A 288,358-nucleotide genomic window follows, 5' to 3' on the forward strand; every position below is an offset into this window, starting at 1 on the left:
CAAAGGACTAGATAGAAGACATGTTTACAAAACTTTTGGTGAACGGCCAATTTGAGTACTTGGAGAGGTATTTTTGGGGTTATGCCCCAACCTAATTTTCAGTATTTGATGCACAAATTGCATCAGTCCAGTTGTAACAAAGCATTGTTTCTTTTATCTTGACTAGATATTTGATGCTTCTTGTTTGGGAGAGTATCTGTGTTTGAGTTGAGTCATCAAGGACTCCTAGTAGCTGATTTTTAGAAGTGTATTTGGAAACTTGAGCTTATTGCATATAATATTTAGAGTATTGACATAAAGATTCTTTTGTCATTGACATCAATGGGGGAGAGAGTGTGCATGAAAACATCCTATGAGAAAGATCATTTTGTGTGGGAGAGATGTGCATAAGGGAGAGATTCATGGTGATTGATAAAGATGATTTGAAAAGATGATAATGTATGGGGGAGATTAACATCTTCCTTGTGCATGTTGATTGATGACATTCATGGACAACATGAATGGGAGAGCAGTTGCAAGAGAGATATATTTGGTATTCATGGAACTTAAATGTTTTTCATCTATATTGCCATCAATGCCAAAGAGGGAGATTGTTAGCATAAATGCTTATGGAATTCTTATGGGGGAGTATCCTAGCAGTGTTAAAGACATGATTTGATGGTTATATGTTGTATTCATGATAGTTTTTTTCATTTATGTCAATCTATTGGTTATTCTATGAGGAATACCAGAGCAGCAGATAGAATTTGGTTGCACATAGTTCAAGGATTGAATATTAGCTTATGTGCACCTAGAATTATGTTATAGAGTGTGTATAGATGCTACAACTAAGAGAGTTTTATTAAATATGAAGGCTAGATAGAGTTATGAAGGATTTGAAAAAGGCAACTTTTAAACAACATTCCTGAAAAGTGGGTACTAATGTTTAGATTTTATCTCGCAGCAGAGATGGAATCTGGTTGAGTGACCTAAGACAAAGTTTGAAGACATGTTGAAGATGACATGATTAGTCATCCATGATCATATGTTCACTATATGGAAAGTAATGAAGACTGTGAGCTAATAGATTGCTTGTAATCATGAGAAGACACAATATTGTAATGTAATGTGTATTCTAACATCTTAAGTTTGTCCTATGTTATTATTGTAAATTGGGAAAGCCTCAAGGCCAACTCATTAATCTATTTTAGGACTTGGTATAAAGGAAAGATGTTTTCCTTGGTTGTAATCATCAATGAGATCATTTTTGTGATATGTGATAATCTATTAAAATCAATCTTGGACAAGAAGGTTAAGAGGTTGATGCATAGACTTGGAGCTTCAAATAGAAGCCACATTATTGTGAATGCTTGGTGTCACCAAGCCTAGGGATAAATCCAAAGCTAATTACATCATTTGTTGTTTAGTGTGGAGCCTGATCAGTCCCCAAGTGGGAGATTGTTAGATTGTGGTGACTGATCAGGAAAGTAATGTACATACTCCATAATTTTGTGGGGTTTGGGGCATCGCCTCGAAAAAAAAATTTTGATACTATTCGTAGATTTGTCATTCGTAGATTCACCACTAAAGTTATGGCTAATTTATGGCCAACATGTTATAACCCTAAAGCGGTTTAATACTTGTATAAAAGGGTTTAGGGTTGGGTATTTTCATTATGTTGTGATGTGAAATTGCTTCTTATGGCGGTATTGAGCTGTAAGGGATTATGGACTATAATCAAGTTGTAATCATTGGATTGTAATAAGATCAGACTTGTTATTTGGTGGATGTAGCCCAGGGATTGGGTGAACCGCGTTAAATCTTGGTGCCTTGTGTTCATTTCTGTGTGATCTATTTTTTTTTTTATTGGTTATATTTGCATGTAGTTTTTTATTTCTGTCTATGGTTTATCCTAACAAGTGGTATTAGAGCCTAGTTGTCTTTCAGTTATCCTTTGCAGGATAGTCTCACAGTTAAGTGGGAGTCTCACAGTTGAGTGGGAACGATGGCAGATGAGGGTAAGCTGAGGGTTGACAGGTTTAATGGGCAGAACTTCTAGTTATGGAAGATGCAAATGGAAGACTATCTGTATCAGAAGGATTTATGGAAGCCGTTGGAAGGAAAACCCAAGAATCAGGGATCTATGTCAGATGTTGAATGGGATCTTTTGGACAAAAAGGCACTCAGAAGCATTCGGTTATGCTTGGCACCATTGGTGGCATTTAATATTACAAAAGCAAAGATGACAGAAGAGTTGATGAAAACCCTAGCCCTCCGCTTCAAACAAGGTATTTCTCATGAAGTGTTTATTTAATATGAAAATGGCAGAAGGTGGGTCTGTTGCAAATCATTTAAATGAGTTTAATACTATTGCTAGTCAGTTATCTTCTGTGGGTATCAATTTTGATGAAGAAATTAGGGCTCTCTTGATTTTGTGTTCTTTACCTGAAAGTTGGAATGGCTTGGTAATGGAGGTGAGTAATTATGTTCCTGGATCTAGTACCCTAAAATGTAAAGATGTGATCGGTGTTGTTTTGAGTGAGGAAACTTGTAGGAAATCCTCAGGTGGATCTACATCAGGAAGTGCTTTGAATCCACAAAGTAGGGGTAGAACAACTGAGAGAGGAAGTAACTCTAGAAATCATGGGAAATCAAGAGGAAAGTCAAAGGGGAAGAGGTCTCAATCGAGAGGACCAAACAACTGTTGGTACTGTGGGAAACCAGGGCACAAAAAGAAAGATTGTTGGAATCAAAAGAAAAATGAAGGAGATAAATCATATGGAGACTGTATATGAGTAATGTTAGTATGCTAATAGAAACCAAATTTAAATAAAGCTTCTACAAACTAAGCAAAATTCATAAACTTCAAGATAGACTAAGATGAGCTCTCAATTGAGAATATGAGCCATTAATGGACTCTCTCAATAAGAAGCTCTCTTGTTGAGTAGCTTTATCTAAATGGATAGGATGTATGCTCAATATGCTTCCAAAGGCTTCAATGGATGATTGTGGATTTTTGGTGTGGATAGATGGCTTTAGTATGGATTTGGATCTCAAAATAGCATTATAACTTTACTTCATGGATTGTGTTATTTTGCAAAGGGGAAGGATCCAATTTATAGGCAAGAGGCTTGAGGGATTGAGGGCTAAGATGCAAGGATGGGAAAAAGCTCATGGAGGGCTTAGATTGCATGAGAGGAGAGCACATGGATTGTGCTTCCTTATAGCCAATCAAGGAGTGACACATGTCACATGGTGAGAGGATGGAGGAAAGGGGAAGGATGAGTCAACAAAGGAGGCTCAAGGGATAAAATCTTCATAAAGACCCTCATAATGACTTGTAAGAGCAATAAAAGGGCTTGTAAGAGTCATTTATGACCTAGTGGACTTCATAAAGTTTTATGGTTGAGATATTTTGAGGGTGATGAGAGAAAATTCGACTTGGACTTGATTAGGAAGGTTTTAAGCTTGCTTAGGCTTATGCAAATGATTAGAGGATGGATTAGGATGGTTTAAGATTAGCTTAGGGATAGGCAAGTGGATGGCATTTAATGAGGGTGGGTGAAGGAGGAGATATTTGTTAGCTTTGGCTTGGGTTAGTAAGTCTTAACCCATGTTTAGGGAATGTGACAAGGTTAGGAGGGGATTAGGATTAGGTTTAAAGACATCTTGTAGAAGAGTCTAGACTTTGGATGAGGATAAAGACTTTCTAGAATAGTCTAGAATTTCCTAGGATGAGGATGAAGACTTTCCAGAAGAGTCTAGAACTTCTTAGGGTGAGGATAAATTAGATTTTTAGGAAATAAATAAAGTTTTATTTATTTCAAGGGTTTGGGTTGAGGAGATATTTATTAAAACTTTTTTAATAAACATGAGGATTAATATTTAATCTTAATTAAATATTTTGAGTTGGGATTAGGGGTAGGAAATGATGGGATTAGCCTTTAATTAAAATTAAAGAAGGATTAGAAGATTTTGGAAGAGGTTAGTGGTCTTAAGGAAATTGGCCAAGTTTTGGGCAAAAAATAAATTTTTTATTTATTTTAGGAGTTTTGGTCAATTTATTAATTAAATAATTAATAAATAAGGAAATAATGTTTAAATAAGATTTAAACATTTTTGGGAGGGATTCCTTAATTAAATATTTTTAATTAAGATAAAGGGATTTAATGGCATAAAAATTAATTAATTAATTAATAAATGATGATGTCATCAGGACTTTTTCAGAAAATAAAAATACTTTATTTTCTAAAGGTTTTTAGGTGTCTACAGAGACAAGGAGGCAAATGTGGTAAGTAACAAATCCAAAGAGCATGCTTTGCTTCTGTCTTTAGAAAGTGTTGATGATTCATGGGTTTTAGATTCTGGTGCTTCATTTCATGTTGAACCACATAGAGGTTATTTCATTGATTATGTCCAAGGGGATTTTGGGCTTGTTTATTTGGGGGATAATGAACCCTGTGAAATTGTTGGAAAGGGAAAAACTAAGATTAAGTTGCAGAATGGGAATCATTGGCTACTACATGAGGTAAGACATGTTCCAAGGCTGAGTAGGAATTTAATTTCAGCGAGGCAACTCAGTGATGAGGGTTGTGTAGTTACTTTTAATGATAAAAATTGGAAGGTTTCAAAAGGTTCCCTCGTAGTAGCAAAAGGTGTGAAAGTAGGCACCTTATATCTTTGTACTGGTCATATTGTTCCTTCTACTTTGATTGTTTCAGAGAAAAATGAATGTTCAAGAACAATTGCTGCAGTTGAGTAGGGAGAACAAATAGCTACTGTAGATTCTAATATAGCACTGTGACACAACAGACTTGGGCACATGAGTGAGAAAGGTATGAAATTAATTCATTCAAAGAAAGTTTTGCCAGGTCTAAAATGTGTTAATATGGATTTTTGTGAAAGTTGTGTGTATGGAAAACAAAAGACAGTGAGTTTTGTAAACACTGGAAAGGAAAACAAAAAGGAGAAATTAGAGCTTATGCATACAGATGTATAGGGACCAGCTTAGGTATCTTCCCTTGGTGGCTCTCATTATTATGTTACATTTATTGATGATGCAACTAGAAAAGTATGGGTTTATTTCCTTAGATAGAAATCTGATGTATTTCAAACTTTTAAGAAATGGAAATGCTTGGTTGAAAAGGAGAATAGTAAGAAATTAAAATGTCTCAGATCTGATAATGGTGGTGAGTATTGCAGTCATAAATTTGAAGATTATTGCTACACTAACAGCATTCGTAGATAGAAAATTATTCCAAGAACTCCACAGGAAAATGGAGTGGTTGAACGCATGAATAGGACTATAATGGAGCACACAAGGAGCATGAGGTTGCATGCTGGGTTGCCCTTACACATGTGGGCGGAGGCTATCAATACTGCAGTATATTTGATTAATAGAGGTCCCTCGACTCCTTTGGGCTGTGGTATTCTAGAGGAAGCATGGATTGGTAAGAAGGTGAGTTATTCTTTTCCCAAGACCTTCGGTTGTAAAGCTTTTTCTCATATAGACTCTAAAAATAGAGCCACGCTAGAAGCTAAATCAAAGAAATGTGTCTTTGTTGGATATGGCATTAATGAATTTGGTCATAGGCTTTGGGATTTTGAAAATCATAAAATTGTAAGAAGTCGGGATGTCATATTCAATGAGAAAGTGTTGTACAAAGCTCTGTTGCAGCAACATGAGAAGAAAGAAGATGATTATGTGGTGCTGGATGATACTCCAAAAGCTGATGTTGCAGCCATTCCTCATGATGTGCAACAACAAATACCACACACACCAGTGAATGTTAGATGATCAACGAGGCAAATTAGACCTCCACAAAGATTTTCTCCCTCTTTGTATTCTATTTTACTTACTGATGCTAGTGAACCTGAAAGTTATGATGAAGCTATGTAGGTGGATACTAAGATTCAGTGGGAGTCTGCAATGAAAGATGAAATGGACTCTTTGCTGAAAAATAAGACATGGGATTTGTGCAAGTTGCCTGCAGGTAAAAATGGTTTACAGAATAAGTGGGTTTATAGGTTGAAAGAAGAGGAAGGAGGTAAGAAAAGATTTAAGGCCAGGTTAGTTGTAAAAGGATTTGCACAGAAAAAGGGAATTGATTTTGATGAGATATTTTCTCCTGTTGTTAAAATGACTTCTATTCATACTGTTTTAAGTCTTATGGCTACTAAAGATTTTCATTTAGAGCAGCTGGATGTTAAAACAACCTTCCTTCATGGTGATTTGGATAAAGAAATATATATGGCTCAACCACAGGGTTTTGAGGTCAAAAGTAAGGAGAACTTAGTGTGCAAATTGAAGAAAAGTTTATATGGCTTGAAGCAAGCACCTCGACAATGTTATCTAAAATTTGACAGGTTTATGCATGAGCATGGCTATAATAGGTGTCATTCAGATTATTGTGTTTATTTTAAGAGGTTGGATGTGATAGGTACATTATTTTATGTCTATATGTTGATGATATGCTTCTAGCTGGGTCTAACATGGATCATATTAAGGGGCTAAAATGCCAGTTAGCACATGCATTTGCTATGAAGGATTTGGGGGCAGCAAAACAAATCCTTGGTATGAAGATTTGCAGAGATAAGAAGAATAGAACATTAACGCTATCTCAGGTTGATTATGTTGAGAAGGTGTTGCAACGTTTCCCTGTGGAGAATGCTAAAGCTATCAGCATACCTTTACCTGGTCATTTGAAGTTGACTAAGGAGATGTGTCCTAAGACATAGGAAGAGGAGGATAAGATGTCCAAGGTACCCTATGCTTCAGCTATAGGAAGCTTGATGTATGCTATTGTATGCACTAGGCTAGATATTCACATGCAGTGGGAGTCATTAGCAGGTATACGAATCATCCAGGATTTGAGCATTGGAATGTTGTCAAATGGATTCTCAGATATTTGAGAGGAACATCCAATAAGTGTTTACACTTGGGAGGCTCTACTACTGATTTATAGGGCTATGTTGACTAAGATTTGGTATGGGATATTGATACCAGGCGGAGTACTATAGGTTATGTCTTTACTGTTGGTTGGGTAGCCATCAGCTAGGTTTCTAGGTTACAAAATATTAATGCTCTATCCACTACAGAGGCAGATTGTTAGGATAAACCACAGACAGAAATAAAAAACTACATGCAAATATAACCTATAACAGAAAATAATAGATCACATAGAAATGAACACAAGGCACCAAGATTTAACGTGGTTCACCCAATCCCTGGGCTACGTCCACCAAACAGGAAGTCTGATCTTATTACAATCCAGTGATTACAACCTGATTACAGTCTGTAATCCCTTACAGCTCAATACCACCACAAGAAGCAATTTCGCATCACAACATAATGAAAATACCCAACCCTAAACCCTTTCATACAAGTATTAAACTACTTTAGGGTTATAACATGTCAGCCATAAATTAGCCATAACTTTAGTGGCAAATCTATGAATGGAAAATCTACAAATAGTACCCAAAAAAAAAATTTGGGGCGATGCCCTGAACCCCACAAAATTATGGAGTATGTACATTAATTTCCTGATCAGTCACCACAATCTAATAATCTCCCACTTGGGGACTAATCAGGCTCCACACTAAACAAAAATCTCCCACTTGGAGACTGATCATGTAGCAATACCACTACCACATGGGGCTTCCACTAGATCAAAACACCCTGGGCTCTATTGTTCTTTTATTCATGTTTAGTCTAAAAGACCGACTGAAGCTGAAGAGGAGTTCAGCTTCTCCCTTGTTACAACCTTTGTCAACATATCTGCTAGATTTTCATTTGTATGTATCTTATCCAGCTTTAACTGTCCATCCTCCAAAACTAACTGAATGAATGGTACCGCAACTATATGTGTTTGGTCTTAGAATGCAGAGCTGAATTATTTATAAGATGAATGGCACTCTGACTATCGGTGAACAAATAATTATCCTTCTGAGGATGTCTCAATTCTTCCAAGAAGAACTGAAGCCATATCATCTCCTTGGCTGCCTTTGTAGTAGCAACATACTTTGCCTCTGTAGTGGTATCAGAGCCTAGTTGTCTATTATTTTCTATTATTGGTTATATTTGCATGTAGTTTTTTATTTCTATCTGTGGTTTATCCTAACATCATTCATGTTACTATGGAATCAGACAAGTACATTTGTGTATAAAAAATTACTGTCATGATAAATGTTGTGATCAAAATTGAGGGAGTTTCTAGAAGATCTGCTAGGTGGGTCTTTGATGATAGTGATTAAAAGGAAGGAAAGCATGGAGATGATTTCTAGACAAGGTACATTATCATTGAAGAACGAATGTCTAATATTCTCACCAAGTCTCCTATCAAAATAAATTTTGTGCATTTTAAGACTAGCTTCAGTCAGATTAATGATAATCAATAGTATGATTATCCTTTATATCTGATTGTAGCATCTCATGAATTCAAGTATATTATCAAATTTTCTCTGAAATTGTTATTGTATGTTATTTGCATTTGATTTGAGCAATGATCAAATCTTTGACTAAATGAATTTAGATTAAGGTCTAATTATTCTTCATTTCAAATCAATGATATGATATATATTAGTTGAGTACAAACTAATGCTAATCTTGATTGGTAATCAGGCATTTTGTTTGGTAAACAAATAGTCACAAATAAAAAAACATGTCATGAATGGACATGCATCCACTTTATGGAGACACGTCCATTCATGGACATGACTCTCCATTAATTATATGTACTCAAATCATTCGGCTAACAGGAGCGTCAAAATCAATTAATGTTATCCCTTTGGAATTCGGTAACTATACATATCATATTCAAAATTTTAAATCAATATTCAACATTTATCAATATTGAATTATCATTTGTATACACATTTTACAAAGACCAAGTTCTAATTATATCATACAAAATAGAATTCAAATATTAGCAAATTATATTACAAAAATCAAAAGATAGGCTACAAATCTGTAATAAATCTATTCATTTTAACACAAATGTTAATTTTGGATATATTCCACCAATACAAATGTTAATCTCAAATAACAATGTTATCATATATTTAATAGGAATAAGAGATGTGAATATATCATATCTACAAGGAGTATATTTATTTATATAATTTGATTTCATACATTATCTTCTCCTGCATTCACATTGAGACAAAATAGATATGTAGAACTCTACCCGTGCAAAGGGATGTGTATAGAAATCCTTGTATACAAAAAGTCAAGAATGGAACTATGGGTAGAATCATAGTTCAAAATCTCGATGCGAAGTGGCAAAATCTCAGATTCTTGTGAGAAGTTTAGTCAAATCTCTCACGAGAAATCAAAAAAATATATTGTCAAGAAATTAGCCATTTATCAACAAGAAGTCTTGAACTAGACAAAATCTCGCAAGTGGCACCAGTAAAACTAGGACACTTAGCAAGTTAGCATTTTGTGTGTTATTTTACAATTTGTAGCACTTAGAGAAGAGAAGTGTTTTGGTGGAGAAAAATAGTCATTGGCAAACTTGTAAATCAATTGCAAGTGGATTTGAAGTGAACTTGAAGTGGATTCAAATATATTTTTCAAGCTAATTTGGATCCACAAGTTTCCTAAATTCTTTTTCTTTTTAGTTGAAGATCATTTTGCCTTGCCTTAGTTGCATCTAACTTTAAACAAACTCTATAATGCCATTTGCAATGTTCTCTAACACTTTTTAGAGAATAATGAATAAGATCTAACACCATTTTTAACAATTTTTTCCCAAAAAAAAAAAAATCATAGTTTTCTTGATAATTTCATATACTGACACATTTTTTATATTATCTTTTGAGTTTCAACTTGTGTTTAAACTTGTTCAAGATCTTACTCTATATAATTCATTCCTAAATATGTTTAAAGAACTTCTAAATTTGCAAGTTCAATTTGTATTTTGTGTGTAAGTTGATTTTTCATTAAATTGCAAATATAGATTCCTCTACAACTCGGTCAACTGCAGCATTTGTCTATGGCCCTACAAATGCATGTCCATCTAGATTTGTAGGCATGAACTCTAAGGAGGCTAGAGACAAGACATTGAAATATGCCTTTGAAGGAATTGAATATAATAGTGTGATATGAATAAAATGTGAAAAACAAATTTATTGGAGGTTCACAATAATTTTCTTGACATTGTAAGTCTTGTTATTATTTGAATTCTTTGAAGCAATTATTTTTAGGTCAACTATGGCTAGACTCAAGTTAATCAAAGAAGCCTGATGGATATAGTTGCATGCATTATTTTTTACATCCACATTTTTTATGAAACTACAAAAATTGTCAAGGTAACTTGGAAACTACAAAAGTTGGTTTTTATTTTTTTGCATTCAATAATCAACTCTTTCATTATTAAATAATAACATCTTTGATTAATGATAATCATTTTCTACATTTTGATTTTAAGTGGTCAAGCCCTTGGTTAAAGTTCTATGTTTGGTAGATGGGGAACAAGCCCCAACAGGGTTTCTTCAAGAGGCCATGGATAGTGCCAAAGAGGTGGTAAGAAATCACTATGAGAGGGTAAACATAAACTTTAACACCATATGGGCAATTACTAGTAGGAGGTGGAATAATCTACTCCATCAACCCATTTATGCAACGAGATATTTCCTCAACCCTCATTTTTGCTTCTCTCCATCATATGGGGATCCTAATGGAGGTCATGGGCAGCTTCATTGCATGCATATAGAGCACTATATCTGACATTTAGGTAAGTGATCTCATTGTGGTTGAGACGAAAGTGTATTAAAATTCAACAGGCAAACTATTTACCTTAAACTTGGCAAGGAGGGGAAGAAACGCTCAATCCCTAGGTACAATATTTGGATTTTGTAGTTTTTTACATGCATGATAAGTAGATAAAAACTAAGTTACAAAAACGTGTTCTCGCCTTGCTTTCTAACTCTTTAACATTTATCTTGCAAATGCTTGGTGGAAAAAATGGGGTGGAAATGTCCCAAATTTGCAAAAACTTGCTACTTGCATCTTATGTCGGTCATGTAGCTCATCTAGTTGTGAGTGTAAGTGGAGCTTATTTGAAGTCATTTACACAAAGAAGAGGGAAAAGATGGCACAAAAACACTCCAATGACCTTATACCATGCAATATATCCTTAAGTTGTGCATAAGAAAGGTAGGTTCAACACTAGTTAGTCCACTTGAACTGGATGATATAGATCCTTATGATAATTGGACAACACGAGAGAAACCACCATTTTTCACAGAGGATGACATCTATGATTTGGAGAGATAGGCTATGGAGGAGGGTGGTTTTGCATTGGGATTGGATGACATTGAGGAGAAGGGCAACCAAAGTGAGGACACTGAGAGTGAGGATACAGATGATAAGTTGTCATTCTAGCATTAGCCCCATCTACATCTAGGATGCAAATCAAGTCACAACCACAATCATAGTGGACTGCTAGTGCTAGACCCCCTCCCAAACTATGGGAAGGGGAAGAGGAAGTTGTAAACTAGTTTCATATTGTACTTTCCATTTATACTTTCTTATATTTTTACAAAAATAATATTTTATTTGTAGTTTACTTCAAATTTTAGACTTTGGCTATGGTTGTCAACCATTGGCATTTGTAATCACCCTCCAACGCTATCTTTATAAAGATAGCTAACTAAAATATAATTATTTTAATTATTTTATATTTGTTTCATGTTTCACAATTTGGTACTAATATAACTTATCTAATAATTAAAGCTTGAAATAACATTTCATTATGAAGTCAATTTGTTAATTGTTATGGGATCTATTAAACCTTTTCAATTATCAGTTCTGGAAGTTCATGGGATTATCACCGGATTTCTCCAATTCAAATAACATGTCGCATGCATTTTCCAGAATGGGCTTGGTTGAAAAGGATTTCCAATTTGCAGATGGATAAGTTAAAACCTGATTTCCTTTCATTAGAGAACTACAATATCTGTGGCCACACATTGAATAGTTTGAGCATCGAATATTACAAGATGTTTTTCCTTCGTCAGTAAACGTGGATTCTGACCAGGTGGAGAATTAGTGTGGAGCATCCATTAATATTGCTACTCATCATGGCAAGTTATTATACATATCCTGGGAATGATTATCGGTATCGTGAGTAGAAGTCAAGATTCATTTGTTTGAACTGAAGTCCATCTACATTGGCATCCAGATAGTCGTCAGAAAAGAAGACAACACTAACATCGAAAAAGACCCAAAACAATGTTGTTTTGTGTAGAAGTCAGAGGCAATTAAAGGAGAATTCTTAGACAAGCGTATGTCTGAATTTTCCTTATACATGTAGGTCAACCATTATCTACAGTAGATCATAACCATCATGGATAGAAATTAGACTTGCTAGTCTCCATCAAGTACGGCTAAAGACTGATCATTGTGGCTAACGTGGAATAAGTAATAGGTACAATGCTACAACGTTCTTTTATCCCATAATTATTTGTGAAGAAATAATAATGATATTTTCCTATCTATAGACCCAAGGTGCACTTCTATGAATTATAATATTTCTCAGTATTTTTTACATGTGTATTCATGATTCAACTAAAAAATTAGATCAGTATTTAGAATCTGCACTGGAAATTGGAATGACTAATGAGTTTTGCATTCTGAATCAATAAGTGTGTTTGGTATAATTCTTAGAATTTACACTCAAAACTACTATTAGAAGGAAGGGATTTTACATTGGTATCAGAGCACAAATATCTTGCCAACCTGTGGGAATAATCCTAATTAAGATGAATCTTTGAATATGCATACTGGATCTTACAATCTGAGGAATACCCAAGTGAGGAAAAGAAGACAACTTAGTAATCAAGTAGAATCTATTAAAAATATGGTCAGTATGATGTTTTCAGTGTTGTCATTTATGACAACATATATTTAGCATTTCATTTATGAGTTTAGAATTAGAAAATTGTCTAAGTGTTAGACAGTTTGCAACAGCACAGAGATAGATATGATGTCTATGGATGACACACTTCAAATTAGCTGATGCACAGTTGAGGATAGTTGTATAACAATACCATGATGACATGGTTAAGTACGTAGGTGTGTCTGGATAGTACAACACAAGTTATAGGTGAAATACCAGTACAGGTATTTGATAGAGCAAAACAGAACATAGCGGATAATTGAGTTGTGTGACTTAAGGAATTATTTTGGTAACAAAATAATTACTAAGTCATGATGATCCAACTTTTTGGATATTTTTCCATAAGTTACTTTATATTATATTAAGTGTGTGAACACATGAAGGCCATCTAAGGAGAAAATTACTAATTTGTGAAGTAAAAATAGAGATCTTATCTTGCGTAAAGAGTGTGAAGTTGAAGAGATGATATATGATATACGAACTAAGTCTTATGTGATGGAAGATCTGATGTCTGATCAAAGCAAGTGTGAATTACAGAAATGAGAAAGTATTAAATGTATATCTATTCATGTGAAGAACTTTATTGTATAAATGCTTGTTAGGGCAGTGGGATCTTCTTGCATACATTGTATTTGATCTACCAACTCCTAATAGAGTTGAAGCAACAACATGATGATTATAGCAGAGAGAGAGCCATCTACTATATCAGTAGAACCCTAGTTGGTTATGAAATCAATTACACTCCTATGGAAAAAGCTTGTTTGGCAGTTGTTTTCTCAACTCAAAAGCTTCGCCACTACATGCTAAGTCATACCATCCAACTAGTCTCCAAGATTGACCCTCTCAAGTATATGCTCTCCAGAACAGCACTTACAGGCCATTTGGCCAAATGGGTTATGCTACTAAGTGAGTTTGACATCCAGTATGTGGACAGAAAGGCAATCAAAGGGCAAGCTATAGCAGATCACCTAGCTGATGCACCTCTAGTAGATGCATATCCTTTGCTCACAGAATTTCCAGATGAGCATATTTGCCTAATTGAAGAACAGCCCCCATGGAAGCTTTATTTTGATGGCTCATACACCTCTCATGGATCAGGGGTAGGAATATTATTAGTTACACCTCAAGGAGATTACATTCCAAAAGCCTTCAAGCTACAATTCCCTAGCACCAACAATATAGCAAAATATGAAGCTCTTGTAGCAGGATTAAAGATAGCTGCAGAATGGAATATCACCGAGTTACAAGTCTTTGGTGATTCCCAACTCATCATCAAACAAGCCTTAAATGAATATCAAACCAAAGATGAAAAGCTATTACCCTACAAAGAGCTAGTTGATCAGCTGACCCAGCATTTTACAAAGCTTCAGTTTACACAAGTGCCTCGAATGCAGAACAAGGCAGCAGATGCCATGGCCACTATCGGCTCGCTCTTGGAAATTCCCCAAGAAGCTACACAGTATGAGTTTTTAGTTGAGCAGCTCCTCACACCTGCCTATGCGAATGAGGATTCAAACTGTGTTTGTATCTTTGTTGGTCCCCAATCCCCTTGGTACCATGAAATTCACACTTACCTTAACGATGGTATCATATCCCCTCACCTCACACGTACCCAACGCCAGAACCTCATCCGAAAATCATCCCGCTATGTTATCATAGCCAATACCCTATATCGTCGGGGTTATCACGATACTCTCTCTCGATGTTTAGATGAAAATGAGGCCGTGATGGCATTAAAAGAAGTACATTTCGGACTTTGCGGTGCCCACACGAGTGGTATTGTCCTAGCACGACAAATCCTTAGAGCAGGCTACTATTGGCCTACCATTGAAGAAGACTCTTGTGACTTTGTCAGAAAGTGTCTCCCATGTCAGCAGCATGCAAATCTTGTGCACACTCCAGCACAGGATCTACAGCCTATTGCACCACCTTGGCCTTTCGCTTGTTGGGGCCTTGATCTAGTTGGAACTATCACCCCTCTCTCATCTGATGGACATAAATGGATAATAACAGCTACAGACTATTTCACTAAGTGGGTGGAAGCAGTCCCCCTAGTCTCAACTACAGGAGTTCAAGTCTCCAAGTTCATCTTGTACCACATTGTTTGCCGCTTCGGCATCCCATCCACCATCTTCACTGACCATGGAGGTAACTTTGAAAATCTCAACATGGAAGAATTATGCACTTCCCTCCACATCCATCACCGCTTTTCTAGCCCATATTTCCCACAAGGTAACGGCCAGGCAGAGGCAACTAATAAAACCCTCCTCAAAATCCTAAAGAAAGTTGTCAATGATTTCGGCCGTGATTGGCACCTTCAAATAAATCCGGCTCTATGGGCCTATCGAACTTCCTTCCGTACATCCACAGGCACAACTCCATACTCCCTAGTCTATGGTGCCGAAGCGGTATTACCTATAGAAGTTGAACTTCCCTCACTACGCATATCTTTGCGAGGGCAAATCTCAGATGAAGAATACAGAGTAGCTCGACTCACCCAGCTAGATCTCTTAGACGAGAAGAGACAACAAGCCTATGACCATCTCACAGTCTATCAAACTCGTCTCAAAAGGAATTTCAACAAGAAGGTGCTCCCACGACACTTTCAGCCAGGTGACATGGTCCTCAAAGAAAATATGAAAGTCCAAGCAGATCGAGAAAAGAAAGGCAAGTTTGAACCTACATGGCTTGGTCCCTATGTGGTTACTGCCTCCTTTGGCTCCGGAGCCTATCAATTATCTACACCAGAAGGAGAACTCTTGAATGATCCCACTAACATCATTCACCTCAAGAAGTTCTATGCTTGAAGATCCTTGGTATACCCAGCTTTTGAAAAATACAAAAAAAAAAAAATAGTAAAGAGAAATAAGCGTCCAATGGTGAAAACTTGGCAATTCAAGCGCCTTGGATAGGTACCTTGGTAAAAACCTGGTAATTCAGGCGCCTTGTGTGCTAAAGACTAATCCATTATCTATCACTATCCTATCCCTCATCCATCCACCCACCATCCCATAAAACACCTACTTGTTCCCTTGGTGTTCCAATCAAATATCCAAAATCTGATGGAGCTTGTCAATACCTCCTGTACAGCTTGTAAATCTTGTACCAAAGCTTGTATTATACCTTGTAAATCTTGTACCATACCTTGTATATATCCAAATCTTTTCCAAAGCTTGTACCATATTCCAGCTTGTAAATAATCTTGTACCCTAGCCCATATCCTATCACATGCACACACAGAATCCCATTTTCCTTAAGCTTTTCACAAACCATCTACCTGTCCACCTATCAACTATTATAGACATCCCATCCTTCACAAAAATTTCCATCTCACAAAAAACCAAAACATGAACAAACTTGTACATTTGTAACATATCTTGGTCTGTCAGCTTATACATCCTCTTTAGCTTAGTATCATTGTATCTATCCGGCTTTCATGTTAGTTCATCCTTGGTCAACATCTTGCACACATCGCACACCTTGGTTAGATATTCCAATGCATCCTTTAGCTAGATCTCCTATCACCAAAGTGTTATCCTTCTTAGTTCAGCTTGCCAGACACATCACTCATCCAGATCCATCAGCTTAGGTGCTCTCTGATAGATTTTTGCAGGATATAGCTTTCCTCATGTCTGATCTTGGTCCGTTAGTACCTCGTCTTACCCATCTCGTTGGCAAATAGTTCTCTTTTGGATTTTCACTTTCTTTTGATTTGGGATCTTCCCTTTTGGGTCTTGAAATATCTTTTCCAAGCAATCTCCTTGTTCCCTCCTCAAGGTTGCCATGATCTTCCATATCATGGTATGTTGCGAATGGGGCAATTAGAGCGTAAGGTCTTGATCAGGTCTGTTGCTTGTTTTCTTTTTCTGCTTGTGGGTTACCTAGTGTCATTTCCACGCTGCCTCCTCTGGGATTCATGTGTGATACTGGGGCAATCCTTGTGTGTTTGTTTTGAGTCAGTTCGTCAGTCCTCTGGACGGTTGGTGAAAAGGCCTTGATGTTCTTGGTAACCTTGGCAATTAACCAACAGTCCTATAGCAAATCTAGTGCTCAACTACATGGTGGTACTTCTCTTTGAAGTATCCCCCCGCTCAAAAAGCTTCAATGGATTCCTTTTATAGCGCTCCGCTCCTCCATCTCCCCCCCCCCAATCTTGGAAAGTCTTAAGCTTGCTTTACTATTGTACCTCTGATTTCCCTTTATCATTCTCCCGTAGTGAGAGTTTGAGCTAATTCAGCCCCTTCTCTTCGCCAACCAGCGTCTCAGCTCATCTCAATTTCTTGTACTTTTCAAGAAGTCGTCAAGCCTCATTTCTCTCCCCGCCGCCTTCTTGAGGGGGCATCATCTAAGTCTAGTCTCTCCTCTTCTTATCCGAGACTGGGGCAACATTGTTGCTAAAACATCTTCCTCATGTTGTCTTCATTCAAACTTCTTTGAAATAGTGTTGTCTCAACACTATGTCAAAGAGGGGCAAAATGTAGACACCTAAATTTGATTACACTACTTTGGTAATCTAATTTAGCCATCTCTAAAGGCATCATTAATTAAATTCTTATTTAATTAATCCTTTGTCATCCCCTAGTTGATTAATTTAATTAATCATCTATAGTCCTAATTGATAAATCAAATAATCTATTATTTATCAATTAAATCCTTTTCTCCTATCTAATTCCAAAAATCCCCCATTTATTAAATAAATCTATTTGATAAATGAAATCCTCAAATTCAAAAAAACCCTAACCTATCTCTAATCCTCCATTTAGCCTAATCCACCCCATCCACCCATACTAACCAAGCTTAGCCACTAACTCACCCACCCTCATTAATGCCATCCACTTGCACATCTCTAACATCCCTAATCTAATCCTAAACCCAAGCCTAATCCACCCCCTAATGTTGTCACATTCCTTAAACAAGTTTAAGACTTTCCTAATCCAAACCAAAGTCTCCCCTCAAAAAAACCCAACCACTAAGTCATGAGTGCTCTTACAAAACATAAAGACTCTTACAAGCCCACTCATGACTCTTACACCCATCTTCCACACTCTTCCCTCTTCCACACTCATTCCTCTTACATCCCTCTTACATACTCAACCCCACTCATCATGCCCTTAACCAACCCTTAACCCTACCCTCTCACACTCATCCTCCTTGTGACAAGTGTCACCTTCCATTGGTGCTAAACAAGCACAATCCATGTGCTCCCCTTTGAGTGCATCTTAGCCCTCCTTAAGCCTTCATCCATCCTTGCATCTAAGCCCTCCATCCCTCTACCCCTTAGCCTATAAATTGAATCCCATCCCAAGCCATTTCATCAACAATCTTTGAGCTAAAGTTACCATGCTATTTTGAGAACCAAAGCCATCAACCATACCCTTATAATGCCAAATTGAGAGCTCACAAAGCTACCAATTTGCCATTACCCATCTCCATTGAAGCAGCTTTTGAGCATCTTGAGCATACATCCACAGCAAAAGGACACATCTACAGAATCAAGAAAGCATGGAGTGTTTTCTCTCGTGAGGTTTGCACTTCTTATTTTCTTTCTTAGTCTAAGCATATATGTGAATTTAGTTTTTGGTTTGTGAATGTTTACTTTATTTGTTAATGTTCTTTGCATACTGATTCTGGTTCTACACTTTGAAGAAGCTTAACAACTTGAGTAAGATCCCTATGGATTTGGAATAGTTAAAGAAAATTCTTGAAGAAACTCTTGAATAGATTGACCTTCTTATAAAATAAAGAGATAACCTAAAAGATAGGCATGAAATGTAAAAGTTTACATTGGCAAACTGAAAGATGAGATTGATGATCTGAAATCTTGCAAGGAATCAATTGTGCAAACTAATGACAATGATGAACTAGGAAATCTCAAGAAAGAAAATGATATCTTGAAACATGAATTGAAAATTGAACTTAAGTCTTAAGAAAGATGGTAGTAAGAATGAACCTGAGCTAAAATATGAGAATGCAAACCTTAGATCCCAGTTGAGTCAAGTAACATCTGAATTAGATTCTATCAAGATCGAGCATGTAGAATTAGAAAAGTACAATATCATTGTGAAAGGAGAATTGAAATAAGCCAAGCAACAATTAGAGAAAAATTATTCAAGTAGTGAGAAGATTGATGGACATATATTTCACCAGAGACCTTATGATAAGATAGGACTTGGATATCTTATTGGTGAGAAATCAGCCAAGAAAGTTGAAATCAAAAGAGAACCAGATCCAATTGTTAAATCCCCTAAAGAATCTGATTAGAGTAAGCTAGAATCAAGCACAACTATAGAAGTATCAAAAGAGATTGAATTAGTTGATTTGTCAGCGAAACATGATGAACCTAAGAAACCAGAGCAAGTTGATAAACCTAAGCAAGATGAACCACCCAAGGAAGTAAGACATGAGTTCGAAGGTATATTTTTCATATGCAATGCAATTGGTCATATGAAAAGAGATTGCACATGTAACTCTTTTAAACTCATTACTAATTTCTATTGTTATAATTGTCATAGTTATGGACATAAAGCAGTAGATTGTAAAAAACCAAAGTTTGATGGTAATAATGCAAATAGTAGAATGTTTAGGAACATTAACCCTATAGGTAATGAAAGAGGAAAATCATAGAGCATATCTAATGACGGAGAAAAGAAACAATTTGTGTGTTATAAGCGTAACAAACCTGGACACGTTGCAAGGAATTGCAAAGCACCTGATAGTCAGAATAGAACCAATCAGAGAACCAATCAAAGAATGGAAAGAAGAAACTTCAATAGGAATCCTAATAACAGAAGAAACAACAACAAAAATGACAAAAGGAATGGAAATGGCAGTGATAACAGTTAGAAGGAAGCAATCAAAGAACATGTTGATGAATTCAAGGAAGCATTTGTGAAAGCTAAGGATCCAAAAAGCTCATATATAGTTTTGGAGGAATAGTATTTCGATGCACCTAATGAGACATTGAAGTCAGGAATTTTTTTTGACTCGTCCTATCTAAATTGAGTAGTTGTAGCAGAGAAAGAGCATCAATTGGTCAAAACTGGTGATAGAGAAAGGATTAGAAGTTGTGCAGTTAATAGAAGGTAAAAGACATAGAAAGGAAGCTATAGTCAAGTGCGCAAGCAAAGATATGATTCTCAAGAATATTTGAGAAAGAAAACCAAGTTATTGGTAAATAGAGACAGTTTGTGAATTTGTGGTAGATACACATTTAATGTGTAGTGTGATTTGAAATGATTTAAGGATTGCAAACAAGATTGTGAGTACCATTTGATCATGTGAAGTGTCTAGAACGAATTGAAGAGAGATTTGATAGCAATTTTGAGTGTGAAAAGTTCTTGAAGCATGGAGTTGCAAAAGGCCTAAATGCAATTTTAAGGTATTTTATGAAGCTCGAATTAAGTTTTCAGTGAATACAATGTCTGGACAGTCGGTTTATGATGTTAATGACAAACTGAGATATGTGTTGAAGAAACATCCATTTGTTTCTCTTGTGGATGATTCATTAGACGCATTTTCACAAATCCCACAGAATGTGCTTCACGTTGAAGACATTAGAAGTTATGTTCATTACAAGAGTGAGAGTATAGGAGATGAAGATATACACAAGGACTTAGCAGTCATGTGTAATAATGACCTAACTTTGAAGTCTGAGTATGCACACCTGAACGAGTTAAACCTAGTGAAGTATATGTTTTATAAAGAGTTTGATAATCATGAATGGACCTAAATCATTCTAAGTAGGGTACGTGATGAAATGTTTTGGTTAGGAGATGCACATGTCTCAATTGATAATGACCTAATTCACAAGGTCACAAGCCTAAGTAATGAGGGATGCAATCTCGTAAATGAGAAGAATGTAAGGAAGATGGTTGAAACAAACCTAAATACAAGGTTTTTTGGAAGGAACATGAAAGTTGATACTATTCAAGATAAAGGAGTAAATCTATTAAGTAAGATTTTAGGATACAAGTTTAACCATGGTTCAAGGTTTAACTCAATACCAACTGGAGTCTTACATGTAGCATATGTAATGACAGTTCAAGGAAGGAAAGTGAATTTGTGTGAGATAATCATATTATCGTTGTTGGATAACATTGCTAAATTGAAGAAAACCAAGAATGCAGTATTCAAATTTGAGTCCTTATTGACTCTCTTTTTTTTTCTATGCAAGTAAGAAGTTCCCAGGGGTCACTATTTGGGAGAGCAATGAGTGCCCAATGAAGTTGATATCTCAATGCTATAAATCAATGATGGAGAATGTCAGGGATAATGACATTGAAAAAATGATGAAGTGTTTTCAAATTGAAATGAAATAGAGCTATAGAATAACTCTCTCCATGGTGGATAAGTATAAAGATGATAAATACTTCATGGTGCAAATTGATAACACCTAGATGGAAGTTGTGGAACCAAGGGTAAAGTTCATAGAGCCCATGGGATATGAGATGAGTGATGAACTTAATGAAGGATATGTGTAGACCATACTTCAATTTGAGAAGGACACAAAGTGCCTTATATGGGGAAACTATGAAGAGAAGATGAGAGAAGTTCATTCTAAATGTCATAGTAAAGAGATAAAGAAGGGTGTTGAAAAGAAGATCGATTCCATCCTTAAGGAATCAGGTATGACTCATGAGGAGTTTAACGAAATTAAAGGCATTGCACTAGAGATGAAGGCAAGTGAGTAATCAGATGTGATAGCAGCAACACCTATTATTGTTGCAACACCTTCAATAGGTGTAACTATAGCTAAATCCAGTGTGCAGGCACCTTATGCAATAGTTGCACAAGTGCAACTAGTAAGATCAAGAAGTGATCAACCAAGGAGGTAATTAAAGGTGGAAACATTGGTTGAGTAGAGAAATTCAAAGAGACCGGTGAAGGGTAAGCAAGAATCATCGTTATCCACCAAGAAAACGGTCAAACAAACCACAAGTGGACTAGGAAAGAGAAGGAAGACACTGCAAGTCATTGATTCTGAAGATTTTGAGGATGAAGCAAATGATAGATCGATAGAGAAAGTTGTGCAAGAAGGCAGAACACAAGCAGAAGAAAACCTTTACATGCAAATAATTAATTGTGATAAATTTTTACAGTTGAATAAATACTATAGTTTGTACAATAATATGGATAGAAGACAATTAGAGAATGCAATAGTCATAAATATGATTTTGCAGAACAAGAGGTTTGATAGCATTCAGAATAAGATTCTAGAAGACCTATATAATAGGTTGTTAAATAGAAAGAAAAGAGTTACAAAAGAATATATTAAGTTAAGAGAGACTATCGACAATAAGATATGTGAAGTTAACTCTAAGGAGGATATAGGCAGAATTTTGAAGTGTATTAAGCACTTGTTGAGGAATAAAAGAAGAGCAATTCTTCTAATGTGAGGCAACTATCAATATGTAATGAAGGAAACAGAGGAGGCCATTGTGAAATACATGACCTCGGTGCCTATAGTAGTAGAGGTGAGTGAGTAGCCAAGCCCGAGAGCCCTATTTATGTACTTGAAAGCACACCTTCCAGTGATGAGGAAGAAGCAAGAGAGACACGATAGGCACAATCACCACCACATATTGTTATGGGTACTGAATCTATGCAAATGGGCAGTACACACATAACTATGGATGCAAAGGAGAATCCTTTTGCGGCATTTGGCCAATCCATTATTGCCAATATCACAAATTATTCAAGATTTAATAGTGATGAAGAAGAGGAAAACAAGAAATAGGTTGGGGAGAAGAGAAAAGAAGAGATAAAAGAGGAGAGAAGAAGAAAGGAAAGTAGAAGAAGAGAAAAGGAAAGAAATAGAGATATTAGTAGAGAAAAAGAGGATAGAAGAGGCAAAGAAAAAGTGAGAAGAAGAAGAGGAAGAGGAAAGAAAAGAAAGAGAGGAAAAGAAAAAGAAAGAAGATGAAAGGAAGAAAGTTGAAGAGAAGTTAAGGAAAGAAATTGAAAGACTGGAAAAAGAGAGGAAGGAGGCTGAGGAAGAGAAGAAGAGTGTTGAACTGAAAGCAGTAACACTTATCCCAGTAGTAACTCCAGTAGCAACAAAAACAACAGTAGCAATTCCATCTGATGATCATCATCATCATAAAGGACTAATGAGTTCTTTGAGAAAGTTGTTCCAAATAAAAAAAATCTATAAAGTCTTTGGAGAAGACTCTAACTGAAGTCTTGGACAAAATGTAGAAGACAACTATCACAACTGTAGCTAATCCAGACTTGCAGTTGAAAGAAAAGGCATTGGTGAAGACCTTTGATGAGGAATTCACAACATTAGCTGAGTTAGCTTCAGTGCAAGCATAGGCCAAGCATGATGCAACACTATTTGATGCAGTGTGCACAAATGTGAAAAATGACTTGAAGGCACTTGACGTAAGTATCAAGGAATTAAGGAAACACATTCATGAAGGTAAGAAGTTGTATGGATAGTGTGTGTTGTCATACAAATACCTAACAGACTTTGAGAGTTAGATAAAGGGTAAGTTGAGTGATCTTGACACACACACTGCAAAATTACAACTCCTTGAGACCAGTATTGAGGATTGTGGAACACAAGTGGAGAAGATCCACAATGTGATCAGAAGTTTGGAGTCTAATAAGGAAAAGCCAACTAAAAGATTCTCTACTCTTAGAGAAATCTTGTCATCGAAGATCAATATTTTGCAAAGGCAATTGGAGGAATGTCTTGCAGAAAAGACTTCCTATGATAAGTTTGTCTATACTAACTTGAGCACAATTAAAGTGACATCTTATGCACTATGCACACTAATCAGTCTCTCTGATATAGTGAAGGAGAACTGGAAGAAGGAAGTGGAAAGACCAAAACTTGTATATGCAGATTATTTTTCTAGGATATCAAGTCGATCAGCAGTAGGCCACAAGTTTTTGTATACAGTTTTTGACACCTTTTCCATTGATATCAAAGGGGGGGTACTATGTAAGGAAAATTGTATGTATGGAATGGAGTATTAATATGTAAATTGTATGATTGTATTTATAAGGGGGAGTACACTTATGTATCAATGTAAGGAGCGATAAGGAATGTAATGATCCATCAAAACATGAATAAAATTGTTATGTTTTGAAGGAAAAAAAAATTTAGATACTTTTATTTGTTTTTTTATGTATGAAATCATTTTGGGACTTAGCCGATTTTCCCAAATGTTGTCATCGTTCATTTCTTATTGGACATTAATAAATTTATCTTATCTTATCTTATCATCAATACCAAAGGGGCAGATTGTTGGCAATATGATCAGTAAGATGTTTTTGGTGTTGTCATTTATGGCAACATATATTTAGCATTTCATTTATGCATTTAGAGTTAGAAAATTGTCTAAGTATTAGAAAATATGCAACAACACAGAGATATATATGATGTATACGAACAACATACTTCGAATTAGCTTATGCGTAGTTGAAGATAGTTGTATGAAAATACCATGATGACGTGGTTAAGTGTGCATGTGTGTACGGACAATATGACACAAGTTACTGATGAAATACCAATACATGTATTTGGCAGAGCAGAACAAAGCATAACAAAGAATTGACTTGTATGACTTAAGGAATTATTTTGGTAACAAAATAATTACTAAGTCATGATGAGCCGACTTTGTGGATATTATTCCATAAGTTATTTTATATTATATCAAGCGTGTGAACACATGAAGGGCGGCTGAGGAGAGAATTACTAATTTGTGAAGTAGAGATCTTATCTTGCACAAAGAGTGTGGAGTTGAAGAGATGATATATGATATGTGAACTAAGCCTTATGTGATGCGAGATCTTATGTATGATCAGAGAAAGTGTGAATTACAATAGTCAAAAAATATTTTATGTATATCTATTCTTGTGAAGAATTGTATTGTATAAATGCATGTTAGGGCAGTGGGCTCTTCTTGCATACATTGTATTTGATCTACCCACTCTTAACGGAGTTGAAGCAACTCCTAACAGTGTTGAGGCTTCTAACAAGGACTTGAGACACTATATGTACTTCATAGACTCTTAACATGGTCAATATCCTTAAGAGGATCCTTTTGTTTAGTAAATCATCTCATGGGTATCATCTCCATTTGGGTTTTCCCTAGGTCAAGGTTTCCCTAGTTAACAAATAATGGTGTTATGATTTCTCCATGTGTATGGTTATATTTATTGTTCAGTATTGTTGGTTTACTTTCTTATACAAGTTATAAAGTAATGAACAATATGCAGTTGTGGGCAAAAGTTTGTAGAATATAGATTCACCTAGCCCCTCTCTTAGTATTATCTATTTCTAACATAATCATCTAGTTCCTACATATAAGTTGATATAGAAGACACTCATAGTAAGTCAAATGAGGAAATTGTTTTTGAAAACAATATGGGAGACACACGACACTAGGGATCTCATAGTTGCATTACTTTGGAGCCAACAAGATATGCAAAATAATGTAAACTGCATGGCATATTTGATGGCACAATTCATGAACAATAACTTGAATCAAAATCAAAATAATGTAAGGAAAATAGGTGGACAGGAGAACCAATCAATAAATGGACAACTTGAAGGTTCAACTTCACAAAGAACCTACATGCCAACCTTCACCCTAGAAATCAACAACCGAAAAGAGGGCCTACCATTAGGGAACTCCAGGAAGAAGTATATCAGGATTGGATATAATTGGGTGATGATTTCAGGGCATCAATGGCTTTTAGAGAATATTTGAATGTCAGGATGAAAAATAAGAATAGGAGGCAAAGGAGATATGATAATGAGTTACAAAGGAAGATTGGTAAAATGTCCATTCCATATTTTTGATGGATTGGGTAAAACTACTGCTAAAGCTTGGGTACAAAAACTTGACACAAACCTGCAATTAAATTCAATAATGGAGGATGAAGCCATCAAATATGCAGCATTGCATTTAGAGGGAATTTCCCATGAATGGTGGCATCATGGATAAATTATGTTGGGTCACAATTAGATTAACACTTATGCTATTTTCACAAAAAGGCTTATTGACAGGTTTGATTCTAAGGATCTTGAACTCCATCTCAAAGATTTGACTCAACTTAGACAATTAAGTACGATGGAACAATACATTTTTGAATTTGAAAAATTAGCAGTATTAGTGACAAACATCACTAAGAGAAAAAAAATGGTGATATTTATAGATGGATTATCTAATACTATTAAATGGTGGGTTAAATCCAAAGCCATAAAAAGGGCAAAAGAACTAGATCCCCCTTCTAAAGGATAGACATTTAACAAAGGGTCACTCTCAAGCCAGATTTTGATATTAAAAAAAAAAAACCTTTTCCCAAACAACACACCTAGAAACAAATTAGATAAAGAAGAACATGATGAACCCAGAAGGAAAAAGTTGTGTTTCAATTGTAAAGAAGCATGGGCACCAAGTCATAGATGTTTGAGAAAAGGGAAAACTCACTACATTGAGGTAGTATCAGATAGTGAAGATGAGGAAAACATAGATCCAAATCAAGAACAAGATCAATAAACTTTAGAACAGGCTCACAAAAATTCATTAGGGAAAAGTGAAATATTAGCAATGACAGGAACTCCACACTATAATATTTTCAAAGTAGGAGAAGTTTTATAGGGGCAACAAGTTATGACTATGATTGATAGTGGTGCTACCCATAATTTCATTGATACTATTCTTGTTAAAAAGCATGTCCTATGTACAGAGAAGCATGAAGGATTTGATGTTCAGGTAGCAGGTAGTACTACTTTAGTAAGCACACATAAGGTTCCTCAATTAAGTATTGCTCTTGGTAATTATACAACAATAGATAATTTTTATGTGGTTGATTTGGCTAACTCTAATGTTATGTTGGGAATTTAATGGTTGGATACTTTGGATAAATACTCGCAGAGTTTCAAATGCATGGAGTTCTCTTTCAAAATTGATGGGAAAAAGGTGATCCTCGGGGTAGTGTCAAATGGTGGACCCAGAGTCGTGTGTGCTAATAAAATGGAGGCCATTTTTCATCATGGTGATGTTGCTTGGTCAACACAATGCCTTATCTCCATTAAGGTAACAGGTTTTGAATCCAAACATTATCAAGATGATTTGTTGTAGATTTTAGATTCACATAGTGTGGTTTTCAGTGACGTACCTCCAGAGGTACCACCAAATAGAGGTTTTGAACATACTGCTGAATTAGAAAGGGCAATACCAGTTATCATAGCTCCATACAAATATCCAAACGCATTCAGAGATGAAATCAAAAAATCTATTAAGGAGTTGTTGGATATGGGACATATTGTTGGTCTCTCTAACTTTTGTTGTGTATTAGTGTCAGATACTTAGTCATTTACTAGGATGAGTCAGACGCTCATCACTTTGCTTGAGCTACTCTATATAGGTTGAGTCATGTAAAGACTTGTATATAAGCATGTATATACTGAGCTCTATAGGAGCCGAGCAAGTATGTGGCCACCGAGTATTCTCAATATAAAGCTGAGTTATACAAAAGGAACCAAGCATAGTAAAGACTGAGGGTCAACAACATATACAGTGAGTGTTGAGTGTCAAAATCAATAACTGTTGAGCAACACTGTAATGTCCCCTTTTTAGCATTCATAGCATGATGTTGTCGTTAGCCTATTTTCCCAGGGTCCCGTAAGCTAACCAGGACATTAAACGGACTTAGAGGCCATTTGGCCTAGATAGTTTCAGTTGCAAGTCTTTTTGAGGGGTTTTGAGGCAACTTTGGGCATACTTACTATTTATAGTAAGTCATCTTGGATATGGTCGGACATCCAGTGGTAGCGGTATGTCGATGGTAATTGTTTAAAATCGGTAAGAAGACTTGTTTATCATTGATAAGATTTGTTATGCATTGGTAAAGCTATTTTATAAAATTAAATTTAAATATTTAACTTTATTATTGCATAGACTATAGATTTTGGGAAATATTTAAATTAAAAGAGTCCCCTTTATTTTATAACACATTGGAGACATAAATTACATAAAAGGGAGTGATGTTTTATCCCACATTGAGAAAACGAAGGATGGAGCCCTTGTAAGAACACTATAAAAGAAATGGAAGAGCTTTTTTTAGGCATGGTTGGAAATATCAAAGAAATTGGGAAATTCTTTGAAGATTATGTCTCAATAGTTTGAAGGACGAAATCCCTTCAAGCTGGAAATCTTGACGCCATTGAAAGATATGCTCTTGAGATTCAAAAGGGTAGTAGTCTAAAAAAGTAGATACTAAAAAGCAGTCCAAAAAACTAGAACTGAAAAAGCAGGCCGAAAAAGTAGTCTGAAAAAGTGGAGCCGAAAAAGCATTCTGAAAAAGAAGAACCGAAAAAGTAGGCCGAAAAAGCATTCTGAAAAAGCAGCTCGAAAAAGAAAATCAGAAAAGCACAGCAGAAGGGGCAGCATTGAAGAAAATTATTACAGCCATCTACAACCAAGTTCCTTTATTAGTATTGTTTTTTACGATGTTATAAGTTTCAGCTATAAGTGTGCATTATACCAGCATTATCATTTTGTAATCCATGTAAATGCCAAAAGTCTTGGCCATATTTCATGAGCATTGTATTAGAAATTTCATTGCAAATTAAGAAGATAATAGTTGCTAGTGTCATTTAAGCAATTCAATATAATTATTTATCAACGAGTTAGTTTGCACACCAACTGTTTGTAAAAATGCCAGTTGGTTGTAGGTGTTCATTTCTCATGCTTAGATCATATATATGCACTGAATATTGTCAAAATTAATAGCACACTCATGTTAGGCCATTGTGTAGTCCATTTGGAGTCTTCTAGCATAAGATTCTCATTAATGCAAATTGAAAAAGAGTCATTTAAAGCCAGCTGAAATACTATATCAGTCATACGTCCCTTGCATGTGAATTGTTTGATGAAATTCTTTGAGCTTTCATCAGCATTTTTTTGAGAGCAGATTTGAGGAGGGTCATTACAGTGGTATCAGAGCTATAAGTCCTACCATCCTATGGAGGTCTTATAAAGAATTTGGAATAGCCAGATAGAGAGAAAAATGTTTGACAAAATGAATGTTGGTCTAGATCAGGGAAAGGAAAGATTCTTACAATTATTAGACACCTTAGCACAGGGACAGCGATCAGCAGAGCAAAGAGCACAAGAATAGAGTCAGAGATTTGAGCTTATGATGCAGATGATGGCTTGTCAAATGGGGTTGAATGCTAATGTGGCTGGAGGAAATAATCAAAATGGTAATAATCAAGATGGGGCACATAATGGAGGCAAACAAGTTGGGAACAATTTCGGTCGTGCACCCCAGCAAACTAGGACAGTGAGTTCGCGGCCCATGATTCTCATATTTCCTCTTAGAGCTCTAGAGAAGCCCGTACCAAAGCCCCAGATCACTGATATACAGGACCAGCTGAAGAGAGATTGGGAAGCTGGAGGTCCAGCTGCAATCACCTTTAGGGAGTATATAGATGTGCGGAAGAAACACATGCCACGTGAACATGACAAGAACCAGAGCTATGAGCTACAGAAGAAAGTAGGGAAACTTCAGTTACCATATTATGATGGCTCGGGGAAGTCTACAGCAAGAGCTTGGGTTCAAAAGCTTGACACATACTTTCAAATGAACCCTATGCCTGAGGAAGAAGCTATTAAGTATGCAGCAATTCACCTGGATGGGTTAGCACACGAGTGGTGGCATCATGGTATGGTCACTATGGGTCATGCACACATTACCTCATATGTGGAGTTTACGGAGAGACTGATTGAACGTTTTGATAGGCCTAAGGATCGTACCTTCCCTATGACAAGCAGAAACTTGTATGAGGAGTTTAACAGACATGTTGATTCAATACAGGGAGACATTAGCACATCTTCAGGTAATGGTTTATTTGCATCATCTTCACAGGCAGAAGGGGTTTCAGATGTTGTGCAGGTTAAGCCAGTTGCATCAGAAGGTGATACCATAGGCACACCGGATTGCGTGATTGACACAAATAGTGCTTCTAGTACAGTTGGGTTGGATGAAGTTACAGCAATTGAGGATATTGTCATGTTTGAGGATAGTACAGTTGATCAGAAAGTGAGCATTCAGGACTTTGCAGAAAATGAGTATCAAGCACAGTTGGATGCTTCTTCACATGAGATAGAGGCTAGTAGCTCTTCACTTGGTTTGGCAAGCCAGCTAAAGACAGGGGACAAGGATATTGTCGCGGCTTTATCTCATCATGACAAGATGCATGGATTGATTGAGAATCACATTTGGATGATTCAATTGTAGGAGAGACAAAAAGGAGTCACAACAGGTTCTTCTTGTGACGACTTACAGCAGATCAAGGAAGGCATGGAGGCAATGAAGGTAAGTTACATACACCTACTTTCAGATCGCGATCATCTCCTTAATCTTGCAGGGATCTATTTAGATGCATTGAAGAAGATGGAGGAGGAGGTTGACTGGCTTTCTCATGAGCTAGAGGTACTCGAAATTCCTTGGTGTGTATTCAATTGGCTCTCCAGGATTCTGAGAGACATGTGGACAAGCTTTGTCTTGAGGTGAGCTCAGTTCGGGAGTTAGCGCATATAGGAGGGACTCAGTTTTCTTTTACAGTCAGGTCACATGTTGATGATTTTTCAGAGATGATAGAGTTTACAAGAGAGTCCCAGGATCTGAGTATTACAGATGATAGCTATTCTGAGGTTACTCCTTTGGACAGTGTACCAGGGATAGAGTATAGGAGTTCAACCAATCGGCACAATCATGTGTCTAGTCAGCTGAGAGTTGGCAAGCGAGACATTGCTATTGCGTGCGAACATTTTGATGTTGCTCGCCAGTTGTTAGCAGTTTATGGATGGGGTTCTCCTACTAGTGATGAGCAAGGAGGCAGTTATCTTTCCTTGACAGAGATCCACTCTTTATGGGAGGCTATTCGGATTCTGAGACAGAATTATATGCAATTGGTAGCCGACAGAGATTATCTTATGGAGTGGGGGAGTACAGCATACGAAGCATTATTGGCCAAGGAAGATGAGGTGAGTGAGCTTACTCAGCAGCTCGAGCTGACTTCTGAAATTCTTGAGAGTACACAGTTGGCTTTCGAGGAGTCACAATTTCATTTGGCTAAGGTGACCGTGGAGTTAGAGCAACTACAGTCTTTACCAGATTCTGTACAGTTACAAGCTGTGGTGTCTGGTGATCTGAGGATGTCCATGGTCGAGATTGTCAAAGACAGTGGAGATGGGAATGCATCCATCCTTGATACTAACATTGGCATATCGGGTTCGTTCCCACTAGAGTCAGGATCAGTTGAGTTGGGTGCTGCAGCAGATTGTTGTGGTATGCCTGACATGGTGGTGGCCTCTAGTACTGATGGCACGGAGACTAGAGATGTTGTATCAAAGATCATGTGTGATATTGGTGAGCCGGCAGTTGGCATGGTTCCTGCTAGTAATACTACTCCCTTGGTGATGTCTTCGGAGGTAGTAGTCAGTTCCAACATGGTTAATGATCGATTGCAGTCTGAGCCACTGACTAAGATTGGCGCGTTCTATCGGTATTATACTGTGAGGTATGCTCATCAATTTACCTTTGATGACCATGTCGATGAGATGATGATACAGAGATGTACTTTGGTTCCTAGTGCTTGTCATCAGTTATGGGACAATTTGACGCCTTGGGATGAGAGTTGTGATGGGCATGACATGGCAATAGGTTCTGCGGTTGACAGCTTGATAATACATGACTCAGAGCAGGAGTTTGGGAGTGATGCTTTAGCGGTTGTCGCTATTGATTCTATGCCTTTGGCTATGACATCTCCTGACTTAACGGGTGATCAATCACAGTGGGCTATATCACTTGTTCATGGTGAGCTGTTGACTGAGGTTGGTTCTTTTTATCAGCATTATACTGCAGGGTATGTACATCAGTTAGCATTTGATCCTTGTGTTGAGAAGTTGATGGCAGGCAAATTTGGTTTGGGTTCCATTTCTTGCTGTTTATCTTGTGATGTCTTTTCACCATCAACGGTGCATGGGAGTTATGGCTATGAGATAGTGGCCGGTGATCTGCAGAGTTGTGTTGACTGCAGGAGTTGTGCAATGTGTGGATTCTCCATACTTGGTGTAGTTTCATTCGGGAGCGTTCACCATTGTTGCAGAGTTGGATTATACATTCCGTATAGGCCAGTGGGATGCGTTGATGGTATTTACTATGTTGGCAGCTTGATTTGTCCACTTTACTTGGGTTCTAATGTTCTAAGAGTTTGTGTCTCGTGGGTTTCTGACTGTGGCAGTTGTGATTTTGGAGTCTGGTTGAGCTGTAATTGTCAATTTGATTATGGATTCCTCTTGGTTAATTTTCAGAGGTTGTTGCAGGAGCCTATGTTGACTAACAGCAGTATAGTTCATGACTACATTTGGGATCCAAGTGGATTGATTGGGTTGTTGTTTGACCATTGCTTGGGGACAAGCAATTTTGGGAAGGGTGGACTGTAATGTCCCCTTTTTAGCATTCATAGCATGATGTTGTTGTTAGCCTATTTCCCCAGGGTCCCGTAAGCTAACCAGGACATTAAAGGGACTTAGAAGGCCATTTGGCCTAGATAGTTTCAGTTGCAAGTCTTTCTAAGGGGTTTTGAGGCAACTTTGGGCATACTTACTATTTATAGTAAGTCATCTTGGATATGGTCGGACATCCAGTGGCAGCAGTATGTCGATGGTAATTGTTTAAAATCGGCAAGAAGACTTGTTTATCATTGATAAGATTTGTTATGCATTGATAAAGCTATTTTATAAAGTTAAATTTAAATATTTAACTTTATTAATGCATAGACTATAGTTTGTGGGAAATATTTAAATTAAAAGAGTCCCCTTTATTTTATAACACATTGGAGACATAAATTACATAAAAGGGAGTGATGTTTTATCCCACATTGAGAAATCGAAGGATGGAGCCCTTGTGAGAACACTATAAAAGAAATGGAAGAGCGTCTTTTAGGCATGGTTGGAAATATCAAAGAAATTTAAAAAAAATTTGGAGATTATGTCTCAATAGTTTGAAAGACGAAATTCCTTCAAGCTGGAAATCTTGACACCATTGAAAGATATGGTCTTGAGATTCAAAAGGGTAGTAGTCTGAAAAAGCAGTCCGAAAAAGCGGAACCGAAAAAATAGGCCGAAAAAGTAGTCGGAAAAAGCAGAACCGAAAAAGCAGTCCGAAAAAGCGGAACCGAAAAAGCAGGTCAAAAAAGCATTCCGAAAAAGCAGCTCGAAAAAGCAAATCGGAAAAGCACAGCAGAAGGTTCAACATTGAAAAAAATTATTACAGCCATCTACAACCAGGTTCATTTATTAGTATTATTTTTTATGGTGTTATACGTTTCAGCTATAAGTGTGCATTATACTAGCATTGTTATTTTGTAATCCATGTAAATGCCAAAAGTCTTGGCCATATTTCATGAGCATTGTATTAGAAATTTTATTGCAAATTAAGAAGATAATAGTTGCTAGTGTCATTTAAGCAATTCAATATAATTATTTATCAGCGAGTTAGTTTGCACACCAACTGTTTGTAAAAATGTCAGTTAGTTGTAGGTGTTCATTTCTCATGCTTAGATCATATATATGCACCGAATATTGTCAAAATTAGTAGCACACTCATGTTAGGCCATTGTGTAGTCCATTTGGAGTCTTCTAGCATAAGATTCTCATTAATGCAAATTGAAAAAGAGTCATTTAAAGCCAGTAGAAATACTATATCAGTCATACGTCCCTTGCATGTGAATTGTTTGATGAAATTCCTTGAGCTTTCATCAGCATTTTTTTGAGAGCAGATTTGAGGAGGGTCATTACAAACACAAAATTTGCATTCAAGTCAGGAATGATGCAAACTTTGAGGTAAATCATTTCAAGCTTACATGGACGTGATATTTAATATTTGTAGAGTTTGTTATAAAGAGTTTTACGCGTTTTATGACATGGATAATAGATCCCTATATTTTGTGATGAACGAATCAAATGGAGAGGCAAAATAAGGAAGCATGTAGAAAACTCTTTATGAAATCTTTATATAGGGCAGAACTTGACCTAATTTAGTATGGTATGGTGAAGTGTATGGTGATACAAAGGAGCGAACAGGCTATTCATATGATTCATGTGTGAATGTGCGAACATTGCCAAAGAGGCAAAAGAGTTTTGTTATTCCATATCAGAGTAAGCAACCTAGTCAAGCAGTGAAGGATAAAAAGTTCTATCAGATTATAGATCAGAATAGATTGGAAAGAGGAGATCCAATATCAACTTATTAGAGTAGATCGAGGCTCAAGTACTAATTCAATTTTAACATATTAAGTTAGGGTAAATCTCTTAATAGATTGGTCTTAACAGATCTTTGTAAACCTCCTAACAAAGTCCTTACGTTGTTGTAAGTGTGAAATCCTCTAACAAGGTGAGATCTAATAGTCTTAAAAGCTTTTAACAAGGTAGACCCCTCACAAGGTAGATCATTGAATATTGTCAAACTTTGTAACCCTAACAAGTTAACTTTAATACTATAGTAGTGAAGATTTGTGGGTGTCATCTCCACCCCAGTTTTACTTTCATTCTGAAGTGTCTCTAGGTAACCAAAATCTTCGTGTCATGTGATTACTTTCAATGCATGTGATTAATAGATTAGATCTATGTGTTATTACAAATTGATTTTTTATGTTATGCATGCATAAACAATTGGATATGAGATGTTAAATGTGATGAATGCATTATAGAATTGTTGAAAATGTTAAAGTGTTATAGATAGCTAGTATTATAGTATTCAATATATGATAAGGAAATGCTAGCAATTATGCATGCATTGGCTAAATTTTGATAGTATTTAGTGGTAGATAGATTTGTAGTTAGAACTAATCATAATAGTTTAAATTATTTTTTAAGCCAGAAAGATTTGAATGATAGGCAAAAAAAGTGGATTAGTAAGATACAAGCCCATGATTTTGAAATTGAATATTTTAAAGGTAAGAACAATGTGGTTCCTGATGCCTTATCCAAGAGACTTGAAATAAATGTTATCTTCGGTGTGACTAATGATTGGAAATCTCTATTATTAGTAGAATATTCTAAGAACACTTTAGCATGTGATCTATTGGATGGGAATGTACAGTATGACAGATATAAGATTGTGAATGATATTATTTATTATAAGGATAGAATCTTTCTTGTACCTGGCTCCAAATTAAAATTGTGCATTATGCAGACAATTCATGTTTTACCTTTGGTAGGGCATCTAGCAGATCTATGAACAATTCACTTAGAAAGGGTTTAAGAATGATGTATTAAACCATGTGAAGGAATGCATTACCTATCAACAGAATAAAGCAGAGCATTCATTTCCAGCAAGATTACTCCAGCCATTGCCCATTTCTGAACACATGTGGGAAAGCATCTCCATGGATTTCATTACTGATTTACCTCAGACATAAGGTAAAGACTGTATTTTTGTTGTGGTTGATAGACTAATAAAATTTTCCCATTTATTTGTAGTCACTATAGAATTCACAGCTGTCCAATTCTGTCCAAATTGCATAACTCTTTTTTAAGGAGATTTTCCAATTAAATGGTTTACCAAAAAATATAATCAGCGATAGGGATAATCGATTTCTAAGCATCTTCTGGGAGGAATTATTCAGGTTAACAGGTACATAATTAAATCAAAACACCAGTTACCATCCATAAACAAATGGTTAGACAAAAATTGTGAACAAATGAATTGAAGGGTATCTTCGCAATTATGTTGCTGAGCACCAAAAGCTTGGATTCGATGGTTACATTTGGGAGAATATTGCTACAATACAACATATCATATGTCCATTGGTATGACTCCATTCAAAGCCCTATATGGATACGATGCTCTATCATTTGTTGACATTGCTTTTGCTCATAGTAATGTACCCAAATCTCAAGATTGAATTCAAGAAAGTTAGGACATTTTAAAGGAACTAAGGAAAACTTACAAACTACACAAAATCAACAAAAAAGTATGCTAACAAGAAGTGTACAGAGTGCAATTTTCAGGAAGGTGATTTAGTATACCTCAAATTACAGCCATATCAACAGTCTTCTCTCAAACGCAGTGGTGCTGAGAAGTTGAAGCCTTGCTTCTATGGACCTTATCAAATTGTTAGAAAAATTGCGACAGTCGTGTATGAACTAAATCTACTAGAAGGCAGTCGCATTCATAATGTCTTTTAAGTTTCATGCCTCAAAAAGGCCTTGGGCAAACAAGTTAAAAATTAAGAAGATTTACCACTCTTGAATTTAGATGGTAAATTGGAAACCGTTCCTGACAAAATTATGGTTGTCCATGAAAGACATTTGCATAATCAGTCCATCAAGGAATATTTGATCCAATGGAGGAATTTGCCACTGAATGATGCTACATGGGAAGGCACACAGGTGCTCCAACATCCACACTTATAGTTGCTTGTGGCCAAGCAACAAGAGGGAGGGGAGATTTATAATGACCCTCCAAAGTTATCTTTATAAAGATTGATAACTAAAATATAATATATTAATTATTTTATATTAGTTTCATGTTTCACAATTTTGAACTAATATAACTTTATTAATAATTAAAGCTTGAAATAACATTTCATTATGAAGTCGATTTGTTAATTGTTATTGGATCTATTAAACCTTTCAGTTATCGGCTCTGGAAGTTCATAGGATTATCGCCCAATTTCTCCAATTCAAATAAGGTGCCGTGGGCATTTTCCAAAATGGGCTTTGTTGAAAAGGATTTCCAATTTGCAAACGGAGAAGATAAAACTTATTTTCCTTTTGTCGGAGAACTACGATATCCCTGGCCTAGTGGAGATAGGAAATGCACACAAATTGAATACTTTGAGCATCAAATATTACAAGAAGTTTTCCTTTCGTCACTAATTGTGGATTCTGACCAGGTAGAGAATTAGTGTGGAGCATCCAATAATATTTCTACCGATCATTGCAAGTTGTTATATGTATCTTGTGGATGATTATTGGTATTGTGAGTAGAAGTCAAGATTCATTTGTCTGAACTGATGTCCATCTGTATCAGCACCCAGTCAGTCGTCAAAAACAAGAAAACACTGCCATCGAAAGAGACACAAAATATTGTTGTTTTTGTAGCAGAAGTCAAAGGCAATTGATGGAGAATTTTTGGACAAGCATATGTTTGAATTTCCATATACATGTGGGTCAACCATTGTCTGCAGTAGATCATAATCGTCATGGACAACAATTAGACTTGCTCGTTTGCATCAAGCACAGCTAAAGACTGATCACTGTGACTAACGTGGAATAAGTAACAAATGCAATGCTACAATGCTCCTTTATCCTGTAATTATTTGTGAAGAAATAATAATGATATTTTCCTATCTATAAACCCCAGGTGCACTCCTCTGAATTATAATATTTCTCAGCATTTTGTATGTGTATTCACAATTCAACTGAAAAATTAGATCAATATTTAGAATCTACCCTGGCAATTGGAATGATTAATGAGTTTTGCATTCTGAATTCATAACTGTGTTTAGTATATTTATTAGAATTTACACTCAGAAATACTATTAGAACGCAAGAATTTTACAGCATTCCACACGAGGATGCGATTTTGCTATATATTGCATTTGAATATATCTAGATCAGCTTGTTTGGTTTGTTTGCTCATTTACTGACTATCACATGCATCTCCTTATTGCATTTTGCGAAAAAAATGCATTTCTGGTTAAATTCAAGCCATGTTTTTAAAAACCCAATATTTTCCTGAGAAGTTACCAATGGCAATTTACCTCTGATATTATGCGAGATCTTTTTATTTGCCTTGCTGATAAGTGGCAGGGAGAGAATGAGATTTCAAACTATGGATAGAATCATGTTCAAGGGACGTTTGTAGAATCCTGAATCAGCCTATATTTGAAGATGTAGTGTCAAATTACGGTAATAGCTCCTTGCGGGATAGGATGTGACAGAAGAATGATTGTGAAATGCTTTTACTTATCAGCATTTTGTTTTGTTTTGTAATAGAAGATTTATGTGAATTGCAATTGTCTTGCAGAACCAATCCAACTTCTGATCAAAAGAGAAATTGAATAGGTGTCACATTAAAAGGTTGCAAACTTATTGTTTATCATCCTTGATGGGGCAGTGCGGTGTCCTGCTTCCCACTGGAGATATTGCACCTCAACCCCACAAGGGGCTGCCTAACTATGACCTCACTGTGGGAAGCAGATAAGAATAACGATGGATTATGAAGACTGCCATGTCGATAGTTAGATCAGCAGCACAAAAGATACAACTGAGTGGAAGCTGCAAAAGTGTTTTTTGGGGGCACCCACAACACTCGGACAAAGTTTTATTAAATGCATATAATACTTTACAGGAAAACCAAAAATAGGTACATATCTTAATTATTATAATATAAAATTAAGAGTCAGATCCACTAACACAAATTGGTGAGGAATCTCAATAGAATTTTACATAGAGGTCAAGTACAGAAAATGATAATTTGCAAAAACTGTTGGATACAAAATTTTAACGAATCAGGATCATAAATCACTCTTATCAATTTGTCCAACTTGAACCTTTCTAGAATCTATATCTCTATGGAGAAAATTAATGCTCATATATTTAATTTCTCCATGATTTCCATATTACCAGTCTCAATAAATGATAATACAAGCAAACCAGAAAAGTCTCCAATTAATGAGAACAGGTGACTTAAACTAGATTGCATGGGAAAATCCACATTCTGCATACAAAAATGTGTATCAATACAATCTTCAATACTTTACAAAGGCTGGTAGACCAGTGTGCATATCTGCCAAGCATTCAAATAGCCACTCTAATAGCCGCTCATTGGCTATATCCACAAAATGATGTGCCTGCATGTAGAGAAACTTTGTGAGTCCAAGTTGAGACTGTATTTTGGGTTACAAAAAACAATAGTATTACAATGTAAGTCTTACCTTGTAATAAAGTCACCGTAGTGGGTTAAGTGATCTATTAATATTGTTACTTTTAGCATTTACAATCTAAGAAAAGTGTCACATTTATGTTTGTCAGTTTCCTCTTTCAGAGTCTCCATACAAAGATGAACTGCCTTGTAATACTCAACATAATAACTATCAGAATAATAACATTGTGTTTATTCTTCATAATACAGTATCCTCAGAGGTCCACTGAAGAGTTTGAGAAGAGAAAGGCTGTAGGGCACAGCTCAGGAGAATTTGAGATGAAGCTTAAGAGCTGCGCAAAATTTTCACAATCCTGGGCTGTCCATCGGAATCGTGGACAACGAGATCTTAAAATTACAGGATGATTCAAATAAATCACAAGCAGACCAAAAAAGGGAGCAAAAGTTACTAGATTTATGGTTTAAAAATTATGAGCACTTTCAGATGATCACAATCAGAGGTCGGAAAGGGAGTTTACCAGCTGCAGCCAGTAGAAGTGGGGGCATTACCAGTCAGCCAAAAATATTGTGCATTCTGAGCCTTTTATCTCTTTTACAATTATGCAGAGTTTGGAGTGCGTGAGTCCCTGAATAATCATGTGGACAGCAGAAGTACCATGTAAGAATTTTAACTATCAGAGTTTGCAGAGAATTATTGCCGAAGCACAACATGGGATTTGCAAGAGGATCATCAAGTTGCAACTTGGCCACATAGGCAGTGCTGGAAAGTGACAAGTATTTCTATATCAAATATTATTTTGAGTTTCTAGATTTAAGAAATCTTGAGAGGTCTCTCAAATATTTTTCAAAAGGAAAAATGAGGACAACCATGGAGTTTTTAGTAAATTCTGCAGGCTTTTCGTATAGTTCGGAACATTTTTTTAAGAAATGTGTCACTTATATCCTAATCCTTGATTCTGCTAAATGTGAATAAAGGAAAAAATGATATAGGGTTTGCTGATAACTATTTGGTCAGCATAGAAGATAAGAATTGTTCTCCAATAATTTGGGAGATCTAAGATTTGGTAGATTGTGGAAGTGTTAAACCTGCTTGAGTACCATGTTTTAATAAAAGTTTTGACATAGCATAAAGACTTCTACCTGAGAAAAAATAATTCAAAGAAAAGCACCCCAAAGAGTATATTTTGATATGTTCTGCTATTAGTACAGCAAGCCTCAAAAGGTGCCGTAAGAATATAAGGATACTTTTTCAACAAAGTCACCATACAAGTGACTTATCATTATTGCTATTTTTAGCATTTAGAATCTAGAACAAATAATGATCACATTTATAATTGTCAGTTTTTTCTCCCATTCATTTTATAAGAGATGAGTCTCATTGCAGTAGTCAACCTTTCAAAATACTCGCCATAGTAACAAGTGATTTATCAGTGTTGCTACTTTTAGCATTCATAATCTAAAACAAATGATCACATTTAAATTCGTCAGTTTCTTTTCCCATTCCTTATAATAAGAGATGAATCTCATTGCAGTAGTCATTCCAATATGATTTGAGAAAAAAATTTGAAAGGAATTCTCCAATTGATAAAATTTGGGGAAAAAATTACTCTCAATCTTTGAAAAATTAGTAATATAAATCTACAAATTCCATAGATGGCAAACTCGCCAATTAATCGGTGACTTAATCACAGAAAAGATCACAAACTAAACTCGCAGAGTTTTTAGTAAAAACTCGCCAATTAATCAGCCTCTCCGAGTTTTTTTAAAACTCTCTTGCGCATTTTACTGGCAGCCTCGGAATGAAAAACCACAGCACAGTTAAGTTTCATTTCTTGTTTGCAATGACTTCAGTGAAGAGAGGAGGAAACTAGGCTTCCAAGCCCTTGCTAGGTGGTTGCAAAGTATTGGAGGCAGATTCAAGTGGATTTCAGGCCAGTGCGAGGAGATACATCAAGGATGAAAAGCGAGCCACATCCATCAGCAGAGATACTGAACGAGGCACAAACACACCCAGCGCGGGCTTCTATTTCTAAGTCTAGACCCTTTATTCATCTCCTTTATTTGCTAGTAGAGTTGGGAAGAGGGAGATGTAATTCTAATGATTTATGTACTCCTAGTTTTGTAGAAACTATTCACTATTTTGCTTCCAGCCATCAACATTCCACATGAGAATGCAATTTTGTATCCACTTTGCATTTATATATATATAAACTCAGGTTGTTTCTTTTGTGTTCTTATTAATTAATTCATTGTATGCATCTTCTCATTGAATTTTACAAAAAAAAAAATGCATTTCTAATTAAATTTAAGTTGTTTTTGAGGTTCCAAGTTTTTTCAAAAACTGGCCGAATATTTCCTGAATTTTTTTTAGTGCTTGGTGAGTTTTTGTCGAGTCTGAGTTTTCCAACTATGATAAATTATATTATTTTTATTATTTATAAACCATGATTGACTTATTATTTATTTGTTGAGTCTGAGATGACTTGATTAATCATGCATGATCATATGTTACCCGTATGGAAAGTTATGAAGATTGTGAACCTACAGATTGTTTGTAATCATGAGAAGATGTAATATTGTAATGTAACGTGTATTGTAATATCTTAAGTTGGTCCTATATTATTATTGTAAATTGGAAAAACCTCAAGGCCAACTCAATAATTTGTTTTAGGACTTGGTATAAAGGAAAGATGTTTTCCTTGGTTGTAATCCTCAGTGAGATCATTTTGTGATTTGCGAACTTAAAGTGAGATCCAGTGCAGATAATATGATATGTATTGTGACATGCATGCTTGAATGCAAATATCTTTTGGATAAGAGCAAAGATTGGTGCAGCTGAGGCACAATTAGCTTACAAGGAATTGTATTCGGCAATATAAGTTGATGTACACTTGTATTATTCAATTAGGATAGTTCTGAAATTGTTTGGACAGTGAGTCCATCTACCTTCCTTTCAACTCCTAAAAAGGTTGGCACAGCTTATAATTGGGTTGGAATCTCCTAACAGGGATTCAAAGTCTCCTAACAGGGACTCATATGTATTGATTGTATTTATTAACTCTTAACAGGGTCCATCCTTTCACAACGAACATTTATAATAGTATATCATTCTGTGGGTACCATCCCCACCAGGGTTTTCCCTCTAATCAAGGGTTTCCCTAGTTAACAAATCTTGTGTTATGTGTATGGTTATCTTTCTATGGTTGTTGCATCTACTATTTACATATTTCAGAATTAAAGAAGATATTGAGAGTTGTTGAAATTGCATAAATGATTGGCACCCCACTCTCCCCCTGCCCCCTCGCGCCCCCCCGCACCCCCCCCCCCCCCCCACCTCCTCAGTTATTTTGGTGGACTTTACTTTCTAATAGACAAATCTTGTCTACTACTATGATTAACATTTCCCTTTGAGATAGTTTAGTTTTATCAACTATTTGGAGTGTCTTCAGAATGGATCAAGAGGCATAAGAAATTGCATTCAAGGGAAAGAAAAATTCATACCTCAAGTTATGAAGTTGAATTGAAGATGGACATCAGATTTAGAGGGAGTGTGATAATCTATTAAAATCAAGCTCGGACAAGAAGGTTGAGAGGTTGATGCATAGGCTTGGAGCTTTGAATAGAAGCCAAATTATTGTGAATGCTTAATGTCACAAAGCCTAGGGATAAATCCAAAGCTATTTACATCACTCATGTTACTGTGGAATCCGACAAGTACATTTGCGTACAAAAAATTACTGCCATGCTTAATGTTGTGATCAAAATAGAGGAAGTTGCTAGAAGATCCGCAAGGTGGATCTTTGATGATAGTGATTCAAAGGAAGTAAACCATGGAGATAGTTTCTAGACAAGGTATATTATCACTGAAGAACAAACAGCTGATATTCTCACCAAATCTCCTACCAAAATAAATTTTGTGCATTTTGAGATTAGCTTTGGTCAGATTAATGATAATCAATACTATGGTTATCCTTTATATCCAATTGTAGCATCTCATGAATTCAAGTATATTATCAAATTCTATCTCTACAATTGTTGTGTTGTGTTCTTCACAATTGAATTGAGCAATGATCAAATGTTTGATTAAATGAACTCAGATCAAGGTCTGATCATTCTTCATTTCAGATCACTGATATGATATATATAGTGTACAAACTAATTCTAATCCTCATTGGTAATTGGGCCTTTTATTTGGTAAACAAATAGTCACAAATAAAGAAGCATGTCATGAATGAACATACCTCCACTATGTGGAGACACGTCCATTCATGGACATTACTCTCCATTAATTATATATACTCAAACGAGTCGGCCAAGAGGAGCATCAAAATCAATTAATGCTATGCCTTTTGGCATTCAGTAACTATACATATTGGCATGTCTCCTCTTTAGCCTGTCTAGCAAATACATGTGAGTTAGCCTATTATGGGGGTCTCGTAGGCTACCAGTGGTGGATAGAGACTCACACCGGATATGCAGTAACCAGATTTGGTGTTTCAAGCAATTTGTGGGCCAGTTGGGAGCAGTTCATTGATTTGAGGGGAATTCCCTAATTTATAGGAGGTTGTGACAGTTTCTAGATTTGAGGCTCCATGGGACCATTCCTTGGTTTCAGTTTCAGGAGGGTAGAGCGTGTTCCCTAGCTTCTAAAAGCACCCCTAGATTTTAGGGATGGGACTACCAGTTGACCCATCTTGTTCAGTTTTAGTCACAGAGAGGTGGCAGGGTCAGTTTCATGCTTAGTTGTTTTGTGCTATCAAAGGCTATATGGGAAATATTTTAATATATTTAAATATTTCTTAAGTAAGCTATTAAATAAATTATAATACGGCTATTTATATAGCCATTTCGGTGTAATAAGAGGATAATTGCCTCATTTGGTCAAGTATGCCTATGTGTTATAGCTCATTGGAAAGGTCTCTAATTATTATAACCTATATTCACTATTCGAAGACCTTTTGGCACCTTGAGTTATGATATTTTAATAATGTAATGTTTTTCCGATAGTTGGACAACTTTATTTGGGAAAATATTATTTTATTATAAAGTACAAAGTATATTTCTCCTCAAGGGTTCGATTTGCATTTGGGAGGAGATATAAGGAGATGAGAGCTTAATTGTGGAGCATCCTTTGACATTTTGAAGCTTCTAATATTTGGAATTGCTCTGGGAGAGCGATTTTGTGGCTTGGGACGAACCCAAGTCTAGATTGTTGGGACGCAAACCTCAACAAGTCCTTGGGTGATTGAATTCTGAGATATTGGGAATAGTGAGATCAAAGGAGCAATTGATTTCTTCCTAGACAGCTTTGCATTTGTGGGAGACCTATTTTCAGCTGGACGGTCATTATTTGTGTAATGTCCCCATTTTTGTCAATATCAGAGTTTCAGGAATTAGCCTATTATTGTGATCTTTGTAAGCTAATTATTGTGGATCCAGGATCTTTTGAGGTAGTTGGCTTCTTCTCCACAATTCAGTAAGCTACAGGTTGGTCTGCGTTTGGCTCAAATTGGACTTCATTTGGGCTTAGTTTTGTGTACTTACTATTTGTGGTAAGTTGGGTGTTGTTAGAGATGGAACCTTTCAATTTTTGGAAAGTGCATTTGATCGCATGGAGAAATAATAGGTATGACTCTTATTTTAGACAACATATTTAAATGATGAGTATTTTGGGAGTTATATTTTTAGTGGCCAAATTATTACTAATTTATTAAATGGCTTATTATAAAGTTATAATTTAACTTTATAATTTCACTTAAGTTGAGAGTTGAGTTATCATTGGAAAGAGTCATTTATTAATTAGTTAAGCCAAGTCAAGTGAAAGATTCTAATGGAAGCTTCTAATTAATTTTGTGTGGTGAAGTTTCCTGAGTGAAGTTACATTTTGACAACAAAAAAGACATGTGGATGTTATAAATACAAGCCCATTTGTTGAGAAAAGCATGCTTGAATATTTTATTTGCTTTTGATGCCTTTTGGTTTTTTCTGAGTTTGATTTTTGTGCCCTTGCTGAAGTATAAGGGTCTGAATTCTAAGTTGTTTCATTGGATCTATAGCTGAAGTATTCTAGATTCAAATCTGAGATTTTGTTCTGAGTTTGAATTGATAATTGTGCTAAGGTATACAATTGGTCATTTCTCCTACTATTTTACTGTGGCTAAGAAGAGTTTTGTGCTGAAGAATTTCACTAACATTGGGAAAAATTATTAAATTTGTACCTGCATTTTTTGTTTGAAAGGATTGGCTGATTATTGAAAGGTGGCATTATCTACAGCCAGCGTTTGGGTAAACGAGTTCAAATTTTCATAATTGGGAGGCTGTGATTCATTTGGTTGTTCTGAGATTGGAATTTGAAGAGGTAGGAGCTGTAGTTTGGGGTTTGCAGTCAGATCATTGCTCCGATCTGAATTTACAAATTGGCATCATTCATATTGCAAACAAAATATGCAGATTGGCATCCATCCTGGCATTACATTCCAAGCTGTGTTTGACGAGGAAGCTCGTTAGTTATTGTTTATTTCATTTCCAGATTTATTATATCTACCTACAACACTATTGCATCATGTCCAATAAATGAAAATTGTGCTAAGGCATTTAATTTAAGTGGAGGGTTGCTCATTAATTGTTTGTCAATATTCTGATATCAATTTCCAGTCAATTTGTGAATGTATCCAATTATTGAAAGAGTGGAGAATCAATTCCCATATTGGTATTATGTTTAGTTATGTGCATCTATCCACCTCTAGTTCATTTTCTTAAGTTTTAGTCCACTTGCCAAGTGTTTGACGAATTGTCAAACATCTAAATAATTGATGTATTTTGGAGTTATAATCAGCTAGGGGTTATTACAATTTGCAGCTGAGGCGTCTGTATTTGAGGCAGGTCGGTTTGTGTTTGGGCATCACTCTACATTATCAAGCCACATCATTGATTGGGAAGTGCATACAAGGGGGTGAGAACTGCATCATCATTTGCAATTGTAAAATCCTTTCTCAATTGGCATCAATTCCATTTGTGGGCAGCAGCAATCAACATTGGCAATCTTTCTATTTGAATGCAAAAATCTGATTATTATGCTTGGTACGGATTGAGGCATTTCCAGATTGTCAAGTATTTTCAATAATGAATTTTGCTTATTATATGTAGTTCAGATTTGTTTGTTAGTTATTTTTTATTTTTGCATATATCTTCAAAAATCCAAACAAAATGAAAAACCAGCAAGAAAACAAAAAAATTCAGAACAGAGTAAAGTCTTCCAGAGATGCCAAACACTAGCCAAAGATCAAATTGTGAAACAAACAGCAATTTCCAACACCTCCGGTATTGAGGATCTTTCACAATATCAGATTCAGAATTTTAAATCAATATTCAACATTTATCAATATTGAATTATTATTTGTAAACACATTTCACAAAGTCCAAGTTCTGATTATATCGTACAAAACAGAATTCAAAGATTAGCAAATTATATTATGAAAATTAAAAGACACATATAGTACAAATTTCAAATTTGTAATAAATCTACTCATTTTAACACAAATGTTAATTATGGATATATTCCACCAATACAAATGATAATCTCAAATTGAAATAACAATGTTATAATATATTTAATAGGATCAAGGGGCGAATATATCATATCTACAAGGAGTATATTTATTTATATAATTTGATTTCATACATTATCTTCTTCGCCATGCACATTGAGGAAAAACAGATATCTAGAACTCTATCCGTGCACAAGGATGTGTATAGATTCCTTGTATACGAAAAGTCAAGAATGGGACTGTGGGTAGAATCATAGTTCAAAAATCTCGGTGAGAAGTGGCAGAAATCTCAGAATCTCATGAGAAGTTTAGCCATATCTCTTGCGAGAAATTAAAAAAATATTGTTGAGGAATTAGACATTTATTAGCAAGAAGTTTCGAACCTCTCATGATAACTAGACAAAATCTCGCAAGTGGCACAAGTAAAACTAGGACACTCAGCAAGTTAGCATTTTGTGTTTATTTTACAATTTGCAGCCTTTAGAGGAGAGGAAAAGGGTTTTGGTGGAGAAAAAATAGTCATTGGCAGCCTTGTAAATCAATTGCAAGTGGCTTTGAAGTGGACTCGAAGTGGATTCAAAGAGGTTTCTCAAGCAAATCTGGATCCACAATTGTTTTTCCTAAATTCTTTTTCTTTTTAGTTGAAGATCATTTTGTCTAGTTGCATCTAACTTTAAAGAAACTCTATAATACCATTTGTAATGTTCTCTAACACGTTTTAGAGCATAATGAATAAGATTTAACACCATTTTTTGGCAATTTTTCCAAAAAAAAAAAATCATAGCTTTCTTGATAATTTCATATCCTAACACATTTTTTATTTTATCTTTCGAGTTTCAACTTGTTTTAGATTACAAGGAGAGACAACTCTATTATCCAACATTAGTTTGGACGTTTTGTGATGATTTATAATCATATGTTTTGCAAATTCTGGGAGGGTTAGTGTTAGACCCTGTTGTGAGGTTGTCACACCATTGCCCCAAAACTTTGGGGACCCCCTTTTTTTAAATTGCCTCGGCAAATTTTTGATTTGTTCAAAAAAATTTGATTTGATTAAGTGATAGGACAGCTTAAGGCCAGAGAGGGAGAGGGCTAGGTTTATTTTCACCCGATTTAAACTTGATTTTCCAGAATGACCAATTTCATCCTTAGGCTGGACAAAATTCAAAGAGCAACACTTGGCAAGAGAAAATTGTAAATTTTGTACTTAGAGGATTTTTTTTGAAAATTTGGATATAATTGTGTAAATTTGAATAATTTTCAAAAAAGAAATTTTGTTAGATTTAAAGTTTTTTAAAAAATCTTGAATTTTTTTGGTGAGAAAATTAATTGTGAGAAATTAAATTGCAAAATCGATTTTACACTCTAGAGAAATGATTTTATTTGTGTTAAACAATTAAAACTGCTTAGCAAAATCGATTTGAATTGAATTGCGAAAATTGGCTTTAAATGGATTAAATTTGCCTTGAAATTTTTAAGTCTTTAATAAAATTAGTAATTTAATATTGAAAAAAGGGCTTTTAGCTAGCCAAAATCCGATTTTAATGACATATTAATTACTAAATCATCATTAAATGGAAACATTTAGCATCTCCAAGGCATTATTTACTTTTTTGCAATCTTGGTCTAATTGGCAATTTAAAAACGTAAATTCATCTTGGCAAAGTTTATTTTGGGCTAAGCATTTAATTGGGGCCAAATTTGGGTTCTAATTAATATTTTTTTTGCTCCCAAGGTCCCAGTTGGCCAGCTAGGAGGGATAAGCAAGTGGGGTATAAGAGGAAGCTCTTTCCCCTTATTTCCTCATTCCTCACTCCTCTTTGGTGTTGGCGATTTTTGACTTGGAGCAGCTCTATGTGCTTTGGCAAATTCTTTTGGAAGAGAAGATTTTCATTGTTAGGCGATTTTGCTTGCAATTGTGGATATTTTCAAGCCTTGGCGATTTTTTGTAGAGGCAGATTTTTGCATTGTTGGGCGATTTTTCTCCTTCTATTAGGCTTGCAATTTATGCCCTAGGTGACTTGAGAAGGGCAGATCTAAAACTTTTCATTGCTAGGTGATTTTTACAAAGTCTGATTTTTTTTTGCTTGGGAGCTGCAATTTCTGCCCTAATTTGGGTGATTTTATTTAGAGGAGGTTATTGTGATCAAAGATCTGATTTTTGGGGCAAATGCACAGTTTCAAGGGATTAAATTTCTGATTCTTTTCAACTAGGGCATCAAGATTTGCAAGGGATTTGAAATTCTCAAGTCTGATCCTAAATTCCAAAAGAAGACCTGGCCATTGGTAAAGTTAACTTCAAATCATTTAGAGTTGAAAGGGGTCCTTAAGCAAATTTCTCTCTTTCGTTCTTGTCTAGTTTTGTTTCCCTTGGTTCTTGCATTCATCATCCACCACTTCATCATCCCATCCTAGGTTGAAGATTGGAGAATGATAAGGGTAGAATCCATGATAGGACATTTGAAGAGGCAAAAATAAGCTAGGCCACCCTAAGTATGAAGTTGGGAGATATAAGTGTAGTCCATCCTAAGGCAACAGCGAGGCAGAAATAAGTGGTAGTCCCACCCCTAGGTTGAAAATTGGAGATTGATAAGTGTAGTAACAGGACATTTGGCAAGGCAAAAATAACTATAGAATCCATCGATAGAAAGAAGATTGCAGATCAATAAGAGTAGTCCTTATCACTTAAAACGAAGGGGCAGAAACAAGTGTTTAGGATGGTATGTGTTAGTGTAAGCAAGAACCCTAAGAGAACAAATAGTAAGAAAGACAAAGAGGATATGATGCCCAAAACAACTTTCTTCTCAAAAATGAGATGAATAACCGATATCAATATCGGTACAGTAAATATACTACAAGTAAAGGACAGACTAAAGGAAGGACAATCCCCCATGGCAAAGAAGAGATACAGAAGTGGAATTGTACACGCAGCAGCTTTTCCTCCTACCTTGCCTTATCCAAAATTGGTTTTGGAGTGCACATCCAGGTTTGATCTGATCAATAAATCCATCATTTTTAATGAAGGGAAGAGGGTGTTGGCCATCATTAGTAGACAGGCGATCGAAGAAGCTTTTAACATTCCCCAATACAAGAGCATGACAATGGTGATGATGGATCAGGCAGCCAGGTCATTTCAGGAAACCAGGAGGCTTATTTCATGCATCTAAAACAGGATTGGCTACATGAGGGAAAGAAAGGAGTAACCAGATCATCGAGGCTCACGGTGGCAGATTTCAAATCAGAATATGGTGATCTCATTGTCCTTCTCAGCCGGATCATGGGCCTAGCTCAAGGTATGCAATTCGAAAACTAGATGTACTTCTTTATTGATGAAATTGAAAAAGGAAAAAGAAGATTTAATTGGGCGAGGATCATAAGCGAGAATCTAGAGCTGCAACTTAGAACCGTACAAAACCAAAAGCAATTCTACATGGGATCCTATTTGTTTTACATAATTGCTAGATTGTATAAAAGTCCGGGACTTAAGGCCTTAGGAGAAATTGGCAGTGGGCCAAGGCAATATTTGGTGCATGAATGCTATCCATAACTTCATTTGCACAACAACAAAGATTCAAAATGTTTTGCGATGCCTTTGCCATGAAGACAGTAAGGGTATTACAAGGGACACTTGCTAGGAGACTCTCATCGGAAGCAGAAGCAAAGATAAAGAAATATGGGTTTTGGTTTATCCAATTTCCGCAATTCACTTACATTAGAGTAGCAGGAAGCACAGTTTGTCCCAAGAGGCTTCCAAGATACCCACCCAACAAGGTAGTTTTGATGGAATTGGCTAGGCAACTTGAGCATTATGATAGAATAATGAGACTCGAAGGTAAGACAAGGATTACCTTCTCATTCAGAATTGGCAATGATAGTTGCCCCAATCAGGTCTCCTTTGCAGCTACTGAAAAGGAATTGGAATGGTATCATCTAGGATGGTACAGAGCAAGGCAAAGATTCGATCCTAACGGTCTTATCAAGGTATCTCACGGAAACACATTTAAACATGTTCCCACTATAGAAGACTTTTGGGCCAGTGCCAAGGATGACTTTCATGTAAGAAAGCGAGTTTTTTCAAGATTGTCGATGAACATGATGAGAGATATCAAATGGAGGGGCCTTGATATTCCCAATCAACTAGAAGATGATGGAAATGTGTTGAGAGAAAATTATATTATAGTAGAAGGAACAGAGTTGAATCCAGTAGATTTGGATGATCATCAGGATCCTTCCTTAGAGGCAGTTACAAGAGTAGTTGATTTGCATACCGAGTCATGGTATAATGAAAGATTAAGGAAGCTACAAAGTCAAAGGATCCCCCTTATGAGAAGATGAAGCCAAAAGAAGGTCCAGCTGAATCAGTCAGACAGAAGGGTGAAGGAAGTAGCCAACAACAAGAAATAGTTAGAAGTAAGAAGACAGCTTTGGAGGTTGAGAAAAACAAAGAATATCCGGAACCTCCAACGAAGAGAGCACGCAGCACCATCAAGGGAAAGTATAATTGAGGCTAGAGGCCAAGAAGATAACACAAGTGAACAAAGGACCGCAGTAGAAGTGAGCTCTGATTTCGAGTAAAGTGGTTATAGTAATAGCACTGAGTACTCTCCCCTCTCAGAAAATCAATGTGGAGATGACATGGCAGTTGCTAGTGAAGAAGGAGATGGGCCGATTGATATTGAGGCAATAAGTCAAGCACCTAAGGCCGTTGGTGATGCTTTGTTAGTCGAACCAAATCCAAATTTGGGGAAATGCACCGCACCAATGTGGTTAAGGCAAATGCTTATGCCAAGAGGCGAGGTAGTAACTACCCGAACAATCAAAGACATCCAAGGACTAATAGAAAAGGGTGATAGTGAGAACCAAAAACAAATGGCAAAAACAGTGGCAAAGGTAATCAGGAGCGACAATGATGGTCATCGTAAGGTTCAGATTGCTATACCGACAGTCAACAAGGCATTGGATGAGATTGTGGCCCAAGAATATGTAATAGTGGAACACAACTTGGGAAGAGACACAAATGATATAGAATGTGAAGAGATCCATGAGGGTATAGCTACAATCAGAGAAAGATTGAGGAAGGCAAATGAAAGGATCGTAAAGTTGGAGGCCGAAAACAAATATTGGAGAGATTCTCAGCCTATCCAACAATTGCACCAGGCAGCCCTTCCTCAAGACAACCAGAGCAACCTAGAAGAAATATTAGCTCAACTACATAAAGTTAGGGATTGGATTCATGATACAATCCAAGATGGGCAAAATTTCTTGCCTTCATCTCAACATTCCGGTCATTGGTGACTGTTAAAAACAAGTTCAGAATATTTGAAGAGGAGTGAAAGGATTTCCTTCCAATCAAAAATCTAGCTATTCCCAAGATACAGGCGTTCATTGGACTGTCAGAGGCATATTTGGAAAGGGCCAAGTTGGTTGATGAAAGAGGATTGAGTACAGTTGAGTCTTGGTTTGTTGCCTTGACTGCCAGATTGAGAACACTTGAGGAGATACACAATGTAGTTGCACAGCATAGCCCAAGCGTCCACACTTCCATTTCAACCATGATGAGTGACTTTGGGGCGGCACTTGATTTTGAAGACATCAAAGAAAAGGACATCAATGAGACAAGGCTTGGATCGAGATTGGACGAGTTAGGAAAGGTTGCTATCAACAAGAAACATTTGGGCACCCTTTCCTCCCTCAATGCCTTTATTGGATACGCAAAGGAGTATGAGAGGGACCATGAGAAGACACTACAAGCAGCAAAGAGCATGGTGAAATCGGTTGAGCTCAAGATAAAGCATACACCTTGCCCTCCCATAAAAGAAGTCAACGAAAGGCTAGCTAAGTTCATTACCTTAGCTAAAAGAATGAAAGAAAAGGGGAGATTTATATTAGATCATTTGATGTAAGCCCAAGTCACAATTTCAATTTCTTCTAGGGTAGGACAAGTGTCTAATTCTGATTGGCCACCATTTTAGTGTCTTCTCATTGGTTGCTACTTTTCCACTTTTTTCATTGGTCCATTGACGAGGTGGCATCTTCTCATTGGCCGATGGGGTGGCAACTCTAATTAGGGTTTCTAGGATTCAATCTGGATCGTCGATTTTGCCTCTTTATCTCTACCGTTGGTTGTACATTTTGGCCTCTATATAAGGCCATTTGCTCTCACTTGTAATGGTCAGAGAAAATTGTTGCAAAGATAAAGCCAAAATTCGCTATTTCTTTCTCATTGTTGTGACTTGCATGGTGATTAAGAGCCTTTGGTATTATTGCATGGTTTCTACTTCCAAATAGTTAGAGTAAAATTTCCTTTCAAGTTATTAAAGTTGGTTGCATTTCAAGTTGTTAAGTAAGAGTAAAGTAGATGGATAGTTGCGTGGTAGCATTAGTAGGTGTTTGATAGGGATTAATACTAGGCCACTAGCATCCTGGCGGCTTGTTGGGAAGCCTTGCGCGGTAAACTAGTTTATTTTTCTTTTGAATCATTGCATCTATGGAGGTGGAGCCACTAGTTAACTTTCATTAGGTTCGATCCAATTCCATTTGCTAATCTTCCATCCATAGGAGTAGGAGTAGGATAGCAAGTAGTTTAGGACTTAGAATTTTGAAGAAGAGAGTCAGAAAGATACCAGTCATAAGAACGTTCACCCTCCACCACCATCACCCATCAACACCATCTAGCATTCACACCAAATCACCATCTTCATCATCCCATCAAAGTCCAAGTCATCCTCAAACAAACAGCGTAAGGCCGCCTACGTGATTACCAGCAAATCACATCAATAAACTGAGTTAGTATCCACAGGTGTAAGGAACATTGGAGTTATTCTCATATCCAATGAGTGTTAACTTTTCAAGAGAGGAATTGTGTGTTTGATACTCCGTATCAGATATTCAATTGCTAATATGTTATGTAGTGGTACAAAACTGACATCAACAGACCCATAAATAGAAGAGTTATTGATAAGCTTGTGTTTCTTGTTGCAGAGTATTCTAAAAAAGGGGGCATCCTTCTCTAGTTTTCCTAGACAGATTTTGGCTACTCTTGGTCATTGGCATTTTGCAGATCTAGGGAAGGTCTCAACAGCAGCAGAATGTTTTGAAGAATTTATGACCACAAGACATGTACAGTCTTCTGCAACATAGATAGACAATGACGATTGAGAGAGGGAATTAGAATATTGTAGTGTTGTTTTAATGATCATCTTAGTCAGTCTTTAGTTTATTAGGTAGTTTCTATTTTAATCTTTAGTTCAGAATTGCTTCGTTTAGAAACATAATCTTTAAAGATAACAGATTTCCACAATGTATGATCCGAAACGTTGATGCAAAAAAACTCACACAATCTTACCCAGAAGCATAAATCTTAACATAATCTTTGTAAATCCATATAAGAAGTTTTCATCTCCTCCATTTAATACAACACCAATTTACCATAACAAAAATCTTTTCTAAATGTATGCAATCAATCTCTTATTGGCTGGTGAATACCCTACACTTGAATCTGCGGGACTGTTTGAATAATAACTGAATAGTAAAGATTGAATTCCATAACTAAAACCAATTCTAATAATAATGGAATTGACCTAGTGACAATTCCTCAATCTAATCAATATCAAAGATTAAACAAGTGTTTGATACATATAATGTATGTATGTATCAAAGTTGAAAGTGTGATAATAGTTGAGCATTTGATCTAATATCAGTGGTAGTGATGATCTAATGTTGATTATTGATCCTATATAGTGATCTGCAAGACCAAGTAATCGTTGTCACTGATTTATCATAATGAAAATGCAATACTGGTCTGAATGTATCTGCTGTTTCTAGTATCTGCCTTACGTAAATGCGATATGATTGGTGCTCAGGAATGAGAAGATGAGATGCAAACGTGCTTGACCACAGATAGGGGTGACATGATTTCCATGTGAGGAATGTGTTGATATTTCCATTGATGGCACTGCTTGACAAATTGAATACTCCTGTAATACCAATGGCTTATGCTGTCCCTGAATGGTGCTGCAACCCAATGAATTGATATGTGTGCTGAACACTGGTCACTGATTGCTTAATACTGATCCATTATTACTTCCTCTTCACTCTGGATACTCCTTTCCCTTGATCAAGACCCCAGACTTGTACCTATGTGAAGGTGTCCCATCAGCGGTGCCAACTTTTCTCCAATTGTCGAGCTCCTTTGTTTAATTAATTAGTTTGCATCTAATTGCAGTCGGTTTGTATTTGGAAATATTTTGATGTATTAGATTGAGTCATATATCATGTTTACTATTTAATCTATTATATGATAGATTGCTATTATTTATCGCTATATATTATATTGTATAACAGATTATGTTCTAATAAAGGACAATATTTCATATATCATCATTTAATATAGTTTGTTGATATATATTATTATTTATTCATTAATGATATTTTATTATATTATATATTATTATATTAATAATATAAATAATTTGATAATAAATTATATTATTTATTCATTCAACCAGTGGCATGACGAAAACAACACAGATGGTAGAAGTGCAAAGAAAAAAACAGCAGCAAGGGAAATGGGAACCAGAAGCTGCTTGAGTTTGATAGCACCCTGTCCACACACCAACAGACATCTGACCTTAAACAACGGGCATCCAAATTCTGAGATCAAACCACAGGAAACAGCATTAAGGAAAGAACAGCTGCACAATCAAACATTCCAGCAATCCTCATAGATCTTTTGCACAACCCAATAAAATTAGTGAAACCTCAAGTACATAATGAACCTTATGGCTTTAAATTATAGGCCCTGACGGAAATTCTGGTGGCAGTGAATGAATTATCCTTCAATAAAATCAAAGCCCCAACATTCTATATGAGATTTCGGGCATTTATGAATAGACGTTTTAGGACTGTCAATCTAGAATTTGTAAATAGAAAATTCAGTAAACTGTGACTAGCTTGTAGTAACATCTTAACTCAGAAATATCAAAATATCTTATCACGCAAAAATGTCACAAGCAATGACACTCGTCTTCTTCCTATGAATAATTTAGATATCACTGAGCAGAGATCTAGACAAACCTTAATATGTCCACCCTCAAACTTTAGAGAAGAACGCAGATGATCAGTTGGCATAGCTTCTAAAAGAAATTTGAATGCTTCTCTTGTCATGCTTGTTCTCATTACAATTGCTTTTGCAGATTTTGAAATTGCAGTTATCCCAAGGTCTGCAGCCATCCGTTTCACATAGATCTTTTTCAGGAACAGCTGATCATGCAATCACATAAAGAGATCAAATAAATGAGATTGCCATATAAAGCATCATTGCTAAGTTCTATAACACATATATTCCTCTCCACTCTCCATGTTAAACAATTCATGGATGGTTAATGGAAAAATGTCAATCAGAAGAAACCTCCATGGATGGTGGTTCTTTCCCATACTGACGACGCAGTTGCTCTGTGAAGTTCATGAGAGTCCATAGGTCCTCCTTAGCAGCTCCCTCGGCTTCCTCAATAATTCTTCTAGGATCATCTAATGCGTCAATGTATTCATAAGGTAGGCGAGAATTTATATCAAAACCAAGCTGTCATAGAGATACAAAACAACAGCAAATATAAGAATTGACCTTAGAGATTCATCGAGGACCTAATTAGCTAGCATATTATAGCAACATTCCAGATGCGTACTACAGCTTATTTAGATGACCAAGATATTGCAATGTTGTCACCTGCATATCATACCAAGATTCATTCTTACCCGAACAACTTCATATGGAACAGGAGCCAGTCGATATTGTCCAACCTGAAAACAAATTCATTCTGTTCAGTGTTCCAAAACATTATAGTGTGAAACCAGTACAATTAAAGGAATTCAGTTTCAGGAAGAAAAGCATCACCGTCCAAATGAACCTGTAACTAAAATGTGTGACAAAAAATGCTTTAAGAGCACTAATTTTATGCAGGAAATCCCATCTTTGAGAAAGTAACTCTAAAGAAAAAACAATGATTTTCCACTGTTTAGAGTTGGACTCGATCAATATAATGAAAGGTGTTGTGTGGGATTGAATAAACATTTTGGGAATATTACAATTTACCACAGACATGGAAATATGCACGTTCTTACTAACAATTTGCTTTATGACTGGGAATAGCTAACGAGAATTTTCAAACTAGAAATTCTAATCAGTGAAAATATAAATAAAACTGGTGAAACTTACCATTTTCCAATGTCATTATCATGGTCATTCTAGGCCTCCTAGAATCTTGAGGACTTGCAGACTTGGATAAGATGGACCTTATATTTTGCATTATTTGACACCTCCAAAACAGAATTCAGCAGTAAGAATTTGTCTCCGTACTTTAAGAGTGGTTTAGTATCCCTTTAAGGCGCCTCAAAGCACCTGAATAGTTTGTGACCTAAGGTTTCTAACACATCCAAACATTGAGTTTCAAGATACAGTTTAGGAGTTAATGCTCCGAATATTGAAGGTAACAAAGAAAAAATCTCAATAACCATTTTATTTTTCTAATAAATTTTCTCACCTCATAGTCCATTTTGACTTTCAAGAAACAGTCATTATCAGGTGTGGTCACTCATATTCAAAAGGATATGTACTGTCATTCGAACACTAGAAACCTAAGTAGAATTAAATTGAATACAATTCAGCATTCCCAATCAGCTCTAGCACCCTAGACATGTATTTATGCACAAGGATAACCACAAGAGTTGACAAGGGGAACTCGAATTGAAAGTTGGAACTCATCAAATTTGTGGCTCATTTCTTTACAATAATCTCCTATGAGATTTATATCTAGTTATCTAACCCTCTTTTTCTTTCCCCTTTTGTGGTTCTGACTATGCTCTGAACTCATTTTTGATGGGTTGACCCACTAAAAAAGAGCTAAATGATTCCCTGATCAATTCCAGAGCAGAGGTCAATTTCCAATCAACATCCTCAGCATCTTTTGAAGTTATAAAGAATAGTGGCTTCTTGTAGACCTTATCAAATCAATGGAAAAAATTAGTTACAATCTTGACTGACAGAAATTTCCTAAACAACATGCCTTCTGCACAAGCCCTATAACATAAAAAGCTGCAGAGTTTAAAGCTCGCTTGGATCACATAATCTTTGTAATCATATAGCGACATCAAACTTACAAATTCAGCCTAACTATTTGGAATTATTTTATGTGCCCTAAACCTTTTAAAAACATTGTTTGCTCATTTAGTTCAACAAACATGTTATTTGTTTGTAAATATTTTTAGGGTGTGGAATTTTCTGTATGAAATCTCTTTTTGATATGAAGACTTTTATTTCAAGGAAAAGAGAATTATAATGCAATATAGAGGAAATACCTGGTTGCAAAATAGAATACTACACAAGCTTTAGCTTCTTATCTGCAATAAAATTGGTAATTGAAACCTCAATGGCAAATTTTATACACATTGGAGACAGACATGACCAATGCATTAAGAGATCCACTGAATGTCTTGGATTAAATCTTAAATTCATCTGTATGACCTTGATTTCAAGAGAAATAGTACAACATGATGTAACTATCTCTTTCAAAATAAAACACTCTACAATTGTAAGAAAACCTTTTCTTGAATTTAAACCCTTGCTGACAGTTTCAGTACCAGAATACACAGGCATCAGATATTCCCACGCTTCTCCAAAACAATCTACAATGTATAAAGAGAAAGATTGTCTTTCGTAATAACTCTATTCAAATAAATCCACGATTGACTTAAATAATTCCACCACCTGCTGTTTTATGAAGACATTTTTACTGGGTCTGAACAGGTGAGGATTATTTTAGAATTTCACTTATGTGCAACAACCATCTCCCTATTTATTGGCAAATTGTCCAAGAGTAGTATCATCACAAGACTAATTTAAAAACTTAGGCTTAAATCACAACAAAGAGCATCTTACCTTCGATAAGCTTTCAGATAGCATCTCAGTATAGAGATCAATCCCAACATTTGCAATATCCCCACTTTGTTCCTCACCAAATATGCTTCCAAACCCACGAATGGCCATATCTCTCTCTGCAAGCCTAAAACCACAACCAAGTCCAGAGCACTCTTGTAATGCTGCTAACCTATCCTGAATTTTGAATCCTTGTTAGATTTTAAACATTTGGTGAAGATTGAAAATAAATCAGATCTTTCATCATCCAATTTGCCAGTTTCGAAACAAACCATGATTTTGATTGAATAAATTATAGCTTGTCTAAATATTTTGAAGAAACTCTGCAATATATATTCCTGACTCCAACAGGCTTTTCAGGATAAAGTAATAATAGAATGAAAAGTCATTCACCGGGCTGATATACTCAAATATGAGGATAGATTTGAGATCACTGTTTAATGTGTTTTTTAAATGGTAACTTAACTATAGCAGGAAATCTCAAACTAGGCAACCTAACCTCAGGGTCTGACTTCATTTATGACTAAAGCTAGTTTGCTTATACTGTGAAAAGCTCATAGGCTGTGAATCGAAATAATAATTAAATGTATGTTTCTAACTGCTTCAAGAAAACATTATAATACTCATAAAACATATAGGTAGCAAAAGCATGTAGCTGAAACTACTTACCAAAGCATCATCCGACATGCGTGATTTCTGAGGATGAAACAGATATGCATATGCTTCTTTGTCTGCTCTTCCAACCCTTCCACGGAGCTGTTAATAAACAACTAGTTCATTTATAATGACTACCAGAAGAATGTAATAGTATATAAGCACCATTTTAAGAGACAACTGATCAGGGCACATCTACTTGCTTGCACAGAATCTGTAACCAAGTATAACTCACATCAAGTCCAAAGGTAACATTGACATCAAATGTTAGTTGATAGGTTTACTTGTAGAGATGTGTATTAAGGAGGGAAGAGGAATAAGAGAAAGCGCACCTGATACATTTGTGCAAGTCCAAAAAGATGAACATCTTCAATTATAATTGTGTTTGCATTTTGGATATCAAGACCACTTTCTACTATATTTGTAGACAGAAGAATTTTGATTACGCCTTCAGCAAAATCTTTCATAGTGTTTTCCAATAAATAAGCGGCTTGCTGCAAAACAAAATAACAGAAATTCAATGTCATCAAAATAAATGGAGTTGAAAATATTCATCATATAATGTCCATCAAAATTGTCTTCCGTGATAGTACTATTACATATCAGCCAACTACATGGTTGACTCTCTTGAGAAAACTTGCTAACTAGCAATAAAAGAACAAATAATGATGCATCGACAATTGCTTCATTATAATTTTATAACCAAAACATTATTCTAAAATTAAAGAATAAAGAACTCGACTCTTCAAAATTTCAAGACATTATCAATAGGAGGAACTTCTAAGTTATCTTCTAGGAAGCTTTAGTTATAATTCTAAAATTCACATAATCAAATTTCACCATTTCTTTCTTATGAGTACTAATTTACAAATGACATAAAGTCTTCGACTAGAAAAGCACAGGTATGATGAGAGAACTTCTAGAGAGGAGGGAAACAACTAATCTTTCTCTTTAAGGACTGCCTCAACCCAACTACCAAGAAAATAATTTGTTAGCTTGCATCTAGGCTCTATCACAATGTGACCATCAATAGATTATATCATAACCCAAAATGAATGAAAGAGACAATTGCATCGAGTTACCATCAATTGGCCCCCAAAATCCCTTTCGTTTCTAGCTATCATTAGGGCAATTAGTCTTTTCGTGAGCAATTTTCTTATTTCTATATAAAAATAGTTGGTTCTAAGATAGCATCGAATAGTCTACATTCCATCATTTGTAAGAGGGGCAGTGTTGGTCATTATCTTGGGTTAAACAATTTCAATTTCTTATATGTCCAAGCAACACAGAATTGCATTCTTTAAATAAATCTGTGAATTTCTTACTTTTCTTTTTATACAAGTAGTTTCCAAGTTCAAATGAGGAATTGGACAAATTTCATGCATTCAAATGGTGAGATCAAACATAGGCTATTCTGGGCATAGGTATATTTAAAGCTTGGTGGGCATTCATTGTCACCACACTCTCTGCTAAATGGACATGCGCAATGGGCACTTATTACCCACTAAGCTAGTGGTTCTCTCTTGGTTGGTCAATGTGGACCCCTTAATTAATGTATTCCTTGTGCTAACCTTAATTAGGGTTGAGGTGGCATAATCTAGGTGTCATGTCGCCAAATCTTAATATAATAATTATATTTAATTAATTAATTAATTGGTCCCATAATTTAAATAATAAAATAAAAGGACCTCTAATTAGTTATTTTAATTAATAAATATGGGGCCCAAATTAATAAAGTAATAAAATAATATTGTCAGCTAATGGTAAATCTCTAGATGCTTCTTGGAGGCCTTTATAAGGAGATGGTTGGGCATTGTAATTGTGATGGACTGGATTTGATTTGTCTTTGTATTTCTAGACGCTAAAGGCTGAGGAAGTGTGCAATTTCAAAGGTGGAAGACCTCCCTACTCTGTTTGTTGCAATTATGGTGGTTCAGCGCCACCCTTTTTTGACATTGGAGATATAGGTTGGATATCTCACTGTGTGCTCCAACTCTGTTAGTTGTCATCATCTAGTGACTGCTTGTATCTGCCCGGGTCAAATGCATATGTAATGTATAATCATGTATTATCATTATTTAGAGATTAAAGTATTTGTGTCATTTGTGTTTTGGCAACTATCTCTGGAATTCTATTGTCTGTGTCAATCTACAAAATCGTGTTGGCGAATATCATCATCATTGTGTGCAATTATAATTTTTCATTCTTTGGCAACTAAATGCATATCATTCTATGTTTATCGCGACAAGTATTATCTCTGGATTTTCCTTACATAACTTCATTGGAAACAAGGCATATCATAATTGTGTTTTCCATACAACTTCACCGTACTACTCTGTCCAGACTCCAACCTACAACACCCATGACGCACATGCCCTTTCCTCCAACCATACTGCCACTTATGTCCATCATACCTCCCCTCCACATCACGGTACAGTGCCCAAACTACCATATGGATGTGACCAATCCAACACCCACCATATGCCTCTTCCACACCATACAAAATTCAATTTGTACTATACAGCAAAATCATCATTCCCACCATACGGCTAGTGCATACAATACACCCACACTGCCTCCCTCTTTCTTAGACTGTACGACCAACATGCTCTCACGTACATACTTGCCTTTGTTGCCAAGTGTGGGGGTTATACCTATCCAATTTCCATACAATTGCATACAGAACATTATACTGGGTCATTGACTATTGTTTCAATTCAGGCCACTCATTGTAATCAAGGACCTATATAACGGCCTCGTTCTAAGATTATTGATATGTGCCACTAAGACAATAAAGGTTTTGGTCATCTCTTGAAGTGTCTTAGTGCTTGTTTATTCTTTCATTCCCTCATTTAGATTAGATTGGTTGGATAAAATGTTTTGATTTCAATGGAGAATGTAATGGCATTATGATGAATTTCATGGTTCATAGTTTTGATGGTTTATTGATTGCAAGTTGTTGTATGAAGTTAGCTTGAACCCCACTTTTATGGGCGCTTAACTTCTACCATTCAAAGTGCAATATTTGTTTTGATGGTGTTCATTGTAATATGAAAATCATTTGCATAACCTACTAAAGATTGCACTAGTTCTTGCGTAGTTATAGTTAACCTTGGCGAAGCGAAGCTTAGTTATTCTAGAATTTGTCTATCAAAGCAATATTTGTCATCGTGATTACCCTTAGGAGTAGATTAGAATTCCTGAACCCTATTTCATTTGCCTTACGAATTTTTCATAAAACCAAAAAATACTTCATTGCAATATCTTCCATTAGTTCTCACCTCTAGCATCATCTGAAATCTACTTGAGTAATGCAATTGTAAGGCCCCTTGTGGTAAAATAACATATCACATTTACCATTGAACTTATCCATGGTCAAAATCTAACATGAATGAAAACTTGGAGTCATAAGACTTTGATCACAAGAGGACAAGATATTTTGATATTTTGTTCTATTGTTGGTGGGTCATAAAATGCACATCAACACTCCCTTTCCTCCAGAGTGCAACACTTTCCAATGATTAACATTTTCAGATCAGCCTATAATGCAAGATTGTCTTTCTCATATTTCATGGTAGAGCTAGTTCTAGATTGTTGTTGCTCTTTGGCATATTTGTCATGCTTGTCGACTTTCTCAAGAGAAACTAGGCCTTTGGGAATTTTGTTTCCCTTCAATTGAATGAATCCTTCTCGAGTTTCTTGATCAATATCTAGGACTGACCCTCTAGATGATTACTAGCTTCCCTCAAAGTAGAGCTCATCAAAATTTTCCTTTGTTTAAAGGAAATCAATGATTTGTTTGTCATTGATAAAGATTCACCAGTGGTCTAAATTGTCTGAAATACTTGGCCAAAAAATTAACCCAATCTGATACAGACTATCAGCAAAATCCTTATGAGAAATCAATAGGGTTGTTGATGTGGCAAGAGAGACAATACTGTCATTGTACTCTCAAAGCTATAGAGATGCTGAAAGCATCAGATGGCTCAATGTAATCCCACACCGAAATCAATAATGTAGTTACATAGTTTTGATGTCATTGATCAACAATAAATATATAGGAAGGTTCTTTTTTCCAAGGAATAGATGACGGTACAGTTACTAGGTTTTTGGGTAAGGGTAGTAGTTGAGGCTTGAGTGGGTTTGGACTCCTTAACAAATTAGGCAAGTCTATCCAGCTGATCGAGATAAGCTTGTAAGTATTCAACCTCAAACATTTGTATTTTTGTCTTGGTCAATAATATCAAATGCTTCAAAAGAACTTGCTAGGGAAGAGGAAAAAACTTTCAGCCTAGGGTTTTGGATTAGACACATTGGGTTTGGGTACACTTGCAAAAGAAGGATCATTGTTACATGGTTTCTTCTAGCATCTTTAGGAAGAGTGGTAGAGGTGTTCCTCTTTTACCAAGGGTGTCAAAACCCGAGAACTATCCTTTTCTTTTGTTGCCTCATCTTATTGACAAGCCAATTGTGTTTGAGAATGTGTCATCACAACAAATGCTTGACCATGAGCCTCTTTAGTTTTTCCATCATCATAGTGTACATACTTGATACTAGACTCATCAGTTGTCTCTTCATCCTCCTGATAAATAGCCTCTGATTGAGAACCAAGTTGTTCTACTTCATAGTGCCCCGTCATGGAGTTGCCTAGAGGAGCCTCAGGAGCAAGCCTCTTCGAAGGAGGGGGAAGCTTAGCTTGACTCTTTGTTGCATAATTATGGGCAGCATTTGAATATGTCTGCTGTAGAATATCCTTGTATGGCGCAGAAAATGGTCCTTGAGAAATTTGCTTCTTGAGAGAAAGAAGTTCATTTCTCAAGTTTTGCACCATTGGATCTGTGGTGCCTGATGAGGAATATTTTGAGAATGAATTTCTTTTTGGGAGGTTTGAGTTACTTTGAATCTTACTCACCAAGATCAAATCATCTTCAATCTTTGTTGCCAAAGTTTGTGCATTATCCAAATTTATAAGAGCAATTCCTCTCAACAAAAAGATGACTTCAAGCAACTCCATATTGATGAAGAAACACTTGAGGTTCTCAGTTGTGGGCCTTGCAGCAATAGGAATTCTATTTGCCAATTTATTAAACTTGGGATTGAATTATCGCATGCCTTATGTGCAACCTTTTTCATTTGAGTCAACCAAGCAAGCACAGCAGGCTCAGCTTCAGCAGGCTTGAATTGTTCCTCAAATTTATCTTTGAGAGTATCACACCTATTAATAGAACCTTCTGCAAGATTGCAAAACCAATCAGTTGTCATATCTTGTAGAGTTTCCACAAACAACTGCACTAAAACATCTTAATAGTAAATGCTCTACACCACACACACTATGGGCAATATAAAAAGCCTCGATATATTCATCAGGATGCTACTTATCGTCTCTGTAAAACTTGGGGAGATTCTTACAGGAACCTTGTGGAAAGGGATACAGTGGCGGAGTTAGGTCCAAAGGACCAGAAGATATCCCCCAGCAACGTGTAGCAATCATCTTTGAAAAAACTAGGATAACAGTATCGGAAGGAAAAAGCGACTTAAGAATGGTGAAACTTTAGTTATAGGCTTCCTTCTCTTTAAGATTACTTTTTTGATGTAGGAATAGAATAATGATATAACAAATCCCTCCACCTCATTGTTCTTTCCTTTGCAAGCTACATTTCACCGCGTGGCTTTTCTGCAAGGGGTTCAGCTATCTCCACGTATTGTATTCTATCTTTGTCTACTCGAACCCTTAATATAGTTTTAGCTCTCTAGGCACCCTTGGTCCTGACTTCCTTCAACAGATCAAAGTCAAAGACATATAGCAAGACCCCTTGATTATTTCTTTAAGGAACAATGACACTCAACCAAGAAGATAGGACAACTTGAGTGTCTTCAGCTACAACCTCTGATGAGACAATTTGGGTACACGTTGTGATGGAAACAATAGTTGGTGCATCAGTTTGAACAGTAGTGGGGATAGTTCCTGTAGTGACATGAGACATTGATTCTAACATGAACTTGTCAAAGTAACTAAGGGTATTATAGCCTTCACAAAAGGAATTGTGTATGCACAAGGATGGGAATCATAAGAGAAAAATTGGCCAAGTTACCACAAACAATATTATGAATAGACTCAGTAGCTTGAGAAGATGATAAAACTGCCACACAAGAAGTTAAAACTGTAGAGAAACAGTCAACATCAGCGTCAATCGTGAAACTAGATACATCCATAGAAATTAATACCTGCAGAGTTTCAACACAAGTAAATTGTCAATCTAGTGCCATGGGAAGTACTTATATTTCTTCCTCTTATTGATCATCTTCCTCAAAAATCTCTTGAATCACTTGTTATTTTCTTTTCCAGAAGAATACTGGCAAGTCTTGTCCTTCGATTTGATATTCCACTTTACTATGGTTCCAAAAGAGGATGCATTATCTTTATTCTTACATCTTACCTCTAATTTACAGCCCATTAGTCTAGTTGTATCATTATCTGGCCTTGATTTGAATCTCCTCATCTTAACACCCTTGCGCTTAAGCCAAGCATGGGTATGAGCCATGATGGATTGGAATCTGTCAGTTATGGAGAAAAAATTTGTTTTAATGACCATTGAATTGAGGGAGGGTCCTAAGTGACAGCCTTTTCTTCCTCGTACAATAAATCTAGCACATTTCCATCATCTTCCATTCCTTCTAGAATTATTCATACCATTTACTTGTTCCAAAGACTTTAAAATAATCCACTCCCCATATGTCTTTGTTTGTGCAAAGATCTATCAAGACATCTTATATACAATGGACATCTGTGAAAGACTTCTTAATCTTGTCCTTCATGCCTCACTAGTTAAAATCATCTCTGATATTAAACTTCGAGTTTAATCTCCTAAAATTCAATTTCCAATAGCATCTGCCTTTTTAGCAGAAGTAAGTGAATGCATACCAATCACCAAGGGATGTTGAATGGGAATTGCAAATCTGGACTTATGTGTTGCAAACTCCTTAATATGCACATATCTCAACTACTTTCCAAACTCCATCAGAACAATCTTGTCAATTGGGTACCTTGGCAACATGTATGGGTGAACATCAAAGCATCCAACTCTCATGTAAGAGAAAATCAGGAATTGTAGCAACATGCACCCATACTCATTTACCTTTTTACATGTTGCCTTTGAAACCCTATTGTTCTCAAGTTTTAATCAAATAGGCACATGAAGTTACCAAAGGAGGTATCTTCAAGTCTATGGAACGATATCTCCATGCGACCATGGGTAACTGACTAAAATATCTCCATACCAGCAATCTACTTCTACACCCATCATTGGAGACTCCTAGCAATACTCAGAAAGATGCAGAGATATACACATGCTATGCACTCATTAAGACAATTGTTCACACAATGAGTCACTAATTAACTTTTCCCAGAATATTTGTTCCTTACCATTTTAAACAATGGCAATATCCTAAAACATTCATGGCTGAAAAATATTGGCTTTCTTTGATCCCCCCGTTCTGCCTAGGAGAGTGATCATATCATTGATCTCCTCCTTGATTCTGGTTTTGTACAGTGTTGCAATCCACCGAGTTGAAATCGATTGCCTCAATTTGATAAACCAAGCAATATTGATTTCCCTTTTGCAATCATCTTCCCTTCTATTGTAATACTCTAAATTCTTTTCATGAGAAATGTTTGCATACACAAGTGCAAAAGGAACATGGGAAATTTTGTTGATGGCCTTTGCATAAGTCCTCAAAATTATTCTTGACATCCATGATCGTTTGGGTCTCTTTATCAAAGTCTGATGTGCATGCCATCATGAACTCGGGTTCCAGTACTACTACAAGAAAGGTTAAAAGCATGTGCATATGGCACTTGAGGAGTTTCTTCATTCATCTATTGAATTCACTACCTTTGTCCTTTGAATCAATTCAAACATATCCACACGTCCAACCTTTGTATCTTTGATCTCATCTATGTTTGAGACCACTAAAGCAAGAATGACGACATTCTAATATTTGTGAAACTTGAATTTCAACCTTTTCTCTGGGATAGTGGGTGATTCTTCGAACATTGGATGAGCCCCTATAGCATTGAGATGAAAAGACCAAAATAGCATAACATCAAGAAGTGTTGACATTAGTTCCATATCATTCCTCATTTAGTTCATACTCCGATTTTAAAACATAGTAGATCATGTGCGCAAACAAGGCTCAAGTGAAAAAATTGCCCTTTGTGGGCCATAGTTGGAATTCGAGGATATTGATGTCCCGTGTAGGTGGAGGTGCAAGGGTAGTTCAACTTGTAATAGTTTATTCGGTTTGACCAAAAAGTTCCTACAAGGAGGGAAAAACATAAATTTTAAGTGAAATCGGGGATTTTGGACTTAAGTACACTTAAGATTGCATGAGTAGTTGCATATGTAGTTCAACTTGCAATCGCGTCAAAACTCCTTGATTATACTTGTATTTCAAATTTTCAAAAGGGTGCATTTGAGTATGGTCAGGATTTATGGAGGTGATTGCACCTTTAAGTACATGTAACAAGACATTGTAGATGCTGTGAAAGTTCCCAGTTTGGAAATGATAGATGTGGAGATTTTAGAGGTGATTAAACTCAAGATTATATGTAACACTACATGTAATGGATACTAAAAATCACAATTTGGGAGCTTGGTAAGATTGAAACAAATATTTTGATCGGGGATTTTAGACGTGATTGGGTATTGCATTGAACACAAGTGACATGTAGTAATATATACAAAGGGAATGAAAATTCCAGAAATTCATAGTGGGTAGGTATGTAAATAAAAAATTTAGCCATGGCTGCATTTCATGTTACATAGAAATGGAAAATGGGAAGTTCTAATTTTGGAACACATGTTATGTAAAATGGAACGAAAACAGGGATATCATGCTACCTTTGCATATAAGATTGCATTTAGGAAAAGAATTCTGAAAAGCTATGGTAGAACACTTAATATTGCATGTGTCATGTCATGCAATTTGGGATGTATTGAAAAACCTGTGTAACCGAGTCCACACCCTAGAGCTTAGGTCCGGGTTTGGATTCATCTAGGTCTAGATTCAAGCCCGGGTCTAGGTAGGTCCCACGAAGGACTCGCGCAGACCAAGTTTGGGTAGGGTCCCACGAAGGACCCACGCAGACCTATGACAATGGGGCCAAAAAGGGGAAAAAATCACTTAAACAGTGCTTTTTTTAATGTTTTTTGCAACCCTAAAAGAAGCCTAATAAAAAACATTTCATTCATCTAATCTCTGATTTGCTTTCTCATTTTGCTCTCTCATTTTGGTGTGCCCATTTTGCAAGTTTGAGAAGAAGGTTGTAGAGAGTGTTTGTGGAGTCTCAAATCCTTCCAAGAATCAATGTTGAGTGCTCCACGTATGCATTTAATCCTTCCCTTTGCTTCTTTGATAGTTTGTTTTAAGTTTTTTATTGTTCTAAAATTTATCAAGTTTTTGTATAACTTTTGAAAAAAAATATTTTTTTTTGTTATAGATTGCAAGAATGATTAGTCAAAGTTCAATGGGTGGGGAGGGATCTCAAATATATAAAATTGATAAAAGTTCTCCTTTGCAGAAGTATACAACGAGAATTGAACAATGTGCTGGAGGAGTGGAGGGTATTTATGGAAATGAAATTTTTGCCAAACCCAATATAGAGCCTCCTATTACCGAGTTTAACATCATTTAATAGGGGTAAAGATATCAGCATGCGTGAGGGGGCCCCAGATGGAGGTAACAAGGGGTTGTTGGCTTCTCAAATAGAAGCTATTTTAAAAGAACAACAAGATGCTAGTAGGTTAGTGTCAAGGGGAAACAAGAAAGAACAAACCACAAACCACCAACACCACCCTCTCGAACAACCACTAGACAACATCCCTTCCTACCTACCCCTTCTACAAATGAATTGAGAGAAGTTGCTAATATTAAGGTTTGGTGTTGCCTCTTTACGAATGGTCTTTGATTCAATCTAGTGAGGGCACCTTATTGGAGAGAGATGGTGGAAGCAATAAATGAAGCACCTTGTGATTACTGAGGCCCTGGATATGAAAAGTTGAGAACCACCATATTGAATAGTGAGATTCTTGGATCCAAACGAGGGTGAGTATTGTCTCCGATGGATGGAAAGATTGCAAACACCATCCATTAATTGTGAATGTTGTCTCCCCCAAGGGGGCAATATTTTTGAAGGCAGTTGATTGTGAAGGGCAGTAAAGGATGTAGATTTTATTGCCTGGATTCTCATTGAATCCATAGAGTCCATGGGAGTTGACAATATTGTCCAAGTAATAATGGCCAATGCCAAAATTTGTAAGGCAATGGGTGTTTTGGTAGAAGCACGATATGATCACATCATTTGGACACCATGCATCGTCCACTCCTTGAACTTGGTGTTGAAAGCAATTGGCACACAAATTGAATGAGTGAAAAAAGTGTATGAGGGTGAGGAGATCCAAATGTTTGTGACAAAACACCATATGTCACAAGCAATTTTCAGATCCTTCTCCTACTTGGAAATATTGAAGGTAAATTTAAAACTTTATTTAGTTTCATTTATCATTTTGTGTCATACTTTACATAATTGAACAAAATGTTTTTTGTGTTGTTTATATATTTGAAATGTGTTACTAACTTACAATTAACATGGTAATAGGTTGCTGAAACAAAGTTTGCTTCACACACAATCGTTCTTAGATGACTTGTGAGGGTGAAAGATGCATTGTCTCAAATGATTATTAGCAACTAATAGGGTGTATGGACACAATCCAATACAACAAGGGCTAAAAAGGTAAAGGCTATGATCTTGAATGATGATTGGTGGGGTAGAAAAGATTATGTATTAGAATTCGATGAGCCCATCACGTCTATGCTTTGGTTTGTCGACACTAATGACTCTTGTTTGGGGAACATATATGATGCTATGGACTCCATGCTAGAGAGAGTGAAAACGATAAGTTTAAATTTTTGTACAATACTTTATCCTTGTTTATTGAGATATTTTGACTTTTAATTTTAATTAACACTACATCAAGATAACTTACATGAACATCATTTGACATCTCAGATCATTCATTGGAGAGAGTAGAATCCTGAGGACACCTTGTAAAAAAAGGTGGAGGCAATTGTTTTACATCGCTGGAACAAGATGACTACACCTTTACAGCTTATGGCATATGCACTTTCTCATAAGTATTATAGTGGTGAGATACTTGTTATTCCTGGTGCAGTGCTACCGTACAGATATCCTAAGGGTGCTAGTGAATATAAGAAGGCAGTGAGCGGGCTCTTTAGCGATCCTGATTTGGCATTGAATGTTAGGAGAGAGTTTGCAGAGTTTGTCTCAGGATAAAATGCAGACCTTGATCCAATCAATGGATGTCATTGGATGGTGATACTTACAAGGGCAAAATTATATGTACCTCCAACATCTTGCCATTAAGATCCTATTACAAGTATTTGAGTTATTTTTTCCTTTTTTATGGCCACTTATCTTGTAGAACTAGTACTCTTAAATTCCTATTGTATTACAATTTACAATTTCTAATTTTTTTAAATTTTGTTGGATGTCTCTCTAGGTTGCGAGCTCTTCTACTGGTGAGCAGAATCGGAGTACATACTCCTTTACCAACTTAGTGAAGCGTAACCGATTTGGTTCCAAGAAAGCAGAGGACTTGGTATATATTCACAACAACTTGCGCTACCTGTCACGCAATGATCCAAAATACAAAAGGTGCCAAAGAAGTTTTGGGATGTATTATCCGAGTCTACTGACTTGGATATGACCGTCCAGGATCTAGCCAAATTTGCCTTGCTAGATGTTGAGTAGGAGGATACGGAAACATCTAGGGCTAGTGGAACTAGTTTGGGTTCCAATGATGAGGGTCTAGATATAGTTGCTGCCAAGGATGAAGCCATTGATCCCTCATTTTTTGATGACCTATTTGACACTTGAAGGGCATTTGATACTATGATCATTTATCATTGATAAACTATTAAACATTTGTCATTTATCATTATGTTTCAAACTTTATTATCTGATGAACTAGTCTATGTTTTAAAATTTCATTTTGCAATTTACTCATTTAGTAATTCAATGTATGATTTTCTTTATAATCATAAACATATACTAATGAGTGAGTATTTAATGTTCGACTTTCACATTTGGCATTGATCAATGATCAAGCAATATCTATTCATACAATGAAATGACTTAGTTGTACAATTATGCACATTTCTCTTATTTTTTATATATATAATGCATATATTTATATATATATACTAACGAGCCCACCCACGAACCTATTAATTCTATTTAATTGTGATAAAATACTGATCTGGACAGTAGATTGTATAAGATCATGTAAAGCATGGATATCCTTATGTAAGATTTGCCTCTTTTATAACCTTATCTGATTAACCTTATCGGCGGCTTATTTAGGAGCATTTAATAAATGTTTAATTTGCATAGTTGTTAGTATAATTTTCTAAGAGATGCTGATCTTGGGAGATTATTATTTGTTTATTCATATAATATTCATAAGGGCCGACCTAGAAGAGTCATGTCCTTTGTAAGGACATGCCTCTTAGGTGCAATATAAACATAAGGTAAGTATGAGGATAGAGAACACACAATACACAAAAAGTCTGCTCCTCTACATTACTGCCTTATGCGATTTATTGCAGGCATAAGAACATTTCCAACATAGTTGTTATACTATTGGTAACACTTCATACAAGTCTGATATATAGAGGATCATCTTCAGCAAGTAGATTAAAGGCATTATAAGTTTGGTTGTTCAAAATTTGTAGAAACTTTACATGGTATCAAAGTTCTAGTAGTCGAACCTTGGCTTTGTAAATTGACAATCAAATTTAAAATATCTAGCAACTCCTTCTACCTTCAATGGCTAGCACAATCAGACCCAAAAATAGGTTTGATGGAAAAGAACACTTCGTTGCTTGGAAATTCGGAATCATGATGATTCTTGAAGACAATGATGTAATACAATTTGTTGATAAAGAATCCAAGCGACCTGATGTTGATCCTCATAAAACTATCTGGATTAAAGGAAACAAGAAAGCCATGCAAATCATATTAGATGGGGTTAAAAATGAAATAGTACCTATGCTAATGAAACATCAAATAGCATTTAATATGATGAATGCATTATTAAATCCATGTGAGGTTAACAATGCGACTAGAACCCTTGCACTAAAAGGACAACTAAATCATATACAAATAAAGAAGGGAGAATCTATGAATTCATACTTCCTAAGGGTGGCTAGTCTAAGAGATAAACTTGCAAGTATAGGGACCATAATTGAAGAAAAAGAGGTAACACTTATGGCTATAGATGGGTTACCAGATTCATGGGAAATGTTCTCACAAGGAGTAAGTGCTAGAGACAATCTTCCTGACTTCAATAGACTTAAAGGAGATTGCCTTCAAGAAGAGTCTAGGAAACTTAAGAAAGGAGGAAAATTGAAAACTGAAAATGAAAAACTTCATGTTCCCAACACAAATTCCTATAAAGGTAAGAAGAAGCACTTCCAGAAGAAGGGTAATCAAAGAAATGACAAACCTAAGAAAGATTTATCCAAAATAAAATGCTTCAAATGTGAAAAATTTGGACACTGTAGATCTAATTGCCCGAAGAATACAAAGCAACAAGTAAATTGTACAAACGTTACAAGGAAAGAAGAAAACTATGATCCTGAGAATTGTGTTTTTGTATTCTATACTATCAAATGAAGTATCAAGCAAAGCATGGGTAATTGATAGTGGATCATCTCGACACATTACAAGATACAAAGAAGTACTAGATTCAATCTCAGAAGAAGTTGATGGCGAAGTTACCATCAGTGATAATTCCTTTCATTCGGTCAAAGGAATTGGGAATTGTACCCTAAAACTAAAGTCAGGTGTTTCTCTACATCACAAAAGAGTACTCTATGTACCAAGAATAAAGAGGAACCTAATCTCTGTTACAACACTAGAAGATGATGGACATAATGTTGCATTCATGGACGGTAAAGTGATGACTTGGTCTAAAAACTCTTCATTTAAGAAATCAAAGTTGATTGGTCAAAGAAAGGGATACTTGTATGAATTAAACATAGAACCTATTCAAGCCTTAATTCATGAAGCTGCTCATAGAAACGAAATGTGACATAGAAGGTTAGGACATCTAAACTTCAAAGCATTATCAACTATGGAGAAGATAATTACTAGTTTACCTAAGTTGAATAAAGATCATTCAAGCATATGCAAAAGATGTGCTCTAGGTAAGAACACCAGAAGTCCATTCCATGATAGCAATAGAAAAACTAACAATGTTTTGGAATTAGTCCACTCAGATTTATGTGGACCTATGTTTGTAACTTCTCTTAGAGGGTTCTGGTAATATATACTTTTTATAGATGATTTCTCTAAGAAAACATGGATTTACTTTTTAAACTGTAACGAATCAGAAGAAATCCTCAACAGATTTAAAGAATTCAAAACCTTAACTGAAAACTTATCAGGACACAGAATTAAAACTCTTAAGACTAATAATGGAGGGGAATATACTTCAAACTTGTTTAAAGATTTTTGTAAAGAAGTAGGAATTAAGAGGAAGTATATTGTTCCTTATAACCCACAGCAAAATGGGGTAGCAGAAAGGAATAATAGAACAATTATAGATGCAACAAGAGCTATGATATTTGATCAAAATTTAGAATATTGTCTTTGGGCAGAAGCCTCTTGTACTGTTGTCTATATTCAAAACAAAAGTCCTCACTCCCACCTTAGAGATAAAACTCCTGAAGAAGTCTTTTCTAAGGTTAAACCTAATATAAGCCATCTTAGGATATTTGGGTGCCCAGTATACATACATGTTTCAAAAGAAAATAGAACTAAGTTAGAACCCTCTAGGAGGAAAGGTATTTTTTGTCAGATATAGTGAAACATCTAAAGCATATAGAATTTTCATACCTAGTCAGAAAAACATTGAACTTACTAGGGATGTAGTATTTGATGAAGATTTAGCATTCAAAAGAGCCCTTAGTTCTAAAGATCCCACACATTTACCTAGTTTTGAAGAAAATCATGAATCTAAGTTTCAGAGGGAGAACATTGAAGAAATTGAAGATGAAATTCAAAATCTTAATCTTGAGGAAACTCAAAGTTCTAAGAAAAGACCACTTTGGGCTATTAAGACTGTAGAGGACGCAAAAGACTTTGCTACACCATCTGGAACCTTCAGAGAAGGCAAAAGACCCAAACGATTTTCTAATTATGCAACAAACATGAGTGATTTATCTAAATCAGAACCAACCAATGCTTCAAATGCTATTAAACATACAGCTTGGATGGATGTTATGACGGAAGAATACCAATCCATTATTAAGAATGATGTTTGGGAAATTGTTTCAAGGCCTGAAGGAAAATCTGTTGTTTCTTCTAAGTGGATATTTAAAATCAAACATGTTGTTGATGGTAGTATTGAAAAATATAAAGTCATATTTGTAGCCAGGGGATTCTCTCAGAAGGAGGGAATTGATTATGAAGAAACCTTTGCTCCAGTTGCCAAATACACCTCTATAAGGACAGTCCTAGCTATTGCAGCATCGAAAAGATGGAAAGTACATTAGATGGATGTGAAAATAGCATTTCTAAATGAAAAGATTAAAAAAAAGGTATATTTGGAACAACTTGAAAGATTTGAAACTCATAACCCTGAAGTCTTTGTTTGCAAGCTCAAGAAAGCTCTCTATGGACTTAAACAAGCTCCAAGGGCATGGTATGAAAGAATTGATAAGTATCTCTCTAGTTTAGGATTCTCCAAGAATGAAGTTGATCCAAATCTCTATTATAAAAAGGATAAAGATGATATGATAGTATTGATACTATATGTTGATGATTTACTAATAACAAGTGATGATTATAGATCAATGCAAAAAAGATCTAATCAGAGATGTAAGAATTTGCCTTAGGGAAAAATTCACCCAAGAACTAAAAACTCAAACACAAGCACAACTATAGACCAGAAAGGAGTATGATCAAAATACCAATGTATTCAATTCAATATGCATTAAAGTACACTAGGAGTGCCTGTATATAAGGGCCTCTGAGATGCATCTAGAATGCCTAAGAATCAGCGACATGATAAGTCATAAAACCAGGCACATGTCCACCAGATTTGGGTTATCTTCCATTAAGCACAGAAGTAAGTGCGATGATGAGAGGATAAGCCTACAAGGGTGTAACACGCAGATTTATGTTGTAGACAACATGTGCTAAAAAGGGAGTGCGAATAACTGTGTTGTCTACATGACAACTCAGTGAATGTTGCAAACTCCAATGTTTTAGACACCATGTGCTGAATTAGAGTTGCGTACTTCTGTGTTGTCAACATGACAACTCAAAAAGGTACACAAACTCCTAAATGTCTCACAAAATAAATAATAAAATAATGCATTAACCTAAGTAACCTTAAGTGTAAATAGTAAACACGTATTTACACCAACACACCCCTTAAGTGCAACTTAGGAGAATGCCCTTAAGCTTACGAGACTAGGATGAAATGCAAGATGGGTCCTGGCTACTAAGCCATGTTAGGTACCCATGTACATAATGAAATGCAATCTCTCGTCAAGCGGAGAAAGAGGGAAAACCTCATGGGAAAAACCCTCCCCCAAAAAGAGAGATGAAAAAGCAAGATGCATGGATGGATGGAGTAATTAAGACCCCCCCATTACGACATACATCAAGTATATACATTAGTGAAGAATGAGAGAGACAAAACCTCATAAGAGAAAAAAGTTCCCCCCATAAGAAAGAAGAGGAAGAGAGACAAGGTAGTCCCCCCCCCCCCCAAAGGAAGAATGCCAACCAGTGAGTGCTGCTCCAAGGAAGAAACTGGTCCAAGAATGTTGAATGATGTTCCTCCACTTTGGAAGAAACAAAGGCAAAGGTACAATCCTGAAGATGTATGGTGGCCCTGAAACTTGCTCAAGTATCCCCATGTCGATGCTGATGTTCGCCCCTTCCAACAGTGCTGAAAAGAACGAATGCCGATCTGCCAAGGACGTCTGTTGAACCTATTCCAATGAACCATCTGTCTCCTCAACTGATAAAGAGACCTCTGACAACTGCTGTTCATAAGGATCCACAATCACACCAACCTATGAAGATTGATCATGTAGAGAATGGATATGAGGGTCAGAGTGAGCCCTCGCAACAACCGTAGAAGGATCATCTTCATCAAAGAGAAGATGTAAATCATCAAAGTTGTCTCCCAAATCTGCAGTGTGTGACTCCACGAGCAAACCTGCAATGTCTTCCATGTAGTCATCTTCTGTTGCTAAAGCTGGAAGACAATGTGTACCCTGTTGTGTTGGACCTATCACTGTGGCAATATATGCATGTGGGCTATGTTGATGTCATGACCTCTCACTGCAATTGTCGATAGAACCCCACATGTTTGAATCTGTTGAAGCACTATCGCTAGTGTCACTATCAATTTCCACTGTGTATGAAGTGCGAAAAGGAGTAGAGGATAAGCTTGGTGAACTTTCCTCAAAGTGTACATCCTTCTCCACAAAGATCTCATGTGTCTCTGGATCCATATGTCTATATGCCTTTACATTATCTTCATACCCTATGAAAGTACAAGGCCTAGGTGCTACTGCCTTCCAACCCCTAGAAGATAGGTTTGCCCATGCTGGACAACCAAAGACTCTGAAGTGACTCACAACTGGTGTTCTTCCGCACCATGCCTCAAAAGGAGTCTTGTCATCTAAGGCTAGATGAGGAGACCTATTAAGTATGTGAGTAGCACTGCTAATAGCTTCGACTTCTAGTGTAGGATCAAGAGACTTGGCTTTTATCATGCAACTTGCCATGGACTTAAGAGTTCAAATCCTCATAGCTACAACATCTGTCTTGTACAGACTAAATGCTGATGGATTTTGAAGATTAATTCCCTCAAGTTTGCAAAACTCTCTAAGTCTTCTGTCCACATATCTACTTTCGTTGTCCATCCATAGAACCTTGATGGCTTTCCTTGTTTTCTATTCAACATGACTCTTGAAGTCTTGATGTTTATCAACCACTTCATTCTTGTGATGAAGGAAGTAAACCCATGTGAAGCATGAAAAGTCATCAACGAAAGTAAGGATGTAGCGGCCTTGGCTGACTGATGTCACTGCAAAGTGCCCTGCTAAAACCATGTGAACCAACTGAAGAACAACTGAAGCTCTTGAAGACTTCCCTTTATCATACTTCTCCTTGAGATGCATATCCACTGAACATGATGAACACACCCTTAGAAAACTTGATGTTAGGTGGACCTTTGACCATGTGTTTTGAACAAAGTTGTTGAAGATAGCGGAAGGCAAGATGACCAAACCGCTCATGCCATAGTTGGATTTGTGAATGTGAGTGAGTTAACAAGGCTTGTGAAGGAGACTTAGGCACAAAGTGGGAGAAGGAATAAAGCCTCTTGTCATGATTGACTTTCCCCACTGCAACCAATGAATCATCTCTAAGACTTCGCACCATCACTAAATCTAGAAGGAACTCAACTTTGTGTCCATCTCCAAGGTGAGTGATTTGGTAAACTGAGAGGAGATTGGAGCTAAGGTTTGGAACATAGAGAACATCTCTAAATTCCACATTGTCCATTTCCACATGTCCTTTCCCTTCAACTTCCATCTTGGTATTATCTCCCACGAAGATGTGCAGTACCTATGACTGCTTCAATGAAGAAAAGTCTCCCTTTGAAGAACTCATATGATAGAAGGCACTTGAGTCAAGTATCCATTCCGCTGAAGAACTTGTATTTGCCATAAGTGCTTGCCTTTTTCCCTTTGAAGAGGTTGGAGTTGAATCCTTGAAAGTACCTGGCACTTGAATTTTGTTCTTCCTGAATATGTTTTCCAACTCATTGATTCTTTTAGTCTTGCAATGATGCTCATCACAATTTGGCTTTTTGCAATATGCACAAAAAAGTTTTTCCTTTTCATTACTTCCCTTCTTGTTGGAAGAAGAATTGCCTTGCTATGAGGAGGATTGTTGTGTCTTAGATTGTGATTTCTGCTTCTACTGCTTCTTCTTATTGTTGTTAGAACTTCTTTCTCCTTGACTTGATTGGTTCTCATCACTAGCCACCAATACTTTAGTCTTTGATGTCGTGAGAAGTCCTAAATCCATCAAGTGAGATTGTTCAACAATCAACATCTCTGCAACTGCATCAAACATAGGCTTCAAGTAAGCACTTCCCATGGTCAACCTGTGAGTATTACAACTTGTGAATATTATAACTCGACACAAATGAAGCATACTCTGAAGGTAGTCTCTTCAGGATGTGATGAATCAACTTGTCATCCTTCATGGGATTTCCACAATCTTTAAGTAGTGCCCTATACTCATTGGCTTTGTTGATATAATCCTGAATTGTGTCAAAGTTCTTTGGATCCAAGAGAAGTAAATTGTCCTCAATCTGAAATCCCTTTCCCTCATCCACCTTACCATACAATGCTTCAAGTTTGTCCCATGCAGGTTTGAATTCCGTGAAACTAGCAATGTGGAAGAAGAGATCTATATGTACACAACTCCTGTTAATTCCTAAACCCTGTTGGTTTTGTTTTTTCCAATCAATGAGTTCATTAGCATCAGTACGTTTCGTAATTGTACCATCAACATAAAGACTGTATCCTTTTTCCATTAATTTACTCCATGCAATATCTTTCCATGTTGAATAACTACATGAAGTTAGAAGTGGACATTTAGGTGAACCCATGATGCAAAAATGAAAAGAGCACAAAAGAGAGACACAAGAACACAATACACGCCCCCCCTTTCATTCAATCAAAAAACCCCCCCCAAAAAAGATGCTTTTGGCACTTTATATGTAGTGCGTGTACAATGGGCCACTTGTCAAAATGAACAAAGTGGACTTCTGATTTTGTTCCATTAATTTACTCCATGCAATATCTTTCCATGTTGAATAACTACATGAAGTTAGAAGTGGACATTTAGGTGAACCCATGATGCAAAAATGAAAAGAGCACAAAAGAGAGACACAAGAACACAATACACGGCCCCCCTTTCATTCAATCAAAAAACCCCCCCCAAAAAAGATGCTTTTGGCACTTTATATGTAGTGCGTGTACAATGGGCCACTTGTCAAAATGAACAAAGTGGACTTCTGATTTTGCTTTTTACAACTACCTTTTGAGGCCTAAATCTATCACTAAGCACTATAACTCATATGTACAACAATTATGAGAAGTAATCAAAGTATTACAATGCAGAAAAAGCCCTAATTTTGAAAGTGAGATTTTTTGTCCACACAACTCTAGAATTTGCAAATCTGGAAAGTAGACGAAAAATAATGCACTTTCAAAAAAGCGGAACCTGAAAAAGTGTCTAGATGAGCCCGTACGGAGTGTTTGAAGTTGCGAAATGCAGGATTGAACAGGTACAGTTGCCAAAAAACGCAATTTCTGAAAAATCCTTGCACCAAAACCAAAAAAGAACACCACCATTGGAAAGTTCAGAAAATTCTACCCAATTTCAAAAAAAATGGCACGTAATCTGGAGTCCAGATGACCGAGTTATGGCCTCTCAGAGTTAGACTACCAAATCAAAAAGCAATCTGAAGAGGGGTCTAGAAGGAAAACTGCATGCTTAAATTTGACGGTCAAACGGTTGTCGCAATAGTTATAAAATCCCTGGTTTTGACGGTCAAACGGCCGTCAATTTTAACCTTGTAAAATGCTGACATCAACAAAAAAAACTATCAAGATGACTTGACACGCTGACTGGATCGTATTGCTACATGCATGGATTGTACGGCTCATACAGATGGGTGCGAACGTGGCGGGTTGTTGACGTGTCATATGACGTGGCGGTCGCTTAGCGTGGGCCCTACTGATCAGGATGCTGAGTCAGAGGTTGTTGACATGTCACTAGTTGGTGACGTGGATTGACTGTGTAGGCGTGGATGAGGTGGTGGGCTTCAAAGTTGCCACATGTTTGCATGTAAGGTGTGTGCAGCGCTTGACACGTATACAATCTGTATTGTCGTGGATCCGGTGGGAGAACAAGAGTAGAGTTGCCGCAAGTTTGACTTTCCAATCGCCGGAGGATTTTGATCGTCGTGCCGAATTTCCCTATTCTTTGCGAGCGTCGGATAAACTATTTGGGCCAAAAAGTATTTTAACAAGTCGCTGGAACCTTTAATACCAACATCGGAAAAAGTATTTGTTGTGTCGAATTCCTATTTAAAATCCCACATGCGTGGGGTTAACACTCTTATGAGTGTTTAAAAGGCTTAGCCCGCGGTAGTTAAATAAAACAACAAGGCTGTCGTGCCAGATTGTTGGTCGCTCTCTGGGTATTATGTGCTCGGTGGTGGAATATTGTAGGCCGGATTTGGAACATTCTCGTGCTGTTGGTTTATGCAAACTGCCCAGAAATGATGATGCCCGCTGATTGATGAATATTCCCTAAAATAAAAGAATATTCCTTTCAAATTGCAGGGTTGTGGTGTGATTGCTTGGTTCTGCAAAAAAAATTCTCTGCTAGCCCGACCCGATTGGGCAAAAAAAAAATTCTGAAAAAAACTATCCAAAAAACGTAGAGAATTAATTGCAAATCTGAATGAAATTAAATTGCAGATCTAAAAAAAAGATCATACCCGAGTTGCAAACTAGGGCCTCCGGGTGCCAATTTGCAAAAAAAATTTGCCTCATGATCGACTTTGGCCTAGGGTAGCCAACTTTATAGCCGATTTTCACCAAATCAGCGTTCCGGATGCAATGGCGAGGTCAGATCTGGCTCTAGACACTCCCAATACCAGCGATACTCCAGATTCGGGCCGAGGTGTTGAACCAACAAGATGGTCTCAAACGGCTTTGTGAAGAGAAATTCAGCAAGCTCTGATACCATATAAGAATTTGACTTATGGCAAAATTCACCCAAGAACTAAGAAATCAAACACAAGCACAACTATAGACCAAAAAGGAGTATGATCAAAATAAAAATGTATTCAATTCAATATGCATTAAAGTACACTAGGAGAGCCTATATATAAAGGCCTCTGAGATGCATCTAGAATGCCTAAGAATTAGCTACATGATAAGTCATACCACCAGGCACATGTCTACCAGATATGGGTTATCCTTCATTAAGCAAGGAAGTAAGTGTAATGATGAAAGGATAAGCCTACAGGGGCGTAACACGCAAATTGATGTTGTAACCAACATGTGCTAAAAAGGGAGTGCGAATCACTGTGTTGTCTACATGACAACTCAGTGAATGATGCAAACCCTAGTGTTATAGACACCATGTACTAAATTAGAGTTGCATACTTCTATGTTGTCAACATGACAACTCAAAAAGGTACACACACTCCTAAGTGTCTCACAAAATAAATAATAAAATAATACATTAACCTAAGTAAACTTAAGTGTAAATAGTAAATACATATTTACACCAACAAGAGAATTTGAAATGAAAGATTTAGGACTCTTCCATTACTTCCTAGGACTGGAAGTATGGCAAAATTATGACAGCATCATCTTTAATCAATGAATGTATACATGAGACCTCTTGAAGAGATTTGGAATGTGAAACTGTAGACCTATGTCTTCTCCAATGGAGACTGATCTACACAAACTTAAGAAAGCAGCAGCAGAATCACCCTCCATAGATTCTTCTCTTTATAGACAGATGATTGGATCTCTTAACCTAATATTTGCTATGTTGTTAAAGCTTTAAGTCATTTTATGTGTGAGCCAAAGGAGATTCACCTAGTTGCAGTCAAACACATCATTAGATACTTACAAGACACTCTTAACCTTGGGCTCAAGTATGAGAAAGTTGACATGGACCTAAATGGATACACAGACTCAGACTGGGCTGAAAGTGTTACTAATGGGAAAAGCACTTCAGGATGTTTTTTTAGTTTAGACTTGGCTATGATTTCTTGGATATGCAAAAAGCAGGCATCAATAGCACAGAATTCCACAGAAGCTAAATACATTGTTGCAGCAATGGCCTCTTGGGAAGCAATTTGGCTTAGAAAATTACTTGTGGGATTATTTGGTCGACCCATGAATTCTACTATTATTCATAGTGATAATCAGAGTTCCATCAAGCTTTTTGTGAATCCAGTTTTTCATGATAGGTCCAAGCATATTGAAATTTCTTACCATTATGTAAGAGATATGGTAGACAGGAATACTATAAAAGTAGAATACATTTGCATTGCAGATTAGATAGTAGATATTTGTTGCCCCACTTTTCATCCCGAATCCATGATGCAAAGTGGAAAATGTCCTGTCATTGGTTAAGTCTAGGTGTGCCTAGGTCTAGTTTTAATCTTTCTAAGGTATAAAGTTTCTCCATCGGATTATCCATTCTTCCCTTCCTTCGCATCACATGGCCGGGGGGATTCCCTCTATGTCGTGAGTCTGTGGGTAGTTTAGGACCTAATCTGATGGAGATTCTGGCAATTCACGAAGTGGTTTTCTATCGTGAACTTGTTTATGGTTCATCATGTTTTTCATGTGAAAGTACGAAGCTTGCAGAAAAACAGAGATTGCCTTCTCCTCGACGGGTTTCCAACCCTTGAAGGTGATTTTCCGTAGAGATCAACAAATGAGGCTTATAGACTGAAGCAAGAAGGAAATGAGTTGTTCTATGGAGAGGTCGTCTCTACATTACAAGCTTCCGCCCTGGGAGGCACTCGGGATTCATCATAGTGCTCAGAATCATCTCTAATGGAAAACTCTAAAGTGACTTCTCCACGGCAAGTTTTCGACCCATGAAGTCAGTTTTCCGATAAAGGTATTTGTGAGAGACAAAAACAAGTAAGTGGGTCCCTCTTCCACTTTCGCAACCCTTTTGAGATTTTCCGAAACCTAAAGGCATATTGACTTAAAGGGTAAAGTTAAAATAAAGGCAAGGGTGGAAAAATGGAAATCGCTTTCTCCTCGGCGGGTTTCCAACCCTTGAAGGCGATTTTTCGCATCTAGTGAGAAATAAACTCTGCAAGCATGTCGAACACATAAATTGGTCGCAAAATACTTAAGGATGATAATGGAAACAAGCTAATCACGGTTGGACAAGTGTAGTGAGCAAAATTTGGCTTTGCGGATATTTATTGACGGAGTACCCCATTCTTAATTCTCCGAAACTAGCTAAAAAATGAGAAGGTAAGTGTGTAATGAAGGAAAGTTACTGTTGGGCCAACGGAAACAATGAAAGGACATGGAAAAGTCCATTAGAAACTCCCGCATTTACTAATCCAATAGATTTATCCTTTAATTCACTTGTGTGGCGCGGATCTTGAAGATTAACGAGTGAATTAGAATTTCTATATAGAGAGAAACATAAAAGTTTTTCAAATTACCGCTTTTTATTGAATTGTTATGCTATTGAATTGTATAGCATTTTCAAAGCTCTCATACTTGCAAATTCTACTCTCTGAGCTGCTTTCAATTTGAAGGTTTCAATTCGCTTCAACCCCTGATAAAATGGCAACTAAATTCGCCAGGTTCGATGGGCTGAATGGAATCAAGTCTACCTTGCAGAATGTTATAGACACCTCACTTCGTTTCTTTGACATGCAAGATTTTCAAAGGAGGTTGAGGTCGGAGCCAATTCACCCTATAACTGAGAAGCTCCGAAGAAGCCGGCCAGTGGAGGCAGTTGGATTTTCGGTGGCAGTTCAAGCTCCTGAGTTGACTATCGAATGTATAAATCACTACGACCCGGACACCAGACAAATTTTTCTGCCCGACCATACAATTTTAATCTCTATTGATAGGCAAACTATAGTAAATTGCCCTCGAGTTCCAGAACGAGAAGAATTTTTCAAGTTGACAATAGGAAGAGCCATGTCCAAGTTCTCCTTGAAGAAAATGGCGTGGAGAAAAGAAATTATGAGGTCCTAGTTCCAAAAGCCACGAGGAGCTAAGAGTAAGGTCCCTAAGACTTTATTCGGAATTGATCTCAAGCCCGAGATCGTAGACATTCTAGTTCTCTTACATAGGCTGAAAGGTGAGGTAGAAGCACTCAATTTTGTTGAACAGTACTTCTCTTTGGTACAAATTATCTGTTCAAATACACATTATGTTGATTGGGCCTATGAGGTAAGTGGACATCTGTCCAGAGCACTCAGCGCCGCAAAGTTTTATAATACCTTTTATATGTCTTCTTTCCTGATTTATATGTTAGCTTCTCTACAAATGTGGCCAGGCCTTCCAAGAATAGAGAACTTCCCTGATGATGTGAAAAGTTATGAGTTTTATCCATGCTTGCAATTACAGAATAGCTATGCAGAATATGTCAGAGTAAATGACTCATTTACAATGAGGATTTGCAAGGAAATCCAAGGATGCCCAGAGAGGAGGTTCAGCCCGGAGGCAATAGTGGCCATCAATCAATTTGGCAGCCATTTTATTCAGTTCTTGTCCTTTTCGTATTTGTGTCTTGCAGCGTTCGACGGATTTCCTTTGAAGCTGCCCAGATACCCGAGTGATCTAATTGTGCTGATAGAGATCGTGAGGCAAGCGATCCAAGTGAACGTGCTGAGCGCAAGCTTGAAGAAGAAAGGGTATAAATTCCCTATGAAGGTTGGAGCTTATAGTTGTGAGTCTCGGTCTGATGCTAAAAATATGCTCAAGGCATTCGTGACTAAGTACAAGTTGGAAGAATATGAGGTTGTGAGACCTATGTTACAAGGGATGTGCTACAAATTGGGAGTGTGATCAAACATGTTACCACTGTAGAAGATTATTGGGCAGATTGCAAGGATGAGTCGGAGAGCTAAGATCGTGCTTTCGCCAGGCTCACGGTGGAACAAGTAAAGACATATGGTATTGATCTCAATGTTGAAGGATTGGCAGATGATGGTCAAAATATGTATAGCAATACCTATTTGACTAAGTTAAGTGGGATTCCTATCAGTTTCGAGCCGTATGTAGATGTGGAAGAGAATCTTGATATCATGATGGCTAGGATCATTAAGAGAACGGGGAAATGGGTTGAGTGGACATCCAAGAAGAGCCGAAGTAAAGGTGGAGCCACTCAAGCTTCTCCAGCAGTTGCAACGCCTACTTCATCTCAAAGTGCTACACCAGGCGTGACCATAGCTTCCACTCAAGGGCTAGCTCAACCTTCAGGAGGAGGTGATCAACCTCCTGACAAGAATGTCCCTATAGCTAAGACCTGTCATGATGGTTCCCTCCTAGTTATAGAAACCCAGACTGGTACTAAACAAAAGAAGACGGAAGAGCCAAAGGACAGTGCCTCCACTCCAGTCCCATCCCCTCATACTACTCCAGTTCCATCTCCTCACACTACCCCGGTTCCTTCTCCTCATACCACTCCAGTTCCATCTCCTCACCATAGTCCCGTTCCATCAACAAGTGCTTCACTTCTGAGGCCGAGTGGTTCCCCTACTTAGGGGATGGAAAGAGTAGCAGTAGCAAGTCTACTAAGTCAGATGAGGCAGCAAAGAAAACCTCAGAAGTGGAGAAGGGCCAGACTTCTTCTAGGTTCATCTCTCAAAATTTGAAAAATCCTTTCTCTTCAACTGCTATAACAATAACTCTGGTTAAGAAAAAAATGTTCAGTATAGAATCACTTAGAACGGCTTCCAAAGTGATAGGCACATATTCCTGGTTGGAAGATACTTTGGAAAGGAAGAGAAAAAGAAAGGATGAAAGTGCTTCCACAAAAGATACTGTATCTCTCGCGGTTCGTTCCGGGTCTGCATTGACAAAAGTTAAGAAGCAAAAGACTTTGTCAATACTTGGGCAAGATCCAGAAATAGGGCATTTGACAATGGAAATAGCCAAGCCAAACAAAGGAGGGAGAATCGAGGACATGATGGCTGATGATTTCACTCTACATTTAATTGATCTTGGAGAGGCCAAACATGACACAAAGGTTGGCTTGTGGAGGTCAAGTAATGAAGTAATAGAAAAACAATTAGAAAGTCTTAAGTTATCAAAGATCAGGATGAAAACCGAGATAGAAGAGTTGAACAAGTTCATCAAGCAACTGGTCACCCCGTTGGCCACTATCTCTGGTGTGTCAGTAACCCAGAATCCTACTGCTACTGAAGTGCAAGCCCTCATTTCTCAACTTCAGGAGGATAGACACTTCAGCCAGATTGGAAAGGAATGGATTGAGAAACTCAAATCAGAAGGAGTTTCTATCATAGATCAAATTATTAATGTTATCCTTAGATTGGAAACAAAAAAGGAAAACATCATGTCTAATAGCAATACTTTGGCGAAAGAAAGGGTCAAATGTGATGATTGCATCTCTCTTCTAAAGATGATCATCCAGATGAAAGCGAAAGAAGCAATTGAAGCAAAGATTTTGAAGAAGGGAAATGAACCTCTGTTCGAATGGCTCCAAAGCATGCAATTTAAGCTAGAAATGATCCAACTAGCTGAAAAGGGACTCAAGGAAACAGAGGATAAAGCAAAGAAGACTCAAGATAGAGGATTCGAATTCATGAAAGGGTTACACACTGATTCACAAACTAGTGGCCAAGGAAAGGCTCTCATTGGAATAGATATAATGAAAAATAACTTTACATTTTTGGATAATCTGTCCAGAGTGACTTCCAATAGTCAAAACAGAATTGCAGAACTCTAGACACTCAGTGGTTGTATACACGTGATCATGGAGGAGTTGCCAAATCAGTTGAATGCTGTGAAAGAGCTAGCTAGGGAATATTCAAAATGGCTCTTGAGATTCACCAATATACATGTACCCAACCATAAAGAGCTAATTCCAATTATAGTTTCTACTAAGCATATAGAGCGAAAACAGAAAAGGGGACGAAGTCTAAATGATTCACATTATACCCTCTTTTCGTTTTCTTTTGTAATTTTTGTAATACGACAAATTGGCATCTTGTCATTTGTCATTTTCAGAAGATGAACCGATTAAGCTTCTATTGTAACGGTCATCTCGAAACTCTATATGTATGAAATTGAAAGATTAATGAAGGGTCGGCAAATTTTTGGTGTGAGATACTTGATGTTGCAGAGACAATTAATGGTATTTTGTGTCAATTATTTAATGTTCCATTTTCTGTCATTTTTAGTTTGTGTTTTCTCTTTTGCTTGAATTGAAGCAAGGAAGAACATAGTTTCACTCCCCTGTTTCGAGATAGCGAGCAAATGCGATAAGAATTGTTGTTGTTTGTTCGAAGAGAAATCTCTTTAAGCTTTTTCCTTTAACTAACTTTAGTTTAGATTCAGATTAGCTAAGTTGAATGTTTTCAAGAGAGCTGTTAAGTCTCGTGAATGCATAATATGTGTGGGTTCATGAACTTAATTAAATCTTCAAAAATCTTCATTTGCCTGAGTTAGATTCTATTTAGGTCTGACTTTGTCTTACCTCTTCCATTCTCAGGTTAAGAACATACCCTAAATTAGCTTTAGGAACAAAACATAATTCATTGAAAATCTATCACAAGGAGCTGTCCTATCAATTCAGAGAAAAGCCTATTTATCCATAAGTGGCTTTTCAACTGTTTGTAACCAAATATTGTTCCAAACTTGGGTATTCAAGGGTCATAATCAAAGAACAAATTTGTTTACCAACAATATTCTTACCAAACCTCTCTCTCGAGTGAAGATAGATCACTTCAGGAAAAGACTTGGTATGGTTGAATTATAATACATTTGTATTCTTTAATTAATAATAATTTTGTGTTAAAATTATTATTGTCAGTCTATTGACTGTTATGGGCTTCACCATTTGTATTCATTATCTAAGAGCTGACGATCTCTGAGATAATGAACACTTGTATAAAAGAAATTATGAGAGATCACGATCTCTTAGATAATGTGTTGAACAGTAGAGAAAGTCAGATCTAGATGAGTTCAAGATCATATTGTGATGTAGACATTTCTATGTCTATGACTCATAACTTGGATAAAGAAAGAATTTAATCATTCTCGAGATTTTATCCTGTGCACAAGTAGATCTTAAACTTAAGATCATATTGTGATATAGGCCTACCAGTACCTATGAGTCACAACTTGGTAAAGGAAGAATTTAATCATTCTCCAGATTTTATCCTATATGTTGCATTCCATGCAATACTATTATCACTAGTATAAGTGATAAGTCATATCACAGGGATAGTAATATGACATAGTATCATGTGTTCAATGTAATATGACATAGTATCATGTGTTCAATGATACCACATGCTTAGAAGATTCAAATAGATATAGAGTATCAATCTATGCTTATTCATCTTGATTGATGGTGTTAGATATGTTATCTCTTATTATGATTATCAAGTTAAGAGGGAGTGTTAATTCTATGTAACTATGATAACATACTGATCTGAACAACAGATCGTACAAGACCATGTAAAGCATGGATATCCTTATGTAGGATTTGCCTCTTTTATAACCTTAGATGATTAACCTTATTGGCGGCTTATTAGGAGCATTTAATAAATGTTTAATCTCCATAGTTATTAGTATAATTACTTTCTAAGAGACGCTGATCTTGGGAGATTATTATTTGTTTATTCATAAGGGCCGACCTAAAAGAGTCATGTCCTTTGTAAGGACATGCCTCTTGGGTGCAATATAAACATATGGTAAGTATGAGGATAGAGAACACACAATACACAAAAAGTCTGCTCCTCTACATTACTGCCTTATGCAATTTATTGTAGGGATAAGAACATTTCCAGAATAGAACATTTCCAGAATAGTTGTTATACTATTGGAAACACTTCATACAAGTCTGATATACAAAGGAGCATCTTCAACAAGTAGATTAAATGCATTATAATTTTGGTTGTTCAGAATTTGTAGAAACTTTACAAAACCCACCCACGAATCCAAATAGGGAAAAATAATTTCTCCAAACCTACAAACCCATCCCTGAACCCGACTCAGCAACTTAGAGAAAAACTCTATAATGCTGACAAAAGGCATAGAATCAGAAACTTTAGAGGTGATCACATATAATATAATCATGTAATAGGCATAAGAAATCTCTATTTTCACAGCAACTTAGAGGAAAACTCTAAAATGCCGACAAAAGGCATAGAATCAGAAACTTTAGAGGTGATCACATATAATATAATCATGTAATAGGCATAAGAAATCTCTATTTTCAAAAGAAGTACAGGGCAAGTTGATAGTTTTGAAAACACAGGAAAAGGTTGTGGCTGCATGTGTTAACTGCAGATATGACTACAAAGCCCAAGAGCATAAAATTTTGCAATGAATATCAAATGCAATCTAAATAGCAAGTGAGTTCACAACTCCCAATTGTACAACAGTTTGTTAATGTATTGAACAACGAATCTCATACATAGTATGAACAGTATATCAGATGCTTTGCATCAAAGTTCCCAAACTCAAACCCGGCCTTGACTCGGCAAGGATAACTTGACTCATGGATTGGCTCGGACTCAACTGTGACTTGGCAGTGACTCAGCAAAGCAACAAAACCCTTGAAATTTTTATGAAGATTTACCCTTGCCTTCACCCTTTTGCTATCATATATTGAAACTGGCACGACTGACCTGGATCACCAACTCGGACCCGGTAGGGCTGACTTGGCTCACCAACCCGGAATACTTGCACAACTCACGGAGAGTCATGGAACTATGCTTTGCATATTACTAAGGGAAGATAGTAAGACAATGAGTTTCAAAAATTATGACACGATCATTAAGCCCGAAACAAGAATAAAAACAACACTAAACCAGAATGACACAACAAGAAAGGAAAGAAAACCCAGATTTTAAACCATAAAAACACACAAAAAAGGACAAAAAAACGTCTAGCCGCGATGCATAGGTTCTTTGAAGAAGCTCAAACTTGCATAGAAAAAATGTCTATGATTTTCAAAACGAATGTGAACCAGTAATATAGTATGAGGGCTTGGCGTCTTCCTTCACTGGGAATCTGCTTCGCCAAAACCCAATGTTCTCTGGTCTGGAGTTCAAGCTCGGCAATTTCATTGCCTCATACAAAAATTAAACATTACAAAACATATAACACCTCACAAAGAAACCCACAACTCAATCCATCGCAAGTTTTTGAAAGACGTACACATTAGATTACATTAAATGTGATATAATATGCAAGGCTCACCAAAGTCATTGGAGGTTTTGAAGTATGTTAGAGTTCTTTTTACTAAGTGATATAATATGCAATAAGGTATAAAACATCCACTTTTGAAGAATCGGAACTTTCTAAACACTTTACAACTATAATTTATGTAGTATAACATGAAATGACATTTAAAATATCCACCCATCTCATTTCAGGATTTCTAATAATAATATATACAAGATATGTATTTATGTAGATAATTTAGAAATGCTAGGTGTATTTAAATTTAAGACCTTGCACGTTTACTTACACATGATATAATATATTTTATAAATTTAAAGAAAAAAAAACTCTAAACTTAATTTGAAGAGAAGACTATAAAATTAAAAACATTAACAAAAACAAATCATTTTTTATTTTCAAAAGCATTTTGAAAAACGAACTTAGAATTTTTCTATTTTTAATCAATAAAAAATTCAAGGGGGTTATCATTAATTTAAACCGAAATTAACTACAACACATATCACAATACAATATTGATATCAATATTAATCAGCTATCCTAAAAGACCAAGATAAAACTCATAATCCGCATCAAATGGTGAGATGGAAAACCATCAAGTCCTCACATCAGCAACTAAAAAAGGGAAAATTCATCAAGTAAAAAGATAGTGAAGCATACACAGAAGTTCCAAGATTATGGATTTTGAGTCCCTACCAAATTTGCAGAAAATTATATTGCCAACCATCCATACAAGTATATAACTACCAACTTCCCTTGTATAAAGCACTTTGACGATTTGTCTTCAACAGAAAGTAATCGATTCTTTTGTCAACTGTTCAATGAAAGATATCAATACTATTAGAAAATTCCATGCCTCTCAAATGTAAAGATGCTAATGCCTTTGGGATATTCCCTTGCCTCTTAAAAAGTAATCATTCATTATCTTGATGAAATCTGAACCATTTGATGGTAACTACCTTGGGCACCTTTGTTTCCTACAAAAGGGCCATTGTTTCTCAATTTAAGGGGCTCAAAATTGTCAATACTTGTGGGCCTAATTATTCAATATTTGTCAATATTTTGCCTACTTCGTGGTTTCTTGTCATTTAGATTAGTGAATTATTTACTTATACTTTTAGGTTTACAAATTCAGGTGTCAATATAATCATGTAAATTAAAAATCTTCAACAACTTGTAAACATTCTTCCATATGCTGAAATATCATAGTATTATGCTAGCATGTGGGTGAAGCGCACACAATTATACTAAGAGGGGGTTGAATTAATATAATAACTTTGCCAATTTAAAACATTTTATCCAAGTAATTTCTTTTATAACTTTAAATGCTGAAGTCAATAATTATGCACATGAACACAATGACACAAGATTTATGTGGGAACTCATTGCGGTTGAAAACCACAGCAAATGATTGTTTTTTATATAACCTTGTTCTTTTACAATGTTTTGTAGGCTCCAACCTACTAGATGCTCAAACCCCTATCTTTATGAGCACTGACTCGCTAGATGCTCCAACTCCCACACTTTGTAGGCTCTGACCTAATGGAAGCACTAATCCCCACTGTTGTCTTCGTAAGCACCGAACCACTGCACACAAACTTCTTTTCCACCTTGATATTGTTGCTTACTCAACTGATGATGGACAATTTTACTTCAAACTTCTTCTCTTTAATCTAATTAACTGTTTTGGATCTATACTTCTGAATATCCTCTTTTATTCTCCTTACTTCAATATTCTATTCTTTATCCTCTCATTTGAATATTCTAAAATAATCTTATTTTCCCTCTTTGACTCATTGGTCAGACCGATTGTTCTATATGGCTTTGTGGTTTGAGGGTCATCCCTTCTTGATTCAAATTGGGCCTCAATCGAGCAAGTCTAGACCCTTCTCCATCGGATTATCAGATGTCACCGATTCACTCCACACAGTATTATCTTGGCCGAGTTTGGGGCCCATCCTTTCAGACTTAGTGCCATCATCGATTTGATCTACTTCATTCATCGTCTCAGAGGCTATGTGGACTCTGTTGACGATCGCTGCAGATACTCATACCACGCTTACTACTCAATGGATATTGCCAAATCTGATTTGAGGACTAGAGCTCATTGTTGGTATACCCAGGCCACTCCTACTGAGTTCAATAGGAATTGACATCGATCACCTCCCGCACTACCAATTCTCACTGGATGCTCCCGCTCATCTCCTCCCCTCACAGAAGGAGTTGAATGGGCACATTAGGCTCCATATGTACAGACAATACATCACCACAACTTGGATTAACCCTTCTAGGGTTTTGCGACCACACATGGCCTTCTACTCTGAGCACTTTTTAGATATCCCTGACGGGACTATTGTTCATCCCTTTTAATTGAGTAGGTGTTGGCGTCCCCCCTCCGCATTTCTCTGGGGTCTTTAAAAGTTGGTTCCCATCGGCTTCATTGCCAAACGGATCACCACTTGACTGGCAATGATTAGATCTGTCACCTTTGTACTTTGTCTGAGACTGAGATTGAGATCCATTTCATCTTCCGATGCCCCATTTATTATGAGATCAGAGGCAGGTTCCACTGCTTATTTAGAGATTGTAGATCCCTCTCTACGTTTTCAGCTATTCCAACCAGTGATGTTTAGCGTTGTACCTCCGTAAGACTCACAGCTTCGTGATCTAACTCTTTAGCACATGTTTCCTCAAAGATAGGCCTTGAATCAGCTCATCACCACCTTCTTCCCATCCATGTCCTCCTCCAGGGGCATGAAGCGGCCGTCAGACACACCCGTCTCTAGGTAAAACAAATTTGTTAGAGCTCGCCATGGTCCCACCAAACAAAGACACCTTTTATCCAGGCTTACTCAGAGATGGGCGCAGACCCAATATTGCCCTGGGCCTTATCCTTGAGTGTTGGATTTCTTTATACCAAGATAAGATAGTTAGTCCTTCTCTTGTTACTTGTTGTTTCCTTTCTTTGCTTTTGTTTCTGCTCTTTTTCGAACACCGTTTGGTGCTCCTGTTGGGTTAGTTTTCTCCCTCCTTGTATCTTTCAATCCCTTAGACTCTTTGTTGGTCTCTTATTGGATTTTAATATCATCTTATCTTCACTTACATCTGATTTCTTCTTATCAACACACACTATTCCACATACATATTCTTCAAATATCTCACTTATTCTTCATATTCCTCATTCTCGGATTTTTCTTCATTCACTACCTGTTAAAAATAAATCTGATTAGAAATCTGACTATATACCTATATTTTTCTTGAATTCTCTTGTATTCCCCTCCACTCCTCTCTCTTAAATATTCTTCTTTACATCTTTGTTATTTTTCTCTTTCTTTTTCATCCACTGCTAACTCTTTTATTTTTGAAATTACTTCTTGTAATTATTCGAACCAAATAGTAACTGTTCTAGTAAAAGACACATATTTCATAAACTACACACCTTTGTCCTTTTTTATTTATTCCTTGTTTATCAAAACATTAATATTATTTTCTTTGATAATTTAACGAGAACTTCATAAAAATATTGAATCTAAAAGTCTGAAAGCATACTCCATTTTCTATATAATATTGTCGATGTCTGACATCCTAGCGGGTCCTTTGTCTTTTGTGGCTTCCTATATATCACCATTGCCTCGTACACTAACATGGATGAAGGTTTTCCAAATCATATTTCTTTTAAGAACCGACATATTTGCTCTCCCAATTGCTCGACTTCCCTAGAAACTTTTGTCTTCATGTAAAGTCAAATACATTAATTTAATAACTATTGTTATCAGCAAAAAAACACCTGATACATATCGCTGTCTTCCAAAATGGTTGTTGTGATCTATTTTGTTTCTTAATGCAATATAACCTTTTGAACTTATTAAATACTCATCAATATTGTTCCTTTACTGACGTGGCTGTATATCTCTAATCAATCTGGAAACCCATGATGACTTGGCATTCACGTTGTGTCTTCTCTGTTAATATATTTTTAACTATGTTTTATTGCTGTCCAATCTGTTCAATATCGTTTTTCTCATTACCGTTTATGATAGTATTTGTTTGCGTGGCATCCTTCAATTGCTGTCTATGCTTTCACAAATACACTAACATCCATTTATTAGTAAACACTGCTAATTAATCTTTGTAATCACTGCCATTTATGAAGATGATGATGTGCAATTTAAATAAGGCATCATTTTTTATTTAATATGTTCACAATATGATATAGTGGATTTTTTTTCTTCTTGTTGTTAATTGCTGCTTATTGTTATTCAATCAATTTAATAGCTGTAAAAACTGGCCACTTTCTTTCAAACCATGCGATTGCTATATAAACTCATCACTCTCTTTCTTCATATACGACAAACACATAGGAGCACAATATACTGAAAAAGCAAGAAGGCCTGGTATGGTATTTTGCATCACTGCTTTGAGAGACTTATAGAACTTAGTTTTATCAAAGAAAATTTACTTCTTAGTCTTCAATCACTGTATATGTTCCAGTTGGCATGACATATGGCTTATCAAATGGAAGTTGAATCAACATATTTGCAGTTTGCCTGAGACTTGTACAATGGTTGCCAATATTATCATGGTCATTATCAATCTGTATGCTAGTTGCATTTGTTCATTCTACAGATCTGTGTATACAAAGTTTCATGCCATCAATTACATCTCTAGTTCTTATTTACTTCACTGAATGTTATCTTCATTTGATTTTCTTGCACTGCAGGTCAACAATGCTTGTGTATATATCACTCTCTGTATTTGTTCACAAAGTTGCTCCTTCATTATGATTGTAATGACTGTAGTCTTGTCTATGCTCATGAGATCCTTCGACATCAATGGGAATTCTTCCATCAATCTCCCCCTTTGTCATTGATAGCAATACTTCATCTCTTTTCACTCCCCCCTTTCTATATCTCTCCCACTTTGACATGAATGGCAAAGGGATGGCTGTCAAGTTTCCATGTGTAAACCTATCTTCAAATGCATATGGATATATAGCTCCCCTTTTAAAGGTTCTCTAGTACTCCCCCTAAGAAAGATTCCTCAATGTTCCTGCATGCTCAAGTACTACCATTACTGCATCTGCTTCTTTGGAGGTTCCTCTTTCAAACTTTGACATCAATGCAATCAGCTATCCATCTTTTTGATGTGATCAACTTGTCTTACTCCTTTATCCAAGGGACTAATGGATATCTCTTCTGTATCTCCCCCTAAGTTCACGTATCTCCTCTCAAACTAGAAGGCATGTGAACTGCAAGCTGTACTGGCACTGAATTCTTCTTCACCTTTAGTTATCTTCTTTCTCCAACCTTTTGTAGTTTTTCCCTTTTGATTATTCTGCCTTGAAGTCCATGAGGTTATACTACTTTCTTTGTCTTCATCGAGCTTCTTTTTCCATACAAGGATAGGCCCTTTCTGTTTGTTTTTGGTATAACTTCTCTTGTATTCTTTATCTGATTCCATGATCCCATAGCTGCAATGCTGCGGTAAGTAACCATAATGGTTTCCATTTCTCCATCCATTTCGTGTTCTGCTTTCGTGCTTTGTGACCAAAATAATTGTATGAGTGGCAATATCCATAGAAATGTCAGAGTTTGGATGTAAAAGTTATTTTGTTTTTGTTCTCCTTATCCTTTGAAGTTATGCTTGTCTTTCTGAACATGGTTCTTTCTTTCTTCACCTCTAGTAGGATTTATCAACACTTCAACATATCTTTCAAATTTTCCTCTTTCTTAAATGAATCTACCATACCACTTCCTTCTTTGATGAAGCCTTTGAATGTACAATCATGATGCTTTAAACCTCTTTCATAACCTACCCCAGTCTTGCTAGAAGATGGCCTTTGGCTGTCAATTATATTAGTCAAAATTTCAGAGCTCTTTTCAAACTTAAGACCAATGTTTGACAGTGGCTTTCTCTATCATTTTTCAACATGGTGACTTTTTCTTCTAGTTTGGCATAATCCACTCCTTTAGCATTTAGCTTCCTCGTCATCTCATCCTGAACTTGTTTGGCTTCTTCTAATTGTTCTTTTGAAGTCTCAATTACTTTGCTTGATTCCTTTTCTGCTTCATAAAATTCTTGAATTTGTGTTTTCTGTTCTTCATTTCTCTTCTTGAGCTTTCCATTATCTTTGTAAGCATAATGAAGTTCTTCCATGATATCAACATCCTCCTCTTCGCTATAGGCCTCTTATTCATCTTCTGTAGATATAGTGGATCCCTTTTTGAGTTTTCCATCATCTGGAACTTCTTTAGTGTTTGATTCAGCATCTTCTTTTATCATCTCTTTTCCATCATTCACAAGGTCATCCTGATTCATCACATCATCACTCTCTATTGCCATGTTCTTTCCAAGTGCCGCCTCATCACATATATACACCTCCATATTATCACATGTATTTGATTCTATGATATCAATACAATCATCACTGCATATAGAGTCAATTTCTCTTCAATGAATTCATTATCGACAACTTCATTCCTAGTAGTTGGTCCATTGCTCTTAATATTCTTCATGTTTCCTCTCCTCTTATTTCCTTTGCTTTTTCCCATGTGTGCTCACTAGATCTACCTTCACGTTGTTAGGCTTTATAGAAGAAACCCGCTTTGATATCAATTGAAGAGCGCACAATTATACTAAGAGAGGGGGTCAATCACTAGAATAACAACTTTGCCAATTTAAAACTTTTTATCCAAACAATTGCTTTAACAACTTTAAATGCTGAAATCAATAATTATGCACATGAACACAATGACACAAGATTTACGTGGAAACTCAATGCGGGAGAGAAATCCATGGCAAATAATTGTTTTTTATATAAACTTGTTATTTACGCTCCAACCTAGTAGAGGCTCCAAACCCTATGTTTATGACCACCAACTCACAAACGCTCAAACTCCCAAACTTCGCAGACTCCAACCTACTGCAAGCACCAACCCCCACTGTTGTCTTCATGAGCACCGACCCACTGCACAAAAGCTTCTTTCCCACCTTGGTATTGTTGCTTACTCAAGTGATGATGGACAATTTTACTTCAAACTTCTTCTCTTTAATCTCTGCTTTGAATCTATACTTATATTCTGAAATATCCTGCTTTATATGCTCTTTTATTGTCCTTACTTCAATATTTTGATCTTTATCCACTCATTTTAGTATTCTGAAATAATCTTATTTTATTCTTCACTTACATCTGATTTCTTCTTATCAGCACACACTATTCCACATACATATTCTTCAAATATCTCACTTATTCCTCATATTCCTCATTCTCAAATTTTTCTTCATTCACTGCCTGTTATATATAAATCAGATTAGGAATCTGATTGTATAAACAGATACCTATATTTTTCTTGTATTATCTCGTCTTCCTCTCCACTCCTCTTTCTTACATATTCTTCTTTGCATCTCTGTTCTTTCTCTTTCTTTTTCATCTACCACTAACTCTTTTATTTTTTAAATTACTTCTAGTATTTATTTAAACCAAATAGTAAGTGTCTTTTGGTAAAATACGCATCTTTCATAAGCTGTGCACCTTTTCCTTTTTAATTTATTCCTTGTTTATCAAATCACTAATAATTATTTTCTTCGATAATTTATTGACTTCATAAAAATATTGAATCTGAAAGTCTGAATGCATACTCCATTTTCTGTATAATACTGTCGATGTCGATGTCTGACATCTTGCCAGGTCCTTTGTCTTTCATGGCTTCCTATATATCACCATTGCCTCATACACTAACATGGATGAAGGTTTTCCAAATCGTACCTCTTTTAAGAACCGACATATTTGCTCTCCCAATTGCTCGACTTCCCTGGAAATATGTGTCTTCATGTAATGTCAAATACATTAATTTAATTACTGTTGTTATCAGCAAAAAAACACCTGATACATATCGTTATCTTCCAAAATGGTCATTGCGATCTATTTTGTTTCTTAACGCAATCTAACCTTTTTAATTTAGTAAATACTCATCGATAATGTTCCTTTACTGACGTGGCTGTATAACTCTGATCAATCTGGAAACCCATGATGCTTGGCATTCACGTTGTGTCTTCTCTGTTAATATATTTTTAACTATTTTTTATTGCTGTCCAATCTGCTCAATATTGTTTTTTCTCATTACCGTCTATGATAGTATTTGTTTGCGTGGCATCCTTCAATTGCAATATATACTTTCACAAATACACCACCATCCATTTATTAGTAAACACTGCTAATTAACCTTTGTAATCACTGCCATTTAGGAAGATGATGATGTGTGATTTATACAAGGCATCTTTTCTTGTTAAATATGTTCACCGTATGATATAGTGGATATCTTTTTCTTGCTGTCGTATTTTAATTGCTGCTTATTGTTATTCAATCAATTTGGTAGCTTTAAAAGCTGGCCACTTTCTTTCAAACCATTTGATTGCTATATAAACTTGTCACTCTCTTTCTTCATATATGAGAAACACACGGGATCACAATATACTGAAAAAGCACGAAGGTTTGGTATGGTATTTTGCATCACTGCTTTGAGAGACTTATAGAACTTAGTTTTATCAAAAAAAATTTACTTCTTAATCTTCAATCACTGTATATTTTCCAGCTGGCATGACATATGGCTTATCATATGGAAGTTGCATCAACATATTTGCAGTTTCCCTGAGACTTGCACAATGGTTGCCAATATTACCATGGCCATTATCAATCTGTAGACTAGTTGCCCTTGTTCATTCTACAGGTCTGTGTATAAAAAGTTTCATGACATCAATTACATCCCTAGTTCTTATTTACTTCACTCAATATTATCTTCATTTGATTTTCTTGCACTGCAGGTCACCAATGCTTGTGTATATATCGCTCTTTGCATTTTTGTTCACAAAGTTGCTCCTTCATTATGATTGTAATGACTGTAGTCTTGTCTATGCTCATGAGATCCTTTGACATCAATGAAAATTCTTCCATCAATGGGTATATTATGTTCGCTATACCAATTTGAAGAAACTCCTTTAGAGATTTGCACCATTTGAATCTAGTTGTGAGTGATTCTCACAAAACAATAATCAGTTAAAGATAAGCATTTGCACTATTCAAAGTGTATTTTCATGAAATTCTAAAAATTTAGAATTCTAACCCTTTATTCCCTTCTTTTTATTTTCTATAAATTCCTCCCGAAAAATTGATATCAATGATCTTCACAAATCATTCATAAGAACATTTGCTTCCAAACAGAATCTTGTTAAATTCTTCTTTCCCTTTTTTTGAAACTTTATCCTATTCTTAAAACTTTGGAGCAACAAAAGCCCTTCGTAAAACAATATCCACATTGAATTGTAGAATCACCTTGTAAGTCAAGACCTAACATTTGAAACCTTGGAAAAAAGTAAATTTTGTTCTGAATTTGATTTCCTTCAAAACTAGGTAAAGCTCATTATGAACTTTATCTGAGTTGTACATGATAATAAATCTAAGTTGTACATGATAGTCAAGCATGTTGGGTGGATATTTTGCAACCGATAGTTTTCCGTAAAATCCAGTCGCAAAATAGGCTGACCAGCCACAGTGTGTTAGACAAAGTCTCTCCTACCTTAAAGGGAAGGCTCCTCCTTCTCACTGTTCCTTGTATCAACTCAAGGTAAGCAAGAAGTTGAGAGATTTTGTAAAAGGTGTTACCAATATTCATTCCTCTTAGCTTTCAGGGAAGAATCCACTTACCCACGAAGCGAGTAATGGGCAAGATGAAACCTCAAACTACACTTCTATCTAAGTTGTAAATGGTGATACCGATAAACCAACACTAACTCAAAGGCTAGCTGAAAGCGTACCAATTTGGCTCTAAGTCCTGTTTTAACCTATTTTTCTATAAGAATAACCGCTACCATTGGGGCACAAAAAGTTCCAGAAGTAGGGAATTCTAACTATTTTTCGTGAATTTGAGATGGTAATACAAGCTACACTCAAAGCTCCTAGTCTATGTATTGCCACAACCGCTCCTAGTCAAAGCTTTGGCTCCAATTGCTTCTTAAATCACTATGCTCTATTATTGAACACACAATAATAACATGAATCAAAGACAATAGGCACAAATTATATTCAAAGCTTCTAATTTTCTCTATCATAATTGCTTCTAGTCAAAGCTTTGAATCCAATTGCTTCTTTTATTCACTTTTCTCCCAAATTCGTAGTACAGAATCAAAGTTATGCTTGCACAAGTCTAGTAGAGCTTTCTTGCATACAACAAAAGATGATTCTTACAATGAGGGGCCACTCCTTTATATGTGCAAAGGAGTTGAGAAAAAAGAGGAGAAAAAAGTGGAAGCAACTCAACCAACTTTGACCCGGTCTAACTAATTACACATTTTCATATAACACATCATCTTCAACTACACACATGAAAGAAGAAGAAAGATGGAAAAGAATTGAAACAATTGTAGGGATTGTTCTAAAGAGCCTTGTACTTGGCAATGCAATTGCAGAGGATAATAGGATCGGGAGTTCCTGTATTTTGTGCCATTGCATTCACCTTGATAACCATGGTGTTACATCTTTTGATAGCCTCTGACTCTCTATGATGAATTGCCCGTTGTCATTTGAAAACTTGATGTGATCAAGTTTTTCTCACTCAAGTTGTTGTGAATTCTCCTTTGTAGATTGGCACATTCTGGAGTCATCGACACTTTGAAGACCTTCTCGATAGTGTTTGGATGTAAACTCGAAACAGTTTTCCATCAGCGCCTTTAACTTTTCTTTTCTTTTTTGAAACAAAGTGCTTGGTGCATTCCATCACAAACTCCGGTTCTCAGACAACCATTAGGAAAATGGAGACCAAAAAAACTACCGCTTCTTTGATTTGAAGCACGCCATCTTTACTAGATGTCTTCATTCTTTATAGAAATCCTGGCATATCTTGATTTGCTGCAACATGAAAGTTTCAATGGGATTGAATCCATCATTGGAAGATATGGATTCTGACTCCATGAGAACATTGGCAAAATGGATCTCTGAGGAATAGTATATCCGAAGTATTGATTAGATACTCATGGAACATATGCAATGAATTGGATGTGATATGGAAAGTACATGTGAAGGGCTAAAATGGGACTTAGGAAGATGGATGGCATGTAAATGTGTATGGGAAAAGAACAAGTTTTTATAAAGATGCCTTGCGAAATGAAGGCCAAGTGCATGGCAAGGCGTGCCAATGGGTTCTCAAGATGTCATTGCATGGAAAGTGGATTTCATGTATATGCTCATGTAATAAGAAACGGAAAGTGAGATGACATGCAAATGCAAATGGAGGATGAGCTTACATGTAAATGTGTGTGAAGGATGAGAAATACATGTAATCACATGTAAAGAACGAGATGTGAAGTGTTGTGACATGGAAAGATGGAATTGAAATGAAATAGTGCTCTTGCATGAAATGGAAGGTGGAGCGAAATGAAACATGCTCAAGTTCTTGGGAAAGAACTTGCAACTTCTTCAAAATGAAGAAAAACCGAAATGCAAACAAGCACAACACAAAAACAAACACAAAAAAAAATGTACCTATGGCAAAAGACTCAAACATATCAACAAGCAAGCTACTTCAATATGTAATTCGAATTTGGAGTTTGGGAAAAAACCAAAAACATGAAAATGAACCATTTCATCATTTTTAAAGGAAAAATGCACTTTTCATGACATCTATATCAACAAGTGTGAAGCATCAAGCTAAAACATGGACAAAATCAGCAAGATAAGCATCAAATAATTAGCAAGAAGGAAAATGTCCACTTGTTTGATGATTGTGTACCAAAGAAAAAGAAAAAAGGAACTCCAACTTTGAAAAATTCTCGGACAAACTTGGACCTCTTCAACTTTGCAATGATGAATTCCAAATGAGCACCTAAGGAGGCATTTTCCATGTATGTGCCCAAAAGTGTGATCAATAAATACAAAAACACAAAATGTTTTTTGGCAAAATGCAAGAAAGGAAACCCATTTTTGTCAAAAATGTGGTTCTAAAAGGGCATTACATGGATTGATTTTCACCTTAGAATGCAAAAATGTGTCATCCAATGTCATTTACAATGAACAAAACTCCAAAATGACCCCTCCTTCGGAAATAAAGGTGAATTTTAAAGGTCCAAATATGGGTGTTTTGTCCAAAATGTGGCTCCAAATGAGGCTGAAACAAAACATTTTTAGCATGAATGAGGTTGCCAAATGCATGGCAATGCATGAGAATGCAATTTCAAGTCATTCCATGGAAGAATCTAAAAGAAATCACTAAAAATGGGTTCTTGGAGGCCAATGACATGAAGTTTTGTCTCCAATCTTCAAAATCGGGATATAGAAAGGCAAATGCATATGTTTGAATACAAAATGCACCTTTTGGAGGTGATTGCATATTTAAAGCATGCACCCAAGACCCAAATGCACCTTTTGGAGGTGATTACATGTTTTAAAAATATGCTTTTAGCTAAAAAATGGGTTTAAGAGATGCATGTACATGTCTCATTGGCCAAACGCACCTTTGCCATTGCATATCTCAACTTTTTGATGCCTTTCCATGTTTTTTATACATTTACATGCATTCTCTTTCAAAATCGCACCTTTTAGGTGTAATTGCATATTCTTTATGAGATATGCTTGTAGACATGCTGAAAATAACTTAGTGATGAATTAAGCACATGTTAATTTGATTTTTGATAAAATATTACTTAAATGGGCCATAAATAATATTTACACTATCATATTAAAAATATAAAGTGCAAATATCATTTTAAAAGTAATACTTGCTAGAGCATTTGATTTAAGAATCAAAAATTAAATCAAAATATATAGATAATATAGTCACTTAAGTGAAAAATCAAAAAGCAACTCAACTTAAAAATATAACATAAAGTGCACTACGGGAGAGGACCCACTACTTGAACACCCTAACTTCACACTTATCAAAACCCTACGTGAAAATTTCAAATCACTCCCAATTTTTTATAACAACTTATTTGGCGAGTCATCTACTTCTAAGGTTTCAAGTCCGCATCACCCCTTATGATGCTACATCAACATGCTTTTTGCCAAGTTGTCCAAAACAACCCAAATAAAAAGTAAGACCAATGGTCATGCATAAAGGGTACCCATACTTGCACAGCTGATGTGGCATCACATCATTGGTTAATTTTTATAGCTAAGGGTACATTTTATTCAATTTTGGGTAGTCATCATTGTAGTAACAATTTTATAGTCACAAGTATTGGTACAATGTTGTCAAAAAAAATTGGGCATTAAGTCAATAAGTGTAAGTATCAAATCAACAACTCCTATCACAACTATTGGAACGCATTGTAATGTCCCCTTTTTAGCATTCATAGCATGATGTTGTCGTTAGCCTATTTTCCCACGGTCCCGTAGGCTAACTAGGACATTAAAGGGGCTTAGAGGCCATTTGGCCTATATAGTTTCAGTTGCAGGTCTTTCTGAGGGGTTTTGAGGCAACTTTGGGCATACTTACTATTTATAGTAAGTCATCTTGGGCATGGGTGGACATCCAGTGGCAACGGTATGTCGATGGTAATTGTTTAAAATCGGCAAGAAGACTTGTTTATCATTGATAAGATTTGTTTTGCATTGATAAAGCTATTTTATAAAGTTAAATTTAAATATTTAACTTTATTAATGCATAGACTATAGTTTGTGGAAAATATTTAAATTAAAAGAGTCCCCTTTATTTTATAACACATTGGAGACATAAGTTACATAAAGGGAGTTATGTTTTATCCCACATTGAGAAAACGAAAGATGGAGCTCTTGTGAGAACACTATAAAAGAAATGGAAGAGTTTCTTTTAAGCATGGTTGGAAATATCAAAGAAATTGGGGAATTTGCTGGAGATTATGTCTCAATAGTTTGGAGGACGAAATCCCTTCAAGCTGGAAATCTTGACGCCATTGAAAGATATGGTCTTGAGATTCAACATAGTAGCAATCCGAAAAAGCAGTCCGAAAAAGCAGTTCGAAAAAAGCAAATCAGAAGGGGCAGCATTGAAGAAGATTATTACAGCCATCTACAACCAAGTTCCTTTATTAGTATTGTTTTTTAGGGTGTTATAAGTTTCAGCTGTAAGTGTGCATTATACCAGCATTATCATTTTGTAATCCATGTAAATGCCAAAAGTCTTGGCCATATTTCATGACCATTGTATTAGAAATTTCATTGCAAATTAAGAAGATAATAGTTGCTGGTGTCATTTAAGCAATTTAATATCATTATTTATTACCTAGTTAGTTTGTACACCAACTGTTTGTAAAAATGTCAGTTGGCTGTAGGTGAACATTTCTCGTGCTTAGATCATATATATGCACTAAATATTGTCAAAATTAGTAGCACACTCATGTTAGGCCATTGTGTAGTCCATTTGGAGTCTTGTAGAACAAGTTTTTCATTGATGCAAATTGAAAAAGAGTCATTTAAAGCCAGCTGAAATACTATATCAGTCATACGTCCCTTGCATGTGAATTGTTTGATGAAATTCCTTGAGCTTTCATCAGCATTTTTGAGAGCAGATTTGATGTGGCTTATTACAATGGTATCAGAGCTTGCTTGCAAAGTATTTGATGAAATGTCAAACAACCGAAGTATAAAGATTTTTGGTGTTTGAAGAAGTTATAACCTATTGGGATTATTACAGTGGTATCAGAGCTATAAGTCCTGCCATCCTGTGGAGGTCTTATAGGGAATTTGGAATTGCCAGATAAAGAGAAAAATGTTTGACAAAATGAATGCCGGTCCAGATCAGGGAAAGGAAAGATTCTTACAATTATTACACACCTTAGCACAGGGACAGCGATCAGCAGAGCAAAGAGCACAGGAACAGAGTCAGAGATTTGAACTTATGATGCAGATGATGGCTTGTCAAATGGGGTTGAATGCTAATGTGGGTGGAGGAAATGATCAAAATGGTAATAATCAGGATGGGGCACATAATGGAGGTGAACAAGTTGGGAACAATTTCGGTCATGCACCCCAGCAAACTAGGACAGTAAGTTCGCGGCCCATGATTCCCATATTTCCTCCTAGAGCTCCAGAGCAGCCCATACCAGAGCCCCAGATCACTGATATACAGGACCAGCTGAGGAGAGATTGGGAAGCCGAAGGTCCAGATTTTATTGCTGCAATTACCTTTAGGGAGTATATAGATGTGCGGATGAAGCATATGCCACGTGGACATGACAGGAACCAGAGCTATGAGCTACAGAAGAAAGTAGGAAAACTTCAGTTACCATATTATGATGGCTCGGGGAAGTCTACAGCAAGAGCTTGGGTTCAAAAGCTTGACACATACTTTCAAATGAACCCTATGCTTGAGAAAGAAGCTATTAAGTATGCAGCAATTCACCTGGATGGGTTAGCACACAAGTGGTGGCATCATGGTATGGTCACTATGGGTCATGCACACATTACCTCATATGTGGAGTTTTCGGAGAGACTGTTTGAACGCTTTGATAGGCCTAAGGATCATACCTTCCCTATGACAGGGAGAAACTTGTATGAGGAGTTTAACAGACATGCAGATTCGACACAGGGAGACTTCAGCACATCTTCAGGTAATGGTTTATCTGCATCATCTTCACAGGCAGAAGGGGTTTCAGATGTTGTGCAGGTTGAGCCAGTTGCATCAGAAGGTGATATCATAGGCACATTGGATTGCATGATTGACACAGATAGTGATCCCAGTACAGTTGGGCTAGATGAAGTTACAGCAGTTGAGGATACTGTCATGTTTGAGGATAGTACAGTTGATCAAAAAGTGAGCATTCAGGACTTTGCAGAAAATGAGTATCAAGCACAGTTGGATGTTTCTTCACATGAGATAGAGGCTAGTAGCTCTTCACTTGGTTTGGCAAGCCAGCTGAAGACAAGGGACAAGGATATTGTCGCGACTTTATCTCATCATGACAGGATGTATGGATTGATTGAGAATCACATTTGGATGATTCAACTGCAGGAGAGACAGAAAAGAGTCACAACAGGTTCTTCTTGTGACGACTTACAGCAGATCAAGGAAGGCATGGAGGCAATGAAGGTAAGTTACATACACCGACTTTCAAATCGCGATCATCTCCTTAATCTTGCAGGGATCTATTTGGATGCATTGAAGAAGAAGGAGGAGGAGGTTGACCAGCTTTCTCATGAGCTAGATGATACTCGGAATTCCTTGGTGTGTATTCAGTTGGCTCTCCAAGATTCTGAGAGACGTGGACGAGCTTTGTATTGAGGTGAGCTCAGTTCGGGAGTTAGCGCTTATAGCAGGGACTCAGTTTTCTTTTACAGTCAGGTCACATGTTGATGATTTCTCAAAGATGACAGAGTTTACAGGAGAGTCCCAGGATCTAATTATTACAGATGACACCGAGGGGGATGTTGTGGATAGTTTTGAGGACTTAGTTTCCTTAGCAGTTTTTTATGGTACGGAGGGGTTGGACAGCGATGCTATAGTTTTTGATACTACGTATGTTGATATGAGCTTTGGAGTTGATTCGCAGGATATGGATGGTAATAGTCTAGAGACTAGTAACTTTGAGGATGCTCCTTTAGACAATGTGTCAGAGGAGGTTTGTAGGAGACAGTCTAGCCAGTGCCATCATGTGTCTAGTCAGTTGAGAGTTAGTGAGCGAGACATTTCTATTGCTTGCCAGCATTTCGACGCTACTCGTCAGTTGTTAGCAGTTTATGGATGGGGTTGTCCTGCTAGTGATGAGCAGGGAGGTAGTTATCTTTCCTTGACAGAGATCCACTCTTTATGGGAGGCTATTCAGATTCTGAGATAGGATTATATGCAGTTGGTAGCCAATAGAGATTATCTTATGGAGTGGGGGAGTACAGCATACGATGCATTATTGGCCAAGGAAAACGAGGTGAGTGAGCTTACTCAGCAGCTCGAGGTGACTTCTGAGATTCTTGAGAGTACACAGTTGGCTTTTGAGGAGTCATAGTTTCATTTGGCTAAGGTGAACATGGAGTTAGAGCGACTGCAGTCTTTATCAAATTTTGTACAGTCACAAGCTGTGTTGTCTAGTGATCCGAGGATGTCCATGGTCGAGATTGTCAGAGATAGTGGAGATGGGTATGCATCCACCCTTGATACTAACATTGGCATATCGGTTCCGTTCCTACTAGAGTCAGGTTCAATTGAGTTGGGTGCTATAGCAGATTGTTGTGGTATGCCTGACATGGTGGTGGCCTCTAGTACTGACGGCACGGAGACTAGAGATGTTGTATCAAAAATCATGTGTGATGTTGATGAGCCGGCAGTTGGCATGGTTCCTACTAGTGATACTACTCCCTTGGCGATGTCTTCGAAGGTAGTAATTAGTTCCAGCTTGGTTAGTGATCGATTGCAGTTAGTTTCATCCGGGTTGCAGTCTAAGCCACTGACTAAGATTGGCACATTCTATCGGCATTACACTATGAGGTATTCTCATCAATTTACCTTTGATGACCATGTTGATGAGATGATGATATGGAGATATACTTTGATTCCTAGTGCTTGTCATCAGTTATAGGATGGTTTGACGCCACAGGATGAGAGTTGTGATGGGCATGACATGGCAATAGGTTCTGCGGTTGATAGCTTGATAATACATGACTTAGAGCAGGAGTTTGGGAGTGATGCTTCAGCGGTTGTTGTTATTGATTCTACTCCTTTGGTTATGACATCTCCTGACTTAGCTGGTGATCAATCACAGTGGGTTGTATCACTTGTTCATGGTGAGTTGTTGACTAGGGTTGGTTCTTTTTATCAGCATTATACTGCAGGGTATGTACATCAGTTAGCATTTGATCCTTGTGTTGAGGAGTTGGTGGCAAGCAGATTTGGTTTGGGTTCCATTTCTTGTTGTTTATCTTGTGATGTCTTTTCACCATCAGCGGTGCATGGGAGTTATGGTTATGAGACAGTGGCACGTAATCTACAAAGTTGTGTTAACTGCAGTAGATGTACAGTGTGTGGATTCTTTGTATTTGGTGCAGTTTCATGTGGGAGTGGTCACCATTGTTGCAGAGTTGGATTGTACATTCCATATAGACCAGTGGGATGCGTTGATGGTATTTACTGTGTTGGCAGTTTGGGTTATCTACTCTACTTGGGTTCTGATATTTCGAGAGATTGTTTCTCATGGGTTCCTAACTTTGGAGTTTGGGTGAGTTGTATTCGCCAATTTGATTATGGATTCCTCTTGGTTAATTTTCAAAGGTTGTTGCAAGAGCCTATGTTGACTAACAGCAGTATAGTTCATGACTACATTTGGGATCCAGGTGGATTGATTGGGTTGTTGTTCGGCCATTGCTTGGGGACAAGCAATTTTGGGAAGGGCGGACTGTAATGTCCCCTTTTTAGCATTCATAGCATGATGTTGTCGTTAGCCTATTTCCCCACGGTCCCGTAGGCTAACTAGGACATTAAAGGGGCTTAGAGGCCATTTGGCCTAGATAATTTCAGTTGCAGGTCTTTCTGAGGGGTTTTGAGGCAACTTTGGGCATACTTACTATTTATAGTAAGTCATCTTGGGCATGGGTGGACATCCAGTGGTAACGGTATGTCGATGGTAATTGTTTAAAATCGGCAAGAAGACTTGTTTATCATTGATAAGATTTGTTTTGCATTGATAAAGCTATTTTATAAAGTTAAATTTAAATATTTAACTTTATTAATGCATAGACTATAGTTTGTGGAAAATATTTAAATTAAAAGAGTCCCCTTTATTTTATAACACATTGGAGACATAAGTTACATAAAGGGAATTATGTTTTATACCACATTGAGAAAACGAAGAATGGAGCTCTTGTGAGAACACTATAGAAGAAATGGAAGAGCTTCTGTTAAGCATGGTTGGAAATATCAAAAAAATTGGGGAATTTGCTGGAGATTATGTCCCAATAGTTTGGAGGACGAAATCCCTTCAAGCTGGAAATCTTGACGCCATTAAAAGATATGGTCTTGAGATTCAACATAGTAGCAATCCGAAAAAGCAGTTCAAAAAAAGCAAATCAGAAAGGGCAACATTGAAGAAGATTATTACAGCCATCTACAACTAGGTTCCTTTATTAGTATTGTTTTTTAGGGTGTTATAAGTTTCAGCTGTAAGTGTGCATTATACCAGCATTATCATTTTGTAATCCATGTAAATGCCAAAAGTCTTGGCCATATTTCATTAGCATTGTATTAGAAATTTCATTGCAAATTAAGAAGATAATAGTTGCTGGTGTCATTTAAGCAATTTAATATCATTATTTATTAGCTAGTTAGTTTGCACACCAACTGTTTGTAAAAATGTCAGTTGGCTGTAGGTGTACATTTCTCATGCTTAGATCATATATATGCACTAAATATTGTCAAAATTAGTAGCACACTCATGTTAGGCTATTGTGTAGTCCATTTGGAGTCTTCTAGCACAAGTTTTTCATTGATGCAAATTGAAAAATAGTCATTTAAAGCCAGCTGAAATACTATATCAATCATACGTCCCTTGCATGTGAATTGTTTGATGAAATTCCTTGAGCTTTCATTAGCATTTTTTAGAGCAAATTTGAGGTGGCTTATTACAGTGGTATCAGAGCTTGCTTGCAAAGTGTTTGATGAAATGTCAAACAACTGAAGTATAAAGATTTTTGGTATTTGAAGAAGTTATAACCTATTGGGGTTATTACACGCATTCAAGTACTGGGTCCTCTCTCCTATAGTTACTTTAAATGAAAAATCAAAACGATAAAGTAACTTAAAAACATAACATAAAATAAATTTTAGTTATATTTTTCAAAAAGTGAAAGTCAAATTAAAAATACAACATGGTATTTTTAATTCGTGCAGTTGCATCAAAAAAGTCCACTTTTTGGGCACTAAATTGGTCATATCTTTTAAATGCCAACTCCAATTAAGCCCTAAGATATGCCGAATCGAAGGGAAAACCGAAAGGAGTAACTTGAGCAAAACCAAAGGACTAAAAACCAACAAACACACACTCAAAAACAAAGAAACAGACATTGAAGGCTTCAAAAATCGGGCATACGCTCGACAAACAGAAAAACCATGGTTACCAGGAGACCCGTCTCCTACACCTGGAGACACGTCTCGGAGACCCCCAGTACCGGAGAGGCGTCTCTAGGTACCGAAGACGTCCCCAAAAATGTTTGGATGCAAAAGGTTTTGGTTGCCATCTCCAAAGTCCCCCAACCAACAATTGATGTCTCCCACCAAAAATATTGAGCATAAGGCATCATAAAACTCCTAAATCTTATCCTCTATCATCACCCCTTAAAAAATTGTTATTACTTATATCATATATGTTAGTAATTATAATGATAGCCACTATAGTTTTCCGATCAATTTGCTTAATTGCCTCTAAAAAGACTTGTCAATGATGTATAATCATTTCTTTATTAAACAACAATTAACGTCTCCAAGTACCCCCGTCTCCTATTTTTGAAAATTAGCCGTACTAGTACCAGTACCAGTCTCCAAGGTCTCCAAGTACCCCAGTCTCCTGGTAAACTTGAGAAAAACGAAAAAGACTTGACAAAAACCTTCAATAAAAGGATTCATTACATTAATTGATACTAATTGGTTGATCGATACTAACCAATTAAACAATGAACTAAACTAAGAGAAATGCAAAACTAAGTTGAAAAGTTTCGTACTGTTTCCTAAATTTTGTGGTGACAAAATGCAAGACAACAAAGCACATCAACACTTTCCTCTTCTTACACTCACAAGATGAAATAATTGCAACCACACTTTTAAGAGATCCTTTGCCTTTTTTTTTTATAGTGATATTTAACGATGGAAATTTTGTTATTTTTACGGATTTGAAGATGGATGGAATCCCTCGTTCTACTAGTGGTTTCTTTCTAGTTTAACAAGTAGAACATACTAATTACAACACATAAAACTATTAAAATAACAAACCATACTATAATTACAAAAATGACAGTTCATTTTAATTTTACTATACCAAAGAAAATGATACCTTTCCATGAGCCATTCCAATCTGAACATTTGGAAAAGCACCTAATAGAAACTTCTTTTTTTCATCAAGTCCTGAAAAATACATTAAATGATACACCTCAGATATCATGTCCATTAGTACCCAAAATTAGAGAGAATCTCATATACACTTAAGATTAAGCATCCTAAAAAAGGCCTTAGAAACCAATTAAGAAAAAATCCCTGAAACGTAAAATAATGTCCTAATTTTTTTGCATAAATCGTGTCATAAAAAATAGCACAAGCAAAATTATAATCAATGTTAAGATGTTTATTCTCCCTATTATAGCCAATTTTTTCCAATCTATTCATGCGTATTTTGCATTTATAAAGCAATCTATTGGTGTTATCACCATACAAACTATGCATTTTCTATGGGCCATCATGCCTGCCCATACCCATAATTATGACAAATATAAACCCGCGTAGACCACAATTCGATTTAGGGTCCTAAAAAAATATCATAGGTAGAAACAATCTTTAAAATGTCCCTGAAATGCAAAAAGGTCCTTTCGTGTATAATTTGTGTAGTGAATTCAACACTAATGTGAAGTCAATAGTTGTGTCTGAAAATGGACAGATACATAGAGTTAGGGGTTAGCACACTCGTGGTCACAAGTTGTAAGTTAAGGAAAGATGAGGATTCTCTTAAAGCAAATCGGACACTATACAAGTCAATGACTGGGGGACCACTATATGTGACAACATCAAGACCAAACATTATGCAAGAACTAGGCATGGTGGCACGTTTTCAAGTAGCACCAAAGGAAATTCATGTGCAGGCAATCAAAACGATACTCAAATATCTAAAGGACACTTTGAACTTTGGCTTGTCCCATCGAAGAGGTAAATATTTCATCCTAACAGCATATATGGATGAGGATTAGGCAGGAATATTGATAATTAAAAAAGTAAAGTGGGAGGAGCATTATTTCTCAGCAATAGTCAAGCATCATGGTTAAACAGGAAACAAACTTCGGTTTATGTATCCAAGATTGAACACATAACAGTAATATCATGTTGTGCACAAGTTCTTTGGATGAAGCAAAAAATGGACATGAACTATTTTTATACTTTGTGACAACAAAAGTCCAATTAATATTTCAAAGAATCTGATTATGCATTTTAGGACAAAGCACATTCCTATCAAGTATCTTTTCTTAAGATAAGGTTACAGAATAGAATATCAAGTTCGCGTATATTCCCACAAAAGAATAGATCACAAATATCTTCACAAAGCCCCCCCCCTAAAGAAATATTTGAGCATCTAAGGCAGAAATTGGGAGTCCTATCACTCTCATCTGATCACTGATTTCTAAAAGAGGAGCATGAACTCAAAGGGATCTAGCCATTGCATTATCCTTCAGCTCTATGAAGTCTTTACCATTGACGTCAGAGGGGAAGAACTTTAAATGAGGAGTATTATAGACAGGGCGATTTATGTTCTTGTTGCATTCAGAAATCATTTTTTTGTAGGATTGACACCAATGAGAAAGGGGTATATTATTGGAAAGATTGTTGTCATAGAGGTCAAAAGAAGAAGCAAAAATCCTTCTAATTGAATTGCTGATGTCAAACATATAATGTTAGGGGACTAAAGGTGTGAAGGCTAAAGGCCATGAATCGCATACTTAAAGGTAATCATTAAGCCCAGAAAAATGGGCCGACCCTCATTAAAGGTAATCATGAAGTCATTTTGGAATTTATTTAAATACAATAATTTGGGCAATCTCCTTGGAAAGTTCAATTTTATATGTATATATATATATATTTGGGGGACGGGGGTGGTGGCTGGCCAATCCCCTTGTTATGGTCACCCCTATTGGGGAAACAATATAAATTGATTTTTTTCTCACATGTGGCCAACTTCCTTGGTAGGATTGCCTCTCTTGGGCAAAGAGGCATGAAGGTGGTATGAATGCAAGATGAGTTGGGCATAAACAAGGCAAGCAATTAAAGAGATACCTATCTGATCTAGACTTTAAAGACGTTTATAGAAGATTGACAAGCAGACTTATAAGAAAGTTTTACGAAGAAAAAACACCTAATTATTATGCTTTGACGAAGCAATAATCAAGAAAACTATTGTTTTGTGCATTGGAGATCGATGTCTTGTAATAGAAGAGATTGGTATCTCTTGCTAAGTTGCTTCTTAAGAATGGAGACCAGTGTCTCCATTGGATTGGTGCCTGCAAAGATTTGTAAGAGTATTTTATTTTGTGGTGAGTGGATTTGGATTGTAAATCCAAGTAGCCCTTCACGGTGGTATTTTGACCTATCTACACATCACTGTAAGAACCCCACCCATTCCAACTTCAACAAACATCAAATTACTTCATTTTTGGAGGTTTAACATTCTTTACCGTACAGAGTAAAGATACTCTAACGCATGTAGTATAGCACAATATAACACAGAACGGATACTTTATTCATATATGCAATATGCACTCAATGCTTACAATCCGAATACAATGATTACAATGATGATCCAAAGTCCATCTCAAACACCGTACATATACCTTCCCGAAGGGGTGACTCAAGCATCACGTGCCCATTCGGATACTATTCTACTCGTCAGCTACACTATAGATTTTACCAACAACATCATCCCCCCAAAAGCAAAGTTGTCTCCAGACGACAACAAAACTCAAAAATAAACTAAGTACATCAATGAATAATTACTAAGCAAAGGGATGCGTCCCCGACGTAGTGGTTGTCCGTGCCCTCAACTCGTTCAGCTCTGCCCGTAGCTTGTAGACTTTCTCTTTCTTGACCTTTAGTTTCGCTTCTGACTCCATCTGAAGCTCTAAAGCTTATTGCATCATCCCTACAATTTCTCCCAACTCTTTCTCCCCTGCTGCCACTTGTTCCTTTACTATCCCTTCCTATTTCCTCCATCACTCTCAAGAGCAGTGTCATATTCATAATAGCCGTTCGCAACTGTGGCATCGTGAGAAGGTCATTTAATTTAATAGGAACTTCTGTTTGCATTATCTGCCTCATCATGTTCTATTCCACCAAATTCCTTTTCAAAGTTTCGGCAGTGTCTTTGACTTGTGATTTCCTTGTTTTCATCTGTCTTTCCAACACTTCGTGCTTTTTGTAACCTCTCATTCTCTTCTTTTGCAAAGGGTATTTCGCTTTCTTTGCCTGCTCCCGTGTGACCACCAGGACCTTCTCATCACATGTTTCAATGCTTAATAGATTTACCCCTTGTTTTGGACATTTTGAATCTTCGTGGTCCCTTGGACCACACCATCTACATAGTAGTTGTGGCATCTCCTTCGTAGTACAGTCCCTAGCAAAGTGGCCCTAGAGATTGCATGCATGACACTGAATCATCGGTCGTCCACTCATGTCGTATTGTATTCGACTTCGGCCTCCATTGTTACTGTTGTTGTTATTGTCACCCCTTCCACATCTATTATTATTGCGATATCCTCCTAAAGTTGCATCGTTGCTTGTGTTGTTTCCGGTGGACACTTCCTACATTAGTAACCCCTGCTGGTGTCCTTTTGATTTCATGTTAAACAGGCACTTCTTTAGGGAATGTCCCACAACCTGGCAGATGTCACAAAGCTGCTTCTTCAGGCATTAGCCCTTCATATGGCCATCTTCTTTAGAGTCTGTGCACCACAGTCCTCCCTTTATTGTGTTCAGATTCTTTTACAAATTCTTAAATTCTTTCATCATTCGAAGCATATCTTTCTGTAACGCTCGAACCTACTTGTTTGATTCCTCGTCACTAATGCTACTTTTAGAGGATGAATTGTCTGAATCCGATGACTTATGCTTTTTCTTCTTACTTGTCTTCTGTTTGCTTTCCAGATCCATCGCACGATTATACGCGTCAGCGTACGACGTGGGTGGTACAATCTTCATCTTCTTTTTCAGAGCCGGCCGCAACCCCTCCACAAACCATCGTTTCTTCAATCCGTCCGCCAATTGACTTTCCATCTTCCCAACCAGCTCTTCCAGCCATTTGGCATAGGCCCGGATTGTTTCATTATTTCCTTGCTTGGTGCTATATATCTCCGCTACTATTTCATTATTGTCCCATAGCAATCGGAACTCTGCTATGAACTCTTTTCTAACATCCGCCCATGTAGTCAATTTCTAAGGGTCGGCCTCCGAAAACCAATCAATTGCCACACCTCACAGGGTTGTTGGGAATTGTCTGACCCAATCGTCCTCATCCGTAACGCCATTTGCCGTCCATATGGTTTCGCACGCCTTGCAATCTCTGATTGGATCTACTGTGCCATCACCATTAAACTTCGGTAATTTTTCTTTCAGACCTGCCATCGCTGCTTTCTTTTGATTCTTAGGTACTTGTTGAGCACCCGCACTGTTCTAAGCACTCGCGCTATTCCGAGTACCCGCATTGTTCTAAGCACCCACGTTGTTCTACACACCCGCACTGTTCTGCACACCCACATTGTTCTGTACGACCACGCTACTATTAACATACCTCCTACTTCCGACAACTGCATTACTTGGTGAGAAAGATCTTCCTCAAGCGAAGTTGTTCGATTGTCTTCCTGTATCCTTTCGTTAGGTGTATCAGGAACGAAGACTTCAGTCCACACTTGTGCTCCCTCGGCACTTCGAGCCATGCAAGTTGCTTCCCTTTCGTTCGACTGCTCTACCCTCGGCACTTCGAGCCGTGCAAGTTGCTTCCCTTTCGTTCGACTGCTCTACCCTTGGCATTTACAGGTTAATGAACTCCTCCCTTGTTTCTTCCACCAAATTCAATCGTTGTCGAGTCTCCTCCAGCAATTCCTCAGTACTCCTCGGCCTACTAGGTGAGTGCACTCCCTCCATCTGTGCCCCTTCACCCCCTTGGTGTCCGTCGGCAATCTGCTGAAGCTTGTCTGCGCTCTGCTTGCTATGCTAAAATTAGAACTTCTTGTGTCATACGTATTTCATCCTTGTCTTTTACCTTATTCCTATCCTTCTTAAGAAAATTCAGCATTAATCTTCATAACATTCCTTCGTTCTAGGTTCGTCCGGCAACGGCGCCAAATGTTTACTGTACAGGGTAAAGATACTTTAACGCATGTAGTATAGCACGATATAACACAAAACAGATACTTTATTCATATATGCAATATGCACTCAATGCTTACAATCCGAATACAATGATTACAATGATGATCCAAAGTCCGTTTTGGACAGTGTACATATACCTTCCCGAAAGGGTGACTCAAGCGTCACGCACCCGTTGGATACTATTCTACCCGTGTCGGCTACACTATAGATTTGACCGACAACAGACATTTTGTCAAACACTTTGCATGAATCCTGTATCTCGCTGTCCTTTATTTTCAGATTGATAACAATTGCTTGAAATGATTTTAAATTAAATTTAAATGCTTGCAAAATAACTCAACAATGACTAAGCAAAGAACAAGAAGCAATAGCAACTACTCTTGATCATTTCAAGTGCAAATATCAGAATTTTTACATATAGGTCTTCACCTACAGCCAAGGAACATTTTAACAAACATTTAGCATGAAATAACACTTAATTCAATTGTCAACACTTAAAGAACCTGTAAGTAGCTGTTGTAGAAGTTAATTGTAGTAGATGGATGAGGAAAAACCACGTACAGCTCCAGCACTAATCAAATTGCGACTCACATTGCACAAACGCTGCCACTAAGCCAAATGCCACTTCTCACCAGTCAGATCATGGCTGCTGAAAGGAAGCCACAACAGCTATAATAACACCCACGGTAGAAGCAGTATGCATGCCAAAGACATGAGGAAGAGATGCACAGAAAAATATTTCTCTTGGCACCTAAGAAACAGTAAACTGATTGGGGTTTTAGATGCCCAATCACAGTGCCAAAATACTAACAGAATCGCCGCCCAACAAAACAATAATAGGGGAGATGAATGACGCCAAATTTGCAATATATAAATTACCCTCTAAAACACAGTAGCCACAAACCAAGAAGCCAATCAATTTGCTATACAACAATAGCAAATTGATGCTCAAATCAAGAGGAATCAATCTTCAAGATTTCTCAAAAGCATTGCCTTTACAATAAATAAAGATGACTTCTTCAAGACAAATTTCACATAAAAGCCTCTTTGCTTTATACTTAGGCACATAATATAATTTATTAATTTCTTTTGGCTCCAAAATGACATTTTCAACCATATTATGATATTCTAACACACAAGGTCATTGCTTCTTGTGCCCAAGATTTAAAACTTTTCAACTTGGTTCCAATGAGCTATGACAATAAGGTGGCCAATATTCAATACCTACAAAAAAGCAACCTTAGCATATTTAGTTGAATAATAATTATAATTCACTCGTGTTACGAAATATGAGTTAAGAAGCATCAAAATAGAAATTGGAAATATGGGAGTGATCCTGGTGAAGAAAGGCAATGAATGAACTTCATGAGGTGACTTACCAAAAATAGAAACTCCCTCCAAGATTCTTGGAGCCCAAACCAAAAGCCAGATATAAAAACTAAGAGCATCACTCAACTCCTCTAACTCATCTGAGCTCATCGGAACCAACTGTTGAATTACTATAAATAGTAAGTTCCTCAAAGCAGAGCCAAAACTCACCACAAGCCACTAGAAAGCCTAATATATCCACAACAAGGTCTTCTAAACACCTGTATCAGCCTACAAGGACCCAATAATAGATTGAATCCATCTAATCTACAGCAACTCAAAAATGGGGACATTACAGTCTTCCCTCCTTAAGATTGTTTATCCCCAAGTGATCTTAGAGAAAAAACAAACATCAAAATCCACCCGAATCCCAAGGGTAAAACTATGTAATATACTTGTTGTGCACATTCGACTCTTATAACGATAGCACCCAAATAACTGACATCAATAACAAAATCATCTGGAAGCTAACTGTAGTCGTTGATGGAGTAGATAACTCGGTAGAACTCAACCCAACTGAAAGCACCAACTTTGTCAACACTTGAGTCCCAATATAACTAACACTCACATCCAGCTACACTATGGAGATAGTAACAACCATAGGTGCCTGTGACACACCCACCATCTTCATCCTTTGTTGAGTTGACCTAGGTGTGTCAATACTACAAGTGATTGAACTCGCAACTGCTAATCCCATCTGCAAAAGATGGTGCTAACCCATCCCATAAAGGATGGTATGGAACTGGTGCCAACCCACATCTCCATGAAACCATTTCCTTTATGGGTCAAAAGAGAAAAATGATAAGCGCTCCTCACTATCTAATGGCGTAAAAAGCTATAATCTTTGTCAAAGGCTCATCAGTATCAAACTAGGAATCAAGGGATGCCTCCAATCTCTAACTCTAAACAACTAGTCGGATAGGATCCTTGTAACCCTCTCAGCAAACCCGACCACAAAATCCCTATGAGGAAGAATTGTAGCCAAGGTCTCTACAATCTTTCCCACCAATCGCCAACTACCGCAAGAGCCCCATATGAAAGTACACTCGGATGCTTTGTATGGTCCCTCCCACAATTATGAACTCTTCAACAAATACTCCATAAATGACTCTCTGCAATAGAAACTATAAGAGGAAGCATCAACCTACTCCCTTGCAGTCCGCAACTGGTCCCTCTGAAATTGAGGCATTGTCAAATGTCTAATGCAACCAGTTGCATGAGATGAAATAATTGATTTGCTTTCAACAGAAGGAAACAAATCCCCATGAGAGCTTGTCCCCAAATCTAATGGTACCCTGCCCAAGTTTTGTGAAGAAGCGATAGTGTCAGGAACTAGCACACGACTCTCTGAAGAAGCCAATACTATCACATCAAGACTATCAATAACTTGCTCTGCGCCATCTGTCAGTGTGCTAACTACTGGGGGTGTTGGTACAGTAGGAAGCTCTCTACAGTCCTCCACTAATGCACTAATCTCATCTATCACCACTGCACTCATATCAAGGATGAATGTAACTACCTCCTCATCACATTCATCATCTTTGTCTATGGAAGTCAACTCTCCAACAGGCTCCAACTCCATGGCAACCTCATCCAAATGAGACTATGACTCCTGGAAAGCCAACTGAGTACATTGTAAAGAGTCCACAGACACCTTAAGCTCATGGATGAGCTCAACCACCTCCTCCTTCCCCTAACAATGTCTCGTAACAAGTGCTCCCTTACTCAAGAAGGTAAGCCAGTTGTAAATAATTATGCTTCAAGATCCTGACAAGCTCTCAAAGCGAGTGAAACTTTACTAGGAAAAGGAAACTACCACCATGCTCATTCGACATAGGAGCACCCCAACCAGGTATTGCTAACATCTATCAGATAGCATCATAATACTCAAGAGCTCAAAAAATGTCACTATCACTCACCTTCAACTATTTAGTCACATGATGTCTTTGCAAACCCTAGCTCCTAAGCAAGCTCTCTGACTCACTAACTACACTATGATAGGAGACTATATCTACACTACTCACCACAAGACCACAAACATAATGTGTGTTATCACCCTTGCACACATCAACAACCAAGGTACTACTACTACGTACCTCTACCAATACCTCATCTGATGAAACTTAAGCCATTGTTATGTCAAACTCACCACATGTCTCTGCTCCCCCTTCATGAGTAAGTCCCTGTAAACTACAATCTTGAGACCTAGCATCATCTGAAAACCACTTCAAGTCATCACCCAAAATCTGTTATGATATATCAGACTTGCTACAACATGAATCATCAACACGTGTAACGTCAAAGGTTCCTACCACACTAGTATAATGCTGTCCAACAGACACCCCGCTGCCTGCTATAGCAGACATGACTCAATGTCATCATGCAGATCAACATCACCTGGGCATAAATCTACATCACCTAACTCCTTTGTAACACTCAAACCATTAGTGTCATAACTGGATAGCTCCATGCCCTCATCTATCCCATCTGAGAAGACTACTACCTCCTCCACTGACTCAACACTATAATAGCTACCATAAAAATCAGAATTGCCAGTGCTCATATACTCCACGCAGTCTTCATAAACAACCCCCTCCTCAAGAGAGTCAAAATTAACAATGATGAGTGGCTGAAAGCTGCCAACCCCATTTTTTAAGAAAAACATCCAAAAGGTGGACTTTTCCAAGCCAAAAATATGTTCTTCGGCTAAAAATTGCCACTTTTGCTTGATATACCAAAACACCTTGTAAAAGGAAGTAATGATACACTTTTAGGTGTCAGAATGACGTGCTTTTGGACCAAAAATTGTTACCCTTTTCAAACACGTATTTATGAGTAAAGTAATGGTTTTGCATTGCAAAAGCATGTGCTTTTGAGGTAAAAATCGCCACCCTTATGCATTTTGGTTATAAAATCACTAAGGAGGCACTTTGTCGAGATCAAAGCATATACTTTTGGGTCCAAAATTGCCACCCATGTGCTTTTTAATCTAAAAACCATGTTAAAATAAGTAATGACGTGCTTTTCAATTGCAAAAGCATGTGCTTTTGACACAAAAATCGCCACCCTCATGCATTTTAACACTAATATGTGTACTGGCGTGCTTTTTGGGATGAGAAGTACATATTTTGGAGTCCAAGAAATTCACTATGCATAAACATATTCAAAACCCCTTCTAGAAGTAATGACATGTTTTTGAGGAGGAATAACACATGCTTTTGCAATTGTAGGTGCTTTTGGGTTCAAATTCCCCACCTATATGCATTTTAACACTAACTCAAGTTCATAAACGTATTAATAAACTTCAAAACACAATAACGCGTCCTTTTGGGTTCAAAGTCCCCACTTATAAGCACTTAAATGATTAAGTAACATGTTAATGCCTTTAAAAAGTCCACTTATAGGCATTTAGGACTTAAATTTATTGGCAGTGGGTTTTTAATAGGTGATTAGCATGTTGATATAAGCTTGTAGTAATAAAAACCTCACCATTATACACTTTTAATGTCTCGTGTAATTAAATTTAAAAAAAAGACTACAGTTTTCAATAAAGTAACATGAAAATAGACTTTGGAAGGCTAGTTTTGATAAAACATTTTTTAAAATGGTCAAATCAACTCAAACTAAGCTAAAAAATTTAAATGGATGTCCAAATCTACTTTAAATATTAAATATAATTTTATTTCGTGCATTTGCTGATAAAAAATGCACTTTTGGTCATTTTTGTATTCACATGTTGTTGCCCTGAAAACACTCACCTTTTCCATTGTTACTTGAGCTAGACAACCTCGTTTAAGGCCTATATTAGCTTGAAACGAGCAGAATTGCAAGGGCTCTTGACATAAGACAAAAACAAGACTCAAAACTCTTTACATCAAGAAGGAAAACACAAAAGACATGAATGTTTACCAAAAATCAAGCGTCTGCAATTAGAGAAGAAAAAATATTTTTTGCAAACATTGGGGATTAACCTTGACAGCAACCTTCAAAAGAAATGCACTAACAAAGTTACATAGAGTACAATTCAAGGATAATGAATTACCTTAATGATGCTTTTATTAATACATTAAAAACGAAAAGGCTATACCTACGAATTCATGAGAAAATTGCCTAGGGTTGCCTCAATTTTGTGATGTCGAAATTGAGGACAATAGGAGCTCAAACAAGCGACCATGCCAAGTGTCTATATGGACAAGTTGGAATTAGCTATCTGAATTCTCTGTGTTTAAAGGAAGGAATCAAGCTAGTCTATCTTCAAGGGCGAATGAATATTAAATTCATAGTGAGAATCTCATTGCATTAATGGTCACTTGACCACTCCCCACTAAGTGGGCGACCCTCTTCTTATTCATATGTGTGGATCCACTTATTAATGACAAACTCTCTCCATGACCTAACCATAATTATGGTTGAGGTGGCAATATTTGGGCCCTTGATTCCGATTCAATCTAGGCTGCCCATTGTAATTTTGAAACCTATATAAGGGGCTTCCCCCTGATTTGTAAGAGAGTCAATTTTGGAGATTGTTTCTATAAGCTACCAAGAAAATAGATATTTCATTGAAGTTAGGTGATTACTTGAAGTGCTTTCGGAGATTGCACGGTTTAATGTTCCCTCACTTAGAGTAGAGATGTTTTCAAGTTCTTAGATGAATGAGAATGATAATTTTGTGATGGTGATAATATTTTTTTACTCGTACCTTCTGAAATTAGATGACTTCTATGCACAATGCAAGGTTGGTCCCACGCTTTTATGTGGATGCTTAACTTCTATTACTGAATGTGCATTGTTCTATAATGGTGTCCATTAGTGATATGAAAATTTCTCGCACAAGCTTTGAAGATTGTACCTCCTTTGTGTAGTAAATTCAGCAAAGCAAAGTGAAGTACATCTCACCTAAGCAATTGTTATCTTTCAAGTTCTTGGGATAGAATAGGACTTCTCAACCGTATCACATTTACTTTCAGCATATTTTGTGGAAACACGTTTGAGATACTCCTCATTGCTAAATCTTTCAAACAACTTCCAAAACCAGTATTGTCTAAGTCATCTTGAGATCAATTCAAATGTAATGTGTGTCCCTTTGTCTTACCAACATATCAAAACAACCATTGAATTTATCCACATGTCAAGACCTAACAAAAAAGATACTTGGAATGATCTATATGACCTTTTGCAATCTTAATGTACACGGAATTTTGCTCAAGAGATGATAAGATGCCTTATTATTTTATTCTATGTTGGTGTGGTCAAAAAACACCCATCAACATCGTTTTTACCCAAAAGAGATTCCATGTAAATATTGTGTTCTTAGTTGTGTGGATCTTGTGTTTGATGTTATTATGGTTGTAATATTTTTACTAAGTAAAAGATCGTCTTATGCTAATTCATCCCAAATCCTCTCTGCTCCCCTACCCATACCCCCTAGGCCTCTCCTCTCACCCTAAGTGTGTGCTCATTAATAAACAATTTAAATACTTGTTGCCTTAAGTTATATTTGGTTGGTTTTGAAAATCATATTTGTTAACCATTGCAATCAACAGAATTATGCTCAACAATTGAATGCAAAGTTGTTGATGAGAGTTTTTGTACCACTACATAACATATTAGTAATTGGATATCTGATACGGAGTATCAAACATACAATTCCTCTCTTGAAAAGTTATTGCTCATGGGATATGAGAATAACTCCAATGTTCCTTACATTTGTGGATACTCGCTCAGTTTTATCGATATGATTTGCTGGTAATCACATGGGCGGCCTTACATTATTCATTCGAGGATGACTTGGGCTTTTGGTGAGATGGTGATTTTGTATGAGTGCCAGGTGATGTGATGGTGATGGTGATGGTGGAGGATGTAGCGCTAGATAATGTTGATTGTGCGAGGAGGCGATAATGGTTCTAATGACTTCTACCTTCCTAACTTTCTTAGAGTGAAATTCGACTACCCAACTACTCGCTATTCCACTCCTACTCCTTCAACTACTCACTATTCTACTCCTACTCCTATGAATGGAAAGGTTAGCAAATGGACAGGGATCGAATCTAATGAAAGCTAACCAGGGGCCCCACCTTCACAGATGCAATGATTCAAAGGAAAAATAAACTAATTTGCCACACAAGGCTTCCCAACAAGCCACTAGGATGCTAGTGGTCTAGTATTGATCCCTATCAAACATTCACTAACATCACCATACAATTAGCCATCTACTTCTACTCTAACAACATTAAATGAAATATTAATTTAATTTGAGAGATGAGAACCATGCAATGCACCAAAATGATCATGTATATCCACGATGCAAGTCACAACAATGAATAGAGAACAATTTTGATAGTATCTTGGCAACAATCCTCCAACATAACTCCCTCACAAATGTTACTCTAAGTATTTGGAACTAGAAACCATGCAATAATACCAAAGGCTCTTAATCACCATGCAAGTCACAATAATGAGGAAGAAAGCGATTTTGGCATTATCTTATGCAACAATTTTCTCCGACCCTTACAAATGAGAACAAATGGCCTTTTATAGATGCCAAAATTACAACCGACGGTACAGATTAAAAGCAAAACTGACAATCCAAATTGAATCCTAGAAGCCCTAATTAGGGTTGCCACCCCATCGGCCAATGAGAAAATGCCACCTTGTCAATGGACCAATGAAAAAAGTGTAAAAGTGGCAACCAATGAGAAGGCACCAAAATAGCGGCCGATCAGAAATAGACACTTGTCCTATTCTAGAAGAGAAACTGCCACTTGGGCTTACATTAAATGATCTTCTAATATGACTCTCCCCTTTTCTTTCGTTCTTCTAGCTAAGGCAATGAACCTAGCTAGCCTTTCATTGACTTCCTCTATAGGACGACAAGGTGTGTGCTTTATCTTGAGCTCCGCCAATTTCATCACACTGTTTGCTGCTTATAGTGTCTTCTCATGATCTTTCTCATATTCCTTTGTGAATCCAATGAAAGCATTTAGGGAGGAAAGGGTGTTCAAATGTTTCTTCTTGATGGCAACCTTTCCTAGCTCATCCAATCTCGATCCAAGTCTTGTCTCATTGATATCCTCTTCTCTAATGTCTTCAAAATCAAATGCTGCTCCGATGTCGCTCATCATGGTTGTAATGGAAGTATTGATGCTTAGGTTGTGTTGTGCAATCGCCTTTTGTATCTCTTCAAGTATTCCCAATCTGGTAGTCAAGGTGACAAACCAAGATTCAACCATACCCAATCCTCTCTCATCAACCAACTTGACCCTCTATAAATATACCTCCAATAGCCCAATGAACGCCTGTAGCCTAGGAATAGCTAAATCTTTGATGGGGAGGAAATCCTTCCACTCTTCTTCAAATAATTTGAACTTGTTTCAAATAGTCACTAATGATCGGAATGTCGAGATGAAGGCAAGAAATGAAAGATCCCTAATGGATCTCTTTTGTTGATCTGCTATAAATTTATATTTTTAAATTTGTTTTCCCTGTTTATTAAAATTTTCTTGTAGAGCTAGACAGAAGTTGCAAAAGGGTTTGATTATTTTGTATTTTTGATGATTTTCAATAAGTAATAACAAAAGTACAATAACATAAACCAGTTCTAAAAATGTATTCCGAATATATTTAAAACAAAGTCACTTCAAGCAGATTTTCCTGAATATACGCCTAATAAGTAATCGGATGAAGATTTATAATCATATCCAGATGAATGCAACCAAGGACAAAGCCAACCTGAAGGCGTGAATGAAAAATATGAGCCCAGAAAGAAGTTACGGCCAAATTCTAGCTCTTCAAGTGCTGCACATGGGAAAGAGTATGGCTGCCAGGCGCGGCCGTACAACTGCAAAGTGTCCACACGTGGATAAAATGTCCAAACCCTAGCTAAAACTCTGACTCAATACTGCATTCCCCTGAAGAAACAATGCACAATCTCCTAATACCCACATCATCTTGTAACCATGATCTCGCATGAAGTATCTATGATATAGATGTGATAGCCCATGTTGGAAACTGCTTGACATAATGCTGGATCGTTTGCTGGTCCCACCAACCAATCCTCCCAAAGTGCTGAGTCAGGTGCCTACAGTCAATAACTATATAATCTGAAGATGGGAACGCACTATCACAACATGGATAGTATAAGTCTTGCTTCAATATCCCCATAGCCTTATGAAGAGCATGGAAATCTGCCATGGAAAATTCTCCGCTATCCTGCTCATCAGTCATAAGAGCACTCCAACTGAGTGTAAATAACATCTGTCGAGTGACATCAAAGTGCTCAACCACTATGTCTACACTCTTGTCATCAACCCTGAGTTGTCTAATCAAGCGATGAGGAGTCTGAAAGTGATAGTTCTCAGGCATGTGTACTCCCTCTGAATCTGCGCTATGGTAGAATACTGTGTCGGAGTCATGTACGTCACTATAAGGGGTATCCAGTATGCATTCACTAATGCATGTATCCTCATTTATAGTACTACAACTTTGTACCTCTGAGATCACCTCCTCTGTCAATGATGAAACAGTTGTCACCACACTATGCTCACTCTCATCAACTCCCCATGTGCTTGCACATACAACCGAATCACGATCTTGGGATTCAATGTCGCTATGAGTACACACTACTCTGATTTCTAGGGTATGGTCTAAGAAATCAGACTCATCATGACATGAAGTCTCATCACCCAATGCCTCTGAAATGCCTATGACTGGATTACTCTCTTGTGCAAACTCACCAAAATAATCCTGACCCTCTGTATTACTTGTTGTTCCATTCTTAAGTTGAATACCATCATCAACATCATTACCTCGATTTGAAATAAATGTTACCTCATGATTTGAACTGTTGTTGCAAATTTCAAAATAGGCCTCACACCTTGGTGTCACATTTTCAACATCTCTAATGGTTTGTCCCCTAATTGTAATCTCTTCCAATTTGTGACCAATGGTTTCTTTATTATCATTTAATATTGCTTTCTCCTTTTGCTGCTGAAAAGAGCTTGTAGATACCCAGTTATCATCTGCTTCAGGTACACCCATAAATTCTGTAAAGGAAAGGAGGTTGCATATCTCCTTAGGAAGAGAACAATACTGATGGTAGCTGCTCATAACTGCAACATTGAATGTCTTGGAAAGAGGCATCTTACTTGTGCTTGTTAATGAAGATGAAACCTTAGAGCACCCATTTTTATTTCTAGCCATGGTAGGTTCTTGGTCTATTCCAAACCCTTGCCAAAATGAATTATTAAAACTTTCTGGCCAATATGCAGATGTCAAAATGAATTATCAAAACTTTTTATTCAATACCCAGATGCCAAAATGAATTATCAAAACTTTTTAGCCGGTACCCAAAAGCTGAAATGAATTATCAAAACTTTTTAGCCAGTACCTAGATGCTGAAATGAATTATTGAGACTTTTGCTGAAATTTGTTGCAACAATTTCTCACAAACCCTACAGGCTAGCAGGATGTAAGGTCTGATACCACTGAAAGATCCCTGATGGATCTCTTCTGCTAATCTGTTGTAAAATTACATTTTTAAATTTGTTTTCCCTATTTATTAAAATTTTCTTGCAGAGCTAGACAAAAGTTGCAGAAGGGTTTGATTGTTTTGTATTTTTGATGATTTTCAATAAGTAATAACAGAAGTACAATAACATGAACCAGTTCTGAAAATGTATTCCGAATATATTTAAAACAAAGTCACTTCAAGAAGATTTTCCTGAATATATGCCTAATAAGTAACCAGATGAAGATTTATAATCATATCCAGATAAATACAACCAAGGACAAAGCCAACTTGAAGGCGTGAATGAGAAATATGAGCCCAGAAAGAAGTTATGGCCAAATTCCAGCTCTTCAAGTGCTGCATGTGGGAAAGAATATGGCTGTCAGGCGCGGCCGTACAACTGCAAAGTGTCCACATGTGGATAAAATGTCCAAACCCCAGCTAAAACTCTGACTCAATACTGCATTCCTCTGAAGAAACAATGCACAATCTCCAAGATGCTTCTGACTGCTAAGAATCCAAACCACTATTTTGGGGGCTACATCCCAAACAGGCAAAGCAAGAAGGTTTGGCGTCCCAAATGTTGAAAGCTCAATCAGAGCCCAAAACCCATATCCAAAATGTAATATGTCAATAATACCTTTGAACTTTGTTTTCATTTCCTTATAACCCACCAAACTTAGCTCAAACCCTAAAAGTGTCTCCATGTGGCATTGGGTTATGAAATAATATATTTCTCATTTTTAAAGTGATCAAGTATCCAAAAAATGACCTTTTTCCCAATAGAAAGAAATCCGTTCACCAAAATGCTCTGAATCAAAAGAGAAATATTTAGAAAAGTTCAAGACCTTTGCAACGAGCTATTACACCAAGGGATAAGCAATCCAGATGAGGCCAAAAACCCCTTATTACTCCAAAATGGCTATAACTTAGCCTTATTTAATTATTAAACGCTAACTTAAAAAAGATTAAAAATATAACCCAAATAGCCACAAAATGCCCAACTGACATCACAAACCATAAAATCATCCTATCACCTATCTATGACTGAAGTTGGAAATCAAGGATCCACTGGCAGTCTCATCCCTAAAATCTAGGGATGCTCCTAAAATTTAGGAAACAAGCCCTATCCCTCTGAAACTGAACCCAAAGAGTAATCTCATGGAGACCCAACCCTGGGCAAGATCATACCTCCTAAAAAGTAGGAACTGCCTCTTAAAAACAAGGAACGTCTCCTAACTGATCAATAGCTGCCAGAACATCAAGTCCCCAACACTAATTAACCATACTAGGTCTCTATCCAACCCTACCAGCCTACAAGACCCCATAATAAGCTGACTCACATGTCTCTGCTAGACTGAGCTAAAAGAGGGGACATGACAAGAAACTTCACCCATCTTGGATTGTATTATGGATCCAATCCCTAATTTCACGTAGCCAAGCTGATATCTCTTCGAGGTTGCTTCCGCTATCTTGAGGAAGGGCTGTCTGATGCAACTACTGGATGGGCTGACAATCTCTCCAATATTTGTTTTCGGCCTCCAACTTTACGATCCTTTCATTTGCCTTCCTCAACCTTTCTCTGATTGAAGCTATACCCTCCTGAATCTCTTCACATTCTATATCATCTGTGTTTCTTCCCAAGTTGTGTTCCACTATTTCATATTCCTGGGCCGCAATTTCATCCACTACCTTATTGACTGTTGGTATAGCAATCTAAACCTTTCGGTAACCATCATTGTCACTCCTGATTACCTTTGGCACCGTCTTTGCCATTTGTTTCTGGTTCTCGCTATCACCTTTTTCTATTAATCCGCGGATGTCTTTCGCCATTCGGGCAGTTACTACCTCGCCTCTTGGCATAAGCATTTGCCTTTACCACAGTGGTGCAGTGCATCTTCCCAAATCTGGATTTGGTTCGACTAACAAAGCATCACCAACGGCCTTGAGTGCCTAACTTATTGCCTCGACGTCAATTGGCCCATCTTCTCCATTAGTTACAGCCATATCATCTCCTTGTTGGTTCTCTGAGAGAGGGGAATACTCGGTGCTTTCACTGTAACCACTTGATTCTGAATCAGAGCTTACTTCCACCATGGCCCCTTTATCGCTTAAATTGACCCCTTGGCTTCTAGCCTCAACTATGCTCTCTCTTGATGGAACTGTATGCTGTCTCTTGGCTGGAGTTTCCGAATGTTCTTTGCCCTTCTCTACCTCCAAAGCTCTCTTCTTGTCTTTGGCTGCTTCCTGTTGCTGGCTACTTCTTTCATTCCTCTATCCGACTGATTCTGTTTGCCCCACTTTTGGCTTCATCATCTCATAAGTAAGGGGTGACCTTTGCCTTTGTAGCCTCCTTAATCTTTCATTATACCACGACTCGGTATGCAATTCTACTGCCCTTGTGACTACCTCCAAGGAAGGATCCTGATGATCATCCCAATCCACTGGATTCAATTCTGTTCCGTCTACTGTATCATAAACTTCTCTCGGCACATTTCCATCATCCTCCAGTTAATCAAGAATATCAAGGCCTCTCCATTTGATATCTCTCATCATGCTCACCAACAATCTTGAGAAAGCTAGCTTTCTCACATGAAAGTCATCCTTGGCATTGGCCCAAAAGTCCTCTATAGTGGGACCATGCTTAAATTCATTTCCATGAGATACCTTGATAAGACCATTAGGATCAAACCCTTGCCTCGCTCTATACCATCCTAGATGATACCATTCCAATTCTTTCTTCACAATTGCAAAGGCGGCCCGATTGTGGTAACTATCATTGCCAATTGCGAGTGAGAAGGCAATGCCTGTTTTACCTTCATTTCTCATTATTCTATCATAGTGCTTAAGTTGCCTAGCCAATTCCATCAAAACTACCTTGTCGAGAGGGTATCTTGGAAGCCTCTTGGGACAAACTGCACTCCCTGCTACTCTAATGTAGGTGAATTGCGGAAATTGGATGAACCAACTTCCAAATTTTTTTATCTTTGCCTCTGCTTTTGATGAAAGTCTCTTAGCAAGTGTCCCTTGTAATACCCTTACTGTCTTCATGACGAAGGCGTCACAAAATATCTCGTAATCCTTGTTGCTATGCAAATCAAGCTGTGGATAGCATTCATGCACCAAATATTGCCCCAGCCCCTTGCCAACTTCTCCCAAAGCCTTAAGTCCCGGACTCTTGTACAATCTAGCAATTAGGTAAAATAGATAGGATCCCATGTAGAATTGCTTTTGGTTTTGGACTGTTCTGAGTTGCAATTCTAGGTTCTCACTTATGATTCTAGCCCAATCAAATCTCCCTTTCCCTTTTTCAATTTCATCAATGAAGAAGTACATCCAGTTTTCAAATTGTGCACCTTGGACTAGGCCCATGATCCGACTGAGAAGCACTATGAGATTTCCATATTCTGAGTTGAAATCCGCCACTGTAAGCCTCGATGATCTGTTGACGCCTTTCCTACCCTCATGTAGCCAATTCCGCTTTAGGTGTGTGAAATAGGCCTCCTAGTTTTCCTGAAATGATTTAGCTGCTTCATCCATCATCACTACTGTCATGTTCTTGTACTAGGAAATGTTAAATGTTTCTTCGATTGCTTGTCCGCCAATGTTGGCCAACACCCTCTTCCCTTCGCCAAAGATGATGGATTTACTACTTAGATCAAACCGGGATGCACATTCCATAACCAATTCCGGGCAAGGCAATGTAGGAGGAAAAGCCGTTGCATGCACAATTCCACTTCTGTATTTCTTTGCCAAGGGGGATTGTCCTTCTTTTAGTCTATCCTTTACCCGTATCATGTCTACTGTACCGATATTGGTGTCGGTTATTCGCTTCATTTTCAAGAAGAAAGGTGTTTTGGGCATCATATCCTCTTTGTCTTTCTTAGTGTTTGTTCCCTTAGAATTCTTGCTTGTACTAACATCCTCCATCCCGTCGCCCTATTACAGGATGGTAAAGTGGTGGACAATAGACAAGCAAAACCAAGGAAGGCAATCCTTAAACTAGAATGGAAGAAGGAAGTCAGCTTAAGGACCCCTTTCAACTCTAAATGATTAAAAGTCACCTGTACCAATAGCCGGATCTTGACTCTTTTGGATTTAGGATCAAACTTTGAGAATTTCAAACCCTCTTGCAAATCAGAAATTTAAACACTTGAAACTGTCCACCATTTGTCCACAAAAATCAGACTTTCCTCATGTATCTCCTCTCCCAACCAAAATCGCCTAAGTCTGATATAAAAAGTACAATCCCAAATGGAGAAAATCAGACCTCCATCATAAATCGCCTAGGGCACATGAATCAGATCTGCCCTCAAGCTAATTCCTCAAAGCAAGAAGGTGCCCTCTCTTAACAAAATATCACCATATGTGGGAGAAAACAGTCTGCCCTAGCAAAAATCGCCAAACAATGGGGGAGGGATCTGCTCTCTCAAAATCTTCTAACAATGAAAATCCTGCCCCAAGAGGAAAATCGCCAAGGAAGGAGAAAATCTGCCTTGCAAAATTGCCAAAACAAGAAGAAGATCTGCCTCTTGCAAAATCACTCAAACCATGGAGAAGAAAAAATGAGAAGTGAGGAGAAAATGGGAGAGAGGCCTCCTCTTATACCCAACTTTCTTACTCCCTCCAAGCTGGCCGACTTGGACCCTGGGAGCAAGAAAAACAATAATTAATGCAAAATTATGGCCCACAATTAAATACTTAGCTAAAAATTAACTTTGCCAAAATGAAAATTGCTTTCTTAAATTGTCAATTAGTTTCAAATTGCAAAAAGAAATTAAACAATGCCTTGGGGGTGTTAAATATTTCCATTTAATGAGGATTTAGTAATTAATACGTCATTAAAATTGGATTTTGGCTAACCAAAAGCCATTTTTCAATATTAAATTACCAATCTCATTAAAGGCAAAAAGTTTTCAAGGCAATTTTAATCTATTAAAGACAATTTTTGCAATTTTTAATCCAAATCGATTTTGCTATGCCATTTAAAATTTTTTTGACAAAAATAAAATTACTTCTAGAGTCTAAAATCGATTTTGCAATTTGGCCTCATTTCTACAAAATTAATTTTTTTACCAAAGAAAAATTTAAGATTTTCCAAAATTCAAGTCTAACAAAATTTCCCTTTTGAAAATTATTCAAATTTACACAGTTATATCCAGATTTTCAAAAGAAAACATCTAAGTACAAATTTACAATTTTATCATGTTATCTCTTAAAATTTTGTCTGGCCTAAGGATGAAATTGGTTGTTATGGAAAATCAGGTTGAAAGCGGGTGAAAATAAGTTAAGTATCTCCCACTGGCCTGAAGGTGTCCAAGGGTCAAAATTCTCAAAAAATCAAAATTGTTGGACAATCCAAAAATTTACCAAGGCGATTAAGGGGGTCCCCAAATTTTTGGGGCGATGGTGTGAGAACCTCACAACAAAAGTTTTCTTAAATTCTTTTGCACTCGACAACTAAATACATAAACAGAGTATACCCCAGTGATTTAACTGGATAATCCTATTTCGCTGAAAATTGTTTTTTTAAGTATTAATTTTTTGTGCATTTTATATTTTGTAGCACAAGCTAATGTGATGTCCCTATTTTTGAACTGTTTGCATTCTTCATAAACAAAGTAAATATTATAAAAAGGAGTAAGGTTCCTGATTATACGATCATTGATGCACTTAGCCCATCATCAAGACATCGATACTGCCTATAGGAAGTATTGATATGATACTATCTAAAAGTGATCAAATTGTTTATCACCCTTTGACAGTACCACAACCATGTTGACTTCATGAAGAACCAGAGACATGAGGGTTCGCTAGGCCCACCCATCATCATGTAACCAGTATTCATAATTGCATAGGAATTTATATAACTGCATTCATACATTCCATTTTACTCATTCCACAGAAGTCATACATCTCCATAAACATCATAATCCACATTGCATTATATAACTTGTGTTACCGCTGCTTGGTAACAATTTCCATATTTCATATGTATCGCATATTCTCCACCAACTTACAATTCATTCATACATCTCACATCACCATATGTATCCCAAAAAGTTTCCATATATTCATGCATTAAATATCCACACTCATCATTACCCTTATACATTAGCCGATCAGCTATAAAAGAATATCTCATGTTTAAATTTATATATGAATCAACTAAGTCAAGTCAATAATTGGTATATTATAATCGACTAATTATGTCCATTAACATAATTAACTAATCAGCCAATTAAAACCATCGACTAAAGCATACTCGCCATAGCAAACCAATTAGTGATTGAAGAGGTACAATGTGGAGAGATACATCTCTTCCAACCTCAAGAGATGCAACCATTCGATAAATGCAAGGATATAAGACAGAGTTTGAATTCACTCAATAACGATCATCAGATACTTTGATATATGTCTTTCTTATCCTTTACAGATTGCTCTGTTCTGAGCATATACCCTTATGGCATTTTTGGTGCAAGAATATAAAGTTTCATTCAAAAAAAGCATCTCTAGCCCATACATTTATTGTTACATCAGACACAGCATTCGTTATAAGCCACATTCAGACACATCATCTATTGTATGTATATTTATTGCTACATCAGACATAGCCAGCATTATCATTGCAAGCATAAAGTTGAATATCAGAGACAGCAATCAGATCATTGTAGCAAGATTACATCAGACTTCACATATAATCAGTGCCCCATCAGAAACAGCAAGATATACATATAAATATATCGATTGTTTGCAGAATCAATCAGGGATATTTGTCATTGTATGTGCCAGAATTCATATATCAGATATTGCAATTGCCATTGTCCGTTTGCCCTTATAGAACTGACATTGTCATTTTCAAATCACTGCAATTAGACATTGTTTAGTAAATGTATTTATAAATATATGAGATTACTCAATTATCTTCCATTACTTGCTTGAGAAGCATACCTATTTGTCTTAAGTAAATAGTGAATTTGGAGCTATCGTCCTAACATTCAGAATACTGAAAAAGGGGGATGTTATAGCTAACAGGTATGCCTAATAAGAGTTTAAAACAAGGGATTCTTTGTAAAGAAAACTCGAAATGAAGATGCTATAGTTTCTTTCCAATGTGATAACTATTCAAGGTTTACAGTTTTGTTTCTCCCTATATTCCACGGCATTTTGGGCATGGGGACAGGGGGCCAACAGGGGATGTGTTTCTGGAAGTTCCAAAAACAGGAGACAGCAGGAGGCGGCAGTATACAAAATTGAAATTTTTAAAATGTGTGTGAATTTTTTAAAATATATTAAGATCTATTATAGAGAGAGAGAGAGAGAGAGAGAGAGAGAGAGAGAGAGAGAGAGAGCGATATGTCAATAACTGATTATTCATGAGACGATATACAAATATATATCTGATTAGCAAGTTACAAAAGTAGTATAACAACATAAACGATAATAGCAGCAGTATAAATCAATATAACAGCATTAAAGCAATAGTCTCAAACATCAAAAATATGGTCTGTTAATATAAATATCCAAATCAAAATGTCTCAAACATCAAAATATAACAAGCTACAGGCATAACCTACGAAATTAAGCCTCGTTCTAGCTAGATATCAAATATCCAAAGGCTCATAATCCTCTGAATCACTATCTCACTCTACCAGAAATGGATCATCCAATGAATGTTGTATTGAGAAAAAAAATATTAATTGTATTGTTGTTTAATCTAATAATCAAATATTCAAAAGCTATCAAACTATAATGAATATTTAAAAAACTAAAATTAAATATTAGATTTATAAATTCAAGTATTTATGATTTAATATATTTGATCATGAATTTCATTGTCGAATATTTAATCACAAATTTTATTGTCTGCAAGCACAAATTTGGACCTTGTGGGCCTCCCATTTTGTCAATTTGGCAAAACAAAAAGTCTATAAAAAAGAGCTTTTATTTAACTTTTTATGCCAAAAATCATCTGAATATTTTGGGGATGCTTTTTGGTTTAAGGGAAGGATTGGGGACATTTCGAGCATTCTCTAGGTGTTTCAGGGACAGATCGATGTCCCCAAATGCCAGAGGACATTTCCAATGGTTTCCTGCTGTTTTTTAAAATGGGGGACGTCTGGGGGTTGATTCCTTTTCATCCCACTTTCCCCAAAATGTTTCGGGGACAGGAAAAGCTTTTCCGCGTAGCATAGGTTTCTCCAACTAATTTTTGGTGTCACGTCAGTCACTGCAAAATATATTTTTATTATTCCATGTGTCACAACCCAAAGTATTTTCTAATGCAATTTGAAAAAGGAAAGTGTATGGAAAAAATGAAATATCTACAGAAAAATATTATCTTGATAAATTTATCCCTCAAGATAACAAACTTGATGCAAAAATAAACATTTCAATTATGAAGCATCGAGTACCAACCTTTTATTCGGGGACGTACATAGAAAACCTGGCCGCCTCGAGCAAGTTCAAATTTGATGGCTGATATGACCTTTTCCTTATCAAACTCAGAAAGATGAGTTATTATGGGAACTCTTTCTGGAGGTGGAGTCAATATCAAACTGGAAGAGAAAGCTATTGGTTAACTGCTAGCAAAGAATGAAACTCAGCAAGTTGATTTCAGCACCATATATTGAACAACACTATTCAGCACAAGCACAACCCATAAACATGATTAAGTTAGACTTAACCAGAATTAGAGATAGAAAATGGGAAGTAACAAAGAATCAGATGCATATTTTCCCCACGAGCATGAAGTCTGCCCACACAGTAAAGGAATTTTACTCAGGTTTCCAAAAAAACAAATTAGTAAAGAGAAATCTCAAGCATATATGTTCATTTGTTCCTAATGAAAATAACAAGCGTATATGCATGTCATGCATAATATGTATATGTGATCAGGGAGTGTGCGCTGGTATCACAGTATACATGACATCAAAGTTCAATTTAGGTATTCATATAATGCATAAAATTTCAAATTTGAGTTTCATTGTAACATGTTCCTTGATTTGAGTGAGTATAACAGCAATTAAAAATACACACTTTTGATTTTATTGTTCAATGACTTTTATTGCAACAAAAGGTTCCAAGGAGGCAAGAGCCCACAACACAATGGTAAATTGTGAGCCTCTTATCTGGGAGGTCTTGGGTTCAAGCATACTCAAGCTTAATAAATAATAATAATTAATCACAACACATAATAATAATTAATCTTGGCTTCAGCCTCTTACCGATCAAAAAATAAAAGGTGCGAAGGATACAGAATCATAAACAAAAGTGCAATGACAATAAACATTACTTACAACCATATGCTCCTGTTTAACACAAGCATAATTTCACTTTACAACTGTACGTTATCATGTGCATGCTCATTTTCCATCTGTATACTCTCATTTTGTTAGTTTCTACTCTTCTATAGCTCTAAGAAATCAAAAAAATTGTTCATTAATGAAAAATGTAACAACAGCATCTTGGCATTCATCAAATGCACATTCAGTCCATAGTTGAATGGACTTGTTCAACAACTGAAATTTTTCATTTCATAGTTGCAAAAAACTGCCTTCTCTTCTTTTTTGTCTTAAGATTAAGAGAGGTATGTGCCTGATTTAGAGAGTAGGGGATGGCCATTGGATATTCCCTACCATCCATGTGTTTCCATGATGGCAATGAAGGGCAACTTTACATCTTCCCGTTAGAAATTGCTGGCTACACTACACAAAAGTTATTCTATGCCAACAAAATCAGAAACTATTCATGTAGAGGGCCTATAAGCTCTGACCATTGACAACTAATAAAACAAATAATATGCATTACTGTTGAAATATAGAAGAGAAAAAGATCTGAATAGTAAATATTTGAAGCCTGCCACTACATGCCATATTATAGAGTACAGAGGAGTCAACGTGATAAATTCTTACCTAGCATCACGATATCCACCTAATGATAGGTAAAGTGTGCGAGGTATAGGTGTTGCTGAAAGTGTAAGAACATCCACTGAAGTCTTGAAAGAAGTAATCTTTTCCTTTTGCTTGACCCCAAACCTCTGGAACACATCACAATATTCTAATAACAGTCATTTGTCTAACAAATCCATCCATGGGATCAAAAATAGAAACAAATGTGTCCTGAAACTATCCAAAGAAAGCTGAAGATATTATTCTGTAACATGTAATGGAAAACTTTCAATACACCTGTATATTATTATATACACATGAAAATGAAAACAAAATCCATACAGCTAGCAGCTTGTTATTCCTATTGTGGAACCTCCAGGAAAAAGATTAGAAAGAATTTCTACTGAATCGTGAAGGTGAGGACTGGTGAATGACACCATTAAACCTTCTTTGGTGCCCGGGCATACTCAATGTGGTCCATTTGACATCCACCATATACACAATACCTAATACAATAACATGGGTGTATCTTCCACCTTACCTTTAATAATATTTTAAATAGTGCACAAGAGAGGTGTCATTTCCTCCAATGTGAATCTTGTTACTGTTTAGTCAACTTCATCATTTTCGTTTGTATCATTTTATAAAATGTGGATGTTATTAAAGTCTATTAACATATAACCATTTCAAATGGTCAAGTAAGCCTGATCTGGTTGGTTTTTCAACCTTATTCATATATATCACTGCTATTGATCAATTCAATTTGCTCATTGCCTTTCCAGAATTTAATTTGGTATCAGATCAAAATCACTACTAGTGCCTGTCCTCTGAAGGTTGTGTGTATTTATTTCCAGGCATATATAAATATTAAAGATTAAAAAATGGGGACCTTGCTGGTGCTACAAAGAAGCTATATGAAGGTATTGATGCAGCACATAAACCATTTCAAGTACTAGCATAGAACACCCATGCAAGGAGTTGAAGTGTTTCTGAGGAAAACACAAGAAGCAGAAACAGTGTGAAAGGTTTGTCTGGCTGTCTGAAAAGAATGTGAATAAAAAAGTAGACTATTGTGCAGTCAAAACACATTCAAAAACCAGTGTATCCCATTCCTGCCAATAAGGCATGATGAGCACACATTATACTCGGGGAGGTTGGTAGAGAGGTGGGATCAATTAAATATATAACTTTTATCAATCACAATGATATGCAAAGAACACAGTAACACAATTTTTAAGTGGAAACCCTTACAGGAGAAAACCAGAATAAATTGCTTTATATTATAATTTATTTACAAATTTAGTTGCACTGGCCCCTCATTCAATTCATGAAAACTTCTCCAATAGAGGCACCAATCCCTCCCAGATTGATTCCTGGGCCACCCTTGTATTTGAATAATTATAAAAGGCCACGCCTTATCATTTGTAAAGGGAGAAACTTAAAGAGATTGTTGCTATAATGCTACCAAAATTATTCCTTTTTCATTGTTGTTATCATGGTGAATGTTTGCGAAGTTTTGTAATATTCCATGTTTTATACATTTCCTCACTTAGAGTAGGATTTATTTTATGTTGAATAAAGTATATAAATGAAGGATATTATTGAATGGCGATTATTGTAAGGCTAGTGTACATACCTTTTGCTGTTTGTTGATTACTGTCAAGATTATAGCTACAGCTGGATTGATTTAATTGTAAGATACAATGTTGATATATATATATATATATCTCATATTTATATAATATTATAATTATACTACATATATATATAATAATATATAATATATTATACATATATTATATATAATACATATGTTATATTGTGATTTATATTGTTAAAATATATTAACTAATAATGATTAATCATAGAGACATGTCTCTTCATGAGACATGTCTCCTACTCTTATATTTATAAGAGATTGGGATCTACATTTGGAACATATCAATTACAATGGTCATATTATTACATTTGCAAAAAAAATTCCATGTTACCTAACTTGGTATTAGAGCCTAGTTGCAAATGTAAAAAGATTTCATCATAATCAAGAAGAAAATAAAGTGAGCAAGGAAATAGAACAATGTAAGGGGAATACAACTTATTATTATATTGAAGATCGAAAACATTTGGCTGAGAAGAAGCAATCAGTAGTGACGAAAAGAGAAAAATGTATAGCTACATATGTATCACCAAAGAAATCTAATCAACATACTCCTTCCTTAGTCATTCAGAAGTATATATTACAGTCGAGCGAAATCTATAATTTAGATACAAATTCAGTTCATACTGCACATGATTACCATGAGAATTCCCATTATTCAATTGGTTTATTATCAACATATAATGTGACTTTAGTGATCGAAGGAGCAACTGCAACAATTCTAAGCCACATTAATCAACTCATACGCCTGAGGAATAGATTAAGCCATACTTGTCATTAGTATGGTGACTAGAGTATGTAAAGATCAGGGTAGCAACTAAAATGCGGAAACATTTGCTCAGAGTGTAAAAACCCTGTCTGGTTATAGCCTTGTTTGAGTACAATTTCTTTACTATTTAATAGCTTGACATTATTTCAAACATTTGGCAAGCAATCTTTATACCACTGAAATGAACCAGCTCAATTGCCTATGCTAAGAGATTGCAAGATAAATATGTCTTTCTTTCACTTGTGTTTCGCACTTTGAAACAATGATAGTAGAAAAATGCAATTCTAAATGAATTATTCGCAAGAGATCAGCAACTTCTTTATTTCCCTCAATTCTGATTTCTTACACAATTTGACAATACTTTAACTGAATTTACGTAAAGTAAATAATGCTAACATAAAGAACTTGGATGGTGTCCTACGAGTGCCAAGCTGCACTTCCAGTCACCACAGCACCTTTCAGCACCTATAGATAAGCAACAGCAACCTTCCTAACAAATCGCAGCTCCCAGCCAAGGCTGCGTGGACTCCAAATTAGGCACGTGACCTCCAAAAAACAATAACAAAGACCTTAGAAACTTAACATAGGCCTTCCAAAACTGATCGCAGAATTGCCCCCAATGCAGATCGCAGCCAGTAAAGGAATGACGCCCAGCTTGTTGCAGAACGTAGGTTGTATAGGAAAGTCATGTAACAATGCAAATTGCCCCCCGTGCGTTATTTATCCTTGTCACCTCACAAATCCGGCAGCAACCAATACTCAGCTTGACGTCTAGCTGATGCAATCTCAGACGCAACCTAAATGATAAACGGCAGTCCCAGTATCTCCAATCGATTATCAAATCGATTTCCAAATACAGAAAATGTCATATCCACTATACTTCAGCAGCAGAATGAAAACATTTCTCAAACACAGTGATGAACAATAAAGAAGTAGGGCAAACTTAGCTATACCTCAGCAGTTAAATTGCAAAAAGAATTTCCAAACCCTTATACAGCAGCAAAGGCATATAGTTCAGAACCCAGGAAAAAGCCACAAAGATACAAATTCAAATATATAATCAAGTGTGTTTTTTCCCAATGAAAAGAGCTCTCATTTATAAGTCTATTGTTGGCAACAATTTCCATAAAATTCCACTTCAGAAAACGTGGAAGTTTCCCAAAAAAACACAACACTAGAAACTTTCCACCTTGTTTTTTAGAAGTATCTCTTAGAGTCATTATTATAATAATATAAACATTATTATAATAATGCAACTCAATGAATAAATAAATAAGAGCTCATGTAATTATTAACCTGATCAACCGCAAGTGACGACCAACTACCAAGTCATCCACTGCACAGCTAAAAATAGCAATTGCCCATAATAGACTTACTAAAAATAGTAAGTAATCAACTGAGACACACAAGACACCCTATCAGCTCACGAGGGTTGCTATGATGAGCTAACTCAACCAACTACACAGACTAGCCAAAAACAGGGACATTACACAGAGGTATTGTTCATCATTATCTGAACATACAAATTGAAAATACTGACAACTATTGAATGAAATTATTCTTGAGATATATAAGGTGTGGCTCGAAAGATATCGTGCCTATATAATCTTTATAATAAACCATCAAACACATGGACTACAGCAAATATAATATGGCGACAATTTAAGATGGATAATCATCAATTATAATTGTGAATTGGTTAGTAATAGACAAGCATTAGTAACTACAGAATGCATGCAATAATGATGGTGAAAGGATTTAGGGACTATAAAGCATTTAGGCTGCCTGTTTACACAAATTAAATACGCAAAGTTTTGCAATAGTTGCAGTATCAAACCCATTGTTTATGCAATCGCCCAATAACACTATGATTACAGCATGGTAAGGTGAAAATATTCAATGCATTCTCTGGTGGGTTCTCATGAACTCCCCCAAACTACTTTATTCACAAATGATAAAGTATATTTTGTGATTTTGTTGAAGGCAATTTCTTAAGTAATTAAAATATCTTGTTTATGGTTTGATATTCCCAACCATAGTATATGACAAAGATCTTCCACCAGTCGTTGGTCATCTCCTTCGTATTCTTCTCCTTACGCATTTTTGGTCCTCTAAAGAGTAGTTATCTCTTTACATTAATCAAATATATTTATCCTCAATCATGAACAATCGGCAAAGGGCAAACAAATGCATTCAAAGACCCATTAGTATTTGGCAGGATACATGGAACCAAGTAACGAGGACGGAATGTGGATTATCATCAAATGAAATATATATTAAAAGATACCAATAATGGTGACCTCTAGAGTGCATATTATCGAGTAATGATGCCAAAACAAGATACTCTATATAAGGAAGCTCACATTCATAATCTGAGATATAACATCCTATTGTTAAGATAATGTATTGTTGTGGGTAATTCAAAGCAATATTTTATGCCAACAATGAAGCACTAAGTCTGAGACAACAATCAAATACATTCAAATTTGATAAATGAGAATAGGATTATGGGAGAAGATAATGGAAGCATCTTTGTCAGAAAGGGAGACATATTGGCGACTCATCTTATTGATCAGTCAAACCCATGTTCCCAATCAGAAGAAATACAAAAGGGACGAGAAGTATCCTAGAGACATCAACGCGCAAAGCATGGACTTGAAAATCCAATCAGCACTATATATAAGATATTAAGGAAACGGCTATGAAGAATTCATCAAGATGTTGAGATTGTTAATACCGATTTTAATGTCAAGAGAAAGCATGATTGTATGAAAGTAAATCACTACAGCTAAGGAATGGACAAATACAACTGAGGGATATTTGTGAAGGTTAAATTGCAAAGATATGGATGATTTCTTCAGAAGATATTAAGTGCATGATATTAGATAGATAGATAAAATTTTAACGTCCACGAGGCTAAAAATAGCCTATGGGACAGCAAGACAACTCAAGCAGACTTAAGTAACAATGTTCGTTGCTTGTGTAGGATGATGATGAGTCCACCCAATTGCTCAATGTACTCTTCGTTGAATAGGTTATGCCAAGAACTGTCACATATAGTGTCCGCAAATTTATCTCTACTACTCTTGTAGGCTTCACATTCTAAAATAAAGTGCTGTTCAGTTTCCACTTTCCCAGAATTGCAGAATCTGCAAATTCTTTTTTCCCAAGCCTCCTTTGGCCTCTTCCAACGTCCGGTCTCACAACGAAGTTACCGCTAAATTTCACCTCAACTATTATGTTACCGCTAAATTTTGGAATTAATATGCCTACCCATATACAGACTAGGGCTCGATAGCAAAACGTCCATATAAGATGGCGATAACAAATATAATCTACTCACTAAAATCTACTTGTGGAAACATGTCGCTAGGAAATAATAAAGAGAGGGAATGATCATCATACAAAATCTATAAAACCAGGCCAAAAAATGGGGAGATATATTTTATATTTCAATAATTTCTACTCGTATAATTGTCACACACCCTTCATGAATAATGAATCATATCATTAATTAGCTCTCATGATCAACAAATTAGAATCATAAAACGGAAAGACTTTGAAGTAGAACCGTGGGTATGTGGAAGGCATATGAAATTACCTGCCTTGCCTACCCTTGCCTACCACATAAGTCTAAGGTAAGGAATGTAACACAAGTGTTCCCAACGTACGTCAATAGTACTATATTGATCCACTCACAAACTGGATGAGGTACCAGTGCTCCAATAAAGATTCATACATGAGGCACAATCATACTGAATCAAGATATTGGCGTATTGTTGACATTTTGAGAAAATGGAAGGACATGTTCGCTTCTACTATTAAGCTAAATGAATGTTTGGACCTTCAATGGATGAAAAGAGCAAGTTGGAACTTAGAAAGCAGTTGTCATTACTCAAAAAAAATAAAAGAATGAGTGGAAATTTTACATTGTGGGGGGAATAATAGTCAATATTCTGTTGCCCCACTTTTCAGCATGTACCCATTTTGCAAAGTGGAACATTTTGTGTCTTAGGTTGGTCTAGGTATGTCTAGGTTTAGTCTTTCCTCCTTAGGTGAAAAGATTCTCCATTGGATTTCCCATCTTTCCCTTATCTCGCATTTCACGGCCGAGTGGGTTTCTCCTTGATGTCATATGGGTAGCTTATTACCTAATTCGATGGAGATTCTTGCGTTTCATGAAGTTGTTCGCAAAAATGGACTTGTTCATGACTTGTCTTACTTTTTCCCATGAAAAATGAAGCTTGTGGAGAAACAACATCGCCTTCTCCTCGGCGGGGTTTCTACCCATGAAGGTGATTTTCCGCATTCATGAAGAAATCGACTTTGTAAGCAAATTGGGCACACAAATTGCACGTAAAACACCTTAAGATGATAATGGAAACAAGCTAATCGTACTTGGAAACGTGTAGTGAGCAGAATCTGGCTGGGCGGATATTTCCTTACAGAGTACTCTGTTCTTAATTCTTCGGAACTAGGTGAAAAACGAGAAGGTAAGTATGAAATAAAGGAAAGTTACCGTTAGGCCAACGGAAATAGTGAAAAGACATGGAAATATCCGTTATTTTGGCACAGATCTTGAAGATTAATGGGTGAATTGGAATTTCTATATAGAGAGAAACATAACAGTTTTTCAAATTACTGCTTTTTCTTGAATTGTTATGCTATTGAATTGCACAACATTTTCAAATCTCTTATGCTTGCAAATTCTATCCTTGGCGCTTCCTTCAAGTCCAAAGTTTCAATTCATTTCTACCTCAAATAAAATGGCAACCAGATTTGCTGGGTTTGACGGACTTAATGGGATCAAATCCACATTGCAGAGTTTCACAGATACCTCGCTCCATTTCTATGACATGCAACATTTTCAAAGGAGGCTGAGGTCGGAACCAATTCACCCTATTACTGAGAAGCTCCAAGGAAGTGGGTTAGTGGAAGCAGCTGGGTTTCCGGTGGCAATTCAAGCTCCTGAATTAATTGTTGAATGTATAAATCACTATAACCCGAATACCAGACAAATTCTGATGCCTAATCATACAGTACTAATCTCTATTGATAGGCAAACTGTAGTAAATTGCCTCCAGGTTCCAGAACGGGAGGACTTTTTGGAGTTGACAGTAGGAGGAGCAATGTCTGAGTTCTCCTTGAAGAAAATGGTGTGGAGAAAAGAAATTATGAGGTCCTAGTTCCAAAAGCCGCGGGGCGCCAAGAGTAAGGTTCCTAAAACTCTATTCAGCACTAATTTACAAGCCCGAGATCGTAGATATTCTGGTTCTCTTGCACAGATTGAAAGGTGAGGTAGAAGCACTTAATTTTGTTGAATAGTATTTCTTTTTGGTACAAATTATCTGTTTAGATACACAGTATGTTGATTGGGCCTATGAGGTAAGTGAACATCTATCCAGAGCCCTTAGTACCGCGAAGTTTTACAACACCTTTTACATGTCTTATTTCCTGATTTATATGTTAGCTTCTCTACAATTGTGGCAGGCCTTCCCAGAATAGAGAACTGTAATGTCCCCTTTTTCGTGAGCCATGGAGTTCAGAGGTATTAGCCTATTCCTAATCCTTGTAGGCTAATGGGACTTGATAAGAGGATTGTGCAGCAGTTACCCAGTTGCTTGGTTGGCTCATTTCTTGGTCATATGAAGGTTTTCCTATTATCAGCATGGATTTTTCTAATTTTGGAAACCTTATTTAATAATGTTATATTGCACTTTAGGAGTTGGGATATATTTTATAATTATAAAGTGCAATATTAAAATAATAAAATAATATTATAATATTCCTTCTAGAAGATGACTTGAGAAAGTTCTAGAAGGAGGCAGACCTATTGAGGAAAAAGAATAAATAGGCATCCTGGGCTTCATTCTCACAAGGCAGATTTTTTGTTGTTGATGTTGATATTTGATGGTTGTGGAGCTTAGGGTTTCTGCAGTTGTCTTTGGCCATTGAGAACAAAAACTCTCAAATCGTGAGCAATTTTGAGGGTGTGAAATATCACTTGAATTATTGCAAAGTTGAGGAAGTTGCTTCAGACTTTCTACTTGTACTTCAAAGCAAAATTTTATGGCCCTTGGACAAATTTTGGGCTTATCGATTTGAGAAAATCTATTGCAGATTTTGGAGGCATTTTGGAGCTTTGGAATTTCATCATTGGGTCGATTTCATTTATTGCACATTGCTGTTATAGTTACCAATCTTTTTCAGATTTTAATGGAGGACAATTTTGCATATCAAATTCAGATTTTTGCTTGTATGGCCTCATTCGGGTATTGTTACTTTGTGGGTATTTGAGCATTCATCTTGGGAGAACTTGGCAATTGTTTTGGCATATTTTGGAGTAGCTATCAGGTTGCTGGTAAATAATTTCAGTGGTCTGATATACTATAGAAAGGGCACCATTGGCAAGACATTTCGGTTTATAGCTCATCATTGAAGCATCCTATGGTTCTGGGTATTGTTGCATTCAATTGCTATTGCCGAGACAATCATTTCAAGGACAAATTCGAGGAGCCTAGAGTCTGCTATTATTTATTTATAGTATTGCCAGGCAAGAATAGGGGCGACACTTCGAGTTGATTTCTTCATTTGGAGGGTCTTCATCATCAACAAGTGTTACAATCAAGTCTCCAGCTCTTCTACAATTTGTGTACCAGGTTTTTCAAGTCAATTGATGCATATATATTGCATTTTAGATTTCATACTAAGGCTGCATTTGTACTCAGAAAATTACATAGTTTCCATATGTTGTAATGCCAAAAGTCTTGGCCATTTCATACTAGCATTGTAGTTGACATTATATGTGCAATAAAGGAGACATAAATTGCTGGTCTGATATAGTTGTAATTGAATATGTTTTTATCATTCATGATCAGCTTATTAGTTTGCATGCCAATTATTTGACAAAATGTCAATTGGTTGTAGGTTCTCTTTTTGGCATAAATAATGTTATAATTTTGCATACCAAGTGTTTGTATTAATGCCACTTGGCTGTAAGTGCATTAATGCTATCTTAGGTTGCATCCAAAGTGTTTGTCATAATTACTAGTTGTTGTAGCTGCATATTGCAAGTAGTTTCAGTCACATATATGCATTGAATATTGTCAAAATAAGTTGCACATTCATGTTAGGTCATTGTTTAGTCATTTTGAGTCTTCTTGCGAGCATTCTCATTGATGCTAATTGAAGAAAAGAGTCATTAAAGAAAACTGAAATGTTATATCAGTCATATGACCCTTGTATGTGAAGTGATTGACAAAATTTCCAAGGCCAAATATCAAAAGTTTTCAATCAGATTTGAGCAGGGTCATTGCAAGAACTTTCCTGATGATGTGAACAGCTATGAGTTCTATCCATGTTTGCAATTGCAGAATAGTTATACAAAATATGTCAAGGTTAATGACGCTTTTACATTGAGAATTTGCAGGGAACTCCAAGGATGCCCAGAGAGGAAGTTCAGCCTGGAGGCAATGGCGGCTATCAGTCAGTTTGGTAGCCATTTTATCCAATTCTCATCCTTCTCATATTTGTGTCTTGCAACTTTCGATGGATTTCCCTTGAAGCTACCTAGGTATCCGAGCGATATGATCGTGTTGATAAAGATCGTGAGGCAGACGATCCAGGTGAACGTGCTGAATGCAAGCCTGAAGAAGAAAGGGTATGAATTCCCTATGTAGGTTGGGGCTTATAATTGCTAGTCTCGCTCTGATGTGAAAAATATGCTCAAAGCATTCAAGTCTAAATATCAATTGGAAGCATATGAGGTCGTAAAACCTATGTTCAACCCGAATGGGTATGTAAAAGATGTGTTGCAGATTGGGAGCGTGATCAGACATGTTACCACTGACCACTATTGAAGACTATTGGGCGGACTATAGAGATGAGCTCGAAAGCAAAGATCGTGCTTTCGCTAGGCTCATAGTGGAGCAAATCAAAACATATGGTATCAACTTCGATGTAGAAGGCTTGGAAGATGATGACCAAAATATGTATAGTAATACATATTTAACTAAATTAAGGGGGATTCCTATCAATTCGGAGCCGTATGTAGATGTTGAGGAGAATTTTGATATCATGATGGCCAAGATCATCAAGACAATGGGGAAATGGGTTGAATGGACAACCAAGAGGAGCCAAAGTAAAGGTGTAGCCACACAAGCTTCTCCAGCAGCTGTAACACCTTCCTCATCTCAAAGTGCTACATTAGGCATAACAATAGCTGCCACTCAAGAGCAAGCTCAACCATCAGGTGAAGGTGATCAACCTCTGGATAAGAATGTCCCTATAGCCAAGACCTGTCATGATGGTTCCCTCCGAGTCATTGGAACCCAGACTAGTACTGAAGAAAAGAAGATGGAGGAACCAAAGGATAGTACGGCCACCTCAATTCCATTCCCCCATGTCACACTAGTTCCATCACCTCATGTTTCTCCAATTCCTTCTCCCCATACTACTCCAGTTCCCTCTCCTCATCATAGTCTCGTTCCGCCAGCAAGCGCTACACTTTCGCAACCAAGTGGCTCTTCAATACAGATAGTAGACTTAGGGGATAGAAAGAGTAGTAGTAGTGAGTCTACTGAGTCTGATGAAGCAGCAAAGAAGACTCCAGAAGTAGATAAACGTCAAAGTTCTTCTAAGCTTATCTCCCGAGATCCAAAGAATCCTTTCTCTTCGACTGCTGTGACAGCCACTCCAGCTAAGAGGAAGATGTTTAGTACAGAATCACTCGGGACAGCCTCTAAAGTGATAGGCATGGACTCCTAGTTGGAGGATACTCTAGAGAGAAAAAAGAAAAGGAAAGATGAAAGCACTTTTGCTAAAGATACCATATCTCTCACAATCTGTTCAGGATCTGCATTGACAAAAGTAAAGAAGCAGAAAACTTTGTCCATACTTGGGCAAGATCCAGAAATAGGACACCTGACAATGGAGATTGCCAAGCCCAACAAAGGAGGGAGGATTGAGAACATGACTGCCGATGATTTTATCTTGCACTCTATGGATCTTGGAGAAGCTAGGCATGACACCAAAGTTGGTTTATGGAAGTCAACCAACGAGGTGATTGAGGGGCAGTTAGACAGTCTAAAGTTGTCCAAGACCAAAATGAAGGCTGAGATAGAAGAATTGAATAAGTTCATCAGACAACTAGTCACTCCATTGGCAGCCATCTCTGGAGTATCAGTGACCAAAAATCCTACTACTGCTGAAGTTCAAGCCCTCATCTCTCAACTCCAAGAAGATAGGCATCTTGGCCAAATTGGTAAAGAATGGATTGAGAAGCTCAAATCAGAAGAAGCCACTATAGTGGAGCAGATTGGTAATGTTATCTTAAGGTTGGAAACAAAAAAAAAAGATAATATCATATCAAATAGCAATACGTTGGCTGGAGAAAGGGTGAAGTGTGATGATTGCATCTCCCTCTTGAAGATGATCATGATGAGCCGACATTGTGGATATTAATCCATAAGTGATTTTATATTATGTCAAGGTGTGAAGACATGAAGGCCGACTGAGCAGAGATTTGTTAATTTGCGAGATATAAGTAGAGATCTTATCTTGAGCAAATAATGTGAATTTCATGTGAAAGATGTATGACATGCGAACTATTGTGAAGATAGCTTGAAAGATATGTGAGCCATATGTGATGTGAGATCTAATGTATGATTAGAGAAAGTGCGAGTTTTAGCAATGAGAAAGTATTATACCTATACTTGTGAAGAACTTTATTGTTTATTGCATGTTAGGGTAGTGGGCTCTTCTTGCATACATTGTATTTGATCTACCAACTCCTAACAGGGTTGAACCAACTCCTAAGAGGGTTGAGGCTTCTAACAAGGCCTAGTCCTCTAACAACGACTCGAGACACTATATGTACTTCATAGACTCCTAACAGGGTCAATATCCTTAACAGGATCCTTTTGTTTAGTAGATCATCTAGGGGGTATCATCCCCCCCAGGGTTTTCCCTTGGCCACGGTTTCCCTAGTTAACAAATAATGGTGCTATGATTTCTCCTTGTGTATGGTTATATTTACTGTTCAGCATTGTTGGTTTACTTTCATATGCATGCTATAAAGTAATTAACAATATCTAGTTGTGGGAAAAAGTTTGTAGACTATTGATTCACACGCCTCCGCCCCCCCTCAGTATTGCCTATTTCTAACAATTGGTATCAGAGCACAGTTACTCTGAAAAGGCTTAACAGTTTGAGTAAGATCCCTATGGATATGGAGCAGTTAAAGAAAAATCTTGAAGAAGCTCTTGAACACGTTGACCTTCTTACAGAAGATAGAGATAACCTAAAAGATAGGTATGAAGATGCAAAAGTTCACATTGGCAAACTGAAAGACAAGATTGATGATCTGAAATCTGGTAAGGAATCAAATGTGCAGACTAGTGACAATGATGAAGTAGGAAATCTCAAGAAAGAAAATGAGATCTTGAAGCACGAGTTGAAAATTGTGGAACTTGAGTCTTAAGAAAGATGGTAGTAAGAGTGAACCTGATCTGAAATCTGAGAATACAGACCTTAGATCCCAGTTGAGTAAAGTAACATCTGAATTAGATTCTATTAAGATTGAGCATGCAAAATTAGAAAAGTACAATACCATTGTGAAAAGAGAATTAACACAAGCTAAGCAACAATTCGAGAAACTTTATTCTAGTAGTGAGAAAATTGATAAGCAAATATTTCACCAAAGACCCTCTTATGATAAGACAGGCCTTGGTTACCTTATTGGAGAAAAGTCAACCAAGAAAGTTGAAATTAGAAAAGAACCAGATCCACTTGTTGAATCTCCTAAAGAATCTAATTTGGGTAATATTGAATCAAGCATTACTACTAAAGTATCTAAAGAGATTGAACTAGTTGATTTGTTTGCAAAACATTATGAGCCTAAGAAAACAGAGCAAGTTGATAAACCTATGTAAGATGAACCACCCAAGGAAGTTAAACATGAATTCAGAGGTAGATGTTTCATATGCAATGAAATTGATCATATCAAAAGAGATTGCAGAGGTGAGTCTCTAAAACCTATTACTAATTTCTATTGTTATAATTGTCATGGTTATGGACATAAAGCAGTAGATTGTAAGAAACCTAAGTTTGATAGTAATAATGCAAGTAGTAGAATGTTTAGGAACACTAACCCTGCAAGTAATGAAAGAGGAAGATCACAAAGTAGATCTAATGATGGAGGAAGATTGGATGGTGAAAAGAAATAGTTTGTATATTACAAGTGTAACAATCTTGGACATATTGCAAGGAATTGCAGAGCACCTGATAGTCAGAATGGAACTAATCAAAGGAGGAATGCACCTGTATGTCAATTATGCAATAACTTTGGACAAACAGTGAGATATTGTAGAATAGACAAAAGAAACTTCAACAAGAATCCTAATCATAGAAGGAACAATTGATACATCCCAAATTTTGCCCTAAAATTTTAAACTGATTATAGCCGTTGTTTATTTCTTCATGATCGTGTGAAATTGAGCTAGTTAATTATAGCCGTTGTTATAACATGTGAAAATGAGTTAGTTAATTATAGCTGTTGTTCATTCCTTCATGATCATGTGAAATTGAGTTAGTTAATTATAGCCGTTGTATCGATTTAATTATCATATGAAAGTGAGTTAGTTAATTATAGCCGTTGTATCAATCTATTCATGATCATGTGAAATTGAGTTAGTTAATTATAGCCGTTGTACATATGCAATGAGCATGTAAAGTTAGTTATTCTAACATTGATGAAATCCCTAACGGTCACTTGATGATTTTAAATTAGCAATTTATAAATCTTGAATTGATGTTTTGGGGAGAATGTTGTTTTGACTGATGACAAGATGAAGACTGAAGAGAGAGGGGAAGCATCGCGAAACGAGGTCATCGGAAGGGGATGGTCAAATAGTTCAGTCATCAGAAATTGACAGGTTTGACCTAAAACTATCTTGGCAAGGTTACTAGGACTTGGCAACATATTTCATGATGGAACCACATGAATTATAAAGTGGAATATTATAATAAAACAATGTAAAATAAACATAAATTCTTACCTTTAAGAATTATCAAATATTAATATTGTTTAATTATTATCTTACATTCTCAAATATGGTCATATGTAAATAATAATAAGATGACACCATTACATTATTAATAATAATCCAATGATGCCACCCTATCATTATGTATACATAAGCATAATTGAGAAAATAAAACAATAATAAAATAATATTAATTTTTAAATCTTTCATCTTCTTCCTTTCTTGCTTTTCCCTCCTTTCTTTCTTCTTTTCTCTTAAGTCGATTTGTGGGCATTCAAATTAAATCTTGTAACCATAGGAAGTCATACAGAGAGGCTCCTTCTATAATAGATTCTCTTAAGTCGTCTATGGCATTCCAATTACATTTAGCTTCTTGCTGGATATCACTATGTCTCAACCAAATCATTTTCCATCTTATTGTGAATCACAGAGCCGAACTAGCGGATTTCCACCAAGTGCCAGACTTTCTTCAATTTAGAGTCACGTAAGACTTCTGACCCGAATATTTGGATACCGAAATCATTTCTTTTGCAATCAGTTCTGGTCGAAACCTTTATTAGTATCAGCATGTGATAAAAGACAATGTTAAATGCATAAGCCTGTCGTTATTCCTTGCAAGGGTTTGTCGTTTTCCTTAGAAATAATAAGACAATGATTAATGTTTAAAGCATGTCGTTTTCCTTGTAAGTCTGTCATATTCCTTATGAAGTATATAGTCTTCTTTGAAAAGTCTAGCGACTACCATATATGATAATACTGCAATGATTTATACTCCAATCTGACGTTTCCTTTTATATAGAATATCTCTGAATTATTTAAGGAAGTTATCATCCCAAAGAAAATCAATTAAATCCTGATATAAATATAAATAACTGAGATTGAGATATTGAATCAGAACACCAACGAATTCACCAGGAGAAATGCTAGAATATGGTGAAGAAGGTGTGAAGTATCACAGTAAATTTAATCTGATAGCACTTGGGAGTCACCAGCTTGATGGCCTAAAATAGGTGAGGAGGTGCAAACAATCTACAATAAACAAAAATGTCATCAGAATAAGATAATAACATGATAAATAAATAATGTTGTAGCTCATGCATGTTCCACTCATGAAGTAAGTTGTCAAGCCGAGTGGTGGAGATTGGCATTGTCGACCCACATTTTGAAATCCTTGGCTAGGGTAGAATTAGGCAGATTTGCCAAAACAAGTGATCTTTGTTGATTGTCCAGACGCTTCAGTTATTTTGTCGAATAATTGTTGGGACTTCAACCCACTAGGATACTCTGATGGCTTGATTTATGAACATCCCAAGCCCGACCTCGAGGTAGGGAGGGCCATTCTATTCAATTAGAATAAGTGGGGATAAGTAATGGTCCGCAGTTGGGAGATTAAGCCTATGTCAATGCTTCTCCTCTCACCAATGCCAGGGCTTGGACAACAAGTAAAAGAAGTTTCACAATATTCACTATATGTTCATTTCACCTCTGAATGTTTAGTTATTTCATTTCAAGATGAAAGTTATTTACTTTTCTATTAGCTTTTACAAATAACTTAAATTAGATATTTCTTTACAAGAACATTTGTTACTTAATTTCAGTTGAATAATTAGAAGTAGTTAAATGATTACATCTGATATTTACTTTTAACTGATTTAGAAATTAATTATTAACATCTCATTTTGTATTCTTGAAAATTCAATAATGTAAATAGATTTCATTTCAATTTAAATAGTTGTTGGAATTCTTAGTCATGTGAATAGAGTTAGAAAAAAAAGTTTAGTTTTAGACTAAAACTTGTTAAGGAAAAACCATATGTTACAACAATAACAGAAATGACAGAAGGAATTATGACAGCAATGATAACAGTCAAAAGGAAGTAGTCAAGGAACATGTTGATAAATTCAAAGAAGCATTTGTGAAAGCTAATGATCCAGAAAGTTCTTTTACAGTTTCAGAGGAACAATATTTTGATGCACCTGATGAGAGATTGAAGTCAGAAGTTGTTTGTGACTCATTCTATCTGAATTAAGCAGTTTCGGAAGAGATAGAGCATCAATTAGTCAAAACTGATGTTAGAAAGCGAATTAGAAGTTGCGCAGTTAACAAAAGGTAGAAGACATAGAGAGAAAGCTATGGTCGAGTGCGCAAGATTAGATATGGTTGCAGTAAGCTGAAAGACAAAAAACAAGTTTACTGGTAATCAGTGATAGTTTTTGAATTTGTGGCATATACACATTTAATGCAGAGTTCGATTTGAAGTGATTTAAGGATTACGAACAAGATTGAGAGTACTATTTGTTCATGCGAAGAGTTTAGAGCAATTAAAGAGCGATTTGACAGCGAATTGAAGTGTGTAGAAAGGCCTTTGAAGCGCAAAGTTGCAGAAGCCCTAAACGCAACATTTTAAGGTATTTTAGGAACTTGAATTAAGTTTTCAGTGCATACAGTTAAAGAATTATGGCTAGTCAGATGGTATATGATTGTAGTGAAAGACCAAGGTATAAGTTCAAGAAACTACCATTTGTTTCTTTAGTGGATGATCCGTTAGGTGCATTTTTGCAAATCCCGCAAAATGTGCTTCATGTAGAAGATGTTCGGAGTTACATTCATTGTAAGTTTGTAAGTATTGGTGATGAGGATATACACAAGGACTTAGGAGTCATGTGTAACAATGACTTAACCTTAAAATCCAAGTACGCACAACTGAACGAGTTAAGCCTAGTAAAGTATATGTTTTACAGAGAGTTTGACAATCATGACTGGACCAGAATCATTCTGAGTAGAGTTCATGATGAGATATTTTGGATAGGTGATGTACTAGTCGCAATTGACAATGACCTACCTCATAAGGTCATAGGTTTGAGAAATGAAGGATGCAATCTAATGAATGCTAGAAACGTGAGAAAAACAGTTGAGACAAACCTGTACACCAGGTTTGATAGATAAGTTAAGATAATATTATTAATGTCCATGAAAAACCAACACGGTTTATGGGGCTGAGCATACAACCAAAAGAGCCGGCCAAAGCAGAGACACCAAACGGTGACTGAGAAGAAACTAAGCAAGAGAAAAACAAGAAGGAAGACAAGGTAAGGACTAAAGGTCCTTCCTTGCCACAAAGAAATCAGTAATAGAGAAGAACATTCGTGGACGATCCATAGCCTTCGGATGCCATGAAGAACTACTATAGGACTATTGCTGCCTGGAGCGACTAGTACAATGTCTAACTGATCTGGAATGAGTAGTGAAAGGCCTTTTCAAACCCCATGGAGGAGACAAGGGAGACAAAAAGGTGGTAATGAGCTGATCGGAAGTATGTCCCTAAGGAAAGGACTACAGGGTATTCTCTCGAAGATGGGTGGCCTCCTGAAGATAAAGTGCAAGACATTGCTGATCAATATAATTGAAGAACATCGAGAGAGAAGAAGAATCTCTGAAAAGGCAATAAAATCTCCCTCTGATCTCATAGTAAAGAGGACAACAAAATATGAAGTGAATCTCAGTCTCAACCTCCATCAGAGTACATAACTGACATAACTGATCAACCTAATCCATATGGTGGTCAGTTTGAGCCCTGAGGCAATGAGAATCAACTCTAAATGAGCCTAAAGAGAACCGTTAAGGCATGATTCCAACGCCGATAGAGATAAGCAGGGCGAACAACAATACCATCTTGAATATCTAGAAAATGCTCAGCATAGAAGGCCATCTTAGGTCGCAGACCACTCGGGAGATGACACCAAGTAGTGGTAATGTATTGTCTATAAATATCCTGTCTAACATGCTAATTCAACTCCTGACGTGAGGGGAGAAGATGAGCAGGAGCATCCAACGAAAACTAATAAGGAGGAAGACGATCAATCTCAATCCCGATAGAATCCAACAAAGAGGTGCCCTGAGCGTACCAGCATCAAGACCTAGCAGAAGTGTCAAATCTCATAATCTCCACTGAAGAACAGTATGCCAGATGAGAGTATCTATGCCGGTCAACGCATGTCTCCATTAAACCCCAAAGCCGATGAAGAAACCAAATCAAGTCAAAAATGACAGCAAGTTTGAGAGGATGAGCACCAAACTCAGCCAAGACAATGCTGTGAGGGGTGAGCCTATGACACCTAATGATACGTCGCAACAACAGTGTCTGAACCCGCTCAATAGAAGCCCAATCAAAAGTAATAAGAGAAGGTCCCCAAACCATGGAACCATAGAGAACTGTCGGACGAACCAAGGAGTTGAAAAGGGACAACTTGGACGAAATATCCTGAAAATGATGCCTGAAGCATTGTCTCTCCAACAAAGCCAGGGAACCCATACCCTTACTAACTCTGGACTAAATAACAGGTCTCAAACTGAAACGCAATCCCGAGAACTTCACACCAAGATACATATAAGAGGGAGTAATCTCAACCTCCTGCCCCTAAAAGAAGAAATGAAGGTGAGAGGTCTTTAAACAGTTAAAGACTATAACACGTGTCTTAGACAAATTGACAACAAGCTACCGCTGAGCACAAAAAGAAGCCAGACCATCAAGGAGTCTCTGTAAGCTGTCAGGAGAAGAAGCCAAGAGAACCACATCATTAGCAAAGAGGAGAATAGAGATCAAAACCTAATGCAAATAACACCCATCTCCCGATTGAGAGGATTTCATAAGGAAATCCTCCAACTCATCAATATACAAACCAAACAGTGTAGGAGGAAGAGGACAACCCTGCTTCACTCCAATGGTGCTCTGAATCGGATCAAAAGAGCCCTTCGGAGTCCTGACCCTACCAATTACCTTCTCATAAAGCCTCATAATAGCAGTCTGTAACATATTTGAGATCCCAATCTCCTAAAGTCGCTAAAATAAAGCCAACCTAGGAACGGAATCGAAAGCCTTATGGAAGTCCACAAAACAACAATAGACCTTCTGAGAGCGGTGTCTAGCCTCCTCAATGATAGCTCGCAGTATAAAAACATGATCCATAGTCTGATAGTTTGCCCGAAAACCAACCTGTCCTATAGCCCTACAACCCCGTCTATCAAGCTCACTCGATAACATGGTGTTCAGAGCAGTGGCATAAAGTTTGGCAAAAGTATGACCTATCATAATAGTTCTGTAATTACTTGGATCAGAAGCAGGCCCAGACTTGTGAATAGGGTAAACCACATATCTAGACCAGGAATGATGGAACCCAATGCAAACCACTCTATTAAAGAGTGTAGGAAGGTAAGATCCAAGAACTGAAGCACCAAGTTTGAAAAGTTTTGCTTGGAAACCCTATTCATCTGTTGCTCTATTGCATCTCAAAGATCTAATGGGCTCCATAATACTAGAATAGGTGAACAAGTGGCAGTGAGGAGGTGGAGTGGAGTGGAGAGGAGGCTGTCTAGGAATGTCATAAAGCATAGTGATATGGGAGGACAGAGAGCGATAGTCGAGAGTGGAGGACAGGGGGGAGCAACAAGGGAAAAGGGTACGCCAGAAGATCTGGGGATTCTGAATAAGCGTGGAGCAAAGAGATTTGCACTGAATGGAGGCAAAGGAACGTTTCTTATGACGAAGAAAATAGAGGTACGAAAGGCGTAGATGGGTAAAGGCAAGAGACTGAGCCTCAAAGGTGACACGAACAGAGCGATGGAAAGCTTTGCACTCAGCATCAAACCATTTATTCATAGAACAAGTATTTCGACGATTAGCTCTGTGAGAGAGAGGGGAACGGTGGGGAATAGAAAGGAGAGTAGAATCCCATATGGCAGAGGCAAGCGAATCAAACATGTTTGAGGCAGCAAGCGACTCATTAAAGCTTGCGGGTGACAGAAGTCTCCTAAGGTGATACGTAAAAAGCTCACCATCACTCTTAGGGTAATGAAAACGGGTAGGAAGGGAGACAATACCAGCCAGGCAGAGCAAAGGCGAGGATGGATGGGGTGAAACGCAAATAGAAATGCTAAGAAGAGCATGATCGGCCAAGGGGAGACGCAAAATGGTGAAACTGCGAATGGAAGAAATGAAAGAATGAGAGGAAATGACATAGAAAACAACACTCGCACCACCACAGTGCGGCCAGCAGGTAAAGAGGTTCGATCCAGGAAGGAAGGATAAACCATTCAGAATCAACAACCCAGAAGACTCACAGAGCTAGAGGAGGTGGCAACCATAAACAGAGAACGGCCCAAGAACATCCTTTGAGGTGCGCTGCAGGCCCATAGTAGTTGGATCTAACTCAGAAGTGTAGTTCGAATCAAAGCCACAATCATGTAAAGGGATCTGACAATCCTTGGTTCGAGCATCGAAGTCTCCAAGAATAATAATATCACCCAAAGCCTTGAACTGTAACATACTCTCCTAAAGGTTAAAATAGGGATCTCCATTCTCAAGGTCATGAATGGCATAGGGAGAGGAGGTCGGAGGAAAATAACAAACAGCAATAAAAATGTCTCTCTGTTGATATTTCCGCCAATCAATCCGGACCCACATAAATCTGGCATAGGCATCAAAGTGCACAATAGAAGTAACACTAAAGATATCATCTCAAACCAAACAAGCAACACCCCCAAACCCACAAACCCCACCAGAAGTCCGGACCTCATCCCTACACACTAACAACCACTGATAACCTAGAAGAAGGCGCACAGGGCTCTCGTGAGTCTCAGTAATGGCCAAAATATTTGAGGACCCCACCACATCTTAAAAAAGACCGGGTAATGACCATAAAGAGTCATTACTATTCCAGCAGTTGACAAGAAGAGAAGGTCTCCTCTTGTCAGACTGTTGTTGAAACCGTCACGCTGATTTGGAGGTTGTCCTCTCTACCCAACCAGCAAGGGGAGAATCACGAACCACCACTCTAAGATTCCTAATAACAGCCCATTTCCCAGCACGCCTAGTCTCTGCCACAATACCCCGAGCCTGTTTGAGTTCTGTAACTTGTGCCTTAGTAAGATCTTCGTCCAGATAAATTTTAGAGGGAAGAGAGAATAACTTTCTCTTCGCTCTAAGGGCACGAAGCCTATCTGGAAAAGAGAAGAATCACGAAACCGTCACGCTGATTTGGAGGTTGTCCTCTCTACCCAACCAGCAGGGGGAGAATCACGAACCACCGCTCTAAGATTCCTAATAACAGCCCATTTCCCAGCACGCTTAGCCTCTGCCACAATACCCCAAGCTTGTTTGAGTTCTGTAACTTGTGCCTTAGTAAGATCTTCGTCCAGATAAATTTTAGAGGGGAGAGAGAATAACTTTCTCTTCGCTCTAAGGGCACGAAGCCTATCTGGAAAAGCGAAGAATCTGATAAAAAGGATGTCCCCCGCACCAAACCAACATCTATCGAAGGTAAAGTCTGAAATGCCAAGTTGATTAGAGAGAAAGGAATGTCCAGCAGGAGTAGAGTCAAAAGTGGGTGTAAGACCACGAACACGCAAGTTGAGCTCACATGCCTGCCGCACTCGCTCATCATCAATCTTACCTTGAACAATCTTGTCCATACTCAGTCTCGGAGTAGTAGTATCAGTATTGGTGCAAAGTGAAGCCCATGATTTTACCTTCTGTTCCATTTCCGTAATCAGAGAAGAGTGTATTGTAGCCATTTTAGTCTGTTGATCCTTGATTTTATCTAGCCCATCAAGTTGTTCAATAACTGCCTCGATATTGGATTTCAGCACTACTATTTCAGAGATGGTGTCTGAGAAATGTTTGATATTCGATTCAATTGACTGTTTGAGGTTTGAAAGTTCCACCGACAAGGTCAGAAATATGAAGTTGGACATGATTCAAGACAAAGGAGTCAAAGTGTTAAGTAAAATTTTAGGGTACAAGCTTAACCATGGTTCAAGGGTTAACTTGGTACCAACCGGATTCTTACATACAGCCTATGTAATGGTAGTTGAGAGAAGAAAAGTGAACCTATGCAAGATAGTCAAACCTTAATTATTGGACAACATTGCAAAACTGAAGAAGACTAAGAATGCAATCTTTAGATTTGAGTCTCTATTGACACATGTATTCTTCTATGCAACCAAGAAGTTCCCAAGAATGACAAATTGGGAAAGCAATGAGTGTGCAATGAAGTTCGTGACACAGTGCTACAGGGAAAAGTTGGAAAATGTCAAAGACAGTGACATAGACCGGATGATGAAGAGTTTTCAGACTAAGATGAAACAAAGGTATAGAATACCTCCCTCTATGGTGGAGAAGTACAAAGATGAATTATGCTTCACGGTGTAAACTAACAATACATGCATGGAAGCAGTAGAACCAAGGATAAAATTCATTAAGCCCTTGCTAAGGAACAAAAGAAGAGCAATTTTTCTGATGGGAGGCAATTATGAAGAAGTTAAGAAGACAAAGGAAGCCATAGTAAAACATATGACTTCTATGGCAGAAGTAAGTGCGTAATCACAACTAGTGAGCCCAATATATGTACAAGCAAGTAAACCATCCAATGATGAAAAAGATGTTGAAGAGACAGAGCTAGTCCCATCACCTCCTCACATAGTTATGGGTACTAAATCCGTGCAAGTGGATAGTACTCACATAACAATGGACACCAAAGAAAATCCATTTTCTCAATATGAATCAAACATTGTTGGCAATATCACTACCTACTCTAGCTCTGATGAGGAAGAAGAAGAGGAAAAGAAGAAATAGGCAAAGGAGATGCGGAAAGAAGAAAGGAGAGAAGAAGAAAGGAAGAAAGAAACAGAGAGGAAAGGAGAAGAAGAAAGGATACAAAAAAGAAACAGAGAGAAGAGGAAAAGAGGAAAGAAGAGGAAAAGAAAAAGAAGCAAGAGAAAAAGAAAAGGAAGAAAACAGAAGAAGATCTTGAGCTAAAACGAAGGTGGAAGATTGTGATGCAAGAATCAGCACTCTTGCCTAGATTGAAACATGTGGAGTCAAAACTTGGGAAGGTAGTATATCAACATGAGGCTGACATACCTTATGTAGCCCCAGCAATTGTACCTATTGCAGCACCTGCAGCTAGCCCATCATCAGCAATCAAGCTATTGACATCACTATCTGATGATGATGATGACCAGAAAGGGTTAATGAGCTCGTTGAGCAAGTTATTTGAAAAGAATGAATCAGTGAAGTCTTTGGCAAAGACATTAACTGAAGTCCTAGAGAGAATGCAGAAGACAGTTACTACAACTGTAACTATTCCAGACTTGCAGTCAAAGGCTAAAGAATAGGTGAAGTCTTTTGATGAAGAATTCACAACCTTGTTTGAAGTTGCTTCAGCACAAGCACAGCCAAAGCATGATGCATCACTTTTGATACAATGCGCATGAATGTAAGGAATGACTTAAAGGCACTTGATGTATGCATCAAGGAGTTAAGAAAGCATATTGATAAAGGTAAGAAGTTGTATGGACAGTGCACACTATCATACAAATATCTGACAGAGTTTGAGAATCAATTAAAGGATTAGTTGAGTGAACTTAATACACTCACTACAAGGTTACAGTTTCCAGAGGCCAGCATTGAAGATTTTGGAACTGAAGTTGAGAAGATCCATAGTGCAATCAGAGGCACAAAGTCTGACAAGGAAAAGGTAATCAAAAGGTTCTCTACCCTTAGAGAAATCTTGTCACCTAAAATCAGCATTTTGCAAAGGCAATTGGAGAAGTGTCTTGCAGCAAGGGTCTCCTATGAAAAATTTGCCTATACTGATTTGAGCGCGGTTGAAATGGCATCCTATGCACTTTGTGCATTGGTCAATATCTCTGATACAGTTAAGGAGAATTGGAAAAAGGAAGTTGAAAGACTGACACTTGAGTATGTAGATTTTTTTCCAAGATATCAAGTTGATCACCAGCAAGCCACAGAGCTTTTGTTTACAGTTTTTGACACCTTTGCCATTGATGTCTAAGGGGGAGTAATATATGTAAAGAAAATTGTATGTAATAAGGAGGAGTATATGTGTAGGAAATTGTATATGATATGTAAGGGGGAGTACACTTATGCATCAATGTAAGGAGTGATAAGGAATGTAATGATCCATCAAAACATGAATAAAATTGTTATGTTTTGAAGGCGATTTTGTGTAGTTACTTTTATCTGTTTTGTTTTGTATGACATCAATTTGGGACTTAGCCAATTTTCCCAAATGTTGCCATCAATGCCAAAGGGGGAGATTGTTGGCAATATGGTCAGTTAGATGTCTAGAGAGTTGTCATTTATGGCAACATATATTCAGCATTTAATTTTTGTATTTACAATTAGAAATTTGTCTAATTGTTAGATAGTTTGCAGTAGTACAAAGACAGATGTGATGTGTACGAACGACACAATTCGAGTTATCTCATGCGCAGTTCAGGGTAGAGTTTTGACAATGTTATGACGTAAGTTAGTGCGCGGATGTATACAGGCAGTACGGCGCAAGTTACAGTTACAATACCAGTTCAGGTTTTTGACAGAACAAAACAAAGCATATCAAAAATATGAGTTGTACAACTTAAGGAATTATTTTGATAACAAAATAATTACTATGTCATGATGAGCCAACATTGTGGATATTAATCCATAAGCGATTTTATATTATGTCAAGCATGTGAAGACATGAAGGCCAACTGAGCAGAGATTTGTTAATTTGCGAGATAAAAGTAGAGATCTTATCTTGCGCAAAAATGTGATGTTCATGTGAAAGATGTATGACATGCAAACTATTGTGAAGATAGCTTGAAAGATATGCGAGCCTTATGCGATGCAAGATCTGATGTATGACCAGAGAAAGTGTGAGTTTCAGTAGTGAGAAAGTATTGTATATATACCTAAACTTGTGAAGAACTTTATTGCTTATTGCATGTTAAGGCAGTGGACTCTTCATGCATACATTGTACTTGATCTACCAACTCCTAACAGGGTTGAAGCAACTCCTAATAGGGTTGAGGCTTCTAACAAGGCCTAGTCCTCTAACAAGGACTCGAGACACTATATGTACTTCATAGACTCCTAACAAGGTCAATATCCTTAACAGGATTCTTTTGTTTAGTGGATCATCTAGTGGGCATCATCCCCACCAGGGTTTTCCCCTGGCCAGGGTTTCCCTAGTTAACAAATAATGGTGTTATGAGTTCTCTTTGTGTATGGTTATATTTACTATTCAGCATTGTTGGTTTACTTTCATATGCAAGTTATAAAGTAATTAACAATATCCAGCTGTGGGCAAAAGTTTGTAGAATATTGATTCACCCCCAACCCCTCAGTATTATCTACTTCTAACAAAAACATGTTTGGGTTTGATCGATTTATCCACCTCAACAATAGTTTCTGATTTCTCTAATATGCAAAGTTCACGTGGGATTTTTGATTTAGGATTTTACACTTTTTTCCAATAAACAGATGCGTTATACTCTTCAACCCATGGTATTTTGCAGTCAGTTTTTGGGCATCATGCTCATCCATGGTTTAAAGACAAGGACTCGGTAACCCAAAAAAATTGGACTCGGACTCAGAATTACGAAAGACATGCAAAAAGACTCGGCAAAGACTCCATAAAAAGGAAAAACGTAATTTTATATCAAAACAAAAAGAAATTAATGCATTTAAAGAACATAAGAGCCATAATTGATACATTGTGCATCATATGAATCTCAAACACTCAATAAATGATATATCATTGTAGTTGCAAACATTAAAATGTATAACAACAACATCATAAGTTTATAAATGTTTACAAAACTTTGTTCTTATTTAGCCAGAGTTGAAAAAGAAACAGGGAAGAGTCTGAAGTGCTTGAGATCTAACTGAGGTAGTGAATTCATTTCCAAGTAGTTCAATACATTCTACAATGACAGAGGAATCAAAAGGACAGATGTCAGCACCAAGGACCCCTCCTTAGATTGGGATAGCTGAAAGGAGAAACAGATCAATAATGGACTGTGCAAGAGCATTGATGATGGAGAAGAGTGTATCAAAGAAGTAGTCCTCGAGGGGCTTATTTTCATCAAGTTGCAAGGATTTTAATGTGAAATAGGCACCTCGAAAAGGATTACTCTCGGCATAATATATATATATACAAGCTACTAGCAATTGCAACGCTACATGGAAGACATCCTATTATTTTTATTTTTTAAAATAGATGGCATAAGGGTTACTATTATGGTTATAGTTGGGTTTTAGTTACATTTACAATCAGTATTAATGTCATGGTTGGGTTTGCATTAGGGCTGCTACTGCTATTATGGTCAAGGTTGGCCACATTGTTAAGGTTAAGGTTATTGTCAAGCTTAGTGCTATTGTTACACTAAAGGTTCATGTTAGGCTAATAGTTAGGTTATATGTTGTATTAGGGTTAGTGTTAAGGTTATTAATAAGGTTATGGTTGGGTTTGGGTTACATTTAATATTTTTCTTATGGTTCGTGTCATTAATAGGCATTCAACCAAAAGGGAACATGGTTTCCAAACATAACTTACAAATTTAATTTCATGATTTCAAAATATTCACTATTTAACCTTTCTCAATGTGCTATCTATTTAACATGGTTTCCTATTTCTACCAACCCTAACGCAAACACAAACCTTGAAAATTTATGAAATAGGCATCTTGAGAAGGATTACTCTCGATATATATATATATATATATATATATATATATATATATATAGGAGCTAGTAGTAGTCATGGCACAACATGGAAGACATTATATAAATTTTAATATATAATTATATTGTATTGGGATCATTATTAGAATTAAGGTATACCTCATTGTAATGGTTATTGTTAAGCTTACGCTTTAGGGTACGATTAAAATGAGAGTTAGATGATAGTTAGGATTTGATGCAAGTAAGGATTGAACTAGGACAAAGAAAAGTCCAAAGTAGTCTAGGTGGGCAATAGCCAATCTCCAATATGGGTCAGGCCACAAGGTAAATAGGTAATGGACTCTCTCTCCAATCTACATAACTCCTTAAACCCCTTGTTCCTACTCCCACATTCACAACTCAACCTAACTCCAACTTGACTCCTTACCTTCTTATCAATCCTCACAAGCATGCCAAAGATCTTTTAACACCAACATCACCAAGACATCCCATGAACATATCAAGGGCTTTAACCTATTCAAGTAACATATACCCAATGATCTTTGAAGTTTCAAAACACCCACAAGGAGAATACATAAAACATATTAAACTTATGGTTCTCACTCACAGACTCATGCAAGTCATTGGAAATACTTGCAAATCATTGAAGAAAGAATCACCTAGACTCAACTTACAAGTCCATAGCAAGACAACTCGGATCATCATTGGCCTCCCAAGTCCACATGAGTTTTTGATCTATGTGTTCATCTACAATAGTTTGGAGGGTTTTTGTAGTTCTTCTTAGTGTGTCTCTATCTACAAAGAAGGGAAACTCAGTTATCCAATATTAGGTTGGCTATTTATTGTAATGATTTATGTTAGCGATTTTGCTGATTTTGGAAAGGTCTATGGAAGAGTCTGTGGCAGAGGCCTCAGTGGTATCAAAGTTGAGGTCTCAAGGTCAAGACTTTCTGAGAGTAGTGAACTGTAAGGTCTCTGAGTGCAGGATGTGCCCTGGTGGCCACATGTCTGGTATCTACATAGTTGGCGGATGGTCCCTGTAAGGAAACTAAGGTGCGGAAACAGCTTCCTACACTAATCTCTTAAGAGAAGTATGGTGCAAATCCTATTAAAATCTTTTACACTTATAGATTCAATATCATGTAAACAACAATATTTCAGCCAACCAAGCATAAAGAAAATAGATAGAGAAAGAAACACATAACACAAAGATTTGCCGGTGGGGAAAAACTTTTCGGTAAAACAACCCCACCCCTTCAGAACCTGCACAATGTATTATCTTCAACACAAGGTTACAATACACTTGCAATGCAAGTTCAACAGTGACAACAGAAGACACTAGTAACAACTCACAGTACCAACAATACACTTTCTCGCATCCCTCCTCTTTGCAACCCTAAAAACGCTTATAACATGCGATTCACTTTTAGGGCTGCTCCCAAAGGTAACCGTATTAGGGTTTTACCATTCTCCGAGAAAATAGGAACCCTAAAAAAACCCCACTATTGGGGTCGAGTGTACAATACTTAAATTTATCAGTTGCCACATGTCTTCACCTGTCATAGAATCTTCCTAACATAACTCTTACGTGTCATAGGAATCTGTCATAACTGTTTTAGCGATAATCTCCTTATACACAATTCAAGATGCCGACACATCAACATTATTTGCAAGAAATACATTTTACAAAACAAATAATAAGAATAGGAATTATCCAAGGTTGAGACACCTTATTCCTAACAGTCCCCACCCTCAAAAGAATTGAGATGTGCCCTGTAATGCCACCTTTAACAGCCTAGGTAGTCACCCTCACCACTAGGTCAGTCTTTTGGTAGAGTGGTTAGGCCTTAGGGGTAGACGTTATCAGGATCACAATCAAGGAGAAATTGGAGAGAGTCATCTAACTCATAAGCATCCTTGATGGTTTCAAAAGCATCCCTATGCTCCACCTCATTCTAATCAAACCAATCAAACTCAAGGGACTAGGCATCCCCTCCCATCCTCCAGCACCTCTACCTTAGGGTCAAAAGTAGAGGTCACCCCAATATTAGGGATGGCCTTCTCTAAGGAAGCTTGAGATAACATCGGGAAAGAACCACCATTAGATTTGAGCAATTCATATAGGGTGGATTTGTAACATCCAGATTTTCCAGGTCTAAATTAACATCTAACATATGCATAGAATACGGTTATAACTTTGATTTCATAAGAAGGCAGTTACATCATTCATGTTCATGTGAAGAAGATTTACCGTTAAAGTCAATTAAACAAAAATTTCTTAACTAAATACTTGAAATACCTTTTAATGAAATTACTTCAAAAATTGAAGTCACATACCTCAAAAAAATTGAGACTGAAAATCATCTAAGCATGCTTCTGCAACCACCTGGGTTAGTCCACAAATACACTATAACAATTTCTCAAATTGACTGCTATCTCAAAAATCATTTGATGAATACCACTAAATACCAATATAACTTAAATTAGGGCATCACATATCATCTTACCAATTAGGGCATCAATTACCATCAGTTTATTTAGGGCTTCTGGTACTGCTTTACGACTTAGGGCTTCTGCGACCACGGATTCAATTTAGGGCTTCTGCGACAACGGATTTTATCTAGGGTTTTCGCGACGACAGATTTCAATTTAGGGCTTTCGCAACCACGGATTCAACTAGGGTTTTCGATACCACGGATTCAATTAGGGCTTCCAATACCACCATATCAATTAAAGTTCCAGCTGTCACACAATCAATTAGGGCTTCGGATTTCTTTTCCTTCCGATTGCTTATCTGTGACAATTTCTCAAGATAAGATAATTACTTATATTCAGTATTCATTTATATGAAGTAAAATGATGATAACAATGAAATACTTCAATTTAATCTTACCTTCTCATAAACAAAAATGATCATACCTGTTTCCGCTAAACAATTGATTTCATGACTTATCTCTGTTTGACGCATATCTGACATCTTGAGAGAGGTGAAACATTGCCAGGGGCTTTACCACCCAACTTCGGACCACAATATATATCCCCACACGATCTCTAACAAGAAAGGCCCTCCCTACCCGAAATTAACAGGGAACATCTTACCATTCACTGGGCATCATGATATATAACACGCCATACAACTTGGTAGTAGGAGATCATCATAACAAGAATATGCATGAGCTATTATTAATTCATATTAAATGATATATATTAAAATGTCATAACTGATATTACTGGTTCTTATTGTTGATGAATCTTTCCTCACGCCCCCTCAACCTCATCAGGCCTCCAAGCCCGTGATTTCCAGGTGCTTGTTTAATATTAATAATTTCACTCTTGCAGGGTATGAATGTTTGTAATACATTCTGAACTGAATTAGTTAATCACAGTTTTTCATTGCATATCCATATCTTTTATACATGTTTAATACTCTCTTATGAATAAAGAAACATTTATGGTTTGAGGCAATTTTCAAGAACTAGAATTCTTTTACTGACCACCCCGATTCAGTCTGCAATTATATTAATGAAAAAGAGACACATTGAACATTCTTGATTCAACAGTTGCATTAGAAAGAAAACACGACTGGCCATTCTAAATTCGGCAACATTCTTACTTTTCTCCTACGCTTATATCTTCAACCAATTTTCAATATCTATATCCTTGAAAACAAATTCTCAATACACACAGATACAGCAGATGAACTCATATTATATCCAACTTGCAAACTAGAAAAGAACAACTCATTGCACTCACTAACCATTTTGAATGCTCACAAAATATTCTCTACTACATCACTAATAGATTATACTAAAGATACTTATATTTCTCTGTATCAATCATTAATTTGAATATTAACTTTGCCTGTGAAGGAAAGACCATCCAAGTACGATTTACAATTCCACATGCAAAGTTTAACATGATTTGATGATGGAATTATCAAAAGAAAATTACAAGTAATGGCGTACAGTATTACTTTGAGAAAGAAAAGAGCAATCAAACTTTAATTTTGTCACAGTCGGCATTCTCTATCATTCACCCAACTGTTCAATAAGCAATTCATGGATGTAGACTATAAGGCATTAACAGGAATTCAAAATATGTAAACAGCGTGATTGTTACAATCTGAAGTATTACATAAGGTTTGAATCAAAACCCTGACTCATAAAGTACAAGAATCTGTAAATGAAATATGGAAAATAAACTTCAAACACGTCCTTACTTAACTCACGGCTACACAGTCAGGTTAACTATATCTATGCTCAGTTGCTTCCTTCAGATTTCCACAGGTACAAACAATAACTAGCAATACAAAGATGAGAGTATAATGGTGTTATGGGTACCGTGGCTGAGCAGGGTTGTAGACGTTTTTCAGAATGAAAGGAAGACGGATATTCCCCTCCCAATAGACAACAAGGCCAGCATATTTATTAAATTAAACTTGACCTTACGGCTTCCTGTCGTTACAAGATCTCAATTTCGATTTGCATTCCATCCGTTGGAGAAGAAAAATGAAAAGGAAGATATACTAAATCGAAGGTGAAAGATGAAAGGTTTTATTTTATTAATATTATTTAATGTTTAAATCGATGACTAAGTGCTAACATTAAAGAATATTAAATTAGAAATAATAGAGCTGGAAAGTGAAAATAACACAAATATTATTATAATTCAAAAATTATTAAAATCTTATAAGTACTTTTAAAAAATCATTCTATTAATTTATTAACATATAAAGATGCCAAAACATTTTTATATTCAAATGCACATATATAAACTATTATAAAAAATAATACAATGAAAGATAATTTAAAATCTTTTAAGAATACGTTTATATTTAAACTTAATTAAATTTAATTAAATTATTAACAACTCATGTAGTTCCAGAGATGAGTCCTGTTACAAATCACTTGGTCCTCTACCTGTCTGTCCAATGATGGTGATGCCCTGCCTAATTCTTTTCTAACAATGCTTGCACCCCTTCGACAAGCTCCCTACAAGGAATTTATCTGTAATTAAATTATAAATTATAAATAATCATATTAGTTAACCTTTTGTCTTAATTCCATGAATTCGTGATTAACGAATAACTAGAATGTCATCTTCACTTGAAATCATAACGACTAACTATCTTACCATTTCGCCAGATTATATCAAATTAAACTGCCAACTGACTTCATGTGAACCTCAACGTCGATATTTCAAGCTAGGTCAAAAATTGGGATGTAACAGGATTCTACTTCCTCCCATTCAATATATAATGTCCTCCATTCTCTTCCTAGTCTTAGAGAGCACTCTAATCTTATTGACAGCCGATTGTTGGGTATTAATGCTCGTGTGATTTTGAGGACCATCCTTATGAGGGTAATCCCCATTAATAATTGTGACACCTTCTTAGGGAAGTAAGTCTACCTTAGGGCTTCTTTAAGCTCTTTTAATTAATCGGCCATAGCATCTCTATGAGTATCTTCTATAGGTATGGGCTCCTAATCTTTTTTAGGTTCTAGGGCATAATTTCCCCCCTCACCATCTAGTCTAAGATCTTAAGAACTTCATCAGTATTCTTATCTTTGACTTCGGAAACAAATTTCATTTGCTCCTTAACTTTAAGGTTTTGAACAAAAATGAGATTTTCATCAAAATTATGGGAACTAAGAGCCTTGCCCTTTTTCAACAAAGGGTGATTCTGCCTTTGGTCCCCTTCTCTTTGACAGAGAAAGTAAGCACTAAGCCCACCAAGGACTTCAAGGGGAAAAGAAACAAATTCATCTTCCAATTCAATCCTCAAGACCTCAAGAAGATCAATTCTCGGGTTAAAAGCAACGAGTATTCTAGTCCATACGAGGGATGTTACATCCCAATTTTCAACCCAATTTAAAATGTTCATATAGCCGTTGAGGTTCACATGAAGTCAGTTGACAGTTAAATTTGTTATAATCCTGTGAAATAATAAGATGGTTAGTCATAATTTCATATGAAGATAACAAGCTAGTTGATTATTTATCATGAATTCATGGAATTGAAAAGGCAATTAGCCGTTATGATTATTTATGATTAATAATTTGTTATGGTAATATGATTTAACTGCGTAGAATTTCCTTGTAAAGAGCATGTCAAAGGGGTGAAAGCATTGTCAGAAAAGAATTGGGCATAAGAGTATCACCATCATTGGGCAAATGGGTATGAATCATGAATCACCATGGTTGAGTACCTAGGGACTACATAACAAGATACACACATTAGACACGCATGAGCTATTAAATAAACATTTAAAATATTAGTTATTTTTAATTAATTAAAAATAATGCATACCTCAAATGGCTTTTGATTGACTTTTTCACCACATCATTATAATACATATTTATATACGTACATAGATATAAATTATTAAAGGTGACATCATAATATTATTTTTATATTAGATTTTATCTATTTAATACGAACATTTAAATACATGTACAAAAATATAAAATAATCTTCCAAATAAAGCATGTATTTAGATATACTTAATAATAGATACGACCTTGGATAAAATAAATAATATGATGTCACCTCATAAACACATCTATGTGCGAGTAGATAAATATATTGTAATTATCCTTGATTTATAACCTTCAAATCTTTTTCCATGTTTATTCAAATTCTTGCTAGAAACTGAAATGCATATTTGGAATATTGGCGTTCAAGAAGCCAAGTCTTTTCTTTTTAAGTTATGGCTTCTTGGAAGCCAAAAGCTTTTTCGAATACTTCTTTAAATTATGAAGCCATGAGAGACCATGCAGTCATATATTCTCACGATATCTCTCTGCATTATTCCGCACGTTCTTTTCCTCTGCACATTTCCTTGCCATAATTTTCCCATTTAATTGAATACTTTTGCTGGAAGACGTGAATGGTAATCACACTGAGATCTGTGTTTGAAGTTTATTTCCGTTAAGGAACTGATAAATAGCGTCCAGCCAAGGCTCCAATACTTCTGAACTTACCAGGTTATGTGGTTGCCTTACCATATCCAATCAATTTATAATATGCTTTTATCAGATACCACTACATTGTATTTACAACAGTAAGATACAGATTTCTGAAATGTCATACAACATCCTTGTTTGATATCATTGAGTAGTTGCTCCTTAAGTTACAACTTCTCATGATAAGTCAAGACCAATTGTTCATGATATGATTTCACATCTTTATTTTACTACTAAATGTCAAAATCAAATGGTATTTATTATGCAAGTCTTAAGATTATATTCTCAAGTCACAAAAATGTGATTTGCTGAAAAACATATAATATTCTTATATCAGTTGAGGATCAACAGAAAGAGCTAGTTGATCTGAGATTCAAACACCTAGGATTCACCTGGCTGTATAGCTAAGGAAAAGAGTGAAGAGGTGAGAGAAAGGAATTTGCATTAGCATGAAAACACAATCATATGTGAGATTACAATTATTTATTATTTTAAAAGGAATCATTTGATAGCGCATGCATCTCCAATTCATTCTCTGTTGTCAAGTCCAGTGGTATGATTATGAACCAAGTTGCTCAATGGCTGACCAGGTGTTCCATGTCTATTCCAGGTAGGGAGGGCCCTTCTAGTTAAAGAAAGTGTGGGGGGATAAGTTTGAGGTCCGTGGTTGGGAGGTTAAGCCCCTGACAATGTTTCCCCTCTCCACGAGATGTCAAAACGTGCATTAGATAAATAAGTTGAGCATTCAAACTTTTATTGGTAACAGGTATTTTTACTGTTATGATACTTATACAAGTAGAAGATATGATGAATTAATTTATATCGTTGAGTTCAGTTATATTCCTTTAATGAAAGCAACCTTTCTCGTCAATGTAATTGGTAACCATTTAGATTGGTTAACCTTCCAACTGAATATGGAATATATCTATAGGATTGATGTTTCAGTCTTTCATTTATAAGAATAATGATTATGAGCATATCTTCTAATCTTATGTTATTGCCACAATTAGCAATAGGAAGAAAAGGATTGATATAGTGGTATCTGATGCCCTAAATGATATAGTGGTGTCTGACGCCCCAAATGATACAGTGGTATCTGATGCCCTAAATGATCCGATGGTAATGGATGCCCTAATTAGCACAGTGGTATGTGATGCCCTAAATGATCCAATGATAATAGATGCCCTGATTGATAAAGCGGTATGTGATGCCCTAATTGATATAGTGGTATTTGATGGTAATCATCATTCGATTTTGATATAGTGGTATTGGATGGTAATCGTCATTTGATCCTAAGTGGTATTTGTGGACTAACCTGGGTGTTTGAAGAAGCATCCCTAGATTGATTTCGGTTTCAAATTCCATGGTATGTAGATTTAAATTTCCAAAGTAAATTCATTAATGGTGTTTTCAATTGTTAGTTATGAAATTTTCGTTTAACTGATTGTAACCATTAATCTCATTCACTTGAACGTAATTGATATAACCGTCTTCCTATGAAAATAAAGTATAATTGTATTTCTTTGATATGTTAGTTGTTAGTTAACACCAAGGAAAAAGTGGTTGTTACAAGGGAGAACACTGGATTCTTTCATTTTAATGATCTTGCTGATTATTTCTAAGGTTTTAGGTAGGATTCTCCACAAATAGGGAGGAACATTTTCAACAATGACCCTTCTAGGGCACAAAAGGGCTAGGATCTCCTCCTTATTGGCATCCGCAAACAAAGGGATGGACCTAAAGTTAGAGAAGCCGATGCTCCAAAACTACTACATAATTTCTTTTTGTGAATTGAGGCTTATGAAGAAAACAATAAATAAGCCCCTTTGCACCATCTGACAAAAGGAATATTGATACCTTAGCTTCAAATTCAATATTTTATACATCCATTCATCGTAAAGGTACTAGAAGGCAGACTGTACGGATCTTCGGCTGCTAGGAAGATAGTGGAGTCTCTAAGTCTATGTTTTTTGGCAAAAATAACCCTAGACATAGGTAGATTGGATTTAATAACAAACAAAGTAGCAGACAAGTTCTTACCTCATCTGGTTCCATCCGTAGAAGCTGAAGCTGAGCATAGAGTAATTGCAAGGATAAACCTTGTGTCTATAGGCAATGCGAGCACCTCCTCTACAACCTCTCCGAATGATTTCCTTTCACCACCCCAACTCTCATCAGAGTTAATGAATTTGCTTGATGATATAACGTCATTTTGATGGCCTTTGTCCATAAACCACCACTCAAGCAAAAGGGAAGGTCGAGTAAATGACGTCGGCCTCTCGATGAATGGTCGAATGACCAATCACATGAATATGGGAGGCCTCCTCAAGAAGACCTAAAAGACCAAGTTGCAAAGCGAGCGAAACCCTCTTATTTTCTCTTAAGAAAAATTATTAATAAATAATCATTGCTTATTATTATTAATTATTATTTATTATTTAATTGTTTTAATAGCATATTTATTATTCATTTTATTATTAGGATATTATTATTTTATTCTTTTTAATTTGTTTATAGTTTAATATTAGTATTAAAAATCTCTCCTATTATATATGTATGTATGTGTGTGTGTGTGTGTGTGTGTGTGTGTGTGTGTGTGTGTATGTGTGTATATATATATATATATATATATTCACTTATATATTAATTTTTATAATTTAAATTTATCAATGCAATTGTTATATAATTATAATTATGCATATCATAATCATAATTATATCTTATTATTTATTCATTTATTTACCCTTATAACTTTTAAACTTCATCATGGGAAAAAGGTACATCACGTGATTACATCTCCTACAATATTGGAATATTTAGTCTGAAAGATCTGAGGTGTTTATTATACAGGTAACACGTGGTTTTATTAGAATAATTGCTCCAATCATTAACAAGTATGTTCCAAACTTGGTGAAGCTATTTTGACAGTTTTTGAAGAGGGTTGGTTCAGACTGATTTGTAGAGGTTCCTGGTGACAGACATCCTTCCATCATTTCATTGGCATTTGGCACTCAAAGATGTGGTACCCAGATCTCGACATTTGCAGGTCTGAGTCCATTACAGCAAGTGGGGTTTATTCTGGGTATGTTTAACTTAGATATTTTGGGGTAATTAATAAAGTGGGTTGCTGTTGTATTGAAGAAAAAACCATAATTTCTCACATCTAGATCTGGAAGTTTCTGCTATAATATTGCATGGTGTTTACTGTTTAGTATTTACATTGTTTCAAGTTTTGTATTTGCCGCAATTCATTATTATTTCATGTTAAAAATCATCAACAAAACAACAACTAAAAAAAACTTTCTGCACCTTCTGTGTGGTCTAAAAGAAAAAAAAATAGTATTTTAATTAAAAAGAATAACAGGGCACCATAAGACACAACATATACATGGAATTTGATTAGGTGTAAGACACATTTCATTAGTGACATAAGCAGCCATCGTCCCCATAAAATATTAAAATGTAGAAGACCATAGCTTATCTCTGTGTCAATCGTTCTATGGGAGAAGAAAACAATCTGTTTAAGGCAAACTCTTTACATGGTATTTCCACTCCTACAATAGACTTTGGTAAGTGTAGTGCATGAATGTATGTTTGCAAAATTTCTCAATGTATGCTCTCATACAATGCATCTCTTGCAGCCACAACTAAAAGCATGATTTTGGTTATCTTTTTCCAACATATTTCTCTTTCTGTCAAAAAAATTCACAGTTTTATAATTTAAAGCATTTTGTATGCATCTATATGCACCTACAGAATAGTTCTTGCCTGTATATCGCATGGATTTTCCCATGATTTAATGTCTTATTAACAAAAGGCAAAACAATACATAAACAATTTATTTATTTAGCTCTTAAGCTTACCATCTAGAAATTTCAAACTTTGAAGTTATACCTGAAAACCAATTTGAAAAGACAGATGGTCTTCCATACATTAAAATGGGAGAAAAAACTAAAATTAATCATAATATCTTAAAATGAGAATAGAATGTTTACCTGCTCCTCGTCAACCACAAGAAGACCCACATTACTGTAGTTCACTTGACTCCCAAGGAGTGCATGAGTTCCAACAGCAATACTGATATAACCTTCACTAATCCTAGCACATACCTCAGCCTTCTCTGCCTTGGTCTGCAACATGGAAGTAATTAGACAGAAAAAGATGTTTAAAAACATTGAGCCTGAAAAAATGCTTAATATCAAAAACATAAGCAGCTCTTCAATTCTAAAATAAATTATTTGACGATGAAAGGTACTGCAATAACTTTAACAATTAAAAAAAGGCACTGCTAACTTGAAAAATAAACAACCTATATACTGCTAACAAAACTGTCTGATTATTTGATTGATTGATTTTTATGGTTTAAGCCTCAGCATAACTATTGGTATATTGAGACCGATTAGGAATTCCATGACATGTAATGATAATGATCTCAATTAACTGATTATTTGTTTATTTATCTCAATGCAGATAAATCCCAGAGTAGAGGGGGCACTACTATCTTTCTTACAAATGAATTGCATCTAAGAAATGCAATAGTTTATAAATTCCTCCATTGATTTGCAATTAATTGGAGCTGACTGATAGACCTAGAAAACTAAATGATAAACCCTATAGTTGGATATAATTTAGACATTCCTACCAAAATTCTAACATGCAAAACAGCTCAAATCTGATCCTAGCACTATAGTAAGTTTCTAAAGTCTCACCATTCTTGTTTTCAGTGTCGCCAAGTTGAAGGTAAGCTTGTTAGATTCTTAATGAGACTTCTCAACAATGTCTCTTATTTTACAACACCCACTTTGTCCATAATAGACATGAATGGCAGTAGGATGTAAGCAACTTGCTATCTAATCTAGAAGCAAAGTATTGCAGATCCAATGAGTGCAACTGAGGCAAGAAGAATCAAAACCTGAAAAAGTAGCATGGCCGTTGTCAATTATTGACATAGTCCATGCTTAGTGAAATAATTTGACACATTTTCTGTTAAACTTCAAAGGAAGGATTATAGCGATATCCTGACTCTGAATTTGATCACAATATCAGCCTCAGATATCACTAGGACTGTCACCTATTGACAATGTCTGCAGATTTTTAGCCCACATTTCAGTAACAAGTTTGTTAATGTTAGTGTAGTTTCAGTTGGATAAAACTCACTAAAGATATATATATATATATATGAGATATATTTAATTAGATATGTTACATATATATTATATTATATAACTGATATTTATATATAAACAAATATATGTCTGTATGTGTGTTAAATGACAAACTATTATATTAAATACTAATGAATAGACATGAAGGGACATGTTTATCCATTTTTTAATCTAATATAAGAGAGATGGCTGCTGTTTGGAAAGGACATGCCACAAAGGCAGTGCTACTACATTTTGCAGACATCCTCCAAAATCAACATGGTATCAGAGCAGGTTCCCTGCCAGGCCTGTAAGTTTTCTGAACTAGTTCATTAAAATCCTCATATGATGTGCACAAAGATTGGCTTCTTAAACTATCTTTACTAGCGAAGGTTATAGACTGAAGAATTATTAGAGAAATAGGAGAAGCATATTTATCCTTTACAGAGACCAACAATAAATTTGTAACTGATCCAGAGCCTAATACAATCAGAGACAATGACAATGGTATGTTGAGATTTGTGTATCAACGCGATAAGTGTTTTTCCAGTTCTCATCTGTTCCAATAGCCTAAAGGTGAAACATAGGAAACATCCATATAAGAACGCAACATAAAACATAAAGGAAAAAGTCAGTGTGATATTCATACACGGAGATCTCATGCAGAGCCATATTAATATACAAAGGTAGTTTGTGACTACAGCAAAAAATCATATTCAATGAATATATACAATTGCTGTGTGTTTGATTTGGACATAAGTACAGATCAACATATTGATATATACACAAAGATAAGTGCAGATCAATTTAGATCAGTACTCATAGTTATTCAGATCATAATATAAGAACGGATTGACATCATTTCAAATCGACATAAACAAAGATATAATTATAAGATAAGATAATAATATTAATGTCCAATAAAAGACCACAAGGTCTATCGGACTGAGAGATTACAACAAGACAGCTGACAGCAGTAGAAGCACCAAATGGTGTCTAACAAAAGTGAACAACAATAACCAAGAAGAAGAAAAGAGAGGAGTAGAGAGAGGCCAAGATAAAGACTAGGGGTCCTTCCTTGGTAAAAAGAAATTAGTCCCAGATGGATAAGACTGCGAGTGGATAGCAACTCTGATCTGTCTCTCAGAGCTCCTATAGGAGTGTCGCTGATGTAAGTAGTCGCTGCAGGTTCTAACAGAGCTGAAATGACCAATAGAACTGGTAGAACTAAATGGCCTTTTCACACCACGTAAAGGAGATAAGGGTGTGAAAAAGGCAGTAATGAGCTGAACAAAGCTATGTCGGTGAGGAAGTAGTGACTGTAAAGTACTATTATAGAGCTAGGTGACCTCCTGAAGATAGAGCGCAAGACACCACTAGTCACTATAACTGAAGAAAGCTGAAAGAGAATAACAAATATAAGTATAAATATAAATATACATATTTAGTTGTTGATACATATGTGTTGAACATCAATATTTATATCATTGAGTGCAACCAGATAAATTTCTTTCAATTACGATTAGTCTCTTTCTGGCTTGTGTTCGTAATTTTCAACAACTGCATCCAAGATGGGAGCTGCAAGGATCAGATCACAGGGGTGTTATATACATAGCATACAACAGGAAAATATAACCGGAGAGGGCAATGTGATACCTGCCACCGTGAAAAGTTGTGCAGATTTCAAGGGATATAGGTTGATACAAATCAACCCCAAAAGAATCATAGTCATCCACTGACCAATAAATTAAAAATTGTTTAAGCTTGGAACCCCAAGTTCGAGAAACCCGATCAAATGACGTTTGTATAGTGATGTTGTCGCATGAAATACATTGACCAAGAAATTATATCGGAGATCAATCAAATCTGACTGTATGTATGGTCGCGTGAGCCATATATATGATAAAGGAACGTTTAAAAATCTAACAAATCAATGTTTGCAGAAGTGCACTGTGTGATCAAATGTACTTGCCAAATATGTCCAAGGAAATTGTGATTTGTTAGTAATTAGCAATTATCACGTAAAGGAACTTGAAAAGGAAAGTTTATTGTTGAATGTGAAAGACCAACTTTGGAATCAGTCAAACATAATTCTTGTGGGATAAGGTAAGTATATGGTACATATGTCTTTTTTTTTTCTTTCTTATGATTTCATTTCAATATAAATGAAATATTATGTTTTGCATTTCTAGAAATACTACGTCTAAAGGATATTAAGAAGAACTTAGTATAAGGAGATAATGATAAGTTATATTGAAAGCAATAAAACAATGAGATAAGTATTTTTACTCTATCTTCAATATTGTCCTTATTACTTTTTGTGGTGAACCTCTTATTTGAAATTCTATACGTCCTATAAGAGTTATTTGTCTTGATCTTTCTCTTCGAAGATGTTCTTGCTGGAAGAGGGAGATTGATATTAAGAGGGAGTAGAGCATGTTGAGATGGATTCTCCAAAAATTGGAGCAGATAGAGGATATGTTTCAATTAACCTAAGGCAGTCTGAGATCTGAAACTTCATCAAAACCTTGAACGAGGAGCTCAAAAATTTAATATCAGATTCAGAGAGAGTTCTGACTTCATGTAAACATTTGGTATCATGCATACAACTGCTTGATTAATGGGCCTACCCCCTATGTACATCATGAGGAAGTGACGACTTCCAAATGATCACCGCTTGTGTTTGCAGAATTTATTGAAAAGTGACGATCTTACAATAACTTAATTTTCTATTATGATGGATATCTTATGATGTCCATGCAGATCGTGATAGATTGTACTTTGCATGGTAGATGTTCATATGGTAAGCATTGTGAGAATGCGTGTGCACATACCTTATGAACATTTTGAGAACATGGTGAATGCTATGCAAATTGATGTTCAAGAGGCCATTACACAGAGTACATTGTGAATATTTCATATGAGATGACATTCAGGAGGTCATTACTCACAATACTTGGTGAATATCTTGCAACTCAGCATTCAAGAGGCCATTGCTCAAAGAGTACATGGTGAATGTCATATGAGATGACATTGAAAAGGCCAGTACTCCCAATATCATTACTCAAAGTATTTGGTGAATATCATTTGTTGATATTCTAGAGGCCAATACCCATAATACCAAATGTGATATCAAAATGATGAATATCTTTTGATCAAAGATATTACATTGAGGTAATATATGGTCCTGTGTTTATCCTCCCTAAGAGGAAGTGTTAATGTTAGTATAGTTTCAGTCAAATAAAAGTCACTAAAAATATATATTTAATTATATATATGAGATATATTACCTATATGTGTGTGTGTGTGTGTGTATTAACTAACAAACTATTATATTAAATACTAATGAATAGACATGTCCCTTCATATGAAGGGACATGTCTATCCATATTTCATCTAGTATAAGAGAGATGGCTTCCATTTGGAAAGTACATACTGCAAAGGCAGTGCTACTACATTTTGCAAACATCCTCCAAAATAAACAAAGTTTCTCCCTGATTCCTCTTTCCACATCTGTATTAAAGTTGGTATATTAGACCTGTAGCTTGTTGGTTTTGCTAATTATTGCACAATTTGACATCTTTCAACCTAGTCTTGCTGCATCTTATCCAATAATATTAATCAATCAAATGGGGATAACTCACCAATTCATTTGTGGCTAGCTCTTACCTATTGCAATTGGTTTCAAGTTGGGCCAATTGAATTTCCCTCAATGAAATGCTTGATGGGAGTTGGATTTATCTATAGTTTGCATATTAGGGATACCATTCCCTCCTTTTCAAGAATAACATATGAACGCCTAAAATGAACACATAACTTAGTGTTTAAATGAAGAAATTCTTTCAGAAATAATTTCCACTAAGAATATTAATTCAAAAAATAGAGATTATATATCATCATATCCGCACCTATGTAAACAGTAGTATCTTATTTGCTAACTACATTCCATTACCACCATAAACCCTATTTAAATTTTGTATAGCATTTTAGCCCCTTACACAAAGTAGCCAAATTAGTTATCGTATCTTAACACCCCTCCTTGAATAAACCAAGCATTAATGACTCCAAAAAAACTTAGGTTGTGATCAATAGATTTGGGCACCGTGTTGTTTGTTAGTCCCTAGGTGATTATTGTTCTAATCGAAAATATGTTTTTAGATTAATAATAGCCATTCAAGATGTCATGACTTAAAACAAAAGTAATGAGAATCAAAATCAGATCGGAATCGGCAAGGCCGAATGGAATCGCGAATCGGCCATGACTCGAAATTGAACCGGCAAATTTAAAAAACCCTTGAAATTTAGTAACTTATTTCATAAACCCTTTATCACTGATTTGACTCACTGATTCACAAAAAAACATTTGGCTTGAATCGAATTGCATGAATCACCATAATTCTTGTTACTATGCTTAAAACAACCTCATGGGAAGTTGGGTACTCAAAACCACCATCACCTCCAAAATGCTCATCCTATAAAAAGATTTAATGTGCAGCTCTATTCTACCTTGTTTAGTTGTCATATCCCCGGTTGAAAACCATAATTACATCATACCCATTTTGAAAATTGGATCTAATAATAAATAATCATTATATAAACAAATAATAAATAATCAAATAAATGATAAATTATAAAATAATAATTAAACATGTAAATAGCATAAAAAGATGTAATGTGCAGCTCTATTCTACCTTATTTACTGCCATATCCCCGGTTGAAAACTATAATTACATCATAACCATTTTGAAAATGGGATCTAATAATAAATAATCATTATATAAACAAATAATCAAATAAATGATAAATTATTAAATTATAATTAAACAAGTAAATAGTAAATAAATAATATTATTAAATTAAAGTACTAAAATTACTCATGATAATATTAATATATGAAAATAAATAAATAAATAATCATTTAATATAATCATAAGTAAACAATATCAAACACCAGAATGTGGAAGAATTAATATAATACGGGTCATATCTTAATTTGTGGATGAGCTAACAGTAGAGGAATGGAGAAATTAACATGGGGCAGTCATTCCAAAAGGGAGTGTCTTGGAATTAACCTTGATAGCTGCTCAAGTTTGAAAAATCATAAATTAGATTCAAGGATCCTTTGTGAGCATTTCCTCTTCAAGATCTAGCGTTTTGTTGATCATCAAGGGAGGAGATATACATTGAGGTATTCTTCATCTTCTTCATTGATGCACATTTACAACCATGACTCCATGATGTGGTTTTGGTAGATCAATTGCATTTGTGGAGATTTCCTACATCCTTCATTGCAAATTCAACATCTACTTCACACAAGCATTGGAAATCCTTATTGACAAGGGTTTTTACAAGCAAGGTGAATACTTACATATGTCTTGCTTTCCTTTCATGTTTTATATTTCAATTTCAAGGTTGATTCCTCAATCTAGGACTTGAACAAGGCGAGTCCTCATCATATAAACACAGAAAACAATTTTTAAGGTTGGAAAAGCAAGATATCTGAATTGCGACCATAGATTTGGAAACTACTCACTGAAACATTTTTGAAGAGGTTGGATCGACTTTGCTATTGTGTCCCAGGAACATGTCTTTCTTGATGTAAAGTGTTCAGACACCTTACCACCAAGTCGACATCTTCCTGGAGGCCTAAGAAAAACAACATTTTTCTAGATTTTTTGTTGTGATCATGAATTCGCAGTCAAAAGTTCTATCACAGGTTCAGGTCTACGATTTTCAAAGCAAGGAGGCATATTCCCTTGCATATTTTGAGGTGAGTACTTTATCATTTGTTTCACTTTTTAGTCTATACCTATTTCCATATCTTATTTGGGTTGATTGCATATATTTAGCACCTAGATCTATCTTTCACTTCTCATATAATCAATTGGTCCAATTTCACATTTGAACCTACATATCTTTAACCAAACTTATCATTGTGTGAAAGAGGATTAGCTTGCGTACTTCTTTGATGTAATTTAGGTTTAGCATTGGCATCCCTTAATGCTTTTGGATTTTGCTAATTTAACTCAAATTATATTGAGAGTTATGTTTGGAAGCCCCTCTTTCTCTTGTATTTTGAATGTTCACGTGGAAGTGGTTAGTTAATAAATTCATCTCACATAATTTATAATGTTAAATTCATTAGCCTCCATTTTACACCTAAACACGTTCAAATGCTAGAAATTGGGTAAGGAATTTTGCGTTGATGCCTCCTTCCTCTAAATTGTTCCTCCATTAGGTGACATCAAACATTGTCTTTAGCCGAAAACTATTTCCATCTTCCTCCTTCAACATGCGGTTTGGAGTTTGGCCAGGTATTTCACCTTGCTATGATTCCTACCAAGGGATCTTCTAGTGGTATCAATGCTTGCATGCAAAGCGTTTCACAAAATATCAAACATCTAAAAGTGTAGCAAATCGGTGTTTGTTAGAGTTGGAAACACAAGAGGTTGTTACAGTGGTATTAGAGGGGTTTCTTATCACCCTATTGAGGGTTGGGAAAAATGTTATATTGATCCCACAGATGATATTTGAGTGATCAACATTCTTGCAATTGTTTCAGTCATGGAAATGGTCAAGAGATTAATTAAACAAGAACATCAAATGAATGTTACACCACAGGATATAATGGGTAACAAAAGGAATACAAAGCTTAGCATCTTTAAGAATTATAACACTTTTCCTCAAAAAGTTAAGAAAGATTTATCTTCCTATCATTTTATGGAATTTCGTCCAGTTGCATAGTATGACTGGTTCAGCAAAGAAACAATATCACAGGATAGCTCATGACCTATTTGCAAGAAGAGTTGTTTCACACAATGATAGGTAAATGGTCTCTAGTGGTAGGAAGGTGAAAATTGAAGAGGAAGTGGATATTAGCAGCATCGCAGAAGTTGCTGTTAGCCTATATAGCGAGTCCGATTTGAATGAAACAAGATTTAATATTGAGCCTACTCATATGACAGTAGCCATTTCTTTGGTAAAAGGTGGTTGTATGGAGCTCTCCTATGTAGACACTCAAGGTTTAAGTGCTAGAGATGAGTTGTGTGATGTTGATGCAGGACACAAGAAGTCTGATTTTTCATATCAGACCTTACTGACTGAATCAGAAAAATCAGTTATTGGTAATGGTGTTAGCATGAATGCTAATGATATTCCTATGGGAGAGTATTCTAGCATTGTTGGAGCATTGGAGAAACAGTTAGCATGACTATAGTGTTGCATTCATAACTATATTTGTCATTGATGTCAACATACTGAGAAGATTGGCAGAGTAGCAGACAGAGATTGTGATCGTACGGATTGACTATTGAAGATGTGGCCAAGCGTAGTTGGGGACATGTTCTATAGTATGTCCTGATTCAGTGTTCAAGTGCACATGCAGAAAGTCGAAGACTGGTAGCAATTATTTTTGATTTACAGAAGATAGTTTGCAGATAGAGTTCCTGAGAAGTGGCTTCTAGTAATTGGATATATCTCCTAACAAGGATAGAATCTGGTTAAGCGAAACTAGATAGAGGAAGAAGACAGCCGGATGATGACGTCAGCAAGTGCACAAAGTTCAAGGTTGCACATGTGAGGAGTTGTAATTACTGTGAGCCGACAGTATTATATAATTATGAAAAGATGGATTGTAGCGTGTTATCTTAATGAGGTCCTATTGTAATTAACTGGGAAAGCCTCAAGGCCGACTCAATAAATTATTTTGAGGACTTGGTAAAAAGGAAAGTTATTTTCCTTGTGATGAAAAAAATAATTGGGTGCAAGAAGCATGTGATATGCAAATTTAGTAAATGCGAGTAAGCGATCGAAGGGATCATTGTGAAGCGAGTTTGTAGATGTGGTATTGAGATCTAAGAAGTATTTGATGCAGTAGAGACAGTAGTATTGAGTTGCTAAGATTGGTTGCATTTCTATTATTCTGAAAGGAATAGTATAGAGGCCAGTTGGACAGCGAGTTTAGTGATCTTGCCTCTGAAGCTATTTGGATAGTGGGTCCATCTGCCTTCTATAACTCCTATCAGGGTTGGCACAACTCCTAACAAGGTTGGAATCTTCTAACAAGGATTCAAAATCTCCTAACAGGGACTAATATGCACTGAATGTATTCCATTGACTCCTAACAAAGTCCATCCTCTTACAAGGAACATTTATATTAGTACATCATTTTGTGGGTACCATCCCCACTGAGGATTCCCTCTGATCAAGGTTTTACCTAGTTAACATAGCTAGTGTTATTATGTATGTGTATCTTCTTATGGTTGTTGTTTATATTGATCACATGTTTAAGGTTTAATAAGGTTGATAAAAGTTGTATTGATCAGATAATTGATTCAACCCCCCCCCCCTCTCTATTATCTTGGTGGACATTACTTTCTAACAAATGGGTCCCAGGATTGCGACTTATAGGAACTTATAGTTACATTGGAAGCATGAGTGAGGGTAGAGATGGTTACAACAACAGCTTCCGCTTAACTAGCTGAGGCATCTTTTGAGGTACATAGCAGCAGTACCTTGGTTGATGATGTGTACATTGATGATAGCGCACATGATGTTAATCATGAGGTGAGCGTTGCGGGTACAGCCTCCTATCACAATGCAGACTTCAATTTGGGGAGGTTGCATGGGGTTATGAATTTCAAAGATATCAATTGGTTGGGCAATTAAAGGTGAATGGCAGTATGATCACCACATCCAATGAGCATTTTGATGTTGTTCACCAAGCATTAGCTACCCATGGTTGGTGCACTCTTGTGGTAGATGAGCACTATGATGGTAGTATTTCTCTTACAGAGTTTCATACACTTTGTGAAGTCATTGGAATAACGAAACAAAACTATTTACAATTATTGGCTCACAAAGACTATCTTTTTGAGTGGGGTTGGAATTGGTATGTTGCATTGAGGAGAAAGCAAGATAAGGTATATGAGCTCACTCATGAGTTGGGAGTGACTAGGGATTCACGAGAGGTAGCACATTTGGCCTTTCATGAGCTTAGGCATAGATTGAGGAGCTTACCGTGGAGTTGAGTCACACAATCTTTATCGATCAAAGGCACAATTGTGTTCTCTACAATGACGGTGATGAACTTATACCCACAAGTTACAGTTGTGAACCGGTTGAGGATATCTTATCCCTTCCAAGTTTAGATATAGTTGTATTTGTGAATTTAATTATGTTGTTTGATTATTGTTGTAAATAGTTTTATATGATGCAAGGAAACCTAGACATTTGGTTTGCCAAGCGTTTACTTCTAAAAGTCTACAAACTGTTTCAAAGAATTACCTAGAAGATGGTTGGATTATTTGACTACTACTATAAATGTTATTCATCTCAATTGTTTGTTTTAATGTCTCTATGAACTCTGATGTATTTCCACAATGTTATGACTGTCAAAAAAAAAAAACGAAAGTTGAATGCCTTCAACCGTCAGATCTTACAAGATCTGCAATCATCGTTATGTCGCTATTAAAATTTGTTCAATTGCTATTCATAGAAACATAATGATGGATCAACGCGTGTCTCCATGGTCCCATTATATTCCACAGGGTAGAGACAAGCCGACGTCAGTCTCTCTGATCAATAAAGTAATGCCACATGTCTACGACGAGGTATATAATTGGAAGGTGGACCCGTGCCGCAAAACAAAGAGACTTAATATCGTTTTATTACCACCGTCAAAAAAAAAAAGATCTACATTTGTCGCCATCTCGCTATGTAAAGTTGCAAGGAAAATAATCATAGCGACATAATGATGGAAAGACACGTGTACATGGAGGGGCCTGCGGAGTAAGTTACAAAGAAGGTTTATAATAATTTAATCTTGACCATCAATTTGAGATCAATAATGAAAATTCAAAGTTCCGGTGACCGTTATAATATGAATTATATTGAATTGGCACCAAATAGCAACATACGAAGAATTGAAGGTTTCTGCAGGATTTGTGAATTCGCATGAAGATGAAAGGTCATGGAGTGTTATCAGGAATATCACGGATTCAGAATCATCAATTGAAGAGATACCATGTGCTCATATTACAATGCAGATTGATAATTTCATATTTTATTCTCATTTTCTTTTCTATTATATAACTGTTGCTCTGCCAAAATTAAGAAATGATAGAGAACTATAAATGTAATCTCATTTGATAATGCAAAGGTCGACAAACTTGATGGTGAATTGGTCTGTAATTCCATTTACTCTATTTGCTTGTCATGTTTTGTTGCCCATGGATAGATTAGTTTTGCATTAAGAGTTGAAGGACAATTATATGTGATCTTGTGATAATCAGGTGGATTCCATTTCATTTTGATATTTGTAGTAGAGGTGATTACATTTACTTTCTTCATATATGATTCTGCTTCCTCTCTTGTTCATTTTATATTATGCTAGATAGTTTCATTGGGAATTGAAAGATAGATGTATGTGAATCTATTAGTACTTGCCGAATTCCATTTCATTCAAGCCTAGTAGTCAAAGCAATTCCATTTGCCCTTATGTGCATTTCTTCTTCTCTTCCTCTTTTTCATATAGATGGTTAATACTGCATTTAGAATAGAAGTATGAGTCAGGCAATCTGAAGATCATCTATTACAGTCATTCTATTGGGTGTGATAGGTCATCCAAATCTATTTTGCCTGAATTGTTTGTGCCTACAAACAATTTGGTTACCCTTTACTGCTGTCAGGTTAAGAGCTTATAATGTCAAAACTTTTGATCTCATAAAAACATATTCATTGCATATCATAGCAAATCATAGGGAGCTGTACCTATTCAATTCAGAGGGCACTGATATAATATATGCATTGACCCATTTGTTAGTAAACATCCTTTTGTCTTTCCAAACATTGGGTATCAAAGAGTCAAGATTATAAAATCTAATAGGACAAACTGTTAACCAACAAATATCTTCTACTTAATCTCTCCAACTTTTTTGGAAACCCTGGTTTGTGAGTGTAATGTTGGTTGTTCAAGCCCTTAACAAGTTACAAAGATGAATTCGAGAAGAGAGCACTTTGTTGATGTTAGAGTAGATAATTATTTATTAATTATTTATTCTTTTACTTAAGTTTACTTAGGTTAAATGCATTTATTTAATAGTTGTAGTTGATGAGTTATTGACAACATGGGAGTTTGTTATCTAGTCATACTTATCCTCTCACTTTGATCGAGGATATCCCACCGTTTGTGGAGTATGCTTAGTTGTCACACTTATCTCCTAGCGCTTTCTAGCTTGTTCTCGAAGCTTCCTTGAGGCCTTTATATTTGGTCTCTCTCATTGTAAATTCATATTATTCACATAGCAATTTCATTTTCTCATTGTGACATATCTTTTCTCGCTTTGTTGAATTACTCTAAGCTCTTGCTCCTTTCTTCTTCAGTTTCTCTTCAACAAGCTATTTGCATGCAGGTGATCTTGGCACACTGTGAAGTTAGCTTTCATCAACTTCTACATGGTATCAAAGTCTCCCTGTTGCTTCTTAGTTGAAGGATTTTTGAAGTTGCGATTCGAAGACACAAACCCTAGTTCGTTTGTGCATTTTTCTTCAATCGGGAGGAAGAACGATTTTTCAAAGCACTCTGGGCCAAAACGGACACTGCCATTGAGTTCAAAAGGCCAGTTACAGTCAAAATTCATATAAAAATTTTCAATTTTAGCTTCCATGGCATTTGGAGATTTCTTTAGCCCCCCACAAGCCGATCGTACAGACTGTACGGACATTTTCAGCAAGAAAAAAATAAAAAATAAACAAAATTATTAAACACGGCAGTAGCACCGCCGCGCCGCCCCCGCCGAGCCACCCACGTGCAGCACAGGCGCCACTACAACCGGCCGCGCCACCGCGGCGACATTGCTGCTCGATCGCCACCGACGGGCCACCCACCCACCACCCTCACTAGCGGAGCAGCCAACACGCCGCCAGGTTTTCCTCCCGGGCGCCACCACTGCCAGCGCCGCCACTGCCTGTCACCACCCCAATGTGACATCACTCCCCGACGTCACACATCAGCAATTACCGGTGACACGTTAGCATTACCCAACGTGACGTCACTTCACGGCAGGCTAATGTCATCACCCCTGCTTAGCCTGCTGACATCACTTTCTGACATGCTGATGTCATTTTCCAGTTGCTGACATCAGCAAACCGACAGCTCTTTTTTCCCGGCAACGTCCTCCTTACGACCGTACAGTCGTCAAATTGTTTGTCGTACCATATTTTTTCAATGAGCTTGTCTTTTGGAGCAACAGTTGGTTTTTTGGCCATAACTTAAGCATACGAACATATTTTTCCAATCCGAAAGAAGCGCTGTAAAGCTAGTTTAGAGACGGACACAATGGTGTTGGTTTCATTTCATTTCGAGTTCATTTGAGCTCTCATTTTTGGCATTGAAGTAAAGGCTTCTATTTCCTTCTTCTTTGCATCCGGAATCCAGGTTCTTTTCTCAGTTTTTATGCTTTCTATAGTTGTTTTCTTTAGTATTTGAGAAATATCATTATCAGTTGTGGGGGGGCATTTTCTTTTCTGTAATTTAATTCAAAATAAGACCCTTCTACTTTTGTCTTCTTCTCTCGATGTCGGATCCTTCTGTGACCCGGCTCACGCCACACAACTATCACACCTAGAAAGCACAAATGACTAGGCTTCTCATGTCACAAGGCCTATCGTCATCTCTAGATGCAAACCAACCTGTTCTGCAGCGCCCTTTTGAAGTTCTTCAGCACAAGAACAAAATGGATGAAGCCATGGGATTGATTGCACTGAATATCTCAGATAGTTTACTGTTTCACTTGGATGGTTTGACCACTCCACGGGCTATTTGGACCAAATTCGAGACTTTTTTTGGCACAATGAATGAGTTCCAGGCACTTCAGCTTGATGTAGAGTTGACCTCTTTAACACCTGACAACTTTCCCACCATTGAAGACTTCCTGATGAAGTTCAAATCTCTGCGTGCAGTTTTTCAGGCATGTGGGAAAAACAAAACAAATGATGAGTGTATCTTTTTGATACTCTCAAAGTTGTGAGGACAATATAAGATCTTTTCTTCCACTTTCTACTCCACTATGGATGCCTTGGGTACCAGACATCAGATGCCTTCTTTTGAGATATTTTGTGATCGGTTGACACAGGAACAGTCCAAGATCACTCAAATGGATTCACTTACAGGTTCACAGTCACAAAAATTGCTTGCCAAAGATACATAGGAGCAGAAGCCAAAGCAGATATCTGATTCCTCCTCTTGGCACTCTACTGGTACATCCTCTTCTTCTAAGAAGAAGTAGAAAAAGAAGACTGAGACTCCTCCCTGTTCCTATTGTCAAAAAGGACCTCATGATGAGTCACGTTGTTTTTAGAAGAGATTTGATGGCAATGAGAAACAAATTGCCGATTTGCAAGCTCTCCTTCAAAAGAGCACTGTTTCCTCTCCATCCTCTTCTACCTCACAAGGGTCTTCTTTTCAGGCTTCTTCCACCTCTTCCACATCTACACTGGATCTTGGAAAGGGTCATGCATTACAGGCTTCCATTGCATCCCCTTCACAAGTCCCTTGGATACTGGATTCAGGTGCTTCTCACCATATGACATCTTCTTAAGGTGTCTTCTCCACTATTGAGGCTTCTCCCATTACTCGTATTCTCATGGGGAACAACACTGTCCTACCAGTCTGTGGGAAAGGTTCAATTCGCATCCAGGATGGTATATTCAATGATGTATTGTATGTTCCATCTCTGTCTGCAAACCTTCTCTCGATTTCCCAGATTACACGTAGTGGATTAGGGAAGACAATTGAGTTCACTGCTAATTCAGTCTTCATTCGGGATCGTGCAACAGGAGGTCTTATTGCCACAGGGGCAGTTGATCCTTCCACTCATCTCTACACCTTCTCACACTTTGGTCCACCATCTCCATTATCGGAGCACACTTCTTCTCTTTTGCAGGAGCATCATGTGGTGCAGTCAGGATACTTGAACCTTTGTATTGTTCCTGAGATCCCTATTTGGACTTCCACACCACATCCAGTTGAGGTCTTTTCTCTTCAACGGGATTCTTCTTCTACTCTGCTTGATCCTCCAGCTCCATTCATCGAGCCTCCAAGTACAACTATTGCGTATTCTACAGTGGACATTCATGACAGTGTCATTACACCTGCCTTGGGGATTCCTTTTCAGGATCCTCATATTTTCCCCTTTGAGCATCAACTAGGCCTTCCTATTTTCCCTCTCATTCAGGGGTTCCCTTGTTTTGTTCCCTTGTTTCCTCTACATTAGAGTTTTATTGGTTCGGTTCTTTTTCCAGGGGCTCCATTATTCTGGGGGGGCTTTGCTATCTTTTTTTATCTCTCATGGGGGGGCTGGTTGTACTTATGGTTTTGAGAGAGTCTCTTGAAACATTTCCGATGGAAGTTGTCCTTGGGGGGTCTTGTTGAGGCCTTCCTTCTTTTTTTCAGCATGTTTGTCCTTACCTCTTTTTGGGGGAGGGTTTTTCCCATGAGCTTTTCCCTCTTTCCCCATTTTCAATGGTTGCATTTCTTTGCATTGTACATGGGTACCTAACATGGCCTTGTTGCCGGGACCCATTCTACATTTCATCTTAGTTTTTGTGAGCTTAAGGCATTCCCCTAAGTTGCACTTCTTAAGGGAGGGTGTTAGAGTAAATAATTATTTATTAATTATTTATTCTTTTACTTAAGTTTACTTAGGTTCAAAGTAACAAGAATCGGAATCGGATCGGAATCGGCAAGGCCGAATCAAATCGTGAATCGGCCATGAATCGGAATCGAATCGGCCATGAATCGGAAAATTTAAAAAACCCTTGAAATTTAGTGAGTAACTTATTTCATAAACCCTTTATCGCTGATTCGATTCACCGATTCACAAAAAATCGTTTGGCTTGAATCGAATCGCCAAATCGCGTGAATCGCATGAATCGCCGTGATTCTTGGAACTATGCTTAGGTTAAATGCATTTATCTAATAGTTGTAGTTGATGAGTTGTTGACGACATAGGAGTTTGTTCCTATCTAGTCATACTTATCCTCTCACTTTGATCGAGGATATCCCACCTTTTGTGGACATATGCTTAGTTGTCACACTTATCTCTTAGCGCTTTCAAGCTTCCTTGAGGCCTGTATATTCGGTCTCTCATTGTAAATTCATATCATTCACATAGCAATTTCATTTTCTCATTGTGAAATATCTTTTCTCGCTTTGTTGAATTGCTCTAAGCTCTTGCTCCTTTCTTCTTCGGTTTCTCTTCAGCAAGCTATTTGCATGCAGGTGATCTTTGTGTACTATGAAGTTGGCTTTCATCAACTTCTACAATTGATCTAGATAATAACAAAAGGTGAAGTGAAATATTTTTCCGTATTCCTAGCAAAATGTTGTGGAAGGCAAGCGCAAAGGCAAGACGCCTACATCTTTGGTAAGTCTAATCCCAAGTATATTGCTCTGTGTGGATGATCAACTTTCACTTGGGATGCACAAAGCTTCCCATTAAAGAAACCAAACTGGCCACTTCAATCGCACCATTTTACACTTGTAATATTGTGCTCATTGAGATAAATCACACCTCAACAAATTGTCCCCCTTCCTTACAGATGTTTATAAGGTTTGAAACCACAACCTCTTTAAATACAAATGCAATCAAAATGAAATGAAATGGAATGGAAAGCCTGATGCAAATAACAATTGTTTTCAGGAAAACAATTAGAGTATACTAAATTACACTGCAAACTTTGGAGTCGAATTTTGTGCCATTTTGTCCTTAGGTAGGTCAACATACTTGGAACATTAATTGCTAGGCGCACATTTTTTATTCTCACGGTGCAAAGTGAGAAAGTCGATAAAGAGTTGATTGGGAAATGCATGATGACTACAAAAAACGGTGTGAGAGAGGATTAACCCAACGGGCGACATCACGAATCCAGCGACTCTTCAACTAGAATAACCTATCAGCTAATAACAATAAAGTAAATCTTTAATCTACTTATAAAATTAAAACTTATCGTTATTTAAATTAAAATCATTAGACTATGCCAAATATCAGAATAATAACATCCACCGCTTCTACCGACACATCTAGCAATAGTAATACCAATAACCCACTATTTCAATGCAATCATATATCAATGCACAAAACTAACTCACCCAAAATAGTAAGTTTGCATAACACAACCTAAATACCTCCAAAAAGGGGATTACACACATTACCACTGGAAATCAAATAAACATATGCAACTATCATTATCCTAGATAAATTGTCTCCAAAGTTCCCTAACACATTAGCTTTTGGGAACCTATTGGATAGGCTACCAATACAGCATATTGGACTTGTTAGGAAGGGGGCATTAAAATACTAACTTCATGTCAGTAAAAGAGAATAATTACGATACCAATAAAATTCTGATGTTTAAAAATAATTATTATTGATGGTAGATCATTCACCCATGTGAATGATTTACAAACAATACCATAAGTAACTAAATAGATAGGATTTACAACGTCAATGGCACCTTTATCCTAACATTAAGAATCCTCTAAACATTGTCAATTCAAGCACAAATGAAGATACATCAACAAGAAACCAATATTCTTTGAATGCTGATACAAGGGTAACTCAGCATCACTCTTATTCTAGGTATCACAGATTTTCAACAATGTGGACATTCTAGATCTTCTAGCCACAAATCCAAGTCATAGTGACAAATGCAGATTAATATCTCTCTCTAGAGCATCAGCATTGGATTTTACAAGATGTTACGTTACTGTACTCAGTCCAGATATTGACCAATCAATGTTTGTAAATGCTACATTTTTTGTGGGCATTAGCATGTTTGTTGGCCCTTTCATGACAGTGGATGGTAAGGCCTATTCTTCTATGAAATGCTCTGTTAGGGAAACACCCTAGCATGGAGTTCCACCCTTGACGTACAGCCCTTAAACTGCTTTTCATCAGCTTCGCGCTTCACTAAATGGTATTTCCTCCACCTGGCTGAATGGACTTGGATCATAGGTTTTGTGTTATAACTACTGCAGGTTTACCCTCTGTAATCATTTTAATGTTGTAGGATTCAATTGCTCTCCAAAACTTAGCATGTTGGGCCAAATGGCTGCTGATGGAACCAGTGCATCATCCATGCTAAAACTTGAGGATGTAACAAAGCCATTAATATGAGCCCAAATGCTTACTAATATGGTACGCAATCATATCACCTTCACCATAACAGAAGAGAACAAATAGCATAGACCAGAATTCCTAAATAAACATATTTACAATTTATCTCCACTCAGGCCTAAAACACATAGTATGGTGTAGCAAAAGACATGGGTAGAGATCCACATTAATTTTAAAGATCTCATTTAAGCAGTCAACACAGGTAATAGTTCCGTCACGCTCACCAGTTAACTCAGCAACTGCCCAAAATTCGAAGTAAATGAACTCACAATCAAGTGTACCCCATCACCATAACAGAAAAAAAACAAATAGCATAGAACATTTATCTTATATAAACATGATTATTTACATTTATCTCCACTCAGGCTTAAAACACATAGTATGGTACACAGGTAATAGCTATGGGTAGGATCCATATTAATATTAAAGATCTCATTTAAGCAGGGTACACAGGTAATAGTTGTGTCACTCTCACGAATTTTGTCAGCAACTGCCCAAAATTCAAAGTAAATGAACTCGCAATCATCTGTAAGTCTAAACTAGTAGCAATTCCACTCTTTTGTGATTGATATTTTAAAATTACCTTAACAATGCAACAAAATTTATGTGCTACAACATCAACCAATTGGTAAAGCTCAGCCAACATACCTGAAATCTACTAAGAAATCCCACCTTGACATCAGGATATCCACTGAAGCGATCACATATAACCTCATAATGCTGCTTTGCCAAAACAATAGTGGGTGCTAGAACCATTACTTGCTTTCCTGCCAAAGCTACTAAATATATAGCTCGTAAGGCAACCTCTGTTTTACCAAAGCCCACATCACCACATATTAATCTGTCCATCGGTGTTTCTTGCTCAGTTAGATCTGCCTCAACATCTGAAAAAGCCTGTCACATTTCCATGCCAATAATCACTCAGCATCACTCAAGATATCACCGTTCCATAAGAATCTAACATCCCAATACAGCAATGGTTGTTCTATGAAATAAAAATATAAATGATAAAGTTATAGATAGGTTGGACTCTTTTTCAGATCCAGAAAACCACCACCCATTGTTTCAGTTTGAGAATAATCTTTGTACATAACTTTGTACTTTTAACAAAGATTTATGATAGTATTGAGAATGGAATGGCTATTACATTAAATCAAAGTGCTAGCTCATAAAAGATATAAATAGGTTATATTTAGCAACTGACGGCAAGTAGCTTCAAGAACAATCAAAAATCCTCAATTTTCAAGGGCATACCAAGCACTTGCAAGGATATCAGTTCAGCCAGACAATTGGAAAGAAGAAAACTGTGTTTCGCAATAAATTTAATAATGAAAATGATCAGAAATACGGTGAGCGTGATGATATAATTCAAATAATTAGTCCTTTTTAGTATGAACTTCAATCAGCATTAAAAAGAAGCATCTACATTTTCTTTCTATGGCAAGTCTGTATTTAATATTTATTTTTCTATTGCTTTTGCGGCATTTACATGCAAAAGAGAAGAAAACTGGTAAAATTAAAATAATTATTGTAATGTCCCCATTTTTGCCAGCATTGGAGTTTCAGAGATTAGCCTATTATTGTGATCCTTGTAGGCTAATTATTGTGGGTAGAGGATCTTTTGGCAATGGCTTGGCTTGGGAGGGTCTTATCTTCTCCACATTTCAGTAAGCTACAGGTTGGTCTTCATTTGGCTCAGATTGGACTTCGTTTGGGCTTAATTTTGGTGTACTTACTATTTGCGGTAAGTTGGGTGTTGATTGAGATGGACCCTTTTTCCATTTCTGGAAAGTGCATTTGGTCACCTAGAGAAATAATAGGTATGACTCCTATTTCAGACAGCATATTTAAATGAGGAATATTTTGGGAGTTATTATATTTTTAATGGCCAAATTATTATTGATTATTAAATTGCTTATTATAAAGTTATAATCTAACTTTATAATTTTACTTAAACTGAGTGTTGAGTTATCGTTGAAAAGTGTCATTGATTAATTAGTTAAGCCAAGTCAAGTGAGACAATCTAAAGAAAGCTTCTAATTAATGTTGTATGGTGAAGCTTCTTGAGTGAAGTTACATTTTGGCAACAAAAGGAAATTTGGAGGTTATAAATACAAGTCCATTTGTTGAGAAAAGCATGCTTGAATATTTTATATGCTTTTGTTCCTTTCGTGGCTATTCTGAGTTCTGATATTCTGTGGCCCTTGCTGAAGTATAAGGGTTTGAAGTTGATCGTTCTTCCACAGCTGAGGTATTGTGGATTTCTGAGAATTTGCTTTGTCTTCCTATTGTTCTTACTATTGCTGGAAGGCTCTATATATTTATTATTATTTCAAATTTGATTGAGGGTTGAAGTCTGAAATTTTCTTAGAACATTGATCTGCAAATTAGTGCTGAAGTATATTAATTTGCTCACCACTTCTCTACTGTCCTATACTGTACCTGGGAAGTGATTATTGGTAAAAGAAAAACAATTGCATTGAGAGGAAATTGCTACTACTGTGATCAACTGACACCTGCGATTTGAGCTGAGAGGTATTGTGTATTTGGGAGGACTGTGGAATCACTGGTGGCTGCATTTTGAGCCTATAATCGCACCTACGATCACCATCTGTGGGTCTGCACTCATTGCCTTTAGCCTATGATCAAGTGTAGCAACACTGCAATCAGAATATACGAGTCTGCGATAAGGATTTGGGGTTCCAGCATTGCAGCAAATTGAGTCTGCATATAATCTACAGGCCTGCGATTTGTCTTTAGAGACCTGTGGCTACAATTTGGGGACTTGCATTTGCATTCAGGTTGGTGATAGAGTTTGTGGGCTGCGTTTGGAGTTTGACATGAGCCATTACAGCTGCTACAGGTTCTTGCATTTAGTTGTGCTTATTAAAATAAATTAGAATATTCAGAGGATGTATTACAGTAGATATTGAAATTTGTAAGAGTGATAGTGATAAATAAATTAAGTTTCAACATTCAGATTTATTGAGAAGTTATTTGCTTGAATTGCTGCTATTCCTCTAATGATTTCACTACTATGCAAAAGCAATTAACTCAAAATACAAGGAACGTTATCATCTCAGTGATCTTAGAGGTTATTTGTCAAATGTTTAACAAAATGTCAAACATGTGTAACCAAGAAATTGGAAGTGGTTAAAGTCATAACCAGGTGAGGGTTATTACAATTATTGTGCCTCACAAGCAACCAAAATTTGCTGAGCACATTGTAATGGTAATTCTTAACTACCAGAAAATTTGAAAATTCTATGCAGATTACTTGGACTAAACGGTTAATTTCTGAATATAAGCAAAGTGAACATAAACAGACAAGTACCAAAACTTATGCACAGCTAGATTAAAGATATAAACAGCTTATAAATATTAATTAAAATTTCTACAAGTCATCACAAAATTGTGATTGTTGATTTCTAAGGAAGTGCAATAAGCATGTACTTAATTCGGCAACAAACTAGGAGGAAGGTACAACACTTTCACTAAGGCAAATCACAGGACAGAAATTGTTATGAAATGTCAATATATAATAAACAACGGAGGAGTAAAGATACAACCAGACAAAATTTGATGAAGCAGATGTCTGATTGAGATATAATCATTTATATTGATAAAATATAATGTATTCCATCATTTCAAATATTATTACAGCAGTATATTAATGTGCAAATGAAACAATGGGCAGGGTGAGTAAAGAGCTACCTGGAGAGAGACTACACCTGCAGTTGGTCTGGAGTTGGCGTATATGGGAATTTAGCTGCAAACTCAGAATAGTCAGGGCTCTTTGGATATGGTGGCCGCTTCTGTTTGAGTCGTTGCATGTATTGCTCCATCATGTCAACAACCATCTTCTGAATGGCTAGTTTTCCTTTACTCTTTCTCTTCTCCCAGGTGCTAGTGTCACCTAACTTGTTCAAAGTGCGTGGCTTCTTTATTTCATTAGGTCTGAATAAATGTTTCATTATGGCATATTAATCAGAATGATAGAGAACAAAACTGAACCAAGTCAACTCAGCATTTTTCAGACAATGCATCTTCAAATTGATCTCACCATAAACATACACAAAAGCCAAAAATATAAAGTTGAGGCTATCATGATTATGCAATTCACAGTAATGACACTCCAAATCTGCTTACTAATCACAAGACTATGAAGAAACACACTGATTAAAGCGTGAGAATATATTACTTTTATAGGTGCTTAATTGGTTACCTTTATTTTATGGAACATAGTTCTGCACAAGGATCTGACCTATAAGTATCTTGAGACGAGAAAGACTGTTTGCATTAGTGTTTAGAAATAGTTGTTAGTCATCAGCATATTGGCATCTATCGTTTTCGCGTGCATGAGGTTCATGTGCAATAGATATCCATTTGTCCAACATGGTATCAAAGCATAATCAGTATGTGTGCCTGTGAAGGTAAAAACTAATGTTTTATTGTTTGGTCATTTCATCAAGCAGTTGAAGGATATGCCGAGCCAGTGGCCCCATAGCTTTTTAAGTTTATGTGGGTGACCCACAACTCAGACACAAAGTTTCAATTAAGCATTCATCAAAACAACCATAAGCTCAATTTGAAAATACCCATGCAATTGGCCATGGTTTCCAGAAGAAGTGCATTTTCTTGAGAAAATTCTTGCGTAAATCCAACATTTTTTCCACGTGTCAGCAGACAAAATAATCGAAAAGGTTGTAAGATAGATCTTCTTGTGGATTTTGAAGCGTTGTTCTAAATTCAAATTGCAACATAAATACAGAAAACCAAAATAAATAACCACACCTGCCTTTTTGTGGAGCTAATTCAGAGAGTATGTTTGTCCCTTTTCTAAGTATTTGGTCAGGAGGTGCAATAGACTTTCCTCAATAGACTTTTCTCTATTTTCTGTTGAAATTTTAGCTTATTTTGTCACTGTGCAGAAATACTATATCAGTTTGAATCAGACCTTTTCAAACGACTGAAAAGCTGGAAAATCCCTTGATTAACTCTTTGCTGACAGTAAAGCAAAACATGATGATAAGAATTATTCCGTATGGAAGATTAGGAACATCTTGATTCTTGACTGTGTAAATTAATGATGAATGTCCTTGGCACTTAAACTAGACCTGACAAGAAAGCATTCAAAGATGGAAATCAAGAGACTCTCTATCACAAGCCTATCACAAATGAAATTTAGTCAATGTTACCTCAAAAAAGCTAATAAATAAAATGTAAAACCTCTAATTCAACTAGGTTATTATTCTCTAGACATCAGTTGTGTTCATTGAAAATGAGTGAGTAGCCATCAAGTGAACTCCTTATGTAACTTCAAAATATTTAGAGAACTACTTGGAGTCGTTGCAATTAAGCATTGTATAGAAGTTCGGAAAATAACAGTTGATTGGTTAGTTTGATTTTCTAGAGCATTGCTATGTACACTAAAGTCAGTTATTTATTATCATCAGACAGACAAAAAAGCATATAGCTAGCATTATTTTATTATTATAAAACAGATTATAAGTTGTCAGCCTAGTTGCGGAATTCACTGAGTATCCAAAAGATTCACCAAATCCATGGGAGAGACAGGCCACTCGAGGCCTACAGACTCACCAGAAACTCTCTCATAGTTTCTGACAGACTCACAAATCTCGCCAGGCAGACTCAGACGACCAAGACAGCCCTCCTTATCACCCCACCCAATAAAAAAAGGTGACCAGATTTGGTTTTCATATTAGTAGCCAAGTATCTAATCAATTAGGGCACACCCAAGCACATTCATTCTTCAGCAAATTATTATATCATTCACATTTAGTTAAAGCCTAATTGTTGCTCCCTGGCATCAACACCCAATTTTTTGAAGGGTTTAGACTACTATAGCTGTAACATCTGGTTTTTTTTTTTACAAGCTAAATTATAGTCTTGAACTAACTAACTGATTTAGTCTTGTTCACATGACATAGTTTTTCCAATCTATTGTTTAAACTGAAATAAATCTAAATTACAAATGCTAATCTTCCAAGACTACAGATTTAAAACATTACAACTAATTCAGCTGAAAGTATTTATTTAACCACCTCTAGATTTAACCGAGAATAAATGTACTTGAAATGAGATTCAAATGAAATATACATGATCATTTAACCAACTCAATGTATTAATTTAAAGTATATGGCTTTCAAGCTTGAAAAGAAAAACTAAAACTTACAGGTTTAAAAGAACATATATATTTGTGAAGCTTCCTTAATCGGTTGTCCAAGCTCTGGCTTTGGTGAGAAGAGAAGCATTGACATAGGCTTAACCTCCCAGCCGCAGACCATTACTTATCCCCACAAGTTCTAATTTAATAGAACGGCCCTCCCTACCCCGAGGTCGGGCTTGGGATGTTCATTGATCCAGCCATCAAAGTATCCAGGTGGGTTGAGGTCCCAACAGTTATTTGACAAAATAACTGAAGCATCTAGACAACAACAAGATCAATTGTTTCGGCAAGTCTACCTAATTCCACCCTGGCCAAGGATTTCAAAATGTGGGTTTATAACCCGATCTCCACCACTCAGCTTGACAACTTATTTCAAAAGTGGAACTTGCATGAACTAATGTATTAGTTTAATTATGTATGTATTGTTTACTGATATCATTCTTGTATTTTCTTTTTACAGGTTCATTTACACCTCCTCACCATAATCAGGCCATCTAGCCGATGATTCCTCGATGCCATCAATTAACTTTATAGATATGCCTTGTACCTTCTTCACCATATTCTGGCTCTTAGCCTAGTGAATTCCTTGGTACTCTGGTTTGTTACTCATCTCAGATATAAACATTATTCCAAATTGTATAACAACTTTTATCAAGGAAGAAAGTCATTCAAGAAGATTTACAGAATATTACATGTTCAGATATTATGATGATAAACAAACTTAAAACTGGAACAATACTATGGCAGTCGATTAACCTTGAAAGATTATATTAAACTTGGAAAGACTGTAGCCGGCTTCAACCAATATGTTACATCATTGTAAATAAGAGACAAACTGAAATGGAATACGTATGGCTTTATTTATAGTTTGAATTCTCTTTTACATGAGGATACGACATTCTTGCAAGATTACTGGAAACAAGGAATTCATGTTGATTAAACTTAAGGCCGACTCAGCATTAGAAAAAGGTAATAAAAGAAAGGTAAATCACTTCTTATGTGACACACTGTCATCGTAGTCAGAGTAGGCTCCCGCTTGACTTTAATCACCCTCTCTGCTCTGTATCCTACGGTGAGTGATAATAGTTATGAGAGGTTGCAAGTGTTATCAGATTTCGGGCACTAATGACACAGTATTTTGAGCAAGGAAATCAATGAAAAATTCCTGCATAAAAAGAGAGCCGATTTCAAGGTGGTATCCGATTCACGACAAGGTTTGCATAAATAAGTTTGAGCCAACCTTACGGCTAACCAACAATTACAAAAGATCATACTCAAATCTTTAATCAATTGTCTAAAAGAAAATAAAGAGGAGAGAAAAATTGAAAAGAAAAGAAGATGAAGAGTTTATTTAAATAATTAATATTATTTATATTTATCTTATTTTCTTGATTAAGTTTATAGATACATAATGGTTAGGTGGTATCGTTGGATTAATATTTTTAATGTAATGGTGCCACTGTATTATTATTTACTTATGATCTTAATTGAGAGAATAAAATAATATTTAAATGATATTATTATATGATAATTTCTTAAAGGTAAGAACTTATGTTTATTTTGTATTGTTTTAATATATATATATATATATATTTTTTACTTATAGCTCATGCGGTTCCACCATGAAATATATTGCCAAGTCCTAATTGTATATGAGCAATGTTAGTATGCTAATAGAAACCAAATTTAAATAAAGCTTCTACAAACTAAACAAAATTCATAAACTTCAAGATAGACTAAGATGAACTCTCAATTGAGAATATGAGCCATTAATGGACTCTCTCAATGAGAAGCTCTCTTGTTGAGTGGTTTTATCTAAATGGATAGGATGTATGCTCAATATGCTTCCAAAGGCTTCAATGGATGATTGTGGATTTTTGGTGTGGATAGATGGCTTTAGAATGGATTTGGCTCTCAAACTAGCATTATAACTTTACTTCATGGATTGTGTTAAAATGGCTTGGGAGAGGATTTCTTAAATAGGCAAAGGGCTTGAGGGATCAAGGGCTAGGATGCAAGGATGGGAAAAAGCTCATGGAGGGCTTAGATTGCATGAGAGGAGAGCACATGGATTGTGCTTCCTTACAACCAATCAGAGAGTGACACATGTCATAGGGTGAGAGGATGGAGGAAAGGGCAAGGATGAGTCAACAAAGGAGGCTCAAGGGATAAAATCTTCATAAAGACCCTCATAATGACTTGTAAGAGCAATAAAAGGGCTTGGAAGAGTCATTTATGGCCTAGTGGGCTTCATAAAGTTTTATGGTTGAGATATTTTGAGGGTGATGAGAGCAATTTCGACTTGGACTTGATTAGGAGTGTTTTAAGCTTGCTTAGGCTTGTGCAAATGATTAGAGGATGGATTAGGATGGTTTAGGATTAGCTTAGGGATAGGCAAGTGGATGGCATTTAATGAGGGTGGGTGAAGGAGGAGATATTTGTTAACTTTGGCTTGGGTTAGTAATTCTTAACCCATGTTTAGGGAATGTGACAAGGTTAGGAGGGGATTAGGATTAGGTTTAAAGACATCTTCTAGAAGAGTCTAGACTTTGGATGAGGATAAAGACTTTCTAGAATAGTCTAGAATTTCCTAGGATGAGGATGAAGACTTTCTAGAAGAGTCTAGAACTTCTTAGGATGAGGATAAATTAGATTTTTAGGAAATAAATAAAGTTTTATTTATTTCAAGGGTTTGGGTTGAGGAGATATTTATTAAAACTTTTTTAATAAACATGAGGATTAATATTTAATCTTAATTAAATATTTTGAGTTGAGATTAGGGGTAGGAAATGATGGGATTAGCCTTTAATCGAAATTAAAGAAGGATTAGAAGATTTTGGAAGAGGTTAGTGGTCTTAAGGAAATTGGCTAAGTTTTGGGCAAAAAATAAATTTTTTATTTATTTTAGGATTTTTGGTCAATTTATTAATTAAATAATTAATAAATAAGGAAATAATCTTTAAATAAGATTTAAACATTTTTGGGAGGGATTCCTTAATTAAATATTTTTAATTAAGATAAAGGGATTTAATGGCATAAAAATTAATTAATTAATAAATGATGATGTCATCAGGAATTTTTTCAAAAAATAAAAATACTTTATTTTTTAAAGGATTTTTAGGTGTCTACACTAATAACCTTGCCAGGGTGGTTTTTAGGTCAAACCTGTCACATCTGATGACTGAACTTTATGACCATCCCCTTCCGATGACCTCATTTCGCAATGCTTCCCCTCTCTCTCCGGTCTTCATCTTGTAATCATTCAAAACAACATTCTCGCCAAGACATCAATTCAAGATTTATATGCCAAGATATCAATTCAAGATTTATAAATTGCTAATTAAAATCATCAAGTGACCGTTAGGAATCTCATCAACGTCATAATAACTGACTTGTTCATCATATATGTACAACGGCTACAATTAACTAACTCTATTTCACGTGATTATGAATAAATTAATACAACGGCTAGAATTAACTAACTCAATTTCATATGGTAATTAGATCGATACAACGGCTATAATTAACTAACTCAATTTGATATGGTAATTAAATCAATACAACGGCTATAATTAACTAATTCAATTTCACATGAACATGAAGAGATAAGTAACCACTATAACTAACATGTTATAACAACGGCTATAATGAACTAATTCAAATTCACATGAACATGAAGAAATAAATTGGGTTCAACGGCTATAATCAGTTTAAGATTTTAGGGCAAAAATTGGGATGTAACAATAGCTCAGTTGAAAACTTAATAGTGATAATTACGAAAAATAACATGTCGTGGAAAAATACATGTCACCTCAAAGGGCTTAATTGAACACACAAAAGGCACTTCCCATCAAGCTGTTGGACTAACTACCAATGCTCCCCTAGCTTGTAACAAGTGGTATCTAAGTTTGGTCACAGGTTTGAGTCTCCTTGGGTAACATTAAGGGGGGACTATTGAACTAACTGCCAATGTTCCCCTTCAAAATTCATGAGATGGCTTAATCGCCTCCTATGTTCTATAAGTCTAGTGGTTATATCAGACATTAACATGTCGATCTTTTAGTGCAACAACAACCCTAACTTATAACACAAGCTTGCAAGGACCTACCCTGTAGATCCCAACTCTAGTTTTGAAATGCAAAAAACAAAAGTTGTTTTAGGCTATGCTAGATAGATAAACTAAAAGTTGAAAATTGTTAGCAATGCCAATAATGCTATAGCTATTATGTGCATATCATGTGTCATGGACTAGCACTAATAATATATGTATAACACATACAGACATGTGTCTGTGTTTTTCTTATATTATGATTCTAGGATTCGAATCCAAGAATGTCATGTTTGTTAATGTTTTGAACCAAAATAGCAAAACCAGAGAGCAGATACAAATCAACACATTAACTTGCCCTGGGAAAACCCTCCACTTGAGGGAAATACCCAGCCACACGAAAAAATAGATCCCTTTTTTGAGTTCTCAAATCAATACAATATTCTCTAACTTCTGATTGAAAACTCTAATCAGTCAATCAATAAGCCTTACTCACCTTATACACAAATTGATCACTGCAAAATAAACAAAAGAGGCATGAATATCTCACAAATACAACTACCACTCAAAGAACTTATCATAATATGTATATCAATCTACACAGATCATATATACCATAACGAGAAAAAAATCACTTATCATGTTATGCAATCTTTTGTAACTTATCTCTTAGACATACAACAGATATCAGAGAATGATACAATAAGTCCAAGAATTGAGCATGCAATTTGAAAACATATTCAACCAAGTACACAAACCACATGTGCCACATCCATTATGCTCCAATGAAAAGATGGTACAAATATTAGAAAAAATAGACCCAAAAGAGAACTCCGCAAGCATGCTACTACCAACCTTCATTGCATACAAATTCCTGCTTAATGTTGTTATCTAGCCTGGCTCTGATACCATGTTGGACATTTGCCCAGAATTAACATGATAAACAGCAATAAGGAAAACATAAAATAGATACAAGAGACACACAAAATTACCCTCATAAAACCCTTTGAAAATGAAGGGAGAAACCCAACCACACAACAAAAGATTTCATTTATTGATCATAAAATGTTCAAATGTACAATCCTTTCACTTGATGCGAGATATATAACACATAGAGAGACTCTTCACATTACAATCAAAGTATCTTCAATTTTCCAAAACATAATTCTCTATTTTCAAATACAACTCTTTGTATTTCCATGCCTCAACGCATGTCTTTATATTAAAATATTACAATTTAATCATAAGTCTCCTCTTAAGTTGAAGATGATCATAACGATAGTAACGTCAATATTTCTAGAGATAAAGATTTATATTGCAGCTACAATCTCCAACATGAGACACCTCCTGATGCCAAAAACTACATGCATGGTGGTGTTAGAAGTGTAAACTCCACCAAGATAACTAAGAGGGGTGGGGGGGAAGGGGGGTGGGGAAGGTAAATCAGTTGTGTTCTTAAAACAACTCTCAATAACTTCATCAAATCTAAAACATGCAATCAAAAGATGCAATAACCACAATATACAATAACACCAAATATGTTAACTAATGAAACACTTGATGAGAGGAAAACCCCCATGGGAATGATGCCCACAAGATAATGTACTAATATGGAAAGTTCCTTGTGAAAGGATGTGACCCTCTTAAGAGTCAAGTGGAATACAATCAGTACATATGAGTTCTTGTAAGAAGACTCTGAATCCCTGTCTGGATATTCCAACCTTGTTTGGAGTTGTGTCAACCCTGTTAGGAGTTGTATCAACCCTCTTAAGAGTTGAAAAGAGGACAACTGAACCTACCATTCAAATAGCCTCAAATGGTCTTCACTAAACAATCTTTAGGATAAAATATCCAAGCTCTTGAACTGACTAAACAGCATCTTCTTTGCCAATAAAGTTCCTTTGAAGCTCACAATACATTCTCAACATCAATCCCTTCTCTGATCATACATAATTCCCATCCAAAGTCGGCATTGAGGGTCTCTCAATTTACAATGAATAATAGGACCAAATTAAGTTATTACATTACAAATAACACTCCCCATAATGATATTAGCAAAAGTCAACTTCCTGGAAACAATATCTTGAATAGACTTCACAACTCATCACAGAATGAACAGTTGATTCCGCCACGTTAACCATAGCATCCTAAACATGTCCTCCACCATAATCCAAGCCCGCTGAATGATCCTCAGCCTCATTGAAAAGATACAACACAATTACCAGATATTGTTTACCAAAAACTCGCTCTAAGAGCAGTGTCTACAAAATCTTCTGTAACTCTCACAAATCTTCATATCTCTTTTCGCAAACATAAACATGGCATAGGACACATTCGTGAATACTCCTATAAGTGCGCATAAAATAACTCTCTAACCACAAACCTCCCCAAACGAATCTTCCTCTGCAACTCTGGCTGAACTGTCCAAAAAATTAATATGTTAACATCAATGACAAGCACTGTCATAAATGCAATACATAAGTACTCAATCATCTCTCTGACATACTAACAAACTCACCCATACAATAACATCAAGCATTCATGCTTAATAATCTCCCCCTTTGGCATTGTTGGCCACATATGATAAAAAACATCAAAGTTCCATGAATACCAAAATATATTTCTTCCTCATCTTCCATTACTCCCCCATTCATGTTGCTCATGATTATACAATCACATCACTCTCTTACAAACAGGTTGTAAAGAGATGTTCAAAACACAACCATAAAGTACATCTCCCCCATTGATCAAGAATCAATGTATTACTCTACCCAATGCTCAACTCTCCCTCAAGGAGTTTTAGGTGTTTTCCATGTATTACTCTCCCCCATTAACATCAATGGCAAAGGTGTCATTTTGTCAATTCTCGAAGTTCGATCATCTCTGATGCAATCTACAAAAGCTCAACAAAGTGTCCAAAGACACTATTGAATACCATTACCAAGAGTCTACAATGACTCAGCTCAAACACAGATACTCTCTCATAGGAGAAGCATCCAGTCGAGTCAAAAGAATAGCGCTCTGATTTATATTGGACTGATGCATTCTTTGCATAAACTACTCTAAAGAAGGTTGGGGCGTGATCCCCAAACATACCTCTCAAATACTCAAATGTATCCTTAGCCAAAGGTTTAGTAAATGTCTACTATCTACTCCTTTGTGCTAGCATACTCCAATCTGATTTCTTTTTTTGCTACCTTTTCTCTCAAAAAGTGATACTTAATTGAAATGTGCTTTGTCTTTGAATATAATACTGGATTCTCTGACATGCTAACTGTACTTCTATTATCACAATGTATGATAATAGGCTCAGTAAACTCAATTCCAATATCCTTCAACATTTGCTTCATCCAAATTATCTTATTACAATTGTTTGTTGTTGTTGCATATTCTACCTCCTCTGTTGTACTCTATGAAATGCAACCATGTTTCTTGCTTAGCCAAGAAACCAATCTTCCTTCGAAGAAGAATGCTCCACTACTGGTGTTTTTTTTTCATCTACACTTCCTGCCCAATCAACATTAGTGTATGCACATAATGTGAAATCATGTGATTTGTCATACCATAACCCATAATCTAGAATTCCTTTCAAGTATCTGAAAATTCTTTTTGTTGTTGCAAGATGTGTCTCTTTAGGATCTGTTTGAAATCTCGTCACAATTCCAATTGCATTAGCTATATCAAATCTAGTATGTATCAAATATTGCAATCCTCCAATCATAGATCTGTATCTTGTTTGTCATGCACTAGATGATTCATTTTTGCCTCATAAGTGTTCCAACAGGTTTACAACTTTCCAATCCAGATCTTTTCAACAAATCCTTAAGATACTTAGCTTTTGATATAAAAATGTCATCTTTATTCTAAACAATCTACAATCCCAAGATGTATTTCATCTCACCAATCATACTCATCTCAAATTCTTTCTCCATCTCTTCTGAAAATGTCTTGCTAGCTTCATCATTACCTCCAAAAATAATGTCATCAACAAATACTACAACAATAAGCAAACCATCTTTATTCCCTCTCAAATACAAATTATTGTCCGCATTACCTTTCACCAATCCCAAATTGATCAAATGTTTGTCCAACCTCACATACCAAGCTCTAGGTGCATGTTTTAGTCCATATAATTCTTTCTTCAATCTGCAAACCATATCCTTTTCTTCTATCAAAGGAAAGCCATCAAGTTATTCAATGTATACATCTTCAAGTTCTCTGTTCATAAAAGTTGAGTTAACATCCATTTGACAAACTTTGAAGTTCTTGTTAGCTACATACGCCAAAAACATTATAACTGCCTCTAATGTAGCAACAAGTGCAGAAGTTTCCTCAAAATCAATTCCTTCTTGCTCCAAATAATCTTTACAAACTAGCCTTGCTTTGTTTCTCACTACCTCACCTTGCTCATTCATCTTGTTTCTAAATACCCACTTAGTTCCAATAAAATTATTATCATTCGGTCCAGGAACCAATTCCCAAGCTTTGCTCTTCTCAATCTTCTCTAATTCCTCTTTCATAGCTTTTATCCAAAAATCATTTTTACAAGCTTGATCAGCACTCTTAGGTTCAACTTGAGATATTAAACATTATTCTCTACTAACCTTGTCTCTTGTCATATAACTCCTTTGTTCACAGTCCCAATGATTTGATTCATAGGGTGATTCTTTGCAACATTCCTATTAGGTGTTCCTTGCTCAATTCTGATTTCTTCTCTAGGTTCTGATCTAGGTTTTGTTCTTGGTTCTTCTGTCTGTTCTTCTCTTTGTAGTTTAGTATGCAAATCAATGTCAATTTCATAAAATAATTTCTGCTAAACATTTTGAATGTTAGTCATTTGATTAGTCTCTTCATCAAAATCATAGTCAAGTTTCCCCTCTTCAATTCTAAACTTTTTATAAACTCTCACATTAGCACTTTCAACAATAGTTTTCAATCTCTTATTAAAACATCTATATGCTTTACTCTTCAATAAATATCCAAGAAACATTCATTCATCACTTCTAGAATCAAACTTCTCAATGTCACCATCTCTTTTAATATAGCATTTACTTCCAAAAATTCTAAAGTTTTTCACAATAGGTGTATGTCCAAACCAAAGTTCATAAGGTGTCTACCAGTGCCTTGTCTAATATGAACTCTATTCATTGTGTATACTACGGTGTTCACTTCTCTCCAAAAGATATGTGATACATTATTCTCAAACATCATAGCTCTAGCTACTTCAGTCACTGATATGTTCCTTCTTTCTGATATCCCATTTTATTGCGATGTGTTAGGGGCTGAACGCTATCGCTTTTTATCATTATCCTCACAAAAGATGCTAAATTCATTTGAAATAAATTCTCCACCTCTATATGATCTCAAACATTTAATCTTCAAACCATATTCATTCTCAACTCTACTCTTAAATATCTTGAATTTCTCAAAAGCTTCAAATTTTTCTCTAAGAAATGCAAACCACTGTTGTCGATAAAAACAATATTGTAGTCAACGAGATTAGTTAGTGTCTGAAAAGTTGCATGACAGTTGAGTCACCCCTTCAGGAAGTATATGTACATCGTCCAGATGGAATTATGAATCATCGTTGTACTCTTGATTGCATATTTGCTTATATGAATAAAGTATCTTGTTATGAGTTACATTCTAGTCTCTTAATGCGATAAATATATGTTTACCCTATACAATAAACACTTGGCGTCATTGTCAGTCAAACCTGGTACAAAAGATGTGTTTTGAAGATTAATGTCGAATTTGCTCAATAAAGACTGAAATAAAATAAAAGACAAGGATGATGTATGCACAGCACGAGAAGCATTAATTCTCACACATCAGGTGGAGCAAAGGCAGAAGTTTCAACAGCTTGCCAACGGGCACTGAAGTGGTGAAAGAGCACAGAGAGAGGGAGTGCATTCACCTAGCAGACCGAGGAGTGTCATGGACTTGCTTGAGGAGACGCGACAAAGATTGAATTTAGTAGAAGAGACAAGGGAGGAGTTCCTGAACTTGTATACGACGAGGGTAGAGAATCTGGATGGAAGAGAAGGAATTTGCATAGTTCGAGATGTCAAAGGAGCACGAACATGGGGTGAACTCTTCGTTCCTAATACACCTGACGAACGGATACATGTTGAGAATGAACAACTTCACTTGTAGAAGACCTCTTCACATCACACAGTAACATGGCGGTCCAAAGTAGCATAGTTGTGCGAAACAACGTAGGTACACAAAACAATGCAGTTGTGGGTGTGCAACAAGTACCACAAATGCAAAAGAAGTTAACAATGGCAAGGCCAAAGGAAAAACTTCCAAAGTTTAATGGTGATCGGACAGTCGATCCAGTTCGACATTGTAAAACATGTCAAATAATCTGGACTACGAATGGTGTAACCAACCAAGAAGACTGAGTCCAACAGTTTCCAGCTATACTACGAGTGTAGCGATCAATTGGTTTTCAGACTCCAACCTGAAAAAGTTAACTACATAGCCGGATGTCAAGAAAGAATTTATAGCAGAGTTATGACTACTCAGGGATGATAATGAGATAGTAGCGGAAATCTATAGTACAAAACAAGGTGTTGATGTATAGATTAGTTGAAGAGTTATTTATAACTCTTATAATTAGACTTATGTTATATTATATATGAGATATTTAATAAACATATATATATATATATATATATATATTCTAAATATAAATTATGACATAAGTTATGATTTCATATCTATTCATATTAATATTATATATAAAACTGACTATTACTATGGTGTGTCAGTTTATATTAAACTCGATATAATATCAAGTGCTTGTATTATGCTTGCGTAGTTTCTTATGTGTCTCGGGCGCAAGTCTCATACTAATGAGATTAGTTAAGCCTCGACTTAATAACAGTCACGTCTAATAGACGTGACTCATATATGAGTCACGGCTATTAGTCGTGACTTCCTTCATCTGCCCGCATATATAATATGCGATCTTCTTTGCTTTAATATATACAGTGAACACATAACATTAACAAGTCGTCCAGTATATATATTGCAGAATTGCAGACAAGAATAGCATCGGATCTTCTCCCTTTCATCTCAGTTAAATTAATCATCTTCAGAATCTAATTATATCTTTGCCTTGAGTAAATAAGGTTTTAGTCTGATACAACAACATGGTATCAGAGCAGGATTAAAAGAAGTATCCTGATATCAGACAATAAATTTTCTAGATTATAGAGGCATCAGATATTGTTAATAAAATGGTGAACGGCATGAGACTTGAAGATAGGCTTGAAGGTGATCTAGATTTTGCAAGCTGGAAGCTACGTCTAAAACTTATACTTAAAGAACATGGTTTAAATAAGTTGATTGAAAAATCTAACCAGTCACCTAAAGGAGATAATGAAACAGAAAAATGAGAAAGTGATAACAACAAAGCTATGAAAATTATTGTGGACGGAGTTAAAACTCATTTACTTCTTGTAATCTCAAAATTAGATACTGCACATGAGATGTATGATGCTCTTGAAAATATGTTTGAGATAAACAATACTGTTCGAATCATTACATTAAGAGATAGAATGTCAAATATTAAAATGAATAAAGGAGAGAAAATTTCCTCTTACTTCATGAGAATAACCAATCTTCGAAATCAACTGTCTTCCGTAGGACATATATGTGATGGAAAGGAGTTAACAATTATGGCTCTAAAAGGTCTTCCATCATCATGGGACACCTTTAGACAAGGGGTATGCTCTCGATCTAAGTTACCTAAATTTGAAAGACTAAAAGCCGATTGTATACAAGAAGAGTGCATGCAAGTAGCTCGAGGTCCAAATGTTTCCTCCTCAAAAGAAGAAATGCATGCTCTATCTACTCAAGTAAATAAGAAGAAAAGAAAATTCAAAGGAAGGAAAAAGCACACTGACTTCTCTAAAATGCAATGTTATAGGTGTGATAAATTTGGACATCCAGCATCCAGATGTCCTGATAGAGTTAAGACTCAAGCTTCATTTGCAACCACTCAAAACTATAATGAAAAGTTTGAACATAATGCTTTCTATTCAGCACTATCCAGTGAAGCATCATCCAAATCAAGCACTTGGGTAATCAATAGTGGAGCCTCTCGACATATCACAGGTTTTAAAGGGTAGTTAGACTCTCTACAAGAAGACTATGTTGATGAAGTAACCATTGGAGATGATTCAAGCTACCCCGTAATGGGAATAGGAACATGTACCATACATCTAAAATCAGGGCAAATAGTTGAACTTACTAAGGTACTATATGTACCTGGCATAAAAAGAAACTTGCTTTCTATCTCTGCTCTTGAAGATGAAGGACTCAGGATTACATTTATGGAAGGAAAGGTCTTAGCTTGGCCTAAGAACTCTAACATTAAAAATGCATACAAAATTGGCTCAAGACATGGATGTCTCTATCAGGTTAACTCTGTCGTTCATTCAGCTCTAATTCATGATTCCTTCAAAGAAAATGAAATCTAGAACAGGAGATTAGGTCACCTTCATTTCCGAGGACTATCCTCTATAGGAAAAATGGTAACAGGTATATCTAAACTTAATCCATATCATGAAGGAACTTGTAAAGGCTGTGCTCTAGGGAAGAATGTCAAAACTACATTTCATAATAGTCAAACCAAATCCAAAGAAATCCTAGAACTTATTCATTCAGACTTATGTGGTCATATGTCAGTTCCATCTCTAGGAGGATCTCTATACTACATCATATTTGTAGATGATTTCTCTAAGAAGACATGGATCTATTTTCTTAAAAGGAAAGAATCTAAGGAAATCCTTTCTAAATTTAAAGAGTTTAAAGCCATCGTAGAAAACCTTTCTGGAAAGAAAATAAAAGTATTAAGAACAGACAATGGTAAAGAGTACATTTTTGATATCTTTATAGACTATTGTAAAACTGTCGGGATCAAGAGGGAGTGTTCAGTTTCTTACAATCCACAACAAAATGGAATAGCTGAGAGAAAAAAATAGATCTATAGTTCATTCTACCAAAGCAATGCTTCATGATCAAAGTCTTGGGACTTTTCTTTGGGGAGAAGCTTCAAATACTGTTGTTTACCTTCAAAATAGATGTCCCCACTCTTATCTTGAACTTAAAACTCCTGAAGAAGTATTTACCAAGAAGAAACCTGATCTTAAGCACCTAAGAATTTTTGGTTGTCCCGTCTATGTACATATTCCTAAAGAAAAGAGAACCAAATTAGAGCCCTCAGGAAATAAAGGAATCTTTGTAGGTTATAGTAAAACCTCAAAAGCATATCGCATCTATATCCCTGGACAAAGGAATATTGAACTAAGTCGAGATGTAATATTTGATGAAGATTTGGCCTACAAGAGATCTAAAGATGAATCTAACTCAAAAGAAACTCTAGAAGAACAAAATCTTGATAATGAGAGGGAGTCTATAAATGAGGAAGATAAACAAATTGAACCTATGGACATTACTCACACCTCCGAGGAAAGGAAAAGACCTTTATGGGCTAGAAAACTAATTGAAGAAAATAATTCCATTCCTTCAAAGTTCATTAGGGAGAGGAAATGTCCTAATATATACTCAAGTTACATTGCACTAATGAGTGAAATTTCAAAATCTGAACCATCTGATGTAAAAGAAGCCATAAAACATCAACACTGGAAAGATGCCATGACAGAAGAATATAACTCTATACTTAAGAATGATGTTTGGGATATTATTCCTAGACCGAAAAATAAATCAGTTGTTTCCTCCAAATGGCTATTCAAAATAAAACATGCTGCAGATGGAAGTATTGATAAATACAAAGCTAGATTTCTTGCTAGAGGATTCTCCCAAAAGGAAGGAATAGACTATGATGAAACTTTTGCTCCAGTAGCCAGATAAACCTCAATCAGAACTGTTTTAGCCATTGTTGCATCCAAAGGATGGAAAATTCATCAAATGGATGTAAAAACTGCATTTTTGAATGGTGTTATAGAAGAGGAAGTTTATCTTGAACAGCTTGAAGGATTTGAAGTGTACAATAAACAAACTCATGTATGCAAGTTGAAAAAGGCTTTATATGGATTGAAACAAGCTCCCCGGGCTTGGTATGAACGGATAGATCAGCATCTAACCAAACTTGACTTCTCTAAAAACATTGCAGATCCAAATTTATATTACAAAGTAATACAGGGGGATATGTTAATTATGGTTTTATATGTTGATGATCTCTTGATTACAGGAGAAGATCATTTAATTGAAAAATGTAAACTAGCTCTCATATCTGAATTTGAAATGAAAGATCTAGGAATACTAAACTACTTCTTAGGACTAGAAGCATGGCAGCATTCTGAAGGGATCTTTCTAAATCAAGGCAAGTACACTCTGGATCTACTTAACAAATTTGGCATGTTGGATAGCGAGGCAATGAAAACTCCTATGGAAACAAATCTCCTAAACTAAAAGAAGCAACTGAAGATTCTGAAAGTGTTGATCCTACTGTATATCGACAGATAATTGGTTCTTTAATGTATTTGGTGAATACAAGACCTGACATTTGTTATGCTGTAAATGTTCTCAGTCAGTTTATGTGCAAACCTAAACAAACTCATTTGGTGGCAGCAAGGCACATTCTTAGATATCTTAGCGGTACTATTGGATATGGTCTCAAATACTCTAAAACTGAATTAAATTTGAAAGGATATACAGATTCTGATTGGGCAGGAAATTCAGAGAATCGCAAGAGCACTTCGGGATGTTGTTTCACATTGGGCTCAGCTATGATATCTTGGTTTAGTCGGAAGCAATCTTCAGTAGCACAGAGTTCTACAGAAGCCGAATACATAGCCGCATCTATGGGAGCAAGAGAAGCTGTATGGTTGAGGAAACTTCTATTTGGATTATTTGGGAAGCCTCTTCCACCTACTACTATTTATCGTGACAACCAGAGCTGCATCAAGCTATCTCTTAATCCTGTGTTTCATAACAAGTCTAAACACATCGAGATACCTTACCATTATGTTCGAGACATGGTTGAGAAGGATGTAATCAAGCTGGAATATATTAGTACAGAGGATCAAATTGCAAACATTCTTACCAAACCACTTGCTAAGACAAAGGTGGAACTTTTCCGTAAAGAACTTGGTATGATTGTAAAATCTGAGGACATGTCTCAGAGAAATTGATTATTGTACATTAGTTTATATATATATAAAACCTGTGTTAAATTCTTAAGAAGTGATGACTTCAAAAGGTTTTTCACTTGTATCAGGAGTAGTTGTTGTGATGTGACGTCCTTACAATAACTTGTAGCATGATTCATTTTTGTGAAAGTGTTTCATGTAAGGGCTTTATCTTGTAAATCAAACAACTAGGCGGTTGAGATCATTAATTTGATTATCTACAAATTGTTTGTATAGATATATTTCTGGTACTTGGTGTATATCATGCCCTGATATTTTGATAGGCCATTACCACACTAAGCATTTGGTGATCATCATTAAGTTGATGTTTCTGATAGGCCATTGCTTTTGAGAGATTGGTGAATATCATGAAAGTGATATTCTTATAGACCAAACTCTCACGTGTTACAATGTTTATATTTGACATTGGATAAAAGAAGTCTTCTGATCAAAGACTTCTTATACCTGTATACCCTACTAATCTAAGAGGGAGTGTTGATGTATAGATTAGTTGAAGAGTTGTTTATAACTCTTATAATTAGACTTATATATATATATATATATATATATATATATATATATATATATATATATATATATATATTATGACATAAGTTATGATTTCATATCTATTCATATTAATATTATATATAAAACTGACTATTACTATGGTGTGTCAGTTTATATTAAACTCGATATAATATCGAGTGCTTGTATTACACTTGCGTAGTTTCTTATGTGTCTTGGGCGCAAGTCTTATACTAATGAGATTAGTTAAGCCTCGACTTAATAACAGTTAAGTCACGGCTATTAGTCGTGACTGACTTCATCTACCCGCATATATAATATGCGATCTTCTTTGCTTTAATATATACAGTGAACACATAACATTAACAAGTCTTCCAGTATATATATTGCAAAATTGCAGACAAGAATAGCATCGGATCTTCTCCCTTTCATCTTAGTTAAATTAATCATCTTTAGAATCTAATTATATCTTTGCCTTGAATAATATAAGGTTTTAGTCTGATACAACAACACAGGGAAAGAATGAAATAGTTTGCATATACGCGAGGAGGCTGAAGGAGCAAGTAGAAAAAATGGAAAGCCAACCAATGGATGGGTTGAAGAAAAGGTGGCTCGTCGAAGGGCTACAACCAACACTACAGAAAAATATGAAAATTGTACCTCCAGCATCATACATTGATGCATATAATTGCGCGATGGACTTAGAGCGAACAGAAAACTGGCAAAAAGAAGAAAGACAGATATTCAAATTCTGAAGACATCCTCCGAAAGCAACAGCAATGAGGAATCATGTAAAAAGGTTCGAGCACTACAGAAGGATATGCTACGTATGATGAAGAGTTTTAAAACATGAAAAAAATACTGGGCAAACAAGAGAAGGGGAACTATGGTGTACGGATTGCAAGGAGGGCAACACAAAGGGCTCTTGCCCTAAGAACCAGTTTTGCGATATCTGTCAGATTGTAGGACATTCCACCAAGGAATGCCCGTTCAATATGAAAACAAAGGGACACCAACAAGTATTACTAATGCAAAAAGTGTCCACCTCAGAAGCAAGAACAAATACAAGCAATGACGCGACAACCTCAGGAGGGTACCGAAACAACCGACACGGATGAGGAAGTAACAACAATAATGGGATTTGTAGCCGAATACAGTACAATCCAACCAGACGGCCAATGATACAATGTCGTGTGTGCAACCTCTGGGGCCACTTCGCCAGAGATTGTACTACGAAGGGAACACCGCAGCTGTTGTATAGATGGTGCGGTCCTGAAGACCATGACAACTCAAAATGCCCTAAACCTGAAGTGAACCTATTAACCATAGAAACATGTGATGAGAAAATATTAGCAATCACTCGCGCGCAAGCAAAGAAGACAATGTATTTAGATCTGGAAGAGGAAAAGAAAAGAATGCAGCAAGTGAGAGCAAAAATAGAAAAGGAGATGGAAGCTGAAATCACTAACAAAAGACACTGCCAACACCTCAAGAAGGAACCAGGCAGAACAAAGCATCATACGGTAGGTAATGCAAGCTGAGGTTCCTATGAAGCCGAATGACCTTCTTGCAATGCCTCAATTACGAACGGCAACCTAAACATGACACCATCCCCGAAGGCGGTGGAAGAGCCAAGGAAGGACACACAAGGTGAAAGTGGAAAGACAACGGTAGACCCGATGCTACTTGTGTTGAACACAAGAAAACACCCTGTAGTAGTCGAGATAGGTATTCTCAGAACTATCCTCATAGACTCCATCGTAGATGGAGGGTCGGGAGTAAATATATTGCCGAAAGAAACATGGAAGAAGTTGGGGCACCCTACTCTATGGCCACCTACGTTCCAACTGCTCACCGCCGATCAATACGAGATCAAACTCCTCGGGACTAATGGCACAACCTGTAACAATCGGGACACAACCCTTCTTACTAGACTTCGTGGTCATTCTGTTGAAAAGGAAAGGGTATGACACCATCCTCGGAAGCTAGCTAGTGCAGGCAAAGGTGAAACATGACTAGAAAAGGAACACTTCGTCCATTGAAAAAGGGGGTCATAGGTTCGTGATTGCCCTACACACCCAGATGGTAAGAGAGGAAGCAGTGTCGTCGGACTCTAAAGGCAAGGAAGGAGACGATGAAGGAAAGAAACGAATGGAACCCAACGAAGAAGGAATCCTGAGACTGGAAGGAGGATCCGACCATGATGACTTGGACTCGGTGAATGGCCTAATCCATTGGCAAATGGAGGTTTATGAGCTCTTCCAAAGCTATCATATGCTAGGGGTCGAGGAAGGAAGTAAGGGAGAGGAAAAGAACGAATTTCCAACGAAATACAAATAAGTGAAAGGAGGAGAGGCGCAGATAAATGAAACACCTGCACACACATTCAATGATGAGAAGCCTATTAAATACGAAGAACCCACAGTAAAGACAATGAACATAGGGGACAAGGCTAATCTGAAAAACATATTTGTGGGAGATGACTAGATCCCAATTTTGAAAGCAATAGTGTTTAAGATACTCATGGAATATAAGGATGTTTTCGCGTGGACATACAAAAACCTAAAGGGGGTACCGCCAAAATTGTGTGTCCACAGCATTCCACTGATAGGAGCAGTACCCGTACAGAAGCCATCATACTGAACAAAAACTATGCCACACGGGTCATAGATGAGATTAACCGGATGCTTGAGGTAGGCATTTTTTTTTGGGTACAGACCAATGAGTGGGTATCCATAATTGTGATATCACTAAAAAAAGATACCACTCAAATAAAGATATGCGTAAACTTTTGCTGTCTGAATGCAATAACAATTAAGGATTCATTTCCAATATCGGTCACTGACAGTATTTGGGAGAAAGTGGCAGGGCATGAAATATATTCATTCATGGATGGATTTTCTAGGTGGAACTAGATATCCATCGCAGAAGAAGATAAGCACAAAACAACCTTCATGGTAGAAGATGGAATGTACACCTACAACAGAATGTCGTTCGGTCTATGCAACGCTCCGACAACGTTTCAAAGAATCATCTTGCACATCTTCGATAAGATGTTAGTAGGGAACTTCAAACTGTTCTTGGATGATTGATCAGTTTTCAGTGCGAAGGACAAGCATCTGACCGCATTCAGGGAATGCATGGAAAGATGTAGATGAGCACGACTAGCACTAAACCCGAAAAAAAGTGCAGATTTATGGTACCTCAAGGAAAATTGTTGGGACACATGGTGTGCAACGCAAGATTTAAGACAGATCCGGACAAGGTCCGAATGATTCTAGAAATGCCACCTTCAACAGATGTGACCGAAGTAAAATCATTTCTAGGACACATAGGGTATTATCAAAGGTTTATTAAGAACTTTGCCAAAATATCTTACCAGCTCGACATGAATAACATGCAATAGCATATCACATGTTTAAAGCTCTTGAAAATGCATCCATAGTAAATAACACTGGTAGAAAACTTGCTCTTAAAAGACAAATGAATAACATTTGCATGAATAAAGGAGAAACAGTAAATGCCTTCTTCATAAGAATCACAAAATTGAGAGATCAATTATCTTCTATCAGTTATGAGATTGACAACCAAGAGTTATCCCTAATAGCATTAGGAGGACTAACTACCAAATTTTTGGGAGTTATTTGTACAAGGTATAAGTGCAAGATCTAAAATTCCAAAACTAGATCGATCAAGATCTGATTGTCTTCGAGAAGAGTTGACATTAATGACTAAAAGAAAACATAAAACCTTAGATGAAGACATTCATGTTCTTAACACCAAGTCTCATAAGAAGGGTAACAAGAAGAACAGAGACAAAAAAAAAATTTCTTTCATGGAAGGCAAAGTGCTAGCATGGGCAAAGAATTCAACTATAAAGAAGGCTCAAATAATAGGAGTACGACAAAGACTACGTGAGCTTTGCACTAAGACAAATCTTGCACTTGTTCATGAGACTTCAGATTCAAATGAAATCTGGCATAGAAGATTAGGTCATATCAACTTTCGTGCTCTAACATCTATAGAGAAGTTGGTAATTGGAATGCCCAAATTAAGTCAAATTCACAATGAATCCTGCAAAGGTTGTGCCTTGGGAAAAAACACTAAAAAGTCATTTCCTCATAGTTTAAGCAAAATTAAAAATGTGTTAAACTAGTGCACTCGGACCTATGTGGACCCATGTCTACACCATCCATAGAAGGGTTCTTGTATTATGTGATATTTGTTAATAATTTTTCAAGGAAGACATGGATATACTTCCTTAAGTGTAAAGAATCTGAAGAAATTCTTTCTAAATTTAAAGAATTCAAAACTACCACTAAAAACTCCTTAGAAAAGAAAATTAAAATTCTAAGAATAGATAATGGGAAAGAATACACTTCTGAAATATTTAAAGAATTTTGCAAACTTGTTGGAATTAAGAGGGAGTTTACAATTCCCTACAACCCTCAACAAAATGGAGTTGCTGAAAGGAAAAATAGAACCATTGTAGAAGCTGTTAAGGCTGTGATATTTGATCAAAACTTGAGCATGTCATTTTGGGTTGAAGCATCTAATACATCAGTCTACATTAAAAATAGATGTCCTCACTCACATCTAGACAACAAAACTCCTGAAGAAGCATTTTCAGGTATATTAGCCATTTAAGGATATTTGGACGTCTTGTGTATGCTCATGTACTTAAGGAGAAAAGGACTAAGTTAGAACCTACTAGAAGGAAAGGAATTCTTATTGGTTTTAGTGAAACAATAAAGGGTTATCGAATCTACGGACTTAGACAAAAACAAATAGAACTCAGCAAAGATGTCATCTTTGAAGAAGACATTGCTTTCAAAAGAGCCAAAATTTCAAATGAACTAGATACCGAAGACTTGTCACGTTCCCTAGAAGAGGCTCCTACTATTGAAATTCAGAGGGAGTACCCTGAAGAAACTTCAAATGAAAATGAGACACTTCTTGGGACTCAAGAAGAGAGTCTTGATAATAATTCTGAAAAGCCACTTTGGGCAAGAAAAATTATAGAGGAAGGAGATGAATTTGTAGCACCTTCAAGGACATTCAGAGAAAGCAAAAGACCTCAAAAATTTTACATACAATGCATTCATGTGTGAGATTCCAAACTCTAAACCTTGTAATGCTTCTGAATCTCTTAAACATCAAGTTCGAAAAGATGCAATGGTGGAAGAGTATCAGCCTATACTAAAAAATGATGTTTGGGGTATAATTCCTAGACCTAAAGGAAAATCTATTGTTTCATCCAAATGGTTCTTCGAAGTTAAGCATGCTGCAGATGGTAGCACTAAAAAACATAAAGCTCATTTTGTGGCTAGAGGATTCTCTCAAAAAGAAGGAATCAACTTTGAAGAAACTTTTGCACCAGTTGCCAGGTATACTTCAATTAGAATTGTAATAGCCATTACAGCAACTAAAGGTTGAAAAATTCATCAAATGGATGTAAAAACTGCTTTTCTAAATGGAACAATTGAGGAAGAAGTATACTTGGAACAACCAAAAGGATTTGTGACTCATGATGTTGCCTCCTATGACTGTAAATTGAAAAGAGCTCTATACGGACTCAAATAGGCTCCCTGAGCCTGGTATGAAAGGATTGATAAATATCTTCTAAGTCTTGGATTCACCAATGATGCTGATCAAAATCTTTACTTAAAGTAACTAAAGGTGATATGTTGATTCTAATTCTTTATATTGATGACCTTCTTATTACAGGAGAAGACCATCTCACTAATCAGTGTAAGAAATAATTGACTTCTGAATTTGACATGAAGGACTTAGGGATTCTTCATTACTTCCTTGGATTGGAAGTTCGTCAAAAGTCTGGGAATATCTTCCTACATCAAAAGAAGTATACTATCGATATTTTGAAAAGATTTGGAATGTGGAATTGTCAACCTATGTCAACACCTATGAAAACCAACTTACACAAGCTAAAGGTGTTGAATCCAAACTAGTTGATCCCACTTTATATAGACAGATAATTGGGTCTCTGATGTATCTTGTGAATACTCAACCTGATATCTGCTATGTTGTGAATGCATTAAGTCAGTTCATGTGTGAACCTCGTGAAATATATCTTGTTGCTTTGAAGCATATATTAAGGTACCTTCAAGGCACTATTGGGTATGAACTTAAATATGAGAATACCAAATTGAAGTTACATGGATATACTGATTCTGATTGGGTTGGAAGTGTGAAAGACCAGAAGAGCACATCAAGATGTTTCAGTTTAGGATCAGCTATGATCTCATGGATCTACAGGAAACAAGCTTCAATTGCTCAGAGTTCTATTGAGGCAGAGTATATTGCAGTAGCAATGGGAGCAAGAGAAGCAATGTGGCTTCAAAAATTGCTTTCTAGTTTATTTTGTAAACCTCTAAACCTACCACTATTCACTGTGATAACCAAAATTGTATCAAGTTGTTCGTGAATCCAGTATTTCACGATAGATCCAAGCATATAGAAAACCCTTACCACTATGTAAAAGACATGGTGGAAATAAGAGTTATTCAGTTGGAATATATTAATACAGGTGATCAAACAGCTAACATTCTCACCAAGCCTCTTCCTAAAGTGAAGGTTGATCATTTCAGAAAGAAACTTGGTATGGTTGAAATGTAAGTTTATGAGATTGAGTCTTTACTTTGTAAATTTGTATTATTTTTAATAAATATGTTTTAAGTGTAAATTCTTTTGTCATATGTGTGAGTCTATGACTTATGGGCCTACCCTATGTACATTATTATAAGGTGACGATTTTATAATGATTAAATTACTACCATGATGAATATCATGTGACTTGATATTCATAGACAAATCATGATAGTTAAAAGGACATATTGATAGATATCATGTGACGTGATTTCTGTAGAAGATCAATATGTTCATCTTATCGTGGTGGGTATTATGTAACATAATATCTATGGATATACCATGATCTCTTATGGTAGATATCATGAGACTTGATATCTGTGTACACACCATAACTGGAAAGAATATCAGGAGACTTGATTTTCTTATGTATATCACTAACTAGGAGATATCATTTTCAAATAAGGAGAACTTATATATATATATATATATATATATATATGCACTTTGTTTTCCCTAGCTAAGAGGGAGAGTTAAAGCATGTAGCTTCAGTCCGACAATAATTGTGATCAAAGATCTATATACGTATGTATATATACCAGTATGATTTACATACTGATATATATACATATATATAATCTCAGTATATGTAATTCCGCATGTGATCGATACAGTTGAACCGATGAAAATATATATATATATATATATATATATATATTTGAGATCATATCTCAACCATGATCAAAACTTATTCTGATTTCTTTGATTTAAAGATCATTATCAATCTATATAAATATCAGGCTGCATATGAATGGAGTTCACTATGATCTGTTATATATGTTTAGACTTGTGTTAAGTCTAACTAATATCGGGTATGATAAACAAACACTGAACAGGTATGACAGTGAATGGTCATTCGGAGACATGCCCATTCACTCTTACACCCCTCCGTGTAACATATATACTTGATCTACCCGACATAACAAGGCATCGAAATCAATTAATGCAAGCATATCGAATGATCATTAGCATTTCAAGTTCAAGAACATCTTTGTTATCTTTGTTATTTCTGTACTAACACATATAGATTCTGGAGCAAATCAAATTAATTGACATTAGTGTTCAAACCTGCAATCAAAGTTGTGCATTAGTCAACCTCACATTGAAATCTAGTAAGAAACTTTACAAAGTCCAATTGACCAAGTGCCCAATGTAGTTCCTCATAACTCAACATTTCCTCTAGGTCCTTTTGTTATGTCTTCTTCTCATATTCTCTTCATCAATCATCTTGATATGGTACTCTCCTCAAATAGAAATTGTCTTACTTGTAAGGTTTGACATCAATGACAACATAACAATTGTTCCAATTGTAGTTTCCAAAAATCTCCCTCTTTGGCAGTGATGACAACACCTCTAGTTAACATGCAATCCAAATCATTCAATTGCTTTGATCAGCTCCATCTGTGTTCAGTATCAAATCTTCATTAATATCCTTAGTTTCATTCTAATACTAATCTCAATGTCCAACAATCTTCCTTTTCAGTTTCATTTTAATTCTCATCCATGTGACTTTGATATGCAACACATAGACTCCCTCTATCATATCAGATGATGAAATCAATCAGCTCCCTCTTGTATTGCTAGCAACACCATTCACTGATTTGTCTTGGTTAATGCATTCTCCCTCTTTGTAACATTTCTTATTGTTTGCTTCTTCATATGGTAACTCTTCATGAATATCTCCCTCTTCATATGGTAACTGTATATTATCTCCCTCTTTGACAACAATGCCAAAGACACTTCATCTTTCTCATGCATCTTTACCATGTAGATATCTTCATGTCAATACTTCTAAATCTCATTCTCCATCTGTCATCCTTCTTAAAACTGATGCAACTTTTTGTGCTTCTCCCTTCACTACTTTAAGCAGCTCCTAAAGTATGACTTTTTGCATCAACTTGCAAAATATTCTAATCAACACATTTGATGCAGACCTCCATCTGAGCTTAAGTAGCCTTAGCTAAGGGAATTGCCTATAATTTACCTCTTAGATACTCATGTGCATCCTTAGGTAATGCCTTAGTGAATATATCAGCTATTTGCTCCTTGGTATTCACATTTTCCAATCTCACTTCTTTATCTTGAACTAACTCTCCCAATTAATGATACTTGATAGCAATATGTTTGGTCTTTGTGTGCATTACAATGTTCTTTGATATATTTATAACACTTGTGTTATTACAATAGATAACAATTGGGTCAGCGATCTCTTCCTTCATTCCTTTCAACAATTGTTTGATCCACACAATGTTAGAACAATTCACTGCTGCTGCTACATATTGAACTTTTGTTGTTGATTGTGAAATGCAATTTTGCTTCTTGCTTGTCCAAGAAACTAATCTCTTTCCTAGAAAGAAAGCTCCATCGCTTGTATTTTTTTTGTCATCGACATTGCACTTGTGTTATCACAATAGATAACAATTGGTTCAGTGATCTCTTCCTTCATTCCTTTCAACAATAGCTTGATCCGAACAATGTTAAAACAATTCATTGCTGCTGCTACATATTCAACTTCTATTGTTGATTGTGAAATATCATTCCGCTTCTTGCTTGTCCAAGTAACTAGTTTGTTTCCTAGAAAAAAAGCTCCACCACTTGTATTTTTTTGTCATCGACATTGCCTGCCCAATTGGCATCTATGTACACTTCCAGTTCAAACTTGTCATTCTTCTTGTAATATAGACCATACTCCTCTGTTTCTTTCAGATATCTCAATATTCTTTTTACTGCCATCATATGATTCTCCTTAGGATTTGTAGAAAATCTTGCAACAATTCCAACTGCTAGTGCAATATCTGGTCTGTTGTGAACAACATATTGTAGTTTCCCAATCATTGATCTATACAGTGTCTGGTTGACATCAGTAGAATCATCATTCTTAGATAGCTTATGTCCATTAGCCATGGGTGTGCTGACTAGTCTTAAATCTTCCATCCCAGAACTTTTCAATATCTCTATGATGTATTTTAATTGAGTAATGTAGATACCTTGCTTCATATGATATACTCATAGACCAACAAAAAATTTAGTTTCCCCAAACATAGGCATTTAAAATTCCTTTTGCATCTCATTAGCAAATGATTTGCATGATGCATCTTGTCCTCCAAATATGATATCATCAACAAATATTTATGCTAACAATATCCCTTTACCACCTTCAGTTTTCAAGTATAGATTATTGTTATAATTAGTCCTTGCAAAATCAATCTTTACCAAATAATTGTGTAACCTTTCATATCATGCTCTAGGGGCTTGTTTCAATCCATATAGTACTTTGTGTAGTTTATATACCATGTTCCTTTTGCTGGGATTATTAAATCCTTTTGGTTGTTCAATGTAAACATCTTCTTCCAATATTCCATTCAGAAATGCAGATTTAACATCCATTTAATATACTTTAAATCTTTTATAAGCAGAATATGCAAGTAGAGTTCTAACTCATTCCAATCTTACAACTGGGGCAAATGTCTCCCCATAGTCAATACCTTCTTCTTGTGCATATCCTTTGCATACAAATCTAGCCTTGTTCCTTGTGACTTCTTCTTTTTCATTCAGCTTGTTCCTGAATACCCATTTGGTTCCAATAACATTCTTGTCTTTTAGTCTAGGGACCAGTGATCAGTTTTTGTTCTTCTCTATTTGTTTAATTTCTTCATTCATTGCTTGAATCCAATTTTCATTGTCCAAAGCATCCTTTATAGATTTGGGCTCAAACTCACAAAGTATACATATATCACTTCTTCGTCTTTTCCTTGTCATAACTCCAGAGTCTTTGTTTACAATGATTTGTTCAGGCACATGGTGTCTTCTAACATACTTTGCTAGTGTAAGCTCTTTTCTTCCTTCTTCTTCTTCGGGTTCATCTTGAAAATTTATTTCAAGTTCATTTTGTATTTTTGTTTCTACTTTTGGTTACTCTGCATTGTCTTCCTGGCACTCGGCATCTTCTTGTATCTCAACATCATTCTGCTGACACTCAACACCTACAGTCTATTGCTCGATAGCCTACTGCTGCAACTCAGCATTCACAATTTGTTATTGCTCGGTAGCCTTGTTCTCTGGCTCAAGTAAGGTGCAGAGAACACCTTCATTGACATATATGAATGTGTTGTAATCTTTGTGTTCCTTTTTGCATTCAACTTCATTGTTTTTTGCATATTCATCAACTTTCACATTTGCACTTTCCACAACTTTGTTAGTGTTAGAGTTCAAACACTTATAAGCTTTGCTCTTACTCGAATATCGGAGGAATATGCCTTCATCAATTTTAGCATCAAGTTTTCCATTTCTATTGTCCTTTAGTATATAACATTTGCTTCCAAAAACTTTAAAATACTTCACATTAGGTGCATACTCATACCATTACTCAAAAGGTGTAATGTTTGTACCTTTCTTAACTTGTCTTCGGTTCAAAGTATAGACTATTGTACTTACAGTTTCTCTCCAGTATTTCTGTGACACATTATTTTCCATCATCAGTGTTCTAGCACAATCCATGATTGATCTGTTTCTCTTTTCAATTATTTCATTTTGTGGAGGGGTTCTAGGTGTTGACATCTGTCTCTTGATTCCTCTAGCATTGCAAAATATGTTGAATTTGTTAGAGATAAACTCTCCTCCTCTATCAAATCTCAAACACTTTAGACTTTTACCTGTTTCCTTTTCAACTCTTGCCAAATACCACATAAGCAATTGAAAAGCATCAAATTTTTCTTTTACATCACAGTGATCATCCTAGAATAGTCATCAACAAATAGAATGAAATATTTATCTCCACAATAGCTTTGTACTCCAATAGGTCCACAAAGGTCAGTATGAACCAATTCCAAAATATCATTTAGATGAATATGTTTTGCTCTTGAAACTAGGCTTTGTCATTTTCTCAACTAACATTGTCTATAGGTAGCATTATTAGGTTTCTTCAATCTTGATAATCCTCTTACTATTCTCATCTTAGTAATGCTTACCAAATTATCAAAGTTCACATGACACAACCACTTATGGCATAACCATATATCATCATATTGTGCAAACAAGCGTATCTCATCAGATAAATCTAGATAGAACGAGTTACCTCTTGTCTGTCTCCACTTCCAATTAGTTCACTAGTAGCATCACATATCTTGGCCTTTATGTGATGAAATCCAACTCTATACCCTAACTTGTTCAACTGTGAAACATTCAACAAATTATAGTTAAGTCCTTTAACCCAATAAAGTCGCATTTGATCTTATCTGTCGGTTTGTTTGATCCTTTAACTTTCACAAGAGATGATGCATCATTACCACACTTGACACAACTACCTTTATATTGTTCCATGGTTTCAAGCTTACTTTTATCACCAGTCATATGATGTGAACAGCCACTATCATTTATCCATCTATCACCTTTACTCACATATTAAATTAATGCAATTTTCCAATCTTCATCAAAATCTTCTTTCATAGCAACATAGACAACTTCTTCATCATTACTATCAGACTTATTGTAAGTTTCTTCTTCAGCAATATAACAAGATTTCTTACCTTTGTCTTTGTAGTGCTTGTTTCTTCTATTATCTCTATCATCTCTTCTGCCTTTATACTTGCTCTCCTTCCTTTCATCCTTGTCTTCTCTATTAGGACAACTTGCAGCAATATGACCAACTTTGTTACATGAAAAACATATTATAGAAAGTTTACCTTTGAATTTTTCTTTGCCTCTTGGAAGTCTTCTAGCTATCAATGCTTCAAGCTCATCATCGGAGATATCACTATCACTACTCACACACTTTCCTTTTCCTTTCTTATTAAGAACCAGTTGTGATTTGAAAGCAAATTCAATAGTAGTAGGAGTAAAATTATCAAAGTTTGAAATTTCAGAAGCAGTAAATCTACCAACTAATCCTTCCAAAGTCAGATTGTTACCAAGTGCACATCTCAGTTCTTGTATTGCAGAGACTCTAATAGCATAAATAGGAAGTAGGGTTCTCAGTACCTTGTTGATCATAGTTTCATCATCAATCTTTCCATTGGATCCTCTTATAGCATTTACCAATTCTTTAACTCCTCTACAATATTGAGCAATGGTTTCACCTTCTATCATTCTCATCTCATCAAACTTGCCTCTCAAGTTTTCTAATTTTGTTCTCACAACATTTGTGTCTCCTCCATAGATAGTCTGTAGTGTATCCCACATTTGCTTAGCATTAGTGCACTCCTTTATGTCATCAAACTTGGTGTAGCTTAGGGCTGATGCAATCTCCAACATCGTCTGATTGTGTTCTTACTTCTCTTTCATCTGCTGAGCTATCAAAGGTCTTGGCATCTCCACATATGCATGTTCCACATAGCGTATTGCTCCTTCTCCAATTCTTGCAAAATGCAACTTCATCAAACTCTGTCATGCAGGGAAGTTCTCCTTGTTTAGTCTTGGCACCTCCTTTTTGTACATCTTGATCTTTAGCTTCAAGTACCTTCAAACTTTTATGTATAAGCATCAATGCTCTGATACCAATTGTTAAAATGATTTAGAATAACTGAGAAGGGGGGGTGAATCAGTTATCCTTACATCCAGATGTGCCAATTGAAATTTTAATCATTTCAAATACTACATATCTAAACATTTATTAGCTCGGTCTCTATAGCAAACAATCAATAACATAAACTTGCAATCCACTGTCCTATTAGTAACAAACTTGCGAAATGTAAAACATTAACAGTAAAACATCTCAAATAAAATCCACACAAGTATGACACTAGGATTTAACATGGGAACCCAATTTGGAAAAAACCACCAATAACATATAACCAATTTTTCTTTCTTCTGAAATGAGATTTGTTTGGAGCCAACCCTATTAAAGGTTACAAAACAAAATGTTAAATGTGACCTTGTTAAAAGATTTAATCACCCTATTAGAAGTGGCCTTGTTAGAGGACTTTAGAACATTCAATTAGAATGTCGTCTTAATTAAAGGATTTACAAATGACTGTTAGGTCAACCTTGATTAAAGGATTTAAAACTAATACAATGGTTAGAAAATAACAATAGGTTGATCTGTCAAATACAACTCACTTTGCAAATACAGATCATAATTCGGTCCAACGGCTGACTCATTGACTGACCTTCATTAACATCTCCATCTTTGATTCGCTTGACAATCCTTCAAGCAATCACTCTTCACCTCAACGCTTCACTGTTCAGCCTTTTGCTCAAGTTCGTCAATCAATAGAATCAACAACTGCTCCAACCTTACTAGGTTAGCCCTTGTGCCTCCTTAAATAGGTGGTTCTAATCTTTTGCCGCGTAAACATCGTCATAAATCTTAGGGTTAGGTCAAATTCATTGAATCATTCCATCATTTTGTCTTCTCCTTTCTCTTTTAGAAACTTCTCCAAACTTCTCTATGAATTCATGCATAGAAATGCTCAAACACGGTTTCCCTTGAATTAAATGCTCTGGGTCATCCATCCTTATCTTCAACACGCTTTCCATATTCCAACAATTCAATTGTCTCAACTGGAAATCAAGATCTCCTCTCAAATTGAAAAATGTTGTCACTTCACCAACACTGGGTTTTGACACTCGATCATCACTGAATTACTTGGTCAATACCAACTATTCTGTTCAGCATACTTTCTGATACTCGGTCAATACCGATGCTCAATGGACATTGTATTTTGCTCTGCTTATATTATCGCTTGGTCAACTCTAGCATCACTCGGCATACATTTCTAGTTCCTTAATCTTTTGCTCTTTTGCTATGATTAAACAAACATATTATCTTGTCAAAGTCCAACTGATCAAGTACCCATTGTAGTTTCTCATTACTCAACCTTTCTTCTAGATCCTGTTGTTATGTCTTCTTTCAGATTATCTTCATAAATCATCTTGATATGGCACTCTCCTCAGATAGCAATTGTCTTACCAGTAAGGTTTGACATCAATGAGAACATAACAATTGTTCCAATTGTAGCTTCCAACACGTACCTTATTTACAATACTATTGAAGATGTTCAGTACCAACATGAGGTTTATTTCAACTGTACCTTGAATCACCTTCATGCAATCAAGTGGCAACAAGTGCAGATGCAGAAGACTATCCAGCAAATCGCTGAGGTTCATAAGGCATCCCTACCTCCCTACCAACCTATGCTATTCCTGGTTTGTCTGACTGTTATGGTGATGAAGATTCGGAGGATAAAGTCAAACTCAAGTCATCTCCCCAGTTAAATAAATGTAAGAAATATCTGGATGTTTGGGGTGGTTCAGCGAGGCCGAGGTAATTGTTCCCCCCCCCCCGCCACTCCTATTCTTTCAAAAACCTTATTGTGTTCTAGGCTACTTATAACTGGTACGTGGGGCGGAGGCAATGGTAATTTGCTTCCTCCTTCATATATAATATGGTACTATGGCTGTTTTCTGGGGGTTGTCTAGTTTTTTGGGCCGTGTTTTGACTGGTTCTGGATTATGTCTTCGAAGATGCTATTTTGCCGGTTCTCGTGTAGGCTGTCATACCGAATGTACACTGTTTTTTCTGCTTACGAATACTTGACTGTAGCTGTGCTGATAAATTTGGCTTGATTGCTGAACATGTTGCCAGATATTTAGCCGAGGCTATCAAGCTGGACAAGAGTCTCATTAAAAATATATCTAGATTTTGACAAACTAAATGCACGAGATAATTAAGCGCACAAGAAAACTCACAAATTATAGCGGTATAACAATCGACGAGACTGGTCCACGGAAATTTTCGCCATCCCATCGCCATACTGAATATATACATATTTTTCATCGCCGGACCGCTTGATCCCAACGAACCGACCAACACCCACTTTCTTGTGAACAACATAGTCGCCTTCAACCAGGGTCTCTGGATCAATTGTATAAGACAATGTTTTTTCCTTCCCTTCTAATTTCGCTTGCTCAAGCTTCTTCAAACCTTTTTTCTGCTTCTCTTTGATATTGTCCATATAAATCTGGGCTTCCTTGGGATTGACCCTTTCCGTCGGCTGATTACGGGCCCATTTTTCCTTTCTCAACCGCTGATTGAACGAACCAATTGGGTCTTCATCCCCGACCACTTTTTTTTCTCTTGTTTCGTACACCAAAGTAGAAGTCTTGCTTGAGTACAGTGCGGACCGTCTTGTTTCTCTGCGCTTTGAAAATTTTGAAGAGATTGAAGCGGGCAATAAAGGATTTGTGAGCGCTACTTTTGTATTGGATTTCCATCTGCAGTCGCAAAATTTTGGGAATGCTGTGGTGGTATGAGTTGTTTTGTTGAATACATATGAACTGATACATGTTTTTACTGTGGCCATGCTTGTGTACTGGGCTTGGCCAGTAGTAACACTGCCACAGCAGTAGGCCTTTGTGTTCCTCACTCTGATATCCTATCCGCCAATTTAGTGACAAAAACAATTCACCCACCACAAAATGAAGAACTGGTTCTAACGATCCGATAGAGCTATTCCATACATTTATGATTGTATTCTTCTTTAATGTAGATTTTATTTTCAAAAATACTATTTAACAATGGAGGTATTTTTCTTTATATAATTAAACTATTAATATTTAGATAAATACTAGCATTTGTATTAAAATTAAAACAAGGTGCAATAGTTAGGTCAATAATAGAATATCACACTATTTTTTACTTCATTATTCTTAATTTTTTAATTGGTGTGTAAATTCAAAGTTATACCATTGTGATTAGGGAAAACTTAATAACATCCAGGAAACCTAACTAAGATAACTAAGAAGCTTCTTGAAAGAATGTTTTGATCTAGGCATTTTGAATTTGAGATGTAAAATGAGCAATCAAGTTTTAAACTTTATGGCCATAGTTAGAATTCTAGATAGAACCTAAAATTTAAGCAAATTTGAAGCCTAATATATCACACATGAATTCTAACTATAATGTCAATCCTTTTAATAACACTAATTGAACCCTAACTCTAAGGATATCTTTGATCTATTTTATATCAACTCTAAATTAAATTATAATTGTGTCCTATTACTAATCCTACCCCGAACTCAATTGCAATCCTAAACCCTAAATTTTTTCTTACAATCCTAATTGTATTCTTGATCTTTTGTTTCTTTTTGTTTTGACAAAATTATCAAATCATTTGATATTGTGATGTCTTAGATTTTTATTTTTATTTTTGATCTTTGAGTCCTAAAAATAACATTTCAATATGGACTGCTAAAATTTGGTCCTAACAATAATTATAATCCTAATTTAGCTTAACAAGATATGCTTTGTGTAATATTTTTTAGGGTACAAAAATGTTGGAAAACATTTTGATATACCTTAGTTAATATACGAGAGGTTGAAGGGAGGGAAATCCAAGTTTATTCTCATTCTCTTATCCTTCTTCTATCCTTTATTCTTCCCCTTCTTTTATTATTTTTTTCTCGATCTTCTCCTCCTTCGTTGCCTTCTTCTTCTTTTGTTGCTTCTCCTTCTTATCATTTCCCTTCGCCTTCTTCTCCTTGTGCTTCTTTTTCTCCTTCCACTTCTTTTCTTCTCCTCCTTCATCTCTTCCATTTTTCTCTTCTTCCTCTTCTCCTCCTTTTTATTCTTCTCCTTTCACATTAATGTAGTAGGGGTTGAAGGGAGGAAAAAATAAGTGTTTTTGTCTTCTTCTTCTTCTTATTTTTCTTCTCCTAAAGTGAATACATATAATTTAATTTATTGATTAGATTAGGGATAATTTTTCACTTGGTAGTTCAACTTTTTGACTTATGGATTCTCACTATTGGTTTGATCCAATACATTATTTTCATCATTCAATAGTTATTTAATTGATATATATTTAAAATTAAATAAATTGGCATATATTAGATTACATTAATATACAATATTAATCTCTATTATAAAATATTGTAGATACTTTTTCTATCAGTTGCAAATATTTGAATAAGATCTTACTATCTAATTTTGTAATTCAATATTATATTAAATAAAAATTTAATATTATTATTCTATATTATTTTTTAACACATCTCATATTTTAATTGTAATTTCTTTTAACTTCACATCTTTTTCAAAACTAAATTAATACATATATTTTTTTAAATTTATCTTAGTATACTAAGTATTCAATGTTAAAAAAATACTCATTTTTTAATTTTATTTTTTTTATTCTTTTGAAAAAAGGGGTAAAATTTGTATTGAACATCAAAACAAAGCATTACATAACAGCAAAGGACCAAAGCCCTAGGAACCAACAAAAACCACAAGAAAAGTCAAGAACTAAATCATCCTTCCCCAATACCACTCACACCCTCCACAAGAATCCTCTCCAAGTCATAACATAACTCACGGGACATCTCCTCCCACCCATCAATCTTCCCACCATCTATATTCTCTAATGCCCATTTGGCCAAACAATCAACCGCCCTATTCCATTCCCTTGGAATATGGACATAAGACACTGACTCCATCAAAGAGCTAAACTGTAATATTGTTGCACCATCATAGCCAACTGCCAACTAACATCAAAAATCTTCCTCTCATGAATTAAGTTGACCAAAACCTGAGAATTAGACACACAAATCACCTTACGCCACTCTAAAGCATACGTCTGCTTCAAAGCATAGAGGATAGCCAATCCTTCCATCCTATTAACAGTCTAAATACCTTCATTAGCAGAAAAAATAAAAACCATTGATCTAGAAGAATCTCTACCAATCCTACCAATCCCAGCAGGTCCAAGATTTCCCCTAGATGAGTCAGTTGTATTCATTTTCAAAAAACCAGTAGGAGGGAGCAACCAACTCCCCACCCTTTGAATTTTTTGCCTCACACGTCTACCTCTCCTGACGCAAGCAGAAGCTAAGCCCCTAAATTCCAAATTAATCAACCATCTCAACATCTCCTTTTTCTAATGGCAACACAATCTCACCTTTAGCTTCGACAGTATCCTAGATCATTCCCATAATTCTAAACCAAACCTATAGGATCCCTAATTTTTCACCCTGAAAGATTCTCTGATTCCTTTCCAACCAAACTTGCCAGAGCAGAAAGATGGGTCCAATATACCAAACATCCTACAAGAAAGGGGTTGAGGAGGGAGGCCTCCCCAGTCTAGTCCAAAACTCAACTAGGGAGGAGGCGTGAATGCATGGGATTTTCCAAACATCCCACAAAAAATGCCAAAGCTATAGGGTGAAAGAACAATGGAAGAACAAGTGTTGAGAATCCTCCTCTCACATCTATAGGGAACACACCTGGATGGGCCATAAAAACCCCTCTTCTGGATATTATGCCAACTCAAACACCTATTCCAAGCCAAAGTCCAAATAAAGCAATTACACTTTGGCCAAGAAAACCTATTCCAAACTTTCTTCCACCAATGAACCCCCCTCCCCCCCCCCCCCCTCCTCTGCAATCTGCTAGGAAAGCAACTCGTAATACCCAAAAGAAATAGTGTAAGCACCCTTAGGATTAGGAGACCAAGCCAACACATCATCATTCATAAGGGCACTATAACTTCAACAAGAAAGAATGTAATGAAGCTCCACGTACTCCTCCTCCAAACCAACAATAGGCCATTCCTCTAGGTTCTTCCATTGCACCTCTACCAACTGCCCCTAAAGGGAAAAAGACTTAAAGTCGCACACCCTAGACCTTCCTGCTTCATAGAACCTCTAGCACAATATAAGAAAATGAGGATGCTGAGAAACAATGGGAGGGTGACCATCCTAAGCATCATGCCAAAAATGTGCCTCTAACCCACTCTTGCAAATCCAGAATAAGCCACCCTTAATGAGCACAACCCCTTTCTTGAGAGTATTCCAAATCACAAAGCCCTTCCCTGTCACGCTATATCGAGGGATATTACTTTGAGGGATCCCTAGAAAGTACTTTTGAGTCAAAATTCTGGCCCACATCCAATCCTATTCCACACACCAACACCAATACAATTTAGCAACCAGAGCCGTAACAGATAGCAATGACTGCCTTAACCCAAGACCACCAAACTCTTTTAGGCTATATACAACATCCCATCTAACAAGGCTCCACTTGGAAGATAATAAACTACCAGCCCACAAAAATTGTCTTGCTAAGGAGTCAAGATCCCTAACAAAGCCCATCATTGCAACCTGAATCATACACCTATAAAGAGGGAGAGCCTGAACCACAGATTGGAGTAACTGCACTTGACCCACAAAAGATAGCCAACAAAGGGTCCAATGAGTGACTTTGACACAGTAATTTTCTAGAATAGCCTTCCACGAATCCCTAGACTGCCTACCAACTGAAATAGGGATCCCAAGGTAGGTCAGTGGGAGATCCCCAATCTGAAATATGAGAATATGAGAAATTCTTCTCTATATGGAGGATGAAGTGTTGAAGAAAAAAATGGAATACCTGCCCTCATTAATTAACTAGCCCAATGCAGTAAGATAAAAATCTAACACCTTGTGCATGTTTGAAGCCTCCCTTATGGTAGCCATGCCCATCAAATCCATGTCATCCACAAACTGTAAGTGAGATTGCATAGGTAAGTCGCCTCCCCATTACCATCCCTGAATGGAACCCCCTTCCACATTCCTTTTTATCAATCGATCCAAACCTTCCACCAAAAGAAGAAACAAGTAAGGCGAGAGGGGCTCGCCTTGTCGTAAACCCTTAGAAGCACCAAAGAGTTCAAAGTGCTCCCCATTAATCAAAACATAGAAAGAAACCAAAGTCACACAACTCATAACCCAATGAATCCATTCCTCCTCAAAACCAAAGACCCCTAGAACCTTTTGGAGGAAGGACCATTGAACACTATCATAAGCCTTAGCCATGTCTAGCTTGATGAACATAGCCTTATCTTTGGAGTTTGCCATAGAATGAATAGTCTTAGTAGCAATAACCACCCCATCCAAAATCTGGCGGCCTACCACAAAACCACTCTGTCCCTCAAAAATTAGCAATGTAAGCCACTTTTTTAACCTATCAACAATCAACTTAGAGATAATTTTATAAATAACATTGCAAAGAGAGGTAGGGTGAAATTGACTTAACTGATTAGCCCCATCACCCTTGGGGATGAGAGTAAGGAAGGTAGAGTTTAGGATCTGAAACATTTGCTTATTCTTTTGAGATTCTTGAATGACTACCAATAAATCCAACTTGATAATATCCCAAAATTCTTAGAAGAACTCAATCGGGAAGCCATCCAAACTAGGAGTTTTACCTTTCTTCATCTAGAAAATAGTCTTTTCCAACTCCTCCAAAGAAATGACACTCATTAGATGCTCCTTCATCTCCCAAGAGACCAAAGAAGGAATACTAGAGAGGACCTGAGCCTCTTCAACCGAGTCTCCCTATGAGTCCTCCCTAAATAAAGAAGCAAAATATTGTACAACTTCATTTGAGATATGCTGAGTAGAAGAAAGAACCTCTCCCCTGTCAGTCACCAAAATCGATATAGAACTACCATGTTGTCTGGCCTTCACTGAATTGAAGAAGAAGGTAATAATCTTATCTACCTCCTCAAGCCAATCAATCTAAGCTTTTTGTTTCCAATATATTTCCTCTCTCAACTCCCACTCCTCTAGAGTTTTTAATGCCCTAGCTTCATCCCCAACAAATTCTTAGACACCCCATCCTCCCTAATCAACCTGATAATATCATTCAACTCAACTTGTGCAGCATGCTTCGCATGGTAAATGTTTCCAAAGCATTGTTAATTCCACCATTTAAGCTGATACTTAACATATTGAAGGATCTTAGCAAAATTATACATAGTTGTCCCATAAGTAGGCCTATCATACCTCCACCATTCAACAACACATCCACAAAGGTCAAGATCCCACAACCACATGAGTTGGAATTTGAAGGATGGCTTATAAGGCAACTGGGTAGAAGAAATAACTAGCTTTATAGGCCAATTATCTGAACCTCTCCATTCTAATATCTCAGAACTAGAGGACCACAATCCCCCAATCCAAAAGCAGGAAACCATGAAATGATCCAATTGTTCAACAATGCAACTGTCTCCCACCCTTCTATTGTTCCAAGTAAATTAACCATTGCTATGTTTGATATCCACAAGATTGAGAGCTGATATATTGTCCCAAAGCAACGATGAAGAGGGCAAAGGTCTACTCACATATCCAAAGCATCTGGCAAAGGTCTACTCAAATTAAGTTCCACACAAATCTGAGCAAAAGTCATTACTTTCTTAGCTAGGGTTTGTATCAAAGACCCCACTAGCTTTCCAAGCATCGAAGCAAGCATGTGCAGAACATCCTCACGACATCATTCAATTAGAAATCTAGGTAACTAAACCCACACTAGAACATGATTTGGAAGGCAGATAAATATGACCATGAAAAAATTATTTGCAAGTAGTGTGACCTTCATTTCACCCTCTAGTTCCCAAATCCTCTAAGCCCAAGTTTCCAAAAATTATAGAGACACTCTCAGTCCCAAAAATTTGCAATACAAAGAGTGCTTTAAATAATATTCAATATCCTTAGCAATCATCTCAAACAAGATTACCAGTTTAGGTCTCTCTTTGCAGTGCTCAAGGCAGCCATTAATCTTTGAGATCTGAGATCCACTAAACGAATTCGATTCCATAGATCATATATTTAAAGAGAAGAGGGCATTTAAAAAAACCCTCACATCTTGTCTTGGTAATTTCAAGCCCACTGCAACACGAAAATACATGGCGGGCACAGCCCTAGATGGCTCACCTTAAGATACTGCTCGGGAGATGTGGCTAAGTACAATTCATCATAGCTACTCTTATAGATTTTCTTCTTGCTCAATTCACTAAGTACCTGATCAAAATCTTTACACTTCACCATGGGGATTATACAAAGTCTACTTGGATTGAGAATTGAAACACATCCCATGTGAGGCACAATTGTTGTTGTTGTGGTCCTTAGGAATTACTATCCAAAGATGAGATCAAACTCACACATCTCAATGCAAACCATGTTTGTAATGCACTACCAAGGTCCAACTCATATTACTTCCTTCCATATCTCTATGGTCACCTTTTGTGTAGGTGTTGTAGTAGCTTTGAAATGAGTCAAGGCTAGTTTCAATTTTAGGAAAAGATTCCTAGCTTGCCCTACTAATATGTAGTTATGGATAACCCCAGAATAGACCATCACCATCACCTTCTTTCTCCCAAAGAATCTCACATCATAGCAAAGCTCATGCTTATCATCAACATATGTACTTGTGGAAATACACGTTGAGGTAAGGAGTTGCACAATGCTCATCCAGGAAATCTTATTTTCCTCAACCAAGTGTGCATTGATTCCGCTCCAATCTATACATTCCCTGCCTAGTGATCAACCTTTCTACAAATAATACAATCATGATCACAATATTTCTTCTTCTCGGTAGGGGCTTGATCCTTCTTCTTAGAGTTGTTTTCTCCATTTGACTTCTTAGTCTTCTTGCCCTTTAGATCACCATTTTGATTTGAAGATGTATCACCCTTCTTGTCATTGTGGTGAAACTACTTCCTATGGTTCTTAGTTTAAGCACTACCAAAGTCTTTTACGATGTCGACCTTATAGTCAACCAACCCATCTACAACTATGATAACTTGGACAAGGTTTTGTACCTTTTGAAGTCTCAAATCATCTTTTGCCCTAGGTTGAAAACCCCTAGTAAAAAGGAACATCTTCTCAAAGTCATTGAGATTAGTGCACTCTAGTTCCAAGACTAGGAATGCCTTTACATATTCGTGGATGGTGCTAGTATTCTTCAATTAATCAAGTGAGATTGAATGATCCAATTTAAATTCTTTGGCCATAATTGATCATGTAGTACTTTCCTCACCTCTTCGCATATCTTGATTGACTTTACAAGATTACCTACACCCTCATTTGCTTAATGAGTTCACCACCAAATCTTTTCACTCCCAGTCAAATAGTTGCAATCTCCTTGACTTGAGCCTCATCACTTAGGTATAGTGTGCATGCAAGATACCCTTCTATATCCTAGAAGAGTTTATCCAGTGTTATATCATCATGTTCACCATCATAGAAACCCATCTGTGTTGTCTTAGAAGTCTTCCCACCTCCTTGCAACGACACATTATAGAATTGTTGGCCCTCTTTGAGGAAGCATACTTCTTCCTGCAAAGAGTGTACTTGATCACCTATTTTAGCTAGATATTCAGTCCATCTACCTTGCAACCTTTCCTCCATGTTGGAATTATCCAAAGCTTCAAGTCTCACTTCATGATCTTGTATATGGCCCTTATGTTTCAAAGTCCCACTTTTACTCTTTACTCCATCATGGGGTTGAGGTTGGGGCTAGTCCACATCAAATTGGTTGTTCACATCACCCATGCTTTTGCTCAATTTTAGATATGATCTTCAAGAAAATTCTTCTCTCAAATGCCAACTCCTCAAGCTAGCATCCTCATGATACCTTCTCGGTCTTCAATTGAATTGCTCTAAAACCAACTCAACAGAGGTGGTACGGACCAATGTCTTTCCTAGTCAATATGCTTTGATACTAACTTCACTAGAAGTGGTATGACCCAATGCCTTATCCAATCAATCTACTCTAATATCAACTATCATGGGCTTTGGGAGCTGCCTATGTAGCACCAACTATCCTATGTGGAATTTACAAGAAATTACCTTACAAAATAAGATACCAAACTACACCTCTCATATGTGTCTATGTAGAATGTGCAATAAATCAGATCAAATGCTACCAAGTGTTTAAAATATTAAACAATGTTGTACATGACATAACGGTGCCAAAATAAAAGACGCAAGAACATGAACCAATATTTGGGTGGGGAAAAATTCCTAGTTTCTTTTTTAATGTGAAATGCAACATTACAAAAATCGAAGGTTTTGATCTTGCCAAGGAATTTTTGACAAAGTTCTTATTATAGTAAAATAATCCCTTGTCTTGAATACACATAATGGCTACAAAGAATCACCTAACAGGAGTACCCAGTTTACACATTTGCTTCAAGCCCCACTATCGAAAACCTTCACTTATTGAATTAAAAAAAAATGCTCTCTGATGTCCCAAATTAATGAGCAAGGTCTCTTTAAATAGGGATGCCTCATGTATGCATCCAGAACTAGCCATTTCCAAAATGGGGTAGGACTTAAATATCATGTCTCCTTAATCAATGCATCCTACACATTACATTAGTTAAGAAGCCTTGACAATTACAACGATCGACTCCAAAAGAATAATATCCCAGGTAATAAAGAGTTACATGATTCCATGAAGTGCTACCAAATTCTAATGCTAGGAAGAATGACAACCTAACCATGGGACCCCAAATTACCCTTGCTCCAAAACGATGCAAATCGACATCATATTCATGATACAAAGTCAAATATGAAGTACCCAATTAGTCTAAATGAAAGAAATATACATAGTTGGATGTTCCACATAATTGACACCAATTGACAACAATATTTTAATGTGGAAACCTTGTAAAAGGAAAAACCACCTAGGACTGAAAACTAAAAATTTTCACCCTTCTGAAGTGAGCTCTATTAGGAGCCAACCTTGTCGAAGGTTACAAACACAATATTAATGTGACCTTGAGGATTTTAACCAAAAGATCATCTAGACCTTATCATTCCTTGATCTTTTCTAAAGAGTGGCCTACTCTAAAGGACTTACAAATACCACTAATTGATGTTACCATATTGGATTTCACTAACCTATTAGGAAATCTTAGTCTATGAGATTTTATGCTATAATGATTACAAATTATCAATGTAAAAATGATCTATTTTAGGTATAGTACTACTTTGCTTGTTTAGATCTCCTTTTGTTTGGCCTTCTTTTTTATGTTCCACTCTGATCTCCTTTCACTCTATTCTTTTGATTACCTAATTCACTCCTCCTCTTTATCCTTCAACAACTCTTCTCAGTTCACCTAGTTCAACTATCTTCTTTCACCTTTAGCAACTTTGCATTCACAACAATCTTATCATCACTTAATCATATTTGAATTAACATTCAATCAAAAACAAAAAATTATCTTGAACATCTCCTTAAATAGTCATCTCTATGCTTCTAGTATATTCCATTTATCACCACTTAATCACAATTACCAATATCAAATTCAATTTACTTAACCACATACAAAATATAATTTTTATAGAACTTCATGTTCATCCTTATCTTTGTTTAATCTTGATCATCAAATACTTTAACTCATGCCTTTGACCATCTCAAACATTCCATATTTCCATCAAAAGTCAGCTTTAGATTACATCTTTACAACATTATTCTTCTAGCTATTACTCAATGAAAATAACATTTCACTCAGATAATATAGTGGTCAATTAATACTAGACTCACTCATGAATACCAAATTCCAACTTACCTTGCCATTTAATCAGTGAATACTGTAGTCACTCGGAAAATACAATCTTCCTTCTTTAACCTTGTCACTCAGTTAATCTTTCATAGCTCAATACATTAAAATATTACATGATTATAAAATAATCAAATTATTATTACATTATCACTGTCCAACTCCTTTAAGTGCCTATTTGATACAGGAGCATCCTAGGCTTGCTTGCAATCCTACATGTTTGGAGGGATTTTGGTTAAGTGTTGAGGAGCATCAAGCCTGGATTTTGGTGGAGTTATGATTTCATGGTTAGGGATGTTTTGGAGACACATTAGAGAATCTTTCCTCATGATTGCATAGAAATTGGATGGATTGAGTTGAAGTTTGAATTGTTTTTACCTTGCTGCTAGAACTATGTTTTCTGGTTTTTGGGTGCCTATTATGAGCCATGTAACTAATTTTTTGAAATGAATTAGAGGATAAAAAGTTTAGGGATTGAAGAGGATCTAGAGTACTATCTTTGGTTAAGGTTGCTAGTCCTAATTCATTATAAGTTGGGAGATATGGAAATTCTCTTGGAGTATTGATTTCTGGCAGTTTTGCATGATGAGTTTTTGTGCGTGACTTCCAAGATGAATCCAAAGTTATCTTTAATGAATCAGCCTTAGTGAGCTTAAGTGTTTCTAGAGGACCTAAATTGATTCCTTTGGTTCAAAGCACAAGTTCTAATTCAATTATAGCTATAAGATATTGTGATTTTCCTTGGATATCAATTTTTAGACATTTAATTTCTGTTGGAGGTTGACTTGTGGCTCTGCAAGTATTTAATGTTAGGTTTATTCAGTTTTAGAATTTTGGGAAAACTTGTGGCTTAGATTGGTATAATTAGGGGTCTTGTGGAGTCTTTTAGTAATTTAGTTGGGGATAGAAAGAAGGATAGATGTGAATTTGAAGAGCTAGAGCTACGACTTAGGAACTTGGTGGACCCGAGGGTACAAGTGTGAATTCTTCTTGGTGTTCTTATGCAGTTGTGTACCTGGACTAACTGAGATTGGTTTTGTAAGTTGGATCATGTTGGATTTTGTAGAACTAATTTTGTAATTATTTTTTGTATTTTGCCCTAACCCAGAAGGCCTTACAGTCAAGCATATTGCATGTAATCAGTTATATTTTATGAACAATTATTGTAATTTGGTATCAGATCTTTTATTTTTGCTTCTTGCTATTATGTCTTTGATGCATGGTTATATTACTGAGGTCTAGGACATCTCCTTTTAGGATTCTCCTACCTTGCACTGCATCAGATGGTATCAAAGCAAAGGTTGTTCCTAAGTGTGTTGACAGATCACCGAACCTAAGGTAGTTTACAACAAGATTTGCAAAGAAGGTTGATCTTGTGGTTGATTGATCTTCTAGATTGGTGAATTTGTTGTTTAGGGTTTGCTAAAATTTTGGAAGATGCCTACACGAAGATTGGACCCTAGGGCAATTGATGATCTTAATGATGTTATGGAAGAAAGGATCTCAGAGAAGATAAGAGCAGAGTTAAAATCTAATATTGCATTGATGAAGAGTGACATGATTGCAAAAATTGTAAGTGTTTTAGGTTGTGTACCTAGGCATGTGGCTATCAAAGGTAGTTACAAGGAATTTGCCAAAGAATTTGAAGTTTCTAGATCGAGTGGTGAGGATAGAACTAATCATGTGGAGAGACCTATTGGAATTAGGGTTGGTCAGTTTCCTCGACCTAGATCTCAGTTGAAGCTGAAGCATAAGATGGAGGTTTCTAATTTTTTAGGTACTTTGAATCTTGAAGACCTAATTGATTGGATTGGTGAATTGGAAGACTACTTTGAGCTTGAGGATATTGAGGATCCACTCAGAGTGAGGTTGGCACAAACTAAGTTGAAGGGACATGCTTTTCTTTGGTGCAAGGAACTACAAAGAAACAAAGAAGAGGAAGGTGAAATGAAGATCTCTACATGGAGATTGATGGTGATTAAATTGAAGGCTAAGTTCATTCCAATTGATTATGAACTTGAGTTATTCAAGAAGTTTTAGAATCTAAAACAAAAGGATATGACTGCGAAGGGTTATATCGAGGAGTTCTACAAGTTGACTATTCAGACTGGGCATAAAGAATTGTCAAAAGAGAAGGTACCTCAGTATATTAATGGTTTGAGATTCAATATTTAGGATGAGATTGGTATGATAAATATTCCTTTGGTTGAGGATGCTTATCAATATGCTTCGAGAGCATAAGAGAAGCTGAAGAGGAAACATCAAGGAAATCCTCGAGGAAAGGAGAAGCAAGATAGCTCAGCACAAGCTAAACCGAGTGTTGAAAGTGAACCAAACCTACTGATCAAAAAAGGAGGATAGGTGGAGGTGTGTTTAGAGGTAATTATTTCAAATGTGGGAAAGAAGGGCATTGATCTTTTGAATGTCCAATTGGTAGGACAACTACTATTATGAATGAGGTTGAAGTTCAAGACAATTGACCTGAGCAAGGAGAAAGTTTGTTGGATCGGTGAGTAAAAGTTGGTGAGAGGGCATTAGATTCTTATTAAAGGACTAGTTTGTTTAGGACTTGTTGAAAGTCTAGTGACAAAATTTGCAAGGTAATTGTCGATGGTGGTAGTACTGATAACCTTGTTGCTGAAGAGATGGTTCAAAAACTTGGTTTGAAGAAAGTGGCACATCCTTATCCTTATCAGATTGGCTAGTTGCAAGGTGAGCATGCTTTGGAAGTGAGGAAGCAATGCCTTGTTGATTTCCAGATTGGGCAATATAAGGATCAAGTGTTGTTTGATATTGTGGATATGAATAGTTGTCATGTGTTACTTGGAAGACCTTGGCAATATGATTGTTGGGTTGTGTATGATTATGTTAGGAATGTGTTTACTATTGAGAAAGGTGGCAAGAAGTTTTCCCTGATCCCTTTGCAAAATTAAGAGCTTTGTAGGAGGAACCTAAGTGTTGGTATTCAAGTTGAGTTGGTAGATTTTGAGAAGGTTGGAGATCAACATGGAAAGTTGACCTATGGAACACCTGTGGTGGATGTGAAGAAGAAGAAGAAAAACAAAAACAAGGGAAAGAGTGTACAAGTTGAAGACTTGGAGGACATGTATGTGAAGAACTAGTTTGGGATTTATGTGTTGAATCCCAGAATATGTTCTTCTAGTTTCTAGAACATCTTTTCAAACCTGGGTTGTCTGATGCAGGAGCATCCTAGGCTTGCTTGCAATCCTGCATGTTTGGAGGGATTTTGGTTAAGTGTTGAGGAGCATCAAGCTTGGATTTTGGTGGAGTTATGCTTTCATGGTTAGGCATGTGTTGGAGACACATTGGAGAACCTTTCCTCATGATTTCATAGAGATTAGACGGATTTAGTTGAAGTTTGAGCCATTTTTACGTTGTTGTTGGAACTATGTTTTCTGGTTTTTAGGTGCCTGTTGCGAGCCATGTAACTAATTTTCCAAAATGAGTTAGATGATGAAAATTTCAAGGATTTAAGAGGACCTATAGTACTATATTTGGTTAAGTTCTCTAGTCCTAATTCATTATAAGTTGAGAGATATGGCAATTCTCCTAGAGTATCAATTTCTGGTAGTTTTACGCAACAGGTTCTCGTGCATTCCAAGATGAATCTAAAGTTATCATTAATGAATCAGCCTTAGTAAACTTAAGGGGTTATAGAGGACCTAAATTTATACCTTTGGTTCAAAGCATGAGTTATAATTCAATCAGAGCTATGAGATATCATGATTTTGCTCTAATATCAATTTTTAGACATTTAATTTATGTTGGAGAACGACTTGTGGCTCTTCAAGTATTTAATGTTAGGTTTATTCAGTTTTAGCATTTTCGATCAACTTGTGGCTTAGATTGGTATAAGTAGGGGTCTTGTGGAGTCTTTTAGTAATTCAATTGAGGATGGAAAGAAGGATAGATGTGAATTTGAAGAGCTAGAGTTGTGGCTTAGGAACTAGAGGATTTCTTGGTGGACCTGAGGGTACAAGTGTGGATTCTTCTTGGTGTTCTTATCCAGTTGTGTATCTAGACTAGTTGAGATTGGTTTTGTAAGTTGGATCTTGTTGGATCTTGCAAAACTAATTTTGTAATTTTTGTTTGTATTTGGCCCTAACCTAGAATACCTTACAGCCAGGCATATTACATGTAATCAGTTATATTTTATGAACAATTATTGTAATTTGGTATCAGATCTTGCATTGTTTCTTCTTTCTATTGTGTTTTCGTTATGTGGTTATATTGTTAGGGGCTAGGACATCTCCTTTGGGGATTCTCCTACCTTGCAATGTATCATCATCTAATATTATACTTATCAACTATGTCTTCAACATACTTTCTTCAAATACTCTTCATCAATCATAATGATATAGCACTCTACTAAGTTAGCATAATGTCTAGCCAACTAAGACTTTGACATCAATGACAACATAACAACTGATATGACTCTTTTACATATGTTCATAGCATTACTAATTTTACAATATCACTTGGGGCTAATAATATCCCCCTTTAACATTGATGGAAACATGTAACATATGATTTTACATTAAAAAACATTACATAAGATAATCAAATGTATGCATTGTCAACAATACAACTTTTCATCTCTTTGTCTTCATCAACAGGTTCTACATAACTCAGTATGTACCTTTAGCAGCAACAATCTTCATTAGCTCAACTCCATCTTCATATTACTTCTTCTTTTCATAGCATTCTCCTTACTCTAATGTTCTTCTCCCTTTTCCAAATTGTCTCCTCCTTTAGGTATACTTCACCATTTGATAATGTTCTCATACTTTTGTCAGCATAACATTCTCCTTACTATGATATTCTTCTCATTTTTTGCTTAACTTACAAATACTCTCAAGGGCATTATAAATTTCAATATGAAACTTATAAAACCTTATAGTTATCCTTGTACCTTGCATGTACAATATACATTAGTTTCATCATACTCATCTTCACAACTTCAAAAATGTTCCTGAAGTGTGAACTCTTGCATCAAATCCACAGAGATATTACAATTTATCCATGAATTGATGCAACATGCATCTTCACCAAGTGAATTTTGGATAGGGTAGGACCCCTATTTCTACCTCTTAGATACTCAAAAACATCCTTAGGCAATGCCTTAGTAAATATGTCTATAATTTTCTTTTTAGACTTCACATATTCAAGCCTCAATTGTTTCTCTTGTACTTTCTCTGTCAAATAATGGTACTTGATTGATGTGTGCTTTGTTTTTTAATACATCACTGGATTTATTGAAATAGTTATTGCATTAGTGTTATCGCAATAAATAGTAACATGCTTGGTTATCTCTTATTGCATACCTTCCAGTAGTTGCTTAATCCATACAATATTTGAACAATTGATTGCAGTAGCACCGTATTCAACTTTAGCATACAACTTTATTTCTTGCTTATCTTCTAAAAAGAAAGCTCTACCACTTGGTCTTTTTCTATCATCAACATTTCTAGCCCAATCAACATTTGTGTAGACTTTAAGATTGAAGTCATCATCTTGTTTGTACCATATGCCATAATCTTTAGTTTCTTTTAGATATCTGAATACTCTTTTCACAATATTCATGTGTGTCTCCTTTAGATTAGATGAAAACCTTTCAATGATTCCAATAGTAAGTGCAATATCTAGTCTACTATGCACAACATATTATAACTTACCAATCATAGATTTGTATTGTGTCTCATTTACCTCTCTAGTAGTGTCTTCTTTTGATAATTTCACTCTAGTCACCATAGTTGTACTAACTAACTTAGATTCATCCATCCCAAATATCTTCAAGATTAAGTAACATAGATTCCTTTCCTAGTTTGATAGACTTACAATCCAATGAAAATTTTGATCTCACTAAACATTGACATTTCAAATTTTGTACCCATTTGATCAATAGATGTCTTACACAACATGTCATTTCCTCCAAACATAATATCATCAACAAATATTTCAACAATCAATACCATACTTTCATATTCACATTTCAGATATAAATTATTGTTCTCACTTGTTCCAATCTTAATCAAATAAGAATGTAATTAGGTAAAAGCATAGATATGTGTCACCTTTTAGGATCTCTAAACCGATTTTGGCCAAATATGATTTCTCTATCAAAACTCAACTTTTCTCAAAAACTAAAAATACCCTTTTATAATCTTAAAGTCTATATCATAATCATATAAATTTTATACTATTTTGATTAGTTATAATATGATATAATTTTAAAATATTATTAGTAGGTATTCTAACATTTGAGAAGATGCTCCCTCAAAAAATGATTTTATTTTTTTTGTAAATAATATCAATAAAATTTTAAATTTACTTTTATCCCTAGAGGAGAGTGTCCTCTTAAGCTTATGCAAATCTTTTTCAAAAAGGTGTCAATTTGATAGGAAAGTTTTGACTAGAGGAAAAAATTGTTGGTTTCTAATAAGATTAACCTTAAGTACTTATTACAAATAAAATATGCATCAAAAAAAATATTTCTTTATTTGTTCCCTATCTATACATGTCATCTATAACATATTTTCAAATCAGAGCAAAAAATGATGATTTTCATATAATTGTTTGATGAGAACCACACTCTATATTTTTTGTAGTTAAAACAAGGACTTCAATTTTTTTTTAAATGAATAAATTCTTACTCAAAAAAATTAAAAAATTATAGGCATAAAAATTATCCAATTTCAGAAATTTCATCAGTTTATATCATCAAATTCTAAACGTAAATGCCATTTTTATGTCATTAAAGTTGAACAATTTGCATTTTGTGATCCTTTCTCTTTATAAAAAGGTGACAGAGGTTTGATGCGGGAGCTTCTTGGCTCTTAAAAAATCTTGCATTAACCCCAAAAAAAAAACTCTTATTTTCGGTACTAGTATGTTGTTCATAAAGTAGCTATTGGTGCTTTTGGTTTCTCTTTGTGCATAGTTGATAGCATGTTGAGAACCTACCCCAGATCCTTGTCCTAAGTGCACAAGTTCTAAGTTTTCATAGTTCCATAGTTATCTGTCATTATTTGTGGTCCCTATTTACCTATTGTTTTCATCCAAGGTTGTTGGTTTAATTGGCATGGTTTCCTATGCTTATGTGGTATCTTGTGTAGTTGGGAGCTGATTCCTAACACACATGTGGACCTATCTCTATGTGCTCGTGGTTTGATGTTGTCCTTTTCTTGTATTTTAGTTTATTCTTTCAAGACTGGATTTATATTGTAATTAAATGCTTGACTAGCCGACTTGTGACTTAGTTGGCTATAAAAGAAGCTTGGTTAGATGTAGAAGGACAAAATTCTTAGAGGGATAAAAGATAGAAGATGAGAGCCCTGACTTCAAATTGTAATTCTTGATTCTATATAAGGCCAAAACTTGGAAGGCCTCACAATCGAGCATTTTGTTTTTTTATATAAGTTAAATAATTACACCTATAAATATGTTACATCTAGCCTTGTGTTCTCTATGGTTTATCTAAGTTTGTGTATAGTTTTTGTGTGGAACTTTAAGTAGGGGAGTGTTAGTGGGTTAAGATGAGTTTATTCCACCTGTTTTAGGCTCCCTTTATTGCCTCCTATGTCAAGTGGTATCCGAGCGGGTTCTTTCTTGAGGCTTGGATCATGGAGAGCCTTGTTGAATTTGGTTGAAGGGTGGTAGATCTAAAATATGACCTATAACTTGGAGAAGGTTGTGATCGTGCAGGAACTATTGTCAAGATGGTATCTGGTAGAGGAAATGTTAATAATGCTATTATAGACATGTTGAGGTAGAGTGCAGCGAGACTTGAAGATGTTGAGATAGTGCATAGAAGAGGGTTACATTATGAAGATGTTCATGATGATGAAGAGGCAACACCTAACCCTAACCCTAACCCTAAACTTGAGGTTGAGAAAGATGAGAAAAGGCTTCTAAGAGTGTTTTCTAGGGCGAATGTTAGACCTATTGTTGAAGTTGCTTGCCATGATGGAAGACATGTGACAAATGCTGTATTAGATTAGATCTCTGAGATGGATAAATACTTTGAGTATGAAGGAACTCCTGATAATAAGAAGGTTAAGATAGTAGTCACAAAGTTTAAGGGTTGTACTTTACTTTAGTAGGATCATTTGGAAACTAAGAGACAAAAAAGAGGAAAATAAAAGATCAAGACTGTTGGAAATAATCAAGACTAGATAGGTTACTAAGAGGGGAGGGGTGAATCAGTAACCTTAAAAATTCTAAATCAATTCAGAACTTAACCATATAAATCATTCACCATTCATTTATCTAATCCATTGCATGCATGAGAAAAGATAAACATTCATAACGCATGAACACAATATTTTGGTGACCCAAAAACCTTCCAAATAGAAAGTAAAATTGGGGTGGGGATGATAGCCACAAAACTTCACTACTGTAGTATAAAGTTGGCCTATTAGGGCTTACATTGACCACTTCTGATGATCTGCCTTGTTAAGAGCAATTTGGACTGCTAGGTCCACCTTGTTAGAGGTTTTACAAACATATAATGAAGTATGCACTTTTTTAGGAGATTTATACAAAGACTGTTAAGTCTACCCCGTTAAAGGATTCAGAAAATTGATTCACTTGTTAGGATGAAATAGTAGATCTGACTTACAACTTGATTTTTGAATAGATATTGAAGTATAGATCACCTCTTATGACTGATATGTCTTTGTTGCTCCTTAATGACCTTGTTGAATACTCTGCTCTGCTGTTGATTTGCATTTACTCTTCCCAAAACATTACATGTCCATTCCTTAACATACTCATGATAATACATTAAAAATGATACAATACATTACATATATACCACTTCAATATTTACAATTGCAAGGTTGGCTAAAACACAAGTAAACAAAACATTACTGAGTTGGCCAAACAATAGAAAAATCGGGCTCTTCAAGCTGACTTGGTGACCTTCTGATACTCGGCATCCACTGCATTACTCAGCATCATCGTGCACTCGGTAGAAGTAGAAGCTTAGTCCATACTAATCACACAACATAGCTTAGAACTTAGTAACCATTGGAGACTCGATAGATATAGTGTCACTTGGTAGATACTGAAACCTTCATTTACCTTGTTGTCACTCGATAAACACTACACATCCATCACTCGGTAGAAACTAACTTTACATCATGCAAATTGATAACTCAGTAGACACTATGAAGCTTAGTGACCATTATCTATTTAGTGAACACTGTAAGCTCAGTAAACACTGTAGAACTACACATTCACACAGTAGCTTCAGGAATACTCATTGTGAACTACTTAACTGCTAAGCTTGCAAGGTAACCAGTGAATGCTCGGTATAAATTGTGGATTGAGTGATGAGCTCGGTAGTCATTCTAAATCAAATAAGTGTTGTCACCAATGACAAATACAACATAATACCAAAACAAGACATGGATGAAGATGATTAGAAAGATGAAGAAGAAGTTTCTCCCTACTAATTGCCAGGTTCATTTGTTGAGGAAAATGGAAAATTTGAGGCAAAAAGATATGAGTGTGAAGGAACATACTGAGGAATTCTACATATTGGATATAAGATCTAGACATGTGGATGATTAAGTTGAGAAAGCGGCTAGATACCTAAATGGCTTGCAAACATCAATTCAAGATGAGATTAGTTATGTAAAGATAGACAGTATAGAAGAAGCATATCAATATGCTCTAAAGGCTAAAGAGAGATTAGCGAAAAAACACGATGAAAGACAAAAAGGAAGAGGTGGCAAATTTCAAAGAAATAGAGGAAAAACCTTTGGTAAAAGTAGAAGGTATAAAGTGCAAGAGAAAGGAGAATTTGATTGGAAAGATGACAATACTGGAAAAAGAGGTAACTACACTAGAGGTATTTATATTGGATACTCTAGAAATAGTAATAATGGTAAAATGGATGAAAGATCTTGGTTTAGGGGTACTTATTAATAATTATGGTGAAGAAGGACATAGAGCTTTTAAATGTACTAATTTTGGTAATAAAGTTGGAGGAAGTAGCAAAAATGTTTTGTCTTATGAAGTTGTTGAAACACCTAATGAACCTAAAAATAGTGAGAATCTAATGATAATAAGGGTCTTGTGGAATGAAAAGTCAAATGAAGGACCTATTTTGAGGAGAAGTCTATTTAAAACCAGATATAAAATTGATGGTAAATATTGTAAAGTGATCATTGATAGTGGCAGTTTAGACATTTTGGGTTCTAAGGAACTAGTAAACAAGTTGATGTTGCAGAGGTTGAGACATCCAAACCCTTATCATTTTGTTGGATTCAAGATGAACATAAATTACTTGTAAGTGAATAATGTCTTATGAAATTCAAATTTGAGAATTACTATGATGAAGTCTTGGTGATATTATGCCTATGGATTGTTGTCACATTTCGTTGGGTAGACCTTGGCAGTATGATTGACAAGCATTTCACGATGATATATTGAATCAGTATACTATTTGGGAAAATGGAAAGAAGAAAAATTTGTTACCTTTGATTGAGAAACTTAATGAGAAACATTGCACTATAGTAAGAGTTTTTTTGGTAAATGGAAATCAATTTGTTAAACATGTGAAGGAATAGAATACATGGCTTGCCTTGATTTGTAGGAAGACTAAAAAACAAGATGAGCTTGAACATGCACCTAAGATAAGAGATTTTTTATATGAATTTCAAGATGTTATTTCTAAGGATGTACTTCAAGGATTGCCTCTTGTAAGAAGTATTAGTCATTGTATGGATTTGATAACCAAAGATAGTCTATCGAATAAAGCATTGCATAGACTAACCTCTACAAAAAATGTTGAATTGAATAGACAAGTGCAAGAGTTGCTTGAGAGAGGGTTGATAAGGGAAAGTTTGAGTCCTTGTGTAGTGCCTATTGTATTGACACCTAAGAAGAATGGACAATGGAGAATGTGCACTAATTCTAGAGCTATAAATAAGATCACAGTAAAGTAAAGGTTTTCTTTGCCTAGGATTGATGATATTATGGATTGTTTGAGTAGAGTTAGATACTTTACCAAAATTGATTTGAAAAGTGGATATAAATATATCAGAATCAGAGAAGGAGATGAATGGAAGACTACTTGTAAGATTAGTGAAGGCTTGTACGAATGGTTGGTTATGCTTTTTGATTTGCTAACGCACCTAGTACTTTCACAAGATTGATGAATGAAGTTTTGAAGAGATTTTTTGGAAAATTTATGACTGCATACCTTGATGAAATATTGATTTTTAGTAAGCCTAAAGAGGAATTAGGAAAATTTATTAATTAACTTGAAGAAATGTTCTTTTATGAAAGAGGAGCTAGTATATATTTGTTTTGTGATTTCAGCTGAAGGTTTGAAGATGGATGTTGAGAAGGTAAAAGCTATACTAGAATGGCCTACACCTATGATTGTTGGAGAAGTTAGATCATTTCATGGGTTGGTAAGTGTTTGCAAAAAGTTTATTAGAAGTTTTAGTTTAGTTTGTAATGTTATGACAAAGAAGGTGAGAGGAGATAAAACTAATTTCAAATGGACACAAGGAGCAAATAAGAGTTTTGAAACACTGAAACAAAAATTAGCAGGGTTACCTACACTTTCTTTTCCTAATTTCACTAAGGTTATTTAAGAAGACTATAATGCTAGTGGGAATGTGATTGGAGTTGTTTTTAGTCAAGAAGGAAGACTTGCAGCTTTCTGTAGTGAGAAACTGAATGATGCTAGAAAGAAATACTTGGTTTATGACCAAGAATTCTATGCTATTGTTCAAGCTTTGAAGAAATGAAGACATAATTTGATGCCTAAGGAATTTGTCTTGGATACAAATCATTGTTGGTATCTCTAACTATTTTTGTCTATTAGTGTCAAATATTTAGTCATATACTAGGCAGAGTTAGACAGTCATCATTACGATCGAGCTACTCTATATAGGTCAAATCATATAAAGACTTGTAAAAAAACATGTATATGTTAAGCTCTATTGGAGCTGAGAAAGTCTTTGGTTGCCAAGCATTTTCAATATAAGCTAAGCTTAATGATTGTCGAGCAATCCAACCACATTGATGTCTAGTTATATAGAAGGTGTTGAGCATAGTAGAGACTGAGCACCAACAATGAGAACAATGAATACCAAGTATTAGAGACAGTAAGTATCAAGTAACCAAAGTAACGTGACTTGAACTCAGCTCAAACTCGACAATGGTAACTTGACTCATGACCCAACTCAAACTCACTAATGACTTAGAAAAGTGAAAAAAAGGTCAAAATTTTGAGATTTAAAGAATATTCCATGTACCCATTATTGAATAAAGCTTAAAGACACAATAACATCATGAAATCGAAGATAGTTTGATCACAATGCACATACTTAAAAGTTAAATATACATTGATTACATAAGTACAAAGGTAAATTGCTAAATACTAAATAGTAGCTGAAGGAAATAGAAAAGTTAAACATAGATATATAAAATGATAAATCCATGAAACCCATCAAAATGTATATCAAATCCATGAAATCCAACACATCAATAGTCATCATCAATGTTCCAAATTCTAATCATATGTTAAGATAAACAAAAAGTTAAAACAAGACTATAGCTATGGCTCATAGTCTCATCCTCATCCTCATCCTCATTGTCATCATCATCGTCATCGTCATCTTCATCCCCAATCTCAAACTTAGGCTTAGTATAATCTATAAAATGCCTCTTAGTAAGGCATCTAAGGTAGGTCTTGGATAACTAATTAGCCATAGAGTCATCCTGTGAGGTGCCTCTAGGATCAACTATAGTCTCTGCTAGTGCCCGTGAGATGCCACTAGGAACAATTCTAGCTCTCTAGTCCTCTACTGCCATAGCCATGACCTTAACCTATCTTTCTGCCTCATTAACCCACTCTAGGTCCTTATCATCAAAGATAAGATCAGTAGCCTCAATGATCCACTATGACTCTGGATCAACCTCCTCTAGAGTAATCAGAGTGGTGTCACTATCCAAAATCTCCCTAGTCCTAATGTGTAGATTGTAATGTACAAAGACTAGCTTATTTATTTTCTCCATAGGCAACCTATTAGGCCTCTTTGAGTAGATGTTCTTGAACATGCTCTAGTCATGCTCACATCTAGAAGTATTACTTGGTTGGTTCATTATGCAAATGATGATTTGTTGAACATTTTTGTTTGAAGTCCTAAACATTTGCCACCATTTATTTGAATTTTGAAAAAAGGAAAAGAAAAAAATATTAGTCTCACTTAAAAATTTGAACTTTATAGCTAGAAATTTATAAACTAGGTTGTATAAGGCTTAAGATGCAATTTTCACTTGGCTACAATTTTGTACAACCTTCTTTGTAAATTTGACTTGAAAAAATGGGCCATGTTGCATTATTATAAGCATCTATCTCAAGAAAAATATTTGTGGCATTAGTGGCCATCTTTGATATCACAATGTATAGGCCACTAAGAACCTCATCATCTGCCTTGAAATCTTCATGGAAATAGTATCTTGGATTTAGGTAATAGGTTGTTGTATCAATGGGTTTATGAAGCTTATTTTGCCATCTCCTATCAATTATGTCCCAAATAGGGCCATACTTATCCTCAAATCCTACATATTTGTCCTTAATAGCCTCCTTGTCCCTATTCATGCCCTAATATATGTAGCCCATAGTGGGCTTCTCCTTATTAGCAACTCATTGGAGGGTTGCAAGGGGCTCAGTGATCTACAAAACAATTAAGCAAAGAAACAATTTAGTGAATGATGAAACTTGGCAAAGTTGCACAATGAAAATAAAACCAAAATATGTGTGAGATAAATTAATTTATAAAATTTTAAGACTTAAGCTTTTAAAATTTTAATTACCTCCAAAATTTCCTTACATGGCTCCCAAAAATCTTCTTTATCATAAATGTATTCTTTTGCATCTATCCTTGTAGGAGTGGTGGCAAAGGAGGAAATCTATTGTGGACCAACAAACATGCACCTCAAAGCTAACCTTGAACTCAACAAGGATTTTAGTGTGATAATATTATAGGCAAATCTTGTGATACTAGGATGAGCCAACTCCTTTCCCTTCGTGTATTCCCTCATAATGTTGAGGACCAAGGCATGATTATAAATGAACTTGCAAATATTTTTGGCCTTAGTAACACATGATTTCACCCATTCAAGATTTCTAATATCCTCTAACATGAGGTTGAGGCAATGGGCTGCACACGGAGTCCAAAAGATTCTTGGGTGTCTCTCTATTGAAAGTTTTCTTGCAGCAATTTTAAATTTGCTAGTAAACAATTAAAAATTTAGATGTGTTAAAAAAATTTTAATTTTCAAAATTTAATGAAAAACTAAAATAATTTTTTTAGAACTTAAAATTTTACCTACAACAACATAATTAGATGTATTATCAGTCACCACTTGGACAATATTCTCTTCCCCCACCTCCCTTATGACCTCCTCAATAGCCTCGCATAAGAATTTTGTATTTTTGGCATGTAAGGAAGCATATATAGACTTCAAAAACATGGTGGATCTTGAAAGTGAAAATTAGACAAAATAATTATCATTGAATGGTAAATAAAACAAAATTTTAGTTATCCAATAATATATTAATTTTAGACTTCGACAATTAGAGGATGATAAATCACCTCCGTTAGAAACAACAAAATTTAGGAGAGTCCCATCCCTCCTATTTGTCCATCTATCTGTCATAATGGTACACCCCCCTTGGCTTCAAATCTTTCTATGGTCCTCCAACTTAAGTTTCATCTCAACCATTTCTAGTAAGAGGGGGCCACTCAGCTCAACTTCAGTAGGGGCTTTAAACCCCGCACCATAGATGGAAACTGCATCAATCATCCCCTACCAATAAGGAGTCCTGTTACATTTACAAAAACATTTTAATTAGCATATTTTAACATCAAGTTAAAATTATAAAAAAATATTTTTAAATTGAATTTAAAACTTAAAATGTAAAACAATCAAATATAAATGAATTTGAAGTACCTGGCTGCTATAAATGGAATGTTGTAGAAATACCAAAACTTGCAAATTGATCTTCTTCCAGCTTCATGGATCTCCCTATTCTAAACCAAGCTCTCAAGTGAGGGTTGTGTACCAGCACTGGAACGTGGTATAATTTTTTTTTCCAACATAGATTTTTTGATTCTAGGACAAATGGTAATACTAGTACTACTAGTAGGGGTAGTGCCACTAGCAGTACAAGGAATAGATGTAGAAGTATAACTAGCATAAGCACTAGGATGATAGGGGGGAAGGGAAGCACCTTATTCAACATGACATATTGAATTTAGGGGTGTAAAACTAGATATAAAAGGAGTTCCAGATAAGTGTGGAAGGGAAGTGGAACCAATTTGAGTTAACTCTGCTTATTTTTTTTTGTTTTAATTCCTTTTCTTGTTCATATTTTTCTAAGGTAACATAAGAAAAATGTTGAACCTTAGGAGTTGTAACTTTACAAGGCTCAACATCATGACCACGTATGTTAGTAATATGGTATTTCAATCTATTTATCCCCCCACTATTAATGACCTTACAAAATAGGTATTTTGTTTGAGTTCTACCTCTACCCAAAAAGTCTATGGTGTACTTCCAACACTCATCTTTTTTATTGCCTTTAGAGAGCTTGGGATTTTTAGTTGGAGGAGCTATTATGAGTAAGGAAAAATGTCAAGGTTAATGCAATAAGACATTTTTGACCAAATATTACCATTTATGCATTGTATTTTATGAAGATTTAAAGTAAAACAAAACCCATAAACATGCAAAAAAAAAATCAACCAAAAAACCCATAAGCATAGAGAAACAATCATCAAATCCAAAAAAATTAACTCTTAACTCTTTCAAATGAGTTGAGAAGTGTTGAGAAGAGCTCCTATAAACTCCTTGATGATCTAAATGCAAGCATATAGTTCCTCCATTGTCACAAATGCAACCTTTCCTCCTCTTCCTTTCAATTGGTTGCAAAGAAATGACACCGTATTTCTCTTCTTCCTCTCTCTCTCTTTCTATTTCTCACAATAGAGTGTTATGAAATCCATTTTAGGGTCTTGGGATAAAAAAGAACCAAAAAATAAGCATTTTTTTAATGTTTTAACTCACCTAGACTTTGATTGTCGCAGTTAGGTCATGAGTGTTGTGACCCACGAGTCACGCCTTGACTCATGAGTCATGCAAGGTAGGAAAGTCATGCTCCCTAACTCACCAAGCTTGAGTCATAAGTTATCTTGACGTGGAAAGCCCACCCTGACTCACTGACTCAGGAGAGTCACCTGACTTGCGGTGAGTCTCGTTACTCTACGAGTAACGCATAATTGACATTCAAGTCAAGAATGATGCAAACTTTGACATAAATCATTTCAAGCCAATATTTACATGATATTTAATATTTTTTGAGGTTTTTATAGAAACCATTACACATTTTATGATGTGGATCAAAGATCCCTATGAGTCATGATCAACCAATCAAATGAAGAGGTGAAATAAGGAAGCATCTAGAAAACTCTTTAAGAAATCTTTAAATAGAGAAGATTTAAACCTATTTTGATATGATGGTGAGATGAAGTGAGAAATATATTCATGCAATCATAGAGAAAATCAAGTGTGAAAGTGAGAACTTTGTAAAGAAGGTGAAAGAGTTAAGTTTTATTATTACAGAACATAGTAAGCGATCTTATCAAGTACTAAAGGACAATAAAGATATATCAGATCGGAGATAATATCAAATTAAAGAAAGGAGATGCAAAACCATCTTTTTAGAGAAGACTGGGGATCAAGTACTGCATTAGTTTTAACAAATTGGGTCAGGGATAAACTCTTACTAGAGCGATCTTAACAAATCTTTTGTAAATCTCTTAACCAAGTCCTTACTTTGTTGTAAGTGTAAAATCCTCTCACACAGTAAGACCTAATAGTCTTAACAAATGTTAACATGGCATACCCCTCATAGGGTAAATCATTATAAGTGATCAATATTGTAAACCTAATAGGTTAACTTTATAACTAAAGTAGTGAATATTTGTGGGTGTCATCCCCACCCAACTTTTACCTTCACCTTGGAGAGTTTTTTGGTAACCAAATCTTTGTGTTATGTGCTTACATTTCATGCATGTGATTGATAGATTAGATCTACTTGTTACAATAGTTTTATTTTACAAGTTATGTTATGCATGCTTTAGATGTGAGATGGTAAATGTGGTGAATGCACTAAAGTTGTGTGAAAAGTTAAAACTATTACAGATTCTGATTCACCCCCTCTCAATATTTTAGTTTCTGATGTAACAAGAATATGAGGGTACCCCTACTAGAGGTAATTTGGATCCTTAAAAATAACCACACCGTGAAAATACAACACAAAATGCAAGATTTGATACCAAATCACAATGCTTGATTCATAAAATAATTTTTTACATGTAATGTGCCCTGCTGTGAGGCCTTCTAGGTTAGGGCCAAATATAAAAAGAAATTACAAAATAGTTCTACAAGATCCCTCAAGATCCAACTTCACACTAATCCTAGCTAGTCCAAATCCACAAACTGGTAGGAAACCCCAAGTAAATCTCAACTTGTGCTCGCAAGCCCACTAAACAATCTCCTCATTTACCAAGCCTTGGCTACTATCCCTTCAAAGTTTGTTCCTACACTTCATCCTCTTCTCCATGATGGATGATTTGACGATGATTTAAGACTCCACAAAATCTCCTTACTTAGACCCAACTAAGCTGCAAGTTAGCCTAGCCAATTACAAATTAAAATAAACCCTTACATTAAATATTTGCATAAGCCCCAAGTCGATTGCAACATAAATTAAATACCCATACACAAATTAAATTCCAAAAGTTGGCTCACTAACAACTTGGGCACCATAGGAACCAAGACCAAATTGAGTGTCAGAGAAACCATGTCGAGTTTCAACATCTCTTCAGAAGCAACTGAGCCCCTTCATTGATTGAGTTGCTTGGGCAACACTAATACCGAGCTCCCAGTAGCTATCGAGTTCCCCAAGCATCACCAAACATCTTCATTAACTAAGTCACTTAGTGAACACAATAACCAAACCAACTTAGTATCGACTGAGTTAACCTTCATTCTTTGATCGATTCCTCTAACTCCAAGGTTGAACCACAACAACATGCATGATTGCTAGCCAAACAAGGATGCTCTTGCATTAGATACCCCAAGTTCAAAATGGTGTTCTTAATAGCTTGAAGAACATCTTTTGGACTTTAGCACATAAATCCCAAATTGGTTCTTCACATACATATCCTCCAAGTTCTCAACTTGTACACTCTTTCCCTTGAATTTCTTCTGCTTCTTCACATCCGTCCTTAATGTGATACAAGTTTTTTTTTCCACACTAATCTCTAACCCTCTCAAAATCTTGCCAACTCAACTTGGCTACCAATACCCAGGTTCCTTCTACAGAGTTCTTCATTCTGTAAAGGAATCAAGGAATGCTTCCTGCCGCCTTTCTCAATTGAAAACACATTCTTGACATAATTGTGCATAGCCCTCCAATCATACTGCCAAGGTCTACCAAGCAACAAATGAAAACTGTTCATGTCTATAATATCACACAAAACTTGATCCTTATACTGCCCAATATAGAAATCAACAAGGCATTGCTCCCTCATTTCCAAAGCATGCTTACCGTGCAACTAGCGAATCCTATAAAGATAAGGATGTCTTACTATTCTCAAACCACATATATGAACCATCTCATCAACAACAAGGTTCTTAGTACTACCACCATCCACAATCACATTGTAGACTTTACCACTAGACTTACAACAAGTCCTAAACAAATTAGTCCTTTGAAAAGGTTCCATTGTCCTCTGACCAATCAGTACTCATCAAGCTAGTAAAATTTCTCCTTGCTCACATTCTATGGTAGGGTTCTCAACCTCATTCACAACAATAACTCTTCTTGTCACTAGCCTTAGGACATTCATAAAATCTACGTCCTACTTCTCCACATTTGTAGTAGGTACCCTTAAAATAACATCTACCTATCTTTCTCTTCTGACCAACAGGTTTTGGTTCATCTTCATCACTTGGTTTAGCCTTTGCCGAGCTATCCTACTTCTTCTTTCCTCTAGAATTACCTTGGCTTTTACTCTTCAATTTATCTTCTGCCTTTAGGGTATATTGATAAGCACCCTTAACCAAAGAAATATTCAACATGCCAAATTCATCTTGGATAATGAATCTCAAACCATTAACGTATCGAGCTACCTTCTCCTTTGACAATTCTATATGCCCAGATCGAATAGTCAACTTGTAGAACTCCTTGGTATAATCTTTAACATACATCCTTCTATTTCAAAAATTTTAACCTTTTGAACAATTCACATTCATAATCAACAGTAATGAGCTTAGCCTTCAAATTAGTTACCATCAATCTCTATCTAGATATATTTATTTCACCTTCCTCCTCTCTGTCTCTTTGCAGTTCTTTCCACCAAAGAGCAGCATGTTCTTTCAACTTAGTTTGTGCCAACCTTATTTTAAGTGGATCCTCAATATCCTCAAGCTCAAAGTAGTCTTCCAATTCACCAATCCAATCAATCAAGTCTTTAGGATTCAAAGTACCCAAGAAATTAGAAACCTCCATCTTATGCTTCAACCTTAACTAAGATCTAGGTCTAGTAAACTAACTAACCCTATTTTCCATAGGTCTCTCCACACAATCAGTTCTATCCTCACCATTTTATCCAACAACTTTGAATTCTTTAGCAACCTCTTCATAATCATCTTCAGTACCCACATGCTAAGGTACACCACCTAAAGCACTTACAATTTTAGCAATCATGTCACTCTTTATTATTGCAATCTCATATCTAAATTATGCTTTAATCTTCTTTGAGATCCTTTCCTCCACAACATCACTAAGACCAACAATTTTCCTAGGGTCCAATCTTCTTTGAGGCACCTTCCAAGATCAATTGTAAACCCAAAGCAATAAATCCACAAATCCAAATGATCAATCAACTCTACAAGATCAATCTTCTCTTCCAGCCTTCACTTAAGTCCTAGTGCAAACTACCTCAACTTCAATGCTCAATCTACACACTTATGAACAACTATGCTCTAATACCATATGATGTAGTGAGAAGCTAAGGGTACTCCTGTTGGAGGTAATCTAGATCCTTACAAATAACCACACAACAAAAGCACAACACAAAATGCAAGATCTGATACTAAATCACAATACTTGATTCATAAAACAACTATTTACATGTGATGTGCTCATTTTAAAGGCCTTCTGGGTTAGGGCCAAATGCAAAAAGCAATTACAAAACAATTCTCCAAGATTCCTTAAGATCCAAATTCACACTAATCCTAGCTAGTCTAAATCCACACACTAGTAGGAAACCCCAAGGAAATCTCAACTTGTGCTCACGAGCCCACCCATAAATCTCCTAGTTTGTCAAGCCTCAACTACTAGCCCTTCAAATTTTTCTCCTACACTTCATCCTCTTCTCCAAGCTAGATGATCTGATGATGATTTAAGACTCTATAAAATCCCTTTACTAATACCCAACTAAGCTACAAGTTGGCCTAACCCATTACAAATTAAAATAAACCCTTACATTAAATATTTACACAAGCCCCAAGTTGGATGCAATAAATGAAGTGCCAAAAGTCAGCTCATAGAAATAAATTAAAAATTATTTTTTTTTCCAAAAAAAAAAAGAGAAAAAATAATTAAAAAATAATAATAAATTAAAAAAATTGTGGAGAAGAGAGAAAGTGATGAAAATTAGAAGAAAATAAATTTAAATAAATAAAAAATGGAGAAAAGAGGGAAAAGACATTTAATAGGTGGCATTATTAAATGTAACTTGTGGCTTGAGGGTTTATTTAATGTAACTTGCTACACCAACTTATGCCTTATGCATGTAAGGGTTTATTTTAATTTGTAATGGGCTAGGTCGACTTGTAGCTTAGTTGGGTATAAGTAGGGGATCTTGTGGAGTCTTTTGATCATTCACTCATTTGGAGGAGTGAGCATGGAGAGTAGCTGAAGAGCAAGTTTTTCCTGAATCTATGTACAGAGTGTCAAATGTGAGGCAGTTTACAATAGGATTCTAATTAATCATCTAGCTTGGAGAAGAGCATGGAAGATGGAGTAGTTGAGTGAGAGAATAGTTCTAGAGTGCGTAGATAGAGCATTGAATGTGAGGCAATTTACACTTGGATGTTGGATAAAGTTTGAGAAGGGTTAGTAGCTAAGGCTTGGAAAAGATGAAGATTACTTGGTGGGCTTGTGAGTACAAGTTTAAATCTTACTTTGAAGTTTCTACCAAGTGTGGATCTAGTCTAGCTAGAGTTGGGATTGGATCTTGAGGGATCTTGTAGAATTACTATTGTAATTGCTTATGTATTTGGCCGCAACCTGAAAGGCCTTATAGTCGAGCATGTTAGATGTAAATCTTATGATTATATAATGAGAATTGGCATTATTTTGGATCTAATTATCTGTGTTATTATTTATTCTTCCACTATGTGGTTATTTGTTGGGGGCTAGGACATCTTCTTTGGAAATTCTCCTATCTTACATTGCATCACTGACAACTCAGGCACTACATGAACCAAGATTAGATGGAGTGTTAGAGCAAACCATGCTGAGTGTTAGCATTCCTTCAGAAGCAACTGAGCACCTTCATTTATTGAGTTGCTTAGGCAACACTACTATCAAGCTCCTAGTATCTGCCAAGTGCCCCAAGCATTGCTGAAGATCTTCATTAATTGCATCACTTGGTTAACAAAACAACCAAGCCAACTCAGTATCGACTGAGTCACCCTTCATTCTTTGACTGAGTCCTCCAACTACAAGGTTAAACCACACCAACATTTAGGATTGCTAGCCAACCAAGGATGCTCTTGCATCAATTTCCCAATTAAGACTTTCAACAATTGGTATAAGAGCTAAGGTTCTCCTAAAAATACTAACAACTTTGGATTCAGATCATGGAAATATAGGTTTACAAATTGGGAAAAGTTATTGACAATCAGGTGATTGACATCCAACTCATACTACAATAACTTGAGGTAGCAAGACATGAACTACAAAAACCCCTAAAAAGGAGAAATGACTTGGCCATTTAGCTAAATGAGTTGAATTATGAAGAAGTTGATACTCAAGTACTATTTGAAACTAGAAATCCAAGTTAGAGTGATGCATGCAATCCAGTTAATGAGGCTTTGTGAAATGACCAAACAAAAGATGAAAGTTGAGAAAGACAAGGTTGTCACTAAAGTAGACAAAAGGAAAATGGAAATTAAACTTGAAGAAAGGTAATTTGATGTGCAAAAGCTTACAAATACTCAACTAGAAATTATGAATCAGCTAATGCTTGCAAATCCAGAGTTGAACAAAAAGGATATGGAGATATAAAATCTAAGATCACAAAAGGACTAATTGATGAATGAACTAAAGACTGAGAAAAAACTTGTGGAAAAATTGAACAAGCCAAATGAAGCAATGAAATAATTTGAAGAACTAATGAAAACATCTAGCAACACTTCTATATTAAGTCAAGAAAAGCAACATTCATCTACTAAGCAAGGTGAATCATCCAAGAATGGAAAACTAAGAAACGAAGAGGCAAAGGGAAAACTAACATGTTATCATTATGGAAAACTTGGTCACATTGCAAACATCTGTAGAAGAAAAAATGGTATGCAAAACCCTAAACCTAAGTTTAATGGTTATTGTTTTTACTGCGAGAATCTTGAACATAATCAAAGACATCAAATACATGAGTGTAGATCAAGAATGAAGAATTCATCTACTACACCTAGATTTGAAGGCTATTATTACAATCATCAAAAGTATGGACATAGAGCATATGAATGCAGATCATAGTCAAGGCCCTATTGGACTAAAGAAAGGAAGAAGTATGCGCCTAACAATATATGTTCCAAATGTCACAAGTTTAGACATTAAAGCAAAACTTGCAAGACCCAAGTACCCACGTCAAATGACAATCACATAAGGGTGAAGAAAAAGTGGACATTGAACAAACAAGGAGGGAGATGAAACATATCTGGAAGAAAAAGGTAGAAGATGCAAACAATGGAACAAATGGAGTTGAGATCACCCAATGCAATGGAGGTGATCATATCATTTCAAACTAATCAATAAAGGTATGTAAGGAACTACATATTCAATGATATATCTTACATTAGTTCCTAACATAAAATATGCTAAAGAATTCATAGCTGTATAAATAAAGATGCATAAGAATAGAACTATGAAAAGACTAGTGCAAAAGAATCATTTAGTAAAATTGTAAAATCATCTATATTGACCAAGCATTTCAATATGGATTGAGTACTTTACATGCCAAACTGGTGTATAGGCCGAGTTAGATGGAGGAGATTGAGTTTTACAATGAAGACCTAGTTTGAAAGGCATAATATCAACCAAGATAGCTAGATTCCACCTACCATAGCACATGACATAAATGGAGATTCTAATTCAAGCAAAAGGAAGTATATATTGAAATTTGAAGACATTGTTTCATACCTTGCATATAGATTATGTGAGCACAGAAGAATTTGAGCGATGTGCAAAAGAGCTCTTAAGGCGATTAAGAGAAAATTTGGAATAGATGTTTGAGTGAAGAAAGATTTGATTTGTGCCAAGTCGTCTAGAGAAGAGAAGTTTTAAAACCCTAGTAGAGAAAAATGGTAGCTTCATCATCCATAGGAAAAAGCCAAGGAGAAGAGTTAAGTAACATTCAATTGGAGTGGAGCGATACTTGTCCTCTACCTAAATTTTGTGCTATTCTTGAGACTGTGATGAAAGGAAACTCAATGGGTGTGTTATCCTCGATACCACCTAAGGTAATTGTAAGAATTTGGTATAGCTTTGATACCATGTAAGAATTTGGTATAGCTCTGATACCATGTAAGAATTTTCCTAAGGCAATAATTTAGTGCCAAGATCAAGAAGCTTAGTAGATAGCACAAGAGAGACAAACGATGATCAAATGAGAATGGATATCAAATGACTGGATATTAGATAATTGGATGATTACATTATAGAAATGCCTTGTATATAAAGACAACTGATATGACTAGGAGTCAGCAAAGAGATAAGCATAACAACTAAGCACATGTCCACCAAAAGTGGATTATCCTCCATTGTGCATGAATTTACGTGCACATTGAGGATAAGAATACAAAGGTGTATTGTAAGGAAACTTGGCAACAAAGAATATAACCGTTTCCACATAACCCATAATAAATCTGAAATAAACACGGAATTAAAATCCACATGCAAGAGAATAGAAAACATACCCACAAAATTGTGACACAAGATATACCCTGGGAAACCCTCATTGAGGGAAAAACCCAGCCTCCAAAAGCATCCATCATCATGTATTATTCAGCAAAAATACCATTGCCATACAACCATGGAAGCCTTCATAGCCATAGCCACAATCGAGCAAACTATGTGAACAAGCATGAATCCACACATCCCATACCATGCTTTCAACCTTCACAAATGCTCCTTTGGCTAACCTGTCAAGCCTTGTCCCGCTTGACTCTTGCCTTTTTTTTTCTTCTTGTCTCTCTTACTCTTTACAACAACTACCCTTGTGGCTGCTTATATAGTAGCAAGTCCCACAAAACCACTAAGTTGTATTACATAAACCATGTGCTAAAACCATGTGCTACCTAACCCACTAACCCCACATTTAATATTGGGCATTTAATTCTTTTCCCCAATATTAAAAAATTACATGAAATATTTTCACAATGTTACAATACAACTCATCAAGAATATTCTATGGGAATCTTTACATGTTGCACGTCCATCTAGGTACAACATTACATAATAAAAATAAAATAACAATATTATGCAATGTGTGCAACACCCATTATCTCAACAATCTCCCACTTGTTGTATACATTGCATAGGGTCAATCTGTAGCCAGATAAATGAACAAGGGAACAATCCCTCCTAGCACATCCACCATCATGGATCAAAATACACCGAGTGCTCCATCCTGGTACCCGCAACAAAATCAAAGTATCCAGCATCTCAAACACGAATGATCTCACCTCCTATTATGCCACTCCTACTAGACATACATAGAAGCCATCCAAAGAGAAAACCACCCAACTTGTTGCATTAGAAGATCATAAAATCCTGTACCAACTGAAATTCCAAGCACAAATAACCTGATCCAAAGGTAATCACATGTATTCGTAGTTGTCAAAATATCCATAGCTGAAATAGAACCCACAACAAGTGCCAAACCCATCCAACTATCCATACCTCAAAGGTATAACAAGTGAATCTTATATCACTGACATATCCAATCTGCAACCTGCAATCACAAGCCTCAAGAGCAATACTTGCCACATATATACCAAGAAGCTCCCACTGCAAAAGATAATGTCAAATCTATAACCAATCCACTCACAACATCTCAAAGAAGTGAATCCATGTAGCATCAAGGACATCCACAATACATAAATTGATATCCTGCAAGAACAACTCTCATAACAAGTCTCCAATGCTCTCCCAAGTTCACCACAACCAAAAGAGGAAAGAGAAAGAAATAACCATGTCATCTCTCACATGACATACATGAGCACAAACCAGTGATCACAATCTCTAACCAATCTCAAATCCAATGTAAGAAAAACTAAACATCCAGGAAGATAACCAAGACCAAGAGAAATCATGCAAATCATAACCTGTATCATGTCCTTCTACACACACCTCTAGATGTAAACTGTGCAAGTATGATCTCCTCCATAAAACTCCAACACGAAGCCTCAACAACACCCAAACCATACCATATAACTAATCATGGATGTAAGCCTCTCACAAGAAGATCAAACTCAATAAACCCATTCCTAAACCAAGGAATAACCATTCCTAATCCAAAGAAAATGCCCAATATAAAACCATCTCCCAAATTCAACCAGCATAACAACATATGCACATGGAGATAACCAATGCTAAACCATCTCTCAAATGAACCCTCCAGAACTAACCCATGTACCATAGCTCAAGATCCATATTCATGAAAGACAAGCATAAATATAATGCAACTTAGAGAAAACAATGGGCTATACCTCTCAAGTAGCAAACCGCCGAGTAGACCAAGAGTGGGGAATGAGAATGCTCATCAAGATACCCAAGTCTCCAACCAAGACTCATCTAAGAACAATCTCCTCTCAAGTCCATATCAGGTGACTGCCCCTCGGACTTCCTGCTGAAACCATCAATCGTCCCAACAAATACTTCTCTACTCCAAGAGAAATCAGCGTCACCACCGTCTCTAAGTATCCATGAGCACCTATAACCAATCAATCCATGCCAACTCCAAATGCAACATAGCAATATCATGAAGTATCCAGCTTATGATCAGTGTACTCAATACCAAGAAACTAAACCAAGATCAATGTCAAAGTTCCAACCATGGCCTCAGGAACATAAACATGACAACATGATCTTACCATCTCAACCAAAGAGATAACATGCTCCATATGAACACACCATAACATGTCACAACTCTAAATGCGTATCAAGAGTATACCATGACATAATAATGAAACCATCTTCATACCAAAGATAACATGTCAAATAAAAGCATAAACCACACCTTTGCCAAGAACTTTGCGAGTCCTCAAGATGCAACCATCTCCACACACCATGAAGAAAAACATCTCCACATACCAAGAAGAACCATCTCCATGCACCATGAAGATAACCAAGAATTTCATGAGTCCTCAAGATCTAACCATCTTCAAACACCATGAAGATAACAAGTGCACCATGCAAATGTCAAAGATGCTTCTGCAGCAACAGGATCTAAGACAAACTTTCAACATCTGCAAACACTCAATAAATATATCAATGCCAACAACTCGCACTCAACTATGGTACCAAGTCACCTATGGCATCATAAAATCCATCTTCTACATGAAGATCCAAACCAAAATTAGGAACTAATCCTGCATTATCACCTCATCACTATCACAAGCTCCCACTAAACCATGTATCCAAGCTATCCATGACATCATGATGAAAAATAACCATCTTCTAACCATGAGAATCAACCAAGGCATTAAACCATCAAAGAACTCAAAGTGCACATCATGAGCTCCTCAAAAGAAACTAAATAACTATGATCCTCAACCAAGAAGATATACCACCATAACTGAATCAAAAATCTAAGCTAATGAACATCAAGGATGTACCTGTATAACCAATCATGTCATGCCAAAATCCATAGCACCATGATCACATCCATGAACCGAGCATATGTCTCTCAAAGTGTCCAACCTGTTAGCATAAAATAGTCAACCACAATTCTCCACCATGACTGTACCTGGTAACAACATCTCATCCCTTCTACATGAAGATAAAATCATGTGACTTAGGGCATAGACAACCCAAATCCAAGCCACCAATCTGAATATGCATCAATAATGAAAGATCAATGGGCAAAGACAACCCATAACCAAGCTATAAATGCAACTTGTAAGTATAGACCGCTTACAACACTGCATAACTTGTAGACCCAACAAGTCATCATGCATATCCAAACCAAACACTGATAACTATATCATCATGAGACCAATAAATATGAACTGAGTATACAATGACATCAAAACTTAAATCTCCAATGCCATAAACTCACAATGTTACCATAGTCAAAATATACCTATAAACTGTTTAGATCAATATATCACCAAATAAATCATGCCAAACCTACACCAAATCTGAACCAATGTGTAGAGCACTCCAAGAGCTTTCTGTTGACTACTTGAAGTCCAAAATCCGACTCTGTATGCCCAAGTTATGCCCTAATTCATGCTCAAAATAAATAACATCTAACTTTAGGGCTCTTAAAACCTAACAAAATTTCAAAATCATAGAACCAAACCTACACCATCTTGTAGTGCTTTGAATTAGCTTTCCAACGCCTATAAGAACTCTGAAATCTGATATTCTGAGAGAAAGTTATGACTATTTTACTAAAATAGTCTTTTTACCATTTTCAGTACGATTTTTCATTTTTTATTTTTTCAGTGACGAAAATTTCGACGGGATTAAATTTGATGGCCATCATGGGTTGAAACCAAAAAACTCTTTCATTTCCTCTGAACATGGCCAAACTAGGGCATATTATATATCAAAATTTATGGAAATGTTGACCCGGATCCAATCGTGAGGTCTGTTTTTACCCAGGAGGTCATTTCTGCAAGCTACCCCCCAAAACCCTCATTTAAAATGAAACATCCGAAAAAATCTTTTGTCCAACAATTTCACATGCCCAAATATTTTAACATCCAATCATAACAGCAAATCCAAAGTCCTCAGATCTGCAATAAATCATTCATATATCTTGCATTTTTCTTTTATCCTCTCATGCATTCCCATGGACTCAATCTAGGGTTACAATAATAAAACCATAGCTCTGATACCACTTGTAAGGAAACTTGGCAACAAAGAATATAACCGTTTCCACATAACCCATAATAAATCTGAAATAAACACGGAATTAAAATCCACATGCAAGAGAATAGAAAACATACCCACAAAATTGTGACACAAGATATACCCTGGGAAACCCTCATTGAGGGAAAAACCCAGCCTCCAAAAGCATCCATCATCATGTATTATTCAGCAAAAATACCATTGCCATACAACCATGGAAGCCTTCATAGCCATAGCCACAATCGAGCAAACTATGTGAACAAGCATGAATCCACACATCCCATACCATGCTTTCAACCTTCACAAATGCTCCTTTGGCTAACCTGTCAAGCCTTGTCCCGCTTGACTCTTGCCTTTTTTTTTCTTCTTGTCACTCTTACTCTTTACAACAACTACCCTTGTGGCTGCTTATATAGTAGCAAGTCCCACAAAACCACTAAGTTGTATTACATAAACCATGTGCTAAAACCATGTGCTACCTAACCCACTAACCCCACATTTAATATTGGGCATTTAATTCTTTTCCCCAATATTAAAAATTACATGAAATATTTTCACAATGTTACAATACAACTCATCAAGAATATTCCATGGGAATCTTTACATGTTGCACGTCCATCTAGGTACAACATTACATAATAAAAATAAAATAACAATATTATGCAATGTGTGCAACACCCATTATCTCAACATGTATCTTGTAAAGAAGTGTAGTAGACAACATGTGCCCAATTAGAGTGCAAACTATTGTGTTGTCTACATGACAACTCATATGACTATGAAAACTCCTAGGTGTCTACATAACAACTAATATGCTAATGCATTAACTTAAGTAAACTTAAGTAAAGTATAATTAGTAAATACTTAATTACACCAATATTAATCATGATCCATAATGTACGAAGTTGTTACATGTGTAAGATTGGAGAAGTTGGTGACTATTAGATTTGAGAGGCATATGAAAAACTGTATGATGAAGGAGTTTTGAGGGATGAATTCAAAATTATTGAAAGGAAAGGGTTAACTCATGCCCTAGATTTTCAAAGGAACTTTAAGATCGAATGGACCAAGGATGTACTAAGAAGGATCTATAATATGAAGATATGGCTACATAATGGACCAGTTGAGATAATAAAGAAGACGATTCATAAGGTTATAGGCTATCCTACTCTAGATAAGAAAAATACTATGCGATGTCCAAGTCATGAAGAATTGAGGTGAACACAAAGACCACGTGGAATAGATGAGGGTTGTCTATATCTACTATGACTAATCTACTAATTGAATTCATAGTGAGAGTAATTTCTCATAAATTCTATCAATCAAGCAAATAGAATAGTGTGCCATGTATGGTAGTCGACCAGACATGGAAGATTGTCATGAAAGATCATGAATATGATCTTACCAAGTTACATAAACTTCAATTGGCAGAATACTTGATATCCATCAGGAAGGAAAATAATTCTATGTGTAAGTTTGGATCACTTATTATGTGTATTTTCTTTTATGTTCAAAAGTATTTTACTGGTATTGGTAACATTGTTTGGGAGCAAAGCAAACCTGTGACAAGACAAATCAATGAATAAATAACTCAATTAGGAGGAAATTTTGAAAATGTCATGGACACATATTTTGAGGAATTCAAATAGAGAATGAAGATGAGGATGATAATATCATAAGAGTTGGTAATGAGATACTATAATGATATATATTTTATAGTGCACACAGATAACACATTTGTGTAGGTAGTGAAGACGAGGAAGGCATGGATAAAAGTATTTGACTATGATATTGATAGTGACTGAGTGAGTTCAAATTTGTTGGACTAACCACCAACATTCCCTTTCAGGATTCATGACATGGCTTAATTGCCTCCTATGTTCTATAAGTCTAGTGGTTGTATCAGGCATTGACAGGTTAATCTTTTGGTGCAAAGACAACTCTAGCTTGTAACAAGTGGTATTAGAGCTTGGTCATAGGTTTGAATCTCCTCAGGTAATGTTGAGTGGGGGGGGGGGGATTGTTGGAATAACCACCATTGTTCCCCTTTGGGATTTTTGACATGGCTTAACCACCTCCTATGTTCTATAAGTCTAGTGGTTGTATCGAGCATTGATATGTCAATCTTTTGGTGCAACGACAACTCTAGCTTGTAACAAAACTTTGTTGCACTACTCAAAGAAGAGATTAATACTGAAGCATAACCTTTTAGAAAGTATTAAGAAGCTAAGGATAGACTTACTATTGATCTCAAAATAGCTTCTAAAGAGATGAAAAGAAAGAAAATGATTGGAGAGCTAGTGAAAAAACTAGGCACCAAAGGCAAAGGCAAAGATCCTTTGCAGCTGACCCAAGGTCTTGGAGAAGATGAAGAGAAAGACAATGGTGATGAGGAAGAGGAAGAAGAAGAAGGAGATCAGGTTAAAGCCTTGGTTGTTGTGACACCATCCACCAAGAAGGCCAAATTTGTTAATCCTAAAGCAAAGAAAATTACAAAGAAGACAATGGTGGTAACCCTCTCTCCTCCACCACCAACCAAACCAAGGACCAATCAAACAATAGTGAGTACTAAGCCATCTAAAAAGAAAGGAGTAGTAAAGATTGCTAAACCAAGTGGATCACGTGTAGAGAAGAAATCACAAGCCCCTATGAGATAGCCAAAGATGAGAAGATTAGTCAAGAAGAAAGAAGTTGAAGAAGATGATGGAGAGAGGACATAATCAGATGAGCTGACTATAATACCTAGAGGAAAAAAGAATATTGATAAGGTATGTACTGACCTACAAAGTTTTGTAGGCTTATCCAATTTGAGATTTATAAAATATGACACATTGGATAATGTTGATAGAATTAAAGTTGAGGAGGCCATGATAGACATGATGGAAAATAATAAATTTGCTCCAAATGAAGTAGAGAAGAAGATTCCAATTGATTTGTTCTATAGACTAGATAAAAGATGGGGACATACATTGTACATAAACTAATTTGTTCCAAAGTTAAGAATTTTTATGATTTTACAAATTAAAATTGAAGTTGTAGTCCAACAAAATGAGTTACTATGGAAGAGTATTTTTGGTCTCATTACTAAAGAAGTGTCACAAGAGAAAGAAATTGAGATAGTGACCATCCAAGATGATCAAAGCGATGAAATGAGTTTAGGTGTACCAAGTCCACAAGGTAAAATTTAACCTATTCATGTTGCCACCCCTAACACTCCAATTGCCAAGAAAGACAAGCCCTTAAATGGAGAGAAATAGAAGCAAGAGGTAGAGGTAACAAATAAAGACACAAGTATAGACATCTCTACTAAAGGTCGAGAAGGACCAAATGTGTTAGTATGTAAAATTGAGGAAAACAAGGAGGAAAACACAATAGTGCCAAGTGCTACTATTGTTGTTTCATGAACTGATATTCCAACAAGATTGAGTGGTGATACCCCTTCACCTACTTCTACAAAAATAGTGCTGAGTCGCAACACTCCTTCATGAAGTAAAAGGAAGTAATAAAGGATATTTCTCTAGATATTCAAGTTAGTCTAGATGAAATTATTGAGATGCCAAAATGGGATTTGGAAAATCTCACTCTTGAACAAACCATTACGTTACAAGAGATTTTGGGGAAAAAAAAGAAACAAGAAGAGATGAGAAAGGAGCAACAACAGAAGCAAGTGTTCCATGAGATTAAGGAAATTTTTGTTGATGCATTTGATATAAAAAAATTTGATGGACAAGCCCCAATTATCTCCCAAATTGTACATATTTTTGAACAAATAAATATGGGAGATATAGAAGCAAACAAAAAATTGATGGTATGGTTAGCCAAGAAATTTGAGAATAAGGTTGTGGAGAAAATATCAACAACCGTTTCCAAGGAAAAATTTGAATTGCAGGAACATATACAAAATATTGAGAAACTTATTCACAAGGTACACTATTTGTACAACATTTTGTGTGATGTTCCAAGATTCACAAGTGATCTTTAGGCAAACATCCAACAAATTCAAGCTGAAATGTAGCAAACAAGTAGCACCATCTCACAGTTAGTTGAATCTAGCTCAAGACATTACAAAAAATTATTGTTTTCTCAAGGTAAATTGGTTGAGCTTTAGATAGCTGATAACAGCATGAGGTCAAAATTGATCTTTATCCAATCTATGATGATACCTCATTTGGAGGTCATGCAACATGAATTGAAGTGAGCACAAGATCTTATTCAAGAATATCATAATCTTTCAATCACTGATAGTTTGATTGATTTGACAGCTAGATTGGACTTGTAGAATCACATTTTGGAATCAACTAGAACCACTTGGGATCATGCACTTACTATGCTTAACTAGGTTCAAAACCATTCATTGAGAAATATGGTTTGATTTCACCCATTCAACCCCAACATCAGCCATAAGTGACAGAAACAAAGGGGGAATGTACTGATGATTACATATTTTGAATGGAAAATGATCATAAGGGGAATGGCAGAGTTAGAGTCAGAATTCAAAGAATAGAATTTAGAAGGAAAACATGATATGACACTAAAACAATCAGACTACTTAGAGCCACATACATATATGTATTGTTATATTGTTGCATTGTTCATTGTTTTTTCATTCGGCCATAGTCAAAAGTTTTGTAGTTCTATAAGAACTAAGTCACAAGCTTAGGGGGAGTAGTCATATTATCATTATAATGATGTAATCATGAAAAAATATATTTTTCCACTAATTTCAAAGGGGGACATTGTCAAACACTTAGTCATATACCAGGCAAAGTCAAACTATCATCATTGTGATCGAGCTGCTCTATATGGGCCAAATCATATACAGGCTTATAAATAAACATGTATATGCTAATCTCTATCAGAGTCGAGAAAGTCTTTGGTCACCAGGTATTTTCAATATAAGTTGAGCCTAATGATTTCCAAGAAGTCTAAGCACAATGATGTTGAGTTACATAGAAGGTGTCGAGTACAGTAGAGGTCAAGCATCAACAATGGGAATAATGAATATTGAGTATCAAAGATAGTAACTACCAAGTAATGCAAAATTGACATTCATTTTAGGAATGATGCAAACTTTGAGGTAAGTCATTTTAGGCCAACATTGACATGGTATTTAATATTGTTAGAGGTTGTTATAGAGGCCATTACACATTTTATGATGTCGATCACAGATCCCTGAGCTATGATTAACCAATCAGATGAAGAGGCAATATAATGAAGCATCTAGAAAAATATTTAAGAAATCTTTAAATAGAGGAGATCTAAACCTATTTTGATATGATGGTGAGATGAAGTGAGCAAGATATTCATGCAATCATAGAGTAGATCAAGTGTGAAAGTGCAAAATTTATGAAGAAGGCAAAATAGTTAAGTTTTGTTATTACAAAAAAAAGGAAGAAATCTTATCAAGAAGTCAAGTATAGTAAAGCTATCTCATATCAGATTGAAGAGAGGAGATCCAAAACCAAATTTTTAGAGTAGACTAAAGATCAGGTACTGAATTAGTTTTAATAGATTGGGTCAAGGATAATCTCTTAACATAGTGGTCTAAATAGATCTTTTGTAAATCTCTTGACTGAGTCCTTACTTTGTTGTAAGTGTAAAATCCTCTCATAAGGTAAGACCTAAAAATCTTAACAACGTTTAACATGGTAGACCCCTCACAGGGTAGATCATCAAAAGTAATCAACATTGTAATCCTAATAGGTTAACTTTTTTACTACAATAGTGAAGATTTGTGGGTGTCATCCCCACCCTAGTTTTACCTTCACCTTGAAGGGTTTTTAGGTAACCAAATCTTTGTGTTATGTGCTTGAATTTCATGCATGTGATTGATAGATTAAATCTACTTGTTAAAACAATTTGATTTTACAAGTTATGTTATGCATGCTTTAGATATAAGATGGTAAATGTGGTGAATGCACTAAAGTTGTGTGAAAAGTTAATAGTGTTATAGATCTTGATTCACCCCCCCTCTTAGTATCTTAGTTTCCCAATTAAGACTTCCAACAATAATAAGGCCTTTGAGTACATTGAAAGTAAAAAAAAAAGGATTAGAGACATATGAAATGTTTAGAATATTCACAAAATTTCACCTTTGTGTTGAAACATAAGAGTGGATAGTCAAACAAAGTTGTTGATGCTTTGAGTAGAAGAAGGAATTTGCTGACTAAAATAAAGGTGGTATTACTTGGTTTTGATGATTTCAAGACTTTGTATGAAACTAATCTTGATTTTGTAGAACCTTGGAAGTCTTGTAAGTATTATTTGACAACTAAACAAGATAAGTGGATTGATTAATTTCATTTAGGATGACATGTTATTCATAAAATTTTCATACCTAGAGGATCTACAAGAAGTAACATCATTAAAGAGAAACATAGTGATGTACTTGCTAAACATTTTGGAATTGATAAGACACTAAAGTTGCCTGCTGAAAGATATTATTGGCTGTAGCTGTATAAGGATGTTGTGATGATCCCTATCAGGGTCCTACTTAATTTCTCTCAAACTTCTCAATAAGGGTTTAGATTACATTTATTTCATTCAAAGAGAAATTTAACTCTTCATCATCACTATATATAGAAGAAATAATAATTAACTTATAATTCATAATTCATACTTAATTCTTAATTCCTTACTCTTCTCCTAATCCCCACCCCTAAGATAGATGGTAGAATTACCATGACTGAGGTGCAAAAATAATCTCTAAGAGGCTCTCTCATGAATAAAGCCCATTTTGGAAATCTTCTCCTCACTATGACCAAATTACTCAACCACTCTTTTCATGAACTCCCTATCCTCTTAGTCCCATTAGTAAGGGATTAAATAATTAAATTAGATAAGTATTTTCACAACTATAATATATCTATTCTAAAAATAATTCCATATTATATATAATGAGTTTATTGAGAAAATTTGTGATTGTATACCTTGATGACATATTGATTTCCAGTAAGACTAAAGAGGAACATCTTGAGCATATCTAACAAGTGTTACAAAGATTGAAAGAGGAAAAGTTATTAATTAACTTGAAGAAATATTATTTTATTAAAGAGGAGTTAGTATATATTGGTTTTGTCATTTCTGTTGAAGGTTTGAAGATAGATCTTTGTTGGGCATTTGTTTTGCATGAGGTCAATAGCAGGAATCCATTGCGTAATTCCTCTCTTGAAAAGCAATTTTTTTAAGGATCCACTCCAAGGTTCAGTGTTTGTCTTGTGAAGTACCAAAATCCGCTTAGTAGAAGATAAATGTGAGTGTTCATAAGGAGGCCTTTGCTGGTACTAAAAGACTCTTTTATCTCAGAATCGAAGTAAATTTGTTCGCTATCTCAAAATATCACACCAAAAGAGAACAATATTTTTGTATTTTCTGTTTTTCAAGGAATGCAACTCTAAGAATGCAACTACTATGAGGTCCTATTCTAACAAAGGGTTAGAAAAGCAAATAATGAAACTGAAAACAAATAACATGAAATCAAATGAATTGAAATTGAAATTCCTAAATGGACATAAGCTACAGAATACAACACGCTGCACGTTAAACCTTCAAAGAAATCGATAGGAAACTAATGAAAATAGGAGCAACACTTCCTAGAATCCACTGATGCAATCATGGTGAGAATCTTTAAAAAATTGAATGATGTTTCACTCTTCATCAAATCGCAAGGCCATGGAAAGTGCACTCATGCGAGACAAAAAGCTATGTAGACACAATCGGGTGATCTCTTCTCAAGCATGTTATGAGTGGAATTCGTATATCTATAGCAAACACCAGAACTAAAAGATTGCACAACTAGAAATAACACAATAAACCTTTGGCTCAATCACAATCTCATGAATAAAATCCACAAAATAATGACACATTCAGGCAAGAATAACTAGACTCCAAATGCAAGCACCAAAAGCACAATTTTATTGCATAATAACAGTGGCCCTTGTTACATTTTACAATGGGGTATTTATAAGAAATTGTCTCCTCAATTTGTGTTGAGAGTGAGAGATATATTTCATGCAATAAAATGCTTTTAACAATAAAAATAAATTAAATATTTATAGACTATCAACTAATTTGGTGCTTAGAGGGACTCCATCCATATTTTATTCATTAATTGGATGCATGAGCCCTTTACATGTCAAAAATAGAGAAAGCATGAGAGAGAAAGTAGGAGGAAGCCATTAGTCGAAGTGGAAGTGCATAGAGGTGCCAAAAATAGAAGCTAGCCCTTCACTAGGCGTGTGTTAGAGTTAACTTGCCATCAAAACACACTCCCGATGCATGGAAAGTGCTATTTTTGGAATTGGCAGTCAACTATCGACGCATCTATGAATTGCGGATTTGCAGACCTATGGACTTGTAGACCTGCGAAGCTATGAACATGTGGAGTTGCATGAAAATGCGGAGCTGCGGACCTCAACTGGGTCAAAAACTCAAAATTTTTCTAAGTGTCAAAATTGAAATTCTGGCATCTAGGTTTTGTTCATCTTCATCCTAAAGCTATGTTTGGATGTTTGCCCTTGAATTTCTCTATCATCTCAGTAATCTTACCTGCATTTGGAAGATCTAAAGCCTCATACTTGTCCTTGACCTTCTATTTGTAGTTATCCACCTTGATTCAAGTCTCTGTAAAATCTCCAATTTTGGTGTCCAACTCTAAAAGTGCTTCCTTTGTCCTAAAGGCTTGTCCAATGTCTTCATCACTAGATGCTTCCTCTAAAGTCTTCTTGAAATTCTCCACTACTACCTCAACTGGAAATAGCTTCTTTCATTATTCATCTTCAAAAATGTCTAAGCATGCATCATTGTACAACTTTTCTGCTTCCAAAATTTGCTCCCGGGCTTGGTCCTTGAGCCTATGTATCTCATCATTCCATCACTTTATTCCTATTTTCAATCTTCTCTATCCAATCATCTATCATGTCTAACTCTTCTCTGGTATATACATCAATCAAAATGTGGTACCTTTGCCCTTTTATGGCTTGTAGAATTTGCAAGTCTTTGCTCCATACTCGTACCTCATCCATGATACTGAAGTCCTACCTCAAAATTGCCATGATCTTATCCATGTTCTCTTGCGTAACATGTAGCAACTTCAAACTTCTTGTGATTATAGTGACACCTTTATCCTCAAGGCTATCTCACCAATCCTGACAAGCTTTCAAATGGATTGAGCCGTACACCTTCCCCTTCTCTAAGAATGGTATTTAGAGTCTCCTTAGGGTGCTCAGGATCAAGAGGACCAACAACTTCAGCTAAATATCCCTTCAGGATCTCAAGTTGCCTTTGAAGTGTTTAGATTTCAATCTCATCCTGTTCCATGTGCTTGAGAACCTCTTTGACTCCCATAGTCATCATTTGTCAAGATGTATCTTGTGTAGGCTTTCCAAACATAATATCTTTCACTTCATAGTCCTCAAGACTAACAACTTCTTCATCTATACCTTTAGGAGGGTGAGCCACTTGTGCAAATAAGCCCTGGTTCCATACGGTAGTGATGAATGCAAATGGCGTTGCATCATGTAATGGGGACTCAGGCTTGTTCGAGATCTCTACAATATCACAAATGTCATCCTCTGAAGCATGGAACTGATGGTTGGCACTTCTCATTATTTATTTCCAAAACCATCTTGGGATGTGTCTCTCTACAATCTTGGCTCTTGATGACAAAGGGATGTGTTCAACTACCTCCTTCCCTTTATCGCTCTTGCTTGGAGTCTCTTGCTGTGAGGACTCTTCTTTTGCAGTCTCGGTCTCTGTAGATCCTGTAGTTTGATCCTCAATATCCTGAGAAGGTTGTTGCACACATTCTACTATCTATGCCTCTTTTGATGGCTCATCAGTAACCCTTGGTTCCTGTTACTCTTGTAATGATAGTTCCTTTTGAACATGTTCCTCTTTTGAACTTGGAGGTGGGGGAGTTACTAAACCCTTATCTACCACCGTGATCTGTGGTGGATATGGAGTGAGATTAGGACCCTATGTCTCTGGTGGCATCTGCATCCAGTCTTGCTATTGGAGTTCACCTGTAGGGGTGTCTCTGATCTTATCCCCAACTAAATCTGTACCTACAGGCATGCAATCAAAATTCGGGATGGAGAGAACATCTTCACCTTGCTCTCTTTGCTCATTCACCCATCACTACACTTCATCTTTCGAAGAAGAGAGTTCTATAGGTTCTACTTGGGTGGGTGGTGGGGTACTTGTGGCACTCTTCCTTCTCTCCAATTTTATGGCTTTTGCCAACCGAGTTCTCCCTTGCAAACGCACTTGTTCCTCCTCTTCATCTAATTCTGTTTCTTCCTCATCTATTTCTTCCTCCGAAATGATTTCGGGAACTGATGGATTAGGCACTAATCTCTTAATAACTCTTTGCCTCTTGTTCTTCCTAACCTTGATCCTCTTTTGTCTCTTTAGAATTGTAGGAGAAGTAGACTCTTCTTGCACAGGAGGAATAGAGGTCTCTAGAATTTCCCCCTGTTTAGGTTGGCTAGGAAAAATAGGAGGCCACTGAAGTTCATCCTAGATTTGAGAGGCTCCAATACCTTGAGATTCTTGCGAGCTCTGTTCATGCTGTCGAGAAGACACATGTTCTGTAACCTATTCTATTTGAATCCTTTGAGGAGAGGTTCTGTTCCTCTTTCCCTTCTTTTTAGGAGGGGGACAATATCCCCCTGGGCGATCAAGTTGGTAGACTGTCTCTGGCCTAATAGGAGATTGGAGTGCAAAGATATGAACTGTGACTTTTCTTCCCTTACCCCTTTATAGGTGAGCATGTGCATGAAATATTATGGTATCAGGAATTGGATCAAGTGGAAAGGGTTTCTTAATCCAACTCTTTGTCATTCTAATGACATGTCTCACTCGATGATTAATATCATCTCCATCCTCTCTATCAACTTTTGCATTTAGAATGGGCCTCTCACCAACTTTATCTACATTGAATAGGGGATCTAGTAGTTCCTTGGAGTCCTGTAGCCTTATCTCATCAGGGATGGTCAAATGGAGAGCTTTTTCTACTAGATACAAAGTCATCCTACAATAGTCTATGATGTGGACATCGTAGTCATTTGTGGCATTCATCCAATGATCTTCTATGGCATCCTCATGATAGAAATCCTTCTCAGCCAGGTTTTCCACTTTGCCCACATTGTCAAAATATGGTCGAGGAGAATTGTACTCTTCAAGTGGATAGTTCTCCCATTCCCACTCAAATGTCAGAATATCCTATTTTCTTTTCACCTGATATGCTCCTACAACAAAAGGCCAATGCCAACAAGGTCTCCATTATTTTTTGATCCTCTCATAAGCTGACTCAACCTGTCAAGATATTTCCATTAGGACCAACTTGTCACTCGGGAGTTTCTTCAGATTGATAGATGCACCACCTACCCGAATATATGTAAATGTCTAGAACTAGATGAAATATGCTTTGAGAGTTGTGATTTGTGCCTTGGCTTCCTTAGACAATCTCTTCCCATAGTCCCCTTCGATGAATCAAATGATCACAAAGATGAAAGCATCATTTATGATTTTGTACTCTTTTCTCTATGGCGAGAACTTCTTCTTCACCAACTGAGAATAGACTATGTATGGCCAAGCATTGGGGTCCTACATACTGCCTTTCTTGTATAACCTAGGATAGCTCGTTACCCTTTTTGCAAGTAGGTACACCACATAAGAAGTCATATAGAACTTCTTCTTGTCCTTTACCATCCTCAGCTACTCACACAAGTTTTCACTGTGTGGTGGCCCAATCCAGTGGTATCTTTGCATGCCTGATGGTCTCAATGAAGTTGACCATGAATGGAGCGATATGACCTGCTGCAGGTAAACCCATGACTCTGCTTAGGAGAATAACAGAGTATCCAATGTCATCCTTCATGTATCCCTGAGTCATATCCACTTTTCTGATTGTCTTTCCTCGAGGTGGCTTCTCAATGAAATACAAGAAATGTATGATGTCAATGGCCTCTTGGTGATGATCTTTATACCATCATTCAGCTGCTTCATAGGAGAGTCAGATGAACTGATCAACTCTAGGAAGATGGAACACTCTCTTGATGTTATCAGGTCACAAATCTAAGACCACTTCTTTCATGACACTCTTAACTACCCTTTCATCAAGAACGAAGTGTCGAGATAAGGTCATGACCAATTCAATTGATTTTATCGACACAGGATGTGACATTGCATTCACTAATCCAGATCAGATCAATGTAGACACCAAGGTTGGCCTTTGTGTCAGATTGTTGCAAACTCATAGGAATTCTCCCAGTCTGTGTTCGAGGTCAGTATCTTTGATTTCAGCATACTCATCATGTAATCTCGACTTTGGGGGTACACCTTGGAATCTGAAAACAATTGGTTTCATTGGTGCTCTAGATGTGGATGCCATCTAATCTCGTTACAGTTACCTACGCATTATGAGAAAAGAAAACATGATCAATCCTTAGATAGCAAAAAAATGATGTAAGTAAAAAAATGTCCCCCTTGGGGACTTATTTATTTTTTGTTAATTTTTAAAAAAATCTTTAAAAAAAAAAAAATTTATAAATTTTTTTCAAAACCCTTTTCAAAAAAAAGAAAAAAGAAAAAAAAAAAGAAAAAAACGTGTGGACACACGTGCTAAGGTGCCTGCGCGGGGCTCTAGAGCGCTTGACACCACCACAACACAGCAGCGGCTGGCGCGTGGCGCCCAGTGCCATGGTATGGGCCATAGTGCTTGTACGTGTGGTGTGAGCAGTGCCTAGCGCTACAATACGGGCCATAGTACTTGTGTGCATGATGCCCAACGCCACAACATAAGCTGCAGTGCTCATGAGTGTGGCACAATTGGTGCCCAATGCCACGACACGGGCTGCAACACTTGCATGTGTGGTGTGGGCCACAACATCTGGTGCGTGCACAGCTCTAGCGCGTGGCCCAGGAGCATGAAAGAAGGGGGGGGGGGGTGGAGTTTACCTCTCCCTCCTCAAGCGCTTAGAGGAAAAAATGAGGAGGAAGGAGGGGAGGGAGGGTTTGATAACCCTACTCCCCTTGCGCGCGCTATGCCTCAATGTGCGTGTGCGAGGGTTAGGGGAGGTTGAGATTTTTTTTTTTTTTTGGGTGTTGAAACTTGCGTCTCCATTTTTTTAATGTTTTTTGTGTTTTTGAATTTTTCTAATTTTTTTTTAAATTTTAAATTTTGATTTTTTTGTGTTTTTTAAGAATTTTGACACAAACTTTAAACAAATTTTCTTCTTTCAGCTCTTGAATTGTGAGTCTGGGAGTCAAAAAAGTAGGGGATCCCCATCCCTGGCTAGGAATGGGGTGTGCATTGTGGATACCACAACAATCTTGAGAAGGTAAAAGCTATACTTGAATGGCCTACGCCTGTGACTATTAGAGAAGTTAGATCATTTCATGGGTTCAAAAGTTTTAGCAAAAAATTTATCAAAAATTTTAGTTCAGTATGTATGTTATGAAAAATACTATGAGAGGAGATAAAAAGGATTTCAAATGGACACAAGGAGAAAATAAGAGTTTTGAAATACTAAAACAAAAAGTAGTAGAGTTAGCTACACTTTCTTTTCCTAATTTCACTAAGGTTTTTTAAGTAGACTGTAATGCTAGTGGGAATGAAATTGGAGGCGTTTTGAGTCAAGAAGGAAGACTTGTAGCTTTCTTTAGTGAGAAATTGAATGATGCTAGAAAAAATATTTATGATTAAGAATTTTATGCTATTGTTCAAGATTTGAAGAAATGTAGACATTATTTGATGCCTAAGGAATTTGTCTTGTATACAAATCATAAGGCCTTGGAGTACATTATAAGTTAGAACAAACTAAATCAGAGACATACAAAATGGGTAAAATATTCATAGAAGTTCACCTTTGTATTAAAACATAGGAGAGGACAATAAAACAAAGTTGTTGATGCTTTGAGCAAAAGAAGGAATCTGCTGACTAAAATGAGGGTAGAATTACTTGGTTCTGATGATTTGAAGACTTTGTATGAAACTAATCTTGATTTTGTAGAACATTGGAAAGCTTGTAAGTACCATTTGACAACTGAACAAGATAAGTGGAATTATTATTTCATTTAGGATGACATGTTGTTCAAAGGAATTTAACTTTTCATACCTAGAGGATCTATGAGAAGTAACAGCATTAAAGATAAACATAGTGGTGGAATTGCTAGACATTTTGGGATTGATAAGACACTAAAGTTGGCTACTAAAAGATACATTTGGCCATAGTTGTATAAGTGTTGATAACAACTATTCAATTGTTTATTATCATTGATGTTACACAAATTTTATACTCTTAACAAGCACTACCAATTGGAACCAAGTTCAAAAGACTTCAGTATTCACCAAGCAATAGTTCAGAAGAAGCCAAGTTCAAGAATTTATGTGTAAATTGAGTTAGGTTGGTTACCAAAGGAGTTCAGTGTAAACTAAGTCAAGTTGGTTACCAAGGAACTCAATGGTAACCGAGTGACCCAGTTTAAGCCAACCTTCAACAGATTAGTTTTATTCATTAGTTGGTTTATGCAAGCAGACTCAGTGGATGTTATTTTTTTATTTGTAAGGGTATTCAAGCCAACTTGACATTGGATTTCATATCTATGAAAGGTCAAGATGTGGATTAAATAGTGTCTAAGAAGAAAAAGAAGATGAAATGCAAAAAAAGAAGGATATCTGATTGAGAGCAGAGTATCCAAGGAGCTATAGAGAATATTCTGATCAAGGAAGGATCCAAAGGATAAGCTAGAATAGTGAGAATCTGAAATCTAGTTGCTTCATAAATTAGGTCAATCATTGTTACTCTCTAACAATTGTAGCAATGAAGAAATCTCTTAATAGAGTTGACTTAACAGTCATTTTGTAAATCCTCTAACCAGGTGGCATTTCTAGATTGAAGTGTCTTAAGACCTCTAACAAGGCCACTCCTAATAGGATGATTTGAATCCTTTAATTGGGTCACACATAATAGTGTGTTTCATAACCTTTAATAGGATTGGCTCCTAACAGGGCTCACTTTAGAAGAGTGAAAAGTTGTAACTAGTTGCATTGGTGGTTTTCCCAAATTGGGTTTCCATGTTAAATATTGGTGTCTCATGTGTTCATGTTATTTTTCTTATCACTTTATCTTTTTGTAACTAATTTACTAAAGGTTAATGCACATTTATATATCTAATTGCTTTGTTAACCAAGTTACAATGAATATCTAGTTCTAACTGAGCTGTAAGTTTCAAGGAATTGACATCTAAGGGATTTGAAAATATTTTAGTGGTAATTGATACACCCCTCCCCTCTCAGTTAGTCCCCTTATATTTCAAACAATTTATATCAAAGCTATTGGTGCTTGTAGAAAAGGTTTGAAGGACCTAAGCTAAAGATAAAGATGTCTCATAGAAGAGAGATTCCTAAATTGAACAAAGATAACTTCAAAGCATGGCAGGATCTCATGAAGCTACATTTGGAAACTATTAGGGATACAAGCCTAAAATTCCTAGACAAAAAGTATGTGTCACCTCTTGATCATTGACTGTGGATCAAATGGTAGAAAAGAAGAATCATAACAAAATGATGATTGACATTGCTTCTGCTCTTAATTATGCTAAATTTGATGAAGTTAAAGATTGACCCACTTCTCATGAAATGTGGAACAAGATGGAAAATATCTATGGAGGAGAGATAAAGAAGAATGTTTAAGAGGTCAATTTGATTAGATGAAGATGAGAGAAGATGAAAACATTGCAAAATATAGTGAGAGAAGCAAAGTAAGTGTAAGTGCAATCAGAGCCTCAGGAGGTTAAATTAAAGATGCAACAATATTCAGCAAGGTATTAATAACTCTTCTTCTTATTTATGCAATTAGAGTTTCAACTATTCAAGAGATGAGATGTTATCCCAAAAATGATATAACTTTGGATGTAATAGTGGGAAGGTTAAATTTTTTTGAGTTGGATAACTTTGATAACTATCTTCTTGGATCTCTCAACATGGAATCAACATTCCATGAAAAACTAACCCTTAGCAAAAAGGGAGGAAACTCAAAAGGAAAATAGTCTAATAGTGAAGAAGATGAAGAATATGATGATGGTCTTTAAGCCATTGAAGCCCTACTTGCAAGGAGGTTACCAAAAGGAAAAGGTAAATATAAAGGCAAAATTCCATTGGTTCATTTTTCTTGTGAAGAAGTTGGTCACATTGATGCAAGGTGTCAAAACAAGGAAAGTAAAGATGACAGAAAATCCAACAAGTTCAAAGGCAAGAAAGATTTCAAAAGCTACAAAGACAAAGGTAAGAAATCTTGTTATATTTCAAAAGATTATAATAGTGATAATGAAGATGAAATGGTATATATTGCTATTAAAGATGAATTAGATGATGAGGATAATGAAAAGATAGTACTTATTTCTCATGTAAGCAAGAATCACACATGGACAATATATAGTGGTTGTTTTTATCACATGACTAGTGATAAAACAAAGTTTGAACACTATGATGATGGAAGAGTTAAATTTAGAAACAATAAACCATGTTATATGAAGGGAAAAGGTTGCATTGCATTGATTGATAGAATCAGATGTGATAATGCCTAGTGTGGCACAACTAAACAACATTGGATTCAAGGTAGAATTCATGAATGGGAAGGCCATACTTTTGATGGTAAAGGAAACCTAGTTGGGATTGGTAATCAGATAAAAGGTAATCTATTCTATCTTGATCTCTTTGATAGTTCATGTTTCTTGGCACATGTAGAGGAAATTTGGTTATGGCATAAAAGGATGTGTCATGTAAACTTTGATAATTTGGTTACTATAAGCAAAAATAGAAGAGTAAGAGTATTCCAAATATGAAGAAACTAAAATGGCCATATGCAAACAATGTTAGATTGGAAATATGGGTAAAACTAGCTTCAAAAGTAATAATTACAATACTAAAGAAGTTTTAGAATTAGTTCATACATATCTTTGTGGACTAATAGGTATAAAGAGCTACACTAGAGATAAATTCTTCATTTTGTTTGTCAATGATTATTCTAGGATGCTGACAATAATGTACTTAAAGCATAAATTTGAATCTTTTCAAAAATTCAAGTGGTATCTAGCTAGAGTTGAGAAAGAAACATGTAAGAATTTAAAATGCTTAAGATCAGACAGAGGAGGAGAATTCATCTCTAATGAATTCAATGAATTCTGCAATGAAAGAGGAATAAAAAGACATGTATCTGTACCTAGTACACCTTAGCAAAATGACATAGTATAAAAAAGAAGTAGATCTATCATGGATTGTGCAAGAACACTAGTGATAGAGAAAAATGTTGCAACCAAATATTGGAAGGAATCAATCGACACATTAATTCATACCTTGAACTGAGTTCAACTGAAGAAAAGTACAAATCAAACATCTTATGAATTAAGGTATGGCTATAAACCTAATGTCTGTTATTTTAAATTATTTGGAAGCAAATGCTATATCCTAAAAGAGTTAAGGAAAGGAAAGAATGATGTGAAAATTGATGAAGGCATTTTCCTAAGATACCCCAATAAGAGAAAAACTTATAAATGTTTGAATCTTTCTGCTCACAAGGTTATAGTAAGTGCACATGTAAAAATTGTGAGTTTTCAGCAAAGAATGAAGAACGAAGGAGAAAAGAACCTAAAGATTATAGAAAATTTGTCTACTTTGAACTTGATACATTACCCAACATTCAAAAGATCATTCCACCCCCATCATCCAAGTCTGAAGTATCAACCAAGTTGCAACTAGTACAACACTAGTTGGAAATAGTTTAAACTGAGTCTCAGATAAAGAAACCTAAGTCAACAATCTGTGGGAACTAAGTCTTAGACAATAGAAATAAAGCAAGATTTGGAAATTCATAGAACCTTTGAGCATGGTGAACTAGTTGAATCTATTCTAGAATCTAGAAGTAAGATACTTGTACTTGCTAGATATGTTAGAAGGCATCATGCACCTAAGCAAATAATTAGAGATCAAAAAAAGGCACAATGAAAAGGAACAAACTAAAAGGTACATGCTTGCTTACTAAATTTGAACCTAGAACTGTTAATGATGCATTGAAAAATGAAAGTTGGATAGAGGCAATGAATGAAGAGATTAAGAAAATTGAAAGAAACAACACTTGGACTCTTGTTCCTAGACCCAAGGATAAACATGTAATTGGTACAAAGAAGGTATTCAAACATAAATTGAATGAAAATGGAAAAGTATCAAGAAATAAGGAAATGCTAGTATGCAAAGGATGCACTCAAGAAGAAGGCATAGACTATGGAGAAATATTTGCTCATGTTGCTAGACTTGAAGGAGTTAGAACACAACTTGCATATGCTACATTTATAGGATTCAAAGTGTATCAAATGAATGTAAAATCAACTTTCTTTAATGTAATTCTAGAAGAAGAAGTATACATTGATCAGCTTGAAGGTTTCATTGATCTAAATAAATGAGATATGGTCTGTAAGTTACACAAAGCTTTATATGGTTTGAAGGAAGCTCCTAGAGCATGGTGTGAGATACTTCATGGATATTTTTAAAGATTGGTTTTCAAAGGGTAAAGATTGGTTTTCAAAGAACCAATGATATCAATAGTCTGTATATTAAAGAGGGACCATAGAAGAAGATTTTGTTAGTAGAAATATTTGTGGATGATATCCTATTTGCAAGTCATGATGACTTAAGCAAGTCATTCTCTAAAGAAATGAGGAAAGAGTTTGAAATGTCAATGTTTGGAGAAAATAAAATTCTTTGTTTTT

At 36.1% G+C, this 288,358-nt stretch overlaps 1 protein-coding gene across 2 annotated transcripts; it reads right to left on the reverse strand.

Annotated features, from left to right (window-relative positions):
* Positions 1-38,340: 38,340 nt before the first annotated feature.
* LOC149540842 (DEAD/DEAH box helicase) lies at positions 38,341-231,226 on the reverse strand. Of its 2 annotated transcripts, none has more exons than XR_016356446.1 (14): positions 230,465-231,217; positions 196,914-197,139; positions 193,831-194,076; positions 174,857-174,991; positions 136,925-137,049; positions 135,429-135,568; positions 111,069-111,139; positions 59,267-59,428; positions 58,950-59,036; positions 58,284-58,457; positions 56,089-56,149; positions 55,761-55,931; positions 55,427-55,612; positions 38,341-38,772 (listed from the first exon to the last, which is right to left on the reverse strand). XR_016356446.1 is itself a non-coding variant. In XM_089801908.1 (14 exons), exons 1-14 carry the CDS (start codon positions 231,076-231,078, stop codon positions 38,671-38,673), a joined length of 2,484 nt encoding a protein of 827 aa, XP_089658034.1. In that variant the 5' UTR covers positions 231,079-231,226; the 3' UTR covers positions 38,341-38,670. The 2 variants fall into 2 exon arrangements, 1 of the variants encoding a protein (XP_089658034.1); XM_089801908.1 differs by having other exon boundaries at positions 56,105-56,149; positions 230,465-231,226.
* Positions 231,227-288,358: the final 57,132 nt, after the last annotated feature.

The sequence above is a fragment of the Cupressus sempervirens genome, chromosome 9, assembly GCF_028749045.1.
Source record: "Cupressus sempervirens isolate cs-2001-9-10 chromosome 9, ASM2874904v1, whole genome shotgun sequence".
Taxonomy (NCBI): domain Eukaryota; kingdom Viridiplantae; phylum Streptophyta; class Pinopsida; order Cupressales; family Cupressaceae; genus Cupressus; species Cupressus sempervirens.

Coding starts and splice junctions, on each gene's coding strand:
- LOC149540842 (XM_089801908.1), bottom strand. CDS start 231,078: ATGGCCACAGTAAAAACATGTATCAGTTCATATGTATTCAACAAAACA. Junction 194,077..196,913: donor CAACTCCAGACCAACTGCAG/GTGTAGTCTCTC, acceptor GAAATGTGACAG/GCTTTTTCAGATGTTGAGGC. Junction 59,037..59,266: donor GACTTGCACAAATGTATCAG/GTGCGCTTTCTC, acceptor GTTTATTAACAG/CTCCGTGGAAGGGTTGGAAG.